The sequence below is a fragment of the Arvicanthis niloticus genome, chromosome 7 (assembly GCF_011762505.2).
Source record: "Arvicanthis niloticus isolate mArvNil1 chromosome 7, mArvNil1.pat.X, whole genome shotgun sequence".
NCBI classification, from domain to species: domain Eukaryota; kingdom Metazoa; phylum Chordata; class Mammalia; order Rodentia; family Muridae; genus Arvicanthis; species Arvicanthis niloticus.
Window position 1 is genome coordinate 47,320,690 of NC_047664.1, and position 288,358 is coordinate 47,609,047.

Below are 288,358 nucleotides of genomic sequence, written 5' to 3' on the forward strand. Positions count from 1 at the left end.
GTCACCAACTAAAATGCCAGAAGATTTATTCTGATTGCAGGCTAAAATATCAGAGGATTTACTCAGTTACATAGACATAATTTGCAAAGTATGTGTCCTTCCTAAATTTATAACACACATGTGGACTAATGCTTAAACAAGACTAATGTAAATAACATCATCTTAAGTATTTTCCTGTTTCATGAAAACATTGGTGATAAATTAAGGTGTAATCTTAAAGAAACAATTCTGTTGCCACAATTCCACTGGTTTAGCCCCTTTCCTGACTTGCCGGATAAACTTTGCTGAATGCTTTAGAAAACGATGCCCGTCAGTCTCTAGATACTACTTGAAAAGGCTTCAGGGACTCAAATCCACACACTGCAAACAGCGATGGCTGCAGAGAGGCGGAAAATCCTGCAGATACCTGAGACCCTTGCTTCGCATCTGCCTCCGTCTGAGGTTTGCAGAAGAACCTTGCCCACTCCTCCTCATTCCTAACGAGTGTATATAGTAAACTCTTTGAAATGTGAGTATTATGGGAAGGATCGCAGTTGCTTTAAATTATAGAAGTTGGCAAGTGCCTGGGAGAAGGAGTGGGAGGTTGTTTAAACTGAGAAAGACGGTTGCAGAACTTCGTACGACAGCATGAGCTTGCGCTCCACACACAACCTCTACTTTCCTTCAAGACACTTCTCTGCATTGTTCTGGAGCATCTTGACTAATAAGCATATTTCTGCTCTGAATATTTTTTTAATGGTTTCTAAATTCATGGGAGAATTGAAGCAAGGAAGTCTCATGTTTGGGGAGGACGTCTGAACCCAGCACTGCCCAGAAAAGGTAAGCTATTGTTTTTCTCTACAGCCTTTCTCTTTCCCTCTCCTGTTTGGACTTTAACAAAATATTTACAGGAAGAACCACAGACAGCTACTTGTAAGGAGATAGAGGGACGTGTGGATAGAATATCAACAAATGATAAATCAGTGGATGGACTCAACAGCGGTGTCTCTCCTACTTTCTGTTCCGTTTGATGTTGCAAACGTCTATGTCTGAAAAAGCTGTTTCTCTTAGAAAAGGTCGGAGGGCTCTCTAAGAACCCCAGTTTTTGAGCATAAGCTGTTATGTGGGCAGTGGGCTAATGTATGGTCTAATTTCAGTATTTATTTTTTCTACAAAACTTGACTTCCAGAGCTGAGAGTCTAAGAACTCGTAAAACTTTCTCATAGATTGTGATAACATCCTAAAATGTCTCTCAGTCTTGGTTACTATGACTTACTGTTTTGTGGAATATGTTTTTTTACAGTCAAGTAAACCATTTGAGTCTTTCTTGTAAGAATCTATGAAGAAGTTACTAATATTAATTTTATCTCCCTGGAGGGTAAAACAAAACAAAACGGTTGAATGTGACATTTTTAGCTTAAGTCAAAGCCGGCCGAGGGTGTCCTTATCTGAGAAGGAAGACTGCCTTGTCAATTGTGCTTCAGATAGCTCTCGTGGTTTTCTATGCAATGGTCATCTAAGAAGCATCTTGGGGTGGCGGGACATGTGAACATTCTGTGCCGATTTCTATTTCCGGGAGAAACTCTGTTATCAGCGAGTTCCTATTTTTTCAAGGCAGAGTTCCAGGTGCAAAAAAGAAAACTCCCCAAATATTCACTGAGATCAGAAGATGGATCTTGCAGCAGGCCAAAAATTTTTAGCTGAACCCTGCATCCATTGCTCCGTGTGCACACTTATGTATGTGCTCGCAGGCAGAGGCTTAAGAGCTGTAGGTCTGATTGAGCTGGGGTGGTTGGGACATAGAGGTGACCTCAGTCTGCAAGGCCCACTGGTATAGAAATATTAGCAATTAAGGCAGTTGGGTCTGGGAGGGAACGGGAAGTATTTGCTATAGTCGCCGGCTCCAGCTACGAAAGCACTTTACTGTCTTGTTAGTTTTTTTTTTCCTTCTGCATCAAAGTCTAGTTACATAATGAGGATTACTGTGGCTTCTCTTGCCCTGAGATCTTGGTGATTAAGGTCAGAGTAAAGACAACACTGTATAAAAAGCAAAGAGGTGACTATTAGTTCCTGGCGAGGTAGTAAAGCGACATTTGTTAGCTCCCTCCCTCCACCGGTAACTAGTGGGGTAAACAACCCACAACAGCTAATTCATAGACACTTCTCTTCCATCTCTTCCCAGCTTTCTTTTTCTGACTCTATTCTACCCACTCCAGCTTACAGACCACTATGAGGGTGCAGGGGTCGAACAGGCAAAACTATCACCACAGCCTCTCTCCCAGTCCTTCTGGTCCACCCCTAAGCTGTAGAGGAAACCCCCACCCTATCTGTAGGGGGTCTCCAGTACCCCACCCATGACCTCATCGCAGGCAGCTTAGAGAGCTGGATGGCCAGCGCTTGCATGGCGCCTGAGTGGACCCTGGGGATGGGTGTGGCCTAAAAATGCGCAGTATGGCATGACGTGGCTTCCCATCACGGGCTCCCAGAGAGGCTGGCAGCATTTCTAGAAACCAAACTTGCCAGACCCCACCCCAGAGCCCAAGAAGCACACCCCTACCCCAACGCACACCCCATGAAGATGAAAACAAAGGCAATCAGGGTTGCTAACAAAAATCCCCCAAGCCAGCTGACTCATCTGAGACTCAGCCACAGGGGCTTTGGGGTGAAACATGGATAATGCCTTGGAAACAGTCAGTCAGGGTTGTCTCCCAATAAGACTTGAAGAGAAAAACCCAAGGTGACCTAACTATGTCCTTGTTACAGAATCTGGGAGAGAGCAACAGTCTCTTCTAGAAACTGAGGTACGTGTGGGGATAAGGTTAATTACTGAACTGCCAGAAGGACATAAGCTACCTGTCTGACATGCTTTCATATGAACCAGGCTTAGCCAAGTATGCGGACATACAGAATCAACCTCCAGTTAGTGGTCCAAACTTGACAAGACAGGCTTAGGAATCAAAGGCTGAAGGCTAGAAGAGTAACTCCATGTTTTTCAAGTCTTTCTAGAGGTCCCACTGTGTGCCAGGCACTTTAGCAATGTGCTTTAAGAGCAATCCTAACATTAGCAGCAGTGCAGACAATAGGAGAACACCGGGAAATGTCTTGGTCTTGCACAGCAGTGCATTTGTGTCAAAGAGAGACTTATGTAGAGCAGCCGTTGGAGCTTCCAAACTATACTCTTAGGCTGTGCCCTTTAGCATGAGAAAGCCAAAGGATGGTGCACTGTGGCACAGAGGTAGAAAGGTCACCTCAGCTTTCCAATGGGGAAATATGTGGGTGGTGCATCTGTTTCTCAGAGCGAGTTCCAAGACAACAGATTTTATGGCTATTAAGTAGAGGACAGTCCAGAGTATTGCTTGGTCAGGCAACTTTGGGAATGTGGAAAGCTATGAACCCCAGTTAAGCAGGGCATTTGGTTTCAACTTCACAGATGTTAGACATCGAATCCCAGCCTGCACCCTGTGTATAAACTTGGACCCATTCAAATATTGGGGTCTTCTCGTGTTAGATGAGAATAGCAAATGTATTCATGTTTTGAGGGTATTCTTAGGATGGCCTTAGAGAGCCCTCATGAGGGTCTAGGCAGGACAACTTCATAAAGCCTGCTATGATCAGCAATTCTCGGTTGGGTTTCCTTCAGGATCTCTTTCTATTTGAGCTGACATGTTTTCTGGAGCTCCATGAGTGGGATCATTAAAATCTAATTTTTTCTGAACTTAAAAAAAAAAAAATGCAAGCATGAATGCATGCTAAAAAAACTAATGAGCTGAGAACAAGTATCTTTACACCTCATGAGCTTTCCCAAGACTTAATAGAAGTGTATCAATTTTCCACTGGCCACTTCACCTGATGCCCTAATCAGAAGCCCCCCCCCCCCCCCGAGATCCAACTCATGACCAAGAAAATTGACTTATAATATCCAATTTCAACTTTTAGAAGGAAAGGGGGCAGAAAAGTAAAAATGCCATCATTGGGTGAACACTGGAAGCCTCAGTCTCTCTGTCTCCTGGCCAAGGACCCCACTGTGCAGCAAGTCCATGCTAAATTACCAGAAACCTCTATCTAACTTCCAGGGACTTCCTAACTAAGGGAGAGAAGACGATGTGCAGTGCAGATCTGAAATGCAAATTTCAGTCACTGTAGTAGAGGATGTAGAAGAGATTCCAAGTAAGTGAAACTTCAAAAAGAGAAAATCCCGATAATCAGATGAGCCAGCCATGTTCCTTAACGTCTGGCTTCTGCAAAGGATCCCTCTTGATCCTACACGCCATGCCAAACTTATACCCCTAAGCTGGGAGAAGAAAACTCATTCCGCACAGGAGAAAAACTGAGACTCAGAGGAACTCAGAAAACTTCCTAATCTTTCAGAGTCTAAGTACTAAAGGAAGGGGGAGGGTTGTCTACAAATGGGACTTCATCTGATGCCCTGGGTCCCTGGCCAGGAAAAAGTCCACAAATCAGATAGCATGCAATAACCAATCCCTAAAGGACTAGTGAAGACCGGTGGGTGGGGCATTGGACACTAGCAGTAGATGAGAACACTGAAGAATGGCAGGACAGCAGTCCTGACAGAACGGAAGTGCAGCCACAGAGAGTCAAGTACCAGGGAAGTTAAGAGGCAGACACTAGACTGCAATCACAGCAAACCTTGAATGCCAGAACACAAGGTCTGGGTGTTGTTGTTGTTGATGTTGTTGTTGTTGTTGTTTTGTTTCATAGAATAACCATTAAATATTTGCAAATAAGAAAGCAGTGTGATGGTAACAGAGAGAAAACCTTGCTCGCGGCTAGACAGTCTGACACCAGTGGCCAAAGCTCTTGCAGACATTATGTGGAGAAGGGTGCACTAGGCTCAGTCTACAGAGTCCAAACCATCGTTGTGGCCTTTGAAATGGCAACCCTCAGGCTTCACCAATCCACATTCCCTGTGGTCTTCCTCAATTCCAGCACAGTGGACAGGGGTAAAGAATGAGAAGTGTGGGAGGGGCATGTTGGCCCCAGGGAGCCCTCCCAGTCCACACTCATGAAGATGGCATTCTAAGCGCTTTTATGGAAATCGTGAACTATACAGTTCCCTCTTCCTTCACTGGGCTCCAGACTTACATCATATCAAGCAGGCACATTTCCAAAACAACCTTTGACTCTACAAACGTTTTATGAGCTTACAGCTATAGCAATTACATAATAATGGTATTGGCATGCAATGGTGGGGGTACTTGTTTTAATATATCCCTTTAAAAAGCATAAAAGTCCCTCTTCCTGGCTGTCTGCCTTTTGCAAAAATAAACTCTTCTATGTCTGAGGTTTTTGACAGCAGTTTGTACCACATTCTTTGAGTTTTGAATGATATGCACAGGGGATGTTTTATGAGCCTCGGCAATGCCCAATAACCCAGGTGATGGCATTCAGAGATCAAGAATTAATTCCCCTTGATTCCCCAGTGCCTCACAAATGGCACAGACCAGAATCTTGATTTACAAGTGGAGGTCTGCAGGAAATGTCACATTCCTGTCCTGTCTTTAATTCAACTGAAATCTGAGTCCAAAAATTCACACCAGCAAGGCCCAAACTTGAAACATTGTTGGTGTTGCCAACCAGGATCAGGCAACAATCTCGGACAAACCCCCTTCACACAGTTAAGACATCTTGCATTCACTTCATGTCCCCTAGGCCTTTGAATCACACTTCCAAACCCTGCCTGGGGACTAGGAATCATTGAAAAGATGGGGAAGCCTAGTATCTGAGCATTACCAGGCAGCCCTGGCCACTGAGATATGGCAGGCAGTGATGGATAAGCACAGTGATTTCTCACAGACTCTTCAACCCAAGTTTGGCAGATCTGGGAAAACCTTTCATCTAAACCCGTTCACTTCCCCCTTCCCCATATATACTTTTTTTAAAAATTTTGAAATGGTGGCTTAATTACACTTTTTCCTTCCTTTCCTCCCTACAAGCTCTCCCATATTCTCCTCCAGACTCGCCTTCAAATTCATGGCATGGCCTCTTTGTTTTATTCACTATTACTTCATGCATCATCATGTATTTGCACACACACACACACACACACACACACACACATATATTCTTAAATATAATCTGTTGAGTTTTATATAATGTTATTACTTGTGTCTCCGTTTTCAAGGCTGACCATTTGACACTGGACAACTATTTGGTGTACCCTTCCCTGGGGAGGACCACCTCTCCTGCTCCCAGTTTTACTCAGTTGCCTATAGATCTCTATATAGGGTTGGAGCCCCATGAAGGCCCCTTTCCCTTTGCCATTTAGTTACTTGGTGTTGTCCTTGTGATGCTGGAACTCTCTGAAAAGAAAGGCAAATTTTTTTCTCTTTCCTTGAATCAAGGAAGCGTGAAGGGTCTGGCAACATCCGTGAAATGCTGAGGTGGCGATGGAGAACAGCACGTAAATGAACACTCCAGGAAGTGATTCTGTCCTGTGACTTTTAGATATTAAATAACCACCAGGAAATGTGCACACCCCACTAGTTAATAAAACAAATTCTTCAAAGTTACCAGCTTTCACCAAGAAAGTATTTACCATGTTCACATGAATGGTGCACTTTTCTTAAGTGCCTGCTACACAGCCAGCACTGCACTCATGCTGTGGTAACATTAGATAAGGGGAGGTGAGAGACTTGCCTAAGGAGCTTTAGGTAGTATGCATATGCACACGTATGCATGTGTGTGCATGTGTTTGCATGAACATGTGCATGTGTTTATGGAGGCCAGAGAACAACTTGGACATTGTTCCTCAGGAGACATTCACTTTTATTTTCTTTGAGAAAGGGTCTCTCATTGGCCTAAGGAGGCTAGAAAGACTGCCCGCTGCACTCCAAGGATCTGTCTCTTTCTTAGCATGGGGGTAATTGTGGCTGGAGAAGCAGGGTTCCTCACACCAGGCTGTGGGTAGTTGGCTGGTAACGCTGAGGGTTCCTCCAGGGGGAAGTTAGGCATGGCTGCTGTGGCCCAGCCGTCCCAATGACACGAGAAAGTCCATGGGTTTTTACAGGCTTTAATGTCATGGCAGATGGTGGATGGGTCTGGATGCACCCCCCAAAACCCAGGGCAGACCTGAGTTGAATAGGGAGGGAGAGAAGGGGGAGGGGCTGGAGAAGAAAGTTTAATTGGCTCTGCCCTCTGGTCTTCAGGAACCACATTAGTATGTAAATCTCTCTAGGGCCTGAGGCCTGTTCCTCATGACTGTTGGCCATCGACCTCTCTGTGGGAGTGGTTGTTGGAGGGCTGAAGCTAAATGAAAAGAACCAGGGCCTGGGAGCAGAGCTGAACTCCTGCCATCCAGTTAGGTTCCGGGGTTCCAAGCTCCTGCTCAACCAAGCACCCAGCTGCTTCTCACAGCCCACCGCCCCATAGCATACCACCATGCTCACTCAACATAATTCCAGATCTTTAAACATGGGTGTGTGCTAGAGTTAGAACACAGGTCCCCGTGTCTATATGACAGGCTCATTACCAACTAAGCCATCTCTCCAGCCTATGAAGTAGGTATTTCCATTCATATTTATCTCAAAAAAATAGCCACATACTTTCTCCTCTGCCCCACAGAATCCCAGAAGAAATTCCTTACTTTTTGTTTAGCAATGTAGAAATCTGATCTCGATTAATCCTTCAGTAATTACTTCAAGTTAAAATTAAATGTTTTATTATTTCATTTTATGTGTATAGACATTCTGCCCAGATGTATGTCTGTGCACCAGGGGCATGCCTGGTACCTCAGGAGTCATTGGGTCCCCTGGTATTGGAATTTCAGACAGGAATAAGCCTCTATAAATGGAACCCTAGTCCTCTAGAAGAGCAGTCAGTGTGCTTGACCACTGAGCCATCTCCATAGTTTCTAAAATACATTTTAAATGGAAGTCTTCTGTCAATATAAAGTTTCTACTTGGTGTGGGAAGAAGCATCCAAAATGGATTATTAACCTGTCTCCTAGCTCTTCTGTATGATGATGGCAGATGGATGATCCATTCCTATTAAAGAGAGTGCAAAAATATACAGGATATTATCGCATGCAGAGTTGGAAAAGAGACCAAATTCTCATCCATTCTTCTGTCTTCTGCCTGTAACTCAAGAGAAGAAAATGCCTCCTTAGTAATGAACAGCCAAATCACAGAAAAGCATCAGGCTGATGCAGCTTCGAGCCTCTGTGTTCTCCCAGTAATGCAAAACCAGGGCTGATACTGTCACCCTGAAACACATTGCTACCAGATGGTCTCAGACAAAATTCAAGAGCTGTCATTAAGACACTATTTGCTAGCTAATGGTCAACATCCTCCAAACAGCTTATGCCCTTAAATTTGAGATTTCTTTTTAGAGTATTGTGGTTTTTTGCTACATTAATATATTTACATAAGATTTTATGAGGTAATTTCTATTTTGCTCTATTCTAAACTCTAGTTTGACATTAACCTGGTTTGGCATCAACTTTTTTACCAAGGCATTCCATCAGTTTCCGGGATCAGTGCCGTTTCCTTGTACACTCTACAATAAAGATCATGTTTCTATGTGTGAATTTAGAGGATGTTATGCTTTCACTGTGTTCCCCAAATGTAGGTATTGAAAGCTGAAGTCCCACTCAACAGTGCTGGGAGGTAGAGCTTAATGGGAGGCATTAGGTCATGTGGACTCCACTGCATTGAGTGAATTGATGCCCTCAGCACAGGATTTCTTTGTGATGAGTTCTGTCTGATGTATGTGCTCATGTCCTGTTGCTTTCTAAACAAGATAAAACGTCATCAAGGCCCTCACTTGTGAGATAAGGACTGATCCAGCATCCAGAACTTAATGCTTGTTACTTGTAAAGTGTCCAATCTCCAGTATTCTGTCATAGCAGTACCAAGGCCATTGAAAAGGGAGCTTTCAGCTTCTACCTCTTGAGCACTTCCCCCTTGTCAGCTTTATGCCTTCCACCCTCCTCCATAAACCTCACTCTTGTAAGCACCCAGCCCTTGGTTCCTAAGGCAGACCTACACTATCAAATGTCTGAAGCATCTGAGTTCATTTCCATTAATGAATCATATCAAACCATCTTATTATCTACTAAAGAATTGCAACTTCATATAATTCCAATGTAATCAGGAAATGTAATATAAAACTCTTGTTTCTTGAAGAAATTTACATACTATGTCCATGAATACACTATGTGTTTGTTTTACATTTGCCCCTGAAGTCAACTGTGAACACTATCCAAATGGACTTTTAAACTCCATCCAAGATATACACTTTACTTTCAGCTTTAATACCAGCAAGTGCAAAATGCTGATGGCTAATAAAAATCACCTACAGATCACTAGAAAGTCTTCATTACATCAGAATTCAGGTGTTATTGAGGGCTTATGATTTTCCTTCTGCCTTCTTACATAGCAAGAGAAAGTCCTCTTTCTTCTGCCTGAATTCTCCCATCTCTCTAGGATCTCCATTTATGGGAAGAAACGGAGATCCTAGAGAGGGCCCTGTGACTCAAAGATCTCATTTCTATTAATGTTAAATTTGCACCAATAATCCCATTAGGAAAAAAAAAACAACTAAGATATTCTGTGTCTTAAAGTGTTTCTAACGAAGTTTCTTCCATCCATATTAGATTTCTGTTTTTTTCTTTTCCTAGTTAACTGAAGTTAATCATAAATGAAGGGCCGGGAATTATGATCTTTTTGTATGGCAGTCTCAGCCCTGACCTTCCCCTGCTTTGTGACAGTGAGTAACTCTATTTTGACCTATCTGAGCTGCTGTTCCTCCCTGAAAATGGGACCAATATACCTATAGCCCTGACTCACCAGATGCACTGATACACTGTGTAAGGAAAAGTGTGTAGACTGGGAGGTAAACCACAAACGAGCTATTGCCAGGAGCCTCATCCTTAAGGCAAACTTGAGAACTTCCCAGTGACCCGTTTACCATAGTGGATTTCTTCCCTCTGAACAAATTAATATCTAATTTAATGAATACAAACAAAATACAAGTAAGAGAAACCCAAGCATACCAGGGACTCGGGAAGGGACTTGGGTAAGCGTGTAAACATGTCAAGGAAGATAACAGCAGCCAAGCTGGCCGTGTTTCCATGACGTTGCAGGCACAATGACAAGCACATTCCAGGCTGCCTGGCCTTGACTTGCTTCCATTATGTCATGTGCATTTATCCACAGTCTCACTTTCTATGGTTTCACTGTAGATCAGCCGCTTTCAGCAGTCATCCATGGCCTGGGAAGATTAAATATCAAGTTCCATAAATAAATAATTCATGTTTTAAGTTATATACCATTCAGAGTAGTATAGTAAACCTCACAGAATCCTGCACTCTCCTCCCTGGGATACGGATTCATCCTTTGTCCAGAGTATCCCTTCTGTGTGTACCACCTATGTCCTAGTCACTTGGTTGCCTTTCCAGTGGTCAAACTGAGTGTTCTGACTTCACAGTGCACACCGTCACAGAACCCTATTTTACTTGATACTGAACCCAGAGAGTAGATATTTATTATAGTTTAATTTTTAATATTGTTGCTTATTATTATTAATGCATTCAACCTCTTACTATACCTACTGTATCGATTAAACATTATCATATATGTGTATGTTTAAAAACCCATAGTAAGTGTAAATCAGTCCTATGTGAGGTTTTCAAATGTTATCTCTGTAGAGAAAAGAGCCTGTGAATGTCTGGTTTGGGATGACTTGTGCTTGCTATTTGTATATACAACTCAACTCCTTCCCTGGTGTTTCTATCAATGAAAGAAGATATAACCACTTCTCAAAAATATGATATCAGTAGGACACCAGCATATTTCTGTGCAATGCTCTGAGTTGGCAGCCACAGTTATATACTACAGACATAAGCAGGAGCCACACACAAATGCATATATAAAGAGAAGGCAACAGGGAGTGAGGACCACATGCTTTAGCTGAAGCAGATAGGTTCCCACATGCTCTAGGGATGGTATCCAAGGAAAATGTGGCCTACCAGTGTGAGATCTTCAGATTTTATAATCAAGTGTTTAGATTTCTGAATGAAATTTTCCTGAAATGGCTCTTTCAGCAAAATGCTTGATGAAAAAGCATGAGATCCAACTTCACAACTCACAAAACAAGCAAACAAACAAACAAAAAACAAACAAACATGGTATCCTGTGCTTGTAAATTCAGCCCTAAAAAGGAAGCTTAAGAAGAGCCTTGGGCCTCTGCTGGCTTGCCTGCCTGCCTCGTCTAATATGTGACTGAGTTTCAGGCCAGTGGAACACTGCTTCAAAAAGTAGGGTGAGTAGCTCCTGAGGAGTAACACTCATAGTTGTCTCTGATTGCATGAGCACACACACACACACACACACACACACACACACACAAATACTTGTGATGTGTTTGGCCTAGAGAAACAGCACTTTCATATGGTTCAACTCACTATTATATAGAAATATTTTAAAGTTCTATTTTATTGTCATGTGAGAAATCTCAGGAGCAGTTGCCACCCAGTATTGTGTCCTGATTCAGCATGCACACATATGCAGATGTTCCCAGCAGACATGTACACATATGCAGATGTTCCCAGCAGCTGGCATATGCTGCAGCATACACTCACCCAGCAGAAAGTGCAACAGTCTGTAAAGCCCCTTCATATGCTGAAACATCACTATGTGACTCACACTATACATCTGCCCCTGTAGGACTCAAAGCCTTATGTCAGAAGCGACAGCCACGTAAGTGAATGCATAATTTGTTGGCCAATGGAGCTAGTATCATCACATCTTTGGCCATAAGTCTCAGAGGGTTACATGTAAAATATATTTCACTGCCCATTCCCAAAAGGGTAGATAGTGGAGCCAACGACCAGATGATTCTGTCATCTGCTCTTGGCAACTTCAGTTTCTATATCCCTTAGCTCCTCTGCAGCAATTCAGTTTCTCCTTCATCTCCCTCTTTTCTGGTCCTTAACCAGGCTGGTGTCTGACAGCTGCCTCCTCCGCGGCTTTCTTCCTGCACTCTTCTTTGAACAGTGCCTGTCTTTCATTTTCTGCTTTCTGTTTACCCATCTTGTCATCTAGCATTCTGTCTTCCCATTCCTTTTTCTCCAAGTTCAGCCCTTTTGCGTTTCCTCACACCCCCTCTGGTTTGAACTCTCTCTCTCTCTCTCTCTCTCTCTCTCTCTCTCTCTCTCTCTCTCTCTCTCTCCATTTTTATTTGTGCATCTGTCTCCCTCAGTTTCTATGTCCCTAGATAACTGAGGTTTCTAGCTCAGTATTCAGGTTTATAACAAACATTCCATAAATACCAGTCAGTCCTTTTGTATGTGATTTTAGGTGAAGGGAAAGAAACATGCAAAATAAACAACTGAAGTGGAAACATCATAAAATCAGAGCAATGAAAAGGAAGAGAAATAAAATATGTGACCCAAAAGGATCAGTCTAGTTAGAATGATGGACCATGAAATTCTGCTTCCTGGCAGGCCTCCAGTGAATTTTTAGACCCACGCATTCTCTGGCGCATGGAGGGTGAAGAGCTGAAGGAGAGGAAATGAATTCTCTTTTTGCCTTGACCCAGCCCTGCTTTTGAAGCACATATTATTCCCCATAACTCCATTTTGTTTTCAGCAATCCATTAATCTTTCACTGCACACCCAGAGCTTCGTCGTGTTAAAGCCTCATCCATATCCTGTTTGGAAAACTGTTCTGTATGGTAAATACAAGGCTCCTGATGAAGGCCATTTATGTGACACCGTTGCTATGGTCTTGTGAAAGAAGACTTGTAAGTCTTGGTTATTGAGCTTCCTGGATGCAGGTTCCAACTACAGGGGATTGTTTTAAGAGGAAAAGAATCAGGAAGGCACTCAGTGCTTCACCCTTCCTTGTGTCTTGCCTATCACCTTCTCTCTCAGACCCATTTCAGGTTAAATATCTTATTCCAGCGAGACTCCCAAACTTTACTGTGAATGCCTTGGTACATAATCTAAAAAGCTATCAAGGTAAGGGCTGGCTCTAGAGTTCAGCTCTTGTGTTTTCTAGCTGATGTCACTGGTCAATTGGTTTTTCATCTGCATCTCATTGTATAAAGAAAAGGATGGGGGGCATTCACTGGGGTAAAGCAGACAAGCATAGGAGGAACAAGCAATCCAGATCCCTGCTTGGTTTGAGCCACATGCACATTACTCTCCCAACAACATCCTAAACAATATACTAGCCACATGGGACAGCACCTGCAATGAGCTACATGCCTCCTTTCTCCAAAGCAATCTAATCACACTATAGCCTCCCCCTCACAACAACATGTAATAAAACTAACTTCTTTTGTGGTCAAAACTTATCCTGACACTAAGAACAGTGAGACAAGCCAGTCTAGACTGGTTTAGGCTCTAAGTTTAGGAAGAAAAACTCTATCCTCAACATAAACATTTGGAGAGAAAAAAAAAACCCTATTGACTATCTTATGCCTATGCATAATTTGCATATGATTACATATGCCCAATTAAACAATATGAGAATCAGGTACATCATAGGAAAGACATATCAAATGGCTCACATAACTCAAACTTATCAATTAAAACAGAAATCACCCATACTCTGATCCCAGCCACTAACTTTTCCTCCTGGAGCCACATGAAGAAACCCCTGGCAGTAACCATGGGCATTGAGGAAGAACCTGTGCTTGAAGCTCCTTAGCTCTTTGTCCTGTCTGTACTTTCAGATCACTTCGAAATGAAACCTATCCATCCTGTGCTACTTGTGTGTGCTTCTTTGGTTTCTTTAACAAGATGTCAAGGACCTGTAAACACCCAGTCTATACAGAGACCATCGGTTACAGGGTTTCAATGAAATAGTAAAACGCTGTGTAAATAAACCATAGCTACTGTTAAAATCCTGTCTTCACCCTTGGGAGTGGACTAGAATAGAAATCATTAGCAAGCAGGGTGTGGACTGAATCTTGGTACATCGGGTTCTCTTCCCTTCCTTCTTTTGTCCTTTGAATTTTTGTCTCTCTTCCTTCTTTCTTCTCCTTCTAATGCCCCCAGTATGAACACACATTTAATGTGCATCCTAATTAAACACAACCTGTGTAGATGTCATGGCAACAATTTCAACTGTAAACTGACTTCATTGAAAAACCTTCCCCCTTTGCTACACAAGACAAATATCCTGAGCCTGACTTAGGTGACATCCTGAAAGGGGGTTGAGGTGCCTGGTGAGAGAAGAAAGCATGCATGACGGTGTCATGTACCTTAAGAATGTGGCCACTGCAGGCATAGCCTCAATCCTGGCTGCACCTTAACTACTAGTAAGGGAGCCTCAAAAGCCCCCAAAGTGCTAGCTCTACCCACAACCATTACATCAGGGCTCTGGGGGTGGAACCGAGGCGTGAATAATTTTTAGAACTCCCCCAGTGACTTTAAAGTGCAATCGTTATAAAGAATCACCAATTTAAGGACTGTGTTAACTAATGGCGTGGAAAGCTGCTGAGTTCCCAAGGCTTTGTGTGTCTCCCTTGATTTGATGGCACTGATTATCCTTCAGCCCCTGCAGAACCCTTCTAGAAACTTTGAAGAAAGGGACACCAGACTGTGGAAAGAGCGCTACAAAATGCCCATAGCAAGTGTACCTTGGTTTTTCAACAACAACAAAAATGGTGGACAGGAGGGAATGGGGTTAGAAGAATTAGGAAAAATAACATAACTCAGTTTCAGAATGCAATTGATTTTTAGAATATGCAAGACCTAAGCATTTTTGAGCCAGAATAAATCAAACCAAGTCACATTGAGTTTACCATATAAACTTTCTTAAATAGTGAGAAGCTGTTTGCCTTCAGCCAATAGATTTATCAGAGGGTCTTGACCAAATGGCTTCCTTCCACCACACCTCATTGTATATTTCTTTTTAACTGCTGCTTGTGAAACTGGAAAAAAATGTGTCACTTCATTACCTCTCCTTATCTTCACAATTATCCCATCCCATGAAGTGGCTACCCTCCATTTTACATACAACAAACTTCCGATGAGTAAACAGGACTCATGGAGTTTGCCTAAAGTTAGTAAGAAGCCAAACTAAGACTCAAACTTGGGTCATCATAAGCCTCTAAAGTTCACTGTCTTTGACCCTGATGATCTGGATGTGAAGCACAGCTTCAATTCCTGCAAAGCTGGGCGTTCATTTTATCACCTGAAAAAATAAAATAAAATGACAACTGTGTCTCAAAGGCTATGCCAAACACCAGAGTCTCAGAATAAAAGGAAAAAAAAATATCCCCAAGGCTGTAACTATCTTTTCAGGTCCAAATCATTTCAAAGAAAAGTGGAAGGGTGTGAGGTCTTTGCTTTCATTGACACAGATGCCCAGGATGTTGGTAGAGGAGCAGCCAGAATAGAAATGGTCCATAACTGCCACTAATCAGGAAATCTCGCTCCCCCAGCTCTGGGAAGTCAGGGTTCGATAGGAATGATTGCTCCAAACACCATTCATCTCTACCATCTGCTCCTTCCTCCTCCCTGGACAAGCACTCCTTGCTGACTTCTGTCTGCCAAAGCATCATGTGTGCCAGCTCATTTGGCGATCTCCTCTTGAGGAAACCCAGTCTCCACAGCCTTTGATTGCTCTGAAAACTGATTAGTGTCCATTTGCAAGCCACAGTCTCCTGCTAATGCCTCCAGGTGTCTGTGATCCACAGAGCTTTGATTTCTGGTCTATTAACTTAGAAGAGAATTAAACCTAATAAAAATATAGCATGAGCTCCAAATAGCTACATAATGCAGGGCGGTGAGATGCTCTCCTTTGGTCTGCAGAACTCAGAGATTTGTGTGAGTTCTCTTCTCCAATGAGGGGAATGAGCAAAATGTCACTTCCTCCTCACAAGAAAGGCTGATGCAATATCCCCTTAAAGGAGTAAATGGCACTTTATATTGCCTTAATAAAAAAAAAATTAAAAACACTTTAATGCTACATTTAAAGGGGGAAACTGTCTTGCAACTTCATTCCAGAACAAATTTGGGTTCCTCGAGAATAAATCTTAATAAGACTATAAGTTGGCTTGTTCAGTTTCGATAGAAAAAAAGGACACAATGTCCAATAAAGCAAAGATTAACTAAGCATTTATTTCCTTTCAGCTCACATTTTCTTTTTTTTTTTCAAAAAGTTATTCTAACAATATTTTGAAAGAAGGCATGTTGTACGTCCATAAATACAGTCATCTCTGATAGAACACATGACTCAGACCAAATTGGTTCAGGGAGTTTATGGCAATTTGGCCATGGCTGCTGTCCAGGAGAGCCACAGTTTATTGCAACAGTTATAAGGAGGATGGGGAAAGTAGGTACTGGCTCAGCATCCTGCCTGGAGTGGGACCTCAGCTCTAACTGGGTGCAGAACTAGTATCATCCCCCATTACCAGCCCCCCATGGTTGTTTATCATCACTTCTTACCTAAAAAGAAGCTGAGAGAAATGAACAGACAGCATGAGCTGCACTTCACTAGTTTTTCAAACTGTTGGAATCCGTATATGAATACATCTTGGAAGGTAACAGCAACCAAGGAAGAAACCATCTCTAAGCTCCAACTCTGGAGGCAAACGTCCCCTATGAGTACAAAGCTTTCGTAAGGTACATCCTAACATTCACAGCCAGGGTAACAGGTTCCAATGGCCTTGTTCACAGTTGGTTGTGAGGGAAGCTCTTGTGGAAGACTGGTGTGTGCACTTAATCACCATCAAAACTCAATTTGCAGCTAGGAAAAAAAAATGAGGTAAAGAAGTCTCAGGAGAAAAGGGTGCACAGGGTCCTGAAGGAATGAGAAAACCCACATACATCATCAGGAACAGGGAAGGAGAATCTTGCCTGTGATATCTTCCCTGAAGGCCAAGTAGCTCTGTTTAGACAGAAAGGAATGTTCTGGAAGAAAAATCATAAGATGAAAGAAAGAGATTAGAAAAGGATTTGAACAGTGAAAGGCTGAAAACGGAAGGGAGGTGATTCTGACTTTCTTCTGAAAGGAATTGGAAGCCATCAAAGGCTCTGGTGTGAGGGAGAGACATGTGCGAAGCAGAGTTAGGGAAGATTAAGCCACTGCAGTGTGGGAGGGGAGGGATTGCAGTCTGCGGCCAGATGGGGGACTTCCCTGCCATTCCAAGGCTCTCTGGAGGTCAGAGCTATGTGAGGCTCTGAGCTCTTTGAACTCAGCTGATCTCTGCCCTGGGCACAGGAAAGTGCGGAGGATGAGCCAGTGGCCCAGCGCTTGGCCTAATGTACTGCATGCTGAAGGGTCTAAGTACCCTTGGTCTTTGATGTGGAAGTGTCATCAGGACATTGAGTGGATTCCAGAAGGCCTTCTGGGGGAGAACACACAATAGGGAGGCCCCACACAACACACATGTGGACCTCAGTGAGCAGAGAGCTGCTGATGAGGGGAAAGCAGACTGGAGGAAAAATGAGATCGTTCCCCCAATGCGGTAGAACATAAATTTAAATTATGGATCCCAGGGCAGAAACAATACGTGAAGCTTCACTTGAATATGGCTAGTGCTTGAGGAATGGTGTTCTGCCTTATACTCTGAGTATTCATCCACGCACATGAGGCTCTCTTGAATTCCACAGAGCAATCTACAGAGACTAATGCACCAGGGGCATCCTAGCCAGGACGCAAATTTGGAAGCAAAAGGTTCTTTCACATCGCTTAGCGGTTATACAAATTCAGAAACGCTATGCTAAGGGACAAGAATTGAATCCGCTGTCACTCTTAGCCATGTGACCTTGGGCAAGTTTGCTCGTCACTGAATAGTAATAGAAAGACTGCATCTTACTCAAAACAAAAAGGCAGCCTAGCCTAGGAGTGAGCAGGGTCAGATATCAATGAGGACAAAGCCAGGAAGGAAAAGCAAAGAAGTCTTGTAGGATTTTTGAGAATTCAGAGCTCACTAGGTACTTGCCTTACTTGGTATTCTCATGCACAAGAGAGCCGCACTGGGATTCATAAACACCTAGATCAGTTGAGAGAGACCAGAGAACAAAAAAAAGAAAGATTTACTGTGGCTTATCAAACAATGAGATCCATATTATAACTATGCCCAGGGCCAATACTATGCTCCTAATCCTAGAACTGAAACTGAGGGGGAATCTCTCCCAATATGATGAGTAGAAATGGGTAAAAGTAGATTAATGTTACCGACATTTGAGTGAGGGATGATTCTACCTTACAGAGAACTCTGTAGAGCATTGTAAGGCACATGGCCACACAGCTCCTTCCTGCCTCCCAACTAAACCAGACAATCTCAGATACCTCCAGGACAGTGCTCTACCATGCCTGCACGAAACCTGCATGCAGAGAATACTAGACAGCTAAAACAAATGTTAGTGTAAGGAACTGACTTGTGGAATCAAACAATAAATCTCAGCGTGGAAGATAATTTACAGGTTGTCATTCAAACTTCTAAGAGCCCCGACAGACTATCTGGCTCCTCCTTGGGAATTCTTGGCGGCTACTCATCACTTTTAGAGTCTGGTATCTAGGTTCAGATAACCTGTTAAGTCGGGCTTCCATCTCTTCCAAAGAATGACTCTTTGCCCAGGAACATCCACAAAATGCATGACAAGGCCAATCAAGTAGTAGGACCCACGCCTAGACTCTGAAGGCAAAGGAAAAGAAAAAGATGGACATCCTACATAAACCTGTGAGGCCAGGGGACAGTCCCATCTCTATCCAGGCAGGGGTAGATATAGGTTGGCAGTATCCTCCCCATGCCAGCATCCCTAATGTTCTCTGTGCCAATAGCCCTATTGTCCTCAGGTTTGGCCTAATCTGTCAAAGTTCTGGCGGGCCTGACAGTAATGGCCTTCAGAGGCCTCCACTTGGACAATCTGAGTAACCAGGGCTTTGAGGCTGCAAAGAATAATGAGTCATTGGGGGTTCTTTTCTGAGGGCAAAGATAACTCATACGTCTTTTAAACTGTTGGGTGAATTTGCAGCTATAGAATCTGTGGATAATGACTATTTACAAACCACACGCATACCACGCTACCAAACACAGTCCTCATGGCCCACTACAGGTGTGTATCCAAAATCAATAATGTTGAACTAGCAGCACTGAGCCACTGGTGAACTACTGCTGCCGGGAAGTCTGAGGCTCTGCTCCTGAAAGCCTTCACGACAGTCTCAGTAACTGGTCACTCTAAAACCTCGTCTGGCCGAATTTACGTTTAGATCACCTTTTCCATGCACCACTGAATCATTAACATTGAACTGCTTGCTAAGAGCACTGTAGCTTGTGCATGAGCAAGATTTATCTGTCATGCAGTTTGCTCTGTAATACACAGCCTTCTTGCACCTAGCAATACTAGAGAGGAAGCTAGTCATGTCCATTTTTTGTGTTGATTTTATTTCTATTTTAAGTGTATGAGGGTTTCCCTGCGTGTATATATGTGCGCTGTGTGCATACAGTGTGTCCTTGGAGGCCAAAAGAGGCTGTCCGATTCTTGGGACTGAAATTATAGACAGTTGTGAGCTGTGATGTGAGTGCTGGGAATTGAACTCCAGTTCTTTGGAAAGAGGAGCCTAAGCTATTAACCACTGAGCAATCTCTCCAGCCCCTCCATTTTAATTTTAAATAGCAGGACCATAAAGTGAAAAAAAATTCAATGCAAGATTAATAGACTCACAGAAAAAGAAGAAAGAGAAGAAGGAGGAGGAGGAGGAAAAGAAGGAGAAGAGGGGAGGAGGAGGAAGGGGAGGGGGAAGAGGAGGAAGAGGAATAGTCATTTCACAACAGGAAGGATGAGAGGAGAAGGCAAAATGTCATCTTTAACTTCAGCCGTGAACACCTGCAAATAAAATAACTACAAGTGCCGAGACATTCATGTGAGAATTACAGACTTGTTATCCAAGGGTGGATTCTATCTACCAGAATCTGTGAATGATGAGGAGTGGTTATCTATATCTCAGAGTCATTCGTTCTTTTTAACTCAGCTTAGCAGATCTGCAGTGAAGTCACAGGTAGGCTTCTACCTAAGGCATACTACTAGCCTAAAGGGACCATGTGTCAAAGGGAAACACAACACTTCATCACAACATACTATTTTGCTTTGAAAAAATGAAGACCTCAAATCTTCAAACCTTTCCAATATACCACATAAACCATTTGTATACTTCAGCAAGAAATTAAGAAAGTATTTTTCCAGTGAAGGCAGACTCTTTTACTAACAGAACTTTAACTTTTATTTATTTATTTATTTATTTATTTATTTATTTAGTTTTATGTACATTTGGTGTTTTGCCTACATGTATCTCTGTGTGAGGGTGTCAGATCTTGGAGTTACTGATTAGGTGCTGGGATTTGAACCAGGGTCCTATGGAAGAGCAGTCAGTACATTTAGCCACTGAGCCATCTCTCCAACCCTTGAATGTTAACTTCTTTGTAGCTTGGTTCACTTTGTTTTGAGAACTCATTGCATAACTGAGGATAATTTTGAACTTCTGACCCTCCTGTTTCTACCTTCTTAGTGGTGGAATTACAGGCATGTACCTGTACACACCCAGTTAATACTGTACTCAGGATAGAACCCAGGGTTGCCTACATGCTATGTAAACATGCTACTACCTGAGCCATATCCCCAGCCCTGATTTTTTTATTTTTTAGTTGACACATGATAATCTGATAATTCTGCATTCTAGCCAGGGAACAATAGGAATGATGGGTGACAATTTGATATTTTCAAATAGGTAGACAACACATGTTGAAACAGCAGAGTTACTAGTAGGGATATTACTTCAAACACTTGTCATTTCTCTGTGTTGGGAATGTTAAAACTTTTATATGTTTTTTTTGTAACATAACTATTATCAACAGTTACCCTACTGATCTACAGACATGTAACTCTCTAACCTGAATATGGTTTAACACATAGCCAGTGCCCCTAGTCCAGTCCCATCTCTTTACCCTTCCTAGCTCCCATAACCACCATTCAAATCTCTTAAATCAATGGTTTATCTTCCACATGTGAGGAAGAACATGTCACCGTTGTCTTTCTGCTTTTGGCTTATTTCATGTAGCATATTGTCCCCCTAAACATGTAAATCAGACTGTCTGGAACTGCTACAAATTGATCTTAGTTCTGTGCTTGGGAATGACACAGAAGAAGGTAACCGTCTTTCCACAGAGCAGCCTTTCAGACACTTGAAGATGCTGCAGGTTTCCTCTTCTGAGACGACAGCTTCCGACTTCCAGCATCCTACTCTGACCTCTCCTTACAATCTCCCCAATTTCAACATTGCGGTCAGTTTCTTCGGACATGTTCTAATCCATAAAAATTAATGATCATCTCACACCTAGGCTCTACAGTACCATTGTATTCAAATTATATAGCAAATTAATTCACAGAACTTTCCTGGAAACAGATTTCTCAACATCTGTGAGACTACTTTTTCAAAGGAGACTCTTTCCATGTCTCATAGGGAATCCTAAAGGGAAGCACTGAGATGATTTAGGAAGTAATGACGCCTGCTCCCAAGCCTGACGACCTGAGTTCAGTTCTTAGGAACCATCAGGTGGAAGGAGAGAACTGACTCTCACAGGTTGTCTACTGACTTTCACAAGCACACTGTCTTAGAGTTATACTGCTATGAACAGACACCATGACCAAGGCAACTCTTATAAGAACAATATTTAATTGGGGCTGGCTTACAGGTCCAGAGGTTCAGTCCATTATCATCAAGGTAGGAACATGGCAGCATCCAGGCAGGCATGGTACAGGAGGAGCTGAAAGTTCTACATCTTCATCTGAAGGCTGTTAGCAGAATACTGACATCCATGCAGCTAGGAAGAGGGTCTTAAAGCCCATACCCACAGTCACACACCTATTTCAACAGGGCCACACCTCCTAATATTGCCACTCCCTGGGTCAAGCATGTACAAACCATCAAACACACACACACACACACACATGCACAGGCACAAATGCATGCATGCACACTCTCACTAACTAAAATAAACAAATATATGAAACAATAATATACATTCACACACTAAAGTTAATTTTGCTATAAGAATATTCATTATGGAGATTCTTATGGCTTCAACATGTGGATATAATTAAGACATCAAAAATTATAATACTAAAGAATTTATGCCACATCAATATAACCACTAAATATTTTGTAGCCATAAAAGATAGTGTCAGAAAGCCTGTATTTAGCTACATAGGTATCTGTAGAGTCATAGAGAACTATATAGAAGAATGAGTAGAATCTGATTGTATTTTAATTAAAATAGCCATCTATACATGCTATATAGAAAAAATATTCCCCACAGGCTAATAGTGGCTCTCTGTATTAGACCCTTTATCACTGTGACAAATACTCAAAAAAACATAAAAATAAAATGGGTTCAAACAGTAGAGACTCATTTTAGCTCATAGTATCAGAGGGTCAATTCAGTCCCAGGTAGACAGGCCCCATTGCTGTGTCTCTGAAGTAGTAAAGCAGACATCATAGAGGCAGGCAGTGGCTGTACCAAGTGGCTCAGAGCAGCCAGAAACAGAGAGACAGAGAGGGGTTGGCAACATCTTTCAGGTTGTCCCAGGAACCTACTTCCTCCAAGTAGGCTCCACCTCCTTCAGTTTGCCATCTGCCAAACAGATGCCAAAGTAGCAGCACGCTGGATATCACCCTTCAAACCATAAGCTGGTGGGAAACACTTCATATTCATACCATAGATCCTCTATGGTTTATTAAATCTAAAGTATTTCTTTTTGTTTCTTGTTTTCTTCATAAGCAGCTTTATTTATAGTAGGAAAAAGTAACCCATTGGTAGTTTTCTGTTACTCTCAGGATAGAGATCAACACCCTGGCATGAGATGTGGGACTGCCCATGACTTCACTTCTCCTTACACTATCACGTCCCACTTTATTCCAACACATCGCCCCAAATCCCCAACTTTCTCCCCCTGCTTTTCACCTGATACATGCTGATGATTTCCTCCTATAGAAATAGGTTAAGAAACTAGCTTGGGGGCTGGGGAGACGGCCTGCTAGATAAAGCTTTTGTCACACAACCATGAGAACCCCAGTCTGGTCCCAGCACCCACATTTAAAAAGTTGGTCGGCATGATAGCTACGTGCAACCTCAGTGCTCTTGAGGAAGCGAAGGGAGCGCTCATGGCAAGTTGCATTAACTAGACCAGACAACTCAATGATCTCCAGGTTCCATGGAAGAAACTACCCCACTCATTGAAAAGCAGGGAACAACCAAGAAAGAAACCCAACATCAGCTTCTTGCCTCTACATGAATATATATACATATGTGTGTATGTGTATATATGTATATACATATATATGTACATGTGTATACACACACACACTCAGGTGCACCAACACACATGCTAACATGTATACCACACACATACAAACAAAAACAAATTACATCAGAGAAACTGCTCTCAATTACGTGAGTCAAAGAAGGCAATACCTATCCAAGGTTGTGTGTGTCTAATCTGAGTCTCTATCTCCCCAGGATCAGGATTGCACAACACAACTTACCTTTCTTTGTGCTATAATCATAGCAGAGGCAAATGACTTATGTTGTTTACAACATTATCTGGGGAAAAATAGTCTGAAGTATAGTCACTTCCACTGCCATATCTACAAATAGCAAAAATGATTCCAGATATGTGCTCTTCCCTTTGAGAGAATGACCCCAGCTCTTCAGAATAATTGTGTAGCCAAATATTAAAGTCCAGTTTGCAAACATATGCCCAGCACAGTCAGAATCACAAATATGGTCTACTGTGTTTTATTATAAGAATTTAATATTGAATTACAAAACCCAAATGGCATAAATGCATTCCAGATGTCCTCCCAAATCCCTAAATCTCACATTAGACTCGAAAGAGACATCGCTGTGTATGAATGGTTACATTTAGGTCACTGAAAAGCCCCAAAGATCCTCAGCCATTCCTCCAGCTTCCCCAAGAAAATATTTGAACTCTTGAGCTCTTGAGATTCACAGCCCAGCTGTCTGACATGTGCACTGCCTTTCCTTCTCCCCACGAGGGACAACATCACCATGATAAAGTACAGAGAGTGTGAGCCAGGCTGCCTGGGTTTCCCTGCAGTGGGATAGCTTTGGGGAAGTTCCTCCATCTCCTCATTTGTCAAGTGAGAACGAACACAGTGCCCACACTTCATGGCTCTCCTACCACAGTGCTGGCCACACAGCAACGCAGCTGTGCTTGTTACTAAGAAATGCATGGCATGGAAGGTCCTCCAGGGTAGGGACAGTTCATAATTCTCTTTCACCCCAGATGAACAGATTTTAACTTTTGATTGCAATCTCTTTTTGCAAAAGACTAATGAACTAACTGATCATAAACAGTTCTAAACCTGGCCAACCCCCCGAGTTTCCCTACCGGAGGAGACAGTATTCCTGATCTGTGGGCTTGAGCCATGTCATTAGAAACCTAATGTCAGACGTGCAGAAACAAAACCACAGATGCTCTGGTTTGTGGGAATGGCTTCCATCTCCAACTAACTTAAAGATCAAGTCTATGAGATTCCGAGATGCTTACGCTCAACAGCTGACCATTTTCTTATCCCTTAACCCCATGACCTCATCAGTAACTGGCACCTGCATTTATAAGAAACAAGTAAAACTATAAAAGGTCATCATTACTGACCCTTAACAGAGCATTTGCAGCCAGTATATCCTTCAGCGGCTCAGTTCACACCTCCAGAGTGTGAGTGGATGCCAGATGGCAACTGCACAAGCCTCATGCTAGTTGATGCTTGGCTTGCTTTTCACCTCTAAATAGTAACAGAGTGTACATGAATTCAGTGTTTACGCACTGCTTTCACATGCAACCCCTTGCTTACTCCTTCCATCAACTCTCTGTGAGTAGGTTTTATCATCATCATCTTCTTCATCACCACCATCATCATCACTATCGATACCATCACCATCTTACCACATTGCACTGTATAAAACTGAAACCTAGGAAGATGAGAACCCTTGTCCCGAGTCACCATCCAGTAAGAAATTTAGTATGAATTGGAACTCAGATGTCTTGCCTTTATATTTGTGCTTTTTGTTTCCCCAGTGAACCTCAATGATCAAATTATAGGACTAGCAACTGCAAAGCGTAAAGTAGTCTCAGGGACTCTTCAGCTGCGTCTCTTCTCTGCATGCGCTTTGTTTATTTGAGGCTCTGGTTTTCCTGTTTTGTCCGATGTTCCCGTGATTGGCAAAATCAAGCACAGGCGTAGCCTAGTCCTTCAGCCAGGTGGAGCTGTCTCTGCAGGCTGTTACTGTGTCCTGGGGGTGGGGGTGGGGGTGGGAGTGGGGTGGGGGTGGAGAGAGAGAGAAAGAGAGAGAGAGAGAGACAGAGAGAGACAGAGAGAGACAGAGAGACAGAGAGATTTGTTTTGTTAGAGCGTACTTCTGCTCTAATAGCCAAATGATGCCTCATCTAAAAAGAAATATGAACTATTCCAGAGAATTTGTTCACAAAAGAGCCAAATCTTTTGCAACAGTGAAGTATTATACACAACTCTGAAAGTATTCCTTAATGAGTTTAGTATGGAAAAGCAAAGGAGCAAATGTGTCTGACTTCGTGCAAAAGAAACCAACCATGGTGGGCTGGCCAAACAGTTTTCCTGCTTAAAAAGAAATGTGTAGGTAGGCAGTCAAGAGTTGATACAATGATGTCTGTCTTGGGTTGACCTCCTACAGCTAAATAGCGTTGACTGGGTAGCCCAACAAACATTTGATTAACAGTTTTGGAGACTTAGTAGCTAATGGCCTATGAATAGGCAGATCTCACATCCATTGATGGCCACATCTATCCTTCATTCTTGAAATGCTCTTTCCTGGTAGGAAGGAAGGAAGAGATCTTTGCTGTCAGATCTCTTTTTATAAAGGGCAGCAACCTCATTCATGAGGTCTCCATCTTCATGACTTAATTACATGCCAAAGTCTGATCTTCAACCATGACACGGGAGGATACGACTACAACACATGAACTGTCGAGGAAGAGCCGCAAATCTCTACATTCCTACACTTAGCTAGTGTAGGGGTGATATTTAGGAAACGGCGCCTGGTCTGGCTTGTTCCTGGGCAGCCCGCCATGTTCTCCCTGTTCTTCCATTCTGACCATGGTTCCAGCTAGCTCTATGTGCAGGCCCTGGCACCCACGAGACGCCAACATCCCCCCACGCTGCATCCACAAAGCTCGGCTGAACCCTAGACAATTTCTGCCATCCTTGCAGTACCCAGTAGAAATGAGACTCTTAAAGCTTAATGATTATCTAAAGGATTTATATATTTAGAAATGCTCAATGAACAAGATGCCCATACAATTAGAGTTGTTACCCAGTTTCTAACCTTTTGATAGAAGTTGCTACCCAGGACAGCTTTCGACCCATCTGTGGTTGTCCATGGCTGATAGCCTCCTTCTTCTCCTCCCTTTCCTCTCTTTCTCCGCTCCCTTTCCTCTTTTTCTCCCCTCCCCTTCCTCTTTTCACCCCTTCACTTCCTCTTTCTCTCCCAGCTCCATCTCTTCTTCTACTGCCTAATAATCGTGCTCCACTGCAAATACAATGTAGCAGAATAAGTATCCTGCTACAAGCTAGCAGCTCCCTGTTACTCTAAACTACAAAGAACCAAATCTGAGCAGACAGTACAGGTTGAATCTTGCTCCTTTCCTAGCAACCTCTGTTCATGTGTCAAGCTCCCTAGTAGGTGAGTCACATGGCCTCTACTGGCCACATGGCAGTCTCGGAAAGTAAGTATGAACTGTAGATACTCCCTCCCTGAACAAGATCTCTGTAATAAGAAAAAAGGAGGAAGTAGAGACCTTGAGCAACCTATGGGAACCTGCCATTCACTGAAGGTTTGCAGTGTGAGGGGTACAAGCCAAACAGTCCCAAGAAGAAAGAATATTCCAGAAAGTAAAATTTTAAAAAAATGTAAAATGTGCAGAAAGATGTACTTTTCTTAGAAGATCATTCTGTGGATTTTTTTTTTTTTTTTTTTGGAAGACAATGAGTGACTAGCCCAGCACACACCTTCAAAACTAGTTGAGAATTTCTCTTCCTCTTTTGCCTCCTATGTGAAATTAGAGCTGCCATGCTGCTTTCCACTTGGAGTGCCTTTATATAGTCTCCGTCTAATTAATCTTTGTGATCAGTACAGCTGTTGAGCTGGTTGATGTCCGTATCCCACAACCCACCAAGCACAGCGCTGCCTATGCATTGAGGCAGCCAAGTCTCGTTTACCTCCTAGGTTGTATCTTTTTCTTTATTCTAGAACCCTTGGAATATTGTATTTATATTCAGCTAACATATCAGTAGGTTTGGAATTGTTGGTTTATCAATCTGTTCATTATGTGTAACACTTTTCTCTGACTTCCTGAAAAAGAAAAAAAAAGAAAAGAAAACAGAAAAAGAGAAAAATATCAACCCCTGTGGCCTAGCCAAATAGTTTTCTCACTTAAAAATGTGTGAATATGTAGTGAGTAAGTGAATCTTGGCTTTATCATTATTATCAGCTGTGCAATCCTGGGCAGGTGTCACATCTCCAATAGGTAAGAAAAGAAATGTTACGAACTTGTAAGAATTCAGAGTTGTTCGTTCTGCTACAGCATGATAGCAGTAACTGCTGAAGATTGAACTACCTACCATGTACTGAAAGAAAAGAGATGTGCAAAAATTATGCCAAATGCGAGCGCGCACACGCGCGCGCGCGCGCACACACACACACACACAGGATTTGCACCCTCTGTGTGTGTGTGTGTGTGTGTGTGTGTGTATGTGTGAGTATGTGTGTGTGTGATTGATGGCTGTGTGTGTGTGTGTGTGTGTGTGTGTGTGTATGTGTGTGTGTTTGTAATACTAAGAATTTAACCCAGGGCCTCACACACTGTTATGCTAGGCAAGAGGTCTACCATTGAGCTATGTATCCAGAACCCCCTTTTCACGGTTTAGAGATTCGGTCTCACCAAGTAAGCCAGGTTGGCCTTTAACATGTGTTCTTCCAGCCTCACAGTCTTTTGAATGGCTGAAGTAATAGGCCTGTCCCGCTAGGCCTGGTTCAAAGGTATTTATTACACAGAGTAATCTGTACTATAAAAGATATGTTATTTTTTCTGGTTTTTAATTATAATCAACAAACCATCCTGAATTGTAATAACCTCACATTTAAAAAATACACTGAAAATAAAAATGACCCACAAACTTCCCAGAATTGGACTCTGACTTTTATAGCATGGGAAAAATACCACCACAGAAAAGAAATCCTTTCCAGACAAGCATCTTTCAGGTGCATCAGTAGCCAAGCATTCGGGAGGATGTGATAAAGGAAAATTCCCAGAATGCTTATCTCACTGACCCAGGGTGTTGTAAATATGTTAGGTTTGAGTTATGGAGACCCCTTAAAGTGTCTCTGTGCTGTCGGTGTGGCTGGTGAAGAATCTCTCCTTTGTGAAGCTGCTCCTGATTGTCAGGGAGCACCAAAGCGAGTTTGGCAACCTGACAGCATTGCCTGAAGCTTCCTCACTGCAAAATGTAAATTCGATATGGAGCAGGATATCACATTCTATCTTTACACTGATGTATCTGTCTTCTTTCTATGAAGCATCCAGTGAAACGAGGATTTTGGAAGCAAACAGCAGGTGTTTGGCATCATCAATGCCTGCACGTGGGATGTATGTCAAAATCTAATGCTAACTAGGATAGCACAAGAGATTTCTTTTTCTTTTCTTTTCCCAGCACTATAAACATTAGAAATTTACTGTGAGCCTAGAATTAGAAACTGGGTTTGCTACTCAGGTCTTCCATGTGGTAAATTTGTAAGTGTGGGCCCATGGCTTATTGCCCCAATTCTTTCTTTGTGTATAAAATGGAAATATCAACCCTTCCATTGAGCAAAGTGCAAATCCTATAGTTAAAGGAAGTTAGTAATCTCATGTGGTTCAGCCTGCACTGGGTTGAGTCCAAGGGAAAATTTAGTGTCTGTTTATCAGTTCCAAGTCTTTTGATTACATATGACAGGTACCTGACTCAAAATAGCTTAAGAAAAATGGAAGTGCTTTGTCTCATGCAATTGGATAGTCTTAGCTTAAGGCATGGCAGGATATGGATCCCTTGTGTGTGTGTGTGTGTGTGTGTGTGTGTGTGTGTGTGTGTGTGTAGATGAAAGGACATCTGTTTCCAAGGACTGTCTTTCTTAAGTCATGCATATCATTGACCTTTGTGGCCAGATGTGTCACATGTGTTCTCCATGGCTCAACCTGTCTGACCTGCTCAGCTAGGGGAAGGCTGTAAGAGTAAAGGACACTGCATGAGGCACACAGAAAAAAAGGACCCATGCAGGCAGAAACACGTATTCACTACAGTGAAGACAACACCATGCAGGTCCCGCCACCTGAAACATGGGCTCACATTACAGCAGATCCTGCACAAAGCTCAGAGGGAACAGCACACACAGTGGATTTACTGTTTGACTCCAAGATCAAATAACAAACTTTGCCTACGAGTTCCCTGGTTTTTATCACTGAAATTCCATGCTCTGGAAAACCCCTCAGCCCTGGGCAAATCATTTCTTGAGTTTTCTTTTTTGGCACACGTATTTACCTTTCAAGTAACATATGATTTGAATTTTGTTTGGATTCTCAAAAGTAGCTCTTATGCGTTGTTTGTAAAACAAGCCAGGTCTTAGTAAACACAAGAATCCCAAATAATCTGAGAAATAAACGGGATCTCAATTGTTGATTAAGACAAGAAATGCATGTGGTGGGCTTGCCGAGACACTGCTCACAGTGGTGGATGTGAAGATGAAGAATGAGGAAAGAGAGGAGAAAGAGAAGATACTGGTGGTTTGGGATGAGGAGACAGAAATGGAAGGGCTTGAGACCAGAATTTTAAGGGAGTCTTGGTTTTATTGTTGTCAAAGGAACAAATTATTAATAAAGTTAAATGTTGAGACTTGGGACCTTGTTCTTTTGAGTCATCATTTATAAAGTAAACCAGGAAATGCTTTTTGATCACAAACTATGCTTTGAAGCTAAGCCTGTCCTTGAAATTTTTTGATCAAAATCTTAACATTAGAGAGAAAACAATTTACAGTCTAAAAGAAGAACTCTCAATGAAGAAAAAGCTTTCTAAATTATAGTCTTAAGAATCATTTGGGACCAGTGAGACGGCTCAGCAACTAAAGGCACTTGCCACCAAGCCTGAGGACCTGGGTTCAAATCACCCAAATCTACATGACAAAAGGAGAAAACAAGCTGAATGAAGCTATAATGTAATCTGTGTATGTACTCCATGGTACATGCACACACATGCACACACATGCACACACACACACACACACACACACCACACACACACACACACACACACCACACACACACACACACGTAAGTAAATGTTTAAGATAATATTGTGAATGACATTGCTTTATTCAAATTAACTCCAAGTTCTAATGCCCCTCAGGATGTAGTTTCAACAACTCTCATGATTTTTGTCCTTACCCAGCACCACTACTCCACCAATTCATTCTCTCTCTGTGTACCCATGTTTAATTAGTCAGGCTGAGCTAAGTCAGCTAGTGCAGCTCACTGAGGCACATTTCTAGCAGAGCCTAGATGGTCTGGGCTGATTTTTAGACCCTAAACTTTTTGACTCTTAATTAAGAATAAATATAAGGTAGACCACAATGAAAGCAGAGTTCTTAGGTGGCATTGAAGATGGGCTTAGTCTCACTACGTGATTTCTATCTTGTTTCTGCCCTTTGATATACTTTTATTTTATAAAAAGTGACCTAAATTTTATACTAGTACAACAGTGAAGTCTAATTAAAGTAATTCCAGAAGACTCCGTGAACTGGGCTGGCACATTCCAGCATGGCCATAATTTCCTTCTTAAGCCCATTGGCTGCAATAGATTTGCATAGTTCTCAAGGAGGAGTCTCTTTATCCTTGAAAAAACAATCACATCATGAGTGTGCATCCAAGGTCACCTTCTGAAACACATCATTGTAACTGGTTATACTGCATCGATGATAATAATGTGAAAAAATCAAATATGTCAGGGTCATGGTTTCCTTTCTGCAGACCAGGATACTTGAAAGGAAATGTGTCCCAATTAGAAAGGGACAAAGGATCACTTGTGGCCAGGGACTCAGAGGGAAAAATAAGAAAGGAAAATAACTGTCCATGAAGATTTTGTGAGTCTCTGCACGAAAGCTGAGCTGATTTAGGGTCAGTGGAAAAAATAGAAACAAAACAACGGGAAAAACAAGGAAATGGTAAAGTCCTTCAGAGAAACCAGAAGCATTTGGACTGTAGATGTTACTTGTTATTTTTTTTAACATTCTTTGAGTTGTTGTTTATGAGAAAGTAACTTTTGTGTGTCTGTTTCGCAGAGCAAGTTTTTGTCAAGTTAATAGGGTTGTACCCAATGGCAGTGAGATCGCTTTTATTTCTTCTCAAACATATACTATTTCTTTTTAAATTTGCTTAGATTAGACTCCATGACACAGTGCATTTGTAAGACCTTAGGTTTGATCCCCCCAAACAGTTCTTGCATTAAATATGTATCTATAAATTTTTATTTTATAACACAGTGATAATTTTGCCTTATCTAAGGCAATAACTTTCCAATAACTAGACATGTTACTTTTGCTTCCTCCCTTAACAATTCTAAATATTTGGGAATGGGAACAGTGGCAATAGCTTTGCATTTTTGGTCTCCTCTTCTTAAGAGTTGTCTTTCTTCATTTTTCATTGCTATAACAAAATACTCAAAACCAAGTCACTTGTCAGAGAAACAAGTTTATTTTGATTCAAAGTTCTACAGAATAGTGCAAGATGGCCACATTTTGTTGGCCTTTTAGCCTGCCTTGTAATCCACAGAAGACACAGGGATGAGTGGGTTGATAGAGGAAGAGACAATCCCATGCTCATAATCTTTTTTGGTTTTGCAGTTAATGGAAGATATCATTGGTAGGGACATGAGCTTAATTTATTTGTTAGTCTTTACAGTTGTTGTTTCTGTAGCTTCCCAGGAGTTTGTAGCTGGCTCTACTCAAAACATTTTATTGAAGGGGTTGTGAAAGAACAACTGGAGAACACTGTGGTGTTTGGCTGTAAACCCAGAGGCACAGAGTTAACTGGGCACCCACACTAACATGCTCCAAAAAAGAATCTCACATTGAATTTCCCCAAAGATCATATGAAATGACAGAAATTTGGGTTGACTGCTATAAAAACGTCATCTACATCTCTTCTGTCCCAACATACTTATGAGCCTCTTACTGACCAGACACTGAGGATTCTGCTTTAAGGATCCAGGTTGTCGGTTTCTGGAGAAATAAAGAAGGAACAGGGAAAAGAGGGAGAGGAAGAAGGAAAAAGAGAAAGAAAAACAAGTAGAAAATAATGAGGAGGCAGAGGAGCAGAAGGAAAAGAAGAGAAGAAATGGAGGGGAGAGGAAAGGAGAGAGAAAGAAAGGGAGGGAGAAAGGGAGGAAGGTACGAAGGGAGAGGGGGAACTGAGGAGTGACATATTCCAGTTCACTGATATTTAATATCCTGAGAGTTATGATATAGGCTTTGAAGAGAGATCAAAAGAAAAGTAATCAAACTTTTCAGATTACAAATTAAAGAATCACATAAATAACTTGATTTCTAAGAATGATTCCTTAGTAATCTTAGTAATCTGGTTACCTTCATCCAAAAAGAATTTGTAATAAAAATATTTTAGAAGGATCTTTTCAGTTCATGAAACAGTCCAATATGTGATTTCTCATTGGTTATCTAGACACTAAAAATGAGACAGTAATAAAACATTTTGTACATGTGACACTTTCACTCCTATAATCCGTTTTCCCCGAAGCCCACCAAATAAAGCTGTTCCTTTAGCTCTTTACGTCCAACATTGTGCAATCTAACTCTTTGTATATGCAGTCACTTGGGCTGACAACATCTTTCCCTGTTTAAATTCTTTCTTTTGTCTTCCTACACCTCTTCACATTTGGTTCCCTCAAAGTCCTACCTCCTCCGTTTCTAGAAAGAAGCCTACGGTGCCGTTGAGCAGGTAGCCCCTCCCCCCATGCAGAACCTGGACTAACTTGCCCTTCCCAGAATCCAGAAATGCTGAACGAGGAGGCCAGAGGTCTGGTCCGTGGTTGCCTCTCTTCACCCTAAGGACTATATACTTGGGTGGTCAAACTAGCAACCCTATGCACAGCGGGATGGGAAAATGGACTAAGTGGTACACAGAGAAGTTAATAAAGGGATCCATCAGACGGCTCTGACTGGTATAGTTTTGCTCATCTCAGTGCTGCAGTGAACCCTGTGGTACCTTTCTACCGTCTATCTTCTCTGTTAGCTATCCCCCATGTAGCCCTCCCCCTTTCCCTTACAGGCCCTCATGTGTCATTACAGTGGCTGGAGAGATCTTCAGTCAGAGTGTATGTCTCCCTTCAGGCAGGCAGACAGATGTTACAGGCCACCATTGGTTATCGGTGGCACTTAACTGTCTTTTTGACTCACTATCAACTTCGAAAGGTTGTGTCAAAGATCCAAGAAGAGGAACACGCATCCACATCCTCAAAATTATCTCTGCTCTCCCTCTCTCCAGCCTTGCTCACAGACTGAGTTAAATACTGCCAACATTCACGTGTCAGGTCCAGCACACTGAGACAAGGTTTAATTAGAAAACTGTTCTTGCAAGAGACAAAGCATGAGTCTTAACTGAAATGACATTTTAAAAATGTGTTTACGAAAGGGCGTTAGGAGCCAATGGCATAATTAAATATGAGTTAGGTCTGGGATGTGTACATTTGCAAGAGGAAAACAGGTCTCCTGTTATTTGGCATTTGTGCCTGTTATAAAGATAAAGAAAAATGAAATTTGGACTCAGTTGAAGAAAAAAAAGTGGCAATCGTGGGAAGACGATTACCAAGAGGTGGATGAGAGAGACGGAGTAAGGTGCACTCCTTGGGGGCGGGGAAGACAAGAGTCCTAGCATCAAGACTGCAAACCAGTGCCGTGGAAGAAGTGGGAAACAGATGCAGATATGCTCCCAGCCCATTAACAAGATTTTCTCTGTATTTTATGCTGGAGACATTACTGTCTTAATTCAGTAGCCAAGCTCTGGGAAAATACTGTAATTTATAAACAATTTCTTCCTCACAGATCTGGACACTTGGTAGATTCAAGATCAAAGTTAAAAGCAGTTTAGCACCTGGTAAGGATCCAGCCTTTGCTTATTGAGATATCACCTGCATCCTCCAGAGAGGTCAAAGGTTATATAGTCATATGGATGAAGGGTAAAAGGAACCTTCCAGGTCTTTTCATGTGGTCATGAATCTGATTAGTATGGACTTCATCCCAAGACTTATTCACCCTTCAGGGTCATCGCCACAGCAAAATAAGGAATCATGTCTCCAGTGAGGAAACTGGTTTGGAATATTTAAGTGACTCCATAGGCTGTTCTTTGCTGATAAGTATTCCAGGTAGTGGCTTCATCTTGTCTCTTTCCACAACTAGTACTTCTTCTGAGCAAACGTCTAGACAGGCTGTACCTCTCTATCTGGCATGGTATGTTTTCTCTACATCTTGTCTGATTCTATGACCAAAACTCAATTGTTTCCACATGAAAGTATCTCCAATAATAATACCAATTGGAATGTGAGGAAGCACGGGAGAAGGGAGGCATGAGCCTGCGGCCATGCTGATGAAATTCCATCCCATGGTGCAATTGCTTATATCCTTGATGAAAAAATTTTCTCAAGGATCAACACATTAGATACCCAAGCAAAGGCCACTGATATTACCATCCCATTGTATAGCTTTCAGAACCATAACTCGCAGATATAAAGAACCTTGTCTAGTGTTATAATTCCTAAAGGCCAAATTCCAGTATCAAAATTGTGCATCTGCTTCCCCCTCCCATTATGAACAGAGTACTAAAGACTAGTGGGGGCTGGGGGAACTCTTGGATCCAGATCTTCTACTAGCTATGTGGTCCTTGTGGAGTTTTGCAAACCCTGACCTTCACATCTTTCCATGGCCAATTGAAGGTGATGACATTGATGGCCGTCACAAATATTCTCTTTAGCAGCAATTAAGAAAGAATAGCAGCCGGTCTTGAAAGATCTGTCAGAGATCCTTGATTTCTCACATATGAAGCGCGAGACATTCAGCTGAACTTTAGATATTATCAAAACTCGGCACTCTTTCCTAAATATAATTTAGAGAAAAAGCCATCAGAAAAAGAAGGATATTTGTTTTATTTTTTTTTGTTTGTGTTTGTGAAACCCCTTCAAAAAGTCAGGCACTCTGCAGAGACTCATGCACCACTAGACACCCTGACCTCCCAGCCCCCCTCTATCTGTCACCCTTTGAAGCCTAGGAGTATGCTTTTAAAAGCAAATCAGGAAAGTACATATCAATCTGAAGCCAAGAGGGAGAAAAAAAAATGTGAGTGCTTCTTGCTGCCAGAGAAAAGGGGCTTTGAGCTAAAGTCCACATCTGTGCAGAGTTCCAAGCATCCAGCTGTTGAACAAATGCTGAAAGTAAACAGCCCTCTCCTCCATCCATGCAGACATCTTCAGGCTATTTCCACCCTGGAGAAGACTCTTGGCTTCTGTTGTCTTACACTCTCTGTGTGCTTCTCTGATGCTTGGGGTGTTTACTGACTCGGGCTTAGTCAATTAAACATTTCTGGGAGACACTTGTGCCAAACTGTAGAGGAAAAGTGAAAGTGGGGCTCAGCTTTGCCTGGGTTCGTTTTGAAAAGCCCCCGAACTTCCACTCCTCCTACTACATACAGATCAGTACTTACTGGGAGCATCACTCAGAGACCTTGGGAACAAGCAAAACAGCCCTCTGACCTCCTCCTAAATGACAAGATCGCCTGTGAGTCTGCTCCTGCTGAACCAAGGGTGAAGATGCTGTCTTTGATTCTCTGTAAGAGTCTAATAAAGAAGGAAGAAAACAATTGAGCCAGCGCTGCTCCATCCAGAGTACTTCGTAGTGGATAGATCCTGTGCTTGATTTATATTTTGTTAAGAGTGCTGATTTATTTACTGTCCATTTTATGATTAAACAAACGTGCCACTCCACGTGGCTGAGGGGGATAACTCAGGACAGGAGCGTAAGCATCTGCAGGAGAAACGATGGATTCTTGTTAATAGCAATTCCAAGAATAGAATGTATGCTTTCATAAATGGCATGCTGTGTCAGCACACATCTTTTTTTTTACCAGTATTTTAAATTGGATTGTGGTTTGTGACTTTGGAATCATGGAGAGAGAATTACAAATTTCAAAGGAATCATTTTGTGTTCAACAGATTTTCTGCCATAAAACCATACAGCTTCTTCAAGAACCCAGTGTCCTTTTTTTAGAATCCTCATCACGGTTCCATGACTATATGAGACTTGTGTCCTAAGATCTCACTGCCTGCCCCATTACCAGATTCTATCTCCCGATTCTATCTCCCACCATGTTTTTATTTAAATTTGTAAGGTACCACACCCTTGCTTAAAAGCCTATGCCAGCTGATAAAAACATGTCTTCCTTTTTCCCTTTGTGAAATTTGGGCTCACACAATGGCATCCAGTGAGGATGATGGTGAGCGAGTGTGGTCTTGTTCTTAGCAAATAGTAATTGTCAGCATACTCTTAAGAGACTATAAAAATTAATGAGATTCTAGAAGTTATCAAGAATTCCTAACAGTCCAGTTCGTGCTCAGTCCTCTAGTGAATGCACCATCTTGACTTTGAAACTGAGGTGATCTGTAGTCCCTCACCTTCACCTAAATAGATGTCATCTGCCTACTGCACTGACAGAAAGACACAACAACTGACAACCCAGTTAGGACAGGAGTGATCGGAACACAGCACAAGCTAGCTTTCATTTCACAGGTAGTAGCTAAAGGCACTGGATGCTTGCCGCTTGACAGGTTTGCTGTGCTGTGCCATAAGATAGAGGGAACTGAATTTAGAATGTAAGAGGAGATGATTTAAAAAGAAATATTACTGAGCACTTAGAGTGGTTTTGGTCCATCTCCCTTGCTCCGTAGAGAAGGCTGATGGCTGCCAAGGGATACAGGATGTGAAGCTAGAAGGACCAGGGACATAAACAAATTGGCTTCTGTGTGGATGTGTGTTTATAATTGGCTTCTGTGTGGATGTGTGCCCCTGCACCTCAGTTTCCTCTCTATAATATATCAGCAGCATTCAAATAAGGATTAGAGTCCCTATTACAGATATTTCTCCCTCATTTATGTATGAGGAGATGAAAGCTAGTGAGGCAGCTAGCCAGGGTCACATGGGCGTAGATTTCATGCAAACGAACTGAAGCTCAAGAGAATGAAGAAACTTGCCCAGCACCACTTAGCTCTGTTTTAACAAGGATAGGAATTAGAAAACAGGCGTTCTAATTCCACATTCTGTGCGCTCTCATGGCGCTCCACATGGCCCTGCCTTTGTGAAGCTGTTCATGGACAGGGCCCTACCTGCCAGGGCTGCTCACAGTCACTGTTACCTAACTTCTAACCATGCCTGACACAGTGTTCCATTTACAAACTCAGATGCCTACGATCCTCAGGATTATAGACTAGTAAGTACATAAGCAAGCATATAACAGTAATAGGAAGTCTTCTTTATGTCTAGTGAGCTCCTTCTCTTTTGACATATGTCACTTTCTAAGCCATGTGATCATCTGAACTTTTTGTCTCCAATCCCTTTAACTGCTTCAGTGAACAATGGAGCATAAGTTTGCTTTCAGCTAGTCCCTGTTTTATTACAAATCAATGAACTTTTTTAAAAAAAATAGTTAAAACAGGATGGAAAGATGCCTTGGTTGTTAAGAACACTGGTTTCTCTTCCATAGGACCCTGGTTCAATTCCCAGCACCCACGTGGTAGCTCACAACTGTCTTTAACTCCAGGTCTGGGGATTCAATGCCTTCTTCTGGGTTCTGCAGGCACAGCGTGTACATGCTACACAAACATGTAGGAAAAATACCCATACGCATAAAATAAAATAAATGGTTTTTTAAAATTGAGTTAATAGATTTTATCGACAAATGAGAATACATAAATATCTATATTGTGAGAAATTTATTTTAGAAGCTTTTGTCTATTTATTGTGTTGGGTAAAATACGTTCAGGTTGATGTCTCTGTGACTAATGTAGTGCACACATATGAAAACCTAAAGGGCGCAAGGCCAAACACATGCGTAGAAACTGGGAACTTCATACTTGAGGAAGGGCTCATAGAGGCAGAGAGGAACAGGCACCATGGAACAAGATAGGGCTTGAAAGGAAATAATTCTCTCTTCATCAGTTTTAACTTCAAGACTCCGAGCACATCACTGCACTCTTACCTTTGTGTAACAGACATAAACAGCTTAGGCCAGTGTTCTGCATGACCTATGCCTAATAAGACCCCTCCCCCTGTTATGGCGGCCCTCGTCGTGCCCTCCCTGATCGATAAGCATTTACTAAACACCCAACATGTGCGAACCATTACTCTAGACCAGTGGTTCTCAACCCTCCCAGTACTGTGACTCTTTAAACAGTTCCTCATGTTGTAGTGACTCCCACCATAAAATTATTTTCATTGCTACTTCATAACTGCAATTTTGCTCCTGTTATGAATTGTAATGCAAATGTCTGTGTCTTCTGATGGTCTTAGATGACCTCTGTGAAAGCATTGTCTGACCCCCAGAGGGATCGTGACCCATGGGTTGAGAACTGTTCCACTAGACAAAGCACTAAGCAAGAACCAAAATACCGCTGGACTCTGCCTTAGAGGAGACTACAAACAAAAGAACCACAGACCCAAGCAGTCTTCACAGACTCAGTGAAGAATAAAGTAAGTTAATAAACAAAAGCAAGAAATTCACAGACAGGAGAGGGACACTTCTTGTCTTAGGTGCTTAGGGTCACTGCTGATAAAGAGACATTTAGCACAGGACTTGGGTCATAAGGAAACACATAGAACTAAATCCAGGATAAAACAGATGACACTGAAACCCTTTAAAAATCATTTATTATGATGTGCACATTCATGTGTATATGGGTACACATATGTGCATACCTGAAGGGCTAAAGACAATCTCGGTTGTTCCACAGCCTCTGTCCACCTTTAAAAAAATTTTTTTAAGACATGGGCTTTCATTACCTTGGAGCTCGTCAAGAATGCTAGGTTGGCTAACCAGTGAACCCCAGGAATATGCCTGTCTTAGCCTCGCCAATTTTACATGGGTCCCAGGGACTGAACTTGGCCCTCCCTTTTTCCAGGCACATACTTTAACTAACTGAACTATCCCTCCAGCCCCAGTGAAACACATTTTAGACTTGATTTATCTGTTACTCATGAACTGTAGAGATGTGATAAATCTGAGAGGTTCTCTTTTCACCTTGTAACCCTGTTTAGGAGTTTATTTTTCTTTCTTAGTATCATGCTAGAAGTAAGTATGTAAAGATTCAAACAAACAAACAAACTAAGCCAATCTCTGCCACAGTGGTTATTTGCTTTCTTGTTCCATTTTCCAAGTTTTTAAAATAATATTTTCCCTCATCTGAGCTATATTAGGAGGTTTTAAATGGAGATTAAAGGATCACTTCTCTTTTAAAAGCTTTAATCATCACCATTTCTAGGGATTAAGTCATTGGAGAAGACAGCCAGGACATGGCAGACTTTGGAATGGGGTGAATTGTATGGCTTCCTGGTGACTTCCTGTGTGACTTCAAGTCTGAAAGCATACATATGTTAATTGAGCCAACAATCAGTATTGCAGGCAGACAGCCAACCCAACTCTATTGGAGAGTCATGTGTACAACTTTTAGAAACAACTGGTCTGGGATATTTCCTCACAGGTCTGAAACAGCACCAACCCAAAGGGAAGGTCCCCATGCAGAGAACATGCCCCAGAGGAGTCATTGTCTTTCAATTACCCAAACAATTGCATCCAGAATATGCTTAGCTGTAAGGATCCAGACAATTGTCTCATTGCTGCCTTTTGCCTTTGTTTTGAGAATATAAATCTTAACTTTGGACCCACAGCCCAGATGAGGACAGATGCACGATGAATTGGGTGAATTTTCAAGGGTTGATTTCATTTTCTAATTTGGCTTCTACGTTACAGCAATAATTGCCAGTCTTCCCAAATTGCAAACCATATTTCAAATTTTTTGTTTTAGAAATGGTTCAAAGCTAAGATTTAAAGGCAGAAAAATATAAGGGACAAGGATGAGATTAGGGGGTTGTGGTTCATTAGCCCGAGACTGTACACGGAGAACACTGGGGCCGCTTTCCTGCGAGATGGATGGTGAGCTGCCGCAGAGAACGGACTTGATACTGCTAAACACAGTTTTTGCAAATATCCCCAGCAGTGTATCCTGTATATTAGCTCTTTCCTATGACTGTGGGGGATGGAATGCAGTTATTGTACTATGAAGCCTATTTAAATGAAGTCATAAGAAAGTTTACCAGCTAGCGAGCTAGTAACAGAACTCCAGCTTAACCTAGGACTTCCACCTTTTACAGCCCACTAACTCCTCACTCTGCCTTAGACAAAGAGAGGGTGCTTTTTTTCACATGTCTATTTACGTAAAACAAGAATGCACTCCAAGGTTTTCAGTGTTGATATGGTCTCCTGAGGGAAGAGGCTGAGGAAGTGTCTTCCTTGGAGGTCTATTAAAACCACATTGGTTATCATGTATGTCTGCTGTGGCTTCAGTGTGGTCTTTCCCCAAGGTAAAAAAAACGTAGACTAAATGATCTCTCTGGATCCTTTCTTGCTCTCCAAGGTCACATCTGTATCCACGCAAAGCAAAATGGTGGATCATGTGGAGTCCAGTGCCCACTCACTCATACTCTCGCAGACCCATATTGTCTGAAAGGATGATAGTCTCTTGGTTCAGGACTCTGGGGAGTGTCTTCTCACAACCAAAAAAAGAACCCCCACTCTGCCCTATGCTGTACCCAACAAAATAAGCACCATCCTTAAAACTCTCTCGTTAAATTTCCAATATTTTGGAGACACAAATCCTGATAAAAACTGGCATGGATATAGCACTATGTTAGAAAACTGGAATTCTCTTAAAATTCTATTATGGGGGAATTAGTTAGCTTTGTACTTCCTGTGGGTATCATAAACCCGGTTCCTTTAGCAACTAGGGGGTTTATCTCATCACATAACAAGAAGCTCAAATGTAGGTGGTCCAGGGGTGATGTGGCTGCTCAGGATGCCATCAGGAAACCAATCCTCCTGCAAGTTCTTCTCCCATCAATGTCACCGTGTGGCTTCCATTTTCACAATGGCAACTGGAGTCACTGCTCCTCCAGTGTGAGTTCTTATTCCATTCAGGAAAGTAAAAGTTGTTTCCTTGTCTGACTTTTAATTTGGGATAGGAACCCTCTTTCAAGACATGAGTGTGCTAATTGTCTACCCAACAATGTATGGAATATGGGTTCCCCCACCCCCCCCAGTTATACAATAATTCTGAAGTCTACATGTTTTGCATTACAGTCTTTGATATAGTATGGGAAAGGCAAGTGAAATATGCTTTGAAATGGATTTTGAATAACTATTTACCAAAAAAAAAACATTGTAAATTCCCACTTCCGAAAATATTAAATTTGGAATTTGACACAAAAATGAGACACTATGTCAATATTTACTTTTTGTGTCTATTTTAAAATTTAACAATTCTTTTGAGCATGAAAATAGTTTTAGGATAAGCAATAACAGCAGACAGGGTCAGAATTTGACGTGGAATAGATAAGCTTGAAAGATCTGGGGTGTCATGTCTAGGTCTGATTCCCAGCTCAATATGTATGGCGTGCTACTGGACCTCAATTTTGTAATAGTTAAGATGAAAGCTCTGAGTCTGTAGCTCATCTGATAGACTTCTGGCCCAGAACAAAGAGGTCCTGGGTTCCAGTCCCTGAGCTACACAAACTAGGAGTGGTGTGGTTCACACTGTAACTTCAGCAGGCCAGAGTTTCCTAAGGTCAGGGTTATCCTTAGGTACAAAAGGAGCAGAGGTCAGCCTAGACTGGATGAGACCTTGTCTCAAAACAATAAAATAAAATGAGAAATTAAAAGAAAGGACAGCAATTGCAGAGAATTAAATAAGCTGTATAATTGTCACCAACTACATGAAATGCACAGTAAGCACTCAGGAAATAGGAACTTTCTTCCCCACCCCCCACCCCTTGCTTTGCACCTATTATTCTACAAGTGTGTAAGCCTTCAGGAAACCCAGCTTACAGCTAACAGTGAGAGGCTCAGTGGTACCCAGCCTCCTGTGTGAGGGCGTACCAAGTGCCTTTCATCTGGGGCAGCATCACTCCATCTTAGCAAACCGGACAAAAATGCCTGAGCAATTTTGCTCTTCCAAGATGCATCATACACTTCAAAGTGCCATCTGCCTCTGACTTGTTACAAAACAGAGTTAACAGAGCCATTTGGTGACATTTTTAAAAGTGACTTCAATGTTTGTTACCAAGGGATCTAATTCCTTGCGTTTGTGCAATTTGTTCCGTGTTATTGGGATGTGAAATACAGCCTTCAGAGAGGCGCTGGGCTGTTGCAATGCATTGTCTGCATCCCAACCCACGAAGCCAGGTTTTCAATTGGGTTTCTCTCCACTTTAATTATCTCCCTTGTCACTCGAATGGTTCCAATCAAAGACGGATGCTGAAAGCTTATCACCTCATGTCATGACTGAGGAGTCTAAATGAGAAACAAATAAACCAATAATAAATAAGTAAATAAGCCCCCCCCGGGATTTACATACTCAAAATTCTACCTATCAGCTAAACTCTCATTTGTGCAAGATGGCAAGGTGAAAACATTCAAGAGCACAGTTCAAAGTCATGAGGCATTCTTATGAACTTTGCCTCTGGTGAGCTACCATTTGACCTTATTGTCTTCTTCCTTATCCAAAACAAAGAATTAATATTGCATGTCTCACACATCTCTCCTGGTTGATATGAAAAGTACTAATGTAATATGCCTACATAGAATTATTGTCATAACTCCCACCTACAAAACATGACATGATTCAGTCACACTTACATTGGTACTTCCCATCTATTGGAGTACAGGGCACACCAGTTGTCCCTCATAATTAATAACATGCCCCTCTCATACTCTCCTCTGATTTCCCCCACTCACACCTATGAGTGTATGTTCACACGCACAAGTTGTATGCAGAGACTCAACCCATTACTGAAAGGTTTTCCTGAAAATACTGCTTGTGCCGTCTAACTGAACAACTGCCCCCACCAGTCCTCAGAGCCTGTCACTAGAGGACAATAGAAATACTCAGAGCCTTACTGGCAGCCCTTCACTCGGGCTTGTGCACCCTGCATCTTCACAGGTCTCTCTTTCAAAGACTAGCTCCAACTTCTAGCCTGCCTTACCTAGAATATTCTAGAAACCAAGGAAATTTGAAAACAGTTAAAAGTTTTATGCCTTTAAGTTGATACTGTTTAGAAATAGGCATTGTCACATATTCCATTAGAAGAGAGATGTGAAAATTACTTCCAAATCATACTGTCTCGAAGTCAGAAATTGTTGAGCAGGTAACGTCTGAATGCTTTCTGGTAACAACTTTTGCAGCATTCTTAAAAAGAAATACCTTGCTTTCTTTATCACATACTAGCAGCTGGAGGCTGCTTTTAACATGCCAGGCCTATGTCTCTGTGGACAGACAGGTATGTGTGTTGGCTAGAGATGGTCAAAGGAGCCAGGTCAGGGCTACTTCAGGATGAAAGACACTCAGACATTTGTATTAGCTGAAAACAATCAACCAACAATAGAATTTTAAGATATGAGAGAAAGAGGGATGATGAGTGTTTCTGGCGATCTGGGAGAGGTGAAAGGCATGTCAGGGGCTGGGGAGATGGCTCAGTGGGTAGCATGCTTGTTGTGCAAGCATCAGGACATGAGTTTGGATCCTCAGCATGACATAAAAGCTAAGAACAGTGAGTGGTAAATATGTGTTACTCCAAGGCTAGCGGCACAGAGACAGGAGAATTGCTGTGGTTAGTTGGGCAGCCAACTTAGCTTAAGGGGTGAGCTTGAGGTTTAGTAAGAGACCCCACCCTCTTTACTACTCCCCAAAAGTAGAGGGCAACAGAGAACAGAAGAAAATACTACATGAAGTTTCTGGCCTCTGCATGCAAATCTGTCATGTATGAAAGTGAGTTAAAACAGACAGACAGACAGACACACACACACACACACACACAGAGAGAGAGAGAGAGAGAGAGAGAGAGAGAGAGAGAGAGAGAGAGAGAGAGAGAGATTGGTATTGAGTGCCCAGGTTCTGCCAGTTACCTGTGTCCCCTGGCCAGGAGAAAAGCAATTAAGAATAATGTATAATCGCAGATGCCTGGAGCTATAGCGACAGAATGACAGAGTGTTTTCCTCAGGCATCTGGGATCACTATCATTGCTTGAGACTAGGACAGTGAGCTGACTCAGTGTGCACTGAGGGAACCCACTGGGGTGTGCCACAGAGTCTGCAAGAGAAGATTGCAACTCCACCTCCCCTGAAAGGCTGAGATTTATAACAAATGTTTATCTACAAAATACTTCACATAAAAATAGCCCAGGACACCACCCACATGTTTTGTCTTCTAAGGGAAACACATGAGCCTTTCTTAAACATTAGTTACAACTTCTCCAAGCTCATCTCAGTTTGGAAAATAACTTGGCTCAGATGCAGAGGCTCTTGAGGAAGCCCTCTGACCACACATACTCTTTGGTGACCTACAGGCCTAGAGAGTCCTGGACCCTTTCCAGCAAGAGGTGTGTGTAGAAAGAGAACTGAGATCTTGGGCTTTTGTAGTCAGTACTATAAAAATGGTTCCAGACATGACATGTGGGAGGGAGATAATCTAAAACAGGGGTGATTTTCATGTTTGGCCTTTGAAGATTTTAATAAGCATGAGCCAAATCAGGTTGTTGGCTTCAAATGTTTCAAATTTACACTGTCTTCCTTTGATTGTTTGAAATCATGGGGTTGTTTAGGGAAGTTCCCAGGCAGCCGATAGACAGAACTCAGCAGGTAGTGACCTGAGTAGAGTCTCCTTCCCTTCACCACTTAACCCCTCAGCCAAGAAGCAAGGGAAGAAACAAGACTGAATGAAAATTCAGCCAGTTTCTCAAGGATCCCAGGAGATTGCTCTAGTGTGAACAGTGGTTAGAAGCTTGCAGTTCCTTGAACAAATTTGTGTTCTCTCCCCACTCCTTCCCCACCTCTTCCTTCTTATAAGCAAGCCTCTTTGGCTTGCCTTTAGAAAGGTTTAGTGACCCACAAGATTAGAACATTCACAGGATTAAGTGCTTAAGAAGTGCCTGGCCCAGGATGCTTGTGGTCATCTAGGGCAGAGCTGGGATCACAACCAAGATCCGTTTTTTTTCCTGGGCCTTAGAGTCCAGCTAGGAGAAGATTAACAGAAACAGAACAACAAGGAGCACAGTGAGGAGAGGACCTTGAAGTAGACACAGACAACGGTTCTGTTAGACGGGCTTGAGAAGGCTAGTTACAGAAGGGTAACACTGCCTGACAGCATGGAGGGCTCTGAGAGCAGCATCCAGGAAAGGAATCTGGGCCCCAGAGTCACGGCCAGCTGGAGAGAAGGCATCTCGGGCTGTGCATGTGCTTGACTGGGGACAGCAAGAGCATCAGAGAGTCTGGTTGTCTGAGGCAGAGACTTTAGGTCAGAAGGAGATCATCTGCCATCTTGAATAACTTTGACCTCCACCTGTGAGAAGATGGGAAGCTGTTGCAGGGTTTGAGGCAGAATAATGGCAGGTATATGTTAACTTGAATCTAAAAGTTGAGTCTGACTGTTTAGAAGCCAAGCAAAGTGGCTCCATCTTCCTCACACTCAGCAGACTTCAACAGCACACTTCTAGATGAAAATTTCACAGGACCAAATCAAATGGTCTTACATTTAAAATGTGAAGCCATGGAAATCAGTCCTGTTTGAGGACTAACATACTGCATCATAGCATGCTAATAAAATGAAATTAATGTGACCAAGGGCCATTCTATTTGTGGCATCTCATTTCACCAGCAGGAAAGCTCACATACCTGAAAGTCATTTTCAAAACCAGAACTAGAAAGCAGAGTACAGAGCCGTTTGCCTTTTTCCCCTTGGAAATGCCCTTCCCTCAATCAGAAAGCTTTTGCATGAAAAACAGGGAAGATGTCCCCATCCCAGGCTTGCTCAACAGTATTCTAGGGTTCTGTTCAGTTTGTAGCCAAAGCAGAGGCCTGGAGTCAAAGGAAGCAGAAGAAGGTCATCTGTAGTCTTGAAAGATGGTGAACTCTGTGAGGGGAAGATAGCTTCTGTAGGGTTTGGAACAGAAACATGGCTGACTATTAAAAGATGTTCCCCTGTCTGTACCTAACTCCTGTGTATGTGGCTTTTCAAGATAATGTGGCGGTCTGACATGAAACTATCTATTAGGATATTTAGTGGTGAGGTCAAAGGTCCCAGTCACCTGCTGAGGAATCATCATTTACAGCCTTCCATTCACTGTTCTATTCAGCAAATGCATGTCTCTGAACACTCAGCTCTATTCTTGACACTCAGGACTCAACAACAGAAAACAAAAATACCAGACTTTGAAGAGCTTCTTTCATGGAAAAATACAAATGGTGCAGAATAAATGAGTCAAATATGAAGCACAATGGATAATGATGCGTACACTGGGACAATGGAGAAAGGAAGAGGTGAAGAGTGGCTGGGTTTGCAATCAAATGAGGAGCAATCAAAAAGGCTTCACTGGGAAATTAAATTTGAATATATAAGTGAAATGGCAACACATAATGCCCAATGTGCATGTAGCACATGATACAGAATAAACTAGTTACAAACATCAGGGAAACCTGTGCCAGAAGAAGACCTTGTGGATAGCCTGTGGCAGGAAGGTACCTGGTGTTCTTGAGGAACAGTGCAGACAGCATGGTCAGTGGTGAAGACTGGGAGAAAGGAAAAGTGGAATAAGAGGACTCAAAAGGAAAAGAAGCTAGCCTTGGGCATCCTGTGGTTCATTCTAATCTTGCACCATTAGCTCAGGGAAGCCATGGGAGACCTTAACAGACTGTTGTCTTTTGGTGGCTTCTCCAAGGACAGAAACAGGAAGACTTTGTTAGGTCAGTAACTGAAGCAGAAGATAATATTGAAAGAGAAAGAGGTGGTGCAGCAGGGAGGATGGGAAATAAAATGTTTGAGATCATGTTTAAAGAGAATGAAAAAAAGATGATTAACACCCAAACTTCACAAAAGAAAATCAAGAGGATTGTGAAGGGCTTAGCCTGAGCATCTAAAAGATTAGGAAGTATGAATCACAGATGGAGGAAGATCAAGGACCCCACACCATATATGTGAGGTGTATGCTCACTGGAGAAACACATCCAGATTACTGGCGGATGGGTAAACATCAGTGTGGCATTCAGAAGGGTGGGCTAGGCTAGAAATGAATCTTCCTAACTCCATGAATGACTGGGGTTACAGGCACAAGAGGGGTGCAGACTGTGAAGTGAAGAGACCTAAGGGAAGAGAAGAGAAAGAAAAAGTGGGAACGCAACTAAAGAGGAGATGAGCTGCACTAGGAAAGCTAAGTGATGATGAGAAAAGAATGATAGTCAAGTCAAAGGACTGAGCACTGAGCACGGAGTTAGACCCAGGCATTCACTGGTGATCTAGTCAACAGCAATGCTGATGAATGGTGAGGCAAAAAGAAGATGGAAAAGAGTTAAGAGAAAATGGAAGAACAAAACTAAATCATGAGTAGAGGTCATTTATTCAAGGAATTTTTTTCTATACACTGGAACAACCAAATTAAATGCCAAGGAAAAAATGATAATATGTGTATATATAAAGTGAAAATATAATGCATTACTACATGTATACTTATACATTGTTTCTAAAAATATTAATATATATACATAAATGTTACTATAGGTATTCTTTACTATAAATAAATATATTACAAATATAATACATTACTCTCTACACTGTTTTATATATATATGTAAATATATATACATATATATATGTAAATGATCCTCTCACGAAGAGGAAATTTGTGGAAGACAAAGAAGAAAACCATGAATATATAAAGAGACTATTTGGTAAGAAAATGTTCAAAGGTGTGATCACATGACTGTAATGGCAGCTGAATGAAAGGCAGATCATTAGAAGAAAAATCAGGGAACTTTGAGACCAAGATACATGGACCCATCTTCCAACTAAACACTGAAATCACAAAGAGCTGTGCTATAGAGAGAATGGCAAGGGACAAAGGACTGAATTCTAACAGTAATGAGGGGTGATGGGATCAGGGGGTGACTTCCACCAGGATGGGCAGTGAGTTGTATATATGGATAACATGAGACTCAACACTGGAGGACTGATGGTCTGATGATCGCAAGAAAGAAGAAAGAAGCTACCTACTTCATGGAATAAAGAGAGGTGTTGACTAAAAAGCTGTCATCTATTCTTAATTCCTTTCCACTGACTGAATGTTGAAACGTTATGCAAAGTGAATGGATTATGGATGTAATCGCACGAACAAGTTATCTTCCCAGTAAAACTGAGATGAAGGCTTGATGAATGGCCAGGGACTGAAACATAGCAAAATGGGTCCATAAAACAAACTATGACATCAGAGATTTCTCTAAACCCTGTAGATGCTCTGCTGGAGACTCTCTGCACAGGCAGAGAAGTATCTATGACACATTAGAGGAGAAAAAAGAAATTCCACCTTACAGTGGGGAGAGATTACATCTACATGCTTACGTGGTGAGCAGTCTTAGAAAGGATAGAATAAATTACTAAAAATAAAATATTACTTTATCACAGATGCATGTAAATTAGAGCTGATTTCAATGGGAAATAAAGCAAGTTGGGCAGAACCTCAGAGAAACGTCATTCTAAATCTCCCTTTGCATCTCAAAAAGTAACTATTTGTCCATCATGTCAGGATATTTAAGGAGTTGATCAAAATCCCCTAGCCAATCTTCCACTGAAATTATGAATTAGGAGTTGGCAAGCACTTATGAACACATAGTCAATGCCTCTTTCAAAAATAGGGAGAAAAAAATAGCTTATAACTATGACCCCATTCTTCGGGGTGTATCTAGGAAATCCTTCAGTTAGCATCTTTCTACTGAAAGAAGTAGAAGTCTCAACTCAAAATTCTTCAGATCAAGACAGAAGTGGGACCTCTTAATGGGTAGGACTGTAGGGTGGGGTGGGTCTCACTGAGGGCTCTGGTGAACACAAGCATTCCATATACATGCTCCAAATACTATTTCTGCTCAATTCTTGAATCTGCTTGATTCTGGGCTGATTCATTGTTACCCAGGTCTCTCTCAGCAGTAAGAGAGAGAGAGAATAACTTACCGTTTCAGGTCTATATTCTTCCAGTTCATCCACCTCACTAGAGAAGACTATTGATCCTTAGGGCTGAGTAGAACCCCAGGGCTGTGTCTGAGGGGATTGTCAGGCTTAACCTCCCCCCAAATTCACCAGTATGAACTAATACTGGAGTAACCTGGAGCTTCTGCATACAAGACTCTAATGAGACTTAGATTCTATGGAAAAAAGAAAGGAAAGTCCCTAGGGACAATAGGGTAGGCTCTCCCAGAAGCATGTGACAGGAACGTCAGTGCCTTTCATCTAGAAGCAACCGCCTGAGCCACATAGACCAAAACATAGAAGACAATTTCATGAAGCCACCCATCCTAGCTGTCTGTTCTTCCTCTCTGAGGAGGTATAATAACTTTTTATAAAGTCTCACAGCCCCCAGTGTTATTTAAAATCAAATAAGATAACATGTGTAAATATGCCTAATGAAAAATAATGGTAATACACACGCATGTGTGTGCACACACACAGCCCTTGTGAATGAGGTGGGATGCTAGTTTGGGCTGAAAGTGGAAATTAGGAAAAAATGAGACAAAAGGTACTCAGAAGGAGGCAACTGATACCACCTGTAAAGAAAAGTTTTGTTCTGTTTTGCTAACGTGGCCAGTGCCTATGACCTAGGTATCTCTGGCCCTAAGATGTCCTTTGGAAATTTTCAGGATCGATGGTCTTGAAACGACCACTCCAACTAACTTCCTTACTTTGTGATGTGAAGAAAGGCTGTTCTTCTCTCCTTGTCTATCTCTCCAACTGTAAAAGATAGCAAACACGCTCAAACATGCTCAGTCTACATGGTAGGCTGTGGTAAGTTGAGGACCTGAGAGCATTGCCACCAAGACAGGCAATTCACTCCTGCAGGGCATGCGTACTGAGAGCCTACTATGTGCTACAACTTGCATAGGCATAGCAACAGCACAGAGTAAGACCAAAACTCTGCTACATAACTTTTCCCTCTGCTGAAGTGAGAGTCAGCTGCACCAGTGAAAAACCAGACTAGGATAAATGGACAGGTGGGACCAAGACTGGAGGGCTTGTTTCATACTGAATGCCAGGGAAGGGATGCTGGTATATCCATGGAGCTCTGAAGGGGGTGAGAAGGCTTGCCTGAGATACTACATGCCATAAGCTTTACAGGCAGAGAAAGCCTCATGTAAGGCCTCATGGCAGGAATGTTGCAGAAAGCAAGTAAATTCAAAGATTCCCTCCAGCTGATGCAGCTGAGTCTGAAACTAAGCCAAGGCTTCAGAATACATTTTAAAAAATAAGAACTAAGCGGACACATTACAGACAACCAAACCAGGGACTGTGGCACATACCTGTAACAGTGCCACATACTCTGCAGACTGAATCAGGAGGCTGGGAAGCTCAAGATTAGCTTAAGCAACTTAGCAATTCCTTGCTCAAAATGAATTATAATTTTTTAAAATTAAAGACAACCTAACAATCCATTGGTTGAAAATATCTGGAAAAACTATTCCACTTTTACTAAAGAATCAGGGCAGAGATGACCAGCTAGCATGCGTTTCTTAGTGCAGAAGCATGCTATAGAAAGAAGGTATGTGAGGATGCCATCTTAAACATAAATGTGTGTGCAGAGTGGAAATAGTGTGGAAGAATGTGCCCATGAGGCAGCTAATGAATGTCAAAGAATGACATCTGCAAAGGGACATCTGACTTTCATGAGAAATAAATTTCATTACTTTCAAAATCATAAAATGCATGCTAGACCCAAGTTAAACTAGACTATTCACTCTTCACATTTGGGGATCATGGTTGACACAATGAGAATCCCAGGGGATCATGAACCATAATCCTGGCTCTGGAACCTTCTAACCCAAGACATCAGCCCTAGGTGTGTTAGGTAACACATCCCTTTCCCATAAGATTCTAGATATTAATAGCAAGTTGAATCCCCTACCCTCACCCCTGTGTTTTACAGAAGGACTGGAAAACAGCTATGTCCAAACACCCCCAGGAGATTTTACTGTGTTGAGTGACCACTCCCACAGCTTAGTGCTGATGTAATACTTTAGGTACTCTCATTCCCTGGAATAGGGGACAAACACATGGTGCCACACTGAAACACATGCTGTTTTGATGAGGGGACAAGACAAGAAGAGCAGAAAGATGTGGTAGAGCTTTTATTGCGGAACACAAAGCCAAACCAGAGAAATGGTTGGGTGACTGGAATAATTGCAGTAGGATCAGAGAAGAAGAACTACCCTGAGTTGATTCTGGCCTTGGAATAATTGGAAACAAGAGGAATATTGGCTTACTCTGCCCAAGTTCAGCAGACAAGACAGCTAAAGGTGAACTAAGGGTTGGTTGATTTGCACAGAAAGGAAATGTCCCTGGGTAAGCCTTTTATTATCTCTTCTGCATGTCTATCCATGGGTGGGTGTCTTCTCCAGTCAGATGAGCAATGTAGAAAATGGGGAACTGCAAATGACCCCAGGTGACCCTACAGTATTTATTCCAGCTCTGTGGCCCTGTGTCTTGGATTGGTTCCATTCTAGATCTGGAGCTTGGCTTCCCCTTACTTAGAATGGGATAATAACAACAATGCATGCAAAGCTGTTGACATCAGAGGATAGCTCTGTGAAGACTCACTGTCAGCTGCAGCAACAGCTACATCTCAGAAGCAACTCTGGCATTCTTCTCTTTGTTAGTTTAGTTGAGCTGACCACATCTCACCTTGTATAACTTTAACTGCCCCACAGAATGCCTGGTATGTTGTTACAGGTGCCTGAGAGAACTGAGGTGTCACTCTCAGAATTCATAAGGTGCTTTCAGGTAGTGTATACTGAGTGAAGCTCAAGACCAGGGCTCACCCCCATAACCTTCCCCTCCTGTTAGCTCATTCGTTCATGACATTATCCTCATAGGATTAAAACAGCTACTGCTCCTGTCATATTTTTATGGGTGATAAAGTTCGTGTGATTTTATAAAGCCATGCCATTCATGAATGGCAGGACAAATATTCAAACCACCTTACAAGGTTCTGAAAGGGACATCACAGTGACTCTAACATGCAGGCTGTATTTGAGAAAAACGAGACAAACACGAAGATAGTGTCCTTGTGACTTGGCCCTACAGTCTCTCAGAGATACAAAGTGCCTTGAATGGTATTCACATTTCATTTAAAGATTTTTTTTTTTAAACTTGACTGAGAAAAAGAGAAACATTTATAGACTATGAATTGCACTGGGGGGAGGTGACAGAAGCAGTCCCCATGACTCTTTGGGAGATATAGATGATCACTGTAATCTATCATAAAGCAGCCACATTTGCTCAGGGTGGTAAATAACACTGTCAACGGCATTCAGCTCAGTGCTTGACAAAATGTATTTGCAGTCAAGGAAGCAGAGAGAAGCAGACGCGGATTGGTTTCTTTTCTGGTGAAGACAGGAAATCTGAAGCTCTCTGCAACCTGAAACCCTGACTTTGGATCTTCTCCACGTCCTTCCAACATTTGCAGAAACCACGGGAGTGGGTCCATCCTAGATACACAACGAACTGTCTCCTCTGAATTGTATGGAGCCAGCTCTCATGGCTACCTCCATTCTCTGGCTTCCTTGTGTTTGTTACAGAGACTATTGGCTTTTCCTGCCTTGCTTAACAGCAGAGAGTAACACATTCTAAAATTCAGCAGCTTCCGACAGAATACATTTGTGTATTGACATTACCTTTTCATGGAGGACCAGCTGGGTCCTGTGTTTGCCACTGGCAACCAGGGACTGACCGCCTTTGCCATCCCCTAGCATCACCGGTGTGGCAAGATGCTTCAAGAGCTCACTGATGGAGAAGCAGAGTCCGCGGGTGATTTAGGCTATTCCTGTTCACATTCTCCTACCTAAGCAACAGCTCAAGCCAGTCCAGACCTGGCCTTCAGGGATGAAGGAGGGTGACCCTTCTGTGTACCTTCAAAGACAAGAGAATTGGATGCATACCCACATTGAAGACCTGTGATGGTAAAGGAAGTGGCTGATGGCTAAGAAGGAAGCAGGAAATTATGTGGACTTATGATTTTTATGAAGTATCTCTGATTGGATTACTTGGAATAGAAAGTGATAAAGAGAGTAGAAAGGTGGGACCCTGGCTACCATGGCGACGCAAGCTGTACCTCTAAGGGATGCCTTGTGAGTCCTACTGACTTCTGAATGCCAGAGCCTGACATTTTAGCCACACAGGTTATGTAGAAAGGGCAGAGAAAGATCATCAACCAGACAGGATCCTAGTTAGCCATGCCTTCAACACTCATGTAGACGCATGTGAACACACACACTGCTTCTAATAAGGCAGGTAGATTCTTCTGTTGATGTGTGAGCATTGCCACATAAAGAGATATGGCCTAGATGTTACAAGAAATAAGTACAGAAGGCAAATGATTATTATTATTAATAATAATAACAATAATAATAATAAATTATTTCAGTGACATGAGAAAAAGGGTTAGTTTTCATCAGTCTTTAATGAGTTACCAACATAGGTTCTCAGGAAAAAATACATTCATAAAAGAAACAGAAATAGTCAAAAGAAAAGAAGATGAAGAACAACTGAAAAGTGGACTGGAGAAGCTCATGAAATTAGTAGATGATGAAAGAAAAAAATAGAGAAATGGTCCTCATCTCATCAGTAACAGAGAGTAGACACGTGCCACCCCAAGTACAAGGCATCCTAAGGAAATCACACAGTGAAGCGGGAAGGAACAAGGAGCTAAAGACAGCAGGCAATACAGACTGAAGACAGTGGGGCTTAGAAGCTCAGATCAGTATTCTGAACAGAAAGGAAGGAGAACAAGAGATTTAAAAAAATCCTTAATATCAAGTTTCTCAAGCTAAGAGAAACAGGGATTCCAGCATTAGAAGTACACACCCTGTCCCAATAAGCCAAACTGATGATGTCAAGATCAAATGTAGAGAATGTACCTGTGTTGCTAGAGTGCTTACCTAGCATGCGCAGGGCACTGGACTTCGTCTCTAACACCTCATCAGACTGGGGTTGGTGGCTTATACCTGTGATCTCACTGTTCAGGCAGTGTAAGCAGGAGACTCAGACGGTCAAAGTCATCCTTAGGCTACACAGATAGCTTGAGGCCAGCAGGAACTGTATGAGGTTCAGTCCTTAAGAATAATAATCTACTCTATGAGATTCTGATATTCAAAGAATGTTTAAGCAACATGAGTCACAGAAGCACTAACCTCCCCATCCCCTCCACAACCCTCAACACGAAAACACAGCAAACAGCATCCACCAAGTCCTAAAAGGCCTGGAAACATAACCCAAGGTTTCCTTTTAGCCAACTGATACTGCTAAAAGAAGCATGCCGGCATTCTTAAACACACAAGAATCCAAGACTACATTAACAACGCCCTTTTGAAGGAATGTGATAATGAAATCCAACATAACAAAACATGAATCAAAATTAAACACTCAGCAACCGAGAAGCCACTATAAAAAAGGCAAGCATGACTGCTGGGTCCTTCTAGACGTGGAGTCAAGACCAAACAATGATGGGACCTCGTCCATAGAACAAAAGAGAATGTTAGAATTCTAGGAAATGCAAAAATAATAATATAATTATCAGAAAACGGGAAGCTGCTATAAGGGACAGAAAATGTGTGTGATCTTTTTTCATAGAGGGAAGCAAATGTTAGCTAGAGATAAAATATATGATGCTTTAAAAAGAAATTTTGGGACTGGAGAGACGGCTTGATAGAGCAACACTTGTTGCTCTTCCAAAAGATCCAGGAGCCATTTTCCAGCGCCCACACAGCTGTTCACAATTGTCTCTAATTCCAATTCCAAGGGATCCGATCTCTCTTCTGATCTCCTTGGGTACCAGGCAAGTACATGGTGCACAAACATACAGGTAGGCAAACACTCAAATGAATAAAATAATAAAATACAACGTAAAAAAAAATTGAAATTCTGCTTTAATCTGAGAGCAGCCTTTTAGCAACCAATAAATCTTTTATATTAACCTGAAATTTATCAATTTCTTATTTAATTTTTACTTTTTTAAAATTCTTCTGGTAAACCAAGTAGACTTAGTGGAAATCCTTTTCTACTGTGTGCACAGTATGAACGTACTTATAAACTCATCTCCACTAAAACTGCCTAAAAAGAACCTATAACAACATTCACAAAGGCTGGCAAAAGGATTTCCAAGGGGTTTTTTTGCTCCCTTGTGTTTCCATTTCTATGTTCTTTCCTGAAACTGGGACATTTTTATAAGCAGTTGCATTTCTACAGATGCAATCAGCACAGTCTCATTGATGTAAACATGCTACTACATATAAGACCTAGCCCTGAAATTCACCACTCCCTGAGTTCCACCCTTCCATAAAATCCCAGGCAGAGCCAGCATCCTGCATTTCCAAGAGAAATGTGTCTGTCCCCTCCCAGTCCTTCCTACTATGGTAAACAAGATATTCAGCTCTCTGTTTCTCATTCCAATCCTCAAATGTTGTTCTCAATATAGCTCATCCTCTTACAAGTCCAGGGATGCTTTATTGGTGCTCCATTGCTGCTGTAACATGATCACAGCAAAAGTTCTTGAAGCCACAAGTCCAAACTCAAGGTTTGGGCAATGTTGGTTCCCTTTTAGACTCTTGGAGAGACTCACTGTTAGATTTCAGAGTGCAGAGTCGAGACAAAAAAGCAGGAAAGAAGCCAGGGTCTGACCTCAACAGATTATTAGTTTATTATACGTCTATTGTGCCCCCAGTGAGGGTCCGCACAGTGAGTGGATGTCTCTTTCCTGCAGGAATAGAGGGGTCTTCAAGGAGTAAGAGGAGTGCTTGGCCTTTATATAGGGGCTTGGGAATGAGAAAGTTGATATTTTCAGCTTCTGGTAGCTGCCAAGAGTAATGGAGTTCTGAGATTGTGGGTATCTCCTCCATTTTGCCTTCTTTCCTGTCTTTCCCCTTGTTCTGAAGACATATTTGGACCTAGGGTGTGTACTAATACATGACTTTATTATCACAATGTCCACACAAGCCTTTCTTCCAAATAAGGTCAAGTTCACCAGTTTGGGGATAAATGTTTCCCTTGGAAGACTCAGTGTAGGAGTTTCAAAGATGGTGTAAACACAAACTGTGAGCTGCTCCCTTGAATAAGTTCATGAAAGCAAAGAATTATCTACTAGCTGAAGGTTTCCTATAACATCTGTGCCTGAGGATCTCAGGAGAGCACAGATCGGCGTGGAACCAGGCATGCCTACGACGTGTTTGGATGTAAAATGTCCTCCACAGGCTCACGTGTTTGAACCCTTGGGCTCCAGTATATAGCTTTGTTTGGGGAGGCTGTGGAAGTCGTTGCATGTGCAGTATAACTGACAGACACTGAGTTGTGTGAACTGGCCTTGAGAGTGACAGCCAGCTCCAAATCCAACCTAAGCTGCCTGCTTCCTGTTCACCTAAATGTGGGTGTTCGCATTACTCCATTGCCTTGCACTGTCTTGCTTTTTCCATATTGTGAGGACTACATTCTTCCAAACTATGAACCAAATAACATATTCTTATCCCTTATATAGCTTCCATCACCAATATGATCACAGTGATTAAAAACTAAATAGCTAATCCACTGGGTGCTAAATTCTTAATTAGATATAGTGAGAAGTTCACTTAACTTCTTTGTGTCTTGATGCTCAACTGGAAAATATTTTCTAGGGTGTAAAACATGATGTAGATTGAAGGTGGGGTTTCATAAAGTTTCTACAGTACAGCAGAAATTGATTATGCTACTATAGACTATACATCAGAGAGGTTATGCCAAAAAGATTAGGATCACTGAGCTCACCATGGGAAAGCAGAAGAGAAAATCTAAAGGTTTTTTTTGTGGGTCCATGGGATCACTTAAATCACATGTTCTTTGATTTTTGTATGTGCTTGGGACTCTAAGGTGGAAAGGTTGCAGGGGGCCGACTATAATGGTGTTATTTCATTCTTAATGGGAACCAAGATCATGGGAAACCAAACTAAGAGCAAAAAGTCCCAATTATCTGCACCAAAGCATGGCTCATCTCTGGCAAAGGATGTCCATAGAAACCATTCTTACATTAACTGCCATTTTAATGGCATGTCCCCAAAGCATCTGAGATCAAGAGCCCTAATTCCATAACACACAGTGCCTTAATTTGAGGTCATCAGTTATGTCAATTTTAACACATACTGAGGTGTTCAGAACTTCAATGATTAACATGCTTTACTGTGGAATTACCAAAGGAAATTGTTGCGAGTAGCATTTAGGAATGCTAACTTGAGTAACAGAGGCTGACACTATTTGGCATTGTCATTTTTTCATGACATAGGAGGAGTGGACACTACCACCATGTGGGTTCAGATACTCATTAAGGCCCAGAGACCCAGGTTGCTTCTCTCTTCCCGTTGTCTGTCCTTCAAATGTCATGTCTCGTGCTCATGCTTCTCAGATGTATAGCAGGGTAGCTCTGCTCTTCAGACAGCATATCTGTGTCCGAGGCAGGCAGAGGAGGAGGCGGGGGTCTTTTCATCAGGAAAGCAAAGCCCCCCCCCCCACAACTCCCTATGAGGTGTGTGATCCTACCCTTCAGGCTGGACTTTGGTCTGGGAGATATCATCCAGTCTGCTAGAAAGGATTCTGCAAAGAATACAGACAGACATGTGATAGCTCAACAAACTCAGAGTTCAGGCAGCAAAGATAAAAGAAGTGAATGTCAATTTAATAACAGAATATGCCGCAAAGAGAGACCTGGACCAGCTGGGTGTGGTGGCACATACCTTTAATCCCAGCTCTGGGGAGGCAGAGGCAGGTAGACCTCTATGAGTTCAAAGCCATCCTGGTCTACAAACTGCTAACAGGTGTCTCCTGAAGACTTGCTCTTCCCCTGTTAAGGGTAGAAGATAAAAATTGAGCAGAGTGCATTCTTAAAAATAAAACCCAGGACACAGGCTTCTGTTGCTTCATTCAAGATGACCCCATCAAACATCTAATAAAAACTGGACTTCTCCCATGGCCTTGAAGACAGGTACAACTTGGTCCCCATCCAGTCCACTGTTTTCTCACACCCTCTCCCTGGCTCTCTCCTCTGATTTTCTCTTCTTGCTGTGATCTTTTCTGCCCTCTGACCTTCAGTTGCAAGTTTCTGCAGAGACTTCACACTCAGATGTTCATGGGTGGCACCTTTGCCAGATGTAGATGCCACCTCACAGATTCCCATTCCAAAGAAACCTGCTTCTAACACCACCCCACCATATATACACTAGCTGTTCACCTCTTCCCACCCTGTGCCACCAAAGCGGCTGTCTAGTCTCTGCAGAACTTCAGATGTTTGAAACTTAACAGCATGCTGGCTCTCTTATCTATATCTGTTATTACTCTGGAAGGCTATTCTCTGAAGGCGATGCTCTTATTTGTTGTATTTTCCACTGTTTTCCCAGCACCTGGATCCCTGCTCTCATATGCCAGATGCTCAGTTAAATGAGGGAGAGGGGAAGGGAGAGAAAAGAGCAGAGCTAAGAGCCCAGATGCAAATTATCAGACCAGAACCACCAACAGCCTTACAAATATGTGGTTAACAGTGAAAATGCAAACATACAGCCATACAACTTGCCTTCCACAGTCCTGGACATCACAAAGAAGGAAATGAAGAAAAAAAAAAGCAAAAAACTATGGTTGGGTTGCTCACTGCCCTCAAAGGAGCTGTCAGTCCATCTGGGAAGACAAATTAAGGAGCAAGGGAAGTTAGAGGAGTGAGAGGAAGTTAGAGGGTGAGGTTGAGCATGAGAGCTGCCAGCTGCCAGCTTCCAGCTTCCTAACTGAAAAATGGTGCATTTCTCTAGCGGGATGCTCATTGAAATGGTGTTGGTAAAAAGTCAAAAATTAAAGACAACTGAACATCCCAAATCAGAGATTAGTGAAAACAATTCCAACATGTCCATTTGATATGATTTCAAAATTATGTTGCAAATTATGTCTTACTGTATTGTAATTGACCAGATTAGAAAAGGACATAACAAAGAAAAGCAGTACATGCAGGAGATAATATAGATTGTTCTAGATGCAGATCCCCAAATAATAACAAGAGCATTTAGGGGTGGTGTTGTGACATCTGGCTTCTGTTATTTTCCTTTTGCTATCTATATAATTTTTCTCTGATTAATGCTTTAATTTGGACAAGATTTCTCCAGATTTAAGCAACTAAATTGGGGTCATCAAGATAAAGTCTATTCCTCCAGTGTGATCAAAATCCTACATATCAGAGTCAAAGAAACTTGTAACAAGAAGGGATGCTTCTACATATTTGTCCAGGAATACACAAATGTTTGAGAGGCTCCGCAGGATATGGGTTCATGATCTTCTAAGGGTATCATCAATACTACAACCACCATGAGGCCTAAACAGCCTCTAATATGAAGAACAAATACACAGTGTAGATCTAGGAAATTATCCATAGTCCTAATGCTGCTTGGAGCAATATTCAGTACCAAACTCTCTTATCAGAAAAAGTTGGTCCAAATTACTTACAGTTTTTCTGTAAGTATGTAGATAGCATACTCTGCTAGGTTCCTAAGACCTTGCTTACTCCCTGCACCACAGTTCTACTCTACAGCGTCAGCCTCAGGACTGTGTTTGTGAGAGACCCTTGGTCAGCAGCTAATCCCTGTGTCAGACATTTCCCCTGGCTACTGTTCTCCACCCATTGTTTTGACCACAAGTCTGAATCAGAGGTGAAATCAAATGAGACACTAAGTGTGCTATGGTAGCCTTGATTAGATCCTGCAAAGGACAAATCGCAACAGCAGAGAGATGTGACCTCTGAAGAATCTGGAGATGAATTACTATTAAAATATAGATAAAACACATAAGCAGAGGTAAACAGATACAGATATTTTTTTTAAAAGAGACATCTTGTCGATTTATCAAAAAGGGAGCTATTGAGTTAGAAGCCTATCTGTTCAGTCAGCAGCACGCCTTGACCTCAACACTAAAGAAGATTTTAGGCTCCCCAGGGGAGCGTTTTGGATACCACTGAGCCAGACCCTTCAGTTTCCTTCATAGCTCCCAAAGGGAAGGGGCAATATTGTGGATCAAATGTTTGTGTTTCTGCCATACTTTTATGTTTAAGCACCAACATTCATGAAGATTGAAAGACGCTAGGGTTAGAGGGAGTCCTGAGGATGAGGTCCTGGTGATAGAACTAGTGACTTCATAAGACACACTAGAGAGTATTAGCCCACTGCTTGCTCTCTTCTCCCTCCCTCACCTCCTCCTCCCTCTTCCTCCCCCATCCCAACCCCATCTAGCTGAATGCCAAACAGTGATCTCTTGACAGCACCTTGATCTTGGACCCCTAGATTGTGACTATGACAACTGAACTCAGCAACATAAGTGCACTGAGATGTCATCTCTCTCTCCAGCACTCCTCTGAGACAGACTTTTCAGACTGACTTTCAGTGTCACTCCAGTTAAAATGTACCACTCTAAAACTATTAAATTTGGCAAAATCCAAGGAAAAATTCTCTCCTTTTACCAAATATATATGGAAATGGCGTGACTGTTTTAGTCATGGGGACATCTGGCACAGAGGTTCTCAGCACCAGGCTCTGGGTCTAAATTATCTGGGAAACTTGTTTTAAAAAATAAAACTCCCTTTGCTGAGAAGACTTAAGAGAGTCCAAGTCTTTTTAACTCTTGAGCACGGGTTCCTGGTATCTACCTGTATCTAATTTAGTGGTTCCATTTTCACTAGTATTCTTCCAGTAAGAGAGCTGGAAAACAAGAGATGAGGTGAACGGAAGAGGCATACTGAGTGTGTATGCTATTATGGCATAGATTTTTTATTGACAAAAATCACTGTATGTGTACACGGCCACAATAGGGAGCCATGACTCTGGCAAGACCTTTAGGTCCTCTCAATAACAGAGCACTGTCCAAATTCCACATGGGACTTGGGGTGCTCTGCTCAGCCAGAGCTCCTACATGAGACAATGAGGGCAGAACCCGACAGCACGCCTCTTCAGCCAGACCTTGTGGGTGTTCTGTTCATTTTCATAAACATCTCATGCATGAGACCTTTGAAAGAAGATACACCATGCTTGTCTCTTTTCTCATCCCCGTGACAAAGTACCTGACAGAAGTAACTTAAAGGAACAGAGGCTTATCTGACCTCAGTTCTAAAGGATATAACCCATCGCCATGAGGATGGAGGAATGACCCCATCCACAGAAGCAGCAGAACACTGAGGTTATTACAGATCACATCCTGGCAGCCAATCAGGAAGCAGAAAGCAAAGCAGGAAGCATCCAAGAATACTTCAGATAGAGTCCGTGTTACTGTGTGAAACCTTGTGAGTACAGTCTCCCCATTCATCTCTGGGCATTCTGGTGTCCCAAGCTCTCAGGAAGCTGACCCATCAAGCACTGCTTAGAACATACAAGTGCATCCCTAGGCTGCATCATCAAATCTTCCACATTTTCCCCACAAAGTAGTTCCAAAGGCTTAAATTCCACTTGGTCATCTTTATCATGGAGCACAACTTCTATATTAGCTCCTTTTGTCACCACAGAAGCCAGTCATGTCACAGCAGCCAACCAGAGTGTGGACAGTGAAACAGAAAGAAGCCAGAGCCGCCTACATACCTCTAGGGACAGTGACAGAGGCCTACACTGTCTTACAAAGTCATACCTCCCAAATTTTCCACAACCTTCAAAATTGGCTCTACCAGCTGGGGAGCAAACAATCAAAATGACCCTGTAGAGAACATTCCAGATTGAGACTATAATACCTACAAACAGTGTATGAAGGCCAATAGGAACGGTGTATGTGAGCACTGCACACAGCACAGCACATAGTAAATGCTCAGTAAGTCGTTGATAGGACTTTTCTCGAACCCTCTACTGGAAAAGCGGTTGTTAATATGATCAGAAGAGGACTCTTTGGGGAATGCTAAATTTTTTTGTGCCTTATATAATCAAATCAGTCTACTGAAAGGCAGAAAGTTTATGTACCAGAAGAGCTTCCACATGCCACACTAGAGTGCTGATGGCAGGATTCCTTCCCTGGCCTTCCTGTCATCATAGTGTGTCAAGTAAATTAGAGTGCCCTGGGCATTTTAATTTAGAGTTACAAGTGTGCATATTCATAATTTTCCTGGAGACTTTTCACACAATTTTGAAGTTTTGACTTGCTGTTTTATGTTTTTTCATTTAGTTAATTTTCCCTTACAGATGCAAATAATTAGATTGTTAAATATTTGGAAAACAAAGAAAAGGGAAAACAATAATTCATGACTCTGCCAACTTAACAGAATGGATGTCAGTATTTTGCTATATTTCCTGTTTATATGTGAGCTACAGGCATCAACATTTCAATGCAAACAACCTTGCTTCCCACTATTCCTCTTCACTTTATATTGCAAATATTTTCCTTATTACTGCAAAGTCATTTTGACCAACACTGTAGACTAGTTGCATAATACTCCAGTGATCAATAACCAATTATCTAATAGCTCTCTATTCGAATGTTTTTAGTTATTCTTCAATATTCCTGTAATCAACATTTATGTGTATAGGTAATTATGAATTAATCTCTTAATCTAGATTTTTATTTGATTTAAAAATTACATTAGGGAACAGCAAATATTTCATATGCATGTGCTTTCCCCTTCAGAACTACCAGCCAAGTAATTCACACAAAGCTGCCATAAGGCACTCTAAAATTTGCCAGAGGCAGACTGAACTGCAAGGGTTCAAAGGTCAGCCTTTTATCTGGCTGCTAAAACTTCTCTATCTATGGTTAATTATAACCAACACACAAAGTGGGGTTTGGGGAACCATTTCTTCCTGTCATACAAATTACATTTCTCAACCCACGTATAAACACAAAGGACTATACACTGTCATCGAATCCCACTGAAAGAAACTCTCCACAATGTGAATTGACGATGTATACACCTAAACTTCTCTCCTAATGCCATTTGATGGCTCTTTGGCGATTTTTACCCATGCTTTAGTAGCAATTGTTTGTTTATCTTCCTTTATCCTAGGGAAATGGTAAATTCATTTCCATAAGAACTCCTATACTTTGATGATTATTGGTCCTTGGTGAGTACATTGCCCTAGGGGTACAGTTTAGTTGTAGAATGTTTACCTAAAACCCTCGAGGACCTGGGTTTGATCTCTTGCACCACACATAGACACACATACATAAAACAAAATTCTTAGTGAAACCTAGAGAATATATTCTTGCTGTTGCATAAACCTCAAGCAAGGTCTCTTGGTCGCTAGGTTTCACCTGACATATCAGTCTTTGTCACTGTGATACCAAATTTAACTAGACGTGGTGACCCACGCATGTAATTTCAGTATTGGAGAGACTAGGGCAGGATAGTTATAGCAAGTTCACTACCAACCTGGGCTTCATAATGAGTTCTGGCCCAGCCTAATCCCTACCTATCCCAACAAAACTACAAATTTAGTAGCTTAAAGCAGTACAGTCATTGTGCAATGCTTGATGGGTTCTCAGGACTGTGTTTTTGTTGGAAGTTTTAGAGAAGAAGGCAATGTCTTACCTATTCAGTCTGCCAGGAGCTGCCTGCACTCTTCCATGCATGGCTCCTTCCTCATCTTCAAAATTGACAGTGCAACATCTTTCCTCTCTTCTCCTCTGTGCATCTATTCTCACAACATTCTCTTATCTACTCCCTCATAGCAGGACCCCTGTGTCTACATCACTGGGCCAACTCAGACAGTCCATATGAGGATCCTTTTGCCATAAGATCATATATTTACAAGGACTGTGTTTTAGGAAAAAGACAGCTTTGTGTGGGCAAATTTGAGGGGTCATTGTTTGGCCTTTCAGAGCTGGGGAACAAGTAGAGCTAAAAGAACAATCTGCAATTATAAGAGTGTCCCTGAGGGACCACTCTCCTGGAGAGTATGTGCACAACAGAAACAGCAATGCAACAATTAGAATTCTGATCCTCTCACCTACTCAGATGCAGGGGACAGAGAACACATTTAAAGGACATGAGTTAATCCCCTTGGAATTTAAACCCTTGATGGTTCCACATGCATAATTCACCTTAGCTCATTATTTATTGTCATGACAACCCAAACAAGGTTGCAACAGCCTTGTCCCCAAAACAGAGATGAGAAAGCTTACGTTCCTATTCATTTAGTGACTCTCTGAGGTTGTGTCAAGCCTATGGTGAGGAACTACACAGCTTTAACTCTAAAGTGCAGGCATTATCCACGCTGCCAGGGAAACAGAAACCAAATCTGATCAAAATTAACACTTCTCAACGACACCAAGGAACCAGGTCAGGTGGTATAAGCCTGTAGTCCAGTTGGAGACAGTAGGCTCATGGGAATTACAGAAAACCAAGGGAGCAGAGATCTACAGTGTTGGAACTACAGCAAGTATCAGCCTGTCAGTCATTTTCAGACTACCTGTCGGCTCTGTCATGCCCCTCCCCACAAAGGAAAAGATCTCATCCATTGCTATGCCAGCTATGAGTATAGGAGAGGCACAGAATAAGGACTAAGTAAATGTTTATGTAAGAAATCAGAAACACTCCTTTGTCCCAGAAATAACCAATGAAAACAGACATAACCATTGCATCATGGGGAGGACAGATGCTAAAAATGAATAAATGCTTGGGGAAAATGTTTTAAAAAAAACTCCTCCACAGCCAAAACAAACACCAACATAGCCAAGCGCATGCATAAAATTTGGAAAATCCCTCCAGACATAATCCAGAGCCTGCATTCACTTTTTAAAAACTGGTTTCCAACCTGTGTGTTGAGATTTTTGCTGCTCCATTACTCTTTGATGAACACACAAAGGGTCTTGAGAGGTTATTTATTTTAAATGGTGGGACAACATAACACTGCTTCATTTTAGCAGAATTCAAAAGATGCACCTAGTTACAAGCTCTGTGGGTAGATATAAGGACACAAGAGGATTGTGCCCTTCTCAGTGTGACAAGCTGCAAAGCCACAGCCCTAATGTGATGTCCTCCCTACTTAGCCCCCTGCAAAGTGGGTGTCTCAGCTTCCTTTCCTGTTATAGAATGCCTTAAGAAAAGCAACTCAAGAGATAAAGGACCTATTTCAGCTTACAGTTTAAAGGCAGGAAAATCAAGACCGCAGGAACTTCAAAAAGCTGGCCGCTGCTCACGTTGTATCACAGTTAGTTAGCAGAGTGCATGGATGATCCCAGTCTCCACTTACAGAGGCCAGAAAATGGTGCTGCAGTGGGACAGTCTTTTCTCTCCATTTACACAATTAAGACACTCCCCCATGGTCACCATAGTCAAGTCCAGAGACTCATTTCCCAGGTAATTCAAGACCTTAACAAATTGACAGTTGAGATTGACTTTCACAGTCCATTTGTCTATATTTTAGACCCATCTTCTCAAATACACATTTAACCAGCAGAAATAACATAGAGTCTGAAAGACACCATACTTTTATGTGCAGGTAATGCTGTAAGTGTGAGCATTCCTTTGCTGTTCAGTTCGAACTATCAGCCAACAATGATGACCATTGTTACCTCTGCGTTTTGTGCTTGGACCTCAGCTCCCTCACAACACCAATTTACTTCCATCCTGTTGGTCTTTCTCCTAGAGCGCTAGGAGATTTTTCAAGGCAGACAAGTACTCTACTTTTCAGTCTCTAAGTTTAGCTACTGGCACCTGTATGTTGAATGAGTGGGTGACTCCTTTAGAAAGAAAATCACAGTCAAAGAGAATTTCATCAAACAGAGAAGAGAGCCACAGCGCATTTCCAGAATCATAACAAAACAACAAGTAATATTGTGTTGTATTTCTTCCCTCCCTGTGTTTTGTCTTTCGTATGCAAAGTTATTTTGTTTTTAAGTTTTTTTTCCCATATTAAAAAATCACATGTGTTCTTGGGGTGTGTGTGTGTGTGTGTGTGTGTGTGTGTGTGTGTGTGTGGTTTTGGGTTGGACATTATAATATAAGCTTTGGCCCATGACATCCCGTACTCACAAAGTTTGATTAAAGCCAAAGAATGTCCTAGCATGCCTTCAGTGAGTGTAGTTATAACTCCAGCTTTGGAGTGATTAGGAGAAAATTGTGCCCACATCCCAGCTGTTATAAATCAGCCTGAAGTTCCCCAACTCCACTAGAAAATCCTTTCATTTTGCATCCTTTAGATTTTGTGACCTGTGCCCTAAATTTAGAATCTGTTTCCTCACTGTGCTGAGCAGTGAGACTTGTAGCCACCACTAAATTGCTCTACCAAAACTTTTTTTTTTTTTTTTTAACAAAACACAGTGTCATTCACTTTGTCTACTGTTCTGGTTTTTTTTTTTTTCTAACATAAATATTTTTATGAACTTGCAAAATATTTTAGACATAGCTATCATGGAATTCCAGCTGATGATTAAAAAGCAAACTGGGCTTGGGATAAAATTCAACACGCTTTCCATACTCCAGATTCATTGCTAGTTGACAGAGAGCAGGGACCAAGGCCTTGAAACCAAACATCATAAAACATGAACAAGAGAAGCCTTACGTTACTCGGGCCACTAAGATGAGTTGACGTGCTGAAAGCATTGTTTCACACTTGCTCAACTGAACAAATACATCTTTGCACAAAATAAGTATAAACTCTCGACTATTCCAAGATGCCTATGATCCAAGATTCATTGCTTTCAGATTCCTCAATGAGAAAGTGTAGGAGGGAATTTGGTCTTGGACCAAATGCTTCAGTGTGGCATTAGCCAGAAAAGGCACTAAAATTGTGCATTTAAGAATCAGAGCAAGGAGGAAGGTTAGGAGTAAGTCAAGAAGAGAGAAAGCACCAGGAAAATACTCTGCAAGTCTTTAGTGTTTAGTTTATTAGTATTTTTTTTCTTTCTTCATGATACTGTCTACTGAGTAGGTACAGTTGGTCTTCATTTTATAGAACATTTATTAATGGTCTTCTAAGACTAAAGGAAGTGTGTTTATTGTCCCTTGCAGGAAAAGAGAAAAACATAATTGGAGTGAAACTAGAAAAAGACATAACCCATCATTATCTCAATAGAGGCCCATTAATGTTCTGTCATTGGACCCTCTTGTCTTTCTGTCTCAGACATGTATTATTTTTAGGCCAGGATGAATGCTCCCAGTTCCTTGGGAAGCAACACTTTTCCTTATATGGCTTATTATAATTACCTGCTTTTGTTATTAAATGTCCTGACAATATACTTGGCATAGGTGCAAGATAGCTCTTCCCTTGACGTTCCTTTGACTTGCCCCTGAATTGTAGCAGAAATCATTTACAACAATTAAAACAATAAATCAACAGGGTTTCACGGTGGTCAATGCACTTGTGCACCCAGCATTTACCAAGCCTCTTTAATGTGTTCTTAAAATGAAATTCTTAGAGTATAAATAGCAGGCTTGTATACTTTTCAGACTCTTGGTTTTTCCAAAGTAAAAGTTACTAAAATTACTTCATTTTGATCCAGGCATGGTGGTACTGCCTATAATTCTAGTATTCCAAAAGCTAGGGAACAAATCCAGGCAACCCTGGACTCCATACCAAAAATTTTTCTCAAAAAACAAAAACAAGGAACAAACAGAATAACTAGGAGAGGACAGGAGGGAGTGCAGGGAGGAGAACAGAAAAGGAGAGGAGCTGATAAAAGAGGAGGGGAGGGTGGGGAGAGAGGGGAAGGGGGGCAGAGGAAGAAAGCAGAGGAGCTGAGGAAGAGAGACCGGAAGTTACAGGGTTGGCTGAAAATGGTCCACCTTGTATTCTTTCCCTGACCTTAGGTAACCTTTAACCTGAAGCTAAAATGTTTCATTCCTATGCAGTCTTATTTGTTTATTATTTTACTAGGGGAGTCACATAAGAGGAAAATATTTATCCATGGTACAGAATATGTCAGTAGTTCGTTTCTTTCTGTGACTCAATCATATTCTATTACACAAATGTATTGATTTTAGCTGAGGTTCACATGTACCCACCTGCTGCCTATTGCCTCATGCTCTGGTTTCAGTTCTGTGAGACTACAAGCAACAACCTGGCTTCCATAGTGTTCAAGCCTAGAGGCAGGTACACATGAGCTTGTTACCAGCACACCTGGATCTGAGCCATGGCGCTCCCATTGCATAGTGCATTGAACACAACTGGCCTCTTTATGCTGTATCATGTTGTGCTGTGATGTTGTAATGTTACGTTATGTAATGTTAGGTTGTGTTGTGTAGTGCAATGTTATATTATATAGTGTTGTGTGGTGTTATGTAATATGTTATGTTGTATAGTATTAAGTTGTATTGTGATATATAATGTTATGCTATATTATGTAGTGTGTTGCGTTATGTCATGTTATGTTATGTTTATGTTATCTAGTGCTGTGTTGTGTTATGTCATGCTATGTTATGGTTATGTTGTGTATTATAGTGTAGTGTTGTGTTATATAATGTTATGTTATGGTTGTGCTGTGTTATTTTAATTATGTTGTGTAGTGTTATGTCATGTTATGTTATGTAATGTCATGTTATGTAATATTATGGTTATGTTACATAGTGTTTTGTTGTGTTTTGTAAAGTTGTTATGTAATGTTATGGTTATGTAGTATAGTGCTTTGTTATGTAATGTTATGTTATGGTTATGTTGTGTTATGTTACATTATGGTTATATTGTATAGTGTTGTATAATATACTGTTATATTATGTAATGTTATATTTTGGTTATGTTGTGTAGTGTTATGTAGTGTTATGTCATTTTTTGTTGTATTATGCTATGTAATATTGTGTTTCTTCATCTATTCAAGGGAGATAAAGTGGAAATAATATCACATGGTTTTGGAGGGTAGTACAGTAGATGGTACCCACACTAATAAACAAAACACAACTCTACACTGACTTGCTCACAGTCATGATAGTATTGGTTCCTTCCCCATTGCTGTAATAAACTACTCTGATAAAACAACACAATGAAGAAACAGTTCATTTTTGCTTACAGTTCCAGAGGAGATATAGTCCATCATTGTGGTAAGGGCATAACATCAAAATCATGAGCAGTCACGTGACTTCTTGACCACAAGGAAGGGTGTGGGGTTGTTACTTTGAAAGGTGGCTTAGGAGTTAAGAGTACATGTTGCTCTTCCAGAGGACTAGAGTTCAATTCCTAACACCCATATCAGGCATCTCATAACTTCCTATAACTTCAGCTCCATCAGAATCCAATGCCTCTGACCTCAGTGGGAACCTGCACCCACCCATCCTCACACACACAAATGTCTTAATTAAATAATTTTTATTTAAAGAAATAAACATATAGGGGCTGGATAGATTGCTCAGTGGTTAAGAGCACTGGCTGCTCTTCCAGAGGACCCAGGTTCAATTCCCAGCACCCACATGGCAGCTCACAACTGTGTGTAACTCCTGTTTCAATTCCTTCACACATTCAACCAATGTGTACAAAATAAAAATGTGAAACTTTAAAAAAAATATGAAAACCTGTGAGCTGAAGTGCACTCTTGCCCTTGTAATGTGACCTCTCCAGATACCTGCTGAGTTCCAACACAAAGGTGCATGGGGTCCTGCTATGACACAACTACTACAAACCACATCACAATACAATGCTACATAAAACAACACAAAACAATATAACATATCATAACACAAAGCCAGCTGTGTTCAATGCACTATGTAATGGTAGAGCCGTGGCTCAAATCCAAGAATGACATAGTAATATCCCCTAAGCCAGCAGTTTTCAATCTGTGGTTTGTAACCCCTTTGGGGGTCAAACAACCATTTCCCAGTGACCATCTAAGACCATCTGAAAACACAGATATTTACACCACGATTCATAACAGTAGCAAAATTACAGTTATGAAGTAGCAATGAAAATAACCTTGTGATTGGCAGTCACCACAACATGAGGGTCCCAGCATTAGGAGCGTTGACAACTACTGCCCTAAGTGGTGAGTCTTATCCTCACCTATATCCAATTCTTCCTATACACCTGCTGTGAGCCAGGCACTTGGGTACAAATGATCGGGCCCTGGCCTCTACGGAGATTGTGTGGTATTTGGGATACAATTGTGAGTCCTGTGGAACAAGCCTGGATGTCCCCCTCAGTGAGAATTAGTGTCATTGTGGTAGTGGTTTCCTAATTATGCAACAGCTCTGTCAGTTCTTCAGGGACAAGGGTACCTGATGTGGACAGACGATTCCCTAGGTTTTGTTTTTATGCAGGAATGAGGCAGCATAAATTCACACACCATTTGGCAGCATGTACCAAGACAGACATAAAACATGCGAACCTTTTGACCCAGTAACTCCGCTTCTGGGAAACTATCCCAAAGAAACTATTCTAAATATGGATGAAGTCTTGTGCACAAAACTATTTACTGCAATCTCATTCAGACTAGGAAAGAAAGAGACAGCTTCAATGTACAATCATAGAAAAGAATATTAAATAAATCACAAAGTAACTACTTTGTGGTTAATGTTTGGCTCCAAAACTAATAAAAAAGAGTTCTTATGATATACAATTAGGTTAAAGAGAAGGCAAACACAGTGTACCAATTATAGTAAAAGTTTTTGAATGAACAATATACATACTCACATACATACATACATACATACATACACACAGACATGCACACAATGATAGAAAAAAATACAAAATGACAATGGTGGTTATCTGAAAGATATAACTATAAGTAGATTTATTTATATTTTTGTACCTGGTCCTTTTTATGAATTTTTTTAAAAGAGGATGTCTTTAAAATAAAATATGATTAATTCCTTATGACAATTATGCTGGATATTTGGGCATAGGAGATAAGCATTGAGGTAAAAGGCAATGTATGTATTTTTATCAAAAACTTAGTAAAATATTAATAGAAAGTTTTAGGAGTAAAACACACACACACACACACAATCAAATGAACAAAGTCTGCAAAGCAGCCTGCAAGGATGGGGATACTTTGGAAGCTGGTAGTTGTGTAGTTTTGTTGTCAATCCTTGCCTGAGTGCTGCCCACCAAGAGTTCTGTACTCTTCACCACCTCTTCTTCCAATTCCTACATCAGATACAGCCCAAGAAATGGTTCGTGTGTGTGTGTGTGTGTGTGTGTGTGTGTGTGTGTGTGTGTGTATCTTTCAGGCATACTCCTTGCTGGTTTCTTCTTGTCCCTAAGATCAAATCCTGGCACCCTACAACCTTTCAACACATACAGAGTGAGCTCCATCAGAGACTGCCCATGTGCCACAGTCTCTCACTCTCTGCATCCATCCATTTTCTTCTAGCCTCCCAGTTTCCCCCAACTCTTGCCAAAGTGCATGGTTGTTTTGACTTCGTACCAGGTTCTTTTTTAAGCTATTAGTTTTACCTGGAAAGACCACTGGACACATCCAGACACTCTCTTCCTAGGAACCTCACAGTGATCTTTCAGGTCTCAAGAAATTGAGAGGTTATCTCTTGGGAAGTTTTACTACTGAATGCAGAGATGAAGGCACACCTCCGGCTCCTATATAGAATGTTCCAAAGCCATGAGTGCCCTATTCCGAGCAAGGGCATAGAGGAATGCCTCTGACCTAAAGTTTGGACAAACTCCGTAGAAGATTTTTTGCCTAGCATTTGTAAGACCCTATGTGGGATCTCCAGCATGGATTACATTTTTTTCAAGTGGGGCTTAAAGAGATAACTCAGTGGTTAAAAAACATATATTGCTCTTCCTGAGAGCTGAAGTTCAGTTCCCAGCATTCAAATCTGAGGCTCACAGGCCAACAGTAACCCCCTTTTCTCCTTATCTTTACTAGCTACCTTTGTCCCCTGGGACAGGCTTACTTCTGCTTTCATGTCACAGATATATGCATGATCTTATGTATCTATATAGGCTCTAGGATCACAAAAGAGAAAAAATAGTTTGTCTTTCAGAGACTAGCTTAATTCAGCTAATATGATTGTCTATAGTTGTATCAGTTTTCCTACAAACAACGTAACTTTAATTTTCTACATGGATGAATATCAAACACACACACACACACACACACACACCACTATGGTTTGGACATTTTAAATGTTCAATTTATGGGAAAGAATACTATTCCCAGACGAGATAGCTATAACATGAATCCTTTGTCCTAGGTCTCAAGGCTGACAATAATGACTTTGACCTAAAGCCATGTGGTATCACTCCACTACGCATTGCCACAAAGAGATGTCCATGAGCAGAGGAAAAGCATGAAGAGTCTGCTAATCCAGACTCTAAGAGAACATTCCTTGGTTTTATCTCTTCAGACTGTGATGCCCAGTCATCCTCCCTAGCATACTGTGAGTGCTGGTTGGGTTTCCCAGCTCTCCCCCCATGATGACATAATCTGTGAGGACATTGTTTTGGCTGAAAAGGTTGTCCATGCAAGAGATACTGCATGCTGCTAAATGTGCCTTTGTTGGGTCTAGGACAGCTTGGCTGCCATTCACAGGCCCATATGCCAAGAGGCCTCACGTGTTTTTAGCAAGAAGCCAAGCAGAGAACATGTGTCTCCCACTATTGGGGCAGACATGTAGAAATACCAAAGCATTTAAATAGACCTGAGATTGATGGAAAGAAATGAGTTTAGTGTATTATTATTGTTATTATTATTAAAAGTAATACATTTAAAACTGAAGGTTGTTGTTAGCTGCCTTCCAGGAGCTGCTGGTTTCCTGACCCAGCTTGAGGTGAGATCCCAGATCCCTCAATTCTATTGGTTTCTCTCATTTTCCTTCATGGAGGTCACTGCCCACAGGTGTCATTCTGAAACCATTATTGTTACTCTCTTCATACATACTGTCATGAAATTGTCATTGTGTAGGTTCTAGACTCTCGGTATTATCATTGAGTAACTCTCTGCAGCTGAAGAGTGTGGCCTCTGAACGATTTTCAGAAGAGTGAGAGAAGCAGAAAGAACACGAACAGAAAACAGTTCTTAGCCAAGGCTAGTCGCCAGAGTTGTAGTGCAATGATAACACATTTAAGATTTTTGAGCACCTACTAACTGTTGTGCATTGCATGAGCCACTTTTTATGAAGTGTCTGAAGTCATCACTGCCTTCATCTTGAACTAAAGAGCGGGGTCTGAAAAGCTGAGGTTCCTATGTTACATCTATCCTTCAGAGCTGCAAGGTAGTGGGCTGTTTTTTCTTATTTGGAAGCCTCAATTTCTAGACTGGCAGCAAAATGATGATAAAGTCTATTTCTTCTCTGAATGGTCAGGATTCACTGTGTCTAGGATAAATAAAGTGCTGCATAAATGGCTGTTATTATATGTCTTCATATTAGGAAGCTCAATAAATATGCACTCATTCCCTTGAAAACTTCTTCCGGGTCGTGGCTAAACACCTACAGATAGATCCTATTCTGGCCCATGAACATATTTCTCTGGAAGCCGCCTATGGGCAATGCAGTGACTATGCCTGTCCACAAGTGGAGGAGCTGTCCTTCACCCACTGGAAGTGTAAGCCAACTTCTGGCTGCTGGAGCATTCTGGGAGGTCAAGGGCAAGGTGGATCTCATGTTCCACCCAAAGCCACCTCCACGCTGAAAAGCAACCCTTCTTCCATTTGCACTTTTAGTTCTTTCCCTTTGCTTTGGCCCCTTGGCACATTTGCATAATGAGAGACTCTTCAGCCAACTCCTTTTTTATTCTTAACAAGCTCAAGATTATTGTTAGCTGCCTGCCAGGAGCTGCTGGTTTCCAGGCCCAGCTTGAGGTGAGATCCCAGATCCCTCAAATCTATTGGTTTCTCTCATTTTCCTTCATGGGAGTCATTGCCCACAGGTGTTATTCTGAAGCCAGACTGGCCCTGCTGGCCTGGGAGGCACCCCCTCCTCTTTGCCTCACCTTGAATCTAGCCACTGAGCCAAGGCCAGAATGAAAATCCCAGAAGCATTTCTTGGCTGCCTGTGTCCCACCCACCATCTAGTTGGACATTTAGAAGTAATTATAATGGAAACTTGGGACTGTAGGATGTTTCACTTGAAGCTCAACTCTTCATCTTGGCCCAAAAGTTACCCTCCTGAAGCTGTAGCTTACGTGGACATGCAATAGGAATAATATTCACTTGTGGGTTATCCGGGGCCAGCCTCCTGTCATGTGTGCACTAAACTGGTAAACAAGTTCCCTTTCCTTGTCCTCATGGAGGTTGAAATGGGCTACACTGACCTACCCAGATTTTAGGAAAACAAGATAAAAGTCAGGCCCTGGCTCACTATGAAAGTCCTGAGTACAATTTCCAGCACACAACAAACACTGAATACAAGAGAGCTATCGCCTTCTTTATCAACGTTACTTTTCTTTTAGCAGCCTCATTGTGAAGGACTTTATTGCCTTAGAATGTAACCAAAGTGTGAAAGTGTGTGTGTGTGTGTGTGTGTGTGTGCCTGTGTGTGTGTGCCTGTGTGTGTATGTGCCTGTGTGTGTAGGTGCACAGGGAAGCCAGGCTAGGACATTGGATCCCTAGCTGGAATTACAGGTGATTATGAGACACACACACACACACACACACACACACACACACACACACACACACACACACACACACCATTGATGATTAGACAGTTAAGGATTGCTGGGCTGGTTATCTCATTTGTACTGAGGCTCCTCCCAATAAGTAGTTTTCAGCATCCCTGCTAGAGATTTATACAAACTCAGAGATGAAGTAAAAGACACACTGACATCATGTGAAGACAAAGATAAAGGACTGAGGAAGAGTGGAGGGTCTTCCTGCAGAGCTGTGCATGGATAGTTCAGTGTTACTTGTGTTTTCTCTAAGGCAACAGGACAATGGGAAAGTGACATGAAAGACAGTTTGACTTCAAGGACTCCTTGATGGGAGGCTGCCTGCCAGTGTGGAGAAGCTGTGCAGTATCCTGTGTGACTGGTGAGAGGGCCAGCTCTCATTTATTCAAGCTGGCCTTCTAGGTTAGTTAATGTCAAAAAGGAGCTGGGATCCGGAGAAGATTGTAGGCCAGAATTCTGGATTTTCTTAGTTAAGCAAGGATTTGTATTTGTTCTCTTAAATACTTATTATGTTTTGAAAGTTTGTGCATTCCATATTTTATCATATTTTTAATCCTCCCCACGTCCTCCCAAATCATCTCCACTACCCAACTTCATGTTCTCTCTCTCTTTTTCAAAAAAGAAAGAAAAGTCAAAAGTTAAAGAACAACAAAACAATAACAAAAGTGACAACAACAACACACACATATATACACACAATTGAGTTCAGTTTATGTTGATCGGCGATTTCTGAGCATGGGTCCTGCCCTGGAGTGGAGTGTCACTGCACTGGAGAAAACTGATTGTTTCTTCCCAAGAAGGTATCAATTGCCAGTAGTTTCTTAGTTAAGGGTGGGACTTGTGTCCTTTTCTGCTTCTCCATGGGGGGTTTTGTCTGGCTTGAATCTGTGCAGGTTATGTATGCTGTCATAGTTTCTATGAGTCCATATCAGCCCAGCCCTATTGTGGCTAGAACACACTACTTCTTTGAGGTCATCCACAAACCTCTGACTCTTACGATCTTTCTGCCTCCTCTTCTGCATAGATCTCTGAGCCTTGATGGAAGGTAACTAATAAAGATGCCCCAGTTAGAACCGAGTTTCACTTTCTGTACATTTTCCAGTTGTAGGTCTCTGCATTAATTACTGTCTACTTTAAGAGGAAATTTCTCTGATGAGGGTTGAGCAATGCACTCATCTATGTATACAACAATGGTGTTGGAAGCCAGTTTATTGTGATGTTTCTTTAGCTAAATAATAGCAGTAGATTTACCCCCTAGGCCCGTGTATTCTCAGATTCTTGGCCACTTTAGCAGTATCATGCATGGATTCCATCTCACAGGCTTAAAGTGGTTAGGGTAATGAAGAGATGGTTTCTCTGCCCCTTGCTTACTGCAGCACTTGGGGGAGCAGGCCCTGTATCTCACCTGGGCAGCACAGTAGAGCTAGTGCTGGTGGTGGGGTTCATGTGAGTTAGCCTGAGAGTGAGAGAAAGAGAGAGGTGGCTCCACCACTCAATTGCCATGAGATGGTGTGGGTGCAGGGGTGAGCCCCTCTATCTCCACTTCACCTCTACCCTCAACCCTCTGCCTGAGGTAGTTGGAAGAGCTGACCCCAAGTCAAGAGAAAAAGAGAACTATACTTGCCTTTTACTGGCTATAGCACTCAAGAGAAATATATATATATATATATATATATATATATATATATATATATATAATCAATCATCAGGGCAATATAGTGTAGCTGACACTGATGGTGAAGGCATGGGTGAGCCAGCCCCCAGGGTGTAAAAGTGGGCAAACCGGTCCAGTTTTTCACAGGCTGCAACACTTGGGAGAGTGGAATCGTATCTCAACTGGGCAGCACAGTGGAGCTCACTATGGAGAAATAGGTGCAAGTAAGAGCTGGAGAGCTGATCCCGCCTCCTGCCATTGCTGGCATTGGGTGACCTAGCCTGATCAATACTGGAGAGCCTGCACTGGTATCACAGATGCTGGAGAGCTGGCAGGCTGACCAGCTCAGCTACAAACAAGGCCCAGATCCAGGGTTGTGAGTTGGCCTACCCCAGGATTTGCATCATCTGCAAACTGTTGGAGTGCATGGAAAGTAGGGTCATGCTGCTCCAAGGCTACAGAATCCCTGTGACACAGGGCAACAGCAGAATAACTCCAGGAGGAGTCTCATTGTGGATCCAATATTGATGGTGTGACAGAAGCCAGAGACCTAGAACCAGACCAATGACTCATTGCAATGAACATTTGCAAGTGAAGATGTGTGGACAGAGGGGTATACTGTGGGACACACTACAGTTTCCACAATGAAATTTTTTCTATATTTTATTTTGTTTTATTGTGTGTGTGTGTGTGTGTGTGTGTTTTGATTCTAGGGGACAAGGAGATTAATGGGACTGGAGTGTATGTTGTGAAATTCACAGAAAATCAATAGAAAGTTAAAAGGAAAGAGAAATGAAAAAGGAGAGATTGCTCAATGCTTAAGAGTGCTTACTGCTCATCCAGAAGACCTGAGTTTGTTTCCCTACTTCCACCCACATCCAGGGACTCTGTCACCCTCTTCTGGCCTCTGCACTCAGGCACACATGCCAATTCACAGTGACAAATGGGCACAATATATATAATCAAAATTAAAATTCAGTTTTTTTACAAAAAGTGTTGGGTTACTTCCATAATATTTTACCAATAATCCTGTTTGATTTGGCTGAACATGTGCCCTGCAATGTTCAATCTCTCAACAAGAAAAAGAAATTCAATCTCCACATCAAAACTTGACTTGTGTGGACATAGATCTCACGGTAAAAGATCCAAGTAAAGAATGTCTCAGTGCTTAACACTGAGATCCAAAGATTTCCTAGATGGGCTTATGTCCAGAGAGAGAGGATGGGAAGCACCCTTGTCTACCATCTTCAAGTGGAAGAGTCTGGAGAGCCAGTGAGCATGAATTACAAAGCTCTGAGAGTTGATAGTGAAGATTCCAGACCAATTCCCCAAATTTGAATGCCAGCAGATCCCAGGGCAGAAGCAGATAAATGACCCAATTCAATCAGCCAGGCAAAGCACATGAGACATCTTCCTCCACTTCTCTGTCCCCTTCCAGTCCTCAGTGGGATAGTGGCAGATGGGCAGCACTTCAGTGTGTGGTCTTTGGAAGCTGCTTTCCTTCCCGTGGCACTGCTCTGGTGTCCTATCTCTCTATTGCTGAGTGGTATTTTATTGTGTGGTTGTATCACTTGGCTCACTCATTCTGGGGTTTGCCAGCCAGCTAGCCAATATTATTCGGAAGCTCCGGGTCAGTGAAAGATCCTGTCTGCAAAAAGAAGGTGGATGATGACTAATGAACAACACCCAAGGCTGTTCTCGGGTCTTCCACACACATGCACACACATGTGCACTTGCACACACACATGCACACACACTTGCACATATGCATGCACACACTCCAAAGACACACTCCAAAGCTGACATGCTCAAGTCTGTAGCTATCCACAGCTGAGATGTTGCTTTCCCTGTTAGCTTTTAACTTCCAAGATTCTAGGATGACCTGTTCTCCAGCGATTACCAAATTCTCTTGAAACAATATGACATCTTTTCTTAGTAAAGTATACACGTGGACACTTGTAGAAGCCTAACCCATGCTCAACATGTCAAGGCACTAAAGACAAGTTTGGAATCATTTTCCTTTCCAGAACCCACAGCCCATAGTTAGGCCTGTGATGAACCCAGGTTTTCCTGAAATTTCTGTAATAAGTCATCAGAGAGCTCCTTCTTCCAGCACACAGAAAATTTTATGGAAAAAAAAACTTTGATAGCCACATAAAAATCACACTTTAGAAGTCTCAGTGCACAAAATAGTGATTTATAAGAAAGAGTGCTTTTAAGATGTTTTGAACCTAACTAGGACATGCTAGATTTTGGTTAAAAGGTCTCAAGAGCCAAGAGAGCTACTTGGTGTCGACCACTTTATTGATATGCAAGATGATGAATGTTCCCTGGGCTTCATATGAATGATTATAGCCAAAATAATATCATGTCAGACATTTGCTTGAAAATAACTAAAAGAAAAAAAGAATCTAACTAAAAGACAGAAAGGGGAAAGGCAATTAAGAGTATAAGGATGTTGAGGCAACAGCATCAGCCTTCGTACCCACTGAAGATGGGTGGTGAAGACATGAACTCACTAGACACATCCTTCTTCTTTTGAGTGTGTTTGAATTTTCCTTTACATTTCTTTTTTACAAAATCCTTACATTTTGAATATGAAAAGTGATATTTTGTACAAAGATGCATATTATACCCCTAGATAGATGCTATATTCACAATAATGAATAGTCATACATACCCTCCCCAAAAAGCCAGTGTCTTCTACATGTGACGTTGGGAGTAGGTTCTTGGTGAGGCTATACGTGATGGACAGAGCTTGGCCATCATGCAGAGACTCAAGCGGTAGTTCTGGATTAGAAGAAAAAGACGGCAAATGTTGGTAAAGTCTCTGCTGTGGAAGCTATTTCTTCATTTCTGAACTAAGAAAATCAGGCAGCTATATTCTAAGGCAGGGGGATTATAAATCCCCACTGGGTTCAAACTGAAGTCTTGCTTTCTCCTCTCAAGGCTGTATGTCCAGAGCCTGGGGCAGTGCCTGACCCACAGGAGAGCTAGTATGTACCCTTTTTAAAAAATATGTAACCTCTTATCTCATCTGAGTCTACTTCTTCCCTTTAATAAACATAGGTCCTGGTCAGAGGCCAAGCTGAATCCTCTTACTGTTTTAGGCCACTTTGTAAAGGCTCAAAGTGGCAGCAGCTACCAGTTCTACCTCCATTATCCTTAGCAACAGCAGCAGCAACATGGGAAAAAGTCAACCATCTGCCCAAAGTGACTGCTCCCTGCCCTTCTACCTAACCCAAGATAAAGAACAGGACCTCCCATGATGGGCAGAGCTGTACATGGTCCAGGTACACCATCATGCTCACTACAGTTCAGTGCCCTCTTTTCATCTTCTTCTACATTGGATACTCTGATGTAGTATTCTCTCAATCTGGAAGTGTTTTCCTGCTTCTTTGCTTGTCAGCTCTTCCTCCTGCTTCATATTTAGGTCATATCATTCCTTTAGACAGACATACTCTGAACCGTACATCAACTGTATTACCTATGAAACACCCACTAATCCCTTCTCTGTCTCATTGAAACACTCTCCAAAATGTATTGAGTTGATTAAAGATCTGTTTTTCACATGAAATAAATAAGAAATTAGCACTTCTTTCTCCCACCAGTTGCTTGATTCTCCCCTATCTTTTCATGACCTAGCAAGTAAATTCCTCAGCTTTCTTGTAGTACTAGATACACAAACACTTCAGTCGGTCTGTATGATTCATCTTCAGATACTAAAGAAAATCATCAAAAGACATCTATTTCCCATTTATTACAAAACCTGCTCCTTCTCCATAGCTTCAGCTCATTATGTGGGATGCTCACCCACCATCACCTTGTCCCCACCACAACTCCTACCCACTCTTGTCACCTGTACAGTCAGCTCAGAGGGTAAGAAATGAGAGAAAAACTATCAAACTATTATGTAAATGATGCCTATACACCCCCCCCCCATCCTGGCTGTCAGGGTCTGCTATCTACCTCAAGGGTTCAAATGTCAACTCTGTCAAGTAAAGTCAACAGACACATCCCTAGGGATCCCTATGATTTACAACATGCTGGTATGGAAAATTCACTCCCAAGCTGATGTCTGGTGAGGCCTCAAAACCAGATAAGCTTCTGTGTCCTGGAGGAAAGGCCCTGTGGTAGCCAAAGGGCTGGTATAGATGTTCCAGTCCCATCTAGCTTCCTGGTGTTTTCATTTCCTAGAATACTTGTTGCTCCAAAGCTGGCCTGCTCTGCTCTCTCCTCGCAAGTCAACCTTTGCCTTCCAAACATTCAGGTTAGGAGTCAAACTTCCTGTGGCTGTTTTATTACATTTCCATGACCCGCAAGCCTTTCACTCAGAGCCCAGGTAACATTATGAAGGAAAGGGCTACCAGCAGCACTCTTCCTGTTGGTACCCCTAACCTGTTCAGTGCTTTCTTTTGGGTTCTTGTCAATTAAATGTTGAAAATGAATGAGAGTGAATGTTAGAATATTCTCATTTTTAATAAGCTCTCAGAAGGTACTTGGGCACTCACTGACGGTCCATTTTTCTCTCTCTTGGTTCCTCGACTTAAACTCCAGGATAATGAGAGTGCTTAACGTCTTGTCAAGCACAGTTCTGGGTCTATTTGACGGATGCTGTCTTCTCCATTCAATTTAACTCTAGAAGCATTCTCTGTGTTTGCTATACAGCAAGCATTCTGACCCTGGTACCATACTGTACCAGAACAACTAGATGAGGTCATGAATAAAAAGTAGAAGAGAAGTGACAGATGATAGTTCTGAAAGCCTACCTATCCATCAGAATCACCCACGGAACTTTGGGGGGGAAACACAAAGTTCATATACAGGCCTGCTAGTTCAGTAGCCTAGGTTAGAACCACTGAGCTAAGGAGCATAGAAAGGTCTAAGCAACATGTGAGGAGAGATCAAGGGAGAGTCTCGTAAAAGCTTCAGAGTACCAGGGAGAGATTCTGGAGGAAGCAGTGAGAGGAAGACAAAGATAAACAGGTGGGAAAGGGGGCTGGAAAGGACTTGAGTCATTAGGAAACTGTTCATGGGGAATATTTTACACAAGACTGAGGCTAGAATGATAAGATTTGGTGTCCAAGATAGCTCAGTGCACTTGTGGAGAGGTGGCAAGGGCTGCATCCATGAAGCCCACAAGACTGCAAACCATGAACAGAAACTTGGTCTTCAAAATTTGGCAACACTCTAGGAAGAAAATCTGTATCATGGCAGGATATCACTAATTACCCACCCTACAGCACTTAACTATAAAAGGAGGACAAGAGAATATAGTGAGGACTGAGGGCCCTGAGGCTTGTTATCAGCTCATTCAATATCAGCTAGAATGATCTGTTAAAAGCAATTCTACTTACTAACAAAAATGCATGTGTGTGCATGTGCTCAGTGGGGTAATGAACCCATCATTGAGGGCCAATTCTGCATACAGCTTCCCAATTTTGTATTTTGTAAATGTCACACTGGTGGCTTCTAACTGGCTGTACTGAATTGTGGAATAGAGGAAATTGTAGCAACTACAGTCTGTCCTGCACTTTAATTTTCTCTTTCTTGCGAGCTTCAGTTCCCAGAATGCTGTTGGGTATTCTCACAACATTGGGTGGATTTGAATGAGTTGAACTGAATTAAATTGAAAACCAAGTAAAACCTTCAGGAAAGCAACATCATGAATGAGGGGTAAACAAAATATATGCTTAGGAAAAAAACAGAGTGAAACCTTACTCTTGTAGCAACTAGCAAGTAAAATGGAATCTCAGGCATTAATCTAAGCTAAGGTTCCCTTCGGCCTGTTTTCTACCCATAATTCTTTACCAGTGCTTCTGAAATAAGCGAGACAATAACTGCATGGAATAGACCTAAAAAGAATTATCCACATCAGAGTTCTGAACATGCTAAGAGAGCATTTCAAAAGTTTGTTCTGTCTGGAGAGAAAAGTAAGTCAAGAAAGATACAGATTACATTGAGTTACCTGAAATGAAGAGTGATTTTAGAAAGGGCAAAAATCAATTATGCATTAAAAATACTATGATCCCTTAATGATATGAAAAATATTTACACATAAAATGTGGTAAACACTAGCTAGGTATAGTGGCACACGCCTTTAATCCCAGTGATTGAAAGGCAGAGACAGTAAGATCTTTGTGAGTTCAAGACTAGCCTGGTCTACATAGTGAATTCCAGGACAGTCAGAGCTACATAGTGAGATGTTGTTGATCAAGTTAAAAAAAAAGAAAAAAGAAGAAGAGAAGAGAAAAGAAAAGAAATAAAAAGAAAAGAAGGAAGAAAAAGAAAGAAAACTGAAAGGAAGAAAAGAAAGAATGAACAAGTGAACAAAAGAATGAAATGAAAAAAGAACACACATCCCCAGTTACTGGTCAACAAATTAGTTCACACTCCCAAGCAGAGATTATTCTACTCTATGGGCAGCAAGAAAAGCCCATTAAAGTCATCACTTGTTTAAAAAAAAAAGTAATTAATTAAGAGGCTGGGCCACCTAAAATAAAGCTTGTCTGTGGCTGACACTCAATGCACTTTATTAGTACATATTAAGGATTGTAAGAAAATTTACAAACAATTAAGAACAACCATTTTATTTGAGAATGAGAAGTAAACATAGGGACCCTCTATGACAAGGATTCTACACTGATCTAGAAAATGAAATACCAGGCAGAGGTTTAAGATTTCGCACATACTATGGCGGTATTCCAGTTTTGAAAGCCAACAAATGTAAAGGAACCCTACCTGTAGCTTGGTGGATGGGCAGCTGAAGGTAATACAAATTGCATCACAGTGAGAGCCCACTCACGTTCTTAGTCAAATCTGTGATCAATATTCATTACCAAGATTCTAGGGGAAAAAAAATCCTTCATTTAGAATTGTTACTGTTGAGAAGAATTAGGGGGAAGACAGGATAAAAACAAGATTTTTTTCACATAATTTCCATAAATGACATCATGTATTACAGATCACTGTTGCCAAGGAGATATGAGAAATACATATCAAATGGAAACAAGAACACTGATTGCAGCAACGATGCACTAGTCGGGCTTTGGAGACACATTGTACCTTTGGATTTTTTAGGAAATGTTGTCTATATGAACAAAGATATATCCATCTTCTAAAATATGCAATCATTTGTCTATTCAGCAAAGAACAAAGAAAACATCAACACAATCTCAACAGCCCTTCTCTTTTGCAGTAGAATGAAAGACCAACATTCTGCCATATTTACCAAGAATAGGGATGATAGTTTTTGGACCCCATTTAAAATCCCCCAAGCAGTAAATGCTTCTTTTCTTAAAGCTAACAACCAATTTCCAGTCAGTGAGTAATTTTTTTCCCGGAACCATCTTATTGGAAACTCAATGAAAAGGGGAAAAAATTAAATAAGCAATCTTTAAAAGAGGCCACAGCAAGAGAGATGGTAAACTTCCAACCTCACCAGTCAAGGAAAGCCGGCACTTACAGCTTGTCCCAAACAAAACCATAATTTTAACTGATCCCTGAATTGAGCTTCACTGGATAAATGACTTCCAGGGCCTCTGGCTCTTTGGGACTAAACGAGAAGATTATTTTTAGCTCAACTATTTGGAAATCTTTGAGAACTTGGACCCGCTAGTCTGTCTGGTACCAAAGCAAGTTTTTCACCGAGCTCTCAGGAAAGATCCTGACTTTTGTACACTGGGAATCCTGCAGCAACCTACCCTCCCAGAGCACGGTATGGTGTTTATTCTCTCTTTCAGAACTTTGGCAATGTCAGTGTCATGGCCCATCGTCATTATGATGGAGGTTTTAACTTAGTACTCTTCTATAGGAAGAATCTAAGAAGTGAAGACCTAGCTTCGAATTTCTGACTGACAGTAGCTTCTTGGCCATGAACAATGGTTTGTAGCCCGTTGCTCTTCTTGCAGCCTATCACAAAGGAACCCTTGGGTGGGTGATATGGACTGGGGGTTAATCTGTAAACTATAAGACTATTTGCAAATGCTCAAGTTTTCTTTTTTTCACTGCTTGGCCATGACAGCACTTTACACAAAGCAGCCAAAACTATAAATCATGAGCTGCTGTAGAAAACCCTGATGAATATGTATTTTTTTTCATTCAACTTTTGTTGAGTTACTCCTGTAGTTTAGCTTGTTGTACATGTCAGGAATATGGAGTTTATGTTTTGTCAGGGAAATGAGCAAGCGAGTAGATTTAAAACCAGTTGTGTGGCCTACAGAGGATCCTAATAGGTCCAGAGGAAGGGACCTCATCCAAATAGAAAATCAATTCTGTACAGGAAAGTGGGAGGTACAAGAGCTGAGGGGCTCACCAGAAAAGGAACTGCAACTGTAGTGAAGAAAGCTCGGGTCTCCATCTTGTCCCAGACTCACTGAAGCCCTTCCTAGTGAAGCTAAATCAGATCCTGATATTGAGCAATGTCCACCTCAGAAGCCAAGGAGAGGTCCTGCTTTGGCCCTCCTAGGCACCTCTTATCATCCTAATAAATTCCAGGCTAAGCGCAGTTTGAACTTGAATTAATCATGTCCAGTCTTCTGTCATGAAGCAATAGATGAACACTTAGTGTTTCCAACAAGATGTCAGTTCAAATCCTGACTGTGCCATTTTGTGAATTATAAAAGTTTTGTCTCTGTGAATATGACTTGTCTAGAAAACTTGAATAAAAGAAAGTTTTTAGTATCGGACCTTTTCTGACTGGAGCATTTTATGAGCATGGTGCCTTGAAAGTCTGTCCATGTTGTAGCATTCATCAAAGTGCCTTCTGGTTCTGAAGGCTATTGCATCTGGGTGCCATAGTTTATGCATCTGTTAGTGAACTCTTGGGCTGCTCTTTGAGGCAGGTTGGAATGATGCTGCCTTAAACATGAGTGTGTAAATATCAATTTATGTCCCTGTGCTAAATTCCGTGTGGTATATTCCCAGAAGTGACACTAGTTGACCATATTTGAGCCCTTGAGCTGTTTTCTAGCATCTATGTTCTCATGAATAACATTTTCTATTCTTAGAGCAAAGATCGCACTATTTATAACTAGAACTCAAGCTACATATACATTTTCCGGAGACTCAGTCTTTACATTGACTTAATCTATGTCTCTCCAGGTGTTTCTTACTGCTAGTTCAGCAGGAAAGAATTCTATAACTAAAAGAATCACATGCTACTATAAACTACATCCTGCCTTAAAGAGTCAAAGTACATAGTTACATCAAAATTTTGTTATCTGCATGTTTTTAAATGCATGATTTAAAATCTAAAAACCTGTCACTTGGTTATTCCTAAAGAAAAAGCTAAGATAGGAAATCATTTCCATTTAGCATTCAGGGCCTGTTTGAGATTAGCATTATATGCAGAGCTTTGATTTTCTAAGACCAAAGAAGCATAAAAAGCAGGGGAAAAAAAAAACATGTCAGTACATATTCTACATAAATTTGCATAATTCAAGCCAATGCGTGAAAGCTTATTGCAGGAGAGGGGACTGCTAATGGAGATGTTTTCTCCTGAGGATTTAAAAACATATTCTAAGGTTGGATTATAATGTGTATTGAGTTGTATACTTTGATTAGTTTTATGCTGTGCAAATTATGTCTTTTCAAGCTGCCCAAAGTCATTATAATGTAAAGTTTTGACTCATGTGGTTTGTTCTCAGTCAAAACAAGCAAATTCCTTGCTATGCTTTAAACTTTAGGCTTAGATAAAAATGGATTGTTCAGGAAATGGTGTTGGAAATGTGCAGTTGTGTCTCTGCCTCACCGCTTCTAATTAGAAAAAGCTTACTGGACCAAATTTTTGTGTGCTGATAAAATGAGATGTGAGAATAGAAATTAATGTAAAATTACTTTTGGTATCTTGGAGTAGGAAGAAGTCTTCTAAACATAATAATATATAATAATAAACATAATAATATACATGATGTATATTATTATACATAAACATAATAGTAAATCAGACTTTAGAAAATGTTTTAATGATAAAAAATACTTTAATGGATGTTAAAAAGTAAAATTAGAAGCTGGAGAGGTGTCTCAGTGTTTAAGAGACTTCCTAATCTTTCAGAGGACCTGGGTTTGGTTTACAACAACCATGTTTAGCTCTCAACGTCCTATAAATCTGGCTCCAAGGAGCCAATGTCTCTAGCCTGTTCAGGCTCTTGCAGTCAGACATGTGCACTTGCACATAAACACATGTAATTAAAAATAAAATAAGAAGAAAACCTAGGAAAATATTCCCTGTATTTGTCATGAAGCATGTGAGACCAGTAAATATAAATATTCATTATAGTAGCAATTATAGTAACAAAGGAATGAAGCTATCCCAACTGTCCATTGGTGGAACACTAGTCAATGTAACACATGCATATGACAGACATCCAAGAGTTCCTGAAACAAAAGGATTGGGGTGCCTCTATGTGAAGACATGTCAATACAGGTAGATACACTAGGCCCTCTGTCCAGAGGTTCCAAATGACTGCATCCAATGAATCACAGATAGGCAATAAGTAATGATTGTTTAGTAATTATCTACTGCATATATGCTGTAAACAATTATAGATAATCTAGAGTGACTCAAGTATACCAGACAATGTAAATAGGTTATATGTAAACACAACACAACTTATATCAGGACCTTGAGCCTCTTCAGATTTATGGGAGGGAGATGGTCTTAGGATAAATCGCCCACAAACATGATGTTTGTGAGCACAACGAGAATGCTGTATACATAAAGCTAAGCTGGGGGAGGACACTCAGGTAGTGGACAACAGAACTCACCTTTGCAGAAGAAACCAGTATTTCGGAGACAGAAAAAAAACAACGCTAGATTTACTTATAACTTTGCATCCTTTTCCTTTCCATTTTTGGAAAGACATTAGCTACACATATAAAAGTATTTTAACACATTTAAGCACTGTAGGTTACACAAACTAAACCACTAAAGTTCTTACTATGTGATCTTAAACACTGCAAAAAGAACCCATGCTGGCAGGGAAAGCCTTTCAACTTCCTTTGTCTTATAATAGTTTCATCATTTCTCATTAGGTTGTTTTTTGTTTTATTTTCCGCCACAGAACTTATGTCTCATCCTCTAAAAAGTCTCTTCTTCCAACTTGGAGGTTTGTGTTAAATGCTGTTCTAGACAATTGGACCCATCAACAAATGAGAGAAGGATCTCTGCCCTTGTGGAGTTTGGATGCTATGGGTTCCTATCCAAAAAGGAAATGCATAGTGTAAAATAAAGATGGGAATAATCTAGTGAGTTCAGATGATAATGCAAGGGAGGGAAGAAAAAAATAGAGCAGGAAGAAGGGGTGGGGATAAACAATACAGTTCACGATAGTACATAAGATGACAATGGTTGGCCTAAACAGTGTGGCATGTGAGAAAGACCTCAAGAAAGAGGTGAGGAGTTAAGCCACATGGACATGCTGGTGCAGAAATTTTACCCAGAAGAAGGAAACCACAAGGATCCTAGGACAAGTTGTACCAGGTGCCTTTGAGGAACACCAAGGAATCCATTACAGCTAGAACTGGGACAGGGCATCTTTATATAGGATGTTCTTATAGCGCCTTAACCCTGTTCATATGGGATGTTGACTGGTATGCTCTTGGAAGGCAGCTATAGATGTTGAGAGTTTGTGGGAGCAGCATTCCTGCCTTGTCCAGCAGGAAGGAACTCTTTTGCAGTTGTCCTCTGCCTCTTATCGGCTTTTTGGTCCCTCTTCCATGAAGTTCCTTGAACAGCTCATGTTGCTATCAGAACCACAGGATTTGTCAGAAAATGCCTTACTCCCATTTGAACACTAGGATCAGTGGTTTGAGGGTTAGCATTTGCCCTGTTCAGGGTACGATTTAACATAATGGTTCCAATGTTAGACGCTCGCTCCCACTATGATGTATGTGAGAGGCAGTGTGAGCCTTAAAGAGCAGGCCCCAGAGCAAAATCACAAAATAGGCACTCTCCATAGTTCTAGTTCCCTGTCTGCCTATACTTCTCACCTTGATATCATACACCATGATGTGATGCAGCCAAGAAGGCCTTTTGGAGAGCCTGGGCCACGTGGCATTTTCAGTCTCCAGATTTTCAGCCTCCGGGCTGCTAGCTAAATAAACCTGTGTCCTTTGTGAACCTCTTGCCTCAGGTACTTAGTTACAGTAGAAGAACACAGAATGATATAATATTGTATGGCAGGTCCAGTACATAGAACATGACAAAAGTGGGAGAGTCTGGTAACACTGAATACGTGGTTTTAGCTTTTTTTTTTTTTTTCTGATGATAAGATTTCTAAGACTTGAAATTATTCTAAAACCTCACATACGTTCCTGAGCTGGGGCAAATTTCTGGGTATACTTCCAAGATCTTTCCACGAGCACCACAAAAAGTGGTATGGTGTGTGGTATGCCATTAATATTTTCTGGAGTGGCTGTCAAAACTAACATTTGATCACTCTCCCCTCACTTTATTATTATTCCCCTTAAGGGTATGTTGTCCAGATCAAGCACTATGAAGATTCCATATGAAACCACAGGTTTAGCTATCCAAAAGCTCCCTTACACGACTCACAGAAGCACCTGTGTGCATTCTCCCACTGAAGAAACTGCTCATCCCTAAGTATGGCATAGCCTGAAAATTCAAGTTTCCCAAGCTGATGCTGCCTTCAGGCCAGGATATCATGCTAATATATCATTCATTGCTCTCTGCATCTAGGCCTTGTGGAGAAAGTAGCCAAGTCCTATTAGGTTAGAGTCAAAGAGACCACCTGTATCTGCTTCACACGGCGTACCCGGCACTATGCGTGGTTTAAGTCACACAGCTCTTTAATTGACCCCCAGTGCTAACAACTAAATGGGACACAGAGGCATTATAGCCTGCAGATTTTAAATTAAAGTGTCAGACTCCCCCAGGATAGGCAGAGTACTTCAATTAACACTAATTGGCATTACCCATGATTAACAAGTGAAAAACATGGGTTTTCTGAAAATGTGTCTTTTCTCCCATGAATTCTGAGAAACGGATGGATGCCTGTAAAGATGAAGGGGATGAGACACACGGTGTGTTACATTGGCGCAACTCTGAAAACAACTTCCACACATACAAGAGAAGAGGAAAAAAGATGGTAATTAATGTTACAGATAATTGGTTCTATAAGAGCATAAATCAATGTTAAGTGTGAAAAGACAAAGTTCTAAGTCACAGGATTGGCACAATGTCACCTTTCTCCACAACATGGACACACACAAGAAGACTGAAAATAAGTATATAGTAACCTATCAAGGGCAATTAATTATCCCTGCATAGTGGCAACTGTGCTGGGATTTATCTAAGTCATTTGAATATGTCGTTTTCCTTTTATAATAAATTAGTCTTGCAAAAAGGAAAGCATGGTTTGCTAAGACCATCCATTCTTTCAGAATAAATGCAGCAAAGAAATGTGTTTAGAATGTTTTCACCCTTCATCAACATTAGTCCACGTGTAAGGCACTGAGAATACTGTCAGCAGTGGATTGATGGATTCTTAAATCAAAAGAGGAAACAGAGTTCTAAATGTGAGGAAAAGCAAATGATAGAGGGGCTGTGCACAAGCCTATTCTTTCGCTCACCCTAATTCCATCGTGCCAAAGCCCTTCCCTAGAGAGTGCACTGATGTCTTTACTTCTCTTCTAGAGCTCAAGATGATTGTCCTGCTCTACGTGACAAGTCTTGCCATCTGTGCAAGTGGACAACCTCGGGGCAATCAAGCTAAGGGAGAGAGCTACTCTCCAAGGTACATCTGCAGCATCCCTGGCTTACCTGGGCCCCCAGGTCCTCCAGGAGCAAATGGCTCCCCTGGGCCTCATGGTCGCATTGGCCTTCCTGGAAGGGATGGTAGAGATGGCAGAAAAGGAGAGAAGGGGGAAAAGGGCACTGCAGGTAAGGAATCACCATGAGGCTCTGCAAACACCCACCTCCGCCCTCCCCAAACCACTCCCTTTCTTGCTTCTTCTCAATGGGAACCGCTCCATCAGTCACTTCTCCACTTTATCTTCAATAAAAATAACAACTCACTCGACCGTGACGATGCTTTAAATTCTTTCCAGCCTTAGTTGGCTGCAATGATTACTTTCTCGGGTGGACATTTGTGACATTGGAAAAGTAAGAAAACTGATCCTGGTTAAGGGCACTGTGGGAGATGAGCACAGATAGGAAGGTACTGTGCATGACTGCTGGAGGTGGACTCCCAACAACTGCTGACTGAACCCACTGGACAACAGCTGGATGGGTAGCTTAGGTAGACAAGCAGATGGAAGAGAGCAGGGAAAGAATTGGCATGCAGAAACTCAGTTGCCACCCTGCTCAGAGCTAATTTTCTACACAAATATTCCTCAAGGGCTTCTAGATTTTTCCATATATACAGCTAGGATAATAGTGCCATATAGATGGCCTTTCCTCTCTTAGCACTCTCCCAGCTACCCTGGAACAGACTTTACATAGCTCTTGGAGACAATACAATTGTCCTCTAGTCCTTCACTGGTTTTCAGGCGTTTCCCCCTGCGGATAGGTTAGCCTGGGAAGCTTGCCAGAGTCCACAGTCCTTCAGAGAAAACCAAATTGAAATTCTACAGAAGTTATTTGTACTCTACAAGAGGAAGGGATTTGGAATCAATCTTTGAAAACAAGCTTCTGAGTGTACAAGTTAAAAGACAAGAAGGAAAAAATGCATAGATCTAAAAAAAATATGCCTCTCCCCAATCACAGCACCTGATTTACTGGGGGTTCTATGAGACCGTACCACAGTATAGATCCAGATTATTGGCTAATGCATCATTTACAAATACTCCATGTAGAAAATATTGGGCAAATCAATAGCTGTCAGATGCATGAGCGTTGTTCAATATTAAAGAACATTACATAAAGATTCAATGTCAAATAAGCAACCTTGAATTTGAAGCTTAAACATAGTTATTCAAAGGTGTCTCTCGATAAGATAGTTCATGTGAAATAAAATTATGACTGAGCCACGATTCTGAATATCCTTAGATTTCTATGACACACAAATTATAGTTCTATACACTGACCCTTTCATCTTGCTGTGTCTGGAAGGAAGAATGGAGTGGCTAATCACACAAGCAGAAAACCAGATTCAAATCTTGGCTCTTTAAACCAAGACTTAGCATCCCTGGGCAAATAGCCTCTTTGAGCTTCATTTGTAAATTGGCAAAAGTAAGGGAAATTGTAAATTTTAATGGCAGTTATATATGCAGAATGCCCCATACAATAATTGCCATGTGCTAAGTACTTGGAAATGTTAGATATTGTTCATTATTAAATTGTGATCGGCCATAACTGTAACATTCAATAAAAGAATGCTACAAATAAAACTACTGAGATTCAAAAACAAAGTGACTTTTCCAACCCGAGCGTACATCAATTCAACAGCCACACTGAAGGCTATACCCATCTCAGAAAGGAAAGCTAGGCCTTGACTGGCTGTGAAAAGGCACACATATCACTCAGAAACCATGTTTGTAATGTAGCTGCAGACGAGTCCAAGGCTGGGACATTCTGCTCACTCCTTCCTCTCCAGTGACAGCACAGGGTCTCTTTGTTTGTGCTCCCTTCTTAGCTACCAGATTGCCTTCACCTTCACCTCAACCAAGTCCAGGCAGAGCAAATGGTGTTCTTTTTCCAACTTCCCTACTCTAAATTAGAAATAAAGAGTTACTACACCAAATCATAAATTCTTTGCAAAAGCATATCTCACTGGCCTTTAACAATTATCATAATGTAGCATTCGACCTGAGAGCATGCTCATTAACTATCGCTAGAATCATCTCACAAAGCATTCTCCTTTTTTGGTTGTAAGACTGGCCTTTAACAATTGAGCCATCTTTCAAGCCCCCATGAAACAGTCTTTACTCCAGTTTAATATATGAATTATAGTATCCATAGGCTTATCATATCAAGCTCCTATCATGGAGGCTTATATATAGTTAATGGTCAGTCAATATTAAATGAAATAAACATAAGATATATGTTTGAATGGGGACATAGATTCATTGACGGAAGGAAGGAATAAAAGAAGTAAGGAAGAAGGGAAGTTTGTTCATGGATAATATATGGATAAATGGAAATATAAAATAATTCTAATGAGGAAATCTAGGTAGACCCCTTTGAGAGAGAACTAAAACAAACAAACAAACAAACCACTCTGTATGGCTAAGCTTCAGTAATACAAAGTTTGATCCTTAATGCATAATGATTTACCCTCTTTTATTTTTCTTCTGAGTGTGTACTCTTCTGACACATGGGAAAACTCTCCACATTAAAAAAAAAAAGAATTCCTCTGTATTATTACTACATTTACTCCATGATTAAGTATACCCAGAAGTTGAGGGTATTAAATGTGTATTGCAATAGAAAATATAAGCACTGAGGTTGCAAAAATTTCCTCATATTTGTAGTTTGCATTTCATTACTTATTCTCAACAAATTTTCAACTTAAATTTCTCAGCTCAAGTTGCTCTCGACAAGTTTTTAAGGGGATGAGCCCTCAAGCAAACTACTTCAAGCTTTTTTTTCAATGATTGGGAAGCCTAAGTTGGGAGGATCTTACCCCTTCTTCAGATTCACTTCCCTGTCCAGAGCTGACATGGATCATGAGCAGTCACAGTGAACTGTGTTGCCCACTAAGCTCAGAGTAGACTTAAATCCAATGTCTCTGTATTACAAATGGACCCCTCGAAGCCAGAGAATGAGTGACTAACCCAGAATCTTATAAGGAGTATGATTTGTGTTTATAAGGAAATCCTATGGTTAAAATTATTACTGAGACAAGAATGGTTTTATTACAGTATTGAAGATCAATACAGAAAAGGCAGCGAAGATTAAGCTACTATTGAAGCTAAAATACAAATTGCAGACTTTGTAGTCTTTGATTCATCATCAGCAAAAGAAAGTTTATATGTCATTTATACACCAATGATCAAGCATTGGAAGTTAAGATTTTTTATGACCTTGTCTCAAGAAACATCTATGGTGTGTGTTCTGCTTGAACCAGTAGAATTTCAACTTAAAAGGACCAACTACATTAAGGGGACACAACTGTTGTTGATAAAAACACTGATCTCTTCTCATAAATGACAGTGACATTCATCGCCAGTAACCTCCCTGTGCTCTAAATTGTTAAACAGCCACTCTCACAAAGATTAAAGGACTTGCTTGACATTTAAGGGCAAAGCTTTAATTCTCCTAAAATTTACATTACCACGATATTTCCGTGTTAATTTTGCCTATTAACTGGAAAAAAGAATCAAGTTATCGCATGTACGCATTGAAGTATGTACAGCACTCCAAGAATTGATATCAAAGCATTGCGAGATAAAAGGCTCAGCTGAATAAAAGTTACGGGGAAGAAAACTATGGCTACAAGTGAAACTATGCATTAACCATACATTTTCCCAGATGACAAAAAGTATAATAATAACAGATAATAACAATTTGTATGCTTTGGGTGGAAATACTATTATCCGAGTACTGTTTAATGACATGTATTCAGTCAAAAAATTAAAACCAATTGCTGTGTTTCAAAAAATAAAGAGTCAATTTTGCTGGTGGTTTTCAATCAAGATCATTCTCTCTCTGTATCTAGCCTCTAGCTAACCTGTATATACAAAGACTTGAACATACAGAAAATAATACAGAACATATAGTGGCTTAGAATTCATTAAAACTCTTTCACATTCACTGTTTTTTCTATATGGAAGGAGACGCAGAGAAATTAGGAGACATATCTAAAGTGATGCATTCAGTGGCAGAGCCGACCATAAAGAAAGAGGCATTTAGATAGGAAGGAGAAAGAAATCATGAGGCTGGGAAGACTTAGGATCATTCTAATCCTAAGTCAAGTGCCTTCACCACCTCGGGACTCAGTCTTCCCCTCAAAAGTAAGCCTAAAGCATGGTGAAAGCAGTCATTATTTTTCAATTATAGTAACATATGAGGCCCAATGTTCCAGGTGTACTTGCAGTTTTCAGGATCAACCCAACATATTCTCCTAGAAAATGGGGTGCCCAGACTCCAGAGTTGGTCAAACTTACATTGCGATAGCAGCTCCATCACTCACCAGCTCTGTTCTCAGAAACAGAGTTAGTAATTTTTAGTTTGTAAGATTGTTGTAAAATTTAAACAAGATAATGCATGCAAACAAGACATTTAATATTGGCCCTGGTATAGTTGACAAATAGCAGATTTGATTTTGATTAATTACTTTATTGTTAACCCTAACAAGAATAGAATGGGACAAAGACTGAGCTGTGTCCAAAACATCATCTAGTTCTGTCTGCCCTAGGACTCATTCTGTAGTCTTTCTGTAGTGACATGTACCAGAATATGACTAATATGCACCAGCTAATTTATCTTCAAAAATATCTAATTAGTTTAATTAGTTGGGGTCTAATTATGGTCTCCAATACTGGAGGAAATCTATGAGAATCTTTTTTTAATTTTCAGTTTTAGTATATCAATAATTTCCAAAAGATTTTAATTCGTAGGATGCTGTTGATAGTTGACTGTTTTCAGACATGGTTAAGGTGTGTTAGCAATGGTAGGTATGTTGTTTGTGTCTCTCTAGTAAATGATTAATTTAGCTATTGATTATTTTTAAAGGTCTAAAAGGTAAGACTGGACCCCTGGGCCTTGCTGGTGAGAAAGGAGACCAAGGAGAGACTGGAAAGAAAGGACCCATAGGACCAGAGGGTGAAAAAGGAGAAGTTGGTCCAGCAGGGCCTCCTGGGCCAAAGGGAGACCGAGGAGATCAAGGGGACCCAGGACTGCCTGGAGTGTGCAGATGTGGAAGCATTGTGCTCAAATCTGCCTTTTCAGTTGGCATCACAACCAGCTACCCAGAAGAAAGACTACCCATCATATTTAACAAAGTCCTCTTCAATGAGGGGGAGCACTACAACCCTGCAACGGGGAAGTTCATTTGTGCTTTCCCAGGGATCTATTACTTTTCTTACGATATCACGTTGGCCAATAAGCACCTAGCAATTGGGCTGGTGCACAACGGGCAGTACCGAATAAGGACCTTTGATGCCAACACGGGGAACCACGATGTGGCTTCGGGGTCCACAGTCATCTACCTGCAGCCAGAAGATGAGGTCTGGCTAGAGATCTTCTTCAATGACCAGAATGGCCTCTTCTCGGATCCAGGCTGGGCAGACAGCTTATTCTCCGGGTTTCTCCTCTATGTTGATACAGATTACCTGGATTCTATATCAGAAGATGATGAGCTGTGATCCAGACTGCAGGCCTGAATATTGCAACATAAGTACCACAGCAGCTTACACTCTGATCTAATCTGGAGTGCTGGAAGGTGGAGCAAGTGATACAGGGATTCAGAAAATGTTTTTACAGGTGGCTCTGGCAGAGTTATCAAAATAAGACAAACCACCAACCAGCTGAAATCACACCAAAATGAATGGCATATAATAACCCCAGACATGGACCCCATGAAGTAATGATCCTGAATATTTAAGCAAATTAAAGATGATGTTAACAAATTTGAATGCCCTTGACAATACAACCAGCTGGTAGTGACACTGCCTCATTAAATATTCATAAAACCCCAGTTTTGTTTGTTATTTAGGATAGTCATAACATTACAGTGAAATTCGTTCAAGAGTCAAAAAAAAGTAAGAGATGCTAAGAATTTTCTAACAAATTAAAATGGAGAGATAAATTTCTTTTATTTGTTCCTTTATGCTTATACATATTCCAATAACTCTGTGTGTGTGTGTGTGTGTGTGTGTGTGTGTGTGTGTGTGTGTGTCTACACCAGAAGACATCAGATGTCCCTCCTCAGATACCATCCATCCTGTTCTTTGAGCCAGAGAGTTCTTTGAACGTGGAGCTCACTTATCTGGGTAGCCTGTCTGACTAGTGAGCCCAGAAGCTACCTGTTCTCATCTCTCCAGCACAAAGATTACAAGCAAGTGCCACCAGGCCTGGCTTGTGTTCACATGGGTTCTGCAAGATCAAGCTCAGCTCCTCATACTTCCAAAGCACACACTCTGGACTGTGCTATCAACCCAGCCGTCCCCAGCTCTCTAATGAGTCTGTGTGGAGCAGACACTGAGTGCTGAACCAGACAGTAAAAGCTGGCAATACCCTTATCTCATGCAAGCTAGAGTGTAGAGAGCACTCTGACACAGTGGCACAAGATGATCACCACGGTAAACAGATCGATTCTATGCTAGACACATAGGCCATGTCTCCTGGGATTGGAAGTCAAAGACTTCTCACAGAGAACAACCACTAAGCATGCCAAGGTACAAATGTTTCTATGGGTACAACAGTTTCAGAGGAAAGAAGGGATCACATACTGTAGTCTCCTCATCCCCTCTGACGTGTCAGTGTTATTTTCAATTGAGAAGGAGTGAAAGACAGGTAGAGGGAAGTCTGAGAAAGGAACTCGAGGTGTGATTGGAGCAAAATCGTTTTCTATCACAAATAGGTTTCTTCCAAACAAGGGTGCTACTTAAATTATAAAAAAGCTTCTCACCAATTACCCAGTGTTAGAATGCAACAAAGCACATGTCCCAGACCCATGAGTAAGCTGGGGTGAGGATGAACAGGGAGGAACCTGAATATCAGGACAAACTACTAGCCTTCCAAGCCTCTCATTGCCTTCAGCCATTTTTATTAGAGTTGGCATCTGCCGCTCTCTGTGATTCCCTATTTAATCTCATCCACAATTCTGTCTTGTGTACCACTGCTTTGGTCTACAGTAATGGCATTCTCTTGTCTTTCCCTTCCTGTATCTTCTATGTGTCCTTCTCCTTGCTCATTAAGGATGTTAGTGCCTGCTATCCATGAATCACCAGGCTGGATCCCGTGATAATGAAGGAACAGCAAGATGAATGTAACCCAGTCTCTGCCACCTGACTCCCAAGAAGACAAGAAATGGTATGCACGCCCACACACCTTTACACAAGTCCCTGTGCTCTGGGGGGAAAAAAAAGCTAAATTATGCAAAATGTTAATTGTTTACTTCCAAATTCTAAGATGATAGAGGAGGGCCAGAGAAATTTCTACCCACTGAACCTTAAATAACAGAAGGACTTGAGGTAGCCCACATCAGGAAAGGGCACACAGACATTCATAACATGGAAGAATGAAAGTGAGAACTGAGCCCATGGAGAGAAATCACTGGGCCAGTCCCAGGAGAGTGACTGTATTTATGGATTGAGTCTCAAAGTGAGGCACTGCCATCATCAGAGGTGACACAATGATCACGCAGCCTGTGTATATGAAGTCAGTGTTCTACGTCCACCTTGAGTCCACTGTATTACTGTATTCTGTCTGCTGAACTCTGTCTACTTCTTGCTCTCTGAATCAGTCCATAGGCTCAGGGGACAACAGCATCAAGAATAGACAAAAGAAGAAGAAAAGGTGGGTTTGAGATAGTCACCTATCTATAGCTAACAGCCACTGCTAGAATTCCAGGCTACACAGCACAGCAAACGGCCAACAGAAATATGCAATAAAATATAGACTTTTTGAAACCAGATGAATTTCCTGGAGAAACTATGAAAATTGTCTTGGCCCACAGGCTTGTTGTATAATTAAAACTTTCTTCTGACTGTGCTCTACTAATGCAATTTTGAGCAAGGTCTTGTTAAATAGCTGAAGATAAGGCTGAAGTCTTGATCCTCTACCTCACAAGTGTTGGGATTACAGGCGTACACAACTATGCCCAGGCATGTGGTGATGGGGATCAAACCCAGGGCTTTATGCGTGCCAGGCTAACACTCTACCAGCTGAGCCACAGTCCCATCCAAAAAAAGCATTTTTGTCAAAATTATCTTGTAAACGATTCTTCATTACAAAATCTATTTCATGTAGGTTTTTTAAACACGGTTTCTTTCACTGGTTTTATTCCCAAGATGAATTCGATTTAAGTTATTACCAAGGTGATGATGAGGCTGACAGATGCTGTGGGAAATGAAAAGCAGGTTTCATATTAAAATGATATTAAAAAAAAATTCGGGAAATGCTTGTGTCTTTTAGCCCTTAAAAAAGATTTCGGCCATCATTTTTCTACATCTGTGACTATTTTTATAAAGAGGGAGGAGATTGGTTTGTTCTAAAAAACAATCCAAGTCTCATTCCTATCATTCTTAGTAAGGACTACCTTGTAATGAATATAATGAGTCATATTTCTATATTATACACTTCCTTCTTCTAGAAGGTCATAAGCCCTAAGCAGACACTGAGTCCACCAGCAAACGGACCTTGGACAAACCAGCCTTCAGAAATATAAAAAACACATATGAGTAATTTATTGATACTTAGTTTGGGTATTTTGTCATAGAAGCCAAGTTGGACTAAGACAATCCTGTCTGTAATTATGCCCTAACTTTATAAGTAGAGAAACATGGGGAAAGAAAGGACAAGATATGCATGAAGTAAGTCATAAGTGCACAGTTGTTCCAGGCAGTCTGATCTCAAAGTCCAAGTCCCTCATCATCACCATGGACCTCCAACTCCACAATGGTTTCCCAGTGATGACCCACTATATTGTTCACTTATGCTTTCATTTGTCTATCTGGTATAGAAGTATTCCTGTCCACCTATATATCTCAGAATTCTACCTGCCATAGTAGGTGCTCAATAAAACTATGCCAAATTAATCAATGAAAAGTTCTTTTTAAGTGTAGTCTTTACACATGGAGAGAGAGAGAGAGAGAGAGAGAGAGAGAGAGAGAGAGAGAGAGAGAGAGAGAGAGAGAGAGAGAGAGAGAAGAGAGGGGAGGAGAGAGGGGAGGGGAGGGGAGGGGAGGGGAGGGGAGGGGAAGGGAAGGGAAGGGAAGGGAAGGGAAGGGAAGGGAAGGGAAGGGAAGGGAAGGGAAGGGAAGGGAAGGGAAGGGAAGGGAAGGGAAGGGAAGGGAAGGGAAGAGAAATGAGGAGAGAAAGAAAGGCATCAAACCTGGAAAGTCCTATCATCACCTGCACATTAATCCAGAGTCTTTAAATTTCACCTGCTAGAACCCAATATACACTAACTCAGGAGAGACAGAGCCAGACTAAGAGAAATTTGGAAACAGATCTAATTACAATGGCTTTGGCACCGATGTTGCACCTTTTCCACATCAGGTTCAGTTCTTTTCAGTGCTAGCTTCAACTTTGGAAAGCATTTATTTTGTGACAAAGATGGCCACCAGCAGCTGAGGTTGGCATTGCTTTGTGATTCGTTTGGTTTTTGTTTGATGGGGTTAGGGACCCAGCATGAATTTGTGATCCCAGGAGGGAATTCTAGCAGAAGGCACTAATTCTGGCAGAAGGCTCAGATATGACAGGCATCTGACTATGATTGGTCTTGAGTCTATCCCTTAACCAGTAATTGGACAAAGGGATGCATCTTGGTTGTGACTGCATCACATCCACCCCTGAACCTGATTATGACTCCCACTTAAAACTTCTGGTCCCAGGTCTGGAACAAGATCATTTCTCAATAGAAAATGAATGAATTCAACAATGAATAACTGGTTATTGGCAATCAATTGTCCCCACACACAGTCAAAACTCCCTTCTGTATGATACACAACATGTGTATCACTAGAGTTTCTTTTCTCTGAAATAAGCTGACTCCCCATAGCCTTTGGCCAGAATTGACTGAGTACTTCATACCCTATGACCTGGCGTTTGTGATGACCCAGCCCTACAGTCTGTCATAGTCTTGGCCTCCACTGATACTTTAAATGAAATGTTACTCTCAACAAACTTCCTTCTTCTCCCCAAAAGCTCTGGTTTTTGGTTTTGTTTTGTTTTGTTTTGTTTTGTTTTGTTTTGTTTTGTTTTGTTTTTTTTCTCAGTTACTTAGAAGATTCAACAATTCTCTTTAATACTCCAAAGTTCCTAAAATGTCCTGCAGGGAGCATAGTGAACCTAGAAGGGCAGCAAACAGCCTGTCCACTGTTGGTCAAGGCTACCTAAGAGATGCGGTCAGCAGCCCTCAAGTCTCCAAAGCAATTTAGCTCCATTTACCAGGAATTTGCATGGACATGTATTGTATTGTAGCCTTATGGAGACAGAGGGTTTTGTCAATATCCCTTCTGGAAGTCTGCTTTTAAACTTACAGAAGCAGCAAGGAGTAGAGAGAGCATTCAGGGATTCTGAATCCTACCCTCCCCCCAAAAAAAGTTTCTTTCTTCCCCACACGAATTATATGACCATCCACATCCATCAGAGACGGGTAATCCAAGCAATGTGCCCACTGCCATGCCTTAGTGAATGTGATTCTAACTGCTGCCTATAGGCCTGCGTGCTCAGGTACTGTCCCAGCCCACATGCTCACACCCTCTGCCTCCCAGGGCCTCTGCTGTCCTGCATTTCCCAAGACATATTACAAATATCTGTAGGGAAACCACTCAAGCTTACTTCTGTTTTTTCACCATAGTAAACTTCAGGATCCTTTGCTTGACTGGGAGACATGTCTGTCACCTTCAGGACTGGCTCGTTCCTGCCCAAAATACTCAATGTGGCCAGACCACAGTACTCTGAAAACAATGAAAGGCAGCAATCTACCATCTGCCTTTTCTGTGAAAAGAACAAAGACTGGCTCCGAAGGCCCCATGCCAAGCAGAATCTAAAAGAGAGTTTTGCATCACTCTATTGTTACGGCTGTAAAAAATACACACACTCTCAATTCTCTACAGAACAGCCCCATCTATAGGAAGCATGCACTTTTATGTCCTCCTCAGATTTAATCCTAACTGAATGCAGGGGCAAATAGTAACACTCTCTCCACAGACTGTATTTGCACCCCAATGGCATTTGCAGATCAGCTCCAAAACACATCAAATGTGTTATACAAGTGAAGTGTCTCAGGAAAGGAAGAAAATGTAGGAAATTTTCCACTGTCATACTGCGGTTCCCAAGAGACACCTTCACACTTTTCTTTTCCTGTATCAGAGTTTCTCACACTTGGCACTGATGGCTTTGGAACAGGTCATTTATGTTGTGAGGGGATATCTGCACATTACAGAATGCCTGGCAACACTCGCTAGCATCTACCTACCCATGGAGACAGAGGAACATCATCTAGCTCACAACAACCATCAGTGTCAAATATCCCTTGGTGATAAGAGACTGTCCCCAGTTAAAAACCAGTTCTCCCCAATGTTGGCATGATGATAGACATAGCAGTGAATTGGTTTAACCGCTTTGGCTCCCAGTGGTCGTGCCGTGCAGGACTAGCTTAATGGTTGGACACTTCTAAACCTCCCTGCAGCTAGCAAATACTCCCCTCTGGTATTCCTGAGTTAACATCTTTTAAAATCGATATTTCATCTCTACTACCCTAAAGCCAATCAGGGAAATGGCTCCTAGGGCCACTTTCCTGGATTCTTACATGCTGGAGGGTCTTTAAGTTTCATCTTTCTCCTTCCCCATCAAGGAGATTCTCCTATTCTTTCCCTCACTCTCAGTCCCTTGCCAGCACAATCTAAAAGTCCACCCTGTCTCCCTGCCCAGTCATTGGCTGAATGGCAATTCTTTATTATCAATAGAAGCCTCAGGTCTAGAAGCATAACTTTTGGGAGCTGAAATAAGACAAAGTATTAGAATTGATTCCCAACAGACAAACCCTGCTCAGGATCCACAATCTCCTTTTTGGTCTGTAACTGGCTCCTAAGTGAGGTATACTCCCTCAGTTGGACATCAGTTTCCTCATGACAGCCTCCAATAGATGTGGACCCACCTTGAAATTGTTCAAGAAGCAATAGAAAACTCTGTCTTACACTAATTCTGTCTTGCTACAAATAGACTATTGTTACTCTAAAATACACAAACTGCAAAGCCTCCTGTTTCTAAGAACTTATTACAAGAAAGTAATTAATAATATTTGCAAAGGTTTAATTACAGAGTCTTAGAACAACAAAGCATGTAAAATAGAAATTTGAGAAATAGCCTGCATGTTTGATAATAGAATATGTGTTTAATGGACTGTGATTCCTCCCTCGAACAGAGGATGGATATTAAAAAGGAGGTTGGAAATACATTGGCACTGCAGATGAACATGAAATATTAACTGAACCATGGTTACTGGATATGTTCAGCAATCATTCCATGTTAAGATAAAAGTGTGCATGTGTATAGGGAAAGCTTGAATGAAAAAAGTAAAAAAAAAAAAAAAAAGGTAATTAAAAAGCTATATTTCTACCTTCTGACCTATATTTTCAATTTATTATAATAAATCTATTTCACTTCTTGTACGTAATGCATAAACTGCTGGAGTGTAAGGTAATTGCAAACTATTTCACTTACAAAGAATTGCAGAAGAAATGCCCTAAGGAGACAGATGAAAACAAACTCCTTAAAATTGTGGGTTGAAGTGTGAAATGACATCACCCTAAAATTTCCTGGTGACATATCCAGATTTCTACCCCCAGAGGATTCTTCAAAGAAAGAATAAGGCAAAATAATCAGAGTTTGTAAGTAACTTTCTTAAGTTACCCCAGTCTAACTTGAACGGAAAAGAAAATTAGCCTTGAGTTGGCATCATTTTATTCTGGTTTTTATTGGTCCGGAACCATAAATCCAGTGGGATAGCCATAGCATGAAGTCACTCAGAGCTCACAACCAATGCGTTTGTCAGATGGCAAAGTGTTTATGAGCCACAGCAGGAAGAGAATCTGTGGCTATGCTCCATTGCCATCAATCGGATGGCAGAATTTCTTAAAATAAAAGCTTGCCCCATCTCATCAGAATCCCAGGAAGTGATATGAGAGCTGTAGGGACAAAAAACCCTACAAACTCTAGGGCAGTTGTAGCTGACCAAATGTTGCCAAAGTCTTTCTCAAGACTGAGTGGGGGGCTGTCTGGGCTATACTGTACCAGTAAAGGCTGTCTGGGCTAGTCCCACCTCATAGCAGCTCATCTGTTAATAATGAAATCACTATGGGACAATGATAAGGAATTGTAAAGGCATTCTGGAAAATATCCAGGTCTTGCCGCATTTGTAACTAGAGGTGTAGCTACCCAGTCAGTCCAGAAGATCAGACCACTGCCAAATAATAGATGGTTCCTGTGTGCCGTGTCAGGACCCAGTGGAGTATGCATCTGTAGGTCAAGATACACATGCAAGAACTCACTGCTCATTTGACTCCCCCTTAGGACTTCCAGATAAAACTCAGGAAATTCATTTGTGAATCTCAGATTACACAATAGTGATCACTTAGCTAAAGTTAAGTTGCAAGTATTTTCCTGCGTGTCCAGTATTACTCTTCACCCATCTAATCTATTTGTCTAGATCTCATCTGCAAAGATATACTGAGAATACAGGTACCCTGCAGAAGGTCAATGCATATAATATTTAGTAAGAAGACGCTCCTTAACCTAATAAAATCTATGTGTAATGGCTGTCTGATTCCATCTGTGAAGGAAACCTGCTCACGAAGGCGTATGTGTGGTCTGTGAGCTGACACTTGGTGTCTTCCTCAGTTTACCTCCACCTTACTTTTTGAGACAGATTTCTCACTGAACCTAGACATCTCCATTTCAGTCAGGCTGGATGGTCAGCTGATCTCTGGAACACACCTGTCTCCAGTGTTCCCTCCCCCAGCACCGAGGTTAACAGGGATGCAGTGTCACACCTGGCTTTTACACAGATATTAGGGATTCAACTCTGGATCTTGTGATCATGCTGCAAATAATTTACCCACTGAGCCATGTTTCCAGCCCAAAAAGAGTTTTCACGCTGCCAGGATTTGCTGGATCAATAAGGCAGAAGAGAAACTGGATAGAAACAGAGATGCCATCATCATGTGACTTTGGACAAGGTACTCAAATTCCTCAACTAGGGGTAAACAGGATGTGACTGCCTTTTTGTGTATGAATGCATTGGGCAGACATTGCAGCGGTAGGCTCAAAATTTCACAATAATCCTTCTGAGAGCCGAATGTGTTGATGTGTGTTAAAGTGGCTGTTTTCACTAATTTCTCCTTAACCCCCAGCCTGAGGCCAGAATTAGAGTGTCAGCAATTTATTTGGATGCTACAGGAAGCACCAATAGTGTTAAGGAGAGCCAGTGGTTGCTGATGCTTATCCCAAAGAGCAGCAGTGGGAACAGGCTAGTGTACACACACACACACACACACACACACACACACACACACTTACCCAAACAGTCCCAGCTGCAGTTCTTAACTCCCAACTGAGAGCTATTCCCTGCAATGTCCCTGTACAGAAATGAGCTCTGCTTATACAGTTATATAAAACTGGTGTGAATGATTAAGGGATTTTTTAAAAGAAACATCCTAGCACTTGCCTCCAGGTCTAGACCTCATGTGTTCTCATCTAGCTTCAGAGTGGACAAAGGTCCACTTCAGCCCAGAGCAAGTTCATAGCACCCAAGACACACCACACCTGCAGAAGACTCTCTATGCATAGCTCATTCCAAACACTGACCCAAAGCCAAGGGATGCTAGACCTGGATGCTAGACTCTGGCCCTCTTGCCAATGTCTAGAAAGAGGAACTTATACTCTCTCTACTGGAAGGAGCCATTGAAAGGGAGCAAAAAATCACTGGCAACTTGGAGTGGGTACTTGAAGTGGAAATTCTTAGGGCTTTATGAAGGTTTATCTCGATGATGATGATGATGATGATGATTGGGGTGTGTGTGTGTGTGTGTGTGTGTGTGTGTGTGTGTGTGTGTAAATATGCCACAGAGACCATTGAGGTTGTTGGAGTTACTCTCTTAGATCTAGAGTTACAAACAGTTGTGAGTATCCCAATATGGGTACTGGGAACCATTCTGGTCTTCTAGAAGAGCATCAGGCACTCTCAAGCACTGAGAAATCTCTAGATCCCCATGGATTCTTGGTTCTTTTAAGTGGTAGAATCTCGGGTGGAGGAAGTGGGAGGAAGGATGGCTTTCCCACTGCATCTATAAGAAAAGAGCTCACCCAAACACCAGTTATCCCATTGACTCTTACTGGTGGGCTAGGAAAGTATGTGCTAGAACTGGCTCTACAGGAGAAATTTTCAATTCCTCTCCACTCTGTCACTCAGATGTAAAGGATTCAAAGCATTGCGTCTCAACATATGGGTCTCAAAGCCTTTGGGGATTAAGGGAATCCTCCACAGGGTTCACCTGACACCATCCTACATATCAGATATTCATATTAGGATGCAAATTTAGCAAAAGTAGCAAGATTACAGTTATAAAGTAGCAAAGAAAATCATTTTATAATTGGGGTTCACCACAACATGAGGAACTGCATTAGAGTTGAAGCCCTAGGAAGGTTGAGAAACTCTGCAAAAAAAAAAAAAAAAAAAAAAAAAAAAAAAAAAAAAAAAAAAAAAAACTGTCTGCACCTCTGCTGGGGCAGATTGGCACCTGTCTCTGCCCCTCTTACCAACCCACAGTCTGCAGGTTTCCCAGGAGATCTTCTGCAGCCAGGGACACAGGTTTCCCAGGAGATCTGCAACCAGGGTCACAGGAAACAGGCTCCAGACAAAAACATCCAGGCCACTTAACACCAGAGATAACCAAATGCTAGTAGGCAGGTGTAGGACCATAAGCAACAGAAGCCAATATATTTTGGCACCATCAGAACTCAGTTCTCCCACCATATCAAGCCCTGGATACCCCAACATACGTGAAATGCATGATGCTGACCTAAAATCCCATCTCATGAAGATAACAGAGATCTTTAGGGGAATATAAATAACTCACTTAAAGAAATACAGAAAAACACAGCCAAATAGGTAGAAGCCTTTAAAGAGGAAACAAATAAACCCTCTTAAAGAAATACAGGAAAGCACAATCAAACAGGTGACGGAATTGAACAAAGCAGTCTAATAACTAAAATTGGAAGTATAAACAATAAAGAAATCACAAATGGAGGCAACCCTGGAAACGGAAAACCTAAGAAAGAGATCAGGAGCTACAGATGCAAGCATCAGCAACAGAATACAAGAGCTAGAAGATACCATAGAAGATATTGACACAATAGTAAAAGAAAACACAAAGCATAAAAAGCTCCTAACCCAAAACATCCAGGAAATCTAGGACACAATGAAAAGACCAAACCTAAGAATAATAGAAATAAAAAAGATAAAGATTTGCAGCTTAAAGGACCAGAAAACATCTTTGACAAAATCATAGAAGAAAGCTTCCTCAACCTAAAGAAAGAGATGGTCATAAATGTAAAAGAAGCCTACAGAACACCAAATTGATTGGACCAGAAAAGAAAACCCTCCCATCACATAATAATTAAAACACAGAATGCACAGAATGAAGAAAGAATGTTAAAAGCTGTAAGGGGAAAAAGCCAAGTAGCATATAAAGGCAGACCTATCAGAATTACACCAGATTTCTCAACAGAGACTCTAAAAGCCAAAGCTAATATCAAATTAGAGGGAGAGATACTTGAAGCAATCGCACTAAAATCAGGACAAGACATGGCTGCCCATTTTCCCCATATCTATTCAATATAGTACTCAAAATTCTAGCCAGAGCAATAAGACGACAAAAAGAGATCAAGGGGATACAATTTGGAAAAGAGAAAGTCAAGGTATCACTATTTGTGAATGATGTGATAGTATAGCTAAGCGACCCCAAAAAGGCTACCAGAGAACTTCTACAGCTGATAAACAACTTCGACAAAGTGACTGGATATAAAATTAACTCACACAAATCAGTAGTCTTCTTTTATACAAATGATAAATAGACTGAGAAAGAAAATAGGGAAACAATACCCCTCACAATAGTCACAAATAATATAAAATATCTTGTTGTAACTCTAACCAAAAGTGAAAGTTCTATATAGATATTAGCCAAAACGTACAAAATACATAGTATACAACCCCCAGACTGTAAGAAGTTTAACAAGCAGAAAGGCCCAAGTGAGGATGTTTCAGTCCCACTTAGAAGAGAAAGGAAAATAATCATGGGAGGCAGAGGGAGGTAGGGACTTTGATGGGAGAGGGGAGGAGGAGAAGAAAAGGAGAACAGGATCAGATATGGGGGACAGGAGAGAAGCCCAGAGGGCCAGTAGAATGAATGGAAATATGCAGCCTATGGAGGTGGGAGGACACTCTACAAAGTATCAGAGACCGAGCAGGTGAGAGACTCTCATGACTCAACAAGGGTGACCTTTGCCCAACAGTGGGGAGAAGGAACTTGAAGAATCCACCTCAGGAAATAGACAGGGCCTCAAATGGTCTCAAGTTGCCTCAAGTGGAGGGATGGGTTACCAAACCACAGACAAAATTTCTGATCCTGAATTGTTCTTGTCTAAAAGAACTACAGGGACAAAAATGGAGAAGAGACTGAATGAAAGGTGGTCCAATGACTGGCCCAACTTGAGATTCATTTCAAAGGGAGGCTCCAAGGCCTGACACTATTACTGATGGTATGATGTGCTTACAGACAGGAGCTTAGCATGGCTGTCCTCTGAGAGACACAACCAGCATCTGACTGAGACAGATGCAGATACTTATACCCAACCATTGGACTGAAGTTGGAGACCCCTATGATTGAATTAGAGAAAGGACTGAAGAAGCTAAGGAGGAGGTGACCTTATAGAAAGACCAGCAGTCTCAAAAAACCTGGACTCCTGGGATCTCCCAGACACTGAGCCACCAACCAGGCAGCATACACGAGCAGGTCTAAGCCCCCCATCACATATATAGCAGAGAACTGCCTGGTCTGGCCTCAGTGGGGAAAAAAACAGGCCTAGCCCTAGAGACTTGAGGCCCCAGGGAATGAGGAGGTCTGGTGGGGTAAGGGAGCATCCTCTCAGAGACAGAGGGGAGGAGGAATGGGATGAGGAATAGTGGGAGGGGGAACTAGGAGGGGGAAACAGCTGGATTGTAAATAAAACAAAATAAAATAAAAACCATAAGTCCCCCCAACAACAACAAAAGATATATATATATACATATACATACATATACATCATATACATCATATACATCATATACATCATATACATATACATATACATATACATATACATATACATATACATATACATATACATATACATATACATATACATATACATATACATATACATATATCTCCAGCTACAAGAACTACAGCTTCTGTTCATCTCTCATGTGGAGGTTGGTAATAAAGTACAATGAGCAGTCTATGAGAGCACTCAGTCTAAGGCTCTAACATGTCGGAGAGAACACTGGTCCTCTGGGAATGTTTCTCCCTAACCTAAATGGATTTTCAAAAACTGTTATTCTGCTTTTGCTTCAAGGCTTCCTCTGAGGAGAACGGAATGTAATGTGGCCCGTTTACTTTTTAAAGTGCTGACCTCTAGTGGTCACTAAAAGACAATGACACGACTGCCGAATGTGTTTTCTAAAATTTTGTAAAATGTAGGCATGGGATGAGACAGACTTCTGAGCTCAGCTTAATCTGCCCACTCCATACCATGGGAGGGGTGCTAACCAGCTGTCTCTCTCGTGGGACTGGAGTCAAGATCGGAATTCTGGCTTTCATATGGCTCTTCCTTCCCACTGCCTGGCACACATCTGAAAACTACATTTCCTGATACACACTGAAATTAAGAAAGAATTGAAAGTGACAACCTCGTAGGTTCAGAGTGACTTACCACAAAACATGATCAGATAGAAAGGCTTCAACAGCTACTAGGTGGCAAACAAGAGAGGGAACAGGTTTCCTCTGAGTCTTCCTTAAATCTCCAATACTTTACACCCTATCTGGCACATGCCAAGGACTAAATGTAAGATGGGAGGATTCACAGGAGGGCAGATAAACCGTAATTCAAAAGTAGAATTAAAACCAAAAGCTGATGCTTTCTTGTTCTACTAACAAATGGAAGATCTTAGTCCTGAAGCTAGAGACTTGTTCTTATCTCAAATACCCCTTCTGTTAAAGACCCCACCCTTGTCCAAGGGACCCCTCCTATTAATAATAACCTTTATCCAAATCAATGTACCTGACCTGAGTGCACATTATTTTTCAGACTCTTGGTCATAAGCAATGAGGTTTTTGTTCTCAAACAAGGACCTAATGAAGATTTTTTTTCCATCATGGTTTGTTTCCTCATCATTCAGAATTTGCATTGAATATTGACTCAATACCAGGAAAATCCCTAAATAATAAGAGCCCAGTATGAAGACAAATGATGTACCAACTGTAGGAGAAGTAGAAAGGACAGAAAGGATAGAGAAGGAAGCCAGGATTATGATGTAACCCCTTCCCAGTGATAAAGGAGACTGGAATTAGGAGAGCGCTCAGATGGTCATATCAGTCTCTTAGAGAGTGTGTGAGTGAACTCGGGATACTATGCTAAAATGACCCAGGTTGCTGGTTAACAGAGAGACTCTATATACAAGGGCAGAATCTCACACCACCATGCCACACATATTTTGTTTCAAGAATCAACTTGCCCATTGAGGATTTTAGCAACTTTCACATACACCACCATTCTGATGCCTCAGATTTCCTTTCCTTTTACCATGGTTCAAAATCTTCCTGCAATTTCCTACTTCACAGTTGAGACGATGCTGGGACCTTGAGAGCTAAAGTCTCAATATGGAAGGTATGAAGAGAGTTAGTGACTCTCTTGTCACTAACTCACAGCTACATATTAGAAATCTGGAAGCCTTCTATCCCTGACTACCCATATGAGATTTACAGAAGCCCTCAAGAGTTCCATACCTGTATAATCCTGGATGGATAGCATGTGGTTGTGCCTATATTTTCCTCTTCCCCGGAGGAAGCCTTTTAAGGATATCCCCCTTGGAATCAAAGCCTAAGGGACCATACCAGTACATGGGGATAGCTGGATATTGTTTTTGCCTTCTCCCCAAACTTCTATCCTCTAATAGAAAGGATACCAATAAGCAGATACCAATTTTAATCTAGATATGTCAGCTAGCCAGTTCTAAAAATCTGCAGTGATTTCCAAAGATCTCAGGAACTGAGGTCAGAGGCATGTATGTATCGCACATGTATCTCCACCTAAAGGAGTTAGAATTCAACTTCCAAGTTTAAGAGAAGTCAGGACATGTAGACTCTTCTTTATTCTGCCACTATGTTACGGTAAATCTCCATTTGTTGCAGTAAATCTCCAACCCAAGGAAGTCCAGTCAAGGAAAACACAACTCAATTAATTACAAATGTATGTTGCATGCCTAGATTGGGCAGATTTACCATTGGACTACTCTATTCCCCAGCTATGAGATCCCTTACAACCTGCAGTTTTTCTAGGTCATGTTCTTCTCCTCCTTCTTTCTTCCACCAACTGCCCAACCCTCCAATGGCTCTTCTGACTCCTCCCCTAAGCCTTTTTTCTCTACGTCCCCTTCTACTGCCCAATCATTGGCTCCAGCCTTTATTTAACAAATTCAATTGGACAGAAGGTTCACACGATTCACTCCTCCTCTGCAGCCCCTCCCAGGAGTGGAATTACCATGACAACAAGAGGCTAGGGCTATCCACAACACCACTATCCCCTTTGTTGGATTAGGGCCCAAAGTATACAGGTCTGCCAGTACTTTGCCTCACAGGGAGCTGTGGTTGTACTTGCAAAGTTCTAGAAACAGTAAAGTGGTCCTTCTTAAACCAAATTGCTTGATTCTTGAACATTTTAACATTTGGTGCTCTGTGAGGACGGGGATACACTATAGTTGCTAGCATCACCAAACATGAGAAAAGGATAAATGGGTCAGAATGCTCAGAAAAGAGAAACACGTTTTTAAATCAAAGGGGATTCTCAACTATTCTTCTGTCTAGTGAACCCAGCAAGTGTCTTTGGATATGATCTTATTTCAGTAAAGATTTCTTCAGGCAACTGTCTCAACTATGTTGTGTGCCCAGATGCTTAGGGAAATTGAGGCATTACAGAATTGCCTGTGACAGAACCAAAGCTCCCCAAATTTCCAAGACTCTCTTATAGTCCTTAACATACACTGTGTAAGTCTGTAAATGACATCAGGAAGCTCCTAAGGAAACAGACTCAGGGACTATGTTGATGGGCAGCATCAGCATCAGGACCTCAGTGACTACTGAGGCTTGGATGGCACAAGCTGAGATGGACCAGCCAAACAGATGCTTGACATCATGGAAAGTATTATGACATGAAAAAGCTGTTGTTACCTAGGGACTTGTGAGAACAAAGGTGGTGTGGGCACTGCAGCTGGGACTGAGTCCTAACCTTGTCCCATGCTGGAAGCAGAAATGGTGATGCCAGGGTAAGCTGCACTGGAGAAAGAGTTCTCAGCCAGTGCTACTGACATGTGAGACCAGAAAATGGCTTTGGGTATTGGGACTTCAAGCAAGAGACTGTCCTATCCACTGTAGGATGTTTAAGAGCAACCTGGTTTCTAGTCACAAGATGCCATTAGTGTGCCTACCCCCAGACTATTACAACCAAAAATGTCTGCAGACTTTGTCAAATGGCCGGGGAGTGGGGACATTAACACTGGCTGACATGCACTAATACAAGTTAAAAGAACATGGCTATGAGGAATGGAGACATGGCTGGGCAGCGTATCCAGAATCCTATAAATTCATGTAAATGCCAGGTCTGTAATACTAACCCCGGAAGGCAGAAACAAGGGATCCCCGGAGCAAGTTGGCTAGCAGGATAAGCCGTATCAGCAAGTTCTGCCTTTGACTGAGAGTCCCTGTCTCAGTGAATAAGGAGGAAACCCAATAGAAGATGAAACAAGACATCAACCTCAGACTGCTGCATGTACATGCAAACACATGGACATACACACACACACACACACACACACACACACACACTTGTGCTTATACGTATGCAAAATGCATATACAGACACATGCATATCACCAAAATAGGACAAAGAAAAAGCAAAGAGTATGACTGTGGAATTTCAAACTTGTGTCATCTGAATTGTCAAGCCCATTGATAAAGCTATGAGTAAAACTGCCTAGACACCATGGTCCACAGCCATTCCCAGAAGCAGCCAGACAGACTGTTTTTCTTCTTTGGCCTTTAACAGAGGGTTAATCCCCAAATAAGCCCTTCAAGATATACAAGCAACTCAAGGTGCAAAGAGCCTTCCAAAAGACACTGGGTGTTCTACAGAAAGGGCAAGCATGTTTTCAAGCTACTGGTGAGTGGATGAAAGTTATGGTTGTCTCCACTCACTGAGCTGGTGCCCATGAGATGTACTTGGAGGGGGTAGCTGATAAGAATGGTTAATTTTTTAATGGCAGTAAATTAATTAATTTTTGCAGAAAAAAAGAAAAACATTAAACTCAAGATTCACACATGAGCAGCAGTTTTCTCTGCTTATTTCAAGTCAGGGCCCAAGTCTGTAAAAGGAGTGAATCTCGGGGCTTTTTATTCTCAGTAGTTCTGACAGTTCTCTGGAGAAGGGAGACTGTTGTGAAATGGGGCAAATGACTGGAAAGCCTTGTAATTCAAAACAGGTTGAGAATCACAGCGCTTCAGGAAAAAAATTAAAAGCTTTGACATCTACACAATAAAAACAGGCCACACAGCCAATAGTTCCAAGTCAATAAATGCTCCTCTCTGTTGAGTATAGAAACAAGAGGTTCCAATTTACTGGCATTTGAGCTATATTTCAAGGGGAGAACTATAAAATTCAGTAAATTGGAAAACACAAACACAAAGATGAAAAGCACAGTTTTACAAAATTTATGAGCCAGAGGAGATTCTTCGGCTTTCAACGTGAGCCCTATCTTAGTGAGATGTTTCTCCTTGATGTGTGTTTATCACTCATAGGCAATGAATGAGCTGCAAACATCAGTATTGTAAAGTTCAAAGGCCTGCCTGCATGCAAACAATCTGAAGAGGAAATTGTGTTGTCTGTGTCCAGGTAAAGAAAGCATATCTGAGCTTATGCTGACCCAAATAAGGGCACATTGCAGCTGGGAAAGCAAACAGATGCTAGCAGAAAAGTCTCAGTGTCTCATGTAGCCCGGGCTGAACTCAAACATCCTGAGTTCCATCATGCCTGGTTTTAGGCTGTGATGGTTAGCTGTAATTGTCAATCTGATACAACCTAGAATTTCCTGAGAAGTCAGTCCCAATAAGGAACCGTCTAGTTTGGGTTGGTCTGTGGGCCTATCCATGAGGAATTACTTCTATTGAATTCACTGATGTGGGAAGACTTGATCCACTATGGGCAGTACCATCCCATAGGCAAGAGGTACTTAAGTATTTAATAGTAAAAATTCAAACTGAGCCTGAGTAAGCAAGAAAGTGTGCATGCATTCATGTTGTTCTCCCTTTGACAGTAGATGCGACATGACTAGCTTTTTACAGGTCCTATGGCGTTGGCTTCCCTGATGATGGACTGTGACCTGAAATTTTGAGGTGAATAAACCCTTCCACATTGTTTTCGTCAGCTTATGTTATCACCACATCAGGAAGCAGAACTAGAACATACGCTGTGCTGAGAGTTGAAAATGGATTTTATATATGATCTGCAGACACTCCAACTGAGTGGTATCCCCAGCCCTATAGTTTCTCAATGTTTATTTATTTCAACAAAGAGCTCTAATCTCCTAAAGCAGTGGCCTTTAAAGTTCCTAAGGCTGTGACCCTTTAATGCAGTCCCTAGCTTTGTGGTGACCCCCAACCATAACATTATTTTATTGCTACTTCATAACTGTAATTTTGCTGCTGTTATGAATTGTAATGTAAATATCTGATATGCAGGATACCTGATATTCAACCCTTGTGAAAGGGTCATTCAAACCCCAAAGAGGCCATGACCCACAGGTTGAGAACCACTGTCATAATGAGTCTTCAGAAGCATCTGGCTTTAGTGGCAGTTGTTCTCAACCTGTGGGGCACGGCCCCTTTGGAGGTCACCTATCAGATATCCTGCACATCATATGTTTACATTACAATTCATAACCATAGCAAAATTACAGTTATGGAGTACCAACAAAATAATTTTATGGTTGGGGGTCAACTAAATGCCTTTCCCATTCATTCGGGTATAGAGATCACTTCATGTCTCCATCCCTGTCTCCACATCAGCCCAGACAACCACTACTTTGTCTTCTGGCTCTGCCTCTGGAGACCTCTCTTATGCATTGTTTCAGATATAGTCCTTTGTGACACTACTTAACACCTTTTTTCAATGGCATTTATTTTTGATCCGCATACAAAGTAACTTGTTTCTTTACAACCTTTTGGCTGACTTGGTTGGAGCTGAGCCTCCACTGCTCTCCTCCAACTCCATGGCCCTCTTGTTCCCCTTCACCCTAGTGCTCCCTCATCTCTTTTCCAGAATATTCTGTTCACTTATTCGTCTATCTGCTAATCTATCTAAAGATATGACTGCCACAATTATTACTGCAAATGAGTGACCTCAATTATGGTACTTAAAACTATCAGTTTAGATAGATGTCTAGCCCAGTGGTCGGATGCTTCCCTCACATACCTGAGGCCCTACGTTGCCAGAACTGCCGAAACAAGAATTATCTAGACAGCAGATGGATTCTCTGAGTCTGCTGGCTAAGTAATCTATGCTCAACAGGACCCAACGCTCAGCTGAGAAGTGTGAATCCTGAGACAGGACTGAACATCTGAAGGCTAGAATCATGCAGACGTGTGTTCACTTGTGTCTGCTGTGAGGCTGGGGTGACTCAGAATGGAGCAGCCAACAGAGTATGGAAATACAGTCTTCCCGTGTGGCTTGGCTCCCTCACAGCACCCTGGTCTCCGAGTAGTAGGACTTCTTATGCAGTAAGACTCCAAGCTCGAGACTCCTAGAAAACAACATAGAAACTGTCTCACCACTCAGAACTCAGCCAGCGTCACTCTGCCTCCCTTCATTGCTCAACACAGCCTCACATCCCTCCCATACATGGAGAAGAAAAACGGACTTCACTTCCTGGTGAGAAGAGAGCCAATGAATCTGGACATTTTTGTTTGTAGTAGAGCCACTGTGGGGGCTTTGCCAAGATGGAGCAGAAGAGGCTTGCTATCAAGAATAATAAGAAATAAAGCTACAAATCTATCCGTTTTTAAATACTTTTTTTAATTTGAAAAGAAGCTCATGCCAATTTAAAAACCAAGTAAAAGGAAATTTCCTTAACACATCTAACACACTAAAACTGCAGTTCGAAGCACTGAGTGTGAATAATTGTGTAAGCACTAAGGCAATTGAATCTGGTCATAAGTTATGCTGCTGGTGTTCGGGGTCTGCGCCAGATGTTTCCAAGCTCCTGGTGTCCTTTTCATGCATGAAATAAATATGCACACAGGTTACAAAGTAGCGGGGAAGCTTTATTTGAAGCGTAGCAGTGATACAGTTTAAAGAGAAACACACTGTCAACATTCACAGTGGATCACAGGAGTAAATATATGCAAGGACCCCATTACGGTTTGGCTTCCTTTTATGGGGGTCAAGAGGAAGGAGGAGCTTGGTTAGCAGGACCTTAGTTAGGACGACTCTCTATTGATTGACAGGTTTGGATTACCTAGGCTTCTGCTCAATATGTGTGTCCCTTCCCATATGCATCTGGTTTTAATCATATTCACACCCAAGTGTGGATAGGCACGAGATGGTAAACAGAGGATTTCTCTCTAAAAGTTCACCTTGGGTATACAGCCTGCCTTATAATATACACACCTAAAACCAATCAGACCCATTGCCCATAGTTCCCAGACTGTGCTCTAGGAGGTATGTGAATGGCTGTGGTACAGTGCTGTCACAGGACTGCTAAGCAGAGTACATTCATTATTTCATTATTTCCACTGCTTAAAGCAGGTACAAGTGCAGCTCAATGCAGATGGGGTGCGAGGTTGCTACAGGTTTTAGGAGCATTATTTAGAGAGAGGTATTTGTCTAGCCCAAGCCAAGAGAAGTCCTGGGTTGCTAAGGTATCCTCTATGCTGTCTGCCACCAATCCATTACCAGTGTCCAGTCTCACACACAGATACAAATGACTAGAAATTTAGGAGGGACAGAACTAAGTCCCTCACTCCGATGCTAAGTTCTGGAAGATGACTATGTTGGGATTTTTAATTAGGCCAGTTCAATAGAGAACACTCTCAAAGTAGCTTGATTGTCTGTCTTTGTGTCAGTCTCTCTCTGTGGTCCAGACTGACCACATTGCTGTATTTTGAGACTGAGTTAGTCAGAGCCTGGCTGACTCCATGAGAGGCTGCATCCTGGCAGTTTGAGAGACTAGGCCTAAGTTTCTGGTTTTCCAAAAATGAAAACTAGGACCCAGGATCCTGTGGTCAGCCAATCAAGAGCCATAGGCAGCCAATCCAAGAACACCTTATCATCTGGCCTGAAGTAAGAATAGGTAGCTAGAATGAATAATAAACAATCCCCACCCCCACAGGGAGGTCTCCAGAGCCTAACCAATTGTAAAATCAGTCAGACCTCTAGAGATAGAACTAACTAATCAAGGTAAAAGGGCATATACTCCTCCCTGGAATTTCCTTACTGACAATAAAATCTGGGCCTGTGAGCCCACTAGGTGTCTCCATTCCTGAATAAAAGGGACCCCTCCATGCAGGAAATTCAGCTGAATAAACGCTCTTTGCTTTTGCATACTATTTGAGTCTAGGGTCTTCCTTCAGCAATTCTTGGACTCTTAATAAATTGAGACCCAGGTTGATTTCAAACATACTGCCTCAGCCTTCCAAATGCTAGGGTTAAAGATGTAAGCCCTGTTTTACAGTTAAGGAAATTGGAACATGGGTATTGTTGTGGAAGTGCATCATGGTCCCTGAGCCATAAGACTCAGCATTCAACTCCCTTCTATCTCCTCCTCTTCTGGGACTACCCCTGACCAGTGGACAAGTTTCATTTCTTGCTCCTTTATCAATTCTTTCCTATTGTCTAGTGTTCTGTGCTAGATTTTAATTTTTTAAGTCTTTCTTTCATACTGTTAATTCTTTCTTCAGCTCAGATGGGCCTGAACATGCTTTTTGCTTCTTAAAATATCCAAGACTTTTATTACTCATTTCTAAAAATCCCATGTTGCTCTTTTCAAATCTTCCTCACATTTTTACAGTATCTTACCCTCCTTCTAAACATCCAGATTCAGCATCTGATCATTGAATTCTATACCTTCTCCATCTGACCATTGTATTATTACAAATTCTCGGTGTTTAATGGTCCTCTGCTTTTTCTGCTGACGGAGGCATTTCTGGATGTGTTGTGAGCAAAGGTCATCTGGCATCATGTTGAGCTGATATTTGAAGGGTTGTTCTCTATTCAAAAAAAAAAAAAAGACTTTGCTAGATCACTGGGAGATACACAAATCTGAGACCACTTTTTAAAATTGTGTCATTTGGGAGATTTCTAAAAGATACAGATAGCAAGAAGACAGTTAAAATACAAAGTCAATGGCTTTGTGTTTCTCAGGCTGTATTTTTCCTACCACATGCAAAACAGGAACTGACACTGACAAGGGTCTATGTTGTCCCTGTAATACTCAATAGTCCCTTATATTTGAAGACTCTTTCACATTGGTGTGACATTATTTCTGCCATAAATTCTATCTTATTTTTTCCATTTCCTCTTGAAGTGGACTTAAGGGTTCTTTTGAAAATCAGTTGTGTTGGATGGTGTTTTGCTGGAGCAAACACGTGAAGGAGTGTTTTGCTGAAGTGGACACAGGTGAAAGCCTAAGGCAGACTCGTGAAGAAATGTTTAGCTGAAGCAGACACAGGAGAAAGGGTGTTCTGCTAAAGCAAGCACATAAAAAAAAAAACATGTGATGAAGGATTCTTTGTTAAAACACACATGTATTGGTTTGCCTTACATTGCATAGTTGAGCTGCATTTGTCTGGACTCTATAGAGAGAAACACACCAAAAAACTTCTGGTGGTATGCTCCAGTTTCTTGCCACTTCTGAGGACTCAGGCTGAATGGCAGAGTGATGTCATCTGAGACAGATGCACATGCTGAAGCAAGACCTGTGGAGGACACATAATGTTTGAAGGGAGTATAAAAAGGACTCAATGAACAGTAACAGAGGCTGAGCTAGGCTTGCTTATAGAGCTAGCTGTGCAACGCTTATGGGTCTAGAGTCTTCACTGATCTTCCTTCCCTGAGACGTCCCTGAGAGCACATCAGGAGAAGACAACTTCTCCTGGTGTTCCTCCTGGTCCCTCCTGCTGACTTGTGCTGAGGATGAGACCTGGCTGTCTCTGCTAGGTAGTGCCACTGCTGATGATTCCTGTTTGCTATCCAGACTCTACTGAACTGGACTGCTGGTGTATCTGTGAAGTGTTTGCAAGTGGATCTAGCTGCCACTGCTAACCTGTGGACAGAACTGCTGATTTCCAGAAAACACAGATCAGCGTTGCCCCAAATAACCTTGCTAAACAGGTCCACTTCCCCCCGATAGCCTTTCTTTCCCACTACCTTTGGTGGGTGTTGGGCTACAAGGAAGGTTAAAGTATTTAAGAACCATCATTAAAAAAAATAGGCGATGAAAAAGTTCCCAGATGCTTAGCTCAGTTTTTTTTTTTTTGGGGGGGGGGGTGGGGTGGGAAGGGTATTGTTTGGGGGTTGGTTGGTTTGGTTGTGACTGGTACACTAATGTTAACTTCTATGCCCCATTTCTTGAGAATGTTAAATTTAATCCAGAAAATGCATTTTCTTTTAATTTTTTTTAATTCAGTACCACAGGGACGGATTGAGGAAAAGTAGAGGTATGTACTTGTATACTTAAGTTCTATTGAGAAGCTTGGAATGGACCAATGACCGTCCTGAGATATATCCAGCTGCACTGGGAACCCAAACCACTTCTGATTCAATGCCCCTGTAAAAAGAGCACCCCCAATCTCTTCTGGGCAACAGAAGAAGGGGTAAGAGAGTAGAAAGCATCCTTCTGGCTGCCAGGAATGCCACATGGTCTAAGAAGCCATCACCTCCACACATAAATGCCCAGGCTTCCTGCAATTTCCCTCATCTGCCCTCTATTTCCACTTACTCAGTATCTGATTGGGGCTCCTGTAACAAAGTATCACATACCAGGTAACTTGAAACAACTGGCAACTCCTTGCTTCACAATTCTATAGCAGGTCCCAAATCAGTGCTAACTGGGTTCGTTCCTTCTGAGAGCTGAAGGAGAATCTGTTCTAGAATGATGGAGGCTCTATTGGCACTCCCAGAGTGATCGATCACCTTGTGATTTCTCATTCACTTCCTCTTACAAATGTCTATCTCTGTGTCCCAGAGTCCCCCTTCTATGGGAACATGTTTGTCACGGATTAAGTTCCACCCCAGTGACTCCACTTTAACTCCATTACCTCCATGTCTTAGTCAGCATTGCTAGAGCTGTGATGAAACACCATGACCAAAGCAACTCTGGGAGGAAAGGGTTTATTTCACTTACACTTCTGCATCCCTGTTCATCAATGAAGGAGGTCAGGACAGGAACTCAAGCAGGGCAGAAACCTGGAGACAGGAGCTGATGCAGCGGCCATGGAGGGTGTTGTTTACTGGCTTGCTTTTCCTGGCTTGCTCAGCTTGTTTTCTTATAGAAGCCAGGACTACCAGTCCACGGGTGGTACCACTTGAAATAAGCTGGACCCTCCCATATTAATCAGTCATTATGAAAATGTCCTACAGGCTTGCCTACAGCCTGATCTTATAGAAGAATCTTCTCAATTATAGTTCACTCCATTCCAATGATTCCAGGTTGTGTCAAGTTGACATAAGACTGGCCAGCACACACTGTAAGGACCCTACTTCTAAATAATGTCAGATTCTGTGGTACTGAGAGTGAAGATATCAATATAATATGAAGAGCATCTCATTTTCTCAGTCTGATACCTACCTGCTCCCCATCACACACACACCACACAAACATGCTGACTCATTTGTACACTGTACACACATATGTTAAAAAGTGAACTCTGGGTTCTCTGGTGTGGTGAGACATGCAGTCATAGACATCGCTGTAATGGAAAAGGGTTATGCACACAGACAAAACAGAAAACATCCTATAATTCTATAACAGAATATAGCAATGGATATAAATTTGTTTCTTGGACTGGGAAAATAATGTGGCTCAATCAATAAAATGCTTGCCCAGCATAAATACTAAGTTCAAGTCCCCAGCACCCACATAAAAAGCCAAGGGGCTGCAGGCATTTATAATCCCAGCACTGAGGAGGCAAAGACAGACCAATCAATCAAACACATTGACCAGCAATCTCCAAATACAGCATTCTCCAAACACCAGGCTCTAAAGAGACCCTTTACTGGGATTTACCCTAGAAGAAAGGCTGTGGCATGGTGAGCATGCTGGTGGGTTTAGAATTAAATAATTTGGATTATTTCAGAATATTCTGGATCATAGAGGTACTCTGTAATACCTGGCTCCAGAGTGACTTAGAGCAGGGGGACATTGCTTGGTGATAAAGCAGTAGTTGGAGGTGCCAGCTTGTGGTCAGTTAGTAGGCATCAAGGAGAATTTATACATTTTCGTGGAGCCACTTACTGTCCCTTGAAATTACCTAGTTTCAGAGATCTAAGATCATGTAGTGAACGTCGGTGCTTTAGGGACACAGAAAAGAGAGGCTGGGAGATAGATAGTTCCCTTGATAAAAGGCTTATCACACAAGTGTGAGGATCTGGTTTGGAAGATGGCTGAAGCTCAGCATGGTGGTCCATGTTTGTTCTGTCAGCACCAGGGAAGCTAAGACAACCAGGGATCTGGAGTTAGGTAGGCAGTCTAGCCTAATCACCAAATGCCAGCTTCCAGTGAGAGAGAGACCTTGTCTAAAAAAACGAAACGGCAGGCTTCTGAGGAGTGACTCTCCTTGGTCTGTGGAGTTCCTTGATCTGTGGCTGTCCTTGGTCTGTAGAGGCTCTCAGTCTGCTCATTACTGTTCTCTCTACTTGGCCTTTTCTCCTATTTTCTTGCCGTTTTTGAACCATCATCTTTGTATCCCTGCTGGGTCATGTGTAGTGAAGACTTGGAGAATAGACGGAGGTCAGGCTTGTGCGTCCCAGCTCCTGTGCACAGCCAGCGACCAGCCTGATGCAACACATGCTGGGGCTCTGATGCCCAGCCACGGAGTCTATGCTGCTGCTGATTTAGACGTCTCCACACAACATGGCCCCTCCCGATTCTAAATCACTCTACATACAAACACCTGTCCTTTACCCAACATGCCGTGCGACCCAGAGACATGAGGCAGGCAGGGCACCACGCTGAGAGACTGACTCCTCTCTGCTCAGCTGCCCAGTTGCTTTCCTTTGTCTCTCTTCGGCGTTATTTTCTCTGTTTGCCCAGCAAGCTCATATTCCAAGACTTAAAAGTAAACTGTCACTTTAAAAGAAAAAAAAAAAAAAAAAAAAAAAAAAGCCGCCTAGTGACCTTCCCTGGGAACTGGTTGCTAAGCTGGTGTTTTTTTACTTTCCCTGAGACATGGCTGCAGCTTCACAGGAAGCCACCTCCCTTACCCCAACCCACCCCTCCACTGATTTCTAAAGGATACCTTGACTTGACTCAACTGGTCTCTCAGCTCATCCCTCCATCCCAGAAAGTGGAATCTGCAAACTTCGTTTTATAGAGTGGATTAAGGTAAATCGGTTTTTAACAGAAACAGGGCTGCAACCCTGCTTTCGTCTCCTTTCCGGGCTTGGAAACCAGCTCCTCCCTGAGTGCCCTGAGAGAGGACTGAATGCTTTGTAACATTAGGGAGTCTCATCTTGCTTGCAGTTTTACTCTCAGAATGCAAAGTTGGGGGGCACTGCGGGGACAGCTTTGATTTCCGCTGCTTGCAGGAGAAAAGCAAACCGTTGGTTCACAGAGAGCCTCTCTGGCCAGTGTGCTGCTAACCACTAGCTGCAGGTTGCTTTCAGGCCTTTAGTTTAAACTGCTCCAGGGAAAGGGAGGGCAGGCCAGAGGGAGTACTCAGTGCTGCAAACTTCACTTTTCTTGGTATTGGACAAAAAGCTGGGAACCACGGGGCTGAGGGCTGCCAAGCTCTCAGAAAAGCCTACTGGCCGTCAGCTAAGCTGATTGTTTTCTCTTTTGCAAGTACGTGCTATGAAAAGCTAATAAAATCTAATGAGAAATACATGTCTTCTATTGCATTTTATATAAATAATTGCAAATAAGTGTAACAACAGTATGTTATGGAAGAAGGGGACTGTATATGGATAGAGGAAATATGTGTATATATGCATACATCGATAGGTAGATAGATATACACATATATAAACAGATGAATCTAGATATAGATAGTTGACCTAGAGTTCACTTCCAGAGTCACTTATTCAAGTTATTATTGAGCATCAATAATGCAGCAGATGAAGAACTCAAGTTTCCAGCATACATAAACCAACTTAGACCAGCTCCAGTGCTGAGAGTTTGCTGGGGAAGCAGATGTATAAACAGATAACAAGATCAGTGACAAAAGTGATTTGTAAAAAGGTCTCGGCACACGACAGGACTCCTGCCACGAAGGAGCTTCCAGCACCCCCATGCAACTGAGCAATCCTACCGAGCACAGCCTGTATGCCCACCTACCCTCATCAAGCGAAAGGTGTCCCGTCCATCTGATTAAATGACCACACACAGCTATGTCACTCACCGTGGACTCTAGAAGCTGGAGCTAGAATAAGTTGCTTTTATATAATTAATCATTTAAAAGGCACGTGACAGCTCCTGAGAGTCTCCAGCTTTGAGTGGGCCCTCCCACTCAAAAGGAAAAGCCTCGTCTCTGAAGAGAGAAAGTGACCATAAGAGGAGGTTCCAGCAACAGACAAGGGAAGACAGTGTCCTGGGCCTGGCTGGAGGAAGGGGAGAAGTGACTTACTTAGGGCTGTCAGGGGTTGGGGACAAAAACTAAAGAGAGTAAGGGTGTCAGAGCTCGGCACCCTTAGGCTTTTCCGATGATCTTCACTGGGTCTCTGAACCTCTGTTTTCACTCTCAATCCTTCCTTCCCACCTCCCTCCCAACCGTGACCTCTTCCTAGTTGGGGAAAAAAAAAGGTACTCTAAAGAGACATTTGTGCCTCTCCCTTCAGCTATTGGAGTATTAAAACAATGGACTCTAAGAATTCTATTTTCTCAGTACTGAGTGCTGGGAGAAGGAAAGGATGGGCTGCATGTACCAGCACAAGGGAGAACTTGTCTCTAAAAGGCAGTTCTGACCTCTTGTCAGTCACCTTGCAGAAGATCCTGGGACAGAGAGAATGATGATGGGAAGGACCACACCTTGACCAAAACTGCTTAGCTATGTATCTCTCCTGGTACCTTTTATTCAGATCAAATTTCTTATCAGGACCCTGAAAGACAGTAATGACTAGGCACCTCTGTTCCACTTCCCAAAGACATCATGCTGTCCCTGATTTGTCAATTATTTTTCTCTTCCCTTCCCCTACTGGGGCACTGGTGTCCTATCTTGTTAGAGTTGCCAAGGATTCTGACCCTAACTCTGGAAACGTCCGTAATAATAAAACCATAAACCCTACCAATACAGAGAGCCTGGACTGTGACAGTCGCTTTATTACAATCTTTTCAGTATAGAGCCCATAAGAAACCATCATCACCTGAAATAGGGAGTATGATTGTGAATTTACAGAATTGGCCATGTTGTTTCAAGATCACACAGCTGGTGAGAAGATGGGGATTTGAACCCAGGGCCATGGTTTTTTTTAAAGGTCTCACTCTTTAAAGCCATAATTTCTTTGTATAATTAATACATCATCCTTTGGAATCAGGTGCAATTTAGAAGGACTTCATAGAGTACAGACTTTTTTCTCTCAGTCCTTCTCTGTATCCTGTAAGATCATCCCTGGGTTCTTGGATGTGACTCTGAAAGGCTGGCTTTAGAGACAGTCCATGTGGTCAGGTAACAGTGTAGGTATTTTCCTTTGAAAATGTGTTGGTTTTCTGTCCCGTGTAAAATAGATTATTGGCCTCGTGTCGCATATGCAATGAGGACACTGCTATAGTATTTGTGGCTTTCCATTGTAAGCATTTTCACAGTAAGGATAGTATGGATGGTACAGAAGAGTGATGGTAGCTGTGTTTTAGCAAGACTAAAGTGGGACCAGCCAAAACTTTAAACCACAAAGCGCAAAGGTCAGACTCTTGAGCATGAGACTTAAAAACTGTGACCTCACATACCTTTTGAAATCTTGATTTCCTTGGGTCTAATTTGGCATGCATCCTATTGAGAACTGTTGCGTCAGGATGAGCAGAATGCATGTATGGAGAGACTGCAAAGCTCCAGCTCCACACACCCAGGGCTTTTATTTTGACACTGTCAAAGAACATATTAACAAGTGGCTACGGCAAATGCTGACGACAGGGGCTTATTAAAGCCGGTGGTATTTGTTCATCTTTTCAGAGCCAGCAGTGCTCATAGGAGAGATAAATTTTGGTGTCATTCGATTTCTCTCAAAACTCATTGAAAGGTAATGATGGGGAAAGAGTGAGGAGAGAGGAAACAAGTCCATTACATCTGTCATTTTCCTCTTCGAGTTTTTTCTTCCATGTACGACTTGTTTTTAATTTACAGAGAGTCCATTTTCCACTTACTAAAACACTTGACATTTGATCTCCAGTTTCTAAGGACCAGAAGTGTTGGTCAGAGCCACTGATGTCTGTAGGCATCTCCTTGTATGTATCCTGCCCCCTCCAACAGCCATGCACAGCTCTTTACCTCTGGGTTGGCTGTCATCCTCTCCCTTCTCCTGCTTGAGTTTTTGGAGGGGTCTGGATGGAGGACAACTGACTAGCAGATCATTCGTTTTTCTTGCACATGCTAACTCCCTGGGAGGGTCAGGAAACCCCCAGTACCTGAGGCTAGCTGCTTAAGGGCCCCAGTGCAGCTAAGATTTGGCTCCCCTGAGATTAAGAAAGGCTTAAGATTTGTCAGCCCTGTGCCTAATATTTCTCCTCATCTTCTCTCATTTAATCTCCACAGCATCTTAGCCAGGCTTTGAAGGACTCCAGAATGTGCCCATGAAAGTGGATCCGACTAGCAACTGAATCACTCATTGGACAAACAACCATGAACTGTCTACTGAGTGGCCTGGGCAAAGGCTCTGGGGATAAACAACACACCAAGTGCTGCCCCTGCTCTCTTGACAATCTATTCTAACAGTGATGGGCAGGCACTGACATATAATTTCGAATGCTGATTGGTGGTAAGTATTATAGGAAACAGAAGTCATTGTAAGGTACTCGTGAGGTCCTTAGAAGATTCATAATGCAGTGGAAAAGTCACTGTATAAAGGATGCTCAGGGAAGACTCCTCTGAAGGTGAAGTGTTACTAGAGACCTAAAGGACCTGTGGGGTGTGTGTGTGTGTGTGTGTGTGTGTGTGTGTGTGTGTGTGTGTGTGTAATAAAGAGGGGAAGAGAGAGACTAATAGTGTAGCTAGCTTCTAAAAAAATTTTTTTAAAGCTCTAGGTAGAAGAAACAACAAGTGCAAGGACCCTGAGGCCAGAAGGTCCAAGCGCAAAACCATGCAGGGGAACTGTAAGGTTTTGGCAGGATTTTGGATTTCACTCATTAGGCAAAGGAAAGTCATTGGAGGACTGTGAGTGGTGAGATGTCATGATCCTACTTAAATTTCCAACCATTCAACCCGGCTTTCATGTAGAGACCACTGTAGGTGAGCAATGTGGGGAGCACAGAGTCTGGGCATTCTCGGGGCAATCTGTAAGAGCAATGGTGGAGCTTGACGTGACCACAGTACTAGTAGCAGAGGTCTTCAAACCCAGTCCTGGGTACAACTGGGAAACTGGCAGGATTTCTGGGGGATGAGATGCTAAATTAGCCAGAGTTTCTCAGGAAAATTGAATGAATACGCTATCCCAGAGTAGAGATCTTCTTGGGTATTGTCTCCCCTGACTCTGGAGTCTGTGAAGCCCCACTGTGAGCAGTCTATAGTCCAGGAGCCTTGCATGTTGGTAGTGTAGGGCAGCAGTCCAAGTCTAAAGGCCTCTGGTCCAGGGAAGTGACTATCACTCTAGGTTTAGCCCAAAAGCCTGAGATGAGGCTGTGGTACTGGTGGTTGGTATGAGGCCTGGTGTCCTAAGGCCAGAGGGCCTGGGCTTCAGAAGATGAAAACATCCTGGCTCTTAGAGGTTGAGGGGTAGGCTAATTTTCCTTTTGTATTTGTTTTCTCTGGGTCTTGGATAATTAGATGGTGCCCTTCATTTTGGAAGTGGCTCTTCTCCACTCGGTCCAGTCAGACTCAAACATCAATGGAACTGTGGAAATATGCTCCCAGATATAGAGAATAGTAATTTCTCACATTTTTAAGTATTCCTTGATCTAGTCAAGTTGACATATAAAATTTTTTCAGGTATGCTATATCATAGGAGAATGATAACACTTAAGGAGAGTTGGAAAGGTTCTGTCCTGGGTAAAGGGATTTGTTTCCTATAACAGGAAGTCTGCAGCACAGGTTAATAGGCAAAGGCCAAGAGCTTCACATAGGGCCAAGGGAAAGTATCCATGACACAGTCGCGTACTGGATTCTGAAGAAGTGTCCAAACGTGGGTGTTAATGTGAGACAGATCTGTGTACATACAGTACATCAGGCCAAGAGTTGGGATTAAATAGCCAGGAGAGTTAGAACAGGCAGAGCAGAGCCTTGGAGCACTCCAGTGTTTGGTGCTGAGGAGATGAGGTGCTGAGAAGGGGTGGTCCACGAGTGGCAAGAACACCAGGAGGGAACCTGTTCCAGAAGGTAAGTGAAGAAGGTGTTTTCATGACATGTCTGATGAGGTTCAGTACATGAGCACGACAACTGAACATCACACACAGCAATGCCGAGGGCATTAATAGGCCCCAACGTGAACAGGCACAGAGAGGATTAGACACCCCAAGCATACCCATAATACTAAAGATTGGGCAAAGGAGTGAAAGTCTTTCAGAACATTCTTAGAAAGGCTGAAACATAGACCAAGAGCGACAAAGAGAAGTGAAGTGGACAGAAGGCATTTTTTGTGTGTGTGTAAGAAAAAGACGAGCTACTTTTAACTGATAAGAATGAGTCTGTAGAGCAGGAAGAAATGACTGTCTAGGCACCAGCCTGGGGGGCAGGAGTTTACAAGATCAAGATCTGGAGAGGGCAGTGATGGGACCCATTGACAGCCTTGGAGCTTGGATGGGTGAAAGCAGAGAAGAGACCAGAGAGACCACTGTGCATTGTTCCTATACCAATGGGAAGCAGTGGAGGGAAGTGCTGGGACCCAGTGTGGGTGGCAGGAGGTGAGGGGATTTGGCACCCTCTCTGGTCTCACCTCTCTGCTCACTAGAGTGCCTCCTTCTTCTCTTCCCCCACCCCTGGAGTCTGCAATACTTGTGGCAAACAGCTCAACAAACATGTGCATAAGCTTCCCAGTCTCTATCCATCAAATTCATTTCACTATGCCTCACCTCTTTCTCAGTCAGGACATCACGGACAAGATGAATCCCAAGGAAGAAAAAGTGAAAATAATTTCAGAGGTAAGTCACAGCTTGGCTTCCCCTTGGGATTCTCTGTCAGTGAGCCAGCCGAGCAACAGGCATTCATTGCATGCGTTGAATGCAGTGCTTCAGGCAACTTGACTTCAGCACAATCAGACAACTCTGAGAACCGGAAGAGCTGTGGGGAGCTGTGCTCTGCACCGTGGCAGGTACACTAAGGGTAGGAAAAAAGGGCCTAGAAAAGCTTGCCTGACTGCAGCTCAGTGTTGCCTTGTGTCTTAATTAAGGTCTTACTGCTGTGAACAGACACTATGACCAAGGCAACTCGTGTAAAGGACAACAGTTCACTGGGGCTGTTTGATTTGAATATGTTTGATCATTTGCTGGCCTGTGGTGGACTGATGAACAGCCGACAGGATTCTCTAAGACAGAAAAGTACTTGTTAGAAAAATCCACACCCATGTAGATTTCAGTTCATTTGCATACTAAATTATCATTTGTTACATGTGACAAGTACAGAGGCACCCTTAGGCCAAGCTTAGTTGAATTTAACATCTATCAGAACACACACTCCATGTGTTCTTTATCTGCCTTTGGTGGGGAAGGAGGCAGATAATGAGGGTTATGCAACCCTGCAGGCACCCTGAGGTCTAATGTCTACCTGAATATTCTGGAACTTTTGTCACCATTTCATGAATCCAGCACACAGAAGCTCATGGTGTATGCTACTGGGCACAGCTCTGAGAACACCAATGCTAATAAATCTAACCATTTCTGACAGTTGGAAGTTGTGAAGGAAATCCTGTCCCTGCAGTCTTGCCATTTCTGACCAGATAAGGGAAGCCACCTACAATGGAGAATGTGTTTACTCAGCAGAGGCCAAAGTGTCCCTCCAAACCCTTACTGCCACTTGGATTAAGACTCATGAGATTGAGACCACAGGAAACAAAGCCTGGGGCACTCTTTTTTTTTTAAGTTTATTTTTTGTCTCATGTGCTTTGCTGTTTTACCTGCATGTATGATTGACTATATGAGGATGTCCAGTCCCCTGGATCTCTGTCTGTCCCAGACAGGTGGATGCTGGGGATTGAAGCAGGGTCTCTGGAACACTAGCTAGTGCTCTTAACCACTGGACTATCTCTTTAAACCCTAGTGGTACCCTTTATAAAATCACATAGGTTCACTTTAAGCAAGTTGTCAGGTCATTGTCCACACACACACACACCTCTATCTGCTGTTCATTCATTTAACAATCAGTCTCTGGTGATCTGTGGCTCTGAGCTTGCATTCCATACTCTCATAACTACTACTGGACACCTCCCTCCCCATGGACTGAGCATTGGGACACTACTCAAAAACTAAGGAGGACCTAGATGTCTCAATGGTTTGTTCAAAGCCCAAGAAACTAACAAGTAGACTTTGCCCACTCCAGCATCCTCCTCGTCTCGGGAATCTCTAACCTACAAACTGTCCTTTGCTGGCAAGTCTGGGGAAAGGAGCTAGGATGGGGCCTCTACTCAGTACTCTAGGTAGAGAGAGCTCATCACAAAACGAAAGGCCCAAGCCACACCCATTCTTTGTCTGGGATCTCAGTTCTCTCCTCTGAAAGTGCCCTCCATGTCCTGGTCCCAGCAGGCAAGAAGGAAGAGGAATCAGGAGGTAGGAGAGCATGGATTAGCCACCAACACAAGGTTCCTACACTAACGTCCAAGTTCAGTGGACTTGGGGAGGCAGTAAGAGAACCGATGGATTTGCTGTTGAGATTGTCTCACTTTGGAACTCAGGCTGGCCTTGAACTTTCTGGGTAGCCCAAGATTGCTGCCTCAGCCCCTGGATGCAGGGATTGCAGGTGTTTAGTACATAGCCAGCAATTTTGAAGTTTCTTGTTCACTCAGAAGTGCCATTGCCCCCCTTTTATAAAATTTCATAACTCGAAAATGTCGAAGTTTGAGCAGTTCAGAGATTTTGAACTCTAACCTCTCGGGTATCAAATGTTTAATGCATAATGTGAAAAAAGAACGTGACCTTCGCTGGCCTTTTCTTTGCCCAAAGAGATCTGCCAAAATTCCCTATGAGCTGAACGTTTCCTGCCAGTTCAACTCATAGTATTCTTTCCCTTTTTTTCTTTACCTGCTACTTAGCCCGGAAAGCAGTAAATGAAATCTCAAACATGAATCCACTGCCTGTCCCTGCCTCTCCATCTGTCCTGGGAGCTGTACTTAATACTCAACTCTCTCAGAATGAGAGTAGGGACCACAATCTATTGCACTATAACACCAGGACCTGGTACACAGTAGGTGCTCAATAAATGTTCAAAGCATGAATGAGCACTTGTAACAGTAAACATGGGAGCTTTAATACCATCCCACTTACAACACTTCAGTCAGAGCAGGAGTTGTCTAGAGCATGCCGATTCTGAGAAGAGCGGCTGGTAGGTGGTCTTAGATTTTGTTTACTGTCCCTTTGCTCAACACCATGGTAGTGGACAGTGGTGGGAACTGTTGCCAAAGAGGAATTCAATACTGTAAGAGTCTCTTCTTCTCTTTACTTTTTGACAAAGGACTTCACTGGAGATGGTGTAGACACAGAGGCAGGAAGGCAGAAGAAGAATTCAAAGGTCCGAAGACAACAGAGAAGGAAAAGGGTGAGAAGGGATGAGAACCTGTGTCTGTCTGGGCAGAATATTACCGATACACATCACTGATGGATAACAAGCCTGCCCGCACCTCTGGAGAGCCACACAGGGATACACCTGTGATGGCTAATCTTTGCTGTCAGCCTCACTGTCGTGGGAAGAGGGAACTTGAATCACACTTCACAATGAGGAAGTGAATTGCCCTGTGAGGCATCTGTGGAGCATTGCTTGCTTAGTAATTGATGTGGAAGGGTCTGGTCCACTGTGGGCAGTGTCTGTATAATAAAGGTTGGTGGTCATGAGCCTGGCAGCAATACAGCAAGCAGTGTCACTCCCCTCCACAATCTCTGCTTTAGTTCCCGCCACCGAGTTCCTGGATTAAATTCCCACCCTGACTTCCCTCCATGATGATCTTTTACCTGGATGTGTAAGATGAAATGAGCCCTTTTTCTCCTCAAGTTGCTTTTGGTCGCAGAAATAGAAAGTTAACTAGAATACACACTCCCCAAGAAAACAACCCTCTTAAGAGTACCAACTCTTGGCTTCCTTCTGGAAGATGTGAGGCAGGGATGTAAGTGGATGGTCTAATGTGTGAGATGCTGGTTGTGGGGCTTGTAGAAAAATGGTATTCTGAATAAAGCTATGGCCAGTATTAAGACTTTCTTTCTTCCTTCCTTTCTCTCTCTCTCTCTCTCTCTCTCTCTCTCTCTCTCTCTCTCTCTCTTCCTCTTTCTCCTCTCTCTCTCTTTCTTTCTTTCTTTCTTTCTTTCTTTCTTTCTTTCTTTCTTTCTTTTCTTCCTTCCTTCTTTTCTTTATTTCTTCCTTCCTTTCTTTCCTTTTCTGTATAGATGTTATTCTGTGTCTTCAGAATCTAGGAAAAAAAAAAGCAGCTGATTCCAGTGTTGCCACTGATGGCCATAGACTAGAGTGGGCGGTAGATGGCAGTGCAGGATTACAAATCTTAAGAGACTCCCTCTTTCTCCTATCCCAAATTCCAAATTCTGTTAGTCTCAGCCAGAGATTAACTCCTGTCTCCCCAGCCTGCAGCCCCTGCTCCCCCACCTCTCTGCAGGAGTTCCTCGCTGGAACATCTCTGTAAGGTAACTCAGTTCCCTTAATAAGGGGCTGCTCTCCTGGAGAAGAAAGGCAAAAAGGGGGCTGTTATGGACTTGCCAGGAGTAATCATTAAGCCAGCCTTGGAGGGAGGGAAAGAAAGCGCCATTTTGAGTTAGCAGTCACATGACGAGACTGGCGGCTGAGGGAGAGTAGACCTGGGAGGTGGAGGGGGGGACTGGAAAAGAAGGGGACTAACCACTCTTCCAGCTCCTGGGAACTGTGCACACTTCCCGCTTCCCAGGGGAAGAGGAGAAGAGAGAGCCTTCTACCTTTTCTGCAGGCTGAATGCAGCCATTTGGGGGACTGTGCTGGGGGCTGAGGGGAGCTGCAGCAGCGCTATGGGGCCACTCTCTGGACACTCCAGGAGACCAGGGACACTCACATTCACATTGTGCCTGAAGTTTTTACCCATTCCTACCAGTTTAGCCTGTTTGTTGCTCTGCAGGGACCCTGAGATGTCAGATTAAAAAGTGCTTTAGAATCACAGCGTGAACAGAGAGCGACCAATGATAAAGCTGCCTGGCATCTAGGACCAAGTAGCAGAAAGCCACGAGGGGGAGGGAGATGTAATAACTAAGTGGCTGAGTTTCAGAAACCGGCATCCTCCTATACAGTTAGCCTGCTCTAAAGCCTTGATGCCCACCAGGGTTTTATTCAGATGCCCACGTCATTTAGAGTCATCTATTTCTATCTAAATCTCAATGCTGCGATTCTTCAGGCATAACAATGAGCTCACAGAGAAAAGACAGAGCTACAGTTCCCGTTCATAACAATGCTTTCACAGAGTAAGTAGTTACAGGCTTGTCCAGAGTTCACAGCCAAGCTGAGTTGGCTGAGAGCTTTATTCTGCCTGGCCATACAAACATCCATACCAGCCCTGCTTCCTCCAGACTTTGATGAAGATACCATAGGCTATCCTCAGGTGCACCCAGTGTGGAAACAGAATCAACCCAGAGTAGCCAGTGAAACTTGAACAGTCTTTTCCTGTCTATTTGGAGCTGGAGATGAAGTGTTCTCCTGTGATTTCGTGCATAGCTTTAAGATTTTTTCCCTAGGAAATGTGAAAATTATCATATTTATTTTGGGATGCCTCAACACTATGGTGGGAAGCCCCCTAGTAGCAACTCAGGCTGACCCCTGTGATCTGAGCAAAAAAACACAGTCTATAACATGGATTGTACTAGGGCCCATCCCTTCTAAGGTGACCCACCAAATCTTGAGAGAAACTGAGCCAGCTAAACTCCAGACATCTCAGAAACCTCTGATCTATTCACAGCCACCTGCTACTCCCCCTGAGGAAATGGTGTCAGACAAATTCCAAGATGGTGGGCAGCCGGAAATGGTGGAGGAAGAGCCTGAAACTAACCTCCTGAGCTTGACAGCCCGGCGAGGCCCCCGAAGTGAGTATCTTGGTTCATTTAGCTGGTAGTTATTAACTGCCAATTACAAGCTCAGCAGTGAGCACTTGATTGGGGGTATTGTTTTTATGTATGACAAGGGGCAAGGCTGCCTGGATAGGACAAAGCAAAAGAGAATATAGTAACTCTCAGAGGTTGAGTTTTGGAAACCCTTTGAGGGGGCTGCACCTACTTTGCCACAAAGCTGTGGTATAATTTTTAGGATAACATCAGACTAGAAGACAAGACATAGAGTCTGGGGACTTCTCTATAACTGGGAAAGGTGGCTAGTAGAAATGGTATGGATAATCAGATATGTCAGAATTCATAAATGGCATAAAGAGGACGTGAGAGTCAGTGAAGCAGAACAGGAATCAGACTGAAGAACAGAGGTGATGCTACTCACCCTTTACAATACTGACACTCATCCCCTGCGCACAAACCTTCCACTTCTAGAAAGCTTTGGGACTGGGGGAAGTGGCTCAGTGGGAAAAGCGCTTGGCCTTGCAAGTGTGAAAACTCAAGTTCAAATCCCCAGAACCTGTGTAAAAGCCATACGTGGTAGCACAAATCTAGAACCCCAATACCCCTGTCAACACTTCCTATGGGAGGTGGAGAAAGGAGAATCCTTCAATGCTTACTCACCAGCTAGCCTGGCACACACACAGGCACACAACCAAGAGACCCAGTTTCAAACAAGGTAGGAGGAGAGGACAAACACCTGTGGTTTATAATGGGCTCATGGAGACAAACTCAGACCTGCACTCGGGCACACAGATGTGCAGGGACATAAGTACATACACAGAAGGATCCTTGCTTCGAAGAGTCTTGGTCTGTCCTTGGACTTTACAGCATTTGCTCTATGAACATCATTCATTGTGAGCCCACTGTAGACCAAGGAAATGTGTGCTGCATTCTCCCAGTTACACTCCTGTACTGTGGCAGAGCTGGGGAGTAGAGTAACTGTTAGCCGTTCAATGCCTTTGGAAGCCTCTGACCTAAGTTCAACCCTAAGGGAAGTGTGGCTCTGTCAACTGAGTCATGCAATTAGAGCTGCTAAGAATCCCAGAAAAACAGACCCAGATTGGTCCCACAGAGCGGTTCCTTTTTCTTTGCCTTTATCAGCTTGGTCTGCCCTAACTAAATAGCATAGATTGCATGGCTTAAAATTCAGAAGCATGTTTTGCTCACTGAATGTGGCACGGAGACTTCCTTATTATCAGATGGCGTAGAGTTGTGGGTGGCTCCATGGCTTTGAACTAGCAACTGGGCAAGTGAGGCTGCCATCTTCGAAGGAACAGGGCAGCAGGAAGGACATGTGTGAGGTGATCAAGAATAAAGATGCAGAATACAAGAAGTTCCTTGGGTCCTCAGGTGGACATGGCCTATGGATGTAGTGGTGGGAGAGAGAGAGGGCAGGTCTGGAGAAGGTTTCCTCACCTCTCCATAGAGAGCAGTCCTTTCTCCCCACCATCCTGTCTCCTTAGCTGGTTTCTTTCCATATACACCTCACGGGCATATGCCTGTGAGCTGCTGGGAGCAGACTGCTCTGCTAGGGCAGGGCTTCCTCACGTGCACTGTTTGCTCTGCAGATTGTGCCATCCTTCAGTGCACAGAAGTTTCTAAAGTCTGATGGAGCTCCACTAATTGTTTTGTCGTTGACACTTGTATGTTCGGCGTCATTATCCAAAAGGTCATGGCCCAATTCAATGTCAGAAAGCTTTTTCCTTATCCATGTTGAGTTCTTTTTTGTTTATTGGGTAAGGAACCAATTTCATCTTTTATTAATTAATTTAATCATTTACATTGTTGTGGGGCATATTGTGTCATGGTGCACATATGAAGGTTCCAGAACAACTTGTGTGTGTCAGTTCTCTCCTTCCATATGTAGGTCCCAGGGATAGAATTCCCAGGGTTGTCTGTCAGGCATGGCGGCAAGAGCCTTTCTTGCTGAGCTATCTCACCAGCTCCCAATATCATTGTTTTGTCTCTGGACATGTCTCTTTCCAACTTCATTTGTTGCCTAGAGATGCTTTCCTGTTGATTGGTCCTGGCACATCTGTTGAGGATCATCTTACTATATAGTCAGAGATTTATTTCTGGCTTCTCCATTCTGTCTCATTGGGTTGCATTGCTGTCTTTATGCTGCTACCATGCAGCTTTGATGACTTGAACTTTGGAATGAGTTTTGGAATTAGTGAGTTCGAGGCCTTGTTTACTTTCAAAACTGCTTTGGCTATTGAAGGCTCTTCAAGGAACCTTAAGCACTCCAGAGTAGACATTTCTATTTCTGCAAAAACACAAATTATTGTGCTTTCACAAGAATTATGGTAAATCTATAGATTGTTTGGGTAGTGTCGACATTTTAACAACACTGAGTCTTTAAGTTACAAACACAATTCTTTCATTATTTTTCTCATCTTTAATCCTTTTTAGCTGAATTTTAGTTTTGGGTGTAAGTGTCCTTCACTTCCTTCATTGGCTTCCTCCTACTGTATTACTTAGTTTCTGATGTTATTCTAAGTAGTATTGTTTTCTTAATTTCATTTTGAACAGTTTATATTTGGTATACACAAATGCAACTGATTTTTGTGCATTGGTTTTGTATCACAAAACTGCTGAATTCATGTGTTGCTCTAACAAGTCTTTTGTGGAATCAATAGAATTTTATTATACCAAATCACATAATCAGTAAATAGAGATAATCTGGCTTTTAACTTCCCAATCTGAGTGATTTTTTTTAAAATTTATTTTTTCTCACCTTGTTGCTCTGGGTAAGAGTCTCAATACTCCATTGAATGGAAAGAGCAAAAGTTGTTACCTTTCTTTGTTCCTGATCTTAGAGGAAGAAAAGAACTTTCAAGATCTGAATATGGCATCCGTTGTGAGGATTTATATTCTCTTTAGAGGTAGTTCCTTCTCTTTCTATGTTATGAACGTTTTTATCCTGAAGAAGTATTAAATGTTGTCAGTTACCCTTTCTGTGTCTTTTGGGATGATGGAATGGTTTTGGTCCTTACTCTGACGTGTGTTATCAGTTGCTTTCCATATGTTGAGCCTTCTTTGCATGCTTCTTCCTGTCCCGCTTTTACGTGTTATGGAGAAGTTCTATGTTCATAGTCTGAGCCCATGGGAAAGGCTTGTTGACTTGAGTTAAATGTTCCATAAATCAATGGCGATGCTATTTATCATAAATATGTAACAAACACTATTTACCCCACAGTTCTCAGGTGAAACCTCCAATTTTGTGTGCTTCCCAGCAATAACATGAAATTTTACATCCCTGAATAATACTGAGAAAGCTATGGAACTTTTTGGTTTGTCTGAGAAACAGATAAATCAGATACATCTGAAAGTGTCAAGAACGTAAGACCATGTTCTGAGCTAGGCAGTGATATGGCAGGTCATGCTAATGTGTTATATTATTTAATTTCCCTCAAATAATCCTATTCTCAGGCATTGTTTAGTAGATTAGGAGACAAAATCTGGGAGGTATTAATAGCAGAAATGATGAGAGGAAGGTTCTGGCTCTAAAATGCTGACCAATATTTCTATTTGCTGCCAGCTGTCTCACTGTGGATCCACAAACTTAACCTTGGGTGCTCTTTAGACCTCATAATTCACTCCAGTACTATAAGCCCAGCAGCAGTTCTTCAGAGTCTATAGCAAACTCCCCAAAACAGGCTTAGAATCAGTTAGAATTTTCATGAAATTATAGATCTAGCCATGTCTGCCCTCTTTCCATAAAGTGTCCACCCCTTACTTCCCAAAATAACACATTGATTATTGGATTTTTGTTATTGTTGTTGACATTTTATTTGTTTGATCTTGACTACTCATCTTTCAAATTTCAATATACATATGTCGTCTTCTTTGGAAAGCATTCCCTAGGCCCAGTGGGCTCAGTGGACCCTCCTTGTGCTCCCACAAGTCTTGTGCCTGTCTGAAATCATGCTGTTGACTCACAATCTGTGCTGCCCCTGTCTGCAGACACCACATCAGACAGTCTTGAAGACACAGACTGGCTCCAAATTCTGCCCCACCCAAGGCTAAAATTCAGATGTGCTTCACAATATATGCTAGGTGAACTGTGTCTAGAACTAGCCTGTCTGCTCTGTGTTCAGGCCTTGTTGGTTTAGGTGTGTGTGCTCGAATACCACTCTGAGCAGACTGTGCTCCGCAGCCTTCTACTGTCTGTCCACCTGGATGAGTATGTCTGTCTGTCCACCTGGATGAGTATGTGTGATTCTTACCTTGACCCTTTACTTCCCAAACCTCAAAGAGTTCTGGACTTCCCATGCTCACTCACATCACAGGGCCTCCCCTTGTCACCTTCTGTCACTCTGTAGCATTCATACAGATCTTCCAGTGCTGCCAAGGTCACACAACATTCAGAGACTGAGAGGCCTACACCTATGACCGCATGGCCTTCCCCCAGGTCTAAGCAGTAAAAATCTGGCTTCTAACTTCCTCTTCTAAGACACATATGATCCTGACATTCCATATAAGAGAGAATTTCACTGGATGCACACCAGTTCCAAATCAAAACAGCATCTAGTTTCAAAGCATGTGCATCCCTCATGAGTCTACCTTGGACCATCTCTTAACCAAGAAACAATCCAGTGTGAAGCCACTTCTCGCTAACATCTGTTTTTTTGTTTTCTAGTCATTCTTGCTAGTTCCTCTGATTAAAGTATCACTTTGGGGCCAGTTGCTCAGATCTGGTTGAAAAGAGAATTCAGTAAAATTTGAGAAAATGAAATAGATGATGTATTTTAGACATATATTTTCAAAGTCACCAAGAGCCAGAGAAACAAACACAGGAAACACGCGTTCTGATGTTACACCTGCCTGAAGAGCTGCCTGAAGGAGTGAGGCTGGCTTACGGTGGAGCGTGGGGGATGAGTATGCTAATTAGAAGAACCACACAACATAATTTCAATGCCCTAAAACACACACACACACACACACACACACACACACACACACACACACACATAAAGGTTATGCCAGGAAAAAACCTTAGAGGTTTTAAACATTTCTTAATTCTGATCTTCCTGCCGGAGCAGGAGCAACATAATGGAAAGGCCCTTGGTCGATGCTTTCACATCTGGCCATTGGTAACAACCCATCAGTCAAGAGACTATACACGCAGCATCGATGATGGATGTGCAGGGCATTATACTTTAAAAGGTGCTTCAGGCAAAATAAATGTCAGTGTTATCTGAGTCAAAGCGATAGTAGCTATGACTGTTTCTGTGCGCTATATTGTGAGACCATTGCTATGGTGGTACCCAATGAACGCCATGGTGCTAGATCACTGTCTTTGACCTAACAGATACTTTAATCTTTGTTGTGGAATAGTACGGAAAACAGTTCCTTTAAACTGCTATAAATACTAAGCCCTCCTAAGCCACTCCCCCCTAACTGGTTGTTAGCTATGCTGTCTCCATTACTGAACCAGCTCTGCAGTTCCACACTGGCTGGGTTTGTCCTGCCCTGGGAGGAAAATGGACTTAAAGAGAGGATGTGAATATCTGTACAGGAAGATCCACATTCAGAAAATGGCTAGAAAAACTGGCAAGAACAAGATTTCCACATCCTCAAACGCAGAGTGATCGTGAAGAAAATAACACATAAAGTTAGTAAAGATTGATTGAACAGCATGAAAGAACTTACAAATGAGAGAAGTCTAGGCTAGCCCATTAAAATATAGTCACTGCCACGGTACCAGGGTGGCGGGAAGCATTGTTGCCTACTAAACCCCTTAGTCTGAGGCTAGCTACATCAGCCTCCAGTTTCCAGATGGCTTCCAGACCTCTGCACTTTCCTACCATCTGAACTCCCTATACTCCACTTCTTTCTTGGTACACTTTTAATGAGATGCTAGACATTTTTGCTTTATCTTTCTCTAAATATGTGGCTCAGATATTGATGCCCATTCCCATCCCAAGCTTCCCCCTGGGAACTCCCAGCCTGGTTCTCATCCTCCTCGCCTGTCTCTCTCAGTAGCATCACAATCTTGATGGCCTTGGTCAACTCTGACCACTCTCACCTTCTTTGTCTTCTACCGAAGTCCTCCTGGGTGTAGCTGAAGCAGCCACACTGCTTGGACTTGCTCATATTCTGACTCAGTAGGTTTGGCTGTGACTTAAGCCAATCATCTGTCATCTTGAGCTCACTGTCTTCAAGTGACAATAACACTTGAGCCTGGAGTTATCATCTAGTGACGACCCAGGGAAGATGCTGTAGAGGTCCATGTGATGATTCATCCCACACAGAAAACTGTACCCACACTTGATGGCTGTCCCCTTGTTCAAGCGGTTCCCATCTACATTCAGTGATAACTATGATATGCACATTGTCCCAGTAACACAGCCAATGGCTATGGCTACGTCTTCAGCAAAAATCTCTCTAGTTGACGTAAGGGTTAGCCCTGAAATCTCTACTCCTCAGCCACCCATTCACCCGAGAAGCAACATGTTGGGAGTCCAGTGCTGATGGGCTTGGCAAGTGTTTCTGTGCCTTGAACAGTTGGGAGCTGTTCTAGGCATTCTAGTCTAGTTAATCCAAAATGACAGTCCCCAGCAGGACTCAGTTCTCCATACCAGTCCCCAAAACACCAATGCATGTACTTCTACCTTCAAAAGAGGCCTCAGCGTTGTGGCCTGCTTGCTTACATGCAGCTCTGAACTAGCAAAATTACATCTCCTTTTATATTTAATTCACCCCGAGGGGGATAAATGTTTTGAAATTAATTTTCCTTTGTTTATTTATTTTAAGGCTTACCTCCAATCCCTTCGGCTTCCAGAACTGGCTTTGCGGAATTTTCCATGAGGGAACGCATGAGGGAGAAGCTTCAGGCTGCAAGGGTGAGACAAACCACAGCAATGTTCCCTTCAGGACTGATTGCAGTTCGCCAGGGCATATCTTGCTTGCTTTGTATGCTCCAAACTGTGTGGCACTGAGAGCCATTCCAGCTGTCCTTCAAGTCCTAAAATGTTAATATGGGTAGCACTGGCAAAGATGAAAATTACATCTGAAAATGGTGGTCAGTCTTCTAAACGATTTGCCTTGCTCTGCTCTACAGAGGGACAGTGTGTAACTGTTGTACTGATTCTTCTTTATTGAGGTGGCAGCTGAGGTTCTCTAATAGTTCATTATATGTAATACTTTTCTGTTTGGTTTTTAAGTCCAAGGCAGAAAGTGCATTGTTGCGAGATGTCCCTACCCCTAGGCCCCGGCGCCTGCGCAGTCCCCGAGAGAGGGAAACAGAGACTGAATTTGGTACAGAGGTAAGAAGTGGATTCTTTCCACTTTGACATGAAGCCCCCCTACTGTCTGATCCTAGTTTCCACTTCTGTAGAACGGAGACAAAACTACAACCAAATTCTTTATATTGTTTACGGACTGAGTTAACATGAATTAACATTGTTTCTATCAGTAACAGACACACTGTAGGTCCTCTCAGACTGGAAGTTTCTTAGTTTTCTTCATGAACTAGACCCAAGGCCTTGAGCAGGCCAGGCAAGTGCTCTACCGGTACCTTGTACCCAAAGCTCTGCTTCGTATGTGTTCTCTAAATATAAGCTGTCTTCATGGGCTGCAGACAGAGAGATGAGAGTATTACCAAATCTGAACACTATCCAAAATCAGAAACAACTCTGGTTCCAGGGTGCTATGGGCCATTCAATCTGTTTAGGCAGAAGACACAGCTGAAAAAAATATCCAGACCTGAGGCTTGAGAGAAAGATGGCTCTTGAACTCTGGCTCCTATGCTGGACTTTCACTTGGTCATAATGGATGCTTTTCTTTTGAGACTGGAAATGATCTTCTGTAAAATGATTTGTGGATCTACAGAGCAGGGATAAGTAAGAAAACATTCAGTCCCTCTATCTTCAAGTGTATCTGAAGTCTGTGAACACTGCAGCCTATGGAATGACAAGATGATCAAAGAGCAGAAGACAAGCTGTTAGATGATGGCTCTGGTTTCATTCCTGTTGCTGTGATAAAAATCTCTGACAAAAAGCAAGTTCAGGGAGAAAGGGCTTATTTGACTTATAATTCCAAGTTACAGTCTATCATTGTGGAGAAGTAAAGGTGGAAATTAGAACATCATGTCCATAGTGAAAAACAAAGAATAAATGCACAACTCCTTACTTGCTTGCTGCTTATACCATCTAACTTTCCTTTTATATAGTTCAAGATCCCCTGCCTAAGGAATGGTGCCACCCACGATGGGCTTTCTCCTCCTACATAATAAAATGTGCACACGTACATACACACAGAGAGACAGAGACAGAGAGACAGACAGACAGACGGAGAGACAGAGAGAGAGGTATCCAGAGGTCAATCTAGTCTTTACATCAAGAGTCTTTCCAGGTGATTGTAGGTTCTACCAAGTTGACAGTTAAGCCAGCACAGAGGCTAACCCTCAACTTAGAATGTTCTCAGTTTCTTGACTTCTTTTGGTTTAATATGTGGCTTTTCTTTTTCCTTTACAAAGCCAAGTACAGAGGTGCAAGGCACCCAACAAGAAGATGACACCCAGAGTTACTCAAGAATTAAGTTCCGTGATTCTGTACGAAAAATCAAGTCAAAACCACAGGTTAGAAACTGTGTTTAAAATTACATTTCTGTTTTCTAAAAATATCTAATCATAGATGCATAACTGACTCCCGTTGCCATGCTGCATGAGAGAGAGAGAGAGAGACAGAGAGAGAGAGAGACAGAGACAGAGAGAGACAGAGAGAGAGAGAGAGAGAGAGAGAGAGAGAGAGAGAGAGAGAGATGATTTCTACTTAAAACACTGCCCCGTTGTGGAGAGGGAGGAAGAGAGAGCTATGAAGACTGGGAATGGTGATGAAGAGAGATTGTTCAGCTCTTAAATTGACTCAGCTTTTGTGATGGAGAAAGAATGACGGTACCAACTCAGGAACAAAGTAAACAATAACTTCCACTTGTTACAATGAACAGGTCTTGTATTTCTCATTATTAAACAAAACTATCTCTGCATCAGCCCATTGAACAATGAGCATAGTACTTGATACCTTAATAATCTTTCCAAAAGCACTTACTTTTTTTTAAAGATATATTTATTTATTTTATGTGAGTACACTGTTACTCTCTTACAGACACACCAGAAGAAGATCCCATTACAGATGGTTATGAACCACCATGTGGTTGTTGGGAATTGAACTCAGGACCTCTAGAAGAGCAGTTGGTGTTCCTAACCACTGAGCCATCTCTCCAGCCTAGCACTTACTTTTAAAATACTATATTGTTATGCTTACTGAGATGTGATTATATAACTGTGCATAGTTTTAGAAGGTAGAGCTGGAGAAAGATGGTTCAGCTACTAAGAGTATTGACTGCTTTTCTAGAAGACCCAGCTTCAGTTCCTGGCACCCACATAGCCACTCACAATTATATATTACTCCACTTTTAGGGAATCCTATGCCCTCTTCTGGCCTCTGTGGGCACAGCATTTACATGGTGCATATACCTGCAGGCAAAACACTCATACACATAAAATAATATTTTAAAAAGTAACTGGAATTACTTATTTTAAACACTCAATAACTGCCTGCTGCTCTTGTTAAAATTCATGTCAGTGTGTTCTGGAGGCCTCCATAAGCTATACTCTCATTAAGCCAGCTATCAGATGATTACATGGGACTCATTCAGTTTCCCCATCTAAGCTGCTGCCTGTTTCTCTGCAGCCCCCTCCTGGTTTCCCATCTTCAGAAGAGGCCTATAATTTCTTTACTTTCAACTTTGATCCTGAGCCAGAGGAATCAGAGGAAAAAACACCAGGTAAAGGTGGAGATAGAGCTCATGAAGAGGAACAAGAAGGAGAAGAAGGAACACAAGCTCAAGAGAGAGCGCAGAAAACGGTATCTGATACAGTGACGGCAGTGAGGAGGGGGAGAGTGGGGAGACAGATGAGGTGGGGACAGGGCTGGACAGGATCCCATGGGTCAGCTTGGTTGGAAGCAGGAGGACCACTAAGCAATGAGAATTGACCTAGCATAACTTTCTGCAGCCCGTGACACAGCCGACAGATTGGGCAGTAAGGGCCTTGATTAAATCTGTCCATCTTCTCTTGAGCAAGAAGAAATAAAGTAGTATAGCACCGTTTGAGGGGTTTCTTGCTAGACTCAATTTTTCACACATAGAGTACTTGGCTCCAGAAGGCAAGGAAACCTGCCTTTCTCCTATGGGTTTACCAGAGAGTAAGTTTTTGTGCCAAATACCACCCCTGAGTATAAATTTCACTCCAGAGCAATGAGCCCGGGTTCTTTAAGTAAATGTACTGGAATAAGCATCTTCTAAGGTGCAGGCCCTGTTAGGATTACTGTTGTTAGGGTTTTCACTTCTGAGTCGGCTTCCTCTGCTGTATAATTTTCCAGGTAGCTGGAAGAATAACAAAAAGCAACCAATGATAACCCACTTGTGAGATATAAAACATCACCTTCATGTGAAAAGACACGAAAGGGAAATACAGTTTGTGTGTATGTGTGCACAGTGTGTGTGCACAGTGTGCGTGTGAGCTCATGTGTGTAAATGTGGGTAGGTATGTGCCACAGTCCTCGTGTGTAAGCCAGAGATCTTCAGGTGTCTTTCCTCACCTTCCATCTTGCTTGAGCCAGGGTCCACAGTGTTTGTCGACTGTGCGTGGCAGGCTAGCTGGCCAGTGAACCCTCAGGGCTTCTCCTGTCCCAGTTCTCAGTGGGAGTACTGCCGTTACAGATGCTCTTATTACACCTGGCTTTTATGTGGGCTCTAAGAGCTTGAAGTTTCCTCATGCTTTTATAGTAAGCATCTCTACCCACATACCTATCTCCCCCAGCCTGGAAAACACAATGTGTCGAGTTTCAGGGGTTCTGTCTTAGTAATTCTCTTACTAAGTCTGCTAAGAGTCTTGGTATGACTGCCTCTTGTTACTTTTCAATGCTGTGTAGGAAGAGGAAGAGCTTCTTAATGGTAAGGATGCCGAAGACTTCCTGTTGGGCTTAGACCCTACAGCCCATGACTTCGTGGCAGTCAGAGCTGCAGAGTACACGAGTGCCCATGTTCAGCTGCAGAGGGAAAAAGAAATCCTCTTCACACCTAGTCGGCTGACAGGTACTCACTCTTTCTCTCTATGCTCAGCTCTGACATCTTCATTTTCCTGCAGATGAAATATGCCTGACATAGAAGGACCACCCTTTTTAGAGCTGATTCTTGGTTTGAATATGATTTACTAATTAAAAACGATCTTTGGGAGCTGGGGAGATGCCTCAGTGGATACGACGCTTTCTGTGCAGGCTGGACAATCTGAGCTTGGATCCTTGGTGTCCATGTAAAAGGCCAGGTGCAGTAGCACCTGCATGTAATTCCAGGGCTGGGGAATGGAGACAGTTTGATCCCTGGAGCTGCCTCGCCAGACATGCTCTAGATTCAGTGAGAGATCCCATCTTATTTCCAAAATGTGATGTGCACACATTCGCACTTACCTAAGGACACACACACACACATATGCTGTGTGGCAATCAGGAGTCAGAGAGCAGACTGCAGCCAGAAACAGGCTCCCTTATTCCCAGATGCCTTGGCTGAAGAAAGGGAGGAATAAAAGTCTCATAAAAGATGAATTGGTGAATCACTGAGGAGATAATATAGGTGAAGGGCCTAGTGTGATGACCAGACCCCATAGCTTCTGTCCCATTGCTGTTGCTATTGTAGATAGCAGTGGCTTTTAAATGAGCACGGGCTTACCCTAGAGATGCAGCAAAACCACCTATCTAATCTAATTTTGCTGTTACAGCAATGTATCTGTGATAAATATATTATATATTATTATATATTATATTTATTATATATAGTCACACTCACACACAATAAACCTTATCCATGGCAAGCAGGAGTCAGAGAGCAGAATAAGGATGTGTGTGTGTGTGTGTGTGTGTGTGTGTGTGTGTGTGTGTGTGTGTACATACACACACACACGTATTAACTGAACAGTCAAAACTATTTTAACAAAAACTTAGACACCACAAGATACTGCTGACCTGGTGTTTTAGTCTAATGAATGAAGAATGATAAAGACATATATCCTGTGTTTTCTGAGGACCAGAGGAGAGGTTTTTAGGGGCAGGGCTAGTTCTGGTTGCAAGGGGTGGAGTATATGGTGTTTGATGGCCATACACAGACCAAGACAGCATAGTCAGGTGCTTAAAGTCATGCAGAATGAGATAATCATGAGCCCTGTAAGTATTAACTCTTAAGATACGTCCTGGCCCCCCCAGGCCATCCTTTCCCACCCTTCTGTCCACCCTTCTCTAGTTCACATTGCTGCAGTGGGCCTCACCGCTTTGACAGAATCTAAACTCTGCTGGAGTTCCTCCCCAGCACAGAGCCCGAGCTCCTCCCTAGGATCTGAATAGTTCCCCTTGCTCTCCCCTGCTACCCTGTGTCCCCTCTTGCTATACCACAACAATCTGGAAGCAAGTTTGTCTCCCAACATGCACAGCCTTCAGTAGAGTGGTATCTGAGGGTAGGGGTGAATTCTGAGAGAAGTCATTAGGCAAATTTATTATTGTATGAACATCAGAGTATACTGTATGTTACCCAGGTGGTACAGCCTCATATACATCTGACTTGTGTTCATAGTCTGTACCTCCGAAGAGAAGACCTGCATAGCATGTCACCTTGCTGATATTGTAGGAACCGGAGGCTACGTACAGGGACACCTGTAATAGAAAGCTTTGAGCTCCGCTATAATCTCATACGATTGTGGGCAGACCATTGCCAGTGGAACCACTGTGCAGTGCACATAAATGATGGCAGGAGTTCTTGCTTGCAGGGTCTCTCCTCCTGCCTAGCACATCCACCTCTCAACACTAGGGTTTCCCAAGTGCCTGCCCTTAAGCTGACTCCTGGCATCTTCAGTTCACCTCTCCCCTCCCTGTGTTTGCATCAACTTTGTGTCTCTTCATCAGAAGCCACTTTAGAGCAGTGGTTCTCAACCTTCCTAATGCTGGGACCTTTTAGTGTACTTCCTCGTGTTGTGGTGATCCCAACCATAACTTATTTCCATTGCTACTTTATAACTGTAATCTTGCTACTGTTATTAGTTGTCGTGTAGATATTTGTGTTTTCCCATGGTATTAGACCCTGTGAAAGGGTCAGTTGACCCTCCAAAGGGGTCATGACCCACGGGTTGAGTTGTGTCTACTGCCACCTAAGTGATTCCACACAGCATTAGCCTGACCTGAAACTCTGAGTCACATGAGAATCTGACACTAGGAAGCTCCCAGTAAAGATTTGCTTTTGATAAATAAAAAAGAAATCAAGAGCACACAGATAGTCCTGGTCACTCACTTCTCATTCAGAGAAACTGTTCATTTGTAGTGCTGGGTACCAGCCCAGGGCCTAAGAATGTTGACCCCACTCTCTATGCTAACTACACACCCAGGCTGTGAGCTTTTTAGTTTGAAAAACATTTGTCTGGACGTGACATCATCTAATTCTACCAGGAACCCAGTGAAAGAAAAAAAATGGTAGTTCTTATACAAAAGAAAAGAGCTCCAAGTGCCTGGCCTGAATTTGCCAGTCTAAAAAGCAATAGCTCAGACTCTATACACCGACCCTTGGCTCTGAATGCCATGTTCTTCTCAGAACACCCCACTGCTCAGTTTGGTGCTGAATTATTTAGGTGTTGTGTCCTAAGTATACGATTCTATATGATTTTGTAAGTAAACATATTCATCTTCTCCTCTGTTCTGCTTCTAAAAATTAATTTAGAAAAAAATTTAATAAACAAAATCTTTGACACTTGTTTAAATTACCCAAATGGGAGTTTGAAGGTTGAGGCTGGCACTCATGTTTATTGTATTTGTGAACTACATATAGTGCCGACCTATAAAAAGCTTCCTGAGAACATACAGCCCAGATTCCTGGAAGATGAAGGTCTCTACATCGGGACAAGACCAGAGGTGGCACGCACCAATGAGAACATCATGGAGAACCGCCTGCTGATACAGGAGCCTGTAAGTGGGGACTGCATTCTCCAGAGGAGCCTGGCACCGCACACTGTGCACCGGACTCTTTTCCTCTGTAGAGGCTGAAGAGAAGAGTCTATAGAGGGTTCTTTCTAGTTTTGTTTTTAGTCTTTGTCTCTCAGTACATTCTGAGGGCCCAAACAGTACCAACTCTCAGCCTCTCAGAACATGTCTCCTTCGAACTCGGTGCTGACATTTCCTAGGTCCCCCAAATTTTAATTGTCAACATGGAGAGTGATCTCAACACTGTGTTCCCTTTAAATCTTTAACAAAGAGAACATAAGATTCTTGTTAAGCATTCAATTACTCACCTTCCCCCCACCTTTATTTTGTTGGGTTTGTTTTGTTTTGTTTTGTTTCTCTGTGTAGCCCTTGCTGTCCTGGTGCTGTCCTGGACTCCCTCTGTAGACCAGGCTGGCCTCAAACTTAGAAACCTGCCAGCCTCTGCCCACCAAGTGCTGGGATAAAAGACGAGTGTCACTCTTGCTGACCCACTTACTTGTCTTAAATGTAACTTAATAGTGGAAGTGTTAGTGAAGAATTGATTTCATGTAGTCAGAAACTTTAAAGTTCTTCGAGGGCCCAAGGTGACACAAGAAATATGTAACCAACATAGAAATTGTCTGCAAATGTTTTCTGCCCAAATATAAAGAAACGTAGTTCTTCTCTCTGCTTGACCCACAGGGGAGGAAGTGGTTTGGAGATGATGGCAGAATCCTGGCTCTGCCCAGCCCCATCAAGCCATTTCCCTCAAGACCATCACTACCCGCACAGGAGCGAAGCCCAAAGGCCGAACTGGAGACCTTGTACAAGAAGGTACAGGTGCTCTCCTTGCTTTAAGCCCTTGTTAATACATGAAATTAAAGTTACCCTGCTTCCTGAGTAGCTTGACCTGAATTTATAACTTCTACTTGGATTGTTTTTTTAAATAAGTCACCACCTCACACAGGAGCCCAAATATCGATCATATGAGTGAGTTGAGTCTGCTCTTATCTTCACATTTCTTTTGTCCCTTCCTATCTCTTTGCTAGTCACATGTGCTGGAAAAGTATCCTTCCTCTCTCTCTCTCTCTCTCTCTCTCTCTCTCTCTCTCTCTCTCTCTCTCTCTCTGATCTAAGGGATTTTTACTGTCCTTGTACATCCCTTCCCTCATTCATCTGAAGTGCTCTACCAAACTGCCAGATTTGTGTCCTTGATTTACCGCTCATGTGGTAAACTGGGTGTTTGATCTCTTTCTGTGTCTTGATTCTTTCCTTATAGAGTAAGATTTGCAATAGTGTCTTCCTCCTGGAGATTCCGTGGAGACTAAATGAGATAATATCTGCTACCATGACAAAATGCCTAAAGCTTAGAGATTTATTTTAAAAGGACATTTATTTATCTCACAGTCCTGAGAGTTCAAGAGCATGGTGCCAACGACTGCTCAGCTCCGCTGGGGAGCCTCAGGGAAGCTGTCATCACAATAATGTGAACATGTAGGAAAGCTTGTGTGATGACAATGGAAGCCATAGAGACAAACTAAAATGGCAGGACCTGCTTTATAATAACTCATCTCTTGAGAACTGGTCCACTCCATGGGGCCAGCATTAATCCCTTATGAGGACAGTGCCACCATGGTGAAGCCACCATCTGCCACCTGTTAAATTTCTACTATGTCAACAAGGAACAGTACCCCAGGGACTAAACTTCCAACATTTCAGACTCTGAGGAACAAACATTAGATGTTATTTCAAGTTTGAAGTATCTCTGCACTGATGAAATAAAACAGAATGGACATGTTACGACCATTCTATAAAGTGGAGTGATGAGCAGAGAAGACACAGGCCCCCACTTCTGCACAGACATACACTGCTGTGCAACTCTGGGCAATCCCTTTGCTCTCTGGTCTCTCCTTTATTGAAAAGGAGGAATGATAGTCTATGACCATGCTAGGCCCTTGTGAGTGCTGAGATAACCCATGAGCTGCCTCTCTTTTAGTTTCAAACATCTATAAAATAGTTTTTATAGGCAGGTGGTAATGAATGTCTGCTTTGTGCAGAGGGTTGATCCTGGAAGCAGGCTTACACGTAGGTCCCAGCCAGGGGGATTTATTAACTACTTGTCACAAAACAAAGACACATGATAAAATTAGTAGTCAAGACAGCATAAACTTATACCTATGTCTTCTAACCCATCAGATCATCTCTTCATCCAGGCAGCCTTCTAAGCATGAAACATTAATATAATAAAGCACTAAATTATGGGTAAAAATAGAAAACTTGGATAGCTAATAGAAAACGGGTCTTCGGGAGCCAGTGAATCTGTCTCTTAGCAGTTCTAAGCTAATATGGAAATGTACTGAAGTTAAGGGATCAGACTGTCAGTTGCACCAAGAGTAAAACTGGCCAAGAAAAGGCCATTAGGACATAAAACCAGATGGTCCAATTCCATCTCAGGTGGGTGACCTTCCCCCTCTAGATACAAGCTGAGCCCACTAAAACTATTTGGTGATTTTACCTCATGGAATGCCAAAGAAATAATACTAATCTCCCAATTTGATCTAGGCAATCCCGCAATGATGGGTTTCCTCTCAGGTGTCTCTAGGTTGTGTCAAGTTAACAGTTAAAACTAACCAGGACAAGAAATAACATTGTGTGTTTTTCTCACTTCCACCATGACATTTGAAGAATGTATACATTGTAGAATGGTAGAGTCTGGCATCACTGGTCACCTCACGGTTAGTTTTTGTGTGCTGCTAGCACCTAACAGGTATTCTCCTTATATTTTCCAAGAAGATAATAAACCATCATCAAAGCACCATACTGTTCAAGAGATCCCTTGAAACTGACTTTTCCTGGTTCTACATATGTATCCTCTGACTAACACCTTCCTGTCCCCTCTTGCCACAACTGCTACAGTACTCTTGATAGTAGCCTCAAACATGGAAAGAACCTCACTGGCTATCATATGGATGAATAAATAAAGAAAATGTGATAGCTATACACAGTGAATGTGTTACTCAGCTTTCCTTCACTCTAACAGAATATCTGAAGTAATCAGCTTAAGAGGAGAAAGAGCTAGGTGTGGGAGCATACGCTTTTAATCTCAGCACTTAGAAGGCAGAGGCAGGCAGATCTCTGTGAATGAGACCAGCCTGGTCTACAGAGCTAGCTGCAGGTCAGCCAGGGCTACAGAGAGAGACCCTGCCTCAAACAACAGCAAAATGCTGTACCAAGGTATATTCTTTCGAGTCCACTCTTGGAGTCAGCCATCTCTTGTGCTAAATAGGTTTTCGTGGGCCCTGGCTTTGTTTTATCAGATGATAGCAATAAAGCTATCATCAGAATCAGGGGTCAGCAATCCTTTGGGCCTTTTAAGGACTCTTGGTGCTCACACTGAGAGGCCCTAACTCTGATGCTCACTCAGCCCAGCAGGAACGAACCACCCCTCAATAAAGCTGTTCTCTTAGACCATCAATTCCAACGACGGATACATATTGCTTAAAAGCAAAATAATGTGTAACTTCTGAATTGAGATGAGGCTACCAATGATAAAGGAATGAAAACAGAAGTACAAACGCACAGTAAAACTTCAAATAAACTATGCAATTTAACACGTTTTAGGAGGGGACCAATCCAAGTCTAAAACTTAAAAATTCCAAGTAGAACAAAACATAATAGACAATGCAGTTTTCCCGATGACAGTAACAAAGTAGGCTAGTCATTGAAGACCAGCCCGGTAGCCACTGGGCTACTTCCTTCCACCTTTCCCTTCTGTGTTGTTCTGTCTTTTACTGGAAGTCTGGTATGTACTATGTTGTACTAAGTCTTAGGAATCCAAAAGTTTCAACATCCAAACTTGCCCTTAGTCTTTGTGACACGTATGAGGAGACAGAAAAATAGCCAAGGGCTAAAGGTACTATGTTGGGTGGGGAATGCTATGCCAGTTTGAGGAAACTGCAAGAAAACCATCCTTTTTGCTAGTTACTGCTTGATAAAATTTAGCACTTGCCCTTCCTGCTCTTTTTACCAATATTTTACAGAAGGTCTGCATTGGTTGCAAATGGCAGAAACCCAGTGCAAACTAGTTCCCAAGCTGAAGCTAAATTATAAAACTGTAGGAGGAGGCTTTAGCATAGCCAAAGACTGGCTGGGTCAAAGACATAGGCTGGGTGCTGGAAGAGTCTGTGTCTCTGTCTCTCTGTCTCTCTCTCTCTCTCTGTCTCTCTCTCTCTCTCTCTCTTTCTCTCTCTGTCTTTCTCTTCTCTTTTCCTCTCTCCTTTCTTCTCCTCCCTCTCCTCTCCTCTCTACTCTTTCCTCTCTTTCCCCTCCCCCTCTCTCTTTCTCTCCTTCAATCTCTCTCCCTCTTTCCTCTAATTCTTTTTGCATTTTGCAGGATTCTCCATATATTTGGTCAGGTGTGTGTGTGTGTGTGTGTGTGTGTGTGAGAGAGAGAGAGAGAGAGAGAGAGAGACAGAGACAGAGACAGAGACAGAGACAGAGAGAGAGGAGAGAGACAGTTTTTAGTTTTCAAATAAAAGAATAAGGAATCATGTCAACTTCACAACTTAAAATACACTTGGAAAATACTCTCTCCCCTTGGGAGAAAGCATTGCCATTCCTCTCAGTCTCTAAGAAATGTAAGCAGATGGAAGAAGATGAGACCCAGGGTCCTCTCTCCCTGAATCAGTGCGGGTTGGGCATTCTGAGCTGTCTGAGCTTAGCAGTGAAGGCAGCGAGACCAGCAGCAGTTACTGGAGGGTGAGCTCATCCTGAGCTGGGAGAGGAAGGCTTGGTAAAAGTGCCCCAGGCAACACTGGGAGTGCATAGCAACTACCACAGTGTCTACCACAGGCTCTTACTCATCCCAAGCAAACAGGCTGGAGCCTGAGAACCACGCCCTGCAGTACTTAACTCAGGAAACTCCCATGGAGAAGGGAGAGTGGTGCAGAACTCAGCCAGAGAGGAAACTCCCATCACACCTGGGATTGGCATTTAATTATCCATGTTTTGCTACACGGAAGTTATTTTAATTAATTCAGATTATCTGAGTGGTCATAGGAATATGTGAATTTACTTGCCACCTTTCATTTTCATTTTCCCCTTGACTGACTCAAGTCAGGAGGGATTGCTTTAGGATCAGTTGCTCGATTCTTCTGCTGGAAGGAGCTTTGGAAGCTATTTGTGTTAACTAGAAAATTACAAGATTGCATAAATGTTTTATTTGCAAGTTATGAGGCCCAATGGATGTCTTAAAACCCCAAGACAGAACTGATGCCCCCACCCTGCATCATTTATGGGGAACATGACCAGTACTCTCTACATTTAATTGTTTTGCATGCCTCAGGTAGGGATGCTGGATTAGGACCATGACCTTGCTTTGAGACCTTGGGCACATTACTGTGTATCTCTGGGCCTCTCTGTATCTTCTTCTGTAGAAATGGTAGACTGAGGAGAAATGCTTAGTTGGCATTTGCCAGTCATATGGAGCCTTGTAGCTCTTTGTTTGCATCACCCACTTTATTCAACAGTGACTGGTGGGTGTCTGCAGTCCACTGAAGACCAGGATCAAGTAGCAGCCGATTTAGAGGAGAAAAAAAAAATTACCTGGTGGGATGGGGCTTGGAATGTGCAGAAAAGAAGATTCTGGCATTAGAGAGCCATGATTATAGTGTTATTATTCCACAGCTAACTAAGAAGAGAAGGAGTTCTATACTTTTGTCACATCTGTGTATGTCCCTGTGTGGGCGTGCTTGCATGTGTGTGTGTGTGTGTGTGTGTGTGTGTGTGTGTGTGTGTGTGTGTGTGCATAGAAACATCTCATTTGTTTAGTAGAGTTTCTGGCTTTGCAGTTTATTATTGTCAACATAGTTTTCTGTATTTGTATTTCTGGTAAAGCATGCTCATATGAGCCTTCATTTGCTGGTAAAATTTGTTGTGCTCTTGCTTCTTTGTACTGGAATTCAAAGAAAGAATATATGAGTTTTCCCCAGTCAGTTTTTACCCAGCCAATTCTACATGGTTCTCCTAGATGAGCAGATATAAACACTACTGATGCATATTTAGAATTGATGGTTTCTTATGGGACCTAGTACAGTGTGTAGTATATTTAATTACTAAAACATTCAGATTCCCCTTTAAAATGACATTCAGCTTATCTTTAATGAGAAGCTGACTAACTTTTTATTTATTTTTGACAATGTCCGACATGCATGCAATGAATTATGTCCATACTCATCCTTGTTACCCTGTCTTGTCTCGCTCCTGAACTCCCCTACTTCCTCCCACCTAGTATGTTTCCTTCTTTTATTAGACCTTATTTTTAAACATTCTTATAAAACTGACTATGTGTCTTAAAATATCATAATCTCGAATAGGAATACATTAGCTATTCCTCAGTACCTTTCAAAATATGCTTTATTTTCCAAATCTGTCTCAGCCTATGTTCCAGTAACTGCTGCTGGTCTCTACCTTAGGTTCAGCCCAATCGAATATGAACAGTTTCCATGGTGCATGGTGGAACAGAATCTCTAAGATATCACCTCTCTTCCCACTAGAGAGGACGACCCCATCACTTGCCTTTTGCCTTTTTTTTTTTTTTCAGTTGTAGTTTGCATATGAACTGTACTCCATAATATGCTGGGATGCCCACTTCACTGAGCTTGCTTTGAGAGTTTCTGGAAAACACACTCTCTCTGAGGCTCTGTATCTTCACCTATAGAAACATGAAGCTGAGGGAGATTTAATTGGTGTGTTGTGGCTCAATAGAAATGCTCCCAAATTCCTCACATATACCATCTCACTTATTCAACAACATAAAGAAGTCATAAAAATTCATCTGTGCCGAAAGCATTGGGTACTCTGTCTTAAAGCAGCACACCCTAACAGTCTGTCTCTAACCAGGAAAAGAATAAAAGCACAAAATCAGTGATGCTCCCGGCTTCAGTAAACAGTGGTGATTGATGGAAAATATTTTGGAGAGGTTCTAGAAGGAAAACAGTCTTATTTGATACACTCCACATCAAGGAATTTCCTTCCTGTTTTCTGTACCTAGGGCTCAGCTTTCCCCCACCTCTCTCCCTACATTACTCAACATGCTACAAATGTTTAAATCTTAGTTACAACAGAGGACATCTGTGATCCAAATATCTGAGTTCATCAGCTGCAAAACACAAGACTCCAAGAAGCAAGGAAGTCTACATAAAGAAGATCCATGATAGTTTGCATCTGACAGCCTTTCCTTTGAGGACAAGACTCACAGTCTCCTCTCTTTGTCAGGCGGAGAAGTATGTGCACAGTAGACAGCATATGATCGGATCTGGAGACCCTTCAGGAAATTTCCAATTGGACATCGATATTTCTGGCTTAATCTTCACTCATCACCCCTGTTTTAGCCGAGAGCATGTCTTGGCATCCAAGCTGGCCCAGTTGTATGACCAGTACCTCGCAAGACAGCAAAGAAACAAAACAAAATTTCTTACAGATAAGGTACTTGTGTTCTCCATGCTTCTTGTTGATAGGTCTGGTTATTCTGATTAACCCACTGGGGATGCTTCTAACCTCGAATGTTTCTGTCCCCATTTCACATGTTCTCTGCCTAAGGTGTGTGACACTGTCCTACCAAGAGGCAAAAGAAAGGTGTCTTATTTCCTCTTCCTGTTGCTGTACTAAAATGCCCTGACAAAAGCAACTTGAAGAGGAAAGGGTTTATTTGGACTCACAGGTAAAGATAAAATCCATCACAGTGAGAACGTTAAGGAGGCAAGAGCTCGAAGCAGCTTACCACATCCATTATTAGGGACAGAGGATGCACAGCTATTTTTCCATGTTGTATAGTTCAGGATCTTTGCCTAAGGAATGGTGCTGCCCACAGTAGGTGGATCTCCCATCCCCGGTGACCTCACACAATGCCCAGATGCACATCTCCCAGATGATTCTAGATCTTAACAAGTTGAAAATTTTGGATTAACTACTACAGGAGGGTATAGATGGTATGCAGCTAATAAGCCCAAATTCTGCATCGTGCAGCTTTACACAGGGAGACTTGTGTGTGCTACAAGTGGTTCCACCTGTGAGACAAGTACATCATGTGACACGAAGTTATTACTTAATGATGTGACCTCAGATCCTGAGACTCTTGATGGCTTGAGAACATGTCTGCTCACAGAGACTGTCTGATGTTTATGTAGACTCTTTGCATAGCATAGCGTTCAAACACAGGCCAGCAGTTTCAACTGGTGCAGAGGAATGGCTACCCCTTGGATTCATTTCTAGTGTGATACTATCCTGTGGGGCTTCTTCTGGCAATTATGGCTTCAAACAATATGGTCTCAACTGTAAAACCTTACTGTTTACATAAGGAGCTACCCTAGAATATCTACTCCAGCTTTCTTTTTTCTTCATATCAAAAGAATACTATTTTGTGTTAAGTACCCAGAAAGACTCACTGTTATCTTGGAAAGTAAACTTGTTCCAGGGACACTTAGTAAAATTTATATTTCTAATGAGTAGTCTGATATAAACGTATAAATGTTGTTCTATAGAGTTTCAGATTCATAAAAACAGAATCAGCAACTCTTTGTCAGTGTCAGCTTTGGTGGTTTTGGTGAAAGTCTAAAGATTGCTAGAGCCTTGAATATCCACAGAAGAGCTTGCACCTTCCAACTCATGGTCAGAATTTCTAACATAAAACTTCTATTCCTATCATGTTAAGCTTCAAGCGCTAAGAAAAGCTGTTCAGACCAGTCTTAACCCAGAGAAACCCCATCAGTCTCTTGACACAACCCAGAAAACCATCAATGAGTATAAATCTGAAATTCGGTGAGTAACGTTTTCAAGGACTTCCCCTGTTCCCTGTTAGATGTGAGCTTACAATTCATATTTCCAGACTTTTGAAAATGCATTGAATTCATGTACAATTCTGCCAAATGAAATAATGATATTGGTAATTTAACATATAGATACAGCTCAATTACCAGTGAATCAAGGAAGACAAAAGGGCTCAGGGCTCTACCTACCTACCTTTTACCTCTGAACTGTTGGCTACACATAGACTCCAAGAGAAGAGGGAATCATAGTCTTTGGTTGTGTCTCCACAGCTGAGGCCACCAGGTTCCAACAGACACCTCCAATCTCACTGCCACACAGATTGTCCTGGTTAATCTTGGAGGGTCACAAATGTGATTTATGGGGAGGGTTCAGGGTGGACAGGGGCAGTAGGGAGGTAAAAAGGGTAGGACTAAAGAGTGTATATATGTGAAATTATTAAAAATAATTTTTAAATTTAGTATAGCACAAAAAGGTGCCTACGAGCTGGAACTGAGAGTTTCAGGGGTGTGTAGTCAGCCTAAAGAACCACTTGCCTGTGTCACAGGGAGACAAATGCCATGATGTGTAGCATCATTCACCAAAGTGAGATTTAGAAATAACACAGTGCTCCCAGCATCGCATCTGTGCAGACACAGACATTTGTTCCACAGTTTAAGGTGGATGTGCCTGCTAGCATGGGAAATTTCGAAAGCAGTGTTCATTGATAAACCCATCCGCCATAGGCTGCTTGCTATATGTTGTAGCCCACTAAGAGCACATGAACAATACTTGTTTGTCTCAGGTAATACATCTGTGTTATGGTCAGAAAAGATACCTGTTCCATTCTTTATCCTGGGAGGTACAAAGGGGGTGTAAATTTGGCAGACGGGAGGGCAGCCTTCAGTTGTAATATTGTTGAAAAGAATTCAGAGTAACTGAGAGATGTCAGTGGGAAGCATCTTGTTCAGTATCAGTATTTTTCTGTTTCTTTGAGTCATTCATAATTTTAGAATTCAAAATGTAAAGCCCTAATCGTTGCTCCTAAGTAAGGAAGTCCTAAATATGAATGGAGGTCTATGCCCACATGTTTGATTGTTTTGAGAAATCCTTGTATATTCCCTTCTATCACCTGATTTTTTTATATGCCCACATCTTAACCCTTTTCTTCTCACCACACATCTAACTATTTATCATTCAAAGGCTGCCACTTATTATATAGATTTACTATAGAGTGTGAAGTCCCCAAGTAACAGGTGTGGCTCAGATAATTTTTAAATGGCACAATAATTAAAATCCTTGCATGTTAGTGTGTGGATATTTTTACAGAACCAATTCTTAGATAAGAAAATAGTAATCATGGAGTCTCAATGTATGTTTTTCTTTCTCCGATCTAGGCATGAATTGGAAATTCTTCTCGCAGAGTGAGAATTAGTGCAGTTTGTATACTGGAAAAGAATAAAAAGTATGCTTAAAATGTAAAGTATTATTCATATTGCAGTTATGTTGGCTGTTCTGCAAGGCCTTTCCCATTATGTAGACAAGTCGGGCCTCACGTCTGTGGCAGTTCTCCTGTCTCAGCCTCTCCGATCCTAGAAGCACCGGCATATACGGTTCTAAAATTATTTCTTATATTTAAAACACAGCCTTTATATGAAGATAGTTTTAGTTTTAGACTAGAGTGAGCATGAAAACAGTTATGGCTTGAAAGAGACAGACACAGAGAGAGGAATAAGAGGGAGAGAAAGGAATAAGGGGGAAGGAGACAGAAACACAAAGAGAGAGGTGGAGAAGGAAAAAGAGACAGAGAAGAGAAACAATCACGGTTTTCCCTAGAGCTGTATTGAGGAATCACTTTGAGAAACAGCTGACTTGTATGTGAGGCAGACTCACAGACACAGAGCCATTACAGTCACATTACTGGAGATGAAAACTGGGCATTAGCATAGATGAGGCAGTTTTAAAAAGGGGGAAGGGGAAGTTCAGCCCTTCTTAGGGTTTTCACTAAGAGAAACTAACCTTGGGTAGATCCCTTATTGAGCCTTTTCTTTAGCCCCCTGAAACCAGCTGATCACCCCCCCCCCCAATTCCCCTGTGATTTCCCCAGCTGGACATCTGCTGAGCCCCAGTTGGTATAGTTGACTGGGACCATTACCACTTCAAACATTTCATCACGTGAGTTTTTAAATCAGCCAGCATCGTGAGTCTGTTGGTGATCCCTTGAACAAGAGCCAGAATGTATAAGGCAGGAGCCATGGATGCCATGTGATGCAGGGAGAGACTTTAACTCTCTACTGGGGCTTCACACTGGATGTACTCTCTCTTAAGTGAATAAGAATTTAAGGACTACAGGAGCCATCCAGCTATACCTCTGTATCACACTTCTATCTATGGACAAACTTCTGGAAATCATTCACATTTGTATCATCTCCACTCCAGTTACTCTGCCCCTCACTCACCCTGCTTCTGAGGCAGATCTTGCTGCAGCCTCTGAGACCACTGCAGCCCTCTCAGCTCCTAGCCACTGGCTCTTAGCCACATACATTGCCTATTTAGAAAGCTCTTCCTTGGTGACACAGCTGTCTTTGCTGTCCTTGGTCAAGTCTACCTCCTCTATCTAGCTAATATAGCTGCCAAGTGTCCGGGGTGTTGTCGTCTTAACCCTTTAAAAACTGTATTCTTCCCTAAAAGGCATCCTCTTCTGTTGATTAACAACGAGGCCAGTGCCTCTGCAACCTTTACCTCAGACCTGGGTACACCATCCACGCTGCAGACCCCCACCCACCTATGCAACACTGCAGGAGTACTACCCAGTATCCTCCTCAAAAATCACCCTTCTCCCCTCCTCCACAGCTCTGCCATCCTTCTCATTAAATGTCCTTCTGGGATTCTTTGCTTATTTAATGCATATGGAAATTATTTTTGTTGTTGAGGAGAGTCTTCAGTATTTCTGAGAAATTGTTTTGTTGGGAACTGCAAGAGGAAGTAGAAAAAATTCTGAAGGTGTTACATAACTCAGTAAATTAATTTGATATTTCAGTTTTTAAAAATAAGACAGAAGGCTGAGCAGTGGTGGCACATATCTTTAATTGCAGCACTTTGGAGGTGGAGGCAGGCAGATCTCTGAGTTTGAGGCCAGCCTGGTCTATAGAACGTGTTCCAGGACAGCCAGGGTTGCACAGAGAAACCCTGTCTTAAATAATTAAGTAAATAAACAAACAAACAAACAACTACGGTACGAGAAGTAGCAGATAATGGGCTAAAAGAAGATCGGATCATCTGGCGATGACAGACAGTGACTGACTTCTGGATGGTGGCCAAGCTTGGGTCCACACATACACCTTATGTGTTAACTTCTCCTCCCAGCAATCCTGCAAAGTGACTTCTGTTAACAAGCCTATTTCACAGATAAGCATGGAGAAGTGACTTAGCTTGTCCAAGGCTAGCTAGTAGGTGCCAAAGCCAGATTCACACAAGGCTGCCACTCTCTTGCTTCCTAAGGACATCAGAGATTCCTGAGTCCTGGGTTCCCAACAGTGACTGCCATGCTTTGCCACTCTCTTATTCTATAGCCACCTATTGAGGTACTCAGCAGCCAAACACCCTTACTTCTCTGCGCTGTTTCTACAGCCCAAGTCAGTCCAAGTAGAACAGACAATCTCAGGCCTTCCCACAGCCAGGGCATGCTAGTTTCTGCAGTGTCCCACCCCCTTGGTTTTCTCAGGATGTTCTCATAGGTCCACCCTTTGTCATACGTTGCTGTCACTTATGTGTGTGTCTGTCTTCTGGGCTATACTACAAACAACTTGAGCACAGAGACACTGCCTGTTTCATAGGCATGTCTGTACACCCTAGACCACACATGGCACCCATTCAAAATTAATCACTTAGCTGATTTATGGTGTACCAGAGTGAATTTGGAGTCTGGATTTGGCTACCATTTAGGAAGAAGGTCTAATATATATCAGATGATGCCAACAGATTACTGAATTAAAGAGAAAAGCACTTTCAGATGCCACCTCTACAGTTGAAGCCAGAACCACTTGCCATCTCGTTAGCACTAAAATTCTTCACAGCAGGCAACATTGCATCCTTTCTGTGCAGAACTCAGGATTTGTGTCAACACAGAGAGCCCTCGGCGCTTGTCTGACAACTGGGACACCAGCAGGCTTCATCCAGGACAACCACTCCTGCTAGTCTCTTCCTGTCATACATACAAAGGCAGCTGTCAGTAGGAGGGACAATAGTTTGAAAAAAGAATTTTAAAAGATAATTTAGTCTATCAAATTGAGATTCAGACAAGGGAGAAGAAATTAAAGAAAATGTCCAAAACACAGACCCCATCTTACTACCTCCTTTTCTACTTCCTCTCACAGCTGCTAACAAAACCACGTCTTAGAAATACTGAAAACACTTAGCAAGAGGAAATTGCCATATGAATGAACTGGAGAAGCAAAGAATTCCAAATTCACTTAGAAACTGTGGCAGAGCTGTGGAAGAAGAGAAAGTCGACTTGGCATAGGGAGCTGGGCTGCAGTTTTGCAGCCACATGTACAAGGGAGGGTTGCCTAGTTCAGTATGCAATAACGAAGCACTATTAACGTTTTATAAATGAAAACTGATACAAACTCATCAATGATTATATCTCATAGGCAGACTCGAAAGCTGCGAGATGCTGAACAAGAGAAAGATCGAACGCTGCTTAAAACCATCATAAAGGTCTGGAAAGAGATTAAGTCATTACGGGAGTTCCAGAGGTTTACGAACACGCCGTTGAAGCTCGTCTTGAGAAAGTAAGGCTTCTCAGATACTGGTGTATCGGGCTGTGTCAGACATCAAGAGAGATGTGGAGTGCATAGATACATGTAATAACTATGAGCAAACAGTGGCAGCCTTGTAGCTGCTTCCCAGTCTGAGAACCAGAGCATCTCAGGCACCTGACAGGTCCCGTGCCTCTCTCCAGCCATGGTAACAGCTGTCTGCTTCTGTGACCATCGTTTTCCTGCCTCTGTATATAACCCCTGAGAATACACAAATTTTTTTGAGAATACACAATTTTTAAAAAAATAGTTTAAAGTATTTTAAATTTTTAAAATAGACACTGTCACTGTCTTTATACAGATCAGAAGAAGGCATCTGATCCCATTACAGATGGTTGTGAGCCACCATGTAGTTGCTGGGAATTGAACTCAGGACCTCTGAAAGAGTAGACAGATGCTCTTAACTGTTGAGCCATCTCTCCAGCCCCAAGAATACACAATTTAATATTGCTTGTTTTCTACTTTTATAGACTCATTGTATAAGTACACAATTACTTTTTTGTGCTATGTATATTTCCGAAATTGACAGCATGTAGCTATAGTTTTGTTTTATAAAACCATACTGTAGGAGCTGAGAAGTTGCCTCAGTCAAGAGAATGGTTGCAACATAAGCATAAAGACATGAGTTCAGGGCTGGTGAGATGACTACTCTTTAGGAGGTCATGAGTTCAAATCCCAGCAACCACATGGTGTCTCACAACCATCCATAATGAGATCTGATACCATACGGGTATCTAAAGACAGCTACAGTGGACTCTAGGCTGGAATGAGCAGGCCCAGAGCGAGCAGGGGCCAGAGCGAGTGGAGCAAGAAGAAGGGAAGGGGGGGGGGGAAGACATGAGTTCAAATCCCTAGCACCTGTGAGAAAAGCCAGGCATGGTTGCACAAGTTTGGAATTCTGGTGCTTGGAAGTTAGGGTTAGGGGACAGATGGATCCCAAAGGACCAAGTTCAGGAAGAGAGACTGTCTCAAAAGATAAGGCTGAGAACAATATTGAAAGACATTCAACATCTGTCTCTAGCCTCCACACATGTATCCATACATACATACTACACACACACACACACCCCACAAACTTCACTACATAGAATTTCAGACTTGCCCACAAGTTTCTCCCAGGACTTATTTTTGCACCCAGATTTTGGGCTAGCCCTCATAGTTTTAGGCAATGGAGAAAAGTGCGGAGTATGAAGCCAGGAAGGTAGACCACACCAGGTAAAAATGAGTCAGCAGTCCATACCCAGCAGCAACTCCAGACTGCCAGGCTGACATGGGCGCAGCTTGTCTGTTGTGTCCCCATCGAGAATCTCCCCCGTCACGAATGAGAAGACTTCTTAGAGATGAGCAGGGAACCTTCATGTCTATTTAACCCAGTACCGTCTTAGTTAAGATTGCTGTGAAGAGACACCATGACCACAGTAACTCTTATAAGGGAAAATATTTTATTGGGGCTGGCTTATAGTTTCAGCGGTTCAGTCCTTTATCACCATGAAGGGAACAGGCAGAAGCATGCAGGCAGACATGGTGCTCGAGCAGCAGAGAGATCCACATCTTGATCCACAGGCAATAGGAAGAAGCTGTGTACGACACTGGGCACAGCTTGGGTATATATGAGACCTGGAAGCCATCCTTCACAGTGACACACTTTCTCCAACAAGGCCACACCTCCTAACAGTGCCACTCCCCATGGGCCAAGCATTCACACACGAATTTATGTTGGTCACAACTATTGAAACTATCACAAGTAATGAGATGGTGTAACATGGTTGTAAGGGGCGGGAGAAGGGGGAAAGCATTTCCCTTCTACAGGTATCCACAGAACGCACTGGGTATATACTCTTTTGATTGGGATGAACTAATGGCTTGTCAACAAAATCATCAGAAAACAACCTGAAGTCATCAACCCAAGTTCAAGAAGTGGCTTAAGGGACTCTGACAGAGACATAATAAAACTATTGAAATGAGTTCTCAGGCCCTTTGGAGTGAGAATTTACTCTGCCTTGGGCAACCCATGGGGAAATTTAAATAGAACGCCCGATTACTGAGTGGCCCACAGCTCTTCCACCTGTGTTCTCGCAGACTAGTTTCTTAACTGTGTTAATGTCTCTTCAGGGCCGATGAGAGCATGAGACTCAGAGTTTAACACAAGCAAATAGTTTTAGACAAGACCCTGGCGCAGGCCAAGCCTGGCATTCTATCTGATGCCTGATTACTGTCTTATTTCATTCCAAGAAATAACCAAGATCTGAAAATTTATTTAAAGGGAAAAAGTTGACCAGAAACTAGATGAGGAAGCCTATGAAGCAGAGATTCAAGCTGAGATCCATGAATTGCTGGAAGAGCACATGGAAGAATACACAACAAAGATGGAGGAGTACAGAGCTTCTCATCAGCAGTGGAAGGCCTGGAGGAAAGCCCAGGTTTGCAAAGCATCACTCAGTCTGGAGTAGGGCTACCTAGGGAGGGCCTGCCTGAGACAGGAGGAAAAGCTAGACCAGCAGGCCACATGGAGGTCTCCCACCAACTCTTCTATTTCTTACCCTGTTGCTGGGGGCCAAAAGGGATGAATTGGATCCAAAAAGCCACCCAGACATCATATTGACAGGACTGTGTATAATCAGTAATGTATATGTCAAATGTGTATTTTCCATGCATGGCCACTTTAAATGGAGGATATTGATGCCTGTGCTGGATGTTTTTCAGATGTTGCCTCATTTCAGAAGCCGTGTGTGTGTGTGTGTGTGTGTGTGTGTGTGTGTGTGTGTGTGTGTGTGTTTTGTGCTTGTCTCCACTCTGGGGTAGAACCAAGACACAGGGAAACGCTGATGGAGGCGGGCTGAAGGTGGGAGGTGTCCAGGTCTCTCTGTTTTGAGTATTATGCTCCTGAAGGCCAGTCCTGGAGACTGTTTTGAAATCAGGTCACCTTTTACCCAACAGAGGGCCAGAAAGAAGAAAAAAAAGCAAACAACAGAGGAACACCCCGAGGAGGAAGAGCCTGAGGAGTCCTTTCCTGAGGAAGAGGTCAAGAAGCCCATCCCCCCAGAGCCCACTGACCCAGCTGTCATAGAGCAGCAGGTGCGGGAGAGAGCGGCCCACAGCAGGAGGAGGCCAGGGGAGCCCACACTCATTCCAGAGTTGAGTCTGGCAGGGAATGTGACCCCCAATGACCAGTGTCCCAGGTAAGCATGTGTTCTAACCATACATGATATTAGAATGTACAAGGTAAATGTGTTCTGACCATTGATGACACTGGTGCACACTCACATGTACCCATACACACACAGGAGCACACAGAGAAATAGATATAATCACACTATACCATATGAACAAAGGAACCATGCCCCACACATAAGCATGAGGTTGAACTGTGTAAAACTGCCTATGTATGCTTGCTTCGGAGATTTCCTAGGGTTCCCCCATCTTTGTACCCCACTTGTTACCTAGGAACACTCTCCATAGAGCTGTCTGTGGAAAAAGAACCCCAACAAGTCAATGCCTGCTCTCCATAGTGGCTTCCTGTACCCATGTCCCCTCAGGCTAGCAGATACACTGAGGTGTCTCTTTGCTTCTTGATTTCAACTTTAAGTCAGTTCATGTCTGGATATGTCTAAATTGCAGGGATATAAAATATTAAAATGATACTCCATTTAATATTGTCAAAAGAATTTCCATTAGGGATAATGAAACACTCTGTAGGTATGTAGCAATGACTATTGCACATGAGTGTATTTAATGGTACTAAAATGTAGATTTAAAAATAGTTAAAATGGTTGGGCATGGGGGTTCATGCCTGTAATCCCAGCACTTGGGAAGTAGAAACAGAAGGATCCAGGCCAGCTACATAAACTCAATCTCAAAAGAAGTTAAAATAATAAATATTATGTCTTACATATTTGACCAAAATATTTAATTGCTATACTATCATCTCAAAAACCTGTATCTGTTTTTATTTGAATAGCCCTTTTACTTTTTGTCAATAGGCTGTAATTGCTATTGACTAGTATTTTGTGTAGTGTCTCTGCAAATATATACAATAATATTAAACATTAATCTTGAAGAATCTGATCTGTTTTCAAACTCCCCGTGCTTCAGCTCTCTCAGTATGCCAGAATGCCCTCTTTTGTGATTCGCATGGTCTTCAACAGTGATACTGAGCATCCACTGAGCAGTCGCCCACTCTCTGAAAACATGAAGGAAATGCTTAGACCTTAGAGAAAGAGACCTGACCTAACGCTAAAGTGCACTACTGTATTTCCTGTGTAAAAACCTATCAGCGTAAACACAAGCCAGTACTGTTCTGTGCATTTTGAATTAGCTCCCTTTTAAAAAAGATTTTGTTATTGTTGTTTCTATGTCTGTGTGTGGGTGCTGTGGGAGTCAGAAGAGGTCATCAGATGAACCCCCTACATCTGGAATTAAAGGCATTATAAGCTGCCTGACCTCGGTGCTGGCAACCAAATTCAGATCCCCTAGAAGAACGGGAACCTCTCTGTTTCCCCTCCCCCTTTTTCTATCACTGAGTCTTTCCAGTCCTGAGTTAATTCCACTTAACAAGGAATAGGTTTCCTTAAGATTTTGTTTTATATGCAAACATAGGTCTCATTTAAGAAACTGGAGAACACTATAATCCAACAGGGATTGGACTCTTATTCTGTCCCCCCATGCCCTTTCAGTGTCTGTCAATGGCATCCCCATTAGTTTCATATCACAATATTTGATTGTAGCAAGCTCCAAAAGACCTGTCACTGGGTCAAATGGACTGATATAACCTTGCCACTCTGTCACTTGCCATGTTCGGTATCCATCCAGTTAACAAATACATGGTGATCCTTAGTAATCAAACACTGACTACAGCTGTAGATGGTCTCACTTTGCAGGGTGGAGGTCTCCAGAAGGGAAGATGTCAGGAGGCGCTCTGTGTACTTAAAGGTCATCTTTAACAGCAAGGAGGTGTCAAGGACTGTTAGCCGGCCTCTAGGGGCAGATTTCCGGGTTCACTTTGGACAGATTTTCAACCTGCAGATATTCAACTGGCCAGAGAGCTTAATGCTTCAGGTACATCTGTTAACTATAATCCCTGCCCCAAGAATTTTGTGATCACTGAAATTATAAGATAGTTTAAAATCAGCTATGGACAAACTGGATGTTTTAAGAGGAACGGGTCAGCCTTTTGGTTATCAAATGTCTCTTTGTAATGTCAGTGAAAACAGATAGGTTACCACTCTAGGTGTCTAAAAAGGCTGGTAGGGAACCTCTGGGACCAGAGAGTTGGTTTGCTGAAGAAATAGTTCAATGTGACCATCTACTAGGATCCAGACATGCTGTTACTTGTCTCCTAGATAACCCTAGATCCCATCACATTAATAATATTAATTACTACAATACCCTATCCCAGGAAACTAGAGTAACTGAGAATCAGGCTGGTCCTGAGCAGGGTATATATAAGATGGTATCTGGGCCAAACCAGCACAAACACTAACAGTGTAGACCAACACCTGAGAGCACATTCTATTGCCACTTCTACTGGCTGAGTCTCTTCTCTGGTTTTCAGGTCTATGAAACTATTGGTCATAGTGGTACCACCTTGCTAGCCGAGGTCTTCCTGCCTATCCCTGAGACTACCCTTGTCACAGGAAGGGCCCCCATTGAAGAGGTGGAGTTCAGCAGTAACCAGCACGTGACATTGGACCATGAGGGCGTTGGCAGTGGTAAGCAAAGCCAATTGTTTTCAGCAGCTCATGGTTTTTATTGTCAGATCCAAATCTATCCATTTCCACTTCACAGATGATCAAAAGTTATCAACAAATAATTATAAAATTAGTATCAAAAATTCAAAAGAAGCCAGGGATAGTGGCTCATACCTTTAACCCTAGCACTTGGGAGGCTAAGGCAGGAGGATGACCACAGACAGAATAGCAAAATGTCTTAAGGAGTGGGGGTGGGGGGCTAGAGAGAAAGAGGGCCAGTAAAATGGCTCAGCAGGTAAAGGCTCTTTGTGCCAAGACTTGGGTAGGGATTCTAATCTCCAGGACCCACATGGTAGAAGTTCATTTTAGTCCTTAACATGTGTACATTAGATACATGATTCCTCACCAAGTCATTTCTTTAAGAAAACAAGTATGACTACACTAATATAAAGTATTTTGTAGTATGACTTAAAGGGGTTTAATATGCTCTTTGATGCCTCAATCCCACTCATAATAATCTTTGTAAAGAAGTAATTTGAAATGAAAATGAAGAATTGTGCATAAAAAGATATACCACAATGATTTAGGTGTATAAAGCTAACTTTATATATATTATAAATTATATATATATATATATATATATATATATATATATATATATATATATGTATATATACAATTATATTTAATTTAATCATTATACGGAGAGCATTCATTGTTGAGGTTTGGTCTTACAGTCCATTGTAATACTACGTGCGGGCGCCCAGGACCTAGAGTCTGTGTGGAGCACCAAGGGATGCTGCCTCCAAGTTGTTTCTGATTGGTAAATAAAGATGTCAACAGCCAATTTCTAGGCAGAAGAGACATAGGTGGGCTCTTGGTTTGCGGGGCTTGGGGTCAGAGGAGAACCAGAAGAAGGTAAATAGAGGCAGGAGAGGCCTCCATGGTTAGGTGGGCCCAAGGGCTGGCCAATTGGAGTTAAAAGCAGCCCAGATGAAACATAGTAAGTAATAACTCAGATTATTGATAGGAAAATAAATTCTAACAACATAGAAAATAGGTATCTGCCCAGCTCGTATGCTGTTTAAGGCTTATTATAAATATAAAGGATGTGTGTGCCGGGCGGTGGTGGCACACGCCTTTAATCCCAGCACTTGGGAGGCAGAGGCAGGTGGATTTCTGAGTTCGAGACCAGCCTGGTCTACAGAGTGAGTTCCAGGACAGCCAGGGCTACACGGAGAAACCCTGTCTCGAAAAAACCAACCCCCCCCCCCCCAAAAAAAAAAAAAGTCTGTGTGTGTCTTTTATCCCGGAACTAAAGGGTCAAAGGCCAGACAGAAATCCTGGATTGGGATTTAATATTTCTACAATAATTCATTATCATTCTCTATTCTAATAAAATGCATGATGGACCTTATGGCTTAACTACATTTTACCTACATGATTATCTCTTTCCTTCCTCAGAGGCATTATACAGTGTTTTGTTTGTTCGCTTAGACAGGTTCTCTCTATTACTCATTAGCTGTTTCTCTCTTACTCATCTCCTAAATAATGCTAGATCCCATCATGTCTGTCCTGGAACTTGCTATGTAGATGAGGCTGGCCCAGAACTCAGTGATCCAGCCTGCCTCTGCATGCCTGACCAGAAGGTGTTTCTAGTCAGGCTTCCTTGGTGACAGCATGAACCCATCCACACCCCTGTCCCCTACAGCACAAATGTTCTCTGTATCTCCCCTAACATCTTCTTCCTTGATGCTTAATGCTCGCCAGCATCCTAAGCGTTTATCTCACTTACTAGCTCTGTTGTACACACTCAAACACAAACATCACAACAACAGGTCACCTCAGCTCATTTCTCTTCATTTGTTTAATTTCTTCTTCACTGCTAAGTTCAGCCTGAATAAGAGCTCATGTAAATGTCTTAAATAAATAGACAAATACCTGCTTTTGAAAAACTTCTTAGAAGAATGTGGTTGTTTCCCATTATATGTATAAGAGCTAAGGATCAGAAAAGGTAGGAAATCTTTCAAAGATCTCACAGCTGTGAACTAGCAGAACCAGGATACTGTACACCAATGGTCTCGAGGCTAGTATACCATGGAAACCCTACTCTCAGCTGTCAGAGAGAGCTTGATTCTGTAGATTTCCCTGGAAAATAAATCCAGTGGCCTGACTTGGGGCACGTGCTCCATCCCACCACCCCTACCCCAGGTTCCTGCTCTCTACTATCCGTTCTCTTGGAGGCCTCGGTCCTCTCCCTTCTAAACCCCACCCTGTTGACCTTGTTACTCCCTTAGGGGTGCCCTTCTCCTTTGAAGCTGATGGCAGCAATCAACTGACTCTAATGACATCGGGGAAAGTTTCCCACAGTGTGGCATGGGCCGTTGGAGAAAATGGGATTCCTTTAATTCCTCCACTGTCACAGCAGAACATTGGATTTCGAAGGTAACATGACTAGAACGGAATGGTGACTGTATTAGAGACATGGGATGTGGAGGCTTGAGATGTCATGCTCTCTCCTTTCATTTCTAGCCACCTATATTGTAATGGTACTTTTACATTTTTTTTTTCTTAAAATTTAGAATACTAATCACCTGACTTACATAGGATGGCCATTGGTATCAGATATACCAAAAACGATTTTTTTTTTTTTTGTTTAATTCTCTCAGAAACTCTGTGTTCTTCTCTCACCTCGTGAACTCAGGGGTGCACAGCACATGGTTATATATTTCTCTCTCACTAAAGGTTCTTTGATAGTGACTGGCAGAGCTTGCTAGATGTAGGAGAGTTCCTGCTCTTTAGCGTTCTTCCCCAACAGCTAGATCTTCAGTCCTTTTCCAGAGGAGGAGGAGCCCTGAGTTCCCAGTCTAGTCCAGGTGCCCACTGTGATGGACTGCAGGTCCAGACAGTCTACAGCCTGGAAACCTATATCCTTCTATCAGAGGCTCCCTTTGCCATCTCAATATAGACAGACTCATTATCAATCAGTCATCTCACCTTCTGGCCATGGCTGCCTATGTCTAAAATTAAAAAATTTACAACCATGCATACACACACACACGAATAAAATGATGTCTCTCCATCACAGAGAAGACACTTTTCCAAATGACTTTAACACGTGGAAAATGAGAATGGGTCTTGCTTTGTCCCCTTCTTGTCCTACATATCCCCATACCAACCTGGCACAAGTAAATGCAGTTCTGTGACATGTCAAGAACCATACAGCCAGGCATTTTCTGATCTCTTTACTGGAATGTAATACGAGGGACATCCTCGGGGCTAAAGTTTTGGCTCCTCCTGAAGTAAAGCAGGGAATGAGCAAGTAAAGTATGGTAATTCATGTTGAGCACGGATCTCCTTTGAGTTCGATGTCCAAAGCTGCTATCCACTGGCCTGGGAGGTGAGGCATTCAGAGCTCCCTGGACCAGAGGGGCCACGATGTAAAATGGGAGGCATGACACTGCATAGGGCAGAATTGTATCATTGGGTCACATTTGCATGCCTTTGATTTCTATTACCTTACAACATATTTAATAATCAAGTAAAGAAAACTAGCCAGAGTCTCCATAGTAAGAAGGTAATGGCTTCTGTAAGCAGCACTGTCTGTGCTGAGGTCAAGCTTCTGATTGCTTTTTCTGTTTATGTTTTTGCTGCTTTTCCAGTGCTTTGAAGAGAGCAGATGCTATTTCATCCATTGGCACATCAGGGCTGACGGACATGAAGAAGTTGGCCAAGTGGGCAGCAGAGTCCAAGCTTGACCCCAATGATCCCAACCATGCCCCGCTGATGCAGCTGATCTCGGTACCATGGCCAGAGATGCACAATGAAATACCATGCCCTTTGCATGCATTCTCTTTTACAGTTTTCTGTACAGCTGTTTAGGAATGCAAGAGCTGTCAATCACAGGTTTAAATTTCAGCTCTGCCTTCTCCTTGGCTGTGAGACATAGTAGAGCATCAATGTCCTGAGCCCTGTGCTGCCCTCACGGAAGACCAGGAGGACATGTGTCGATGTGCATAAACTCTTACATGGGTACACAATCCACATACAATACATATAATTAGCTTATTTTGTTACTGTTTCCTGCAGCCTGAGACACCCCTAAAGAAAGGTTCTATTTCTCGACTACACAGAAAGAAAACTTACTTTAGACTCAGCTGCTTGCTCACAGCCACACTGATAATAACCAGATCCCAGAGCACATGCTTTTCCTCTTGTCCTTTCTGTACTGATGGGGTGTTTTATGAAAACTGTCTACAACTATGTGACTCTAAACACGCTCAATTCATTTCTTGGAATCAAATACAGTGGGTTTAACTGTCCCCAAACTACCATAAACAAGTCGGTGTCTCCTGGGGTGACCATACAAAACGTTCTCCTTCTCATGGCTTATCAGATGGATAATTATAAGAGCTGGGAAACTTTCGTTTTCATCTAGGTTTCGAGACAAATCATTTCATTTGATCTTGGTTCCTTACAAACGATCCTTCCAACGTGATGCCACTTAGCACGAAGATGATTCATATCAGAAAGACGAGCCAGTGCTCCCTCAAGTGCAACATAGTTCCTAGAATAGGTTTGAAGTCATGTCTTAGTTACTATCTTGAAATCAACAATAAATATACTTACCTATCCTGTCCTTTTGTTTTTAACCCAGTAGTTTTTCCATGGGAAAGCAAAGCACAGAGATTCCCTTCCAATTGGCTTCTGTTTATGGGCCAAGCGTTTCCCTAGCGTAAGAGCAGAGTCTCCTATGGTCCCAGATTAGCTGCTCATTTCTGTGTTCTTCCTAGGAGGAGGGCACAGCTGGAAAAGACCCAGGGAGAGAGGATAGCAATGCCCTCAGGCAGGATAGCCACTCTGCTAACTTCTCTGTGGTGTCTAGGAGCTGTCTTCCTGGGCCCTAGAAGTTGGCTGGCCCAGGCCCATCTCTGGCTCACTCTCAATAACCAAGGCCAGGAGATCCTGTTCAGTCAGGAGACCATGATGACCCTGGGAACTGAATGACGCCAGCTGACAAGCACTGATCTACACATATCCATACCGTAATTTAAAAATCCTAGATATTTCACACACATTCAGTACTCTTATTTCCAGTGGGCACCTGGTCAAAGTCCTGCACTGACACAGCTCTTCCTTTGTGCTTTACATGTTAACAGGGAGCACAGATACCACAAGTGAAATTAACTTTTATTTTATGTATTTTTTGAAAACTTATGTGTGGTGATTAAAAAAAAATTGCTAAGTACCCACAGCAGCATCTGCTTGCCTCCCTATGTTTTAATGTAACTTACCTTTTAAATATGTTAGTTGAAAACTAGTTGGCATTCCCGGAGCCCAGCACTGGTTAATTTAAATATCTGCCTGCCACCTGGAGCCATGCGTCTTCTTGCTCTTGTAGGTTGCTACCAGTGGTGAATCTTATGTCCCTGACTTCTTCCGACTGGAGCAGCTGCAGGAGGAATTCAACTTTGTCTCGGAGGAGGAGTTAAATAGATCCAAACGGTTCCGACTTCTCCATCTTAGAAGCCAAGAGGTGCCAGAATTTCGGAATTATAAACAAATTCCAGTATATGACCGAGAAATTATGGAAAAGGTATTCCAGGTAAGAAATTGTCCAACGAGGTTAGGGAACAATCTGTGTTGGCACTTGGCCTGCTGCTGGGTATATACGTGTCAGTGCTTTCTTCAATGCTGCTTTCTCTAATGCAGCACAATTAGAACTATTATTAATTAGGTTGAAAAATACCTTCTGAGCTAATATGACTATTATGCCTGCCTTAGTCGAGGATGCGACTCTATTTGAATAGAGTGAGTCTGTGCTAAGGACTCTCCAGGATGCAGTGGCAGAGCATGGGGAGAACAAGGTGGGTAGGATTTGAGCAGCCAGGCCTAGAAGGAAGGCAGGGACCAGGTACAGCATCTGAGGGCAGGAGGGGAACAAAGGCTCAGCAGAGACAGCTCACCCAGACAGGTGGGACCTGTTGGCCCTTGAGAGCTGATGAAGAATGCAATGTGTTGGTGGAACAAGCCAGCAAGAGGCCGGCAAGTTTGTGTGTGAGGAGGTGAGCGGAGAAGTTCTAGAAAGTATTGTGATTTTTTTTCATGCAGAAACTATTCTTGCCAGATATCTTCAGTCATTTGGTTCTTCCCACTATTGAATTTCCTCAGCTATCAACTGCAGTTAATTAGATGACGAAATCCCTATGAAGATGAGAATAGGATGAAGAGAAAGGTCAGTGGTTATAGACAGACAGATAGACACGTGATCTTGCAGAGGACATGAGTTCGGTTCCTAGCACTCAACAACCATCACTCCAGTTTCAGGGGACTCTGATGCCTTCTCCTGAACTACATGGGTACTAAGCCCACACCTGGTTCACATACATTCATACATACATACATACATACATACATACATACATAGGTAACACACATGCAAGTAAAACACCTAAACAAATAAATCTTAAAACACATGTTTAAGGTTAAAAATAAAAGGATGTAGATAGTGGAATAAAACATCTATGCCTCAAGACCACCCAGATGCTAGGACACTTCTCCATCCTGTCTGGGCTTCTGGTGTAGTAGCTTCCTTTCCATTTGTAAATAGGCTTTTCCAGTTGATCACATGATCACCAATATCATCCAAGTTTGAATCTATGGACTTTAACCAATGGAGACAGAGGTGCCCTCCTCTCCCAAGTTCAAAAACCTTGAATGACATCTCTGGATCACTCAATCTGTGTCTGGGCACTTAACTCTGATGGAGAATGGCATACAAAGTCGAATGTGGTGATCCCCATGGGTACCCACACTGTCCTATCAGTAGTTAAAAGAATAAGCCTGAGTAGATGAGAGCCAAAACCATCTATGACTGTCCTCCAAGAAGCTGACCCAAGTCCCCTGTATGCAGCTAGACGCTCTGTGATAACAGTTTTCACAGAAGCTTTTCACTATTTTTATAACCACTTCATTCAACGCTGATAAGTCAAAACATGCACAGGGCTTGACCAAGTTGCATGTTACACATGTTAGCACCCTGAATTATACCAACTCCCTTTGCTTCTTCCATGGAGTCTGTTCTTTCCTGTGTGAACATGTTAACTTAAATAGTGTGCAGGCATTCCAGCCTACTGACTTGGAATCCTGTGTACTGCATTTGCACCAAAGGTCCGGAGCAAGGCAGAAGATTTAGAATCATGATTTATGACTTAAGCGACACGCGATAACTCCAAGGAAAACAATAGAGAGCACTTTACAGATCGTGACATTATGGTGTCCTTTTAATTTTAGGACTATGAGAAACGGTTACGAGACAGAAATGTAATTGAAACCAAGGACCATCTGGACGCGCACAGAGCCACAGTAGCCAAGTACCTTCAGCAAGTAAGAGAACCACGTAAAAACTATCTTTACAGGGCAAACAGCCAGGATGGTAATGTGGGGGTGGTTCTGCTTTTATAAATGCCTATGGCATCTTAGACAAGCCAGGTAGTCTCTCAGGGCTTGTTTTCCCACATATATAAATAACTGATTGACAACTACATTTACCTCTTGAATATATGAAACCACCAAGTCATGCCATGGATTGTGCTGCTGACTGTTATGAATGGATGTGATTATGAGGGATACCATTTCTGGGTCCTGTTTTTCCTGCTTGCATCTATGTTGTGCTGCTTTGCAACAACCATTGTGAGAAGCAAGAGCTTTCATCCGCCCTGAACTGCCCTTACATACTAGAAAACTAAAAACTAGCTGAAGCAGCCTTTTGTTTATTCTTTCCACTTTTCCTTATTTTGTCATCTTCTTAAAATTATTTGTAAGAAATGCTATAGTAACCACAATGCATTCTCCCTACCTAGGTTATCTCTGCTATGACGTATGTACCAAAAATAATTGCTAACTGACAGCAACTAAGAGGTCCTTAACTTAAATTAGGAGGTGGATTATTCTGTATAAGTAACATGTGCTAACCCACTAAAAATTTCGCTACTGGAACTCCACGTGAGCCATTCTGAGTAGGGGAGAGCCCTAAGAATTTGTTCTCCAGCAGTGGCTGCACACACCTTTGATCCCAGCACTCCAGAGGCAGAGTTTGAGGCCAGCCTGGTCTACAGAGTGAGTTCCAGGACAGCTTGGGCTACACAGAGAAAGCCTGTCTCAAATCAAAACAAACAAAACAAAACTAAAAAAAAAGAATTTGTTCTCAATTGTTCATGCTTCAAGACTGCTCCTAGTTCTTTTTGTATTTATTGTTAGTGTATTCACTCAACAAAATATTACTCTCTTCTGTTTCAGAAACGTTTCAATCTCCTAAAAATATAACAATGAACAAAATGAAAACAACCCAAACCAACTGGTCCAAATCTGCCCTTTAGGAGTTTACAGTCTTGTGGGTGGGTGTGGGGGACTACAGAGTTTCCAGCCATAGAAGACTGGTGGGAGGCTGGGGGTAGAGGGGTTGAGGGAGGACTCACTCAAAGAAACAGAGCCAAATGACATTTAACTAACTTGATCACCTTTAGTAATGCTGATTTCTTCTCCCAGGTTAGAGAATCAGTGGTAAATCGCTTTCTAACTGCCAAACACCATTTTCTTCTTACTGATTTGGTAGTAGAAGAAGAAGTCCCCAATATCAGGTAAAAAATAATCAAACAAAACTACTGTTATTGCTGCTTGTGTTTTTAATCTTACTCCATTACACAGAAGATGTATGTAAGATTTTTGTCATTATACAGTATGCGTTAGAAATCTGCGCCAACCATGCCTCATGATGATGTTAGCTGAGGGACTTATCCAAGGGCAAAATATCCTTGGGCCTCTCCATCATTTTCCATGAGAGCTCATCCCAGCCTTCTCTACTGCCAAGTCCAGCTCGGCAGCCCTTGTAGTTTCCCTTCCCAGTTAAACTACTAGGAGAGCATCCCCTCCTGTGTGTCTGTATGTCCTTCCTGCCTTTCTAGTCTCCTAATACCGGGCTTTCTCATACATCTCACATGGTGGAAGTGACTGAGATCACAACCTCTGAGGTTCTAGGATCCCAAGGGACAGCCTGGTTCTGCCACAAGGCTGAGGCATGTGCTTGGTGAGGCCACATGAGAAAATGGATATTTACATGGAAGTTGGCCACTGGCTTATTTGCTTGATTCCCTGTCAGCCTATTCTTCATATAGTCTCCTTCAGGAGTGAATGCATGGAAGTGAAAGGAAACTCCCTATAAGGGTAGTCTCATAGGAAATCCATTCCATGACCTTCCCAGTGGCCAAGCATCTGGTCTTCCGTAGACATTATATCTTGAGGCTGAAGAGATGGCTCAGCAGTTAAGAGCACTTAATGCTCTTCCAGGGGCCGTAAGTTAGGTTTCCCGCGTCCGCATTGGGCTCTTCATAATCACCTGTAATATCTGTTACCCTCTTCTAATCTCCATGGGAACATGGACATACTCCCACACAAACACACACATTACACACGATTAAAAATAAAATAAGTAAGCAAAGGTCATTTCCTATGCGTGCACGTCCTTTCCCTTATCAAGCCAAGAAAGAAGACAGGGTATTATCCATAGCAGTCCCTTGAAACTCCATCCATGTACTAAAGGTAACAGTGACCACATTAATTTAATGTAATTAATTTAAGAGTCAAGCCTCTTCCCTTAGTCTAGCAGCTCACTGAATGTTTGCACAGGCATAAAAGCTGCAGTTAGAACAGACGGTGATTTTTCACGCTGTTTCTTTTTCTTTCTTTTCTTTCTTTTTTTTCTGCTTTACTTTCTGCATTAAGTTCTGAAGGCTCGGGGTACGTTCTTTCTTTTTTTTTAATTTTAGTTTGTTCTTGGCTTTAAATTAAAATGCTTCCATTTCTAATACTCTCAGTCAACTATGCGCTCGTAGGTAGGCTGCTTGCTAAGGACGTATCGAAGTCCCACAAGAGTGTCTTGGGGGGTGGGGGGAGAAAACATTGGCAAGGGCGGAGAAGTGTCATGTCAGGCTCCCATCTTTGGGCTAGGTATGTGTCCCAGCAGAGTGACTAGAACATGGTCCGAGTTTAGACCCTAATTCTCTTCCTATACTAAGCAGCTTTCAGCAAATCAAGGCACCTATGGAGAGTCTTTGCTGTCTTTATCTGAAAAGTGTGGTAAATGTAATTGTAAAGATTCAAGCTGTTATTGTAAGGCTGCTAGTGCTCCTCCAGATAATACAGAAGACATTTATAAATGGTACCTATTCCGTGTAAGATGCTAGAGACCAAGTTGGAGCCCCTCCTGGAATGCCCTTGGGATGCTTTGTGAGAAGCAGCAGTAGTGCTCAGATAGCAGCTGCAGGGCTTTCATCCTCAGCTGGTGCATGTCACCTGCAAAGCAAGCCTGGGAAACAGACTGCTGGGCCAGGCCGGTCGTTACTTAGGAGAAAGGCAAAGTACCCGGACACTACAGAAGGTGGCTGGCTATGTTCTGTGTGGCTAATGGCACTGTCACAAATCAGCTTCTAGACACATGGTTAAGTCTGCATTATTATTAAGCTCTTCTCATGATTCGCTGACCTTGCTGCTTTAGTCTTCGGGCAGGATGTATAGCACAACCTCTCAATAAAAGGCGGAGAGGATCCCCTTTCTCCCAGCACCCTTCCACTTCCGTCAACTCCAGCATAATCTTTCGTATAGTATCCTGGTCAATGCCATCATTTCAGGGCATCTAGTAAGTGCAAGACAAGTGCCAGGATGCTATGCACCCTTCTTCACTTACTCTCTCAACCACTTCAAGACGCTAGTACCCTCCTTTTACACATGACGAAACAGACTCACACAGTTGAAATAACTTGTCACAAGGCAAAGAGCAGAGCCACGATTCACACTCAGGTCTGTATAGCCTCAGAGAGTAAGAAGCACTATCCAGGAGCTTCCCAAGAAGGCCAAGAGCATTGTTGGAGTTAGTGAACGGAGGTGGCTAACAGTACTCTCAGGGCTCAGGCTCAGGCTCAGGGGCAGTGCTCCTTCCAACAGATGCATCTAGCTCTCTGGAGGAAGTGGCAAGACTAGCCTGAGGGGGGCAGAGTAAATCTGCAGCTGCTCCGTAGGAGTCCCTAAGAATGGTGGAGAGCACAAGGAATGCTAGAGGGGCTGGTGAACAAGGTAGGGGCCAAGGCAGGAGATGCAGATGGGGTGGGGGCGGGGGTTTGGGTAGACCTGACTTTGCTTCCATTAATGAGTGGCAGCTAAGAATTTTAATAAGGCATGCAATAGGCTCGCCTCCCTTTCCACCTGGCTTGGCAGAATTTTTAGACTCTTCCCACCCTCCTTCAAAGGAGAATGCCCAGGGGTCTCTGAGGGACCTTGGAGCATAGTGTAAAAAGGCCATCTAATAACATTCTAGACCTTTCTTTTCTACTGGATCCTAATGCTGTTCTGTAATCATTAGCATTTTGGGCCTAAGCCTTTTCAAGCTGGCAGAACAAAAGCGACCGCTGAGGCCACGGAGGAAAGGTCGGAAGAAGGTGACAGCCCAAAACCTGTCCGATGGAGACGTAAAGCTGCTGGTGAACATTATCCGGGCTTACGACATCCCTGTAAGGAAACCCGTAGTGAGGTGAGAGCCCTCAGAACAGCTGAATGCGCAGAATGCAAGCCAACCTGGACCTTCTTTAATAGTTTCAGTGCAGTGAGACCTAGACACTCCTACAAAAGCCCTCCCCCTATTGTTTGCAAGTAGCACAGTCAACTTAGGCTCAAGAGTGTGGGTGTTGGGACTGTCCTGTAGAGCCCAAGGACAAGAGGCATGGATGAACTACATGATAAACGGTGGGGATCCAGGTGGTTTCCTTGAGTCCTCCGTGTCTCTCCTACTTGCCTCTCTCTGTTTGCTTCATTTTTCTCATGTGATGGAAATAGTCCCACATCACCTTTCAGGAGAGAAGCTGAGTGCTTACTGGGGTCAGATGCTGACAACCCTCACCTGAAGCAAAGAGGCAGGGCCTAAGAAATGGGCATGAGCTGGACAGAAACATAAAAAGTGTCTGTCTGTGGCTTACCTCTGCTACCTGTTCAGAAAAATGGGTGACGACTACCATGGTCCACATATTGGTGCAGTGAAGAGAACATAACTATAGTGGGGTTGATTCTGAGTTTCTTATAGAGATAGAAAGATAAAGAATTGAAGTTCTTTTTGTGGGCGCCCTTGTTGGCGTAATGAAAGAAAGAAGAACTGGTCCATTCGCCATGTTTAACTCTTACCACTGTAACTAGGTCTGTTTTGCCAGGTGGAAAACAAGCAAAGATGGTGTACGTGGCCTGGCACTATCAGATTCCAGACAGCCAAGATAGATTATGGCATGTTCTTTCAGATTCTCTAGGTGCTTTCTTTTTCCATCTCTCTGTCCTCTCACCCCATTGTTTTGTCCTGTTTTCTTTTTTATATTTTGTGCACATGTGCATTCCTGGTGCCCATGGAGACCAGAAAATGGCATTGGATCCCCTGAAATTGGAATTACGGATGCTTGAAATCCACCATGAGGGTGCTGGATATTGAACCCAGGTCCTCTGGAAGATCAGCCAGTGCCTAATTACTGAGTCATCTCTCCTGCCCCACATGAACTTTCTGAATGGAACCTTTGGGGGAGCAAAACCTCACTCCTATTCTGAATTCTCCTTGAGTCTCATGGGATTCAAAAATTATGGGACTCAAAAATTATGATTGATATAAAATTCATAGAAGAAAAACTTTACAAATGTGTGCTGTGCATACACATGCGCGTAGGGATGCATGCACTTTTATGCTTGAGTTCAGAGGTCAGAGGAGGATGTCAGGCATCCTGCTCTACCACCATCTACCTTAATCCTCTGAGATAAGGTTGCCCACTAAACTTGGAACTAGGTTGGTGGCCAACTAGTCCCCATCTGTCCTACTGGAGTGACAAGTGCATTCACAGTCATGCCTAGCGTTTCATATGGGTGCTGAGATCCAAACTCAGATCCCCATGTGTGTGTAGCATGTGCTCTTACCCACCAACATCTCTGCAGCTCCTGCCCTTTTCCTTTACTAGTTCTTCGTCCTGTTACAGAACATCTATTGATACAGTGCAAGGGAACCAGAATGAGATGGAGTCAAGGTTCTGCTGCTGAGAGGGACTGGGGTTCACAAGACTCAGGCATCTTTGAGAGTGGAGGAGAGGGAAAGATAGAAAGGGAAGTTGGGGAAGGCCTTGGTAATGAGGCACCCCTGACTGGACCAGCACATACACAGATGTCAACAAGCTTAAAGACAGTGGCCACTCTGACAGCTACCAGCACCACACAACTTTAAACAAAGTAGCTCAGTTGATGAACATTCTTGGTCATTTCCTGCTTTCATCTGGTTTCCCTCCTAGCAAGTTCCAGCAGCCATCAAGATCTTCAAGGACTTTCAGTGAAAAGCAAACTGCTTCTCCCAGCATAAACAGCCCACTACACAATGCTGACTATCCCCTCGGCCAGGTGAGAGAACAAGGCTGGGTTTCTGCTTTAACTTCTGCTCTGTATGTCTTTAAGAATTACCTTTATAAGGGCCTTGGCTATCGCTCAGTTGGTGTAGCACTTGTCTAGCCTTCATGAGGCCCTGCATTAGATCCCTGGCATTGAGTAAATGAAGTATGGTAACAACCCACAAATTGAAAAAACGGCCCAGCAAGGCAATATTCCTTTTTGCAAAATGGATGCACCAGAACCCAAAGAGGCTAGGGAGCACTGAAACAATAAATCCATCTGGTTTTTGTACTACCACAATTAGTGACTGTGTCTTTTCGACACTCAGTCTTTCACAATTGGCTAGTTTTGAAAGAATCACAAAGGAAATGCGGGAGAAGGGAGGGGTCCAGGCCCAGAGGATCAAATTCCAGGAATGCAGGGGAGGCGTGGCGGCATGGCTTTCTGCAAATACTTGTTTTATCAGGTGGGAGAGATTAAAGTAATGTTGCTTTAAGGGGGAGATGTTTATATATTCAAACACAAACTTTAAGATCATCTTTAGCTTCATAATGAGTTTGGGGCCAGCTTGGTCTGAATGAGACCCCAGCCTCCTCCAAGAAATGGTGGAAGCCTTGGGGACATTAGAGGAGAAACTTGTCTCCTGGAAAAGATGTACAACTTTGTCAGATGTCCTTGTGGAAGAGATCTGGGACTCAGCCAGCCTTGGCCAGTTCTGTTTAGCTGTATATACATCTTGTTTCCTATTTAGACACTCATCTCACCTCAGTATTCCAAAGATGACCTGGGAGGTGGTTACAGGATCTTTTTTTTTTCTTCCCAGTGTGACCACACTGAAGAAATCTCCCTTTCCTGGATTTCACTATTAGAAAGAAAGAGAAAGAAAGAAAGAAAGAAAGAAAGAAAGAAAGAAAGAAAGAAAGAAAGAAAGAAAGAAAGAAAGGAAGGAGGAAGGAAAGGAAGGATTACCTATAAACTCCTGAACAGACTTCCTGTTTCACTTTCTTCCGAAAAATACTATTAATAACCATGTTCTACTTTGCCTGAGAGAGAAATGTTCACATATTTGATAAACATAGCTCCGTCTGTCAAGAACAAAATGACTAATCAATACAGACATGAGTTTGCTTTTGACTTTCAGGTCTTAGTCCGGCCTTTTGTAGAGGTCTCTTTTCAAAGAACAATTTGCCACACAACTACAGCTGAAGGACCAAATCCCAGCTGGAATGAAGAACTTGAACTTCCATTCAGGTAAGTGGAACTCCCCTCTGTAAGCAGCTGGAGCCGTTGAAGTGTAACAAAGTATCACAGTGGGGAAATGGAGCCAGAGGCAGTCTCTCTGTGCCCACAGCTGGGTCAGCTGAGTGAAGTTGCCTGGTGTCGTGGCCCATGCCTTTAACCCCAGCAGGGAGGCGCAGGCAGGTTTATCTCTGTGAGTACAAGACCATCCTGATCTATGTAGCAAGTTCCAGGCCAGTCAGAGCTACACAGTAAGATTCCTGTTCCCTTTCAGAACTTTTCCTGCTGTCTCTGACTTCTTATAACCAAAGGCTTTTACTAGTTTAGTATCCAAAACTATTTAAATTAACTCTCAACTTTCATGAAGAAATGAAAACCCTTAGAAGAAAGATGGTTTAAAGGCTTCGGTGGTGGATGTTATGTGTATTCTATGTCCGGTGTGGGAGATCCTTGGAATGAAAGACAAATTGGGGTAGAATTCAGAAGTAATTAAATCAAAAAAGGGCACAGTCACTACCATCATACACAAAACAAGCAGAGGAACACCAGATGAAGGTTTTCCATCTCTGTGGTACCCCAGCCTCTAGCCCTGCTGTGGAGGGACATGTTTACACAGGCATCGCCAGGTCCTCATGACCGTGGTCCAGGAAAGAATTCTCTCGCCCTGTATTGTTTGATTCCATGCGGGAGAGTGAGGAATGGCAGCCGAATGCTAGTCATGGTCTAACAGGAACTTCATGACTGCAGATGCTCCTTCTGGACACAGCAGCTTTAAAGCCCAGGTACTTGGAAAGATCATAACTCTAGTGTTGTCTGGGGACCTTGTAGCCTTTCACAGAGCTATGTAAGACCCTGGCAGGAAAGTTCCTTGCAAGATTTACCATGGAGTTTGGGGAATATAGTATTTACCAGTACAGGCCAGAGTAGGGTTTGGATCTGCAGAGCGCAAAGTTCAGAGCTAGTCCCATTGGAGTGTATACTTAAAATACGTGTTTATGCCCTTGTGTGAGGCATCCTTGGGAGGAAAGGACTGCATGCATGTGTTCCGACTCGGCATTTCTGAAGCATTGACACCGAACATTTGTAGCGTCTGTTTTGCCTGTTTTCATGGTCTCTTCCTGTGTTGTCACAGGGCCCCGAATGGCGACTACAGCACAGCCAGCTTGCAGTCAGTGAAGGATGATGTGTACATTAACATTTTTGATGAAGTGCTGTATGATATCCTGGAGGTGAGTCCCCAGTTGTAAGGGGGTCATCTGACCTCTGCACATAGATTCAGATCCCCACCACTGTGGAGGTCCAGAGCGTAGGGAAAGACTGGTGACTGTCGGCGGTGGACTATTTCCTCTTCCACCGTTGTGTCAACTGCTTCAGATACGTGGTCTTATTCAATCCCAAAGTCATTCTATTCTATGCAGAAGTTATTGAATCTCTAAATGACAATAAGAACACTCAAGTTCAGAGAACTGGTTTTCCAGGGATGGCAAACTATTAAAGTCTGAACTTCACCCACATACTTCCAGGGAAAATCCTGCCACATTCCTACTGGCAAATTAATTACATGGATGTCTAGGAGAAAGATTCAGTAGGTAAAGTGCCCACTGCCAAGCATAAGTTTGGAATCCTAGCACGCATGTAAAAGCTGAATAGGATGGTATACACCTGCTAGACTCCAACTAGTCTGGCCGAAACAGCAATCTCCCATTCAATGGGAGATCCTGTCTCAAGGACTAAGGTGGAGAACACCTTAGGAAACACATAGGAAAACACCTTGCCATCAAGTTCTGGTGTCCATTCGTGCAGCACAGTCAAGAGCACCCATCCACACCTTTTGGCATGTACACAGTTACTGACATAAATGTCTGAAGTTCTTAAATAATTCGTACATCTCACACTTCCTTTAGGACGATCGTGAAAGAGGAAGTGGGATCCACACCCGTATTGAGAGACACTGGTTAGGATGTGTGAAAATCCCGTTTAGCACCATCTATTTCCAAGCGAGGGTAAGTAACTAAAGTCAGAATTACATGCCACTAGGAAACACCTCTGTCTACTCTTCCTATGACACTCTCCAAGCTGTGAAAATGTATGTGCGCAGAGCTGGGAACAATGAAGATCACATCCAATCGTCGGCCTTCCTGCACTGGTGCATGGTGTATATATCCAGCACCCGTTCCTCTGCCTTATCAGCTAAAATGTGACAACCTGAATCTTAGAATCTTCAAAACATCTACACAGAAGTGAAGAATGTGGGACAATGTGAAAAACTGTCACAGACAACAGAAGTGAAGTAGATGAATGCAGAAAAACAGTCAGGGCAGTTGACAGCCTGGTTTGTCACGGGCATCCTATCAATATTTCTGCAAGCATGCACAATTTAAAGCATGAAAAAAAAAAATCATTAACACAGGCATGTGTGGCAACAACACCCTTTGTAGACAAAATGGTTCAGCTTAATGGTTCCATGAGGGTGGCAATTCTTTCATGCCTTTGTAAGTCTACTGAGGTAGCTAAAGATTCTGGATTTTCTTAGTATCCCAGCATTAAGTCCATGGCAATAGGAAATTATGTGCTGCTGTGTTAACTACATAGGGTAGATGCTCTAGTAGGAGACCCAAACAAAACCTCTATTCTAAGAGGCTCAGATTGGCTGTCAAGCCTAAGTTGGAACTGCAATCTCACCTAAGCCAATGGGACAGTCTACAGCCATACAGGATGTGTAGTGATGTGCTTGCTATGAGAACTATAGTCCTTCTTATAATAGTTTTAAAAGAAATAAATTAAAGGGCATAGCGTCTTACAAGTGGAGCTGCCTGTAATGGTGACATTGTTGAATCTCAGGCTTGGAGGTTATTTAGAAATCCTTTAGCCGAATGCCCTAATGTGTGTGCCTCCTTTGCATGTAGGGGCAGCACCCATGCACTGACACCTCACCCTGCAAGAACTCACAGCCTCTGGGGGCAGACTTGTTAAGTGCCTACCACATTTACAAACACAGCCATAAAGCACCGAGAGATGACACAGAGGAGCTAAGGCAGAAGTCCTTTTTGCAGAGCAGTCATCTACACTATGGCAAACACACACTACTAAAGTCAGGCGGTGTGTGCTAAAACATTAGTGAAAGAAACAAGCTATATATAAGGACAGAGAGTTAGCAAAGTAATTCTGAGATGGCATCAGACCTAAGCCTTGAAATGTAGTTACGATTCTGGAAGGCAGAGAAGGAAAGCTGGAAAATCAGAAAAGGGAAGGCTGCCCGCCAAGGAGCATGGAACATACAGCAGATACTGTTCTCTGTGCCTTTCATCTCTTAGCTCAGTTCCTGCTCACAACAGCCCTGCGAATTAGGTCCTGCTATTTTCTTCTTACAAATGAGGCAGCTGAAGCCGTTGGAGTTAAGACAACACTTGAATCCAGGAAACTTTCATAACCAGTGCACTCAGACAAAGCAAACAAAGAAAAGCAGTCAAGGAAGTATAGAGAACCCTTTCTGTTGAGAACTTAGGGATTCTAACCTGGACCCGAGCTTCATGTTTCTCTAATGCATTAGATTATGAGAAATGGACATTCCCTCTGAACTTCTGTTACAAAAAAAAAAAAAAAATCACCACAGTGCTTACCAAGTCATGTTTTCTTCGCAGATTGATGGCACATTTAAAATAGATATTCCTCCAGTTCTCCTGGGCTATAGTAAGGAGCGAAACATTATTATGGAACGAGCTTTTGATTCTGCCCGAAGCTTGAGCGAAGGCTCCTACATCACACTGTTTATTACCATTGAGCCTCAATTGGTTCCTGGGGAACCAATTCGAGAAAAGGTAATGGGGTCTAATCCGGAAAGCCTCGGGGCATGCTGAAGCCTGAGAGATGCTCTAGGCTTTTTCTAAGCTTTGACTGAAGTGCATCAACAGAAGTTCTCCTGCTGTGATCTCCATGCGTCATGCTTTAAGGCTAGGACCTAAGGTAACCATGGAACAGACACGTGTGTGATCTAGCAGTTAAGGCGATCAGCAACCCAAACTTAGAGGAGAGCAAGACAGAGGTAAACGTGTTCTGCTTTTCGAACAGTGTTTTCCATGTGACTAAAATGAAGTATGCCAATTAGAAAATCAGATTGCTTTTTGACCGGCAAGGATGCTGAGGAAAGTTTTCCCTCTCTGACCTCAGGTGCCCAGCTGTACTATGCATTCAGTCAGTTCATGCAGTCATAAAGTCAGATGACCTTCATAGATCACAAGTTACCTTATGAAAAAGACATATGTGTCTGAAATGGCTCCAGAAAACCTTGTAGAAGTTTCAGGCAGTATCATGTTTGGAAACTTTGCGCTTTCCTGGGCACTGGGTCTCCGACTTAAAGCTGGGGAAATGAAGCTGATTTTATCTGGAGCCACATAAGCAGTATAGGGCAGAAGCTAAACATTCACCTTTACATTGGATGCATTTACACAGCTTACTGGGTATCCAAGACGTAATAGGCATTCCTTAGGTACTAGAGAAAGGATGGCCTAGAAAAGGAGATGGGAAGTCTATTGTTTAACAGGTATGGCGGTGCACATTTTTAATCCCAGGAGAGGAGCGTAGGAGCAGATGCAAGTAGAGCTCTGTGAATTTGAGTCCAGCCTGGTCTACAGAAGTGAGAACCTATTTCAAAACAGCAACAAAGTCTCCATGCTTACATCGTGTACAAATTTAACTTTCAAGTTAAGGTGTTGTAACTTATTGTGTGAAACCTTGGTTTCCAACTGTCATTAAGTCTGAAGTAGAGATGGAAAACTAAGCCCACCTCTGTTCGTGTTGGTTTTCCAGTATTACAGTCTGGTTCACAGAGAAAACCAGTAGGTCTATAACCCATTAGTAAGGCCTATTCAGCAAAGGAAAGGCTAATGAAAAAACAAGCGCACTGAAAAACTAATCTCAGCATCTCAGGTTCATTGCCTATGCTGAGCCTCCCAAGAAAACAGAATGGATTTGTGTTAGACTATTTTTAGAAAATGAAATATTCTGAATGTTTATCTCTAGGTGTAAGCTCAGGAGAAAGACAACAAGTATGTTCACACACACACACACACACACACACACACACACACACAAATGCTCTCAGACCGAGGGCAGAATTCTGACTTCAAACTTAGCCTGGCAAACGGTTGCTGCCTTTTGTAACATATCTTCGCCCCTGTGGCTGTATAGAGCATTGTCCATTGTCCTCTCCTAGGACAGGCATGGTATGCTATCCTACAGATGGAGAGGTAGAAAGCCCCACCTGTGATGTTCCCCACAGGCTGTTAAAGAACAGAGGTTCTCCCCCTGAGATGCCAGACCACAGTGGTTTTCCACTAACAGCAACTCCTTAGGTTGGCAGATGATTTTCTATTAAAGTATTTACTAGAGCAATTTACTGTAAGTCAGTAGCAACCATAAAGTACTTACTTTAACAACCCTAATTTTACATTGTTTTGGTTAAAAGCCTTTAAAGCTGTTGTTAATACTGTGTTTCTGTCATTTCCTTTTTATTGCCTATGGTAGATGAGTGACATGCTTAAGAAGGTACAGCATCTTGTTTTATAACCCAGCAGTCCTCAGGTCCGCTTTCACTCGCTGCTTTTGTTTACTGCCTGCCTCCAGGGGACAGGTGCTGGTCCCAGTGTGTGTGTGTGTGTGTGTGTGTGTGTGTGTGTGTGTGTGATCCTCGGCAATGAACTGTAGATGCCACTGACGCTCCCAAAGAAATCCAGCCATGTGTGCACCATGTGCAACGCACTGGGTACCATCCCTAGTATAGAAAAAGACAGATGCCTTTTACTATTCCCCTTTGTCTGCAAGTGACTTCATTGGCTTTGTCTGAATGTCTCCTGCATGTGGGGAGCTCAGTTTCACCTTCCATAACTGCTTCTTAGAGAAGCAGTGCAGAGCTAACAAGTATTTTTAGTCAGTTGAAGGTCGTCACCACTGACTATTCAACGGCAAGATGAACACATTCTGTTTTCTGCAAATGTTTCATTAACTGACAGGTCAAGGAACTGAAGCAGTTAAGAATTTTCTACATTGCATTCTGAATAAACCTGAGTTTGTTAGTTCCACCCAGATTTGCTTCAGAATAAACAACTCAAATTCTTGCAATTCTTGGCCTTTCCATGACACTTCTCACATCACAAACAGCACTCTTCTCCTTAGCTGCTGGTGTCCTACATGCATATTAATGACTTGATAGTGACTAGGTGCCAGCATGTGCATATTAAGCTCCAGGTACAGGAAGGAAAAGGTCAAATACAGGTTCTTCTTTCAAGATGCATAATGGAGCATTTGACTCCCAGAAGCTGAGACATTCTCTGCCACACTTTTGTCAGCCTGAAAGGCCAACAGTTGCACTGGCTCAGGATCTCTTGCCTGGGACAGTACCTGCAGATGCTTCCCCTGCATCCTCCCAGGTCTCCCCATAGTACCCTGTAGAATCTGCTCAAACTCTTCAGCCGTTTGCTTGATTCTCTTTGTTCCTCTCTAGACTAGAAGTTCCTTGAGATTTTCTTACTCCTTAATCCAGAGTGTCTGGAATCTTTAAGACTCTTTGGAAATATTTTTCAAACAACTATATAAATGACAAATTTAATAAATCAATTTAAAGGAAAAGCATACATTCAATCATTTTTCATACCTTTATTGTTCCATAATTTTCCATTTTTCTAAAATCACAGCAATTTCTGACTTGACAGTTGTACCGCAGGAATCTGTACCAGTTCACATTTGACATGGGATTCTGAATGCGCTTCCCCTTTAGAAGACGAAATCAAAGCACACAGAAAACTCTGTTGCTTGTGCTCTGTCATCAGATTAGCACTTCTGCATTTAATTTGTATAGGTTTTTTGTTTGTTTGTTTGTTTTATTAATCTAATAGTTTTCATAAGGCTTGCCAACTCACTACTTTCTTTCGGTCTTACTGAATGTAACTTAGTATTTAAGGATTATTTTGATTCTTAAATATTAATACAATTAAATAAAGCTGGAGGGGAAAATGACCTTATAAAGGATCCTGTAATCATACCTCCCAAGCACAAATTCAGTTCATAGTGTCTACGAAATCTGGATGTTTTGTTTTGTCTCCTGTAATCATATACACTCCATGAAGTATTTCTTTTTGAAGTTTGATACCCAGGAAGATGAGAAATTACTTCAAGCAACAGAGAAATTTCAAGCTGAATGTGCCTTAAAATTCCCCCGTCGCCAATGCCTCACATCAGTGACTGACATGAACGGGAGAACAGTTTTTATTACGCGTTACCTCAAGCCCTTAAACCCTCCCCAAGAACTCCTTAACGTCTACCCCAACAACCCACAGGCCACTGCGGTGAGTCTGCCACAGCCAATCAGTGCTGTTAAAGAATAATGTTTTAAAATTTCAATGTACTGCCAGGCATCTCGTAATACCTAAACTAAGTACACAAACATTGTTAGGGATAAAGTAATGATTCAAACTGTTTTACTGCAGTGAGGTCTTCTTTCATCTGGGAAATCTGAATGTGCCAGAGATGATGATAATCCTTGGTTTCTTCTTTCCATAGATAATTAAGTGCTTACTGTATACTCTTGGTTTTATATTAGGTACTGAAAAATTAACATATGTATAAAACTTCCAAAATCTTACATAAGCATAATTTAATTGTGCATTAGGCTATACCAAAATAACTACTCAGTATTCTACTTAATGCTATAAGCATCATTGAATTCAAAATAACAGCAGTTATTTGAGCAATATATATTTTTAATATATAGCCCATCCTAATGTGAACTCACACTGATACACTAAATAGATATAAACCATTCACTGGCTTCAAAATTCCATACCCACTGTAAGATTCACCATTACGTGGACTGTGAGCCATATATATGTTAAGCCAATTTTACATGAATACTATAGCCCATAACTGTTCTGAGACTATGGATAGTAAAGGGAGCAACTGTTTCTAAGTTTTTAATAAGGTGAGCTAGCTAGGTAGGTAGGTAGGTAGATAGATAGATAGATAGATAGATAGATAGATAGATAGATAGATAGATAGATGAGACATGTCTTCACTATATATCATTAATTTCTATAGAAAACCAAATGGGAACTTAGGAATTGCTGGTTGATTCCAGGCCTCAGGCATTGCTCTACCACTGAGCTCCATCCGTAGTGCCCACAACAGTGATTTGTGTTCTGCTTAGCATTGTAAATGTGCATGAACTTCTCCCAGTAGAGACTGTTTAGAATGGATAAACAAAATATTTCAAATATTATTAAACTTATGGCTAAGATAGAACTAAGAGAGAAGAAATCAAAGGAAGAGAGCAAGAGTGCACTAGGGTGAGAACCTGAAGTAGTGTTTGATCTCAGCTTGTCTGGTAACTCATGACAACCAAACCTGGGTACTGATGAGCCACAAGGCTGAGGGGAAAAGCAAAGAAATCACGGAGATACGGCAGACAAGCAATTCCAAAATATCACCCAAAAGGCTATCTAACCCAGTTGCTAATAGTGTCCTCCTCTGAACCCTCTAGAATTGGACTCCACAGTTCACATAGATCTCAGCACTGCTGTCTTCCAAGCTCCTGGTAGGATGGCCCATTAAGCTCTGCTTACAGTATTCAAGCACTTTTCTAGTTCAGAGTCTCAAAGTCTTCCACATCTGTCCAAAATACCCACATAGGCAGATCCGTAATACAATAGCCCAAATTCTAATGCTAACCTCTGACTTAGTCACTTTTATGTTGCTAAGATAAAACATGACAAAGACAACTTTTGTAAGAGTTTTGGGCTTTTGGTTTCAGAAGGTTAGAGTCCATGGTGATAGAGTGTTGGCCTGCTGGAGGAACAGCTGAAAGCTCATATCCTGACTGGAACTGATAAGGAAAGGGGGCGGGAACAGAGACAGAGACAGAGACAGAGAGAGAGAGACAGAGACAGAGACAGAGACAGAAACAGAGAGACAGAGAGAAACAAAGAGAGACACAGAGAGAGAGGGACAGAGACAGACACAGAAAGACAGAGAGAGCACGCACCCTAGGAATGGCACAGGTATTTTGAAATCTCAAACCTGCTCCACTAATATGGCTCTAATCCTTTGCATACAGGGACCAAGCGCTCAAATATATAAGCCTGTGAAAGCCATTCTTACTGAAACCACACATGGGTTCCAAAAATCAAACTCAGGCCATTAAGTTCAATCAGCAAGTGTGCTTACCTGCTGAGCCATCTCACTGGACCCCAAATATCCAAATCCTTAAAACGAAATTCACAGAAGTATAAACATGGAAAGCCAATACCATACAATTATCCCCCTTAGAGATGAATAAACCTGTGAATTATACTACAATGACCACACTTGACTCCAATATTCTGTCCCCTCCTAAAACGAGCCAGTGTCCCATGGAGGGATGGCTGCTTTCAGGACTGGACTAAGAGAAGTACAGTACAAGATGATGTTATAAAGCCTTGTGTGCCAAAACCCAAGGAAATACAAATGAGAACAGAAGTGGGGGAGATAAGGACGTTTTAAAGGGACAGAGCCAGACTCATTGTAAGATAATACAAATAACTTTCTGCATGGCTTTAGGAGGAAATGAAGATATGAATGTATTTAGTAAGCACCTTATGAACATCAATTTCATGCTTTACACATATATGAACTTCTTCTGAGACATTAGGTGGAGATGCAGCTTTCTGTTTTCCTGGAAATTATTTGTAAAGTTAATTTTCTTTATGCAGGAGCTGGTAGCTCGGTACGTGTCCTTGATCCCTTTCTTGCCTGATAGTGTTTCGTTTGCTGGAGTCTGTGACCTGTGGAGCACATCCGATGTGAGTCTTCCTTCCTTGCAGCTTTCCTGCCTTAACTGCACATTAGCTAAGTGGCTTGCATAATCTTCCACTGCCTCACTCATGAGTTATTATAAAACCTACTTGGCCATCTGTTAGCAGGATGAGCTAAATTCTTGAAATAGTTTTCTTCCTGGTTCAATTCTGTCAACCTTCAGAAGTTAAAGAAAACAGGGCTGGGGATCTAACTCAGTAGTAAACACTTGCCTAGCAGATGCAAGGATATACTATACATTGATCCTTAGCAACCTCTGCCCCCCCCCAAAAGTATTTTGAAGAATTATTCACACAGAGACTAAAAACAACATTTCACCTATCTTAATTCTGAACTGTCTTAATATTATATTAATAATACCACAACTTTGTTTAGAAATGGTCTAAACTCATGCTACATAAGAAATTGCATATTTCTCAATCTGTGGGCTTCCCAGGGTACACCATGTCAAATATATTCAGTATGTATTTATTACTCACTCCCACATACATTGGACTAACTCATGGGTCACAGGTGACATACAGCAGAGCAAACCTATAGCACCCCAAGTGTTTAGTATGATTCTGGATTTCAGATTGTCTGATGTCTTCATAAAATTTATCATACACATTTTCTTTGATGGAATGTCCTTAATCGAAAAAAAAATATGTAGGTCTACTTTAACTTTTTTGCTCCCAGTTGCATTTTGGCAACGTAAGTCTAGACATTTTTAGATGTACAGATTTTAGAGCCAAGAGGGATCTCTTTCTCTAGAGGATACATGAAAATATACAAAGACAAGAATAACAAAAGAGCAAAGCTGGACTGGGTGCCCACCTCAGAGATGTTACTACCTCATCTTATCCACCTTGTCATCTTTGAGGCTGGATAAGGAAAGAACAACCCTCAAAACACTGCCCTGGGATAAATCAATCACTGTAATGAACTTAGAAAACGCTTAGCCCTCAGATACACATTAAAGTGAGAACATAAAAAGCTACTGTCTTTATCCACTCCAATCATATCAATTCTAGATATTCACATCAGCAGCATCAATGTTAAGGAAAACACGATGTGCACTAAGAATCAGCAGAGTAACAAAATCAGAAGTTTGAAAAATGTTTGATACTTTTAAGGCGCTAATCTCAACTAACACATTACATTTTGCTTGAGACTCTAATCTGATGGGACATGCTTGCCTTTAATCCCAGTAGTGGGGAGAAAGGGACTGAGTAAGATGATTGCCGGCCTGGGCTACATAGCAAGTGTCGGACCACTCTGAGTCACAAGGCAAATAAATCCTGCATGGTCAATCCACAATGAAAAAAGTCGATATAATGGTTTTTTTGTTGTTTTGATTGTTTTTGTTTTTCTTTCCTTTTTTTGTTTTTAAGATTTATTTCATGTATGTGAGTACACTGTGTCTTCAGACACACCAGAAGAGGGCATCAGATCCCACTGCAGATGGTAGTGAGCCACCATGTGGTTGCTGGGAATTGAACTCAGGACCTTTGGAAGAGCAGTCAGTGTTCTTAACCACTAAGCCATCTCTCCAGACCTGTGTTTTTCTTTCTTACAGCAATTCCTTGATCTCCTGGCCGGGGATGAAGAAGAGCATGCAGTACTGCTATGCAATTACTTTCTGTTCCTGGGTAAGAAGGCATGGCTGGTGATGGGCAATGCGATTCCTGAGGTACGGCCACTTAGGGTGCTATTAACAAGAGTGTGGTTATCTATCTAGATGCTTTTCATGGGCACGGTTCATTTTCATGACAGTCCTTTGAATTACTATGGAAGTGGCAGAGACACAACAGGCAGACAGAACCATGATGGATACTACAGGGAGTGGTGGAATCCATTAACAGCATACTCAGGGCCATATATTTCAGACTATTTTGGTAATCTTGAACATTTTACAACCGACAGTCTCTATTTAGTGGTCCTTTTAATGTGCATTCTACTTCATCCATGTTCCCTGCAGTCTCGGTCCCTCTCTTCATTGACCCTATTCTTTCACTGTTGTGAATTTGGGAGGAAGTAGGGAACGCACCAGTTAAACACGTTAGAAGGAATGTTGGCAGCTTGGTTCTGCTGTTTTGTCAACATGTTATTAGTGTAAAGACTTGGTGACTCTAAGCGTATTCCCTACCCCACTGCAAATACTAAGAGTTGGGGCACAATGAGTGATTCTGGGCCCAAGGTCAAGTGTTCACCTGGATGTAGCAGCTCTTCTAAAATGGTGTCTTAAAAAAGTCACGATGCTCTGGCATCCTTGGGGTTCATATCCCTTGAGTTACCACCTAGTACAAGGACAAGACAAGGCAAGCAAGGCATGGGCCTATGTTCTAACTTCTGTGACCCTCAGGAAATTATGTCACAACTCCAAGTTTATGTTTGAACACCAGGTGAAACCATGCAGCAGTGATAAATGAATGCTCATTGGGAAAAAAAAAAATCTCCAATTATATGACTATTCCAAGTAGGAAATGAAAGTCCTTCATCTCAACAGTTTGGCTCCAAAGCTATGTTTATGTACCTATGTGTATCAAAGGTAAATGACTTTATTAGGAACTGAGACAGTATTTTGGCATAAGCAGCCTTCTGAATACTCAAATGGCAACTTCAGTGGCCCTGGAGAGAGTCCCACTAACAAGAGTTCTTCAGCAAGTCTTCATATATACTGACTGGGTAACGCAATACTAGCTTTGATAACTGCAGTGTACTAGTCAAATGCAAGAGTCTTAAAACGTATTTCTGTTTTTAAATCCATTAGCCACCAAATTTAGAAAGCAGAGGTTTCTAAATGGAGTTGTTCTGGGGGGCTGGAGAGGCAGATCTGCAGTTAAGAATACTTACTGCTCTCACAGAGGACCCAAATTCAGTTCTCAGCACCCATATTGTAGAACTCACAGCCTATAAATTGTGCTCCAGGGGATCAGTCGCCCTCCTGTAACTCCTCAGGCAGATGTACACCCCCACGCCTGCGTGCACGTAAAACACACACACACACACACACACACCATAATTGTTTTTAAAAGAATTCTACAAACTACTATGAACTTATTTTATAATTAATTGGAAAATATTTTAATAGCTATTTATTTTCAGGGTCCAACTGCCTATGTGCTAACTTGGGAGAAAAATTATTATTTAATATGGAATCCCTGCAGTGGACATTGTTATGGACAATTTGATACATTCTGCCCTTTGAAAAGTGTGGGCTGTTTAATTGGTCCTGATAATGTGAGTATTACCATTTCTTCTTAAATATGGTTGTTTTTTAAGTTGACCAATTTATTTAAATATTTTACATAGGTAAAGACTGTATAAATATGAGTATTTAAGTTAATTTATATAAATATAAATAAGTTGGCAAAATTGGTAGAGTACCCACTTTAACTAGTCCTAAATTAAACTTGGTTTAGTTACCTGACCTTCAGAAGAGTACAGAAAGAAATTTAAAAAACAAAACAAAACAAAACAAAACAAAACAAAAAAATCCTAACTAAAGTATTCAGACTCCAAGGATTCGATTTCTATCCTGGCTCTGTCTTGTCCGAAACAGAGCTTACAATGCCCAGTTCCTTCTGTCAAAGCAAATTTCTCACCAGAGAAGATTGGGTTTCACGTTTTAAAAAGTACATTTCTCTCTCTCTCTCTCTCTCTCTCTCTCTCTCTCTCTCTCTCTCTCTCTCCCTCCTCTCTCTCTCCTCTCTCTCTCCTCTCTCTCTCTCTCTCCCTCCTTCCCTCCCTCCCTCTCCCCTGCCTCTGTGTGTATGTGTGAAAAAACAATTAAGAACAACTGATGATATATCACTGATTGTAAAATTCATAGAAACTTAAACTTTAATAAAGAACTGTAGCCTGTGTGAATCTTTGCCCGATTCACTCCTCTCCCTGTTATCACACATAGACACACATCTGTGTACATATCTGCTAACATACATCCTAATATACTTTCTTTTTTAGATTTGGTTTAATATTCAACACCATGATTCACCACTAAGGATAAATTTTGATGTCACAAAGCCCAAACAATGGAAATCTTTTTTTTCACGAAGCCTTCCATATCCTGGCCTGTCCAGTGTTCAGGTATAATTCTTCTATTGATACCAAAATGTGGAAAAAGAGATATGAAACCTTGACACAAAGTAACTACATATTTGTTGGCCCTCAATTCTACTCCTGGTTATTTAGTTTAATAAATTTGCACATAAGATTTAAAACAGTTTTCTAATGAGACAAATTTACATGAAGAAGCATACATTCACAAATATGAAAAACTGGTATATACATTTAGACATATTTGGAAATTTTAATATAGGAAGTATATGACTTAAACAGAATCAGAAAATACAGCTAAGCTTTTATAGTGTTAAGTCATTAAATTAATTTCTTAACTGCTAAGGATGAAATCAAACTATAGGTCCAACCCACTCATAAGACTAACTTCAGAGTCTGACAAGTAGATTTCAATTTGTAAGCATGGGTATTATTTATTAAACATGTTTGGATGAGGACACACATACACAGAGTTTGTAATATAAAATAGCCTTTTACCATGGCACAAAGCTTTCAAACCAGTTTTACACTGCCCACAAGAAATTCTCACCTGTGACAATGTGATATATAGGAGTTTTCACAGTAATTCAATCAGAGATACCATAAGAACTGAAACAATAGGGGCCAAATTATACATGACATAATACTTTGCAGTAGTCAAGTGATTGCCTTAATGAATCTTAGCACTGTGAAAGTGCTATTAGCCCTAATACAATGTAAAAGGAGAAAAAGAAAGTTGCATGTACATAAAATAAATCTCAAATTTAGAAAGTATGCAAAACATGTGGACTCCCTAGGAATACAGTTCTGTAGTAAAACTCTGAAACACAATTCGTTTAGGTCCCGTTATCTTCACTAATTACAGTGTAAACAATGCAGGGTTTGTTGATGGCCATATACTAATGTCATTGCTTGTGAAGGCCTTGGCAACAGTGAGTCCTCAACATTAGTTGAATCAAAGATGATCTGAATACAACTTCAGCTCAGTCACTTGTGTAGCAAAAGTTAAGGGGAATGCAATTGAGAAGGAATAACAGAGCACTGTAATTTGTGACACTTCCTTTAACCTTGGTTCTACATTCCTTGGCATCTCTTAGACTGTATTTTCTTAATTATCCTCAAATTTCAGTACTTAAATGGGGGGGGGGGGACAGAAATAATAATTCATAGGTTAATAGTATTTGCTCCTCTTGCAGAGGACTTAGGTTCAGTTCCAGAACCCACATGGCAGCTTACAGCCATCCATAACTACAGCACTAAGAGCTTTTTCTGATCTCTGTGGAATTTAAAATAAATTTAACAGTGGAAGAAATGCCTATTCAAATTAAATGTAGGTGCTTACTCAACTTTCTTTTATAGCCTGAAGAGCTAATTTATCAACACACAGACAAAGCAGCTGCTGCTGAACTACAAGACAGGTAACAAAATACCCATAAATCCACAGGCGACTCATCAATAGAAGCACAGTAACAAACTTTAGACTCTCAGATTGCATCAATATGATCAGGGTAGTTAAGATTTTATGTCTGCAGCTAGGAAGTACAGATGTGATGCCTAAATCCTATGGTTCAAATGAAGTGTCAGCATAAACACGTTGTATGACACACTGGGGTAAACATTAGTCCAAAGACTAACTCAGGTTAAAGCTTAACATCCTGTAATTATGAATCTCGTTGCACACATAATAATCCTCAGCTTAAGTATGCCTCTCATGTCCAATTAGTGGTTTGTAGGACTTCATGGGTTTGTGAAGCTAACCCATAGAGAAGGCTGGCTACAGCCTGTGAGGCTTTGTAGTTCCACTAATGCTGTACAGCTGACCTTACTCTCCGTTTCACAAATATGGGAACTGAGGTTCAGTGTGATCCACCTGTTGGGCAGAGTGTTTAAAGTGGGCTTCCGACACCAGATAGACCAATCCGGTTTCAACGTCTGTGCTTTATTCCCACTGAATCACAGTGTGTGAAGAACAGTTTGTAAATGACACAAGATTAAAGACATATTGAGACATTATTGCTAGGGACAACAATTTACTCCCAGTTTCTCCATCAAGCCTTTGTGTGGGATCTCCATCTAGAGCATGGTTCTCAGCCTTCCTACTGCTGCGACCCTTTAACACAGCTCCTCATGTTGAGGTGACCCCAACCATAAATCATTTTCATTGCTGTTTCATAACTGTAATTTTGCTGTTATGAATCATAATGTAAATATTTCCTGGTGGTCTTAGGTGACCTGTCAAAGGGTCATTCAATCCCCAAAGGGGTCACAACTTACAGGTTGAGAACTGCTGCTCTGGAGAAACCAATCTACTACAATCCTGAGTCTTTACCTAATGGCTCCAGCATACTATTCATGGACTCATCGAGTCCTTCATTTTTAACGGATGTGACCATGATTTCTTACTCAGTCCACCCTAAAACCCAACAATTGTGCATTAAGTGCTAAGAAAGTGAAGCTATGGCTTCTGAACAATGGGAAGCTGAGAGGATCTCAACCTGTGCTTAAGATGAGTAAGAGGCTTTAGAGTCAGTAGTGTTTAACTTGATGGCCACTGTCCTTGCTGTGCTCAAGTCATTTATCCTATTGCAAACTGTCTCATCTGTAAAATTACAACACCCCCCTACAATAAAGCGTTATTATTGGGTATCATTAAAAATGTATAAAAGACAGTAATGGCTTAGCAAATGGTAGACTTCCTTCATTCTTTGTTTATCCTTCATAGCCTATAAACTTGATGCAATGAAAACTGGCATTTTAAAAAACAACTATTATAAACAACTAAGTTACAAAAATTGGTATAAGGCATTAAAAGCTTTATAGATATGTAAGACTCCCAACATAATAAAAACCTTATGCCTGGGACTAATTTACCTGCTTATTACATTACCAATGAACAGAAAAACAAAATGTTTTAGAAAATGTCTTACAGGATGTATTCAACTTAGCTTGCCCTGTTGTCATAAGCATCGCGTTCCTGTTTATCCTGCCTATGCTGACTTCTTGTTGCAATGCATACAGTTTTCGAGAGCAGGGATTACCCAGAAGTAGCTGCTAATCTGCCTAGACCACCACCAGCAAACAATGCATTCAGGCACTCACAGGATTTGCATACAAATTCTACATTTTCAACATGGAAAATGTTAAATAACAAAATAAATAAATAAATAAATAAATAAATAAATAAAAGATTTTTTTAAACAGGATTGAAAAATTACTAAAAGAAAAAATCATGGACTGGAGGCCACGACACTTGACACGATGGAACAGGTACTGTACCTCCACCTTGCGTCACTTCTTGCCTCTGTTGGAAAGAAGTCAAGGAGAAGACATAGAAGATGACCACAGGGCAGAGCTGCTCAAGCAACTGGGAGACTACAGGGTAAGCACACGTGTGGCAAAATGACCAGTGGTTTTTTCATCCTCCAACTGGAAGCTACCCAGAAATAATTTAGGGGAATCCAACTACCTACACAGACTTATGAAGCACGTATGTTAGGTAAGGTACCATACACTAAAAAAGAAATGTCATGAAGCATTTTAAAACTCAATAAAACCCTATGGAAAACAACACTTTCTATGAAATGTATCCTAATAAATAAAGAACACCTGGCTAAAGTACTAAACTATATACAAAAGTAAAAATGAACACATTTGGTTAAGTTTTGAGGGTATGATTTTTTTGTTGTTGTTTTTTTCAAGACAGTACTTCTCTGTGTAGCTCTGGCTATCCTTGAACTAACAGAGATCCTCCTACCTGTATCTCCTGAGTGCTGGCATTAAAGACATGGGCCACCACCACCTGGCTTAAGGGTATGATTTTATGATTGACTTTTCATTAAAAATTCTCACTAATAAACCATGTATGCTGTCTACTACCTGTTGGTTCATCCTATATGTCACACACTACAGGTAATAAAAAAGAAAATTCATAATTAGTGCAGTAACAATAAATAACATGAAAGCCAAAATGGATGAATCACTGAGTAAAATGTAGTTAACTAATCATCAAAATGTGTTCAGTTGTCACAGTAAACTTGAGCAGTGTTCCAGTTCTCTGTGGGCTGTCCCATATTGACCTCCTCCATGTGGTGACATCTTCAGGCAGGCTTCATTCATAAAAACAAATGCTAGAACAAGTCCAAGAAAATATTTGCCCAAACTGCCCAAAGCAAGTCAACGCATCTGTGTCACTATCCATAGCAAGTATCCAGAGACTCACTATGACTACATGTCCAGACCTGTGAACTCATTTTTTGTGTCTGGAGTGGAATGCACTGGTTAGCTCTCTCTGGTCTGTGCAAGTATGTGGGCCATGTCCATACTAAGGGCAAAGACAGATGGGAACAATGAATATTAATAGTAACTAAAGCAAAAATAATAAATCTTCATTTTTGTTAACATAGTAAACAGAAATAACCTCATGATCCTAAAGTCTTAATATTAAGAGTATGTAACTTACATAAGAAAAAATTATTTTTATTCAAACTTTATTCATGAGTACAATTATGTTCTTTCTCCTCAGTTCTCTGGATTTCCTCTTCACATGCCTTATTCTGAAGTGAAGCCTTTGATCGAAGCTGTGTACAGCACTGGAGTACATAACATTGACCTTCCTAACGTTGAGTTTGCTTTAGCTGTATATATCCACCCTTATCCCAAAAATGTTTTGTCTGTTTGGATCTATGTTGCTTCTCTTGTACGTAACAGGTAGTTTTTCAATGTGCTTTTTCTATCCCCTAAGGAGTATTGGTATATACATTTTGAATTATAATGGAATCAAGAGAAAATATTATTTTGAAGTTTTCAAATAAAATTATCATTATCTGTATAAAACTGTTTTAGTCTGTCTCCTCGTGACACTACCATACTGTTTACGAGCACTAGCCTCCAGACTTCTGCACTTGCTTGTCTGAAGTATCCTTCACTTCCTGCTGTCCAGCAGAATGACAACTCCAAGACCTAGTACGTTAACTCTTTACAACTTGTCTAGAGGAACAAAGAACAACTCTGCAGCATCAAATTTTGTAAATGCTGGGTGATCTCATAAAATTACTGGTACTTTACAAAAAACAATGCAAACACACACAAGCACAGCCTTGAAAACAATACAGTGCTAGGGTGAGCAAAACCCGTATTTATATGTCAAAAGAGATTGAAAAAGGAAAACAACTAAGGCATGGCGGTGACTGAAATCCACGTCATACCTTATACCCTTACCCCTTGTAACTCAAACCGAGTCTCTCATCCCTAGTATGAAGTATTTGAAGATAAAAGTTTTGAAGGGGTAATTAGGTCATGAAGGCAGAGCTTCTATGAGGTATTTACCACACGACCTTTTGCTAATTATTAGAACCACCATGAACCCTCACTTAGGTGCATGGAACACTCCCACTCTACTCCTCCCTGCACATGTGAACACACACACAGTAGGGTGGGGAGAAACTCTTTTCTATCTTTAGGCAAGATCTTCAAGGGGTCTTCCCCTATCATATCTGATCTGTATCCCTTTGGAAGGGGTCAAAAGCCCTTTCTTCTCTCCTATTAACCTCAGGCCTGCTTCATTTCTCATGTTCTGGGTTGCTGCAGAGAAGAGTTTGGAGGTGCTGTGAGCTCCCTGCTGTGAAAAGAAACAAGCTGCTTAGAAGGCAGAGAAAGACAGATCATAGAGGCTTCTTAAGTGCCTCCTACAATCAGATAAAGGAGATAGATGAGGCTTAATTGTCTTTAAGGGTAGAAGGGAGATGTAGTGGTAATTGTTTAAGTGTTTTTAAGTATAAGTGGAATAAAAAATTCCAGGCCTTTGATCTCAAATGTAGGAAACAAAGGCACCGAGATAAAGAGGAAACCCTATCTCAACAAATAATGAGATATTAACTCATTAACATATTCCATAGAAGGGAGAATGATTGAGAAAAATGCATTAAAGAAAATCTGAAAGGGTCTATGCCAGAGCAGGCAGCTGGGTTCTTTGAACATACATTATTATACAGGAATTCTGGGATTGTTTAGCCTGGTATGACAAATTAATAGCCCGGAAATAGGCTTATATAGTAAGTAGAAGGGAACTGTAGTTATAAACAAGGAAAGGATGTTAATTCAAGTTATATAAAGAAGAAGAGGATATATATACCCAGATATTAATTTCCATAGAAGGGAAAATTTAAGTATGCACAGATGAATAAATTTAGGCCTTGATCTCACTATTAAAAAGTAATCGTGTAAGAACAAAGCAAGGAAGGAGCTCTGTCTCAACAGGTATTTGTTTAGATTGCTTTAATTGCTTTGAATCAATTATCAAAATGCATGTTAAGTTTGGTAGTTATATTAAGAATCCTCAGGGAGAGAGGTCAAAATAGAGCAGGTCTGGGGCTGCTAATTTAAATCAATCTATACCTTTGATAATTTCAGGCTACTGGACCAAGGAAGGACATGCTATTTTGGGGAAGAGGGTCTGTATTTGTGTTAATAGGAAAGAAGAAAGGGCTTTGGACGCCTTCCAATGATGTGAATCATATGTGATATGCGAAGACTACCCTGAAGATCTTGCCTACAGGCAAAAAAGAAGAATTTGAGATCAAATAGGACAGGTAACATGATTTACTGATTCCTCCACATGGTAACAGCCCTCTAAGTGGCTCAGACATAAGAATGTCTCTAGTCAAAACTTCAACTAAAATTAGATAATAAATCTTATTGGTTATGGAATCCTTAATACTCATCATGCCATCTTTCACATGGCACAAATGAAGATCTATTACAATTAGATATTGGTCAAATTAACTCATAAAAGAATAATTGTCTTTTACCTGCTCAAACAAGGAGCAAAAATTCATCCTTATCTGTGCATATCGTACAATCCATACAAATGTCTTAATAGTACTAAAAATTTTTAAGATTCATATATTGCAGAATATACAGTTCTAGCAAGATTCATCCTCAGGGATGCTGAAATGACCTGCTGTTCCAGCTCCCTGCCTCCTGATGCTATTTCCAGAGACTTGCTTCCAGAACACCTTCAGGAATAGCTGCTAATTCCCGGCTGGACTCACTCAGTTCATCCAGCCTTTCAGACAGCTCCAGTCAAAACTTCAGTCAAGCCCTGAGCCTTCTAAGCATACAGAGACTAGATAACACATGTTAAAGTTAGCTTTCTTAAGTCTAACCAATTTTTCTAATTTTCTTAACCCTCTCCACCCCTTTAAAAAAAATTGTTGCTCCAATTCAGCAGGAAGAAGTTGTGGAGAATTGCCACTGCTGGGAAAGGAAGAAGATGCAGGTTTGAGAGCTGTAGAAGACAGAGTACCAATCATTAAGAGCCAAAAAAGAGTAGCCCCACCCCCCACCCCATTGGGTTTAGGGTAACAAAAAATGGAATATAGATTTTAGTAGGTAGTAACTCAGGCGTATCAGAGGGGCAGCGTTAGCAATGTGGAATTTTGGGAGTGGCCTAGCCACTGAGCTGATTAAATAGAAGGTTGCATCTGTGTCTTTCATTTGAGAATACAGAGCACTGGGGCAGGTGAGTGAGGAACTAGAGCAACTCACTCCGATGCCAGGGAGATTAGAGCTGATTAACGAACTACAGCCTTGCATTTAATAACACTTATCAGGTAGTGTGATGTAACTTACACAACTATTACATTTTATTCTCAGAAGAAAATCAATCACAAAATCTCAAGTAAATTAAAACCAAGTATATAGTGTCATGTTAAACTATCCCCTTATATTAAGAATGAAAAAACAAGAAACTGTATACATAAAAAACTTCCATTATTTACAATTTTAGGAAGCCAGTTGTTCAAAATTATTAAAGATAATATCCAAGATGACAGAAAACATCCCCGTATAAGCTACACTGTTTCCCGATTACCTAAGGGATAGGCTTTCATCTTATCTTGGTGACCCAAGGCCATTGTTAATTGTGTAATTTCAAGTTGATAATGGGAAAGTGAAACAGACATTTACATGAGACTCACTCCTGAGGGATTTTCAGTTTTCTCAAAGTGGTAAATGTTATCAACTTTACAAAAAAAGCTTTATTACACACTATGAGAGATAAAAAACACAGTAACTACAGCAGACCTTACAAAACTGCGAGACTTCTGACTTGACTATAGAATCCATTTCTTTTCACATTCTCACAGAGAATGAGATACTGTTTCTCTTCCTGTACATACTTACTGGAGGAAGCTAATTTTAGTGTCCACAAAGACTTGATGACTTCATCACAGGGTAATAAACTCAAATTCTTTTTTTTTTTTTTTTCGAGACAGGGTTTCTGTGTAGCCTTGGCTGTCCTGGAACTCAGAAATCTGCCTGCCTCTGCCTCCCAAGTGTTGGGATAAACTCAAATTCTTAAGATTACCTGCTTTTACATGTGCTCAGCCCTATGCCAAATTTTTAGGGTTCTATTTTGTTTTCAAATGACAACAGTAATTCATTCTTCAAACTGAAAACGCTTGACAGCAGGGTAATACTTCAAAGAGAATGTCAGTAGATACACCAGTGTTTAATTCATGTCAGGTAAACTGTAAAATGTTCCAGAATTCCTCCATGTTCCCATTAGATAGTTCTCAATTCATCTTCAAACACACTCAAACAGTCATCCGTCAGTCTGAACTGAAACCTGCTCCTTGCAGTTGTGTCTTCCCAACTCTGTTCCTTTCCAAACAGCCAGAAAATACAGCCACAAAAGAAGCTGACTCAGGACTACTTCCTCCTCCCACAGCTTTGTTTGTACTTAAGAGGAAGGAAAAGGAAGGGGGGGGGGTGCCCTATTTTCTCCTCATGACAAATAATTATAATTAACTTCAAAAGGAAATTTAACTCAGTAATATTTAGTATCTAAAGTTGTTATATGTGTCAGGATCATAAATTCATGGACACCCAAAAAAAATCAAAACGTTTGATAAACTTAGATTGAGATTTAAAATAAAATCACAACACAAAGGATATTGCTTGGTAAAGTTCTCAAAGTAGATTTTATTTATACATTTCTTCAAACAATTGTGGAATTTTAAAAAAATCCTTCTCAAATTCAACAGTTTAGGGACAGCAGTGGAAGCAGGTGTCTACAGCAAACAGAAACAGACTGCTGTTTTGCTGGCTCACTGAGCCAGCACCAAGAGGCCAATTTATTCTATAATATTAAAGAATTTTGCTTCTAAGTGTGTTTGATTGGCCCCTGAGAATTGCTCAAATAAAGAAAAAGTTAGGGAAAAAAGATTCATTTTTAAAATGTTCAGTCTTTGAAAATAAAACTTCAGAAATGTGTATCTGGAAGAATCTGCAAAACTTGGTACAGTGTTTACACATAAGAGAACCAATAACCCCCACTGACTAAAATGCAAATAATCTACAAATACTTTAAATAGCATGGTATTAGTAATATTCTTTTTAAAGCATTTATTTCATTAAAAAAAAAAAAAAAGAAAGAAAGACTTTTCTCACCCTAACAAAAAATCCTAATCCCTTTCTAAAACAAAAATATATTTTGCAAGGAAAACAACATTGTGCAGTTCACTGCTATATTAAATTTCTGAGTCTCTAAGAAATGGGGCCAAAACAAGACACACCCAAAATGGGTTGTTAACACAAGAAATGTGCTATAAGTAAAGTGCATGAAAGGAAGCCTGCTCAGCTAAATGAAGTAGACAAAGGTCAGAAGTCAAGGGTCATTCGCCAGAGCGGCAGCAGGCTCGAAAACCACACTGCAAATTCTGGCATCCACTGGCGGTGTCAGCATGAGGACCTGTATGAAAGTAAACAACATGTGAGGGGAGGTACTTCTTGGAGATCATGCAAAAACAGTTCTGCCTAAGATCTAATCTGTGTTTTACTAGCACTTCATTGACATCACACAAGTAAAATCTTAAAGCAAATGCATTAAAAATTTAGACAAATTGCCAACAGCTGTCTGATTTCATCTAAAATATGGAATAAGAAACATAATAAAATTTCCCAAGAATCTTAGAACCCAAAGGAAAAAAGGAGACAAGACTTCTTTGAGCATCCTTCCTAGAAACATAATTAAGACAGAAAATAAAACCTATCTGAACTGTGTCAGCTAAAGAATGCAGCAATGAACAATTAAACGTCACATTCAAAGTTTAAAACAATGTACTACATAGACACATCCTCAATATATGTTCCATACTCTGAGTATTTGTAGACCTCTCAACAAAAACAAAAGATTGCTTTAGATGAAAATTCGTCCCAAAGCTGAATGCAAAACAAGTGGTTAATTAAACATCTAGAACATAAAACTGTGACTCACTTACAATAATAAACCACTTATGGAATAACTGGAATTTTATACCAGCTGTACTCTACTACCCAGACACTAGATAAGAGACCTAGATTTATTCAGGAACATAACTGGAAATTAGAAAAGTAACAAAGAAAGTTGACAAAGTTAGAGAATGTTCTGATTAAATGATTTTCATAAGAAGAAACACAGGCAGAGGGTTGTTTCTAGCATTTCGAAGACTCAATGTAGCTGGTATACTGAATTAACAAGGAGCACTTCCACTGGAAAACCAAAGCTTGCAAATGTGATACACAAAAACAAAACAGATGAGAAGACATGAAGCAGCAGAACAACACTACAGGATGTAGCTAATGACCTTCACATCTCATGGCCCCTCAGTGCTTCCCAGCTTAACTGAGAATCCCTTTCCATCCTGCTGTTTTCTGAGAGCAGCAGAATGCTGCAAAGGGAGGTGACTATGCTAATACCCAGAGACAGTAATCAGGATACTTGCAACTAAACATTTAGACTACATGGATCACCACAAGTATAACATTTTCTTTTATCCAAAGATATCGCGTATGAAAAAAAAATAAAGAATTTCTTAGGATAAAGTCACTGAAATATAATGTTCATATATTTTTACTATGTAAATGACAAATTATCTTTTAAAAGTACTCAATTTTATTTATATGTAGAACTGCAATTGATTGTAAGACTGGCATGCCTAGGATCAGCTTTAAGAAAGGGAATGGACATGACATACAATATGGAAACAGGCAATAGTGTAAACTTAAGAAGACTGAACAGATTCCAGACTGCTGACATGGATGATACATGTTTTAGAAGTGCCCTATACAACTGGAGTACTACAGACCAATTTTTATTTAATAAAAATTAAAATCTTCCATTTTTAATTTAATTTTTAATTGTTATATACCAAATATTTAACACCATATAAAGCATCATTTTCTGGATAAAATAGGACATAAAGCTAAAATTAAAAAGGTTTAGTATATATTTGTAGTTGATAGAAATACCTTGGTAAAGATTCCTAAACTTTAACATTCCTCTCCCACTGTCAGCCTTTAACCAAGTTTCCCTGTAACATACTTCCAGCTTCCCTAGACACCAGTCAATCCTCACCATCCCCTTGCTTAGCCTGGCTTCACCCATCACATATTACTGCTTTGATACCAAACACCTGATAGCTTTCTGTAAAACCCAGCTACTGCCTCACACCATCTCTCTACCCATCCCTTGAGCCGTAATCTAATTAATGCTCAGACTGGTAAACCTTAACAAAATGTACCTATCATTTATCAGTACACAATTCTATTCTCAGCAACTGTTGAAGACATGAAAATTTTAATTTTCCAAATAAAATATACATTAATACAACACACACATTTTTATTTGCTTGTCTCTCTCTTACATGCTGGCTGCCAAGGTTCCCAAGTCACTGGACTACACAGCTCCATATACCCTGCCTACACACATGCCCTTTATTTTCAGTGACAGAAAGGTAAAGAAGGAGTATTCTACTGAATTCCATGGCGGCCTAGGAAAACAGCCAAAGCTAAAATCATCAAAAACAGGTGTACAACTGGTTTTTAAGGGAAATAATAAAGGGGCTCGATGACACATGTGGTCAAGGATGCTATTCTCCCATATGACACAACTCAACGCATATTTGACTTCTTGCTAGCAAATCTCTACCTCAATGTAGAATAAAGGAGTCAAACAATTATTACATATCAGGCTAAATTACAGTAAAAATATAGAAAATTAAAGAGTAAAATGTCATTAATTGTTAGAGCAAAGAATTCTTTTTATATTTAGATGAAACGAGCTACAAAGGAAGTTAATTCTATTTATAAAATGACATGTTTTTCTTGGTTTTAAGTACATACTGCTCATGCTAAGTATGAGTATGTCTGCACTTACCTTCACTTACCTTTAATTCCTTTTTTAACTTAAGTTAGAAACATAAGAGAGCAAATCATCTCAGACTGTCACCTTCAGAACTATGAGCTAATCTACCTTAACTGCTAAATTATGCAAAACTGAAATGCAAAGCAGCACAAGAAAGTTACTCACTAACGTTGTTCGAATGTTCTTCAGAGCTCTAAACTATGCCATACAGCTACATTAATGATAAAGATTTGTGTAAATATTACAGGTAAGACACCTTACATATCCAAGCCAAGTAATTTAAAAATCATGGAGACTCATTCAGGAGAATTAGAGTGTGTGTTTGGCATCGGCTTTAGCACAGGATCTTGCTCAATGCAGCACTAGAGCAGCTGATGACTGCTTCCTTCCAGACGTCTCTGCCAGCACCTAGGAGGCAGGCTGTGCTCTCTTTCCTCACTATCTAGTCTACAAATGTTTATTAGCATTAAGTTCTTTTTACTAACAATGTGCTAATTATGTAGATTTTCTTTTAACAAAATACATTTTAAATTAAATGTTACTTTCAAATATGTATGCTTTCTCATTACTCTGAATTAATCATATACTAGATTATAACTATCAGCAGAAATAAAAATGAGGGATTCTAAACCCTCACCAAGTATTTCTTGTATAAGCTGAGTATTGTTGAAAGAAACTATGTCAATGGTGTCACCTTCTACAAGTGGGTACAATTCCACCACCTTCTAAATTATATACTCTTTTACCAAAAAGACTGATTCTAAGTACTGCTTTAAAAGCAACTACCTAGACTCCTAGAAAATGCATTATATGTAATCTTTAAAACATTTCCATTTCTTCCAAATCATGTTCTATCTAGTAAAGATGGGAAATTTAGAACTGTAATATTTGAAGTACTATAAATAGCTTTCAAAACCTTTTTTTAAAAGTCAGATCTCTCATAAGTTTCTACTGAAAATTAGAAATAAAAAATTTAAATTCAACAGGAGTAAATAACTCCTTTGGAATGCTAATATTATATATTCAAAACAGATTAAGATAAAAACAATAGAGAAGGTACAAAAGATTTTAAGCACTTTAACTTTTTCACCTAAATATTTTCCAATAAAACACTTGTACTTAAGTAGGCAAATAAAATTGAACTAAAACTTAATACTTCCCATCAAAATACCCATATCCATTAAGCACAACAAAGTACATTATGAAATTTGTTTCCAAACACAACCTATACTAAAATTATAAAGGCAGCTCAAAGTAACATACGAATAAAATATCTTCATTAAAATTATGTATTAATTAGTCTTAAAATGAATCCTGTAAGCCTTAGGAAGCTTTGTCTTTAAAAGCTATATTTATTTTTATCCTTTCAGATTGCACAGACATGTGCACAGGTATACATACATATGAGTGATTGGCCATAGAAGCCAGAACAGGGTGTTGGATCCCCTGGAGCCAGTTACAGGCAGTTGTGACCTGCTACATGTATGTATTGGGAACCAAACTCTGGTCCTTTGTAATAGCAATACGGAGTCATCCACTTAACCACCGAATCATCTGTCCAGCCCCCCATGGCTTTATTTTTAACAGTAAGCAAAATTTATTTTGTTTTTATTTGTTCAGCTGGATTAAAAAAGAAAAAAAAAAAACTCTCATTTTTTCCACTGCTTGGTTACACTGCTATCAAGAGAAAGCAAATATAGAGGCTCTACCAAAGTTGCTTTTGTTAAGAACATGTCAACTCTTCCAGAAACAGGAGCTGAGATCTCCTATCTTCTCATTTATTTTAAGAGAAACTAATTTCCAAGCAATAGAAAACTTAACTTATCTGAATTCTAAAATATTATTTTTCTCTCTAATTCCCCTGAATCCTGTTGATTGTTCTCCCAGAGATAAACTCCAGTCTTCCCTCTCCGTTGAGAATGAACTGGGCTCTCAAAATCAAAAGTATACAATATGAAAGATAGGTAAATAAGAGAATGGAGCTACTTAAATTTGTTTCCAGTTACAAATACAGGATGATTTGTTCTGTTTATTATCAATTGAGGAGCAGCTTTATTATGCTTTTAAAAAAATTCAGTTTCTACTAAATGAGATCAAATGCCCCAAAGAGCAACAAACATAATTTGAAAATGCATGTTCCAATAGGCTCCATGAAGAACAGGATACACTTTTTAAAAAGGAAAAAAAAAGGGCAGTAGGAATGTTTAACTAGTGGTGCGTGCGTGCATGTATCTGTGTAGCTGTAGGGGTTAAAATGGAGTCTCAAATAGCCTAAGCTGAACTTGAAATAACGGATGTCCTTGAATTACTGACACTACCTCCAGGGTGCTGAAATGAATGACAGGCATCAAGCCACCACTCTTGTGGTGCATGGTGCTGGGGCTTACCCTAAGCTTCATGAATGCTAGGCAAGCACCCTTCCAACCAGCTACATCCCCAAGCCCTACTGCGTGGCTTTTCAGTTGGTTTCAGGAATCACCTTCTGAAACAGTATAGAAATTTGTCGTGCCTGTGGCATCTCATCTTTTCTCAATACTACACAGTCTCCACTCCTCATGAGGAGTTCACACTACCAAAGTCTTCCTTTGTTATCTACCACACTAAATAAAGCAGTGCTGTGAGAAGAAAAAAAAAATGAGTCTGTCATTCCTAAGAAATCATTGTATCGAGAAAATCAACTTGTTAAGGGGTAAATGCTAGAATACTACAGTGGAATTCCCAAAATCTTAGAATAATCTTATTGTTTCTATAACAACTTGTCATTTTTTAAGCAATTTAAACTCTTACATGCCTAAAACTCTGGTACAATGAATAACAAACTTACCTTTACAAAGTAAAACTGTGTTGTATTTTGCTTTTATTAAAGAACCAAATCATTTTAATTTTATTAAATTTAAAGGACTAAACCTCAAAGTGAGACAATTTGTGCAATTAGGAATCTAGAACGCAAGTAAAAACTATAAAAACTTATTAGAACTTCAAAAATCTTAAAATAAATTCTTCAAAGTATCTCACTGTTAAAAGGCATTACCGTTAATGTTGTCACAGTAGTAAAAGTATTCGTCATTTAGGGAAGGACATGCAGAGACCAAATCCTGCAGCCCTGCACCAGTTACAGTCAGACAGCCAGAGAGATTCAGGTGCTCCAAGTAAGGCAGCCCTCCTCCCAGAGTCAGAACTCTGCAAAAGAAATACTGGGACAGTCAGGAAATAGTAACCTTTGGAGTTTTTAATATTGCTATGGACCTCTAGTATTTTACATAACTCTCAAGTTGGCAATAAGTTAAGAATTTTTATAAAACACTGATAATTGACTTATCCCTAGGCAGAAATACATCTGACTCAAAAAAAAAAAGTTCTACATTTTTCCTGTAGACTCCAATGAAGAAGTATACAACACTTTTCTTTATAAAAACATGATAGTAACTTAATTCTCACACAAAGAAACACTGAGACCTACAGTTGTACTGTTCAATTCTCCCATGAAGCTAAGAAAATAAAAATAATCAAAATAAATTACTGAAATCTGAAACCTAAGTACCAGCTTCCCCTATACCCTAGTGAGGGGTGATCTCTGCAGTTTCTGACAGGGAAGCGAACTGAACCACACAGAGAGCTTAAGAAAGAAAACCCACTACAGATCAACTTCATCAACCTGGATCAGACTTCAGGGAGTTGAATGTCAGGCAGTTCATTGTTGACATATTTAAAGCACAGTACAATTTGGAAAAGGTTTCCAGGTAACATCAGTCCAATTCCAGGTGCACAATAAGGTGTGACTACATAGAAAGTCTATTACAAAGTTTACATGATCATGACTGTTGGTTCTATAGCTAAAAGGCCAAGAATCTAGTGTGGTTTCTAATACTAGCACGGAGATCAGGAGGCTATTAAAGTACATGCACCATCTCCCCTAAGGATGGGTAACTGTCTAGGGAGGAAGTCTGGGGTAACTATTCTGGGGAATTTGAGTGAGGTCTGCCTCCACAGACAGTAAGGTCACCAAGTCATTATCAAAATCCACTCTCAGCTTTCTGGATGGGCTACAGGTATCTGAGAGATACTCCTGCATAATTAACATTCTGTGAGTACTAGGACTCTATCCCCCGACAACCTAGGAATTCCTCTCCTGAGTATACAAACACAAGAAAACCAAAGTTTTACACCAGAACTAGAATATAAATGTCCACAGCAACATTATTCACATCAGGCAAGAAGCAAAACACCCCAACTGCCCACTGATGAATGGTAACTGCCAACAACTGAGGACAAGGAAGAAGTGGAGTAACTGCTACAAGTATGGGTTTTTATTTTGAGAATGCTGAAAATATATTAAAAGAGAGTTCATGATGGTAAATTTAATACTATGTGAATTCATTTCTGTGTTTAAAAAGAAAACTTAATATCACATTCAAGTCTAAAAACCACAGCAGAAATTAAAATATGTCAAGAATAAAATTGAGACTGTCAAGTTTCTATACAATGCTAATTAAACAAATATCAAAAAATAATACAGAAGATATAAATTAAGAAACTAGCATACCAAACTTAGTTTTAAGATTAATGCAGTTATAGTACATTAGGAACCAATGTAAGAAGGAAACTATTATGGAGATAAGAATGAACTATGATTTTTGAAACCTTCTTGCCAGACAGTACGGACTATCCTAGAAGTCACTGTACAAAACAGGCTAGCAGTGAACAGCAGTTCTCCATCTACTACTTCCTAAGAGCTAGAATTACAGGCATATGACACATCTGGCCAGGCTTACAGGAGTTATAGATACTCAAAGAGAATACTGACTGGTAAAGATTTAAAAGGGCATGTTTTCAGTCTATTTTATCTTATAGTCTAATTTTAAAGATTTTTTCCCACCATTTTTCCACCTCTACAGACTTCAGGTTAACAATGGTAATAGTTCAGAATCTATGTGGTTTGACATGAATGAGGAAATTTTTTTTAGACAGGGTCTACAGTTCAAGCTGCCCTTGAACTCATATACCCAAGGATAGTCTGGAACTCAAAATTCTTTTATCCAACTTCCTAAGTGCTGGAATTAACTGGCACAAGAAAAGTTTAAACGGAAGAAAATACTTAAAATTCAATAATTAATAAATTCTAAAACCTTAAGCAGTTTACAATAAAAAAAAAATGTGCCTTTCAAAGGAGAGTCTGAAAGTTCAAATGGTGTCTGAATGAAATGTCAAATGTTACAAACATACCTATATTTGTCATTTGTTCAGTCACTGGCTTTACTGGCTCTTGGTGGAAAAACAAACAACTATAAATACAAACAAGCAATTACAATACAGTATGACAAATACTCTTCTAAGAAGACACAGAGGGTCTTGAAAGATCAGAAAACGTTTCTCATACTAGCATAATGGCATATGCTATGAAAGAAATAATGAGCAGAATTTAGCCAGTAGTACTATGTTACAGAAAGAAAATACAAAAAAACAAAAAACAAAAGCAGTACCATAGAAAAGGAGAAAACAGCTGTTTAGGGCTAATGTGAGTATGTATGTATGCATGCATGTATGTACATGCGTGTATACCTGTGTGTGTGTGTGTGTGTGTGTGTGTGTGTGTGTGTGTGTACATATGTCTTTTGAGGGCAATGATGAGAATAAGAAAAAGTAAAAATACTGTCTTTAGCCAAAGGCAGTATGACCTAATGAAAGACTGAGGTATGGTAACAATACACAAGAAATATATTCTAAAGAAATCTCGCTCACCTTGTAACAAATGCCCAAAGATGCCAGACACAGGCTTAAATAACAAAAAACAAATGAATAATAAACAAATTCTGCCCTTAATCAGGGAAAGAAACATTTATACAATAAAGCATACAAAAGAAGAAAAAGCTACTGAAACGTGTACAACTTATCGAACTGATACAAACAATGGTGACTCAAAGAAGCTAATTTTTTGTTTATTTTGTTTTTGAGACAGGATTTCTCTGTGTAACCTTGGCTGTCCTAGAACTTGTTCTGTACATCAGGCTGCTCTTGAATGTATGCCTCTCCTTCTCTAATGCTGGGTGTTAAGGCACTTGTCACCACATCCTGGCAATCGGGAAGATTATTAAAGAATAAAATAAAGTCCCAAACTCAACAATATATAATTCAAACTATCTAATACCCAACCAAAAACTATTAAATATTAAAAGAATCTGAGAGAAAAAAATACATCAGTCAATAGAAACACAGAGCAATAAATCACAAAGATAGTATAATTAGTAAACAATGACTTTAAGGACTTTTAGAGGAGATGTCAACAAGATAGTCAACTAAATGCCCCTAACAAATGGTCCCTCCAGAAAAGACAGCCAAGACAACCAATAAAAACTATATTTTAATGAAACCACCACAAGGAGAAGGACCAGTACACTAGAAACTCTGTAGAGGCCAGAGCCTGGAGTGGCCTCATAAAGAATGAAAGCAAACATTTCATTTCCAAAGCCCAATCCCCAACCAGCAACCAGGATGAACTTCTTATTCAAGGTAAAAGGAAAGTAAGAACCTCTAGCAGCCCACAACCACCTTGAACACTTACAGTCCCTTACATGTATTAAGCACAACTGACAGCTACCTAGAGACCACACAGCTGTGACATGCCACAGAGAGAACCAACACTGTGTCCCATCTCCCATCCACACAACTGAATTATATAATTTTGAAACCATGAACAACTGCTGCCCTGCTCCAGAGGGAAGGAGTAATGGCATCCTTTCACCTCTATGCTTTGTGAGCAGTCATCCCTGTTGGCCCATGATTCCAAAGTCCTAGGGAGTCAATGCCTTAGTCAGGATTATATCCCCTACCTGAGGCAAAATAGTACCCTGCCTCCAGAGAAAACAGTACCTTGGTCATCCTAAGCAGTCATACTATTCCCAGTTTGAAAGAGCACACTGTCTTCTGTAGAAACTAAAACTTGAACCCATGGTGCTGAGGGGCACTTCAGAGTCACTGACAATAGTTTTGGTTTTATTTTATACATATGAGTGTCTTGCCTGAGTGTATGTCTATGCATCATGTACGTGCCTGGTACCAGTGGAGACCAGAAGAACTTAGATTCCCTGGAACTGAACTGACAGACTTCATGTAAGCCATCATGTAGGTGATAGGCACTGACCTCAAAAACGGCCAAGAGCTTTCAATCACTGAGCCATGTTTCCAACCCCACACACCAGGGTTCTGGCTCATCTAAAACCAAGTCTGCCTCAGAGACTGACCCTCTTCTAAGACTCAAGTGTCACATAGATATCTGAGATTGTAAGCTCAGAACTTGATTCCAGAGCTGCTCTCGGAAGCCACACTCTGAAATACAGCATCTCTGCAGCTGCTTCTAAAAGATGTGTCATATTAGAAAGAAAAAAAAAAAAAAAAAAGACAAAGTCAAATGCTGCTCTGGTGGTAGGTCTATGGAAGGTTTTAGTGTATGACCAGTGAGTGGCTCACCAAAGAGATGAAAGGAGGATTAAATTAAATGACATTAAATGATTAAATTAAATGGTGTGAATGAAAAGGATCATTCAGTTCTAGGGCCAGTTACCTTCCCTATAGTAAACTTTGCAATTTCTCCCCTATAAGTACACTGAAGAACAAGATTATTCACTCAACCCAGTGCCTTTGAGCAGTCAAGCAAGGCCCATGAAGAGGCTCCTGGAGCCTGTCAGAGCCCATTAGCCAGCTCCAAGAGCAGGCCTGGGAAGCAAGTGCACAGCTTTACTCCCCTATGCTATCCTAAGCCAGAGGAAGCAACATAGGCTTGCCCTGCCAAACTCATGGGAGGCAGCAAGATACCCAGCATCCCTTCAGCAGCACTCCAGACAAGACAGCAACATCAGGAGTTCAAGGAGGCCAGCTTTGAATACATAAGTAAATCTGAGGTCAGCCTGGACTACCTGGGATTTGGGATCTAAATAAATCCCTTACTTAGACCTCATCTGTGAACCCCTACAAAAACAGACAAAAACAGTCTGAAGGAAGGCACCTTACACAGAGAGAAAAAAAGTACTCTTAAAAGTCACAGCACCAGAAATGAGCTACCTCTCTATGTCCTGGCAGCCAGGGAAGCCACTACTCTTGTTCTGTTTAAATAAATGTAATAAACCTACATACTGGATTCTACTAAACATTTGTGTTTATGCCCACAGATTAAAGTGGCTGTCAATCTTAGTCACAGAGGAAAACTTTAAGCAGTTTTTTTAGAGACTCGGAATTTGTCAAGCTACTGGGATGAAGTGACAGCTGCCACTACAGCAGGTGCTATAATGAGTGTTCAGACATAAATAGAGAAAAAAGACCAGATTTGTTCACCAGCCCCTCCAAAACTCAGATAATATCATGGATGTGAGTATAGGGTGAATCAGGAGTTAGAGGAAGGGGTATACTATACCTCCTAAATTCAAACATCCTGTCCTAGAGGAAGAAGCTCAGAAGACTTAGTAAACTCACAAAACTAATGGAGGAAGTTCACCACACTTATAAGACTCAGCTCAAGATTCATAAGGCTGATTTCCAATATCACACCAGCGGTAAATAACTGTGGAGAATTTAAAAAAAACAAAACAAAACACAAAGCTCTTCTTTGGAGCTGATTACAGGGAGCTGAGCATAGCTTTCTATGACTCACCATGGGCTTTCAGTGATGCACTACCTTTAAATTCATACTTAAGATCAGGAGACTCCAGAGAGCTGATCATAAATAACAGAAGCTGGAAGACAAATTTCTAAACTTATTACAAAGCTACAGTCACTAAAACTGCATTGTCATTTCTATTCATATTAAAACACTGTAAGTTTAGTCAGCACAACTGGATAAGCAAAACAAAGCAAAGGCATAAATGATCTGTTTATAAATAATACAAGTAGAAACCCTTAAAGACTTAAGGGTATAGCTCAACTGAAGAGCACTTTGACATATCCACGGTCCTGGGTTAGCTCCAGGGGGGTTAAAGGGTCAAAAAAAAAACACACAAAAAAAAAAAACAAAAAAAACAAAAAAACAAAAGACACATATAAAACACAGTTAGAGCTAAAAAGTTAAACAAAACAGAGGTGTAACAGACCAACACATAAAAACAAATTCTGTTACTAAACATTTGCCCACCATGAGGGCATGCATACACTGACAACTCCAGAACTTGGGAAGCTGTACAGAGTTTGGGGGAAGCCTATATGGTGAATGCCTGTCTCAAAACCAAATTATTTTCTATATAATAGCAATGAACAATCAAAAAAGAAAATTAAGAATGTAATTCTATTTGCAGTACCACCAAAACCCATAAAATACTAAAGTATTTGACTATTTCAGCTTATTTTAAATTATAGGTGTGTGTGTTTCTGCGTTTACTGCCTCCAACATTGAATAACTGGGGCTGAAGAAATAACTCGGAGGTTAAGAGGATGAACTGCTCTTCTGTGGACCCAAGTTCCTTTCCCAACACCCACATTAGGCAGCTCACAACCAACCATAACTCCAGTTCCAGAGGAGTTATCCATTCCCTCTGGCCTCTGCAGGCACCTCAATATATGTGCAAATGCAAATACATGTATCTGCATACATAATTAAAAATAAATCTAAAAACAAAAAGAATATTCTTAACCTAATAGCTCTAAGTGGGTCCCCTCAGCATAAGGAAGACCTATCTGCTGAGATCTGCCTCTCAGTCTCTGAAGAGCTATTGAACACTTTACTCCCACTTTTCTCTCCATTACAAAAAGGGGGGTTGGAGCAATTAACATACTATGTTGGGCCATAGGTCTAGGATGTTATGCAGTTGAGCTGCTAGAGTTGCTGGCATGCACAAAGGTCTAGGTTTGATCCCTAGCAACGCTGAAACTAGATGTAGTGTACCTGTATATATGTGTGAACCAAATTGCTACCTGGTCCTGCAGAGGACAGAAGAGAGCACTGGGTCACCTAAAACTGGAGTTACAGAACGTTTCAAGCTCCCATGTGGGTGCTGGGAAGTAGGATTGCAGCAAGTATGAAGGCAACTCGGGAGAGAAAGAGACTTTGCCTCAAAAAAGCAGTAAATGATGCTTTTAATAGCAGCACTTAGGAAGCAGAGCTAGGTGGATCCCTCCAAGTTCAAAGCTAGACTGGTCCACATGACAAGCACCAAGCCAGCCAAGGTTACTTACTAACAGTGTCTCAACAACAGCAGCAACAAGTGGACACAGATCAACACCAATTTGGTTTATAGGCACTTCACGGTATAAAAATCACACCAAACATGGTTGACAAAGTCCTCAATGTAAAATTTACTTCTGTAACATGTTTTTGAGATTATAGCCTATACATTTATCTATCAAATTGTATTATAAAAATGCAATGTGGCCAATTACTAAGCAATTAAACTTCTAAATGTATATTCCTATATACTCCACAATGTATATGAACTGACTAAAATGAATGACTTCATGTTGATATGTATCAGAAGTACTATTGCTGAAAAACTTAGATCAGGAATGTAATATTTCATATGAGAATACATCCATTTCCTAATAACTAGAGATGATCACCCACCTGAGACCATGGTCTGTGATTTGGTAACATCCAGACAGACTGAGGAACAAAAGTACTCGTCCAGTCTCTTGGTCAGACTTTTCACTCCCAAAATAAATTAAGTCTTTCCCCCTGGGCAATGTAGTCCTTAATGCTTTTCTACACACTGCAGAAGTCGCTGGGAGTGTAGACATAGTTCTTAAAGCTGTCCCTGTGCAACAGAATGAATGACCACAGTATGCAAAGGCTGGAGAAGCACAATGCTGCTGCCAACATACACTAGTCCTTAATCCCAAAATGTCCTTACTGTAACAACCAGAGGAGGAACAACCAAAGTTGGAGGCTGTTTCCATCACACAGAGACTTTCAACGTTTCTGTGTCTCCATTCTACAGCATCTTCAATGTCAGCCAAATCTTCAGCATCTAGCATCCACACAAAAGGAGAAGTCAGACTTTCAGAAGACACAGGTTCAGTCCAGGTGTGCTCGTTGTCTACTTCTTCACCAACACCTCTGTCAGTTAAATTGTGCAAACAGGCATACTGCGTGGTGGATGGCATGGGAATGTCTTTACTTGTCCATGGAGTTGAAGTAGCCTGGCCTGCACTTTTCAGAAAGCCACTCTGATGAGATGTCAGAACTCCAAGAGCTCTAGAAATCTTCTCTAGAGCCATGTCTGTGATTTTTTCACATCCAGACAGATCAAGATGCCGAAGACTTTGGCAGCAACCAAGCCAAGACCAACTACAAGAGGGAAGAAGACGATTAAATTACTCAAAAGCATTAAATTATACATACAGATGGGCATGAGCATTACTTTAAATACAAAATCATTACTTAAACATTTTTGGAATTTATTTCTATCATCAGGGAATATTTTAAGTACTAGGGATAAGAAAAATACTAAAACAAGTAACGAAAGAGAAAGAAAGAAAGAGAGAGAGAGAGAGAGAGAGAGAGAGAGAGAGAGAGAGGAGAAGAAAGAAAGGAAGGATGGATGGATGGATGAATATAGGAGCAACTTAGTTTCCTATACTTAAGTAAGCAGTCAGAGGGGAGGCAGCACACGCATGAAACAGTAGTTACAGCATAACGAAGATACAAAAGAAACAAATGCTAGAAACAAGTAAAGACCCTCTCTCTCCCTCTGAAATAGGATATATCAGAACTGTGAAGAAAGGGGGGTTAAAATAACAAGAAACCTAGAGATCTCTGAGGAAGAAATCATTTGCCTGGCTTGAACAGACTGGTACTGAATCAAAAAACAATGAATTACATTAAAAGGGAAATTTGCCAAAAGGCACTTAAAATCTGGAATAAAAGCTCGAGAATCGTAATACTGATCTATACAAATGACAGTACAGATGTTCTAGATCAGCTGCCACATGTGAACAAGGAGAAAAAAGTTGGGAGGGTTCTACCAAGTTACCACCATACATGGCAGGGATTTAGTAGCAACACAGAGTAGGATTAGGAAACAGCAATTATGTAAACAAGAAAATAGATAATTTTTTGCTGGTTTTTATTTTATTTATTATATTTAGATATTTAAAATAAATAACCTGTCAAATGCAGAATCGGAAATGTCGGTCTGGGTAAGATCCAAATGTTCCAGGTTAGGACAAAGCTCTAAAATCTGCCTAACCTAAGAAGGAAAGGAAATCCACTGTGAGGTCCTGTGGGAACTTAAGTTAGATCAGCAACAGACAATGGTACATATAACACTGTGGGTTTTCCTAAGTCTATGTGCATACTGAAAAAAATTAAATAAAATCACTCAAAGAACGCATTAAAATAGTTACACTCATTCTGGTGTGGTGAAAATGGAGGCCAGAAGTTAATCCAGTACATCTTCCTCCATTTAATTTTCTGAGACGCTATCTCTTACTGAACTCTAAGCCATAGGTTCTGCTACTGTAAATCTGCCTGTTTCTGTACCCATTTCTGCTAGACCCCAACACTGAGGTTACAAATGCATGCCATTATACACATACCAGTACATTCTGGGGATCCAAACTCAGGTTCTCATGCTTGCACAAAAGGCACTTTACCAAATGAGCCTTCTACCTCTCATTTACCCCTGGGCCCACATTTCTAGTAATCTTCTTTAAGTTTCTTAGAAATTAGACCCGGAAAAAAAAAATCACCTCTTTAAAGGAATACTCAAGGAGATTTTATGTAGGAAGTCATAATTTTATAAAACTAGTTCATCTCATTTGGGCATCTTGCCATGCCTTACATATGTTATAATCAACCATATAAAATTAAGACTCACCATGTAACATCTGTAAATCCAAGTAAATGCTTAGCTGACTAGTTTTAGTTCTCTTTTCTGTAACACAGGCAAGATTCCTTTGCTACAAAGAATACCCTAAGAAATGAAACTATTTGAAAGCAAACAGTGTACTCCTATCCATAGGAAGAGATTCCCTCTTAAATAAACATTAATAAGCAAACCAAAGTTGCCTCACTATTTTTCGTAATACTCAAGCTAGTGGTCATTTGTACATACCATTTTGCTGGAGACTGCAGAGCTGTATGCTAACACTAAAGTTTTTACAGAGGTACCAACATATGGCAGAACATTATGAATTAAGCCATGGAGTAAACGTTTTTCCATTTGTGCAATGCTGATAGCAACCGATTCCTCTGCAGACTCTTCTGTAAAATGAATTCAAACATCTAAGAACTGGATACACCAATTTTAAGTAGGCCACCAAAAGGATGCATCAAAACACTAAATATGAAATACTCTATACTACCCTCACTTTTGCAAACAATTCACTTTCCGGCAACAAGAAAAACTTCCGAATAGTCAAAGAACTGTAAAACTTATTCAAGAGAAGAAATAAATGATCTATAATTCTTTGGCTTTAAAGTAACATAAGTTATTCTACCTAATTAAAAAGGACACAGAGCTAGATGTGAAACAACTGTATTAACCTTATCATTATGAATCTTAAGCAAAAGAAGACACCTTAGCTCATAAGAAGTTACACATAAACATGGCCTTTGGCACTTAGTAATTTTTATAGAGCTTGGATGTCTATAACAAGTAATATTTCTCTAACAACAAACAAAAAAACTACAGGTTTAGCTTGCCAGCAGATTGTCTTTACAGAATGGGTGAAGACCTGAATTTAAGCCCCAAAATTAAGGAAAAGAAATTTTCCTACAATGCCAATTTAATAAAAAGAAAACACACTGTAAGTTAGGCCTAAAATTTGTATCACTTTTCAGGATTCTATCTTTACTATACTTACCTAAACTCCTAACTTGAATGTATTGAATCATAAAGCAGCTTGATATATTAAAGATTTATTTAAAATAAAATTAAATATAGTGGTTAAAAGAAGGCTATGTGAAAAGAGTAATTACTAAATATTTTACTGACTTCAAGTATTTTATAAATACCTCAAATTCTTCCTTTACTTGGACAATATGTGTATCACTAAAAATCACTTCAGCAAACATTACTTATTCCACTATACTTTTGTTCTTAATTCATTCTTTTCCCCATGGTCATCCCTGTCTAGGTATGCTTTGTTTACTATAAAAAAAAAACCTACAGTTACACATTCTACTGCCAGCCACAGAAAAGAATATGACTGAAGCTAACTAAAATACTATCTGCCTTATTAAACAAATTTCTAAACTCCTGAAACTATACCAAAATGAGTCCTCTTCAATTCATAAAAATCTGAAACACTTTCACTACTGAAGTAATAATCACTGGAGTTCTTGTTTTCATATATACATTTTCCACCAGACCAGCTTATTTTAGCTTTATAAACAGAAACTTCTTAAAATTTCATCTATAAATTTTTACTATTTTATGATCTTTTAAAAATTATCTAAGGTAGTATCTAACACACAATCTGTCTTCCTCCTCTATACTCCCAACATCACTGTGAACCTCTATTACAGTAATTCTCATTATGTACCTTGGACAAAGACATTATATAGTCTAAATTCTCCCTTGCTTCTATTTATTTAACAGTAGGGATGAATTTTTATCTACTCTCAGATCATCCCTCATGTAGTACTTAATGAGGGTGGACCAAAACTGTGCAACACAATTAATTTTCACATGAGTTATTTTTTGTAGTGTTGGAGATTAAACCCAGGGCTTTATATGTATTATAAAAATGCTCCACCCTAAGCTACACCCACCCAAAGTCTCTCAGACACATTACCTGTTAATTCTATAACAACCTTGAGGCAAGTGACATGACTTTACAAACATACCATCATCTTGTCTACCATCTCTCAACCACAGATGATTCAATAAATGCTGATGAACGGATTAGCCAAAATACCCCTAAATCACATATCATAAGCTGCAAAGCACTATAATGAAGACACTTTATTTCCACACAAAAATAGCCATCATTTTCTGATTTTGTTATTTTAATATTTTAAAAAATCAAAAGAAACCATTCTCTTTTAAAAAATACTTTTAACAAGAAATTCTAAATTTATTTATTATTCCTTAAAATTCCTCAGAGAAGTAGGCTTTTAAAGTCTTTAGAAAACATGAAATACATGTTTAAGGCCTAATAATTATTAACCAGAATGCTAATTATTTAACCACCATGTAATAATTTTTATTCCAAGCATGAAATACCAGATTCATCTATATCGGCATCTTCATCCCATTCCTGGAAAGCACGACTTTCATCTTTCCTATTTCTCACCCATTCCTCATCAGGCTCAGTATCAAGTTCAGTGGCAGGACCACTATACCAGTCACCTACACAGTGAATGAACGAGAGGAACACAGTCAAATTAGGTAGAAGATCATTATAATTCCTATTCACATTTGAACTTCAGGCAATGGCTATATTTAGAAACATCTGTGATTAAAAAAAAAAAAACCTACACATATATAGTCAAAGGATTCAATTTAAAGCATACAAAAAGAACTATGACTATATGAGTTTAATTAATAGCACTAATTACTAACCAACAGTAATTATTTCCCAGGATAATCTTTCTTTAAAACTAAAGAAAAAGAACTTGAGAAGCTTACATAGTCTGCTGTATACCTGCCATGTATCTGTGCTATTCTTTATAAAGGGTACAATAAAGCTTAGTATAATGAGGTTTCTAAGCATAATCTGATCTTTTAAAAGTAAAAATCATCAGTATCTATAGTTACATTAAAATTACTAGAAGTAACCTAATCTCTTCTTCCCTGCTGTGACTTCACTTTGGGTGCAGTAATAGCCCCATTCTGAGAACAGCTAGTTTCTCTATGACTGGTCAGCCACGCACAGTAGGTAGAAACAGAAGACAGGGGGCACAAGGAGGTAAAGCAAAATCATAAATCTAAGCTCCTACAATCACAGTACATGTATTATATGTTCACAAAGATATAGAAAATAACTATCAATTTATTAAAATTCTTAAAATTATATCTCCCTTAAGATTTCCCAACCTAGATGCCTAAGGCATCTAGGCTGGGTAGTTATTTGACATAAGTTGCTGACTGACGGATTACAAGGTACTTAATAGCAACATAGGCCTCTACTCTTTAGATTAATGGTTCTCACCCTTCCTAATGCTATGACCCTTTAATATAGTTCTTCATGTTATGGTGACCCCAACCATAAAATTATTTTGTTGCTACCTCAGAACTGTAATTCTGCTATTGTTATGAATCATAATATAAATATCTTATATGCAGGATATCTGATATGCAACCCGAGAAGGGTCCCAGCCCTGTAAGTTGAGAACCACTGCACTAGATGACAGCACAGTAACCAGAATCAAGACAGGCAAAGATGTCTCCAGATATCCCCGACAGGAGCAAAAACAAATATAAACAAAAGTAATTTTTAACTAAAAGCTTGGTCTAAATATGTTAAAAACAGAAAAAAGTGAAGTTGCATGATTATGATGCAGTGGCTTCATGAAATAAGCATTATCACCTTTGATAGTATTCAAACCATTATTTGAGTTTATCTTAATTCTTAATTAAAAACAGCTGAACAAATAAAATCTGATTCATTCATGTGCCTTATCTGACGTTTTACTCAAATTTACCATCCTACAAGTAATATTAAAAACAAATCATACAAAACTAATAATTCTGATCACTTATAACACTAAGTAAGAACAGCTTATTTCAAAACTGCCTCATCACTTGCCTCTAATTTCAGCACTAAGGAGTCTGATGCAGTAGGACAGAAATTGAGAGGAAAGATTAGGCAATAGAATAAGAACACTTTCAAAGCACAGTGCTAGCAGAGAACAAAGGTGGATCTGGGTGAGTTCCAGACCACCAGGAATACATAGTAAGATAGTAAAAATCTGTCTTTCAAAAAAAAAAAAAAAAAAGCTACACATCTTACCAAATAAACTGTGTTTAAATAAGACTCATTAATTTAAATTAGTCAAATTTTTCTTAAGAAATATACATTTCCATTACAAAATGCTCTATACAAGAAAATTTTAAAGATGATACTTAAAAGACACTGTTTTAATTCAGTGACAAAATAATGCAGTATGCAATAGCTATAAATATGCCATGATTGTGTTACATACTCATGAGAAGTTTCTCTAAACCTTTGTATGTGAAAGTAACTTCTTAGCAGAATGAAACTAATGTGATTTAAAGAGCAATACATTAACCATCATTGTAAAAAGCTATGTTAAAGACAAAACCAGTCAGTTACTTTAAGCCATGACCAACAAAAACTGTATCTCACCTTTATATTTTACAGAAACTGATTCTACGTTTAAAATACTCAAATAACATAATTATTTAACAGTTCTAAAAATCAATTATACTTAAACCTTTGCTATGAAAAATTCCAACAACAATCATATGTACAAAGATACAGTACAATGAATTTCTGTGTATCTATTTTTTATCTTCAACAATTATCAACATTTTTACCAGTAGTTTTTACAATCTCTGACATACTTTTCTTCATTATTCTAAAAGAAATAGCAGCCATTAATAATTTACTCACAAATACTTCACCATGACTAGCTCTTCTAAAATGTATACTAAAGACACATCAACTATAAAATCTATTTTTTGGTCAAACCCTCAGAGTTTCCCTTCTCTGGCACTACCTATTAATGGCTATGACTATTTGCCTAAAAAGGCAGACTGAAATACTTTTTGAACAAATTCAAAGTCCCATTACCTACCTCTTGCCCAATGAACAGGGTAAAGATGTTTCCACAAAGATCCTGTTTTTGCCAGCTGAGACCACTTAGTACTGACTTGACTGCACCGACACAATTCTTGAGGATTAAGGTAACTGAAAATGGACAGCATTACCTCAGGAGGAAGATGGGATATACCTGTGCAGTGTTCTGACACTTCCGCTTCTGAAATAAAAAAAGAAAATCTTTAACAGTCTGGCTCTGTGAGCAAATGCAGTAAGAAATTACAATCACAAGTAAAAGCCAGTGCCTGAAGTTAATTCCTTCTTGCTTGCAACATGTGAAAAGGAAATAACACGTATTAGAGGTAACATGGGGATGTTCAACTTGTTAAGAACCCGTAGGGTTGAACTATCATGGTCCAGATCGTACTTCATCAGTGGGAGCTACAATAACGAACACAGAACTGACTTCCTCTTACGAAGGCGTCATAGAAGAAACAATACTCACTTTGTAGCATAAGCAGCATCGTTTGAAAAAGGAACCAAACAGGTTACACCGCTTTAAATCAGCAAGTGTATAGCCAGCCAGATTATGGGATCTACAAAGCACTGTCAAATGACACACATGCTCACATTTTCTATTCATGCACTAAGGCTCCCATGAGTTCCTTCCTTGTGTTCCCTCTGATTTTGACATTTCGTAAAAGGTCTATAAAATCTGCTTTCTTTAATCTACAAATGCTTTAACCTATTTAAGCTATGTGCCTACTCTGTAAACAAATCTCCCTGGTGTACTAGTAAAAAATCTTTTGTTATTAAGTACTGTAGAAAGATACAACTTCCTATGATCTCATAATCTGTTAGTACTTTTCTGAAAGAAAAACGAATACGGGTGTTAAGATAAACTGACTTAAGTACTCTTTAAGAATTTGAGATTTACCAGGCAGTAGTGGTGGAGCCTCTAATCCTAGCACTCAGGAGGCAGAAGCAGGCAGATCTCTGTGAGTTCAACAACAGCCAGAACTAACACAGAGAACCCCTGTATAAAAAAAAAAAAAAAAAAAAAAGAGGCCAAAAGAAAAATGTGTATATATATGGCTTGTCTTCAAACTACTTTTAAACAGCCACTTTTAAAGTACCAAATATTTTTAAACACAGTGCAGCTATAATTTGCTTTGAAGGAGAGGGAAAATTAAATGTGTGTGATGCTTTTAAGCTCCATCTTATAGTTACAATTAAACAAGACTTAACAGGCTTGGGCACGGTACCCAGGGCACAAGTCGTATTTCAAGAGCAAAGCTCATAAACTTCATGGGTTTAATCATAGCTTCAACTTGTTTTCGTTTAAACATGAATCTGACTTTAATATTGGAAAAATACCAATTTCAAAAAGCTGTATGGTATTTTACAGGACTAACACTGCCATTGTCAATCTAGAAGCAGGAATGCTACTAGGGGAAAGATGCCAACCACTTGTATTCTTTCGTTTGTCTTTTGTCTATGTACCCCTGGCGGGCATGGAATTTGCTATATAGACTAAGCTGGCCTCAAACTTGGAGATCTGCCTGCTTCTGTGCCTCCAAATTGCTAGGATTAAAGGTCTGTACAACCATGCCTAGAATCAACCGTTTTTTAATGTTTTAAAAAGCAAAACGATTGAGACGAATGAAATAATCAAAGTCTACTAGAAGAAATAAGCATCTATTTTATTTGCACTTCTTGTACAGATTCTCAATATGACTGAAGTTTTGCTTTGCTTCTCTCTCACACCCACTACTCTGAACATTACTGGAGATAAACTGAGAGAATGATAAACATCAGAGGATAAAAATAAAATTGCAAATGTTCCTTTCCTTAAATCACAATAAATTCATCCTAAGTTCCATATGTGCAGGAAAAAAAGTGCACCTAACCTAGCAAACACTATGGCTGTTAAGTTTGTAGATCATCGACCATTCTCCATGGACACGAATGACATGGTTGATCCCTGGAATGAACACTGTTGACTACGAACCATGGCTCACTGCTGCTGCCTAGCATTTGGACATTTGGAAAGTCTTATATTTTCTATTCAGCATGTAAGCTAGGCCCACAGAAAAAGGGTAAAAATTCAAAATTGAAATGTACAAATTACTTTCATGCCATTAAAAGGCCCAAAATTTCTGTGTTAAGCCTAAGTCAAGGACAATGTTTATAAATTAACTGACTTTAAAAACTGAAAAAAAATACACAAAAATAAAACATGCTACTATGAGGCTGGAGCAATGGCCCAGAGGTTAAAAACACTAGCTGTTCTCCCTGAGAATCTAAGTTCCATTCACAGGATCCACATGGTAGCATACAATCAACTGTAACTCCAGTCCCAGAGGATCTGATACCCTCTTCTGGCGTATGCAAGTACTGAATGCAAATGATACATAGATACACACACAAGCAAAACACCCATATACATAAAATAAAAATAAAGAAAAAGCTTTTTGTTTATAGTGACAGAAAGAAAAATAATCTGTCACTATAATCAAAGGAACTTAGAAAGCTGGCTGATCCTGTAATACTACTCCAAACAGAGCAGTCCTAAATGTTCACTGGTCAAAACAGTACTCATTTTATACCTACAAATTCACTCAAGAAACACCACACTATATGTGACCTAACCCTCGGTGGAAAAACATTATAAACACTAAATTCCACTAAATAAAAACTACTGTCTTCAATTATAGCTTTATGTGAAAATGGTTTAAACTGCCCAGAGTATGATCCTGACCTAAATTATTCCTCAAACAGAATCTATAACAAAATGTCAACAGCACTGACTAATAAATTGTTCTATCAAAAGCAGGTGACTCTTACCTGTATCTGACTTTTCATCCACAGAGTATTTGAGGACTTTCTGTCGCTCTTCAGCTTGGTTCCACAGACTGAGGCCTCTGAGGAGCTCTGCTGTGTCCTTCTGCGAGCAGTGCTGTGCAATCACTTTCTTTTTGATATCTTTAAGCTCTTCATAGGTAAAATATTCCATTAACATAGGCTGAAAAACCTAAATGAAAAAGTATTCATAGGAAAAAATTTTCAATTTACTTTACCCAAAACTCTTTACGCAGTTTTAGTTTAAACTAAGTATTATGAACATACATTTCAAAGAGATAAAAATTGTAGTTATTACTACTAAATAATCAAAACTCTTTTTTAAAGAACATAGCATTAGATATCTTTCTCTATGATTTTGTAAGCCTCCATAAAGTTTTACAGAACAGTAAGGTTTTCCTGTACCAAGCTTGTTAAACAGTCCATCATTTAGTTATTGTTAAGACATTTAGCCCAGTCCCTGCCTGTGGTGTTTGAGAAAGACATATTAATGGCTCACATATTCGAATGCTTGGCCATCAGGGAGCTGCACCATTTGAGGAGGACTAGGAGGTGTGGTCTTGTTGGAGAAGGTGTGTGACTGTGGGTGAACTCTGAGGTTTCAAAAGCCTACACCAGGCTGTCGGAGTGTGTGTGATGGGTGCATTCATGCCCACCTGCCTGCCTACAGATCAGGATGTAGCTTTTAGTTACTTCTCCAGCACCATGCCTTCCTGCTCCCTGATGCCATGTTCCCTGCTATACTCACAGACTCAGCCCCTGAAAGTAAAGGCAAGCCTCCGATTAAATGAATTTCTTTTATAAGAGTTGTTTTGGTCATAGTGTCTCTTCACAGCAACAGAACAATGACTAAGACACTGCCTTCTGGTAGATACTGAGTAACTGAATTCTACCAGAATAGGGAGAAGACAAGAGGAGGGAGGGGAACCGTAACCAGGATATATAAAAGAAAAAAAAAAAATTAAAAAAAAAAAAAAAAAAAGACTGCTACACTACATTTTAATATCAAGGCATTATAAGATGAAGCCCTAATTGCAAACCACACCAATAAATGATTTACAACTAAAAGAGAGTATCCATAGGCCAACAAGGTGGCTTAGTGGGTAAGAATATTTGCTCCCAAGAAAGATGACCTGGGTTCAATTCCCAGAACCCATGGTAGGAGGAGACAATTCCCAAATACGCAATAAATGTTTTGGCTTTGTTTTTCAAAGTAGAACTGGAAAGATGGCTAGGCAGTTAAGGCTACTTGTTGCTACTGCAAGGGGTCTGTCTGGGGTTGGCTTCTAGCGCCCATACGGTGACTCACAAGCATCTGTGACTTCACTCCAGAAAATCAGATGTTGTCCTTTGGCACAAAGTGCACGTGCAAACATGCAGAGAAAATATTCATACATGTAAAATAAAAATAGATCTTTAAAAGAAAAAAAAGCAGAAGTATTCAGTCCTCATAGGCTAGTTTCTCTGTATATTACACTGGACACTTAACCATCCTTTATTACTGAAAGAAGGCAAATTGTTTTATAGTATGTTTGACGACATGTAACGCATGAGAAATTATGTGAGTCACAACAGTGATAAATTTAAAGCCACCATTAATTACTCAAATCCACTCATAAAAAAACACTAAAAACTCTTTAAACATGGCATAGAGAAAATATTTAAAGACTTACAGAATCTTCTAAAAATTCTGAAAAATTAGTGACAATCTTGAAAACATATCAGTGCTATGACACATTTATATTTATTTCTTAAGTAAATAAAATCATTCAGTAAAGTAGCAACCTTTCTCAAAAAAAAAAATTAAAGCTATGCTTTTTATAATTCCACTGGATTTCATTCCTGTTCCCAAGAAATAACAGCTAATTCTATTAACAGAACATTTTCTTCTTATGCATTGTTTTGAGAAACTTAAGGCACAATAGTATTTTCTGTTAAATTATGAATATAAATCACAACAAAGAAAAACACTGCTTACCTCTTCTTCCTCTTTCATGTGAGGAAGAAAATCTCTTGTAAAAGCCTCCAATCTCTCTTTCAGCTGTTTTGCATAATTTAACTGTTCATACTCATTCTAGAAACAAAGAGTAACACACATTTAGCAGGAAGTGGAGACACGATCTTTAATGCCAGAACTCAGGAGGCAGAACAAATGGTTCTCTAAGTTTGAGGCCAGCCTAGCCTACATAGCAAGTTCCAGACCAGCCAGGGTTACATAGTAGGACCCTGCCTCAAATATATATAGTTTTGTTTTGTAGTAATGTTGTACAAAGCTTTGTTTATTATATACTGCTTGATCACAGAAGTTCATTTACTTTTCTTTTAGCAAAAAGATGTCCTTGGAGCTAGGGTGCAGCTCAGTGCTGGAGCACTTGTTAATGTGTCGGACACTACACGCAGCCTTGGCACACCACCTCCTACTCATAGCCCTGAAAACAACAAGCTCTGAATTCCTTACTAACTCCAATCCTGGTTTTTAAATTTTATTAAAATGTAACAAATATATTTTAAAATATACTATAAATATACTATCAAGTTTTTATAATGTATTTTATGTTATCCTAACAGGCCATATTTATTAATATCAACATTTCTAAAGGCAAGGAACTCACACTTTAAATCATTCTAATTCTGGACACCTCTCAAGAGCCAAACATGTCTTTCACATATGAACTAAAATCACACTTCTCTGTAATTTATCCATCTTTTCCAATGTAAAAATATAGGGAACATTCAAAATAATGAAATATTTAAAAACTATGATACTGTGGTGATCTGAATGAGAATGTTCTCCAAAGGCTTTGGTATCCGAGTTTTGAACCCACTTAGTAGCACTGTCAGGGAGACTTAGGAAATGTGGCCTTGCTGAAAGAAGTATGTCACTGGGGGCAGACTTCAGGAGATTAAAAATCCTCAACATTTCTTGTTCACTTCAAGCTCAGTCTACTTCCTGTTTCCTGTTTGTGGTTTAAGATTTGAGTACTGAGCTCTCAGCTCCAATCACCGTACCTGGCAGCTAACACACACACACACACACACACACACACACACACACACACACACACACACACGGGGGGGTGGGGGGGTGGGAAAGAAGGCATATTGTAGACTCATCCATCTGGAACTGTAAGCTCTAAATAAACCCTTTTAAGTTTTCTTGGTCATGGTGTTTTATTACAGCAATTAAAAAAGTAACTGAGACAAATACTAATTTATCTTTGTCATGGCTTTCTGTTAGACAACTTATTCAATTACTTTCCAACACTCAGTTCATTGTTGAACTCTGCTGAGATTTTTACATATCCTTTAAACACATCCAAATGTACAGCTTCCAATTCCACTTATATGCTAATAATTATCAAATCTGCTTTTCACACTACTTCACTCTTTCAGCTCTTCAAATCCACCCACACCTTCTTCTCCTATTAATAACGTACACTCGTATTACTAAGTAGTTCAGGATAAGCCTTAGCCCCTGGCCCTCTTCCTCATACAAAGTCCAACACAACTTTCACTCATTTCTTTCTCTCTTTTCCTATACCACTCTGTATAATCCCAGTATTCCACTGGTCTTAGGTCATACATAATTGCCAAGTATGTCCCTTTCCCTGTATTTTCAACCATCACTACTTTGGCTCAGAAATTACTGACTACGTAATATATGAGTAAGACACAAAAAACCAAAAGTACAAAGGAACATTCAATAAAAAAAAAAGCAAATCTCCTTTTTCTTATACCCAGTATTCTTCCCTCTACTAATCAACCAACTCTCCTCTGGATATCGACATAGTGTTTTTCCTATGTTAGAAACTACTGGTAGAATTTCTTAGTAATGGTCTTCAATTTGAGTGTTTTCTGTCCTTTAAAATTAATCTTCCCTCTTACTGAATCACTTTTCTAAAGCAAAGTGACTAAGTAAAGGGTATATAATAGCTTGATGGAGTTATAACTTACTCCTATGCTATACTGAACTGAAAGGGTTAAACTAAGATTAATTTTCAAATATTGTATAACACAAATATAATTAGGAAAATATACATGCATCACTATCCTAAACTATACTCACAAATGCATTTCATTTTCTTTTTCAATTTTTTTGTAACTTTTGTTTATGAGATTAAAATCTCACTATGTACCCTGGGCTGGACTTGAACTAACTAGTGACCCTCCCGGCTATTGGAATCTCAAGTAAGTACCACCGTTCATGACATACAACTGAAATTGTCTTCTTTAACCATTCAGTTTCCTACAACAGGGAGAAATAAAATACAGTAAACACTATAGCTGCCATTTAGTTTTTTTCCGCTGCTACAGACTGAAGTCAAGGCCTTGCTCGTGCTAGGCAAGAATTCTACCAATGAATTACATTTTCCACCTTCAATTCTATTTTGTTAGTTTTATTCTGTTTGAAAACAGGTCTCCCTATGTAGCCCTGGCTGGCCTAGAACTCACTATGTAGACCAGGCTGACCTTGACTCACAAACATTCCCCATCTTCTGCCTCCAGAATGCTAGGATTTAATTCCCTGGCCTATTTTCAGCAAAAATTCTGTAGAGTTGACTCAACAAAAATCCTCCTGGTCCTGATGTTTTCTCTTAGTGATTATCCGTCTGCTGGCTCTTTCCTTGCTTCCCGGCCCTTAACTTCTACGTTTTCTTATATTCAGAATTGAGTTCTCTCTCTCCACCTTGCTATAAGCCTCCACTGTAACCACTCCTCATCAACAGCCTTCCTAGCCATCTCATATAAATATCTTTCCATAAATATCACTTATTAAAGTTGCTAATAAAAATTAGAGTATCATTACAGATCAATTTTTGCCACTTACCTTAACATTCTTCAGTCCCTTTTCAAAGAGACTGAGCATCTCAGAGAGCTGATTGTCAGAATGCACATTATAAATGGTCTGACTGCGTTGCTGAAGTAAACCAATAATGTATTCATTTTCAATTTGTTCATGCATTTTAAACTCCTTGAAAGTAGCATATAAAGACTGGAGAAGAGCACGGAAGTCATTGTTGTTGGAAAAGTTGGTTTTAGAAAGCTGAATAAAAATTTTAAAAGACATAGTCAATAGATGTAAACATAAGATAATGTAACAAGAAACATTCAAATGTACACCTAAATTTTTGTTCATAACAAGATATTTCCTTTATGATTACATTAAAGTATAAGCAAATGAAATTCATAAAATAACAACTTATAGTTGTAAAATTCAAAAGTACCCTAGACCAGGAAGCTGAAGGTTGCATTCTCAAGTATTTGGTGATACAGAAAAGGGTTGAGAGAAAAATCACATAAATAAAAACTATCAGACCCAGATCCCTTCAAGCCTGAAATGCCATTACTCTGTGTGTGTCATAAAGAGAAGCAGATACAGCAAAGGCACATACATTACAAGAAGCTTTGAATAATGTGGCTTCTTTTCCTTTGTTCAAAATCTTCTTAATGCTAGCTATTACACTGCTTCCACACTGGAAAACACTGTTTTTTGAGACAGGGTCTTATTATAGCCCTGGTTAACAATGAAACTCACTATGTAGACCAGGCTAGTCTCACACCAACAAAGATCCACCCCAAGAGCTGCGAATAAAGGCATGAGCCACTACACCCACAGAAGAGGTTATTTTTCATTAAAAAAAAAAAAAAAAACTGGCATAAATATGTAACACCTTAAGTGTGCCATCATTTTTAACTGTAGCATTCAATGGAAGGAAAATGAACATTCTACTGTAACTCCAAGCTTTCACACTTAATAGAAAATTAAATTCTATTATTTAAAACACACATCAAGAAATGTTTCAAATTTTAAAGTAAGCCAAGCACACTGAGATACATGCCTATAATCCCAGAATTGTAGAGGCAGAGGCAGGTGGATCTCTGTGAATTCAAGGCCAACCCACTCTAAACAGAAAGTTCCAGGATAACCAGGGCTACATAGAGAGACTCTGCATAAATAAATAAATAAATAAATAAATAAATAAATAAATAAATAAATTCAAAATAATAGTTAAACCTTCCATTATCTATATTCTATCATTATCTAACATCACTTTAAATGGGGAACAATTAGGTTGAATACAACAGGTAGAAAAATTAACAACAAATGCTAAGTGCTGCTAACACTAAACCTTTCCTAAAGAAGAATGCACTCTAAGCTGCTTTACTGGCCTTTCACAGCAAGAATGTGGTGTGATGGCAAACACTCAAAGTGAGTAAAGCCATTCTCCCCAGCACAGAATTAACTATCTTCTTCACATGGCAGTGTGGATCAGCAGTAGGATCACAGAGTTCTACAGATTCAAATTACCTAAGGGAACCAGCTCTATCATTTACTTAGCTAAGTAACTTTTGTCTCTCAATGTCTTTTTTTTTTTTTTTTTTTTTTTTTTTTTTTTTTCTGCTTGATACTAACTGGGAACAAAATGCCTATCATCTTTTAAAAATTAAATATTCATTTTTATAAATTCAGATACTTTTTGTTCTATTCCAATAGTCAGTGAGTAGCTATGATAAGTCAGATAGTTCCCGGTACTGGGAAACAAAATAAGAATCTCTGCCTCCACGGAGTTGACACTCTACAGAAGAGAAGATACTGAATAGTTAACCATACTACATTAGTCAATCATTTATAACTAGGGTTGGCAACATTTTATAGAGTCAAACAGTAAATATTTCCATTTCCCCAAGGTAGAGGCCTATGCCAACTACTTAACTCTGCTGCTACACCTAAAAGAAACCATACATGATATGTAAGCCAATGACTGTTACATTATTTCTATAAAACTTTATATTCAAGGACAATGAAATTTAAACTCTAATTTTCACATGTCAAAATATTCTTTTGTTTGCAACTATGAAACAATGTAAAAGTAACGCTTAGCTCCTTTCCATATTAAAAACAATATGTATAATAGAGTTGATGAAATTCTCACTTCAGATTTTAAGAATGTTCAGGTATACCACACCAGATTAAAACAAGCTTCATTAGTGGCTATTAGATACCAACAGTATCATGGACAATTTTGTTTAAATTGAAGGGAGGTGCTACGGAGGGCTTTAAAAAGCCTTAATATAAGAGGCTAGGGACATGATCAGCAATAAAAAGCCCCACTAACAACCACTAGGCGATAGGTTTATTCTCAACCCCAGGAAGGGAGAAGAAAAAAAACTTAGTAGACAAATGACCTAAAAGTACTAACCGTCAAACTTTTAATACCCAAAGGTATACAATACACTCCTGAGTTAAGAAAGCTGTTAGAGCTAACGACTCTGTATTTGAAAGTTACTACCAGAGTAGATCTAAGATGTGTTTTTCTTCTATCTACCTATACACAAACTATAAATATGTTAATGGATGGGTTAATCAATTATATTGGGCGATTATTAAACATTGTAAATGCATACCATACTACTGTACATTTTGAATATATATATATATATATGTGTGTATATATATATATATATATATATATATATATATATATAAAACTTTATCAACTATACCTTAAAAGCTGGGAAAAAATAATCAGATTTGAAAAGTGCTTTCTGGAGAGAAAAAATGCTTATAGAACAGGTGAAGAAAATAGTTTCATTTGTATTAAATCCTTTCTATTTGTTGCCCTGATAAAATACGTGAATAAGGCCAAAAACAGAGAAGAGAAAAGGGAAAACAGGTTCTTAAGCTATGATCCACATCAATTTTTGTCCATGTAAAAATAATTTTAATCTGGTACTAGAAGTTAGTGGATTTAAAGGTTAAAAGCATATCCATGCCAAAACTCAGTGGTAGAGCACTAAGCATGAATGTGGCACTAAGTACCACAAAAAAAAAAAAAAAAAAAAACATAAACCAAAAAATGCTAGGTCACACACAGCATAACTCTTCGCATAACTGTGCAATAATGGAGATTTAGCTTCTGTAGCTAATTTATGTCATAGATAAAATGTCTATCCCACACAAAAAAGCTATCTTTTTGGACCCAAGGCAGTAACTGGTCAGAATAATTGTTCAACAACAAAGATTTCACTGTAAGGAACATTGTCCCCCAGGAGATAAAAGGGAAGGTCTGGGAACAGTTTAGTTTGTCACCAATAGAGAAGTACTTCTGACACAGGGTGGGTGAGCCAAGAAAATGGCTAAACACTTTACAATGTAAAGAACAGCTCCCCACAACAAAGCATGTAGCCCAAAACGTCAACAGTGCTTCAGCTGAGAAATGCTGCTCCAGGCCAAGTGTTTTCCAAATATTGTTTACTACAGAGAACCTCGGAAGTCTCTTACTATACGAAATATAATGAAACAATGCAGTGAAATCCAGACAGAGAACAGATACTTCAAAGGTAACTCAGGAGAAATGATCTCCCTCTGTACTCTGGGATATATTTACATTTCCACTCTCCTTTTCTAATGTTATTTCTGATCCACAAAGTTGACTGATAACTACTAGTGGGTCATAAGATCTACTGTGAAAAACATTGCTCTGCAGTAGAAGGAGAGCTCACTAGTAGCCTGCACAATTATATGCTCTGGTGCCACCACATTCAAGAAAGAGCCTACATGTAACAAGGCACAGCATCAGTAACAAAATAGTGTTTTTCACATGAAAATGCATAACTTTCTGTCTCAGGATATTGTACAGCCTAGATAGAAAGGCTGGCCTTAAAACTGATTGCCAAAAATAACTGTAACATAAAGCCAGTAATTTAAAAAATAGGTACAAAAATGAACAGCAGGAATCCAAACATTACCACCCCAAATGAATTTTTTATTTTCTGTCCAATTATCCATCTCATACTTTCAGTAAATCAGAGATACACAAGCTGTGGCTAAATTTACAGACCTACAAATGAACTGTTTTTCATTAAGAGTTAGTAATAAGCAACAACTGAGGTAAGGCTAAAAACATGGGTTTCAGAGGGAGAAAAAACATCTAGGATTAAAATTCAGGCTCTAATTGCCAAGTGAGCTGGGTAACTTATTTAACCACTAAGACTATTTCCTCACTTTTAAATGAGGGATAACACTTGTCTTACAAAGCTCTTGTAAGGATTATAGAAATAATGTCAGTATGTAGTAAGAATCCATTAAACCCCCTTTTCCTTCCTCTCAGCTCAAGATTCACAATTGCGTCCACTAAGTCAGTCTTCCCAAATGCCAATACAGGTATGTAAGAAAATGGGGGGAGGAAGGCAGGGGGAAGAATCTGACCGTAAAGCTACATTCAAGTTTCAGAAAGTAATCTATTCAATTTCGCATTTGCTTTCTTCTTAGTTTTAGTTATAAAGTATCCTTGTTGATAAATGATAAAAGTAGATGGTACTTTTAATATCCTTGCTTGAAAAACTTAGGCACCCTCTAACTGCTTTCACTATTAGTATTTTTAGGTGGGGGTGGTGTTTTGTCTGCATGAATTTCTATGCACGATATGCATATCGGATACTAATGAAAGATAGAAGGGAACATCAGATTCCCTAGAGCTGGAGTTACACACTATTGTGAACTAGCATGTTGGATACATATTGTGCAAGTGTGTATGTGTCTGTGTCTGGGATCTCTATAGGAACCAGATAAGTGTTCTCAGAAATCAATTCAGAGACACTCCCAATGATTGCTGTAGACCTGACCGTGTGTGTGTGTGCGTGTGTGTGTGTGTGTGTGTGTGTGTGTGTGTGCCTTCTTCCGTTTGCTCCCACTGCACTCTTTTTGTATTTCTGTATTAGCACAGATAGTACATACAAAACTGTGAACTCCTGAGGAACAGCAATCATGTCTCACAGTGACAACAGAAATTACTACAGAGCAGACAGAAAAAAAACTAATGGAAATAAGTTTTCAGAATTGAAGGGAATACTAAAAATTGTGAAGAAAATGGAGCAAGGATTATCTACCATCTGGCTCAAATTTTTACTATACATATTCCAATTTGGAAGGTCAGTAACTTATGAAACAAGATTCTTGGCAGTGTGTTACAAAACAAATCAAAAGCTATCACAGCTTCAGATGAAAAAAATTAAGCTGGGAGTCTTTAAGCTGATTTGGGTCGTTATGAGTCTCTATCGTTATGTTATGTAAGCTCTCACCTACCCATTCCAGGCCTATGAATCCCCAGTACTAACAGAAGCAAACAATACTTTTACTTGCTTTGCGCCAAAGGTCTGTTAACTACATAGCGGAGATAAAGAAACCTTTCCATAACATCTTTTTCTGAAACAAACTAACAAAATCAATGAGACAAAAATACTAAGACAAAACAAAACATACACACAAAACAAAAAACTATGGAGTCTGTCTTGTGTTGGCCAACTACTCCTGGGCATGGGGAGTGTAGCTGACATACCCAGTGACAATCCATTAGAGAAAACTTGTCAGTTGGAAACTGCTAGATTAAGGCTGGGACTCTGAATCCACTGTCCCTTCTCCATGCTTGTATTTTGTCTGGTTAACCTTTTTATATGAGAAAATCTACAGGCCATACATTAAACTGTTATTCAGCAATAGTTAACAATCTGTAATCGATTAAGAATAACTCATTGCTCGAATCATAGAAAAACTAATCTGATGCTCCTAAAGAAATCACTTTTTAAATATACTGTGCTTTACAAGTTCAATACTGGGAATAAAACAGAAATCCTTATAGTTTCTGGACATTCTTAAAATTTAGAATACTGTGAAATAACATACTTTGTAGCTTTTTTAGTTTTAATCAAAAACTAGTTGTCTTTTGCAGTTTTACTGGCGGTTACTGGATTGATAGCCTTGATCTATACAGCTAAATGACAGCCTTGGACAAACCAGTCAAAACCACTCTCAATCCTTTAAGGCTGTTCTGCCAGCACAAACATGCATTTTCCCACTTTCACTAACAAAGGACATCCAAACAACGTTCTACTGGCCATCATTAACTCCAAGAAATGACAAAAATTCCTGTGCAGTTCTCTTTACTAAATTGCCTTGATCATAGTTAAAAAAAACTGGACTTTTAGTACTCTTGATAAATATATATGATAAATCTCATTAACTATATTCAACTAATTCAGAATTAGTGACTTTTTTACAGTGTTAGCCATAAATCAGTGGCACTTTTGACCACATTAGAAATGCTTTATTAAAATAGTTTATGCAATAGGAAACATTTAACTACTGAGAAGAATCTAATTTGACTCGTTTCTTTTAAAAGTCGACTGCAGTTTCAAAACTTATTCGAATATTCTCAAACTCAAAAAGGAGACACAAAAATGACTGTGCCCAGGGTGATGGCAAATGCCTGTAATTCTTGAACTCAAGGACACCCTCTGAAATGTAATGAGCTCTCAAGGCCAACCTGAACTAGGGGAGACACTACCTCAAAAGTAGTATCAGAACTAAACCAAACCAAAGAATAATGACTGACTTCCTCAATATTTTAAGAGACTGGGTACTACATTACAAATTTTGGTTATCTGGGAAGGTCATAATTTTCTGACAATGTGAAACATCTTAAGAAATACTAACCTGGTGTGGTAGCTCATACCTTCAATCCCAGGCAGAGGCAGGCAGATCTCTGTGAATTTGAGGCTAGCCTGGTCTATAGAGAGTTCCAGACACCGGAGAAACCATGCTGGAAAAAACTCAAAAACAAAACAGAAGATGAAAAAAAAAAAAAAAGCAATATAAAAAGTGCCAAGGAAAATGTGCAAATTGACAAAATTTCCTGTAAATCACCAGGGGGTCTCTGGACTACCGCTCCCCAAAACTAGCCAGAGAAAAGCCTTGCGTTCCAGTAATCCTCACTTAATTCCCCTTTTGCTTTTCGAGAAATTTCTGAAATTAAAGAATAGTGTGAGGGGAAAAAAAAAACGAACTAAAAGAAAAGGTGGGGAGATTATAAAAACACAACCACTCACTAACTGAAAAATACTGAGATTATACATATTCTTCTGCTCGAGGCTTAGCCAGTCCTTAAGCCTCCCCCGGAAAAGCGGTAATCACCTTTGCTGGACCTGACTCTCACCTGAGAGCTCTTAGCTGTGGTCTATAATCAGAGTTAAAGCTGAGTTAGGGTCCACCCATCAGGATTTGAACGAGCTCGGGTTAAGTAATTCGCAACAGAGTAGGGAACCATGAGCCAATATAGTCTTGGTGTTTAAAGGTACACCTGCCCAGGAATGGTTTTTTTTTTTTTTTTTCTTTTTCTTTTCCCCAAATGGAGGGAGAGAAACGGCTGTGGGGCAAGGATGCTAAGATCTGAAACTTCAAATTGCTGGTCTTCCCGCGGCCTACCAGTGAAAACATTGGCTTCTTCCTTCCTGGCACCTCTCCAGATTGAAAGACAACTCTTCTTTGCTATTAATAGTGGTGTTAATTCCATGTAATCTCTGATAATTCAATTTATTTTTATGTTTAAGTAATACTTAACAGCTATTTATTTGGCTCATTTTTTACAAAACACATGTCCGCCCATAAAGACCTTCCAAACATAAACTGACAATTCAGAGTTTTTGTATCATTAGAAAAAGGTCCCCAGCTCATCTTCACAAGAGTGCTTCTTCAACTTAGGCTACATCAACTAAAAGTCCAAAGTGATTTCCACAGCAACTTTTCCTAGGGGCCCCTCTCATTTGCTTCCAGTGAAAACTCCAACCGAAGAACAGCTGTCTCGGAACAAAATCTACAAGGAATAAATATTCGGGAAGAATAAAAACTGGGAGAAAAAAAAAGAATAACCAGAAAAGAAGAGTGCAGGTCTTCCTAGTCCGAGGAGCAGGCTTGTAAACGGAACCAAACCAGTGCAAAGCTGGAAGGTAAAATAAGCCTGTTCCAGTGGCTGCAAGACGCTGCCTGTGGAGTCAAAAAGCGAGTCAAGGGGTCCAGAGAGAGGATGCAGTGTTTGCAAAGCGACTTAAAGAGCCCGAAGGGGCCGGGCGAACCGTGCGGTGGTTGCGAGTAACCGCAAAAGCGGCCTGCAGACGCGGACGCGGACACGGACCCGGACCCGGACCCGGAATCCCGCGGGCGGCCGAGCCGAACGGCCCGGAGCACCCCTCACCCCTGCACACGTCAGTCCCGCGAGCGCCCGTCCCTGGCCACGGCCGACGCAGGCTCCCGAGGCCCTGGTGAGAAGGTTCGGGAGCCGCGCGGGTGACGGGGCGCAGGCGATGGCTCGCGCGGCGCCAGCGCGGGGGCTGCGGGAGGCGCGCAGGCCAGGCCTCCCGGAACCCACCCGCTCCTCCGCGCCGCCCTCCGCCCCGCGCTCCTTTACCTTGTCGCAGTAGCGCCCCACCAGCTGCTTCATCCGCCAGTGCGGGGCGGTGAAGACGTCCACTTCATCGGGGAAGGGCGCCATCGCCACTGCCTCAGCGTCCGCCTCAGCAGCCGCGGCCGCCGCCTCTCCATAGACACCCTCGCCGCGGGGCAGAGGCGGCGCGCCCCCCTGCGCATGCGCCCGCCCCGTCGGCGCGCGCGCCCGGGCGGCTCCCGCGGGCCGTGACGCGGGGGCGCGCGTGCCGCCGCCATGCGGTGCAGCAGCCCATGTGACCGGCGCGCGCTGAGGCGCGCAGCTCCCTCCTCCGGTGTACTTGGTCGTTCCTGGTCCCTTGAGTTTCATCTCCTAAAACCGCCCTGTCCCAGGGCGGGGGTCTTCAAGGGCGCTTCTCCGTGTGCCTAGCCTTCAGGCGACCTCCATGGTCAGATCGAGCCTGTGTGTGTGTTCCGGACTGCTGGACTGTGCACGCGCCGAGCTCAGCCGCCTTTGCTCCTTCGGGGTTTCCTAGGCCCGGGTTGCTGGCTCTGGGCCTAACTAGCATGGCCTCTTCCCTGCGGCTGAGAGCTGGCTACCTGGCAGCCCCTCCTCACCCACCGGCGCAGAGCAGGGTGGAATGGTGGCCATGGGGAAGTGGAAACACCAGAGGGAGGACGGACGCCTCAGATCGGGAACAACAGCCCCAGAGCGACCACAGGAGCCTGCTGGGGGAAGGACGAGCCATCATGGCTGTCTAATAGGAAGAGAGCCTTAGCACAAATCCCGCCATTTTAAGCCGAAGAGGCTCAGATAGGAAGAAAGGGCCATAAATGAGGTCACTGCCCAGAGAAAGGCAAGCACACGTCACCTGTCCTCATCTAAGCCCTCCAGTAGACTTCTCCCAGTTATCAGAGGCAGCTCTCACCCGTGGCTTTAGAATTCATGAAGAAATGGGAGAAACAAGGGCAAGGCTGAGAACCTGGGAAGGGTATGTCGTTTTCTCAACAGCCATAAATTTCTGAGCAGTAAGCAGAAGACATGTTGTATTCACCTCTGTATTTCCTACCACTAATACATGACAATGGTTAAAAGGAATCAGACTCTCAAAAATTGAATAGAAAGATGCTTCTATTAGTGCATCTAGTTCTTACCTTTTGATATTAACATGCAAGTTGAACAGGAAAAATAGACTCTGGAGATGAAACTTAGGTTCCTAGTTTCACCAAACTCTAGTTGTACTAAGCTTGGGAAGCTACCTGACTTCTGTGTTCTGACCACAGTATTCTCTTATGTAAAATGGGGTGGGAGGAATAAATACCCACTTCACAAGATTTTAAGAAAAACAGAGACCGTGTATATTTGAAGTGCTAATAGGAATACCTCATCATGAATACTCCCTGTAAACAATGTTAGAGAAAATAACTAGGACACAGGAAATTAAGACATTGCCTAGGGTTTCACTAATCAGTACATGAAAGTTCTGGCCAAATATATCTAGATCTGAAGATACGTTTGCTCCTGTGTGCTTCCTTAGGGTAGCTGGAGAAACAGGAAAACAAAAAAGGAAAAGAAAACAAACAAAAAAAAAAACAGCTTACAAAACTGGTAAGTCCTTGACTGATTTCTCCCTCTCTACCTAATTCTTCTCCTTTTCTCTGTTTCTCTTTGACCTTTCTTTTCTCTGCTGTTTCAGCAGGGCTTTGCCTCTATATCTTTAATAATTCTCAAAAGACGTTTGCTAACCCTTATTTCTTATGCTGATCTTTCACTGTAGCCATCTTGGAATGTACAATCAGCCTTCAGTGTACCAGGTATGTAGAGCTAGTGAGGAGATCATCCCCAGTAGCTGGAACAAGAACATCGGAATAAAGACAGGATGAGGGAAGCACTCAGCATCCTTGTCATGTTCTCATTTTAACTGTGAATGCAGCATACTGTATGTCTCATTCACACATTTGTGTCCCTGTTGTTTGCTAGCTCATCCCTAGAACAAAATACATTTAGAAGGTGTATAACAACAAAAATAGTCACCTCGGAAGTGTGTTTCACTAGAACTCGGATTAGAAGGTTTGTAGTCCACTAAGGAAAAATAACAGCTACTTTGGAATTTGGCTATTTCGAGGAATTTATTTCAAGGGACTAAAATGAAAGAAGTGATTTAAAAACTAAGACCTATGAGTCATTGGCCCTCTCAAGGAAGCTGTTACCATTATCCCCATGGGCTGAGTAAAGATCAATTAATCATCTGGATATAGATATGACTAATTCACGTTGAACTTTAGCCTGAGAAACAAGGCTGGTTAGTGTTATTCGGTCACTATAAGGTCTTACAACCACAACAGATTTGAGTTGCTATGAAAGTCCAGTCTAGCAGCTTACTCATCTACCTGTGACCTCTTTCTGTGACCTCTTTAGGTATGACAACAGAAACTCTTAACAGACCACCTATCCACTTACCCCCACAAAGGGACTGGGTAATATAAGTGCAGTGAAAAAGCCACACCGTTGGATCAGTAGCTTTTATCTTTGTTCACTCACATTCTTATAGGAAACAAACACCAAGTGGGGAAGGTGTCAAATGGTTCTCTGGAAAACTGAAAATACACTGACAGAAGGCGTTTCCTGGAATTTCCCAACAGTATTTGCGAAGGCTTGAGGAAGAATTACTAGTGAGAATCAGCCAATTCTAAGGCTTTACTTGAGTATATGACCTAGTACTGTTCCCAACAGAGGGTTGATTTTGAAAAGAAGCACTGAAAAACAAGGTTGCCATTACAAAACAGAATCACAAGGTTTGATTTCTTCTGAAGCCTCCTTTTTGGTTTTCACATGGCTAATTTTCGAACTGTCTACACACAGCCTTTCTCTATAAATGTACATGAGGCCTAGCCAGAGGAAGTGGGTCTATGGGTGCTGGGCCTTGAGGCTAATAGCTTGCCCTCACTTCCTGTGTTGTCTCTTCCTACTGGTCTGTGGAGCCGCTTTGAGTGCTCCAGCCACGTGCTTTTCCCACCATGATGAACTGACTCTACTCTCAAACAGTAAGCCAAACTCTTCTCCCCTTATGTTGTTTCTTGTTAGATATTTGGTAATATCAACGAGAAAGCAACAAATACAGTAGGTAATGCCTGAGCTATGCTAATCGCTGAGACCCATCCTTCCTCACAGACATTGGAGACTGAGACCAAGTGTCTCACCTTCCTGACACCTAGGTATCTCAATTTGTCACTGGAAAAGCACTCTCAGTTTTTTAGACCAAGCCCTAGAAGATGTACATAAGGTGCACTATCTTTGTGAGTTCTCCCTAAATACCTGATATAGGTACCAGCTTGCTTTAAGGTCCAAATCACTGTCAGAAGTCTGAGGCCATGTAACTTTAATTTTTCAAAAACTATTTTTAATAATGATTCTTAAATGTTTTAACCTCCCTTTTAGCCCACCACCCACCACCCACCCACCAGAGGTAGTGGGAAATAAAAGATACAGGGGTAGTGACCTGGTTCTCTGGAGCAACTGCAGTCTGTGTCTTCTGGAAATTGAGAGTCCAATTCACAGGTCAGCAGCTGCAGCTTGATCCACTCTCAAACATTTCACAGATTCACCAGCAGTCCAGTTCCATAGAGTTGGGATAGCAACCATGAATCAGCAGCAGCAGCACTACCTAGCAGAGACAGCTAGGCATCAGTTTCAGCACAAGTCACCAGGAGGAACCAGAAGGAATGCTAGAAGTTCTCAGCTGTGCCTCTCTCATCGAAGGGAAGATCAGTGAAGACTTGAGAACCACAAGGGTTGCACAGCTAGCTCTATGAGCAAGCCAAACTCACCTCTGTCACTGTCCATCAACTCCTATTTATACTTCCTCCAAACATCACTTCTCCAAGGATCTTGCCTCAGCATGTGTGTCTGTCTCAGCTGACATCACTCTGCCAATCAACTCAAGACCTTGGAAGCAACAAGAAACTACAGCACACAACCAGAAGGGTGTTTTGTTTTGTTTTGGTGCATTTCTCTCTATGGAGTCCCTACAAATGCAGCTCAACTACACAATATAAGATAGACCAATACATATGTGTTGTTAGCCAACAATCCTTCATCACATGCCCTTTCATGTGCTTGCTTGCTTTAGCAAAACATCCTTTTACCTGTGTCTGCTTCAGCTAAATGTTCCTTCATGTGTTTGCCCCAGCAAAACATCATCCAACCAACTTTCCAAAGAACCCTAAGTTTCCACTTCAGGGACATGTCTCACCTTGGACATTTTCCTAATTGGGGTCCTCTTTTGTATACAGCATTAGTCTTTCAGAATTTCAAGTTTACATTTTCTGTGATTCACCTAAGTATCCTTCAAAGCCCATGTGTTAAAGGTGTGAGCCCCAGTTCATAGTGCATTGGAGAAGTAGAACCTTTAAAAAGTAGACACTAGTAAGGGTTCATCCAGTCATTTGGGGGATGTAATCTTAAAGGGGATATAAGAACTTTAGCTCCTTCTTTCACGTTCCTGCCATGAGCTGAGTAGTTTTGCCACCCACTACCACCATGGTTACAGCAACAGAGAGCTGACTGATGAAGCATATCCGCAGCACATAGTTCCCTTCTTATATGAAGGCTAGGAAGCTCATCAAATTGAAAAATGGGTACTACATTATGTGCCCTTTTTTGAAGGTGTGGGATTCTGTTACCTGGAGGTAGCTCACTGATACTCAGTACATGAGAAATAGTTGGACATATTCAAAGGCATGAATTAAGAAACCCCAGAAGAGAAGGAATAGAGGGGATGGGGGGATAAATTTGCTAGAAATAAAAAGGGGAGGAGCCAGTGAGGTGGCTCAGCAGGTAAAGGAGCTTACCACCGACTAAACCTGCTGGGTCCACATGGTGGGAGGAAAAACTTGCCGCCTGAAAGCTATCCTCTGACCTCCACAATATGGCATGCACATTCACACATGTAGTGGGATATTCCTTCCCCACCCCTACATTTGCAATAAAGCTCGATAATTTGGGAGGAGCTAATGTGGGAGGAGCGAAAAGTGGGAAGGAGAAGGAAGAAGAGGCGAGAGAACGATGGAGACTGGCAACGATGGAGGAGGACAAATTGGTGGAGAGCCATCCTGGGTAACAATTTATCTAAAGGTTGGGTATTGGGTAACAACTCTATTGTGTGGGCATCTTGTTAATTGAGCATTTCCAAATATATAAATTCTTTGGTTAATTATTAAGCCTTGAGGATCTCATTTCTACCAGGAACCATGAGCATGTCAGGCATTATCTGGGGTTCAGCCAAGCTTTATTGCAAATGTAATGGGGAAAATATCCCACTACACACACAAACATGCACAAATAAAAAAAATTAAGAACCTTAAAGATGAGGAAAATCAGGGCAGGGGAAAGAAAACAGGAAAGAACGATATAGATGGAAAGAAACAGTATGTGAAATATAGCAATGCATGCCTCAGGCATTTATGATGTGTTCATGGGATCATATGTAATTTTATGCCAACTATTATATTTTTCCCACTAAACAGAAAGAGAAGATAATGTACAAAGACAGGCATTGGGTTGTCCAGTATCATAGAGCTAGGGAGTGGAATATATTCTGGTCTAAATTCATGTCTTATGCATTCATCCTGATGCCCAAAAGGTAATTTCTGTCAGTTTATATCAACATATTGAGTACTTAATAATATGTGCCATTAACTTCTGGGCTGGAACCAAAGTTTACTGTTCTTGGGACTCTATTCTCTGTCCAAGTGAAATAGCAAAAAGAATAAATTATATTAGAAACAAAGTAAGTGGGAAAATGTCTTGCTCTAGTTTCTAGAGAGGAGTAAATCATACAATAAATTGCTCAAGTGTCCAAATGTGGATGGTTCCTTATTTCTTTTTTTGTTTTGTTTTTTTGTTTTGGTGTTTGTTTGTTTGTTTGTTTGTTTTTCAAGGCAGGGTTTCTCTGTGTAGCCCTGGCTGTCCTGGAACTCACTCTGTAGACCAGGCTGGCCTCAAACTCAGAAATCCTCCTGCCTCTGCCTCCCAAGTGCTGGGGGTTTCTTATTTCTTAGGATACCTTCCCATCCCTGCCTCCCTTTTTACGTTTTCTTGGGACAGTCTGGCTGTGTAGCCCATGCTGACCTGAGACTTGTAGCAATCCTCCTGCCTCAGTTTCCTAAGCACTGGGATTACAAGCATGCACAACCAAACCTACTTCTTAGATTTCCTTTTGTTGAAGGTTTTTGTTGTTGTTGTTGTTTTAAATATAGAGATGTGACATGTCAAGAGAGAGTCTATGTTTTTTTTTTGTTTTTTTGTTTTTTTTTTTTTTTTTTTTTTTTTTGCAAACATTCCAGAAAAGAGTCTTCCGTTTTCTAAACATATCTGTGTGTCATTTTTCTTGGGCTTTTTTTTGTTGTTGGTTGGTTGGTTTTTGACTGTTTGTGTTAACTGCTAGACTCTGAGTCCTCCAACCCCATTCTCCTTGTTCATGCCATACAGACTTCACTATTGAGTAATACCCTGACCTTTCCACCTTTCCTATTGGTTTAGCATAATATTTTATTAATCCTTTGAGTATTTTATACATGCATACAATGTACTTTGGTGATATTCACCACCACCCCCTTCCTTTTCTCAATAAATGTTGCTAACTCAACACCAGCTATGACTTACCATTCAGACTGTGTTCCCGGCTGTGTTCTCAGGGTGTGTTGGCTTGAGAGAAGGTGGCTGGTTTCATAGCCAGCTCAACTCAGCTGTTTACCTTGTAGTAAGAAGTAGCACACGCAGTTAGAATGAAAGAGCAGTAAACTTCTGTAAATTGTTGGATTTACTCATTGTAATGATGAAATCTGGTGAGTAATTGCCTAATCTCATCCAAAAAGGGGGAAAAATGTTTACAGAAATACCAGTCTTGTTTTCTTCCTCTCTATCTCTGACTGAGGTAGAGAGAGATGGGGACACAGAAGCAGGGGACTTCAGAGTACAAAAAACATTCATAATTATATAAAGTAACTGTATGAAAATTTACAAATCTAAGTGTAGTGAAAATTTTGGTTCCTTTAAAAACACAGAAATGTTATGTGAATGTGCTTTTATTTTAATCCCAGGTGTAGGATATGAGGCTGCTTCAGATTGTTCACAGCAGCTAACTATGATTTGTCTTGTGCTCTGGCAAGGGCATGATATTGCCAGCTGAAGATAGTTTACATTTGGAATGAGCAGGTCTCTTCAGAGAGTATAAAAATGTTAGAGCAGGTAAAGAACTGCTCCCTCTGCTGCTGCTAGTGGTGGTAGTTACTGTTTGCTGGATTGCTAGTTGCTGGATTGCTAGTTGCTGGATTGCTAGTTGCTGGATTGCTGGTTGCTGGTTGCTGGTTGCTGGTTGCTGGTTGCTGGTTGCTGGTTGCTGGTTGCTGGTTGCTGGTTGCTGGTTGCTGGTTGCTGGTTGCTGGTTGCTGGTTGCTGGTTGCTGTTTCCTGGCTGCTGGCTGCTGGCTGCTGGTTGCTGTTTCCTGGCTGCTGGCTGCTGGTTGCTGGTTGCTGGCTGCTGGTTGCTGGCTGCTGGCTGCTGGCTGCTGGCTGCTGGCTGCTGGCTGCTGGCTGCTGGCTGCTGGCTGCTGGCTGCTGGCTGCTGGCTGCTGGCTGCTGGCTGCTGGCTGCTGGCTGCTGGCTGCTGGCTGCTGGCTGCTGGCTGCTGGTTGCTGGTTGCTGGCTGCTGTTTGCTGGCTGTTGGCTGCTGGTTGGAGATATCCTGACAAAGAAGATTGGACTTGCTCTAAGTAATTCCATTACCCTAATCAGCAGAAAGTAATCTAAGGAGATGGGTACCCCCTTTCTTTCCCCTCTAACCTTCTTTCTCTCCTATCTAGTATTGGGGGGATGTAAGGGATTGGAGTAGAGAAGGGTGGTAGATATAAAAACCCATTAAAATAGCCAAAAAGTATGGGTACAACTATGAACTCCGTGGTCAAATAGAAAAGGATTCCTATGGACTAATCACTGTTCACCTAAAACAGCCATGAGTACATGAAACACTGGCCTGAGTTCTAATCTTACTTGAGCCATGGCCTATGACAGTCCCACTGTAGGGACTCATTTTCCTCAACTGCAGCCTTGCTCTGGATGCTGCTCAGTGATGAGGGGGCATTAAAAAACAAAACAAAACAAAAAAACTAACTAATCTCCAGCACATGGAAAAATAACTGTCAGGTAAGTACTAACCCTGTTTTGGAAAATCAATCATCAACAAGCAGATAAGTCAGTCAATGATTATATTACCTACAATCAATTATTACTTTGTGTTATCAGGGTAATCACGATTCCTTCGGTCGCTGTCCAAAATGTCCCCACCGAGGGGACTTGTTTGAGTTACTATGATCATTTTCCTTGTATGCAAGGTTATAACCACACTGTTATGCTTATAGTTGATTTCTTTCTTTTAAGGGCTGGGTATAACATTCAGTGACTTGTTCATGCTAAGCATGCACGCTGCTCTTAGGCCTTGAGTTACTTTAAATGTATCTTTGTTATTGTTTTATTTATTATGCTTACCCACGTATTGTGGGGGCACATCACACACATACTGTGCACACGTACTGTTAACCGGAATCGAGACACACACTGTTGTTAAGGAGCCACATTGCTCTTAAGTCCCCATACCCTACAAGAAGAAGCTGCTATTGCTAGTTAAGAATAAGTTTCTGTTTGCTAAACCTATTGTATTCTGCAATGAACTTGTGACCTCATGGTGAATGATTGTCCTTTGATTTCCTTCCAACATACGTTTTCAAGATACCGTGATCTATACCTGTGCCCACCTGCCCCATAATGTATGACTCTCCTTGCACATGATGGATACCCTTGCTTTTCTTCTTACCTTTCATTGTATTTTTTTCTAGCAGCCAATTATCTTGCCCTGTAAACACACTTATGGCTGTTTTCTATTGACCTTAGCTCCCCCCACCCCTGTAAAGGAGACCTCAAAAAGCCAGTAAGGGGCTGATCTCTCAAATCCTGACAGGGTGAGGTAGCCAACCTCTAAAATAAAACTCACTTTAATCAGACAGTCCTGGATTTGGTCTTTCCCCTCCCATATTCAGGTTTAACAACACCAAAGAGATAGTGAGGACAGCTTATGTCAGAAGTTAACTTGTAAGAATCGGCACTCTCCTTTTAACGAGTGAGTCTCTGGGCAGAACTCATGGTTTTCCAGGCTTTATGTGCTGAGCCATCCATCTCACCAGCTCCATATTGTTTTACTTAAGAAACAAAACAAAAAACCCTCACTGGATCAGAAGAGATGGTTCAGAGGCTAAAAGCACTTGCTACTTTTGCAAAGAATCCAGGTTTGGTTCCCAGCACCCACTGGCAGCTCACAATAATCTGAAACTCTAGTTCTAGGGGATCCAATGCTCTCTTCTGGCCTCCATGAGCATTAAATAAACAAATGCTACACGAACATTTATCCAAAGTATTCATAAACAAAAAATAAAAAAGACTTCTGGGTAAGATAATGGAATAGAATTTACACAATGGAGTACTACTCAGCTACTAAAAACAATAAATTCACGCAATTCTTAGGCAAATGGATAAAACTAGAAAATACATCCCAAGTGAGGTAACCAAGTCACAAAAGAACACACATGATATGCACTCACTGATAAGTGGTTATTAGTCCAAAAGTTCACAATACCTAAGATACAACTCACAGACCACATGAAGCTCAAGAAGAAGGAAGACCAAAGTGTGGGTGCTTCAGTCCTTCTTAGAAGGAGTAACAAAATACTCATGGGAGCAAGTAAGGAGACAAAGTGTGGAGCAGAGATTGGAGGAGGGGCTGTCTGGAAACTGCCCTACCTGGGGATCCGACCCATATACAGTCACCATACACAGGCATGGTTGTGGATGCCAGGAAGTGCATGCTGACAGGAAGCTGAAATACCTGTCTCCTGAGAGGCTCTGCCAGAGGTGGATGCTCTCAGCTAATCATTGAACTGATTATGGGGTCCCCAATGGAGGAGGTAGAAGACTGAAGGGGCTGAAGGGGCTTGTGGCCCCACTGGAAGAGCTACAATACCAACCAACCAGAGCTCCCAGGGTCTAAACTACCAGCCTGGGAACATGCTTGAAGGGACCCATGGTTCTAGCTGTGTGTGTAGTGGAGGATGGTCTTGTCAGGAGTTGGTAGGAGAGGAGGTCCTTGGTCCTGTGAAGGCTGGATGCCTCAGTGTGGGGGAATTCAAGGGTGGGGAAAGGAGAAGTGGGTGGATGGGTGGGGTCACATCCTCATAAAAGTAGCAGGGGACAGGATAAGGGGTTTATGGGGGTGGGGGATGGGAAAGGGGGATAACATTTGAAATGTAAACAAATAAAATATCCATTTTTAAAAAATAATGAAATAGTAGCCGAATCAGATTGAGTAGCTGATTGCAGATTAGGAAAAAAGGGGAGAGGGGAACAGGAATGTTTTGTCAATCCATTAGCTGCTTCTTCAGACATGGAATTGACTTGCTCAACATCTCAACCCTTTCTACTATCTGGCCACAAATTTTATCTACAGCAGGACCTGACTTGCTTCAAGTCATACGGGCATTTTCCTCCAGGCAAAATGGGCTAAAAGACTGACCAGAAACTCCACAAAAGCAGGGTCTTGGTGATTTCACAGAAGAGGTTCCCAGTGACTACTGCCAAGGCCACCCTCAGCACTCCAATAGGGAAAGGCAAAGCTGTGGGAGGTAAACATAAGTAATGAACATTGATTGGGGCACCATACAACTAGCCACTGCTGACACTGTGGGAACACAGCAGCTGATAGCTTCATCTCACAACATGCTGGAGAACAGTCAAGAAAACACTCATGAGTGGAGCTGGGAGCCAGCAGAGAAAATGGAACCTTCCAGACACAGCAGGAGCACAGCCATGGATCAGCCAAGGAGAGGAAATCTACATTCAGGCCAGTAATCTCATTTTTTTTTTTTTAATGTTTCCACACAGCTCTTCTTCCCCTCTATATCTTTTTTTTTTTTTAAGTTTTTATATTCTTTTTACTTTATGTGTGGGTGTTTTGTCCTCATATGAACCACATGTATGTTTAGTGTCCATGGATGTTAGAGGGCAAGTGGATGGTTGTGAGCCACCTTCTGGGTGATGAGAATCAAACCTGTGTCCCCTGGGAGAGCAACTAGTGCTCTTAACTGTGAAACCATCTCTCTACCTCTACCACCTCAGCTATTCTTCCCTGCAAGTGACTCCACTATTTCTGGCTCTCCCCACTCTCCTACAGCTTAAGTTCTTATCTAGATAGAGCAGGAGGCTCTGAAGCAAAACAGCACTGTCCCTGGCTAATTTCACCTGCTGTTTCCCACATCTTTCTCTCTCTCTCTCTCTCTCTCTCTCTCTCTCTCTCTCTCTCTCTCTCTCTCTCCCTCCTTCTCTCTCCCTCCCTCCCTCCCTCTTATTTTTCCATTCCTCTCTTTTCATTTTTCCTTCTTTCTTTTCCTTTCTGTCCCCCATACTCATTCCTCTTACTGTGACATCTCTCAAAGCCCAGAGGCTGACCTCATCTCTTTATAGCCGACTATTAACCAAAACGCCACAGATCTACCTACTCTTCCTATGGCTAGCTCTCTTATCTACTTCCCATATAAACGAATACTCGCCACTGCTCTCACGGTGATTGCTAACCTCCTCTTTTCCTTTGCATTTATCCTAACATATTACTATACACAGTATCATTATGGTCTCCTCACTCCTACATTAACCAGCACCTATCAAGAGTCAGTTTTGAAGTCTGCAGCTACTCTATTATCAGAGTGGATTGAATACTAGATAGTAAGGGCTGCTGCAGGCAACTCAACCCATAGGGGCAGATTGGAGGTAGAGCCGGATGCCTGGAACACCAGTCTAAGAGGCTGAAAAATCATCACAGCTATACTACAATCTAGTCTCTCTTGAACACTGCAAATTAATCCACTGAAAGGAAAGAGGCGACCTGAATTAAAAGAACAAAACCATCAAGTCTAAACTAATGATCTAACATCTGATGAGCAGATGTCGGCACAAAGACACAAGTAACATGAAAAACAAACAAAACAAAAACAAGGCAATTGTCTCCTCCAAAATTTACAGAGCCCATACTAATGACCCCTGATTAAAATGACTTAGATAAAATTCCAGAGCCATGTTTTGCTATTCTAATATATATGACAAAATAGATTCAAGTCAACTCTTTATCATCATTATATTTAATTTTCCATACAATACCTTTTGCTCATATTTTCCCTCACCTGAGAAATTATAGTCCTTCCTTTAGCTATAGCATACTTCTTTTTTTATTCCTCTGCAAAATAAGGGCTGCACTATACAATGATAATAGCCATAACTATTGAAAGATTGGCCATATACTAGCACAATGTTACCTTAAAACATTGAAAGGGGTTCTTTCAACAGACGAGGGAACCTAAATTGAGACAAACAGTAGAATTTAGTCTGTGTTCCCTTGTAACACCATTATTACATGTTTACATCTCGCTAAGAACAAATCTGACCTTGTAGACTTGCTGAGCTACATAGTAATCAGTGGAAAGGGGCCATGGGAGACAATCACGTTCCACATAGCAGGAGGCAGAGTCCATGCTGTTCAAAGTTCTTACCTCCGTGCTTGCCTTCAGCTAAGGTCATGATAGTGGATAAGACATAAGAGGCAATAAAATCTATAGTACTAACAATGCCACTGTAGTAAAACTTCACCCAGAAAACAAAAATGCCAAAGGTGCTAACATAGCATCCTTCACAGTGCCCTCAAGGTATGGTCTTGGAGAACCTACATCAGGCCCTCAAGACTTGTAAAGGATGTAGCATCTGAGTCTTACCCAGGGAAATCTGAGTCAATGCATTTGGAGTAAGTCCCAGGATTCTATAATGTTCCTTTGTAACTAAAGTTTAAAAAACACCATTCCAGTCACTGATGGTCCTCAATGCTTCCATCGTTAAGGCTTTTCAACCCTACTAAGGGGGTTGTAAAGCCTGTGACATCACGATACCGCACTAATAAGTACAGTGATTGATTCCAGAACAGCCCCCCACCCCCACTCAAGAATACAAAAATCCTGAAATATTCAAGCTCTTGCACAAAATGACGTCATATTTGAATATATACTTCCATGCACTTTCCTTAACTTTTGGGTTATAAAGTTAATATTCCTTTAATATTCTGTATTTATTTAATATTCAAAGCACCGTGACTTAAAGAAGAAATTTATAGAAGAAGGAGTTTATTCTGACTTACAGTTCCAGAGGGATGAGACCATCATGACAGGAAGACATGCCTGTCAGGAGCAAGCATGGCAAAAGGAGCAGGAAGCAGAGAGCTGGCTTCGTCCACAAGTGTGAAGCGGGAACTAGAAGTGGCTCAAGGCTGTATAAACTCTCAAAGCTCTAGTGATATACTTCCTCCAGCAAGGAACTAACTATTCCCAAGGCAGTACTATTCCCAAAACTGCACCACCAACTGGGTACCAAGTGTCTAAGTACCTGAAACTACGGGAGACATTTTTATTCAAACCACCACACTTTGGGAAATAAAGAGGAGAGAAAAGTCTGTAGAGTTCATCGCAGAAAAGATCTAGGCCCCACAAGAGTAAGGACAGGCACAGACACATGTACACAGAGAGACACAAACACTTCCATTTTATGGTTGAAAGAATCTAAGAATGTGGAACCTACAGGTGAGGAGAGTTGAATATATAACATGCTAAATTGAAAAGATGAGTATAGAAATAGAAAAATACATTGGTAATAAAGAAACCTGTACTCAAATCCCTGCTGCATATGCAACTGTGGGCGTAGTTATAAACTTCTATGAACATTAGGTTCTACAGTGTTCAGGAAAACAGTGATTAAAATGCCTGGCCTAGCAGACACCCAGTAAACACTAGGTATGTTAGTCACTGTGATCAATCCTGAGAGGAATAAATTAAGGGAAGAAGGATTTGTTCTGCTTAATTGTTACAGAGACTTCAGTCCATCATGGCAGGGAGGGTGTGGCTCACACCACGGCAGCTAGGATGCAGAGAATACCTGGGTGAGTGGGCTTCCTTTCTTCCTTCTGCCATCTAGAGACGCAGCCTACAGCATGGTGCTATCCACACTCAGGGTGGGCTTTACCTCTTTAGTCAATCCTTCTCAGAAAAACCCTCACCAGTACATAGTGAATCACATTGTTTCTTGAAAAATACGTGAGAAAACTTTGTTTTTAAATCACTTAGGAAAATTAAGTGCCAGGCACCGGTCAGTTAGCAACGTAATGTGCATCATAACAACAGACTAGATGTGTTCTTTACTGGTGTCCTAGGTGCTTCTTAATCCAAGTTGGCATGAAAAATTAGCCCTTACAATAGGTACCTTGATGATTACAAATATAAAGCTGTATGAAATAGGATACCCTCTCTTATTAGACTCTGGTATTAAAATCATAAGAGCCAGTGAGTACATAAGCGTTGTAGTAATAGCTCAACATATTAGCATTGGAATCCAATTGTCTGTGTTCAAACTCTAGCCTGTTCATTATGGCACTACCATCAGAATAAATCAGAACCCTTTTGCCTCCTAGAATAAGGAAGATTCTAATATTGTCAGTTCACAAATAGTATGTTGCTAACTGACCAATGCCTGACACTTAATTTTGTTAAATGCTTTAAAAACAAAATATGCTCACTTACTATTCAACTACTACAATGTGATTCACTATTCTCCCGTCCTCTGGGTTTTTCCAGGTCTTCTGGTTTCCCATCTCACTCACTTTTAAATATTTAGGTGGGATCTGCTAGGTTGCCTAGGCTGGGCTTGACCGCCGGGGCTCACATGATCCATCTAATATAGGCTATGATACCATCCTCTAGTTGTCTTCTGCTTATTTTGGAGGTGTTTGTTTATATGTTTGTTTGTTTGTTTAGTTGTTTGGTTTGGTAGGCAGAATCTAGCCCAGGCTGGCCTCAAAACCATTCTGTAGTGGAGGATGACTCTAAATTCCTCATCCTCCCTCCTCTATCTTTGAAGTGCTGGAATCAGACATACACCACCATGTCCATTTTTTAAGAAGAGAGAGACTTACTAACATGTATTGTTGTTTATGCATTTGTCCTAAAATAAATAATGATAGCAATTAAGTATGATTACAAGGCAGTTTTCTAAGGAATTTGGGAGCATGAAATCATTTCTATTCATAGAATAAGGATATGAAGTATTGATGATATTATCATCTGGGATTTGCAGATGAAAAGAATAAAAAGGAAGACACATGACTTACCGAAGACTGAAACTCACAGAGCCTTCACAGACCCCCCCCCCCATCTTACCAACAGGCATTTTGATTTCACAGACCATTTTTGACAGTCGTTGACAGATTGACAGTCATTGATGTTTCACCACTCTGGCTATGGTGATGCCCTACGTGAAAGGTAAGCCAATGTGTTTTTCCATTCTTCTGAGTCCTACATTCTTGTGCAGCCATTGTGAGTTCAAGTACCCAGGTAGAAAAGTGGAGAAATGCCTTGGCCCTCGTGTTCAGTGAAATAGTTTGCAATTGCCATCACTGAGAGTTCTGTAGTTCTTCAGGTATTAGAAATACTTTAAGTGTTCTGAAACTTTAAAGTAACTTTGAGATATTCATACAACTTATGGTTTAAATCCTCCATATGCATTATGCTGACTGGTTGTGCTATTTGGGAGAACTGTAGAGCCAATAATAAGGTGGGGCTTAGCTAGCAGAGATGGGCCACTGGGAGCAGGCCTCTGAAAGTTAGAGCTTTCCTTGGTTCTAGTCATGCTTTCTCTGCATGTGAAGAGTTCCATCACACACTCCTACCTGTGGGCAGAATTATTTCTGTCGATCATTCCTTCCCCGTCCTACTGGGCTGAAATCCATCTGAAAACAAAGGCAAAAATAAACTTTTACCTTAACTTGTCTCTGTTACTTATTCTGATCACTGCAGGGCAAACTTAATCAGAAAAAAAAAAAGATACCAGAATGGTAGACTCATTTCTGTGATAAAAGCTAACCATATTTGGTGCTTAAACTTTTGGAATTAATCTGTGAAAGGAATTTGGGAGAACTGTTTAGGTGAGAGAAGTCCTGCGATGCTCTGAGTGAGCTTTGTTCAACAGGACATTCTGTGGACAGTAGAGGCTGCTCATGGGGCACAGATGGGAACACGGACTTACAGGGACCTGAACGACAGCATAGTCATGAAACGCTCTAGAAAAAAATCTGGCTACATTCTACCAGTGTCCTAAAGATCTGAATGAGGCCAATTTCAAATGCAGAATATTGATGGTGTAGGAAATTTCAAGATAGAATAACACTAAGTTTGTGTCACGGTTGTTGCTTATTGTTGCGAGACAGTGTTTCTGTGAGACTTAGAACAAAAGGCTGAGGGGACAGATTTTAAAATGTGTTGTTCTATGAGGGAAAGGAGGACAAGTGTTTTAATGTCTGCAGACAAAATGTTTATAACCGAAAAGAGATTAGAGCCTTTGAAAAAGAACCTATGCAGACTGCACCAGGACAAGAGGGAAAATGCCGTATAGACCAGGCACCAAACATTAACAGTCCCAAGATGTGAACATGCAAACATGTGAAAAACTGCCTGAAAAGAAAGCCACAGAAGCACTCGACAAGGAGAGGCTGTCCAAGGAAGTGGTTTCCCAGGTTAGATCTGCAGGTTCTCATAGATTTCTGCAGCCAGGGTTCATGACAGTTGCAGAATTCAGCATTATCCACGAAGTGCTGATTTTGCAGGCCTGCATAATGTAAATGCTATGGGGTCAAGGAGGCTTGCACCAAGATCCCAGTGGCCAGGGAGTATAAATGGGGTAAGATTTCCTTAAGGAAGCCCTGAGCAGGTTATTTACAAGCTGTGAAAATGAAATCTAAATTGCAATGGAGAGACCAAGAAGTGGTGATCTTGGGAGCAAAAGATGTCTCCAGAGGGAAGCGGAAGGCACTGAGAGGAGCCAGCACAAGTCCCTGTTAGAGGTGGCACAGGTCAGAGACATGTGGCCAGAGCTTGGATAATGGAGCTACACAATTTGTTGTTTTCCCTCTTCTGGGTTTTGATATTCTCTCTCTCTCTCTCTCTCTCTCTCTCTCTCTCTCTCTCTCTCTCTCTCTCTCCCTCTCTCCCTCCCTCTCCCTCTCAGTCACTCTTTCTTACTCATTCTCTCTCCCTCTCCCCCTCTGTCTGTCTCATCATTATTGCCAAGTCAATTATTATTGTTTTATTTCACTGCTATAAGACTGTATCTATAACAAAGATCTTTGTAAAAGTCTTGAGGTCATGCTAAAGCTGTTTTGCAGTTTGAGATGCCCAGAAGCCTTTGTGAAGCAGAGATAAAATGTTACAGTTTGAATCTGAAGTGTCTCCCATGGGCTTGCGTTTTGAATGGTAGTCCTGCATCTTGCCATACTGATCTGAATTGATGAGGAGTTTTGGGGAAGTAGGGTCCATGTGGCAGAAGAAGGCCACTAGAAGGGGGCTTTTGAGAATTGAAAACAACCCTAGTTCTGCCATAGTCTCTGCTTTCTGGTCCACTAAGTCATGAAGAGCTCCACCACCCATCCCTGCCATGCCTCTCACAGAAAGAAGGCCCTGTGATGCCACAAATGAAAGATGCTCTGTTAGGTTTTTGATAACAGTGATGTACAAGTAGCTAATACAACCCCATAGTCACTTTCTCCTTCTCTCTAGAAATAGCTTTATTGCAGACTCAATTTCTTCTGAGAAACAATCTGCCTCAGAATAGATACCTTGGCTAACATGTCCGTGGAGCTTTATGAGGTCATCCACAACTTTACCAAATACATCTAAAGTTATTTGAATCCCAGGCTGCCCACAGTTAATGTTCAGAGTATATAATTTCTCACTCCTCCCCTGCCCACTTCCCTGCCTACCAGAGTAAAGTATATACCAAACCCCCCCACGAATGTTTTCTTTTTAAACAAGTAATAAGAAGTTGCACTATCTGAGCTTACGAGAGAAAAGAATACAAGCAAAAACTACGCAAAACTCCTGCAATTTAAGCAAATTAGAGGGAAGAAAACACAGAATGTGAGTTCAGTCTACCTACATTTATGTTCTAGAACCCTCTGGAAGAATCTGGGTCACAAGTAAGTGATCTGTCCAAGACCACATACCACCACACCCTCTGAGGTGAAGCAAGAGGAAGCTGATTCACTTTCCTCATGGCTTGATGTACAGAGTTGCCACACTTTCCCGGCAGTGGTATTTGTTGTTTTGCTTTCCTCTAACTTGCTCATATAATAGAAATCTTTTCACTTAGGTTGTTTCAGTTTTTAAAACTACGATGGTTGCTACTTTTATTCATATTGCACTGGCTTTTGATAAAACTACAGTTTGGGGTGGAATAAAGTATTAATGGGTGAAATTCACCCACTTCTTACTAGATTATGACTTTAAACAGTGGTAGTGTTTTAATCTGTTGTTTAAAAGCTTTATTTAAAAAGCACAGATATACAAGTAATGCATGATCATATTTACACACAGATTCTAAACACACTGAACTAGAAGTAGAGATACTGATGGGGGGAGATTGGAAGCTGTTGATCAAAGGACACAGCGTTTCAGATATAGTGAAGAACAGATCAGTTATTTCATAGAATATTGATTATGGTCAGAAATAATGTATTTCAAAATTAAAGGCAAATTTCAAATGCCTCATTTTAAGAAATAATAGGAGAGTGAGTGATAATTTAATTAACTGATTTAATCATTCTGCATTGGGCATTTACATGCAAAGCCTTCATTACACTCCATAAATGTACAAACTTATGAAATGTCAATAAAAATAATGTGAAATAAATCAGTTGTTGATTATTTGCAAGTTTAATGAATTTGTAAACCATGTTGGTGCTATTAAAAATTATACATAATAAATAGGCCTTCATCCTACTAGAACTGCCTGGTACAAGTCCAGTTGGATAAATGTCATAGTACTTGGGTTCTATTACTACTCTTTTTACTATTCAAGGTCGCTTATCCTTAGTGGTAATCCAGAGAAAACAAGTGCCATGCCTAGCATGACATTAACGCCTCACACAGAAAGAAGTTTTAACTCAGACTAGGTAAATCACCACCTCTGTGAGTTACTTACTAACCACAGCACCCTCCCATTCACCATACAGATCTGGAAAGTATTCAAATTTTAAGTTAGGCCATTCAAGGTGCTATATTCTAAAACCTCTGGTCACAAGCTAAATGTGGATTGCAAATAGTAGTTCTCCACTTGCACACAGAGAACAGAGGTGAGCGTTGCCAGGGGTCTCACTCTATTTCCACTTTATTCAGTTGAGCTGGGGACTTTCAACTGAGCTCTAGGCAGGTAGTCAGAATCTGTTCCCAACAGCATTGAGGTGACAAGTAGTCCAGATGTTTTTTTTGAATGCTAGTGATTGGAACTCAGGTCCCCACGCTTATGCTTTACATGTCCTTACTCACTGCACAATCACCCCAGCCCCGAAAGTAACAATTATTTTATACAGAACCCAGCAGAACAATGCTTGAAGTTTCAGCAATGACTCCATTTTCACAAGCACCATAGTCACCTCCAGCCACTGTGAGAAACAACTAATGAAGAAAATAAATAAAGCCAGAACTGACAGGATATTTTGATTGCTACCTTCTTGGGAGAGTTTCTGTATGTCAATGGAAACATTGTACCTTAATGGAAACAATAACAGCTGTACAATTACATTTTTAGTTAGTGTAATTCAATTAGTTGCCACAATATCTGAAGAAGTTCATTGCTACTGAACAGAGTGGAAGACAGAAAATGTATTTTTGTGGGGAGGGGAATGTCCAGCATATCGTACTGCACATATACTACTACGTAATATATTTTAAGATATTTGAATTTATATCTTTATAACATTCAATTAAAGTAATGTAACTATGCACAGACCTTTCTTTTTTTATTATCAATTAATGTACGAACGTGTGGGGGGGGGGGTCTATGTGTATGATGTATATGCTCTGTGTGGATGTATGTACTTGCTCATGCAGAGGTCAGGGGAACACATCAAATGTACTGAAGTAACATTGTGTACCATATTCCCTTGATATGGGACTCTCATTGAACCTCAGGTTAGGCTGCCAGCCAGCGGACTCCATCAGGTTTTCTGTTTCAGGCCAGCACAGCACAGGGGTCACAGGTAAAGATAGCTATCTGCTTTTTACTGGAGCTGGGGGTTTGAGTTGAAGATCTAAGACTTGGGCAGCAAGTATGAAAATGTCAGCAAGAAACGTTAAAGACTAATTTTAAAAGTTAAAACCTGTTTAAAACTTAATAAAGAGTGCAAAAGAAAAAAAAAAACAGTGTTTAAGTCCAACTGCTGGAGCTAATATGCAAAGTAAGTGAATATAAAAAGTTGGAGCCAGAGGGCTGGCTCAGGAAGTAAAGGCACTTGCTGCCAGGCTTATAGCCTCAGTTTGACTCTTGGAATCCACAGAGTGACAGGGAAGACTCTTGAAGCCTGTCTTCCATACATGCCCCTTTGACCTCCAAACATGCACTCACACATTTGCTATAGAACACATGTGCTCCTGCACATAATCTAATTGAAAAAGAAAAATTGTTGTCATAGTATACACAAGACCACAAACTCAGACCAGTCAAAGTCCTAGTATGGAGGCGGAAAGTAGGCAGAAAGTGCCACCCCTGGCCAAGAAGCCATTTGCAATCTATAGCAGTTGGTAGAGGGAAAAATATCACTATTCAATAGAGTGGCACTGGGTACATCACACTCCAGTGCATGCAGTGATGCAGGCCCCATGCTCAGGAGTGACAGCCAACACAAACTGGACTCCATGGGTTTTTTTTTCCCTTTCCCTTTTCTTTTCAGAATGAGAAAGAACATGAACTTGGGTAGGTAGAGAGGTAGGGTAGTATCCGAGAGGAGCTGGGGGAGGGAAAAGAATATATATGACCAAAACATGGATTCTCAAAGAAGAAATAAATACATTATTTTTAAAAGTTTACTTTAAACAGCAAATTTTGACTTCAGCGTACATTCTTAAAAGGAAGTAAAACATAATAAAGATTTAGGTTAAAGATAAACTCGAGTTCATCAAGTATGTCAATGGTGTTCTTGGAAATAAAGGTTAAAGTACTAAACATTACTAAAGCTCTATAGGAACTGAGAGTAGTAGCTTACTGTTAGAGCATTTGCCCAATGTCTGCAAGGCCCCACATAATCTCTACCACTGAAGAGGAAAAGAAAATATGTTTATTTGTTATAGAAATTGAAAAGTAATCTTCAAGATTCCCACCTAATTTCGTAGCTATTCCACCACTATTATTAATGAAATCGTATTTTCATAGAATACCCTCTGTGAGTCGGAAAGCAGTTCACGTATTCCCATACATGTTCTTAGATGTATGTACAACTTCATAGCTCAGCTAATTAAAAGTTATGCAGAGTTAGCAAACAACCTGGGGCATTCATTTTCTCTTCTTTTTAAACTGTGTGCTGAGACTCAAACTCAGGGCATGGAGTCTGCTGGGCATGGAGTCACTCTCCCGCTGATCTGCAGCCCCAGACTAACGTCATTCTTTTTTGCCATTGCAGAACACTTACAAGCAGTACTTGCAAGCTGTAGGATTTCATAATCCAGCCTTAGAAACAAGTTACACAACACTTTGTTAGACATATGTAGAAAGATCAGCTGGGAAAGACATTATGTTGTTTAAGCATGACATGCAAATTTGAATTAGATATAGTATGTATATAAACACTGTTAGTTGACACATTTTTAATATCCAAAAGATTAAAAGACATTAGCTAAAATAAAAGCGCTATGATAGATAACACAAAACGTGTTGTAGTGGCTTCTTGTTAGAAGGAATACAATCAGAAAGGAAGACTTTAAAAGCTGCCTTAGCATTCTGGTTCTTAACTGCACACATGGTACCCCAGGCTAGCCTCTAACTCATGGAAGTACTACTACCTCGGCCTCTCAAGTGCTGGGATTACCTATATGAGCCCCCACCATGCCTCTACTAACTAAGTTGGATGTTAGGTACATGCTTTCATTTTATTATCCTTTTAAGTAGCACAATAATATTAAAAGGGGGGGGACTTGAATTTTTTCCTGGGTTCCTAGTATGGAGCCATTTAAATACTTGGCAGTTCCTGACATGAATTCTTTTGTGATTCACTTGTTCAATCATATCTGAATTTATAGTAAGGAGGCGATGCATGAGAATGGGATTGGAGAGAGGATTGGAGAGAAGTAGCTCCAAGTCATAGGCTAGCCTGTAGAACAATCAACTACCTGTATGGAGTTGGATTAGTTAACCCATCTTTCCATGTCTAAGAGTAGGAGAGGGCTTAGAGATAGTTGAACCATAGATACATCATAAAAGCTCATATGTAGACTTTCAAGCAACCCCATTCAAGGACTTTCCAGTTTGAGGACACAGATCTGTTGGGATTGAAGCAGAAGCACATAAGAGGGCATGAAAGCATTGTGTTCAGGCTAACATAGCTTGCCCTGTGTTTTTTCTGTTTGGTATTTGTGGTGATTTGAATGAAGGTGACACCCCCCATGGGCTCATAGGGAATGGCACTATTAGAAGGTGTAGCCTTGTTGAAGTAGGCGTAGCCTTTTTGGAGGATGTGTGTCATTGTGGGTAGGCTTTGAGGTTTCAGAAGCTCAAGCCAGGCCCAGTGTGATTCTCTTGTCCTGCTGTCTGCCCATTCAGATCTAGAACTCTTGGCTTCTTCTCCAGCACTGTCTGCCTTCCTGCCACCATGCTTCTTGCTGTGATGGCAATGGACTGAACCTCTGAACTCTTAGCCAGCCCCAACCTCTGAATTGTTAGCCCGCCCCAATTAAGTATTTTCCTTTATAAGAGTTACTGTGGTCATGATGTGTCTTTACAACAATAGAAACCATAACTAAGACAGTGTTCCTAACATTATATTCTTTACACTAAAACTGTTATTTTACATATAGAACTCCCTCAAATTTTTTCATTATATTACATTACCAAACTTTTCAGGGAGAGAATAAGAACAGCCTCCAAACTTACAGTCAGCCAAACTCTTGAAAACATATCACAGAGCCAACAATATCTTCCATTCTTTGCTGATGAGTCTGTAGAAAAGAAACCGTTACCTAATTTAAAAAATATACTCTTTACAAGTGTGTGGCTATGTGTGATTATGTGCGCATGTGCTGGTGCTTTTGGATGTCAGAAGAGGGTATCAGATCCCTTAGAGCTACAGGTGATTATGAGCTGCAGAATGATTGCGAGCCACCTGAAATGAGTGCTAGGAGCCCAGCTCCACTCCTCTGGGAGAGCAGCAAGTGCTCTCAACTGTTGAGCCATCTCTCCAGCTGATTATCAGTATACAAAGAAACAAGTTTCACTGTGGCATTTTGATGTCAGTATACTTTGTTCTCATTCATACCTCTTCACTGTGAAGGGCAGGTGTCAATTTTATAACATTTACAAATCATCTCTTTTTGGGTCAGCAATTCTAAGAGTTGGTCAGCTATACTTGCAAATTTAAGAAATAATATATTCAACAAAGTATTGTTTCTAAAAATTACAGACTAAAAACAACACAAGTGCCCATATATAGGGCTTTGATTATATCAACAAAATGGAATTTGTGACAGGAAAAAAATGTGTAAGTTTCATTAAATACTAGAATGGAGGAATAGCCATAATACACCATGTTTCTAAAAAGTGCTGAATACTACAGAAATTCTTAAGGAAGAATTGAGTGAAATAAGAATGGACTTCTGAAGAGATGGCTCAGCAATTAAGAACACTGGCTGCTCTTCCAGAGGACCCAGGTTTGATTTACAGCACCCATATGGTGGCTCACAATCATCTTTAACTCCAGTCCCAGGGGATCTAATGGCTTCTCTGGCCTCCATGAGCACTGTTCACATATAGTACACAAACATACATGCAATCAAAACATACAAATACACAAAAAAAAACCAAAGGGTTTGTAATAATAATAATAACAATAATAATAATGACTATATTCTCAGAACCAAGAATAGTGGTTCAAGTCTGTGATTCCGGAGCTTGCAAGGTACAGACAGGAAGATCAATAGTTCAAGATCGTTCTTGGTTATATAGGGGATTCTAGTCATGAGAACAACAACAAAATAAACAAAAAGAATATATATTCTCATTTGCTTGTGTCTACAGTAAGAATGGAAAAATAAAGACATTAATTAAAAATAGTTACCTGTAGAACTATCAGAAATAGTATTGGATGGTGTGGTGGTTTGAATTGAGAATTGAGGCTTATAGGTTTGAATACTTGGTCCCCACTTGGTGGAACTGTTTGGGAAGGATTGGGGGGCGGTGTAACCTTGTGGGAAGAGGTGTGTCCCTGGAGATGGGCATTGAAGTTTTGAAAGCCCTTGCCATTCTGAGTTAGCTCTCTCCCTCTGACTGGTGTTTATCAGATGTAAACTCTCAGCTACTGCCCCAACACTATGCCTGCCTGCCTGCCTGCTGCCTGCCTGCCTGCCTGCCTGCCTGCCTGTGCCATGCTCCTCACCATGATGGTCATGGATTAATCCTCTGAAACTGTAAGCAAGCTTGGAAATAAACCCTCTTCTACATGTTGCCTTGGTCACAGTGTTTTATCAAGACAATAATAGTAACTAAGGCAGAAACAGACTACAGGAGGTTGAGTCTTCTCAGTGAATTTCCTTTTATATAGTTTGAGCTATGTAAAATAAATATTTGCTAATTAACAAATGGGTTTAAGAATCAAAGAGTATCTTCTTCACTAGCAGCCGCTTCTCCACTAGCCCACACGCTCAGAGCTGCAGCTCCGATGCCTCTTGCTCTAATTCCCCTCGGTCTCCTCCGCCTCAGCCCTTGCAAGCGGTGTTCCCGCCGGGCTTGAAATCACTCCCAGGAGAGGAGGAGCATCTGGAGCCGCAGAGGAAAAGGCGAGTTTTGCCAGGCGCTTGCATTCGTGCCTGCGCTCAGCTGATGCGGCTCATCTGCAAGCTGGCATTTGGGGGGGCGGGGGGGGGGTGATGTGCTGGCCGATTAAACTGCAGGGCTTTGGGTTAAGTGTGAGGTCTGCAGCGGGGGGGGGGGGGGGGGGGAGTTGAAGGAGATGGTTGTAATGGAGATGGATCCGAAAAGGTGACCTTCCGGATTTACTCAGAGATAAATTAAGTTCTGATGGAAGAGTGACGCAACATTCTGTATCTCAGAGGACAGATGCACAGATCCTTTAATGAGGCTGAAGTTCTTTGGAGTCCTAGCTGAGTCCCTGGAGATCGGGAGCCATCGATCAGGGATCTCCTGGGAAGATGGTTACATTCTAATACACCCACAGCTGGTACCTAGAAGTTACTATCTTTAAGATTTCCTATATACAGGCAATATAGGTGACAAAGGGGAAGGCAGTGATGAAGGGCAGCTTTAAAATTACCAAGTCTTATGAATGCTTTAAAACATAATATCATTTTAGAAAAAAGAGAAGAATCACTATGCGTGCTCACCCAACCATATATGCTATAATAACCAAATAAATGCTATAAAGGCAATTGAAGTCCTTAGTCATTTGACCCATTCCCATTATTTTTGCTGACGAACCTCTTACCATAGTAACTACTTTCCACACATGTTTATGCTTTAATTGTTAAGTTATATATCCTGTGTGGTTTTGTGAATTTTAGACCAGGAATTTATATTTTCTTTATACCTATTTTGTTCACATAATATTATTTTAAAAGATTTTTCTTGTAGGTCTAGTTCATACTGTTGGGAACAAGCAAAAGAAACTTATTCTCAATACTACCACTTCATTTTCAAACTCGATTTAATCATAGGGGGAAACTAAATTCAAGGTCCCAGGCCCTAGGGAAGTTGGAGACTTCCCAAAAGCTAATCATCTTCTACTAGAAAAATAATAATAATAATTAGAAAGACATAAGGAAACAGTTGTCCGAGTCAAGACATCTCAAGGACAACTTCTTCATCTTACTGGCAAGGTCAAACATGGTAGTCATATTCCCAGGAACGTACTCCTATTTTGGTAGATGAAAACGCCCTTGCTCAACCTCTTACATCAAAATATGATTGGACAATGCTACAGCCCACCCTGCTCCCCCTTGCTTTACGGTTTCATCCTTAAATATGTTAAATATCTTTGAATGTCCCATTCAAAGTCACACTTCAGTTCCCAAGTCTATTTTGTGGTCCTGATGCATCAGTAGTGTCTTGATTACAATACATTTTTGTCATCTGCATTGACATGGTGTTTGAGTTATTTTGGATTTAAGCAGACCCCACAATACAAACTGCTCAGCACATGTTTACTGACATAACAATATCCATTTTGTTTTGTTTTTTATCTCTAGTGCCTAACACGTTAGATACTTATTTGTTGAATGTTGTAGCATTTGAGATAGGTTGTAAACAGTGGAAAGGATGTTCACTGTTTGAAAGCAAACAAACAAACAAAAAAGGCAAGAAAGGCCAGGTATGGTGGTGTACACCTGGTAGAATCCAAGTCACTCAGTAGTTTGAGGCAGGAGGATCACCAGTTTGAGTCCAACCTGAGCAACATAGTGAGTCTTTAACTTGAAGAAGATAAGAAAGGCATTATGTACAAAGGGAACTTACAGGTCAGAACAAGGCTGGCAACTAATAACATTATTTTGTATTGTGATGCTTTTCTGTCATATCCCTGTTCTTACTCCCAGGCCAAGCATGCATCCCAAGAAAGTTCTGTGAAAATATATCACCAAGTCTTATAATTGAACTCTCCCCATCAAAAGGCATCAGCAATGAAAATCTAGGATGTATTTCAACCACTTCAAGAAGTTCCTAAGCAAGTCTGAAATGTCTAGGGTCTAATAAGATCCCTGCTCAAGTAGTCACCAATCTTCTAGGGAGAGGTATCTTATAAACCCTAGAGACAGGGCTTAGCAACCAATCAGAAAGAGATTGCATTAGAATATATGACAATGCCTATAAAGAAAACTATACCCCAAAACTCCTAATGCCCTCCTCCAAATTACCTCCTATTCTAAGCGCCATTGTTAGATTTTAATACCCTCTGCCTTGATTGGCTTTCCAATGAAGCCATTTGGGTTGGACAGTGGTCTCTATCAAGGAAGGAATTTGAAGCCTTTGCACAATCGGTGAAAGAACAGCTTCTACTACAACACATCTGCCCCTCCCACGGTCCATGCAACACTCCTGTTTGCTCTAAAAGAGAGCTCATGGGTATGGAGACTAATACATGATTTAAGGGCAATTAATAAAACCAAGTGAGTCTGGGACTCTCCCCAAAGGGAACTGCCCCATGTCTCAGCCATCACTGGCCATGTTCCCCCCATTGGTAATGGATATAAAAGACTATTTTCCCCATCCCTTTCCACCCCCAAGACTGTGAATGCTTTGCTAACAATGTTTTGCATTCACAGTTCCCCCATTAATAACTCTGGTCTAGCCTCATTCCTCAGGGAACGGCTAACAGCCCAACCATTTGCCAGGAGGCTATGGCCACTGCATTAAAACATTATTTAGACAAGGGACTCAATATATATCATTACATGGATAACATCTCTTTTTTTTTTTTTTTTTTTTTTTTTTTTTTTTTTTTTTTTTTTTGATTTTTCGAGACAGGGTTTCTCTGTGTAGCCCTTGGCTGTCCTGGAACTCACTCTGTAGACCAGGCTGGCCTCGAACTCAGAAATCCGCCTGCCTCTGCCTCCCAAGTGCTGGGATTAAAGGTGTGCGCCACCACCACCCGGCTAGGATAACATCTCAATTCAAAACTTTCTGCTCACAGTGGGAAATTGCCCAGCAAACAGGGATTCCTCCATGACCCTCAGAGACAAGAAAAGACCACATCATACCCTAAAAGCCCAACTTCTAAAATGAAAGACAAATACCTACCCTTCTAATATAAATTAATGACAGCTCTGACTACCCTGAATATATTTAATATCTACACAAGCTCCAAACAACCTCCTATCTCCCTCCATTGGCATATACCAGAAATAACCCAGAAATGATGGTGAGATCTCCTGGATGGGATTTGGAAAAGACCAAACCCCCTCCTTACAAACAGAAGGGGTTTCGTTTGTGTTTTTCCACAGGACCAACCTAGTCCTATCTGGTTTTCTTCCATGTCTAACACCACCCTACCGACCAAGAAGATGGCCTGCCTCTCACTGACAGATCAAGGTCAGAGGAGGCCACCCCTTAAAGGAACAAGATCTCCTGGAAGGACATCCATGACCTAGTGACTGCCACCCAGGCCATGTGCCCTACACAAGCTTCTTATGACTTGTTCTTATGACTGTTTTTGTCATTCTTCATGCTAACTCTGCTACTTCCCAGCCTCTCTCTAGCCTTCCCAGAACTCACCACTGGAGATTCTTTGCTAGGGGGACCTACAACAAACACAGCAAAATCATAGGGACCCAGCATTGCCCACTTGAAGTATACTGGACCAGGATTGAGATCCCCCTACAACCCCATTCTATCTCCACTACGCCCCTGCCCCCAGCACTTTCCTCTGCTTTCCTTACTGAAACACAAGTGAATGCTTCCAGAAGGCCTCCACTCATGGAGAGTGCAGATATTGGAGTTGTAGAATCGAATCCACCAGCTGTGGCAGCACCATGCTCACCAACCTGAAAAATGATTTTCAGCTTTCCATCAGTGATCCCTGGGATGCACGTTAGCGAATGGGAGTTATGGGTAAGCTCTACCCTAATGGCTATGCCAAATACTCTGTAGCTTGATCTACATGTCTCTTGATAGCTTGTCCCTGCCCCAAATCAGTCTTCATCTATGTTAATATTCTTCAACAGGAAAACCAATCTTAGAAGGAGCTCCAAACTACCCTTTCCTGGTCACAATACATCTAATATTGGCCACAATACATCCAATATGCGGCTGACCTCCTTCCCCTAAGCACCCACCCAGCTCCTCCCAATGCTTTTCCTGTGCTCCTCTTTCCTGAATGCTATTGGCAACTGTTCCTATTAACATTTCTCTTCATGAACCCCATGGATCCTTACCTATAGGAAAATCACAAGACATTCCTCTCTTTGATCTACCCTTCCGCTTTGCCTTGTAGGACCCTCCTCAAAACCCCATCCTACATGCATGTATCCATTACCAAACCAATATGTGCTAAACCACCACTACCACCACTCCCGCTCTTCTCTGGTGCAGAGGCACTACAGGTTCCTTCACAAACCTCCCTTTTCAAGGGTCCTACACCACCATATTGATTGTTACCCAGGTTTATCTCTACAAACCTGAAGAACTCACCTTACAACTGGGAAGAGACAGAAAGGAGAATAAGATCTTCATCCTTCTGCTCGTTGGACTGGGTCTTACTGTCTCACTGGGTGTGACAGGAACCACTGGTGCAGACCTTGTCCAAACACACCATCTGGCCAATGACTTCCAGGCCAAACTTGACCAGGCAATGGCCTCCACTGTAGACAGTCTTGAGTCTCTTCAATGCCAGATAACCTCATTAGCAAGACTTGTTCTCCAAAACCTGAGTCCTTGGACTTACTGACTGCTGAACAGAGAGGGGCTTGCATTTTGCTGGGGAAGGAATGTTGCTTCTATGTCAATGAATCTGGGCTGGTAGAACAAGACATACACATGCTCAGAGATCTTAAGGGAGATCTTTGGTCACACTAGGCTACCCTCGGTACTTAAACCCTTTGGTAGCTTGACTTCTTCCCCTCCTTGGTCCCATACTAGCCATTGGAGCCCTGCTTCTCCTGTCACCCTGCCTTATCCAATTTCTAAAACTGCAGATAAGTATTATTGCAAAGATTATTGCTAATTAGGTTTGATACCAAACCATTTCCAATACAGGAGACAGTTACTCCAGTGACATCTCTCCTTTGTAAAAACAAAAAGGAAGAGTGTGGGACAAGTAGAATGTGCCACCAGACAGAAGAACTGGTAAGGCTGAGTGAGCTCAAATCTCAGAGACTTGAGAGCAGCAGGAATCCAACCACACCATATTCATTTTGTACCTTCTCTGGACACAGTAACCAGGACACCTCACTGAGAGGATCGTGGTAGTCAGTCACATAGGCAACATCTGGAGTCCATCCCCATGCAAATAGAGAATCACCCTATATCTCAGAGCCAATAGGAAACACCTTACCCCTAATCCTACCCCACCCCTCAATGTTTATATGGTCTCTTACCACATGGAACAAAGCACACAAGTTATTCGACAGAGGACCATCTCAGAGTGGCTGTTTTTACTGAGCTGTAACACTTGGGGAAGAGTTCTCTCATCTGAAGCATTCATCTATGACCTTGGACCTGCCTGACTGGCCAGGTTCATGCCATAGCCGCCCCAGCTGCCCCAGGTGCCCCTGCCTCTGGAGTTGTAGCTGATGAGAGGCTGGGACCTCAACTACCTGCCCTGAGCCAGCTGCCCAAACCTTCTTGCTTCTCTTCTAAGATCTGTAACACTTTGGGCATTCCCTGCAGGACCAGAGCCTAGTGGAACATATTTCTGTCCCAGTTCTCTTCATTCTCGGGAGCAGACAGAAGACAACAACCATGACTTACAAATAGAGGTGAAATCTGTGATTTCCAACAGATTCAGTTGAAGACCTTAAGTGCATTTTTGGAACTGTTCTTTAGGCTATTTTTGTTAGTAGCAACTATGATATTTCAATTAAGATGGAAGAATTACTTTTAAAATGAGTCATTTTTTTTATTCAAAGAGAAAGGAATAGTTGACACACATTTAAGCTCAGCTTTTGGATCTGTGAGTGTCAATGCTGACTATAATGGAGAATACTGTTTCTAATTTGATAGCTTCAACTTCAGTTGAGCCACATTTCAGAAAGGAAAATGTAAACATAAAGCCTAATAATGAAGATTACTTAAAATATGGCTTTATCAAATGTGCAGAACCCTTTGGGAATGAAAGACACCCAAGCGTTGTGTATAATAATATTCTTGCGAATGAAAATGTAAAACCTTCCAAAATAAAGGGGCACTCAGAAACTCAGAGTGATGTACTTAAAGGTGAGACAATTGAATTTTTTCAAAGAAAGGAAAAAAGACATAAAACTATCAACATGGTTGTCCTTCTTTTGGTAGCAAGGAGCCCTGAGTGTCTTACACAGATGCTGAAGGAATTGTTCAAGTGTGTTTGGCTCTGGTGTGAACAATTTCTGGTGATGAGTCAGCAGAGAAAATGATAGGGATAGCATAGTAGTTCTTCCAATCTGTAGTGTTGCAGAATCATTAGAAATTGTGCTTATTACTCAGTTATAGCCCAGGGTAGATTTTACAATCTAGTTTGATAAAGTTACCAACAAGGGGAGCCACACAACACTTACAAATTTTATGTCAGATGAGTGTCTTGAGAAAATATTTTATGGAAGATGTTTGTGCTTTTGAAATTTAACCTCACATCTGAGTCTTTATATACTTTTAAAGAATCAGAAAAGCATATGTGTGGTCAATATACATTAAGCTAGAAAGTTACAAATGATCACAAAAGATGGAGCACCAAGTCTCACCGAGAACACAGAGGTTAACTAACAGTATGCTAGAAATGGCTAGTAACAGTTCAGTGTGGAATTACTGTGTCATCTGCTGGGATGCTTTCCCATCCAGAGACGGTCCACAGGTTGTCACAGAAGCATAGGAAGGACAGTGAAAACGGTTTACCTTGGTCAAGAAGCTCACTGAATAGCTGATTTCTTAAAACATTTGGTTGAGATACTGGAATTACTCATACCAACCTGCTCTAACACAACACAGTGCACTTGTTTTCCCAAAGGGATGTACTAGGCAGGGCTTATGAATTCAGGAATAAGATTCACATTTTTCTCATAGGAAAAAAATCTCACTTAGGAAATTGTTTTGGAAAATGAGGTTTGTGTAACAAAGTTGGCATATTATACTGAGGGTTTTTTTTTTTTTTTTTGGCAATTTCTTAATGAATTGAGTTTAAAGCTGCAGGATTGTTACTATAGCAAGCAAGGGTTAAAGGTGAATCCTAGTCACTATGCCTCCAACATTTATATAGCATTTGAAAAAGATATTGTTAATGAAAACACTTTGAAACAAGTGAAGTCAAAGATACTGCTATGTCTCTCTTCTCTGGCTCAATTTTAACTTCTTCTTTTCAGAAGAGAAATTTAAGTTATTGGAGTTAAGAAAACAGTTAGGTAAGAGATCCATTTGTGTTTTAAAACCAGAAATCAAGAAATGAGTGAAGCCTGGTGCCTGAAGAAGCAAGTTGCTTATTACAACTTCTTCGTGTTCACTGAAGAACAAGTACAAAACCTTAAGTCTGTGGCTGTTTTGAAAGACCAGGTACTTTTAAAATATCATAAAGAAGTCATTGAGGAAGATCTTAGCATCAGGCTCTGGCCCACATATGCCTGTCCTAGTGACAGCACAGTTACACATACAGGCATACACACACACACACACACACACACACACACACAGAGAGAGAGGGGGGGGAGAGAGAGAGACAGGCAGAGAGAGAGACAGAGACAGAAACAGAGACACATACAGGCACAGACATACACAGAGAGACACATACAGATACACACACACACACACAAACACACTCACACATGATTACACCACACATACACAAAGATAAAAGGTTACTTCTTCCCCCAACCCACCTGCTTATAGAAATTTGGTAAGAAAGGTTTTCTTATGTCCCAGGAATAAGGAATAATTTCTCTAGGATAAAAACCTAGTATGTTAACAGTTGAGGTTCTTTTGTGGTCAACTCAGTGAAGCAAAGGTAACACCTGACCTATACTGCATCTCACAGAGGGGTTTGGAGCACGGGGTCCAACACAGTGCCATTATAGCTGGTGTTTTTGTGAACTGTAAGTTGTGTTTCAGACCCTGAGGGGTTTGGCACTTTGGGATATATATTTGACATGATTATATACATATGCTATACAATCTACTAAAGTAGATTGTCTTCAAAAGTTCACATTCATCCTACATGATAAACACCTTTACCCATCCTAATGTCCCCCACAGTTCTGAACTTACTTTAGTATCAATTCAAGTCCCAACATCTCACCTCTACACTATCTAAATGGCAAGTGTAGCTCTGACCATACTGTATTCTCAGACAAGGTTATCTGTGTGCACTTGGAAAACTTGAAAGCAAGTCCTATGCTGCAGAAGCAATGGGGCAGGCGTAGGGGATGCCTGTGGACACCGTCCCTCACAAAGGAAGAAAAGGAAAGGCAAAACAGGCACCTCCAGTCAGTCACATCCAAAGTCCACCCAGACAAACTCCATAAGGTTCAAAGCTTAGGAATGACATGTGATTCTTGTCTGTGTCCTTGTTGTGCTTGTGGCTTTACTCAAAGTCATCAGTTTTCACGAAGGGTAGCACATGTCTCTCCTAGAAGAACTGTGTGAACCGGAACAGAATTTAAGTTTGCTTAGTGCTCACAAGGTAACAGATAAGTGATTTTTTTTTTATAGGTGTGTGTGTGTGTGTGTGTGTGTGTGTGTGTGTGTGTGTGTGTGTGTGTAAACGCGCGTGTGTTTGTTTCCTGAAAACAAACAAAATTCACTTATCTTTAGCCTTTGGGAAAGAGGACAACTGCCAAGGGTGTTACTGTTTCAAACCAAAAAGTTTTTTTTTTCTCCTTATGGCTGAAACTCTTCCATCCTTCAAATTCCCATTTCCTTTGGGATCCCTCCTCGAGTTGTCTTTGCCAGACGAAGCCCCAAGTTTATTTTCTGTCGGAACCGAAGAGGAAAGAGGATGTGATGTGGGCTGGCTTGGCATCTGGATAAGCGTCCTGCCAAAGCTCAGCTAAGGGGAACCGCCTCCACGGTGGAAGAGAAACTGGGAGGAGTCCAGAAGGCCACAGGCTAGAGGAATCAAAGTCTCCTTGATGGCCCTCCAGGGATGCGCGTTGTCTCTGTGGCTGTGGCGGTGGCTGTCCCTCTTGCTGCCTGCGCTGCTGGGGTTGAGAGCTGCTGGAGCGCGCTGGAGTGGGGAGGGTACCACGCCTCACCTACAGAGCATCTTCCTGGGCCGCTGCGCAGAGTACACCACGCTGCTGAGCCTCCAGCCCGGGTAAGTGCTAAGCCAGAATGTGAAAAGGCAGAAGGGTGGGGTGAGGTAGAGGCTTTGGAAAGGAGGGACTAGCAGGTCTCTATGCAGGTGATGTGTATGTAGGTGAACTTTAGGCACGGGGTCCCCTGTGCAGCGGATCTCTCGGTCCAGAAGGAAATTGCAGTTAAGACTGCCCCTGCAGGTGTAGGGGTGAAGAGAGAGGTGAATGTGTAACACTGAGAGTACTAGTGTGAGGTAAATTTGAGTGACACAGCCTTGCCAGCTAGCAGCAAGTGCGTTTTCGGTAGTAGGTCCTCTGGTCCTATTTAGAGGGCTGTGGTTTCCTCTGGCTTGTGTGCACTGTGTTTCCTATTGAAATAATTTCCTTATTTGGATCCGCTTTTTGTGTTGTTATACGATTCTTTCTCATACCAGTTGTTTTTTATTGGGATGCATCTCAATAAAATAAAATGAGAGAATAACATAAAGAGTCAGGTTAGTCATCGTCGCCAAGGGTAAGAAAACATGACCATTGCTATAGAACGTGATTTTGAAAGATGTCCTGGACCTCAGGAGTGAAAACAGGCCCCAGAAGACGCTCTGCCTCAGCAGAAGGAGCTGCTCCCAACACTTGGCATCCACTCCTATCTTCCCAAGTCTTGCCTCCTGACATGACCTCAGCGGGTTCAGAGACTCACCCTACAATGGACCTGAACAATGAGCCCCACTCCTGTGTCAATGAATAGGCAAAAGTTAGGGATGTGGTTCAGTGGTAGAACAGTTGACTACATGGCCTTTGGTATATACACAGTGCCTCCACAAAACACACACACACACACACACACACACACACACACACACACACAGAGAGAGAGAGAGAGAGAGAGAGAGAGAGAGACAGAGACAGAGACAGAGACAGAGACAGAGACAGAGACAGAGAGCATCTGAAAATGAGAAGTTGCATGCTTTATTGAAATTGTCACTTGTCACCTTCTCAAAGTACTTCTGTCAGTGCCCTTGTCTGCTTCTGTTGTAAGCCTGGAGGTGGGGGTGGAGAAAGAGACTATATTACTTAGACTGGAGAACTCTGTTTTTCCTTTCTCGGTGGAAATGCTTCATCATGGTGCACTTTGGGGTTTCTTTTTATAACTTTTACTGTGTTGTGTGTACACAACGTGTGTGTGTGTGTGTGTGTGTGTGTGTGTGTGTGTATGTGTGATATGCCTGTGCCCACAGAGAGAAAGACAGTGGGTGTCCTGTTCTATCATTTTCTGACTCTGTTGTCTTCTGAACTTAGTCTGGAAGCTAGAGTTAGGCTGGTGGTCAGCAAGCCTGTCATCCTCCTTTTTCCACCCCATTCAGTGCCGGGGCTAGAGGCACAGGCAGCCGCGCGGGCAGGGTGGTGGCTGACAAACTCAGGTCCTCGTGCCTACAGCACAAGCAGCCTTACCCTCCACACCATGTCTCCAGTCCTGACTGGCACTTTTACACAGGAACAAAAACTGCACAGCCATCTGGGAGGCCTTCAAGGTGGTGCTGGACAAGGATCCCTGCTCTGTCCTCCCCTCAGACTATGATCTCTTCATTAACCTCTCCAGGCACTCGATTCCCAGGGACAAGGTAAGGACCAATGCCTCGGCTATGGACAAAAGTGTAATTTTTACAACTATGCTGCCTTTTGTTTTTTCCTACCTCTTTATGATAAAAAGCAGAAGCATAATTTAAAATTTTACGTCTTCCACGGGTTTAATGAGCTAGTTGATGGACTCAATAAAATAACTTACTGGAATTCTTCTGTGTTCCTGGTGTTGCATTAAGGGTTAAGGATCCAACATTAAAAAACAAACAAACAGAAACAAAAAGCAAACAAATGAAAAAACAGTTCTTGTAGCCCTTCCAGTCTACAAAGAAACTGGACTGCTGAGGATCAGATGAGACAGTGACCAGGAATGTTGTTATATGCGCAGTGTGAAGACACTATTTATCCCGGAAGGTGCCAGGTGTGCTGTGAAGACTTAGGTGTTTTGAGCACTGTACACTCCAAGAAGGACATTGTGCAGAGCTACGGAACAAGGCCTAAGGCTTCTTCTGCTTCTCATTTTCCTATCTAGAAACTGAAGCACAGAGAGACATAAATGCCTTGATGAAGATTGTACATCTAGCATGGGATGGAGCCAGGCTTCAAGCCCTGGTCCCTTAATCATTCCTAATGCAAGGTTCTTACCAGTGGTACACACATTTCATACTACAGGGGAAATGTGTGATCCTCTAAGTCTGTGTTTCTCAACCTGTGGGACCACTTTGGCAAACTTCTATCTCCAAAATAATTTATTTTACTTTCTCAACCTGTGGGACCACTTTGGCAAACTTCTATCTCCAAAATAATTTATTTTACAATTAGTAACAGTAGGAAAATGACCCTTATGATGCAACAATGAAAATCATTTTACGGTTGGGGTCCCCGCAGCATGAGGAACTGCATTAAAGGGTCGCAGCACTAGGGAGGTTGAGAGCCACTGATCTACATGATGTCTGGAAGGACAGAGGTAACACTCTTCAAATGCACCATAGTAACAAGGAAAAGAAAGCAGGCCTACAGCAGGTCCGAATTCCATGAGGAATGGCTGCTGACTTATCTTGATGATACCTCAATCAACGTGCTTTCATTTTACTTTGTATTTTAACTCCTGGTTGTCTCTCATCAGTCACTGTTCTGGGAAAATAACCACCTACTCGTTATGAGCTATGCAGAGAACACCCGCCGCCTTATGCCCCTGTGCGACGTTCTGTATGGCAAGGTTGGTGATTTCTTGAGCTGGTGTCGACAGGAAAATGCCTCTGGTAAGACTTTTGCACACATCACAGCTCCCCAGCCTGTGGATTTATCTTTGGCTCTGGGTGTCTTCATAAATGTTCATCTCCTTTAATCCTTCCCAAATCCTCCGAAGTAGGTGGCACCTATAGTAACAGATAACAACAGTGAGTAGAGTGTACCTAACCTTTGCTGCACGCTATGACAAGTATTTTAGAGTCATTGAGGTTAGAGTCCACACGTTATCCACTACAATCCTATCATGAGTCCTATTTTGGCAGATGTGGAAACTGAGGCGCGCATGATTAAGGGAGTTGCTTAGGGATGTATAGCTAAGAATCTATTTAGCTTCACAATCTGACCTCAGAGCCTGTGATTCCAATCCATCAGGACTCTGCCTTTCTGTCTTTACTTTTCCAGAGGGGAGAAACTGAGGCTAAGAGAGGGTAGATGTACTATATACATTTTTCAGAATCCATGCCAAATATGGAATCAGCAAATACATGAAATTAATACATCTCCAATACGAAATGCATCTGTGTACTTTTCTCCTAGGACTCGATTACCAGTCTTGCCCCACATCAGAAGACTGTGAAAACAATGCTGTGGACTCCTACTGGAAAAGTGCATCCATGCAGGTAATCCTAGGATGGGTGAGTGAGTATGGAGCATGTGCGGAATCTGTGAACGGAACCCCAGGCCTTTACCTAATTTCTCTGTATCTTCCTTTCTACTGTAATGATTACTCTGACTCTTCTCCCTGTTCCACAAAGTTGTGAGGGTTTACAAAGACAAAATACTCACCGCAGTGGCTGGTGCAGAGAGAAATGTTTGGCAAGCGTTGGCTATATGTGGGGCTAGGGCGCTGTTAGCATCCCTGTTGCACCATGGCCATGTTTAGTGGTTCAAAGCCATGTTCATTCTTAGTGCTGTGAAAAATTGGAGTAACTTTGATTTTACAGGGGAGCCTGGGAAACTGGAGACTTCACTGTGGGTGTCAGAAATGTCCACAGGGTAACATTAATGGGAGAAGAGCTGATGGGCTACCAAAAAGCTAGAGCCACAGAAATGTTCCTAAGACATGTCTGTCTGTGTCTCTGAGGATATTGCCCTCAGAGTTCATGGGAACTCTCAGTGGCTATAAAATGACATTGTTTGTAGCTTACAGTCTCTGCCTCGAGCTTTGGAATAAAGATTAGAAACAAGGAGGGTTAAGTCCTTAGCTCAGTGCTGATGGTTGAATGTCGATTCTGCTGATCCAGGAGCAGGCAGAGGCTGAGAGACTTCTATCCCCCCACCCCCATCAGAGGTGATGTATCTTCGACTCCCCTTGTCTACTTTGCTATCCAGGTGTTCCATGAGGCCACTGATAGAGGCAAGGACTTTGATCAAACCTTCCACCAGGGCCACGCAAAGAACTTCCTGTAAGCATTAGACCTCACGCTGAGGACTCTGTGTACTCCAACCAGCTCTCATGGGACCAGTGCTTGTTCCCAATTTTGGAGGGAGGGCTTCATCTGAAATACAGGCTCCAGTTAGCTGCCAAAAACTCTTATTGGAGACTGGAAAGCTTAACACCTCTAAAGAGGGGTCATATCAACACTATCTATAAAAGAACTGTAACACGGGCCACTATGAATCTTCCTGACTTTAAGGTATGTTCCTCAACTGGAGGCTATTATGGGAAAATAGTATCAATGCCTCCAATTTTTAAGCCCTTATACCAGTATAAGAAATATACTAATATAAGAGTATGCTAGATAGTTGAAGTAAAATCAAAGCTAACATAATACAGCAATGAGAGGGCTTGAACCTTATAAGTAGTCAATAAATATTGTTGTTGTTGCTATTATTTGTGGTGCTGGGGGTCAAAGTTAGTTTCTTTGTTGCACACGTCAAGCAAGGCCCTACCATGAGCTACATCTCGCAGGCTGAAATGTTTATACCTTACACTTTTATAGCAATCTTCTGAGGTAACTGTTTAGACTTGGGAAATTAATTACAAAGAGGTCAAAAAGATTTCCCTAGGGTCAAGATTGTAATAAGTTGGTGAACCAGGATTCAAAAACAGGCTTTTTAGCTTCAGAGACTGGATTTTCAACCAGTCCTTTCTACAGTCCCATTGTCAAGGCTCGTGGTAGAGAATGGCAAGTTACAGAAAGACAAATGAGATCCCCCATCTTCCTGCCACCAAAATGCAATCCCCTTAACACAGAGGTTTCGGACTTCAGCATCTAAAGACTTAAACTCCTACTTTTAATACTGGGGGAAAGCAACTGGAGACAATCGGCACAAAATGGGTCTCTGCTTTGGAGCACCTGGTATCAGATGTCATTTCATTAGTGAGTAAATTTGTCCTGTGAGATTCAGTGACAGGAAGTCACCACCAACTACCCAGGGAACAAGACCACCCAGATATCCACTTATTCATCTGTTTGTTTATTTAACGATAGCAAAGACTGAACCCCAGGCCTTGTGCATGCTAGCACACCTGAGCCACACCCTCAGCCTCACGTCATAACGTTGTAGGGAAGCTCGTCTTCTGTCCATCTAATCTTGCACCCTGCTTTGAATGTAAGCACATCCTATGATAGTGCAAGTCCTTTGTAGCTTCATACTAATGGCACATTAATAACTCAGAGTTTAACGCTACGTTGGTACCCAGTGGGAACTGTGCCCTGTTTCCTTGCTGTTTTGAGCTGGTGAGCATGTTTTGGTCTTGTCAGCCGTGCCCCTCTGCACATGTGTGCATGCAGTGCGTGTGGTGGGGCTTTGTAACGTTTATTGCACCTGTGGCTTGTGTTCTGCTTTGGGTGGTTATTTACATGAGATGCCTATGGGCCAATGGGCTGTGAGTGGGAGTGTTGTGTGTGACTTGTAGGCCAAGCCACTGCCCCTTCTCCCTTCCTGGCAGTTAACAACTTTGCAGGTGTGGAGGCTTCCTCATACTGAGGACTCAACGTGTCAAACCACCAGGATCCTGTGGTGAATGTTCAGTGGGAGCACAAAGTGAATCCTGTGTGACACCACTGCAGTGGCAAGGCTATTTGTCACATCAGACTAGGCTAGTTTATTCTAGCAGGCATGATGGTGTATATCTTATATCATGTCCTGAGATTACCTGACATGGAATTACTGAGTCTATCAATAGGGGACTTTAAAGGTGATTTACTTCTCTGAATAAACCAATCTGCATCTCTATTAGACACATGAAATACTAAGTTTTCCTCTATTGAAAATTTCCAGTTAAAAACAAGCTGTGTTTAAAGCACAAAAACAATGTGCCTTCATTTTCTCAACCGTGTCTTTCTTCTTGCAGTATTCAAGGGACAGTTCAGGGGTGATCAATGTTATGCTGAATGGCTCAGAGCCAAAAGGAGCCTATCCCACGAAAGGGTAAGAACGCCACAGGACACCACAAATGACACCAAACTAAAGGCTAGAGAAGCACCTCAGACCCAATGATGATGCTTGCTTTTGTACAGCGAAGTAAAGTAAGTGAAACAGTTGAACGAGGTGTTGATCAGAGCCGTATCCATACAGTTAAACCGTTAAGAGCAGATCAATACACGAGCAAGTCTCCAAATGTAGATGGTAAGAAAAGCTACTGGAGGCATAGGTCAGTAGGTGGTGCTTGCTGTGCAAACACGGGGACCTCTGTTTGATCCCTACAACTCAAGTGAAATATCTGGGCGTGGCAGCACATTTGTAATCCAAGTGCTGGGATGACAGAGACAAGTGATGTCTGGGGCTCACTCTTCCAGCCAGCCTAGCCTACTTGGTGAGTTCCAGGCCACCATGAAAGACTAGACAGTGCCCAATTTTGTTCTCCAGTTTACATATGCTCACACACACACACACAAATGTGTACCCTCATACACATCAACATGTGCATGCACACAGAATGTAAAATGAACCCTCGAAACTCTTTTCAGGGGAGACAGAATCTCTCTGATAGCCCCAACTGTTCTGGAATTTATTATGTAAACCAGACTGGTCTTAAACTCAAAGAAACCTACCTACCTCTACTTCCTAAGTAATAAGTTTAAAGGCATGTGCAGCCACAACTGGATTTCCTGGAAACTTTTCAAAGCTTAAATGTGTAAATAAACTAATGTTCTCCTAGGCTGAAGACAGGGCTCAATGTCAGAGAGCTTGCCTAGCACGTACAGACTCAATGCCATGGAAGAACAGATAAAGATAAATGTCCTCCCTGTCTCCCAGGTTTTTTGCAGATTTTGAAATCCCATACTTACAAAAGGACAAAGTCACAAGAATTGAGATCTGGGTCATGCATGACGTTGGAGGACCCAATGTGTAAGTTTTGGGGCTTGTGGCGGTAGCTGTGAGGTCTTGCTTTGCTTGGATATGATATGACTGTGGCCCCTTTGCTCTTAGCTTTAGAGACCTGTCAGCCCTCTGATCCTAACGTGACAGAGAAGGATAAGAGATGTCTCATAGCCTGATGCCATGCTGATTTTTATGGCGTGAGAGTTATGGATAAATGAGTTTCTTACACATTTCTGAGGGTCAAAGCCAGTTTCTTCTTCCTATCACCTGGAGGATCAATACACTCACCAATGTTTTCAAGATCAGCCCACAGCTCTACGATAAAGCCATGGCTTTCTGTGGCGCAACCACTTCTGCAAGTAGGTGCTGGCTAACTGGTGAGGACCAGGACTTCAAAGAACTACAGCTTCTAAAACGACTTGAGTTTCTATATAAACAAGGGCAGAGCACATCTTTTTCATGAATGAACACCACTGCCAAGGAGCCTAAAGACCCTCTAAGCAGCCCCCTCCCAACTTGCTTAGCTCCTGGTTTTCAAACAGTTCTACCCTTACTAAGTACATGGATCTTATAGCATCCTGTGACAAGCCTCAGATGGACACAGTGACATGGATTTAAACAAAACTTCCAGTCTGAGAACTACCATCAGTGTGGCAGATGCCATTTATCTAACACAGCTTTAACTGACTCTGTAGAGGCTATTTTAAAAAGCCTTTCCTTGTCCCTGTGTTCAACTAGAGGCTTGTGGCATTGCTGATTAAAAAGTAAGCCTGGCCTAGGGAAGAGCACCAGCCCATGTTCTGAGAAAAGTTCTAAATAATGGCTTCACTCAGTACTTTGCCATCTTCCTTCCTATAACTCCTGGAACTCGATTTCTGCAGAAACTTCCTCCTGCTGTGTACTGGCTCACTGAACGTGCACTCCCAACCAGCTTTATGGCGGAGAGGCTGCTTACATTCCCATCCCATGAGACTCAGCAGGACTGTGTCATCACAACAGCTCACAGCACTGTGTCTAACACTGGATGCCTTTAAAAACCCTCCAGGGATTTCTAGTCGTGGCTTTCGGGAGGGAAAGACTTCTTGGTGTGAGTGAGGGAAATGGGCATGCTCACTACATGTGATTCTGCTTTCATGGACTTGCAGTTCTTATCATCATTCCCACGGCATCAGAGACGTCATGCCGGCAATTTGGCTGTGAGCTTTCTCTAGGTTAAAAATAAATCTTTTTTTTTTTTTAAAGAAAAAAAAATCACATGCTGAGGTTGCTAAGAGAAAAGCTATCTGTGAAAATCTGAGCCTCAAAATGAATTTCAAATTTTGATTCAAGAAAGCCCACCTTTAGGAGTTCATGCCAAAGAAACAGAAAATTATTTGTGTACAAAATGAAATTTCAACAAATTTTGTTACAGTTTAAATGATAATGAAATATAAGAATCAGCTGAGGTCTTCGAAACAGGGACTTTTTGAGATTTGAATTGTTCGTGTAAAGGAGACAATGCAGAGTTTACAAACAATGGCACATATGCATACATAATTATATAGAGAAACACAGATCTATACATACATACATACATGCATGCATACATACATGCAGAGTTTAAAAGTAATGGCATGTATTATATATACTTATGTATGCACACATGTATGCTTACATGCAGAGCTTACAAACATGCCATATATGTATACTCATATGTACACATATGTATATATTACACATGCAGAATTTACAAACGATACATGTTTATATGTGTCCGCATGCATACAGATGTGGGCTAATGCACACAGCACACTGGATAGCATGCAATGCTATACATGCAAAGGCTCTAAACTTATATACAGCAGCTCTTCCACTCGTGGGTGTGGTTCAAGTATGAGTGGAAGATTGATATTATGTGTATACTATTTTTTCCTGTCAGTACAACCTATGATGAAGTTTCTTTTTATAAATTAGGCGTAGTAAGAAACAACAAGAACAACAAGTAATAAAATAGAATAACAATATTATACTCTAATAAAAATGAATGTGATCTAGCTTTAAAGCATCCCACTGTACTGTATCCATGCCTCCATGCCAGGGTGAAACGAAGAGTGACTATGTGTGTGCTCACGGTGGGTGGAACTTCTGTGCTGCAGACTATGACAGCAAACACAGCACAATTCCTTCTGCAGAACTTGACAGCTAGATTTTCTTCTGTAGGCTTAGCAACCTTAGCTAAGCCTAGAAAAGGCTTACCAAGTCAAGAATTTTTACCTAGAAAAAGCTCACAGCGTCTCTGGCATATCCAAATTGTCAGCACGACTGCTCTGGTGTTTTGAGAACAAACACAATCGTTGCAAATCTACGACAGTCCATCTGGCATCCAAGATGGTGACTTAGTGACCAATGGACAGGTGGCATACAGTATGGCTATACTGGACCAATGGATGATGCTGTCTAGAAATTTTTGGCAGCGATTATCTCTAAGGATGAGACTTGCAATGATCTTTTTCTCTTTTGCTGATTAGCATTCTCTAACCTTAAACTTTGTTTACTGCTGTTATTTGAAGCTTTTACTAGGTTGAGCAGATTCAGCCCCTGGGAACCATCTGATTGTCATGGGGCAATCATGACTGCACGTGGTACAAGCAGTGCCATCCCTGTTCCCCTTTGCTTCTTTCCTGGTCTTGGATCTCCAGAGAATGTTCAACTTTCCAGTGTTCCCCTTGAGGAAAGAACATTCGGAATGGCCTAAAGATATTCGGTTAACTCTGAAACAGCTTCTTCTACCCTTTCCTCCTTCTTTTGTCGGTTTGTTTAAAAAAAATCACACTTGTCTATGTTTTAGGGAATCCTGTGGCGAAGGCAGTGTGAAGATCCTGGAGGACAGACTGGAGGCCCTGGGGTTCCAGCACAGCTGTATCAATGACTACCCGTAGGTGGCGCTATGTATAATCACTTTGAAGGATTACAGCTATTTCAAGGGTTGGTTTGGGCCATGGCTGGTGACTTTTGAGTTGCCTAGGGGTGTGGGGGCAGGGAGAACCTTCCTGGGTCCATTTTAATGATAGCTGGAGGATATTGCTTTTTCCCTTCAGCTTTGATTGATGTGTGATGAGATTAAGGACCATGGGCTGTGGTTCTCATATCTTTAAACCACAGTTCAAAGGATACTGCGCTGGGCATTTGTTTGTCAGATGGGTCTTAACCATAGATATTAGGAAAAGAGTCATATCAGCTACTGTCTATTGAGACACTGTGACTCGCACTTCATATGCTGTGACTTGGGTGTCATCAAGGGTTTTTCTACATAGGCATTAGCAAAGACTGGCTCTAAGCCTGGGGTGGTTGTAATCCTCTTCTGGACCCAGAATTCCTGTCTCTGCTCCTCTCTAACTCCCCCACCCCCTTTCAAAACAGACTTTCTCTGTATAGTCTTGGCTGTTTTTGAACTCAGAGATCCACTTGCCTCTGTCTCCTGAACACTGGGATTAATGCCACATACCACGACCAGCATTTCAGCTCTTGAGTATACAAGCCAAGTAGATTTTCAGTTCAACACTGGAAGGCTTTCTTAGACACTAATAGGTATGTCTGAGTGGAATGACCTGATGTATGCTTGCCCAACACCATAATGTTGCTGCCTTCTGCCTGCCCAAAGCTGTATGAACTGCACCATTCTCCCAACCGATCAAAGCCTCAGGACGTGTGGGTGACGTCATCCCTGTTCCAGGCCTCCTTGACCCTCACCTGTACCTGTTTACTTATGATTGCTCATGCTGACACAAATGCAAAGCCAAGTGTCATCTACTATTCACTTTAGAAGCAAAACTAAGCAAATACCCTTTTCTGAACATCTAACCTGTATACTGAAAAACATATACATTTACCCACACAGTTTGATGATCAGGTTCAGTGTGCAGCAGCTCTTAGATATGAAGTAGAAAAATGTGACCAGCACCCAGGTATCCCGAAGAGTCCCTGTTGGGCACAGCTGTCTGTCTCTGGCTAGATTTGTAGTGTCATGGATTAGTCTGTCTAGATTTGTCATAGATTTGTCTGTCTCTGGGCTGTAAATATTCTGTTTGTAGATGAGTCACCAAGTTTAATAACTGGCTCAAGGTCAATACTCAGAATCAGAGTTGATATTTGAACCCAACTTTGTGTAGTCTTGAAGTAAATATCCCCTAGCACCCCCTAGTGATGTTCCTTCCTGTGTTAAAGCACCGGGTATTAAAAATACTTCTAAATGGACAATTCTTACTGTATTACAGCTCAATGATGAGAACAGTTGTGACTACAGATTTCAGAGTTACAAACACTCTTCTCTGGCCCAAGAACTCTCTAGAGAGGCTCTTTCTTCAATCGCTAGCCCATGCTGTAGCAGTAAGGCCAGACCCCCAAAGCCCCTTCCCCCATCACAGCTGTCCTTGGTCCTGGCCTATGTCCCTCCTCCTTTGCATGGCATCCACTTGGTCTGGCTGATGGTTCTGGGACTGTAAGCCTCACTCAGCTCCTGCTGGCTCCTATTCTGTGTTGCAGCTTTTCTATTGCTCTTGAGTAGCAAAGAAGCAAAGACTCAAAAGTCAAAGACCAACCCAAATATAGGTAAGACTCTCCTGACCTTCAGAGTTCAGTGGACTTGCCTTTAGTCTTGTGTCAGCTGGAATTAACATTAGGGTCTTTGGTGACACTGGTGGAGCCTCATCTCTTCTCTTGGTTGGATTCTTCTAATACCACATTGGATCAGACTCTATAAAATTCAAAGTCTGTCTTGGGTGAAAGACGATAACAACCAAATTTAATTCTTTTTAAATATGTTTGGACAGATTGCATCTGTTGTCCCAGACACTCAGGAGGCCAGGGTGGTAGGATCACTAGAGCACAGGAAGTCAGGAGTAGCCTAGGCATCCTAGTGGGGTACTATTTACAAAACCCACTGGCAGTAAAATGTATGCATGTCGACTATACGTCACTGAAGGTAGGCGAGTCTAAGCAGGGACCACAGAGCATGCAGTCAGTGCGTATCCATGTAACTCTTCCACCTCTCCCAATTCTTTCCAGTCATCTGGCCATAGAGGTGTTGTCTCACCCTGCCTTGTAATTCATGTCTTCTGTGTCACTGTCACCTACCCCTGCTTCTGTTGCTTCTTTCTGCCCCTCTTAGTTACCCCAGAACTTCCCATTTTCTACCTCGATTGTACTAGGCAATGGGGCATTCTCAATTGGGCCATTGCTCATGTGCTTTAGTTAAAACTTCCCCCAAAGCACATATCCAAGGAGGTTTTCCTAATAAAATTGGACGTGCATGCAGGAAGGGTCTGGATTAGCCTACCACATTCAAGGTTAGCTCTCTAACTCACAACTCTCAGAACACAAGGAGGAGATCATTGCAGTCAGCTTTATCTGCAGCAAATTGCAGTTGAACGTAGGATCAACTTCATTGGATGGTTGAAGTGTTGAATGACATGATCTGAATAAAATGCACAGACAAAATTTGTGATACATAGTAAGTGCTTAATAAATGCTAGCTGTTGTAAGAAGGGTGTTGAGATAGAGTCACGATGTATAGCTCTGGCTGTCCTGAAACTCTCTACGTAGACCAGGCTGGCCCCAAACATACAGAGATTTGCCTGCCCTTGCCTCCCTCTCTAGTGCTGGGACTAAAGGTGTGAGACACTACTCCCAGCTTAGCCAATATTGTTTATAAAGGAGGGGATTGTGGAATCTTCAAAGACGTATTTTGTGTTTCCAGCAATTTGCAGGCACATCATAAATGTTTAACTCGAGGGAGTTATTCGAATAATCTCTTAAGTCCTATTTTTCTTCCGTAGACCAGTGAAGTTCTTAATGTGTGTGGACCACAGCACTCACCCCGACTGTGTCATGAACTCGTAAGTAAATGGCTGAGATCAGAACACAGATGGACTGCAGTCTGACTGTCTATCCATTTCCTAAATCACTCACTGCAGAGCAGGTTATTTCTGCACTGGAGCCTCTCAGTCTCTGAGTTACATTGGCCCAAGTTCCACAGACATCTGCAAGCTGAGCTAACTCCTCCCAGACGGCCCAACACCATCCTCCACTGTAGCACACTTCAGCAGGCATTCTAGAAGTGGGGCCACAGGGTGACCTTGGACCTGTTCCTTCTTAATTCTAATTCATTTCTA

At 41.4% G+C, this 288,358-nt stretch overlaps 5 protein-coding genes across 13 annotated transcripts in view; 3 read left to right on the forward strand and 2 right to left on the reverse strand.

The window, feature by feature from the left end:
- The first annotated feature begins 344 nt into the window (after positions 1 to 344).
- Positions 345 to 96,211, forward strand: C1qtnf7 (C1q and TNF related 7). 2 transcript variants are annotated; one of them, XM_034509031.2, is made up of 3 exons: positions 345 to 819; positions 90,268 to 90,513; positions 95,248 to 96,211. In XM_034509031.2, exons 2-3 carry the CDS (start codon positions 90,276 to 90,278, stop codon positions 95,877 to 95,879), a joined length of 870 nt encoding a protein of 289 aa, XP_034364922.1. In that variant the 5' UTR covers positions 345 to 819; positions 90,268 to 90,275; the 3' UTR covers positions 95,880 to 96,211. The 2 variants fall into 2 exon arrangements, with proteins under 2 accessions (XP_034364922.1, XP_076794550.1); XM_076938435.1 differs by lacking the exon at positions 345 to 819 and adding an exon at positions 84,098 to 84,327.
- Positions 96,212 to 113,543: 17,332 nt separating this feature from the next.
- Positions 113,544 to 124,812, reverse strand: LOC117713028 (uncharacterized). 3 transcript variants are annotated; one of them, XR_004607359.2, is made up of 4 exons: positions 119,954 to 121,885; positions 118,373 to 118,526; positions 117,628 to 117,818; positions 113,544 to 115,354 (listed from the first exon to the last, which is right to left on the reverse strand). XR_004607359.2 is itself a non-coding variant. In XM_076938437.1 (4 exons), exons 1-4 carry the CDS (start codon positions 119,961 to 119,963, stop codon positions 115,185 to 115,187), a joined length of 477 nt encoding a protein of 158 aa, XP_076794552.1. In that variant the 5' UTR covers positions 119,964 to 121,885; the 3' UTR covers positions 113,544 to 115,184. The 3 variants fall into 3 exon arrangements, 1 of the variants encoding a protein (XP_076794552.1); XM_076938437.1 differs by having other exon boundaries at positions 117,676 to 117,818; XR_013111827.1 differs by lacking the exons at positions 113,544 to 115,354; positions 119,954 to 121,885 and adding an exon at positions 124,709 to 124,812 and having other exon boundaries at positions 115,854 to 117,818.
- Cc2d2a (coiled-coil and C2 domain containing 2A) lies at positions 121,950 to 199,894 on the forward strand. Of its 5 annotated transcripts, XM_034508681.2 has the most exons (40): positions 121,950 to 122,152; positions 125,511 to 125,733; positions 127,990 to 128,047; positions 130,569 to 130,652; positions 133,036 to 133,159; positions 139,940 to 140,028; positions 140,350 to 140,451; positions 141,663 to 141,764; positions 142,879 to 143,052; positions 144,121 to 144,283; positions 147,050 to 147,186; positions 147,883 to 148,014; positions 154,456 to 154,665; positions 155,891 to 155,997; positions 160,635 to 160,775; positions 163,066 to 163,222; positions 163,740 to 163,981; positions 165,680 to 165,857; positions 166,354 to 166,510; positions 168,787 to 168,934; positions 170,152 to 170,290; positions 171,891 to 172,094; positions 173,783 to 173,875; positions 175,037 to 175,128; positions 176,270 to 176,284; positions 177,903 to 178,070; positions 179,848 to 179,953; positions 181,083 to 181,192; positions 182,313 to 182,409; positions 183,085 to 183,183; positions 184,822 to 184,998; positions 186,704 to 186,724; positions 188,317 to 188,520; positions 190,918 to 191,007; positions 192,579 to 192,692; positions 194,108 to 194,242; positions 194,969 to 195,091; positions 196,421 to 196,479; positions 198,263 to 198,440; positions 199,584 to 199,894. In XM_034508681.2, exons 3-40 carry the CDS (start codon positions 128,009 to 128,011, stop codon positions 199,770 to 199,772), a joined length of 4,899 nt encoding a protein of 1,632 aa, XP_034364572.1. In that variant the 5' UTR covers positions 121,950 to 122,152; positions 125,511 to 125,733; positions 127,990 to 128,008; the 3' UTR covers positions 199,773 to 199,894. The 5 variants fall into 5 exon arrangements, with proteins under 5 accessions (XP_034364572.1, XP_034364575.1, XP_034364576.1 ...); XM_034508684.2 differs by lacking the exon at positions 176,270 to 176,284 and having other exon boundaries at positions 121,951 to 122,152; XM_034508685.2 differs by lacking the exon at positions 186,704 to 186,724 and having other exon boundaries at positions 121,952 to 122,152.
- Positions 199,895 to 204,015: 4,121 nt separating this feature from the next.
- On the reverse strand, positions 204,016 to 241,168 carry Fbxl5 (F-box and leucine rich repeat protein 5). Of its 2 annotated transcripts, XM_034508349.2 has the most exons (12): positions 240,995 to 241,168; positions 232,582 to 232,797; positions 229,732 to 229,827; positions 227,739 to 227,925; positions 224,929 to 225,111; positions 222,392 to 222,517; positions 220,277 to 220,425; positions 219,327 to 219,409; positions 218,072 to 218,508; positions 217,786 to 217,975; positions 210,277 to 210,425; positions 204,016 to 204,812 (listed from the first exon to the last, which is right to left on the reverse strand). In XM_034508349.2, the coding sequence occupies exons 1-12, from the start codon at positions 241,076 to 241,078 to the stop codon at positions 204,736 to 204,738; spliced, it is 1,977 nt and encodes a 658-aa protein (XP_034364240.1). In that variant the 5' UTR covers positions 241,079 to 241,168; the 3' UTR covers positions 204,016 to 204,735. The 2 variants fall into 2 exon arrangements, with proteins under 2 accessions (XP_034364240.1, XP_034364239.1); XM_034508348.2 differs by having other exon boundaries at positions 217,786 to 218,508; positions 240,995 to 241,167.
- A 33,580-nt stretch (positions 241,169 to 274,748) lies between these two features.
- Bst1 (bone marrow stromal cell antigen 1) overlaps positions 274,749 to 288,358 on the forward strand; it is a 15,497-nt gene continuing 1,887 nt past the window's right edge. Inside the window, exons 1-8 of the mRNA XM_034509071.2 lie at positions 274,749 to 275,128; positions 276,601 to 276,727; positions 277,813 to 277,948; positions 278,475 to 278,557; positions 281,239 to 281,315; positions 282,144 to 282,236; positions 285,037 to 285,123; positions 288,023 to 288,082. Coding sequence (XP_034364962.1) covers positions 274,944 to 275,128; positions 276,601 to 276,727; positions 277,813 to 277,948; positions 278,475 to 278,557; positions 281,239 to 281,315; positions 282,144 to 282,236; positions 285,037 to 285,123; positions 288,023 to 288,082 — 848 coding nt within the window. The 5' untranslated portion in view covers positions 274,749 to 274,943. The remainder of the gene's footprint in view (positions 275,129 to 276,600; positions 276,728 to 277,812; positions 277,949 to 278,474; positions 278,558 to 281,238; positions 281,316 to 282,143; positions 282,237 to 285,036; positions 285,124 to 288,022; positions 288,083 to 288,358) is intronic.

Coding starts and splice junctions, on each gene's coding strand:
- C1qtnf7 (XM_034509031.2), top strand. CDS start 90,276: ATGATTGTCCTGCTCTACGTGACAAGTCTTGCCATCTGTGCAAGTGGA. Junction 90,514..95,247: donor GGGGGAAAAGGGCACTGCAG/GTAAGGAATCAC, acceptor TTATTTTTAAAG/GTCTAAAAGGTAAGACTGGA.
- LOC117713028 (XM_076938437.1), bottom strand. Junction 117,819..118,372: donor ATGCAGCTCAACTATGCAAT/GTAAGGCAAACC, acceptor TTTTTTGAATAG/AGAACAACCCTTCAAATATC. Junction 115,355..117,675: donor ACAATGGTCAGATGGAGAAG/GTATAGAATTCA, acceptor GTTGTTTTCTAG/GAGTCTCGAGCTTGGAGTCT.
- Cc2d2a (XM_034508681.2), top strand. CDS start 128,009: ATGAATCCCAAGGAAGAAAAAGTGAAAATAATTTCAGAG. Junction 163,982..165,679: donor CCCAATGACCAGTGTCCCAG/GTAAGCATGTGT, acceptor CTCACTTTGCAG/GGTGGAGGTCTCCAGAAGGG. Junction 186,725..188,316: donor TGAGTGACATGCTTAAGAAG/GTACAGCATCTT, acceptor TTCTTTTTGAAG/TTTGATACCCAGGAAGATGA.
- Fbxl5 (XM_034508348.2), bottom strand. CDS start 241,078: ATGGCGCCCTTCCCCGATGAAGTGGACGTCTTCACCGCCCCGCACTGG. Junction 227,926..229,731: donor ACATGAAAGAGGAAGAAGAG/GTAAGCAGTGTT, acceptor TTTTTCATTTAG/GTTTTTCAGCCTATGTTAAT. Junction 222,518..224,928: donor CCCTGTTCATTGGGCAAGAG/GTAGGTAATGGG, acceptor TTCACTGTGTAG/GTGACTGGTATAGTGGTCCT.